The 288358-nt window shown below is 42.0% G+C and overlaps 7 protein-coding genes and 2 non-coding genes across 11 annotated transcripts; 6 read left to right on the forward strand and 3 right to left on the reverse strand.

The window, feature by feature from the left end:
* The first annotated feature begins 9601 nt into the window (after window positions 1-9601).
* Window positions 9602-131493, forward strand: Abca1 (ATP binding cassette subfamily A member 1). Of its 2 annotated transcripts, none has more exons than XM_075967212.1 (50): window positions 9602-9933; window positions 26287-26452; window positions 36791-36884; window positions 40978-41119; window positions 42169-42287; window positions 60945-61066; window positions 63208-63384; window positions 71160-71252; window positions 73570-73810; window positions 76069-76208; window positions 76522-76638; window positions 79906-80103; window positions 80788-80993; window positions 81582-81758; window positions 82157-82379; window positions 83799-84020; window positions 85005-85209; window positions 86223-86336; window positions 93190-93361; window positions 93492-93623; window positions 94964-95106; window positions 95352-95489; window positions 96037-96257; window positions 97493-97565; window positions 98451-98653; window positions 100119-100167; window positions 100352-100465; window positions 101689-101837; window positions 103357-103481; window positions 104201-104299; window positions 107926-108115; window positions 108879-108973; window positions 110047-110079; window positions 111064-111169; window positions 112594-112668; window positions 113137-113306; window positions 114387-114564; window positions 117147-117262; window positions 117371-117515; window positions 119164-119287; window positions 120597-120726; window positions 120984-121104; window positions 121818-121880; window positions 122559-122665; window positions 124414-124555; window positions 124886-125020; window positions 125856-125959; window positions 126473-126565; window positions 127198-127441; window positions 128208-131493. In XM_075967212.1, the coding sequence occupies exons 2-50, from the start codon at window positions 26387-26389 to the stop codon at window positions 128346-128348; spliced, it is 6786 nt and encodes a 2261-aa protein (XP_075823327.1). In that variant the 5' UTR covers window positions 9602-9933; window positions 26287-26386; the 3' UTR covers window positions 128349-131493. The 2 variants fall into 2 exon arrangements, with proteins under 2 accessions (XP_075823327.1, XP_075823326.1); XM_075967211.1 differs by lacking the exon at window positions 97493-97565 and adding an exon at window positions 97593-97671 and having other exon boundaries at window positions 9718-9933.
* LOC142847491 (U6 spliceosomal RNA) lies at window positions 59881-59987 on the forward strand. The gene has a single exon (XR_012910238.1). It is a non-coding gene; the product is annotated as a U6 spliceosomal RNA (small nuclear RNA).
* A 2353-nt stretch (window positions 131494-133846) lies between the features above and the next one.
* On the reverse strand, window positions 133847-142471 carry LOC142846532 (protein NipSnap homolog 3B). The gene is made up of 6 exons (XM_075967213.1): window positions 142319-142471; window positions 139057-139267; window positions 137577-137735; window positions 135833-135982; window positions 134761-134847; window positions 133847-134674 (listed from the first exon to the last, which is right to left on the reverse strand). Exons 1-6 carry the CDS (start codon window positions 142376-142378, stop codon window positions 134598-134600), a joined length of 744 nt encoding a protein of 247 aa, XP_075823328.1. The 5' UTR covers window positions 142379-142471; the 3' UTR covers window positions 133847-134597.
* Window positions 142472-153918: 11447 nt separating this feature from the next.
* Window positions 153919-162151, reverse strand: LOC142847340 (protein NipSnap homolog 3B-like). Of its 2 annotated transcripts, XM_075968051.1 has the most exons (6): window positions 162092-162151; window positions 159897-160107; window positions 158016-158174; window positions 155931-156080; window positions 154084-154170; window positions 153919-153995 (listed from the first exon to the last, which is right to left on the reverse strand). In XM_075968051.1, exons 1-6 carry the CDS (start codon window positions 162149-162151, stop codon window positions 153919-153921), a joined length of 744 nt encoding a protein of 247 aa, XP_075824166.1. The 2 variants fall into 2 exon arrangements, with proteins under 2 accessions (XP_075824166.1, XP_075824167.1); XM_075968052.1 differs by lacking the exon at window positions 155931-156080.
* A 16367-nt stretch (window positions 162152-178518) lies between these two features.
* Window positions 178519-178641, forward strand: LOC142847456 (U6atac minor spliceosomal RNA). Its single transcript, XR_012910208.1, has one exon. It is a non-coding gene; the product is annotated as a U6atac minor spliceosomal RNA (small nuclear RNA).
* Window positions 178642-190070: 11429 nt separating this feature from the next.
* Window positions 190071-191009, reverse strand: Or13d1 (olfactory receptor family 13 subfamily D member 1). Its single transcript, XM_075968053.1, has one exon. It carries the CDS (start codon window positions 191007-191009, stop codon window positions 190071-190073), a length of 939 nt encoding a protein of 312 aa, XP_075824168.1.
* Window positions 191010-221540: 30531 nt separating this feature from the next.
* Or13c9 (olfactory receptor family 13 subfamily C member 9) lies at window positions 221541-222491 on the forward strand. Its single transcript, XM_075968054.1, has one exon. The coding sequence runs from the start codon at window positions 221541-221543 to the stop codon at window positions 222489-222491; it is 951 nt and encodes a 316-aa protein (XP_075824169.1).
* A 20417-nt stretch (window positions 222492-242908) lies between these two features.
* LOC142846888 (olfactory receptor 13C8-like) lies at window positions 242909-243871 on the forward strand. Its single transcript, XM_075967656.1, has one exon. The coding sequence runs from the start codon at window positions 242909-242911 to the stop codon at window positions 243869-243871; it is 963 nt and encodes a 320-aa protein (XP_075823771.1).
* An 18606-nt stretch (window positions 243872-262477) lies between these two features.
* LOC142846889 (olfactory receptor 13C8-like) lies at window positions 262478-263440 on the forward strand. Its single transcript, XM_075967657.1, has one exon. It carries the CDS (start codon window positions 262478-262480, stop codon window positions 263438-263440), a length of 963 nt encoding a protein of 320 aa, XP_075823772.1.
* The last annotated feature ends 24918 nt before the right edge of the window (window positions 263441-288358 follow it).

Consider the following 288358-nt stretch of genomic DNA (forward strand, 5'->3'; position numbering starts at 1 on the left):
CTACTATTCTAAACAACAACAAAATGTAGGAATTAAAAAGGAAAAAATAAAAACAACAACAATTAAAAAAATTCCTAAGGCACTGAGCTGTGGTGTCACAGGTCTTTAATCCCAGTCTTTGGGAGGCAGAGGCAGATGGATCTCTGAGTTCGAGGTCAGTTTAGACTACAGAGTATGTTCCAGGACAATCAGAGCTACTCAGAGAAACCCTGCCTCAAAATAAATAAATAAATAAATAAATAAATGAATGAATGAATGAATGAAAAACAAAAAATAAACAAAAACTTACACAAACCCCACCACCCCCTCCAACAAAAAACTCCAAAGGACATTCTGCTACTCATAAATCAGTGCTTTGCCCAGCCACCGGGGAAGTTTCCTCGTACAGCAGATGGGAACAGAGTCCCACAGCCAGCGAGGGAGGGAGGGAGGGAGAAAGGGAGGGAAGGAGGGAGGGAGGGAGGGAGAAAGAGAGAGAGAGAGAGAGAGGGAGAGAGAGAGAGAGAGAGACCCTAAATAGGATGTCTCTATCAAATCCCTCCCCTCAGGGCTCAGAACACTCTGAGGAAAAGGAGGCAGAAGAAGCAGAAGAAGCAGAGGGGATGGAGGACAGCAAGGAAGCAAGGCCCTCTAAATTCACAGGATGGAAGCATATATGAACTCACAGAGATGAGGCAGCATTCACTGTGCATGTTCAAATATGCATCAGACAGAGTTCTAGAGGTGAAAGGACAAGAATATACATGCCCCCATCCCTAGGACACATGCCCCATCCCTAACCCAGAAGCTATATCCACCTGATAACCACTTAGCAATGAAAATTTAGTTTTCTCCAAGGGACTCTCGCTGGGAAAACAAAGTACTTCTAAGGGAAGGCTGCATGCCCAGCAAAAAACAAACTTTGGAGGTTCCTTGTCTCATAATGTATTGCCAGGGCTTTTTAAAATACCTTATTTTTAATTTTTGTTTTATTTATCCTTATTTTTCTCCCTCCTTTAATCCTACAGGTCCTTTGGGTATACATTATGGCTTCCAGTTTAATACTTTTATGGGACTGGTGAGTGTAAAAAAACTTGTGGGTCTATGTTTGTTTCTTGTGCCTTTTCTTGGTCCCCCTTTCATTCCGTTTGTTTTGTCCTATTTTGATGTGTTTGCTTTTGTTTTATCTTTTTTAAATTATTAGTCCTTTCTTCCTTCCTTTTTTTGTTTTTTCCCTCCCTCCCTCCTTCCCTCCCTCCCTCCCTTTCTTTCTGTCTGTCTGTCTTTGAAAGATGCCAGTTTGCTTTCTAATGAGAACAAAAAGAGGTGTGATTTGGATGGGTGTGGAGGTGGGAAAGATCTGGGAGGAGTAGGGTGAAGGGAAACTGTAGTCAGATTATATATATTATATGAAAAGTAAATCTATATCCAATAACAAGCAAAGGTAAGAGGACTGGACAAAGGAAAAAAAATAGATTAATTTAAATGTCATACCACCCTAAAAAGGTTCTGCGTGAATATACTACAAAATGCCACTTAAGCTACATACTCTAACACTGCTGAACCAAATATTATTTCTGTTGATCTATTTAACTCTCCACCTTTGAATACGTGTGGATTATAAATACATTATAAGAATATCTGTAAGTCGTTGCCTTTGATATGCAAGGTGCAAATTCTTGGGTTGGAGAAAAATAACTGCAAAATGCTTATGGGGTTGAAAATCAAATATTGAACCCTTACTAGATATAAAGTATAATTTTATGTATAGGGTGACTGATGGAGGAAGGTCATTGGTTAAAAAAATAAAGAAACTGCTTGGCTGGCCCTCATAGGTTAAAACATAGGTGGGTGGAGTAAACAGAACAGAATGCTGGGAGGAAGAGGAAGTGAGTTCAGACTCGACAGCTCTCCTCTCGGGAGCAGACACCTCAGAAGAGACGCCATGCCCTGCTCCCGGGCAGGCAGACGCTATGAAGCTCCGACCCAGGATGGACGTAGGCTAGAATCTCCCTGGAAAGCCACCTCGTGGGCTACAGCAGAATATTAGAAATGGGCTAGTCCAGGTGCGAGAGTTAGCCTAGAAGAGGCTAGATAGAAATGGGCCAAGCAGTGTTTAAAAGAATACAGTGCCCGTGTAATTATTTCGGGGTATAAGCTAGCCAGGTGGCAGGGTGCTGGGGATGCAGCCCCGCTGCTATTACAACAGGGTGACTGAGGGAATCTCATGAAAAAGCCATTTCTTACTCAATTTAAAAATTATGCCTGAATGACTTGACGGTTGACTTAAAAACAACTTCTTTTCAAGCACCCAGGTTTTTTTTATAATTAAGTTACCATGACTCTGTAGTTCCAATGAGGAAGGTATATTTTCTCATTTGGGTTTGCCATGACACGGTTTTAAGAAAATGAAGCATTTGAAGTCCAAGTTTGGTTTTCACTGTCGTGTGCTGTATGTGTATGACACACTGGCCATTTCCCAGAACACCGGATGACAGAGTGTCTGCAGAACAGATGATGACCTTATCGCAGGGACTGAAAATGCTCTCAGTCACAGGCTGAGGGCTCACCCAGGGACGCGTTGTCTCCCTAGCTGCCTGCATGATTTCCCTGACCTGTTGCCTCTCCACCTTCACCTCACTGCCCCCCACTCCACCCCTTCCCCCTGTAGTGCTATTTTTCTTCTTGCACCTTTTGTTTACCTTCAGGCTTCCTGTGGAGACTCCTTAGTAATCATGAAAGCTCTGTCTTAGTTTAGGCTTGTTCCTAACTAGTTCTTGTAACTTAAATTAACCCATTTGTATTAATCTAAGCCCTATCACATTGCATTGCCTCTCCTTCATCTCGTATCTCCTGTTTCCTCTCTGTTCCTCGCTTCTGCACTTCTGGATTCCTTCTCCTCTTTCTTTTTCTTATGGAAATCCTGCTCATACCTCCTACCTAGCTATTAGCTGTTTGGCTTTTTATTACACCAATCACAGCACATACATCGTCACACAAGTTTCTCACAACAGTCTTAATTGTCTTCTTCAGGTTCTCTCCTGCTCATTGTCAGTGGACACACATGCTTCTAAAATATGCTAGGACAGACTGGGTGGTGGTGGTGCACGTCTTTAATCCCAGCACTCCGGAGGCAGAGGCAGGCGGATCTCTGTGAGTTCGAGGCCAGCCTGGTCTACAAAGGTAGTTCGGAAAGCTGGGCTGTTACGCAGAGAAACCCGGTCTCAGAAAACCAACCAACCAAACATGCTAGGATAGCTGTTTTCACGTGGCAATTACGGTTTTCCGCCAGCAGCTGTAAACTCTCTTTTCCCCACTGATTATTTATAAACTGTATTTTCCTAACTAAAAATTAAACCTTCTTATCCCAGAAAAACTGAAAACTACAGATATGTGTGAAAATATGACTCATAGTCTTACTACCCACAGAGAACGGCTGCTAACATCTAGGTAAGAGTCATCAGTAATTTCTATGCAAATATGTTCAATGAAAAAAACTATAAATATATCAAAAACCTTCTAAATATGAATCACGTATGCATAGAACTATATCTTTGTTTTTTCAATTAACATTTACCATGGACAGTTTCTTGTGTCATTAATCTTTAAAAACAAACATCATTTTAATTTCTCATGGCTGTACAACATTCTATCATGTGAATTTAGCAGAGTTTATGGAGAATCTTTATGTGGTTAGATGATTAAACTGCTTTGAAATGATCACTCTTGTAAGCAATAAGTGAAAAATATTCTTGAACAAGTGCTGGATCATATTTTATTTTTTAATTCGTTAGTTTTTTGTTTGTTTTTTTGTTTGGTGTGCTCATGGATAGAAGCCATTGAGAATGTGGGGTCTCTTGATCTCTCATTTGTTATTTGAGACAAGGACTCCCCCTGAACCTGGAGACAAGCACCATCGACCCTGCACTCCCTACCCACCCCTCAGCCCACCACTCCTAGCTTTGCATGTGGTTGCTCAATGTCCCTTAATGTCCTCATGTTTGAACAGCAAATACTCTGAGCCATCTCTCCAGCCCCGTCACTGTATTTTTTTTTTACATTCTCTTATCACAAATTTCTTCCAGTCAATTAGTGGGTCTGAGTCTCCTGGTCCAAGATGTTAGGCTGACGATCACCTTGTGGCCTCACGGTTCACACCACCGTTCTTCCACGTTCCCCTTGCTTTTAACCTGTGATTTTTGTGTGTGTGTGTGTCTCAACTCCTCCATTTTGCTTTCTTTTCTCATTTAGACATCATGTCAAGGCTGTCTAGCCCCAGTGCTGAGCATTCAGACTTCTTACTGAATTGAGGTGGGTGAAGGACCAGTCAAGAAAGGATCATACGAGATCAGTGTTCATGTAAGTACTGCAGCAGGCCCTGAAGCCTGGAGGACGTTTCCTTCAGACACCAGCTAAATCTGGGACCAGCTAAAACATGACTCAGATTTCACAGCACATCCCAACACCAGAAGCATGACCACAGAGGGGGAAACAGGAGGGTCCCAGCGCAGTTGGAAATTTGGTCTTTCAATAGCATGAATGTTGGTTCTGTTTAAACAACTGTTGAGAATCCACATAGGGTCCTCAAAAAAGGGTCCACCATCATCCTGAGGACAATAAATGCCAGCCAATGCCTCCTGGAAGGTGGTCCCCAGGGTCCACAAAGAGGAAGGGAAAAGAGACTTGTTTCTTTGGAAGCTAGGAGAAGGAGATCTGGACCATTTCTTAGGATTTATCTTTTAAGACTTATTCTTTTGTGTCACAGAGAAGGACAACTCTTGGCAAAGGCATAAAACCATCCCTCATCCCCAAATCACTGCCAGGAATGTGGATTCCTCAGTGTCAGGAAAGGACTCTGAATAAGGGGGGAAATGCAGATGCAGAAACTCTGCTATAATAAAGACTGGGCTTTCTTTAATCCCCCAAGTCCAATTATTTTCTTCTCACACATGTGTCCTTATGTGTAAGTTCCCTCTGTGAATCTGCGGAGAGGCATGTCGATAGACTTGAGCTGGGGATAAATGTTATTTACGATTTGAATACTTGAAAGGTCTCCCTCTTATCTACTCTTAATGCTACAACAGACTACGTCTTCTATATTCCAGGCTAACAGTGTAATCGGATGGCTCAGGTGGATCTGATGGAAAGGGTTTCCAAACCCTAGGAAAGCACATGGTTCAGTCTGTGGGATGGCAGCAGGCAGCTGGAAGACGGGAAGGAGAGGATGAAGCTGGAATCCTGATGTACAATCACCTTCAAAGGCCTTCAGATGCTACAGGTTCAAAACACTTCCTAGGTCATCTGAAGGGACTTGAAGTGCAGTTTTGTTTGTTTTTGGCAGCTAAGGACAACAATAAGAAGCGTGCTTGTTTCAGGTTGGGGGGGGGATGCGCGTGATGATTGTTTTTGTTTAGTGTGATTTAACTACCTTCCCTCTTCCTTCCTCCCCAAGTGACCAGTTTTCCTCTAGGGAAGATGACTAGGAGGAGAAAGGAGCAGCCTTTTGCAGGATCCTGCAGTACAGAGAGGGCCACATTCCAGGCTTGAAGTCAGCAGTGGGGATGGAGGTAAACGAAAACCTTTAAAAGGTTCAGAAGCAGTACCTTGGCCCTGAAGTTCTTTTAAATGAGAACAGAAAGGTGGAGACAGAGACAGAAATGTTAACCTTGTGATTCTGCAGAGTCAATGATGTTTTTAAGTGAAGTTTTTTGTTTGTTTGTTTTGTTTTTCTGAGGAAAGATTTAAAGGGGAGATAAGAAATGTTGTGTGTGTGTGTGCTTTGTAACTTGCAGAATGTCTTCAACATTTTGTGCTGATAAATGTTGATAAGTGGCTTGCTTAAGGAAAACAAAACAAAATCAAATCAAAGCTAGGAGGAATGAAAAAGAAAAACCAAGCAAACAAGCTCTGATTTACCATTCTCAATGGAATAAATCTTCATGATGCTGGCCATTTCAAGTTAGCCCTGAGGATGCCTATTGTGGGGTTGCTGAAGGGCACAGCTGGCCCTTCTGAGCAGTGTGAACTGGCTGCAGCACACCCAGGACAGAGTTAAAGTGAACCAAGCCGCAGAGAATCTGCATAGAAGAACATATAGAAACAGAGAAGAAAACCTGTGAGTGTGTGTGCGTGGATGCTCAAGTGCCTGTGCTAACGTGTGTGTGTGGCTGACACACACAGAGAGGGGGGTGGTTAAAGTAGCAGAACAGCCAGAAAAGAACCAGGCTCATGCAATTGAAGAACTAGCTACAGTAAGGCAGGTGTGGCCAACAGTGTCAAATACCAGAGTTCAAATAGCCTAAGTACCTAAAAGAGGCCATCAACATTACCAGTTATAAACTGTCAGTCTGAGTTTTAGGTATTTCTCTGTGTATTCTAATAATGAAAGGAATTCTCTATTCTTTGTGTCACTGACTTGGACAGAACAGCCTGGGATTATTGGTACAACACCTGCTTTCTGACGTGGTTTGGGGATACAAACTCAGGCCCTCATGCTTGCATGCTGAATACTTTACTGGCTGGACTGTCTCGAGTCCTCTTTTTGAAAATCTGAACTATATTTCATTCTCTAATGATTGGTCAGTAGGTTTTCTTACACTACAAATTTCACTACAAATTCTTGGAAGATCGTTTTATTAATATTTTTAGAGATTCTTCACCGAATTTCTGCATTGTTCTATTTTTTTCATCTGCTGGAAACCAAACAGTAGGCGTACCAGTCAAGAAACAACCCATGCAGTGAAAATCATCTTTATTTTTTTTTTAAAAAAAAGACTTTGTTTTAAATAAGGTCTATATAGAGTGGCTGCTAGATATGTATGAAAGGTATCCTCCAAGCATCACCCTTCATGGAATCTTGACTTGAAAGCCTTCATGGAATGATAAAATTGAGCTTTTTGTATCTCTATGACCTCTAACAAGGTCTGCACAGTCACAGCTGCCTGAAGGTCAAGCCTAAAATTAGAAGATCCCAGGTTCATCTCAGAATAGAACCTCAAGCCACACATGGCGCATTTATGGAAGCTCCTACTTCAGAGCAACAGCAACGGAAAAAGGGCCTCCCCATTTATGTAGAAAGGGCTCGCTAGGACAAGGTTTGAGTTTTTGGAGAAAACGTTGTAGGTTTCAGAAGATGTGGGAGGGAAAGCTCTTGGAAGCACTCGCAGAACAAACCAGCCAGAGACACTCAGAGGCTGGAAGGGAGAGATTCCTGCTTTGAAATTTCGTTCTCTTGGAAGGGTGATCTCAAATAAGTTCTAATTGCTGAACTCCAGCAGTTGTGTGATATGATGCTCACCCACTGGCATCAGCATGCCACTCGGTGTCAACAGACAAATGTCGTGTGTAACGTGGATGAAACATTTGGTCTCTGCATGCGCTTAAGGATAGAGAGCTACAGAACAGGTATGTACACACAGTCCCAACATCGCTGTGTGCTGGTTTATTCATTGCAGTGAGTTGAGTGGGCGGGCAGATTCTTAGTTAAAGGGATCAAGTTTGGCTTCAGAGCCATTGCCTTCACATAGTGAGGGTCCAGGGATGCTCTGCCTGGGGCATCTTTCTTCCTAGTCTTTCACCTTCCTCTAGCATCTTAACTCCCTGATTTGCATGGTGCCTAACTGTTGCCTACTTCCCAGTAGAGAGCCCCAGGATGTTAGCTTTTACTTTTAAGATCAAGAATGGGCTTATGTACACAAGTGTTATGTTTGTATGCACATGTGTGTACCTATACATGGCAGGTGACTGTGGTGTCAGATTGTGTCAGAGCTCCTAGAACATGAGTTAGAGAGTTGTGAGCCACTATGTCATGCTGGGGACCTACTCTTGGGAGCCACAAGAGTATGCGGAGGAGGAGGGGAGAGAGAGAGAGAGAGAGAGAGAGAGATCTAATCTTACTAAACCCATATGAAGAGTGATAGTTTTCCCTTAGGCATTCTTCTTCTTACACAGATGGTCATTGACATTATTTTAAATTCTTTGCTAGTACTGGACTTTTGAAAGCCTGGCACAGGAAATAGTTTATAGGCTCCGGATGTCACTAAAAAATGCCACTGATGCTCAGTCAGAAAGATTCTGTTTATGGTGTCCTTCTTCCAAGGACTTAAAGCTTTCAACAAATTCCCTTTCAGAAAACTCCTCGGAGACCTAGAGAATATTCTCTTTTCTTGAAAGATGAGAAAACACAAGGCCTAAAGACGGGGCTTGTTGGCAGAGTGCTGGCCTAGCATGCAAGAAACCCGGTTCATCTCCCTGCACTGTACAATCTGGGCGTGGTACCCGGCTCCTGTAATTTTAGGCCTGGGGAGGTGGAATCAAGAGGGTCAGGAATTCAAGGTTATTGAGCTTACCACCAGACTACCTAAGACTCTGTCTCAATGAAAATAAAGACAATAAAACTTCATCTAACTTTGGTCCAGTTTAACATCAAAATCCACTCTTGTGACCACAGCTGCCCTAGGTTGTGGCTTGCAAGTACCAATTGTCAATGGAGGAGGTGTGTGTGTGTGTGTGTGTGTGTGTGCGTGTGTGGTCTTTTGGCAGGCTTGGTAGTTCTGGAATATGATGAAGCTTGGGCCGAGAAGAGAATGATGTTAGGAACAGCTATTTTACACCATCCCTACCCAGGTTCAGATCCAACTGAGGAGCTGAAGTGTGAAGCTGCTTTTCGAAGCCGCTGTCTTTATCAAGGAAGGAGATTTTTATTTCAGTTTGTTAGCTTATTGCAGGATGCACCTTGTAGGCTTGTAGTATGAGGCCTCTTGCCTGTGTCGTGTGGGGCAGTCTGGTATCTGATTGCCCATGGAAATAACCGAGAGAAGCTGATGGCGATCTTGAGTGGTTATGTAATTTCCCAAGGCAGTCTAAGCGTGTTTTGAAAAGCCTTATGAGTTAAAATCCTAGCCTTGGGCATCATATTGAAAATAAAGTGCCCCCCCCCCCGTTATTTAGAAAGAGAAGCAAGGAACTCTTCATGATCCTCTTAAGGCTCTGTCTTTCTGCCCCCCCCCCCCCCGTGTGTGTGTGTGTGTGTGTGTGTGTGTGTGTGTGTGACTGGGACTCTTGAAGGCAGCAGGTTTTTTGAAAAATCAAAGTCAAGGTTTGAGACTGAAAGCAAAATCAGGCTGATAATCACGCTACCCACCCTCCACTCCTCCCCCTCGTCTCTCCCCACCCCATCTAGGGCTTTGAAAGGAAAAGAGAGAAAATGATAGGGTTCTGGACCGGTCAGCCTTCCTATCCAACCTGGGGGCTGAGTAAACTAACAAAAGGAGGGAGGAGGGGCACAAAAATATCCCTTCCAACTAACCAAGCAACCGAGCAAGCAAGCAACCAAGCAACCGAAACCCCTAAACTATTGCAGAAAGCAAGAGTTTAGAAGAAGCGTCGCCACGCCCCCCCACTCCCCAACCCCCATTACCTCCGCTCAGGGAATGCGGACTCCCTGGTGCACCTCAAGCCCAGAGTTTCTCGGTCTCGAGGCTGTCTAGGTCAGTGCAGGGGCTGCGAAAGCAGACCCCGTGCAAACGTCACCGTGCGCCCCGGGTGCCCGCCGAGGCGCACCGTCGCCCGTTTAAGGGGCGGGCCGCGGCTCCACGTGCTTTCTGCTGAGTGACTGAACTACATAAACAGAGGCCGGGAAGGGGGCGGGGGAAGAGGGAGAGAACAGCGTTTGACCGGTAGTAACCCCGGCGCTCGGCACAGCCGAATCTATAAAAGGAACTAGTCGCGGCAAAAACCAGCAATTCCGAGGGCGAGCGAGCGGGCCGGGACCAGCCGAGCCCACACCTCTCTCCGCAGCGCAGGGCTGGGCAGGGGCGCCGCGGGACCCGCTCAGCCACAGCCGGTTTGGGGCGCTGCTCTGCTCCGTTCCCCCCCACACTTTTTCTCTCCCCCTTTCTGGAAGGGTTTGTGCAGGGTGGGAGAAACAGACGCAAACACCAAAGTGGAAGACAGGTAAGAGGTTCTTCACTGACTTAGGCATTTTGTTTCGGGGCCAAGGAAGCTCTGGGAAGCTCTCTGTTTCCGGGACTTTGGTCCTTGAACCCCCATATCTCCTACCTCTAGGGATGCAAATAGGGCAGGGGAGGCATAACTTGAAGGAGGAGGTCTGGGAAGGGCCGTGACGACCCTGAGACGCACAGCTGCCGCACTCGGGTGTCCGGTAAGCCTGAGACCTTGGAGAGCATCTCTGGCCTGCGAGATGGACCTCAGGAGTAATGGGAGCCAGGGTTCTCGGGCGTCCTAGGGGCGCAGCCACTGAGGTGGGGAGACAAGGATCCTCTGCGAAGCATCTCCCTTTGTCTGGCTCCGGGTCGGCCGTCGCCCACAAGTGTCACATCAGACTACCCACTCCGTTATTAAAGAGGTCAGTGTTGGCCTCTGACTTGGAGATCCGCTCCTCGGGACTGGGGCGGCGTGTCCTTGTTTCCAAAGAACTCGAGTAGGAAGTGTCCCAAACGCAATCTTTTTGTGTCAGCGCGTGTTTGAGGACTCGGGGCTTTGTTTGACCTGGGGGTCCTACCCACGGGCTTAACTGCGCTCTGGAAAGCTGCAGCCCCTGGCGCAAAGTGGGAGACGAGTATTGTTCCTTCTAAAGACAGAAAACTTAAGAGAGCCCGCAGAAACTTCAAACTGGGGTGTCCATTTCCCCCTCATTCCCTAACCCATCTTCCTGCTTTTTGCTGCTTGTTCCTTGGGCCGATTTAGGGCCGAGCACCGACAGAGAAGCTGGGGCTAGGTAGTGCAGCCGAATGACCGCGAGTAACCCCGGCGGGCGGCGCAGAACTCGCGACTCGGGTGCTGGGCCGGGCTCCGCCGCCAGGGGGTGGGGGCTGGGCGGCCTGCGGGTGGCCCCTGGAGACTGGCCCGCAGCGCCTCCTGGCCGGGTGGCCTAGGTATGGCGTCGTGCAAGACCAGGTCTGTAGAATCTGTGAATCTGAATCTGGTCAAAACTGGTGGCTCCAAACTGGAAGGAAATCTGGGGCGGGGGGAAGCCTGTGTTGTCTTTCCTTTCCTTTTTCTTTTTTGTCTTTGCGTTTCCTGACTCCCAGGCCGTTGCTAGATGAGTCAAGGTTCTTGAGGGTATTCGCTGGTGACAGACTTTTGGGTAGATGTCTTATTTTTTTTTTTTCTGCACTTACCGGAAAGGAGAGACATACTATTAAACATTTTTATTTTTAGGGGAAAAGTATCTGGCACTAACAATAATTGGTTTCCCTCATTTGCTGCATTGGCACACACTTTAAAAAGCAAACCAACCCAATACTTGTTCAATGACATCCCTCAAAGGGAGTGGGCAGAATACAAACATACAAGAGAGGACGGACAGATACTTAAACAAAAGGAAAACTTCTTGGCTTGGGATGTAGGTCAGTGGTAGAGTGGTTTGTTTTTTGTTTTTGTTTTTTTTTGCTTGTATAAGACCTTGGGTTCTAGCCCCACCACTGTAGAACAGAACAAAACAAAAACATGGAACTTCCTTGAAGAGAATTGGTACATCACTTTCTCTGTCTCAGTCCCCAACTCCCACAAAGCACACCTGCCACATGTCGGGGCTCAGACTCACAGCCTTAAGGGTTCCCTTACAGTCACAGCTTGGAACCAGGACCCAGGTATTGATACGCGACAAGACATACATTCCAATTAAAAAGTCCGTGGTTTCTCATCTCCCCCTTTCTTTCAGCCTGGTTTTCGTATTCTAACTTCAAACCTAAGGACAATGTATTTTTGTTTCTATCTTTGCAAAAACTTCTCCCACATTAAAGAAAATATGACAGCATAGAGAATATTTCTGAGTTGATAGTATAATCATTACAAAATAAGACAGATAAATTACTGTTTCTCTTGTTAGCGTATTTTTTTCCTCAGTGCTGTCATAAGTCATTAAAGTAGGTAGGGCTATTTTTTTTTTTTTTGCGAAACCTACTTAGTGAACAGGGTTGATTATTATCTATGGGAGAACAAGTTGAATCAGAGAGGCCAGGAAAGAACGTCTTCAGCCAACATAATGCTTGTAGTCCCTTTTGGGAGCAACATTTGCTGCCGTAGAATATTGCATGTGCCCCTTGTAAAAGTTACTGGTGTTCTGTACTGACACACTGGTGGTGACTTGGAGACCTGTGATGTGTATGCCCCTGCAGATGAGTGTTTGAAAAGCCCCTTATAAGTGTTTCTGTTCGCACCTAAAGGCAGGCCTGCAATGGACCCTGGATGTATCTTGATTTGGAACATGCTATGTTTTGTGGGAGACAGCATTAGTCTGGAATTGGAGAAAGGTGATTAGGTCTTGTTAGTTTTCCACGTCTGCTCATGGAAGCCCCAGTGCCAACACTATTAATAATGAATGAACCTTCCCACCTCAGCTGTGTGCTGTCTTACCCTGTGTGGAGGAGAGGAGTTGGGAGGATTTTACCTTTAAATGTTTCCTTTTTAACTTTTAATTTTCCACCTCACAAAAAAAGGTTGCCTGTGGCTGTATTGTAGTGATTCAAAATGGTTAGAGCTTTGCTTTATTTTTGCCAAATAATTTTAGTTTCTAAAATAGTTGAATGGACATTTCTTGAAACCCTTAAACTAGGAGCTTTCTGGATTTTTAGAAAATACTAAAAAAAAATGCATGTTGCTTTGACATTTCTAAAACCTTGAAATATAAATACATCTTTGTATGTGGTCTAGATATTAAATAAATCATGGGATTATAATGTTCCTATGGTCAGTTATTGTGGCATCAAGTTTTAAAAGATCATCTCTTAAGACGTGTTAGATTTAGCTGCGCTGGGAGAGTGCCTGCACTAAAAAAATGAGACTGTCTTTACAAATGCAAATGAAACATCTTGAATAGCAAAGTTATAGCAGAGTTTGTGTCTTAATAATAGACACACGGCGCTCTATGCCAAGTGTTGTTCCAAGTGTTTCTCCAACACCGAGTTAATCTTCGAAACAAGCTTATTATCATATCTGCTCTGCAGATTAGGGAGGTAGGAGGCTAGCTGGGCCTTGGCTCTCCACTTTCCAAGTAGCTGGTTTTAGATTTGAACTCCTATCCAGAAGTCGTCAACTGTCCGCAGTAAGTGACTGGCACAGTTTCAGATGCGGTGAGATGGAATTTTCTGTATATTCTTTTCTGTCATTCTTATCAGAAACTATAATCCGTATCGTGTTTCCATTGCTTGGGGAGATAGTCAGCCAAATTCTCTTCTGGGAGAGCTCTTGGTTGCACGCAATGCAAAAAAAAACCCAGGTGGTAACATTTTGCTCAGATCTCATTTTTTTTTTTTAAAGAAAACTTGGTTTTCAATGAACACAATACTCTTGCCTCAGTCAATTCTTTCTGAATAGTGTGTGACCTCAAAGTAGATTCCTATAGCTAGGGGGCCTGGCAATACGTTTTAAAAATACAAGAAGTGAGAAAGTTAAAGCCTCAGAAATCAGTGGCTTTTCCAGGCCGTTCTTGGGCTAGGCCCTGCATTCTGTTCTACATGGACTGTAAAGAAGCCCATGTGTGTTTGTGTTTATGGTTGGTGGCTGTGGAGCATTGCACTTGTCTTTTAAAACAGAGAGGGAAAGAAAAGTTTGAAGATCTATTTTACTTAGGTTTGTTTTGCTAAATAAACGCAAAACCCCGTAGGCTCGTAAGCTGACTTCAAGACTAACAGAAAAGGATGTCACCTTCCTCACAATCACCTGGACCCACAATCCCCTCCTGTCCTACACTCCTACAGAAGCTGATTTACCGGCACGTCGTGTGGGTAGTGTAGTTTTCACAATAATTAGTGTTAGTCTTCTTGTGGCACACACGCCTTTCTCAAGAGAGGTCTTTGACCTCAGGTTTCCCATGTACGTCCTGTCTCTTTAATACAGACATTGACAGATACTGACTTCAACCGGTCAGTTAAGACGCTGGGTGCTGCTTGCTTCCCATGTCCTAAAATGACTCAAACAAATGAGACATTCTCAGAAAAGTGTTAGACAACGATACAGCCACGAACATTGTTATGACTTGGTTTACGGTACATCGATCAAGTTTGGTGCCTGTTTATTTAGGCCCAGTCACTCAGTAGAACAAACAGTTTTACTCACCTAGTTTCATTTCCCTGTGATTTGAGACAATAGTCTATCCGTGATGGTCCCCCATTCAAATATTTTCTATCATGCATTAATTTATTTTTATGGATAAGCATAACTCATTAGGTGGTTTAGGTGTTTAAACACTTTTAAAAGTAACAGTGGTTTCTTATGCATTATTTCTGTTGTTCACACTTTTTTTTGCTGTGACTTAAAAAATATAGTGTTTAGTGTGTCATTTCCAAGGACTTGAGGACACAGAGTAGTCAGGACGGGAATCAATCAGTCTAGGTGTCTGTTAACAGATGAGTAGATGAAGAAAGGATAACGGTGCTACAGCCCTCTTTGAGGACCCACAGAACGACTAAGCCAGGCTCTGCATCTTGAAGGTCCAGTACCTTCTAATTCCAACACTCTCTTACTGAACCTATAACACATGGGCCTTTGAAAGACTTTCAGGACCATCACTACAGCAGAATTTTTCCTTGAAACTGTTAGGAAAATTCTCTCTCCTCCGTGCTCCTGTTCTCAGTGTAGGAGGAAGCAAATGAACCTTTTCTTTTAAATGTTGGGAGTAGGGGCAGTGCTGGTGGTTTCTCAAGCTGGTTAATTTGCATTTTCTATGGATTTTGGGTACATTAGGCCCTGGCAGTGTTGTTGTTTTGTTTTGTTTATTTTTAAAATTTTTATTAAATTATTAAAAATTAAATTTATTTGATTTATGTGTGTTTTGCCAATACGTATGTCTGTGCACCAAGTGCATGCTTGGTGAAGTCAGAAGAGGGCATTGGATCTTGTGGAATTGGAACTATGGATGCTGGGGAGCCGCCACGTGGGTTTTGGGAATCGAACGTGGTCCTCTGCAAGAGCAACAAGCGATGCTGACCACGGAGCCTTCTCCAGCCTCCTTTTGTTTTTAACATCATCCGTTCTAGGCTCTTCATAATAAAGACCTGTGCTTTGTTTTGAATCCCAGTGTAGTGGGATCTTTCTCTGAGCAGTCATTAATCGGAAATGAAAGTCTTCGTCTTTTGCTTCTTTGATCCGGCTTCTTCTTCCTCTTACAGAATTTGGAGAGCTACAGTGCCCTTTAGGAGAGAAAAGAGAAATCGTGTACATAAAAGGCTAAATACATGGCTTAAGTGGACACTGAAATCTTAACTGTTGGCCAGGCCTCGTTTGTTTATTGCCTCTCTTGGGCCAGTTTGAGCCATAAGGAGTTTCCCAACTGGAATTCTCCTTGCTTTCTCAAATTCAAATTGTCTATTAGCTTTAACTTCAAGTGAGAAGGAAATTTCTACAAAAATTCTGGACGTTAAAGGTTTTCTAGGCGCTGTTTTCTTTATGCAAACATATAAAATCCTGGCACTAATTTTGGTTGGAGAGTGTTACTTGGTATTTGAGGCAGGTGTATTTTTGGAAAATGTTAACTATGGTGTTAATGCTAGTAAGATCTTGAATGAAAAATAAAGCAAGCCTTTGGTCAAGTTGTATGTATTTGGTTGTCAGCCTTAGGGGATTTGCAGATTTCGTGTCGGGGTTGCCTTTGCCCAGTTTGCAGTGCTAGCCGCATTTCACATGGCCAGAGTGTGGCTCTCTCCCTGCTGAGGAGTGGATCTGGTGGCTTTCATTGGGGAGTGAGTGGATGTGCCTGCAGAGACCAGCAGGGCACTCTGTCCTCAACAGCTCCACTTGGGGACACTGGCTCTCACCTGATGTCACCACTTAGTACATCGTTGCTTAAAGACTGGAGTGTGTGAATTTTTATAGCAGAAGTCCCACCCAGTAGTTTAGTTCCATTTTCCCCTGAATAGTTTTCCTTTGGTACTCTAAATATTTGATGTGTGGAATTTTAAGAACAGAGTCACTTTTAATGAAAGGAATGCATACAGTCCTGATAATACTGGACTTAATTGAGATGGATTTCTTTTTGTGTGATCCTCCCAAACCTCAAATAACAGTGTTGGCATTGTCAATACTAAAATATAAAATAGATAAAATAAAAAACATAAAAAGCAAACATATCGTTAAAGTTTTGTTTTTCAGGATCAATTGTAAGCTTTACTCTTCTTTCTCTTTTTATTATTTATTTATTTATTTATTTATTTTGATTTTTTGAGACAGAATTTCTCTGTAGCCCTGGAACTTGCTCCTGTAGACCAGGCTGGCCTTGAACTCACAGAGATCTGCCTGCCTCTGCCACCTGAATCCATGGATTAAAGGCATGCGCCACCACTGCCTGGCCTTATTCCTCTTTCTAAGCTCTAAACTTCCTTTAGTTAGGTGGTTAGCAAAGTGGCTTAGTTGGCCTTTTGTGGAGAAGGTATCTGTAAGTTCGGAGGGAAGGCATGTGCCTCTGTGTCTGAGCTGGCATCCTCGTGAAATTCTCACTTATCTGGTTAGTTGGCGCTTGCTGGACTGTGAAACTGACATGTTTGGGACATACTGCATCTGTTTATACAGCTTCAGGAGATGGCTGGGGAAAGGGCAGTCTGGAGAAGGGTCCTGGGGTCAGTCACCTGCTCTCTAAGCTGGCCCTGGATGCCAGACGGGTGGCAGTGCTCGCCTTTAATCCTGGCACTCAGAGGCAGAGACAGGGAGATCTCTGAGTTTGAGGGCAGCCTGGTCTACAGAAAGAGTTCAGGAATCAGGGCCACACAGGGAAACCCCGTCTCAAAAAAACAAAACCAAACCTAAATGAGTAGCTAAGTAAGCTAATTGAAGAAGGCAGTAGAGTGTCCAGGTGGAAAAGCTGGGACCAGCTGTTGAAAGGATTCCTGAGGAATCCTTGAACTCATCCTTGGAACTCCAGGTACCTGAGCAGTTCTGATTGTTTTATGTTTTGGGTTGAGCCCCTAGGAAAGGCCTCGTTTTTAACTGGTATGGTCACACTAGTCCTAGAACCTTACCCTGGCTCGTTGCAGACCGTGTTGCTCTTTTGAGAGTAATATAATTCCTAATAAATGAGAGCCATGTTTAAGAAAATCAAGTGACATACTGTCCCATTTGAACTTAGTTTTGTTGTTCGATTGTTTGCTTATTTATTGGTTTTTTGTTATTTTTGTTTTTGTTTTTTTTGTTTTGTTTTGTTTTACACAGCTGGCCATATTGTCGTGTCTTAGGGCCATTTAAACAATCTATCATTTAGCAGGGCGTACTTGATAAGTCAGTCCTGGAGAAGCGTGTGGGGAGATCCAAAAAGAGATAGAAGGTAAGCCGTGATTTCTAATGTAATTGATTTAGAGACTCCAGAAAATGGGGCAGAGGATACTCTATGCAGGATCCAAGCAATGGGACAGAGGATGCTCTAGGCAGGACCCAAGCAATGGCACAGAGGAAGCTCTAGGTAAGACCTAAGCAAGATTTGTTGGATATTTCCATATCTGTAGGATATAGAAATGAGCTGATGATGGGACAATGTGGAGATTGTAGAAATTTTATAAGGTGATTTTGCAAAAACCATGGTATCCCGAAGTGACACCAGGGATACCAAGGTGAGTTTCCTTTGTGCCCATGGTCTGGGCACTGGAGAGTGCTTCAGTGTTCTCTGGAAAGACCCTTGAAGGAAATGGTACCCTCTGTGGACCAAGAGAGGAGAGCGAGTCCTTTAATGGCCTGCCCACTCTCAGCCCCACCCTGGCCGGAAGCTTCCCTCTGTAAAGTGGGTAGCTCGCTCGCATCATTTTAATAGCGATGTGCACTGTACTTACTTTGTTCCAGGAACTGGATAAATGTTTTATATACATCGTTAGCACTGTTTTATGCAGAGGAGGCAGGGCCTCAGAGTCTCCAGGGTCCCAGAGTCAATGAATGTTCTCAGACTCCAACACCTTTTTTTTGCTGCTACACCAGAGCATCCTTCAGAGATGTGAGCCAGAGACGGTGATTGTCGCTGATATGCCACCGAGCCACACCTCCCAGGATGTTCTTGGAAAACAACATCTTAGAATAACAGGGCACATTATCCAGTCAAATTTATCTGCAAATCTGGGCTTGCAGATAGCTTGTAGATGAGGGTTAAGGAATGCAATACTCTCCTGCCAAAGTCCTTCTTCCGCTAGCATTGTGATCGCAGTGGAAGGTTTTACATATCTCCTTATGTATGACCAATCAGTCACACTGATAAGTTGAGCTCTTGACTAAGGGAAGGTTCACCTCTCTGTGTGCTCCATACCCCTGAGCAGGGAAAAAGCAAACACTTGTTTTATTTGCTAAATTCTTTTTTGATGCTTGTTCCATGTTGTTTTTTAGTGGAGATCAGCAGCAGGTGAGGGGCAGTCTCTGACATTTTATTAGAATTTTTCCCTAGTTTTACCACAGAGAAACAACGATTTGGGTTCTATACATATCTGCTTCCAGGATGTTCTAAAAAGTTGTGAGACTTTTTATTTAGCTGGTAGCAACCCTGGAGTGCCGAGGGTGGTGAAGAGGGCCATTGACTGTCTAACTGTCGGTGACACGGTGGGAATAGCTTTATACTTTTAGGGTCTCTTGTGGAATAGAATTGTTAGCCACATGAGGACCTGCTTCTCAAAGGCTTGTAACAGATTGGGACAGCACCCATGCCTTTCTTACTTCAGCTTTTGGGTTTTGTTTTTAATTTCACAGCTCTTGCCTTGAAAATAAAGCTGTTAGTTTTAAAAATAAATAAAAAGTTTTGTCTTGAAAAGTTGAATATTCCAGGTTGGAGAAAACATGTGTGCAGCTCTTTATAACCTTATTGTTATGAATAAGAAAGTACGTATGATGCATTTGGTACTTTGAAAGTTTCTGCCTCCCTAGTTAGAGTTGTTGGGATTGATAGTGTCATGAGTTCTGTATTTTTAATTGAGTGACTATGAGCAGAGCCTCTTCTGAAATAGTGACGCTCTCCTGGAAGGACAGAACGAATTCATTTGGGGGTTGACTTTTTATCATGAAGACCTCTTGCCCATTTTGTTTGCACAAATTTCAGTGTGAAAATATTACCTTTAGGGGGCAACATCATTTCTGGCATAGCTGAGTGGTCCATCTGTAGGTCTCCTAAGTCAGACCTGTTTCGTGGGGCTGTAGGTTTATTGGTATGGTTGGAAAACTCAGGAAGGGCATGGCATTGAGGGGACCACTGAGGAGGATGGCTTCGGGGCCAGTGAGTCAGTGACTGGAGGCCAGGAAAGCTACTTCAAGGCAATCAGCTTAGCTTCAGGCGTGTGTTAAACTGGTGGGTCACCCTGGAGAAATTACAGGTTGTCTACCAATCCCTCCCACTCCACAGCAGCCTTGATTTAAGTCTGGTCTTAAATCACGGGTGCAGCGAGCCTGTGCAAGCCAGGTCTCCTGGCCTTTAATAACCTCATTACGCTTCTCCCTGAACATGGCTACTGATCCAGAGACATTGGCTCTGGGAGGCTGTTAGAGAACAGGCCTTTTCTAAAGCACACACACACTGTGGGGGTTCCAGGTTTTGTACCCAATCTTACAGGACCTTGCACGACTCTCCAGGGATGAGGCATGAGCCTCAGCTGTATTTCTCGGTTTTTGCCTTAGTATCTCATGAATAGGCAATCAGTTGAGCTTGGCACCTTTTTGCATATCTGCTACATTTGGGCCTACCTCCTGCTTTGTGGTTTACTGCCTCACCATTTCATGATATGGAAAAGTGTAGATACGATGTTTATATTTGTTCATTTTACCTCATCTAAGAAAAGGAAATCTGCAGACGGTGTATTAAGACATGCCTGCAGCTAGGGTCAGAAATTTCACTATGCATCTCATTTCTGCAAACTATAGCGGTAATCTGTCTTTAAAAAGCCGAACACACACACACTCACACGTAGAGAGGCACACTCGTTTATTTATTGGCACTTTGGGAGAGTAACTCGTATAACCATTATTTCCTGAGAATGAAAATCGGTTGCTGGGTGTGCATCCTGAGTTTATGAGCTATTTGGATGCAACGGGTAGAAGAAATGCATGCATTCAGAAGAATAAACAGAGCCATAAGAGAAACAGCGTAGTGGGAAAAGGCATGTGACTGTTCTCAAAAACGGGGGTTTAAGAGCCATCTGAGTGCCAGCTCATAAGTGTAGGTAGGTCATTTGCTTCTGGGGGTCCTCACCATCTCAGCCTGTAAGGTTGTAGGAGAATGTGATGGAGGTGTCTCCCAAATCCCAAGGCACACTGTCTGCAAGTACAGAGATCAGATGTAGCACAGGCTTGGGAGCCCCCACCGCTTTCCTGTTCCAGAGGGCTGACTTCTCAGTCCCATGACATGACCCTTGTGGTTACTGCTTGGGGACTTCTGCTGTTGGGAAAGCGGCACTGGCTAAGGCATTGCAGGCATGGGTTGAATGACTCCGTCTCATGGAGCCTAGCACTGGCATCCTGGTTGTATGCTTGCAGGAAGGAACAGGAAAGGCCCAGCCTTCTGTCCCCATAGAGCCGTATTTTCTGGTAACCGTGTGACCACGCACACACTTCCTCTCCCGCCTTTCCATCAAGAGACTGCTTCAGGGTAGAGTAGTCTTGGGAAGGAGGTCTTGTTTTTCTTTCGACTATGCAAACTGAGTGGGTAAATTCTTCTGCTTTGCTGTTTGTTATAGTTTCTTTCTTCTGCTCTTTGGTAGTGCTCTTGTCTCATCTCTCTTTGAAGAACACATGTGGAGTTCAAAATGTCAAAGTGTCCTGGTCAGAAAGGATGATAAGCAGAGTTCAAAGTGATGAGGGTTATCGTTTTCCCTTCCCATCAAGTTTCCTACAAAGTTTGTCCTTCCCTCTCTCCTTGCCTCCTTCCCTCCCGCCCTTCCTCCCTATTTCCCTCCCTTCCTGTGTGTTTCCTTTTGTTAGTGTCATAGAGTCTGTCTGTCTTTACAGATTGTTCTAGGGAAAAGTGAAAAGAATTAGAATGTGTGTTGATGCTTCAGTGGCCTGTGGCGGGCAGCAGAAGGTTGGCAGGTGGAGGCGCTTCATGAGCAGGGACCTCCCTCCCATGTCACCTTCTCTGATAAAATGGAGGGACCCTGAGAATAGGATCTGTGCTAGCCAGGATCTGCAGCAGCACATGACATGGGACAGGCGTCCACTGAGTATTTGTTGTGGTTAATGGGAACCCGGCAGATTTGCGGCTGAGGTTGTCTGGCAGAATTACCAAGTGATGATTGCGTATTTTCTGGCAGTACTCCCTCTCGGGGTGCTACCCCAACCAGGCTCTGTGCTATGCAGGCCTTAGATCTAAGGCAGAGTTGGACCTGTGGGGTATGTTAGTTACTATAATCGAAAGGTTGTCTGGTGTTGGGTTTATTGATGCGTGATTTACATTTTGTACAATGTACTCCTTTAAAGTGTACAGTTGGACTTTCCCCAGTTGTACACGATGGTGCAACTTCAGCCACTTTCCCAATATTGAGTAGCGCGGGCTCCTTTGTGGTCTTATCTCCTCGTCACCTCTAACCTCTGGCAGTCAGAGACCTGGGTTCAGTCTCGTTTCACTATTTCCATAAATGGAAAAAAATAATTGCTTTATTTTTTTTCTGAAACAAGAGTTTTTCTGTGTAGCTCTGGTTGTAGCACTGCAGACCAGACTGGCCTCCAACTCAGAGATCTGCCTGCCTCTGCCCTTGAGTGGTGAGATTAAAGGCGTGTGCCACCCTGTCTGGCTCCATAGTGTCTTAGAAGTCAAGTCAGGTGGTATGTAGTTGTCTTCTGTGTCTGCTGCGGTATTTGTCTAAGAGTCCAGCTGCTGAGATTTGTCCGTGTTGTCATGTGTGCCGGTGACTTACTATTTTTATTTCTTGTTGATGGACGTTTGGTTGTTTTCAACTGGCTTTTCTGCATGAGGCTCGTGTAAAAATTTACACGTGTCTTTGTGTAGATATGCGTGCTTGTTTCTTCTGGGTAAATACCTAGGGAGGGATGGTTGGATCATTCCAGAACTGAATGTTTCATTCATTTCAGAACTTTATAAGAAACTGCCAAAGTTTTCCGAGATGGCGCTTGCATCTTATGTTCCTGAAATTGGTGTAATTGATTTTGATTACTTCACACACTTGCTAGTGCTTTTAAGTTTAGTGGTTTCTCATTGTGTTTTTAATTCATGTTTTCCTACAAGTAATAATGTAAGCATCTTTGTGTATTTAGGAAAGTTATGTTTTAGCAGATTTTTGTATTCTGTGGGCTCTCTGTTCTCTCCAAAGTGGGCTAAAATCTTTGAAATGCCAGAAGCGTTTCAAGTGAAGATTGCTACACACATTATCTAAAGGTTAGAGCAGTCACTTTGTCCAGATCCATCTTTCACAAATCAGGCTTGGGGTGTGGAAATTACCAGATTGATACACGGGACTAATGCTGAGTACTGGAGAGATTGCTCCAAAGACTTGAGCACAAAACTTGGCAGAAAGCCAGTTCCGTGACCCCAGTGTTCTTGGGAGGTCTATGTGGTTCTTAGGTAAACCTGACATTTATGCAAAGTAGACTTAGATTCACTATGCCTCCCAGGATGCCCGAGGAGCCACCTTGGTGACTTGGAGTATGCCACGGAAGCAGCCGAACGCAGAGCTCCCTCTCTGGGGACAGTTTGCCTGAATCAGTTAATCAAGCTTGAGTAATCAGTTACCACAGGCCCCAGAATGCCACCACCAGCAGATTCTGAGACCCCGTTCCTCATGGCCATCTTTTAAAAAATGAATTGTGGCATGTCCTCTGAGTGCTCCCAAAAATCCAGTACTGCTTTATTTGCACCCTGGAGAGAACAGAGATGAAAGACCAGAAATACCCCTGTCCTGAACTAGGAGGGGACAGACCCTGCAAGAGAAAACACTGAAGAAAACCTTCTCATTCAGGTGTGGGTAGAGAGAAACAGAAACGATCAGGAAGGATTCCTGAGTTGCTAGTAGCAACTATGGAGAAATAGGCAGGCCCACAGTGCTGGAGAAAGTGTTCAGGGCAGAGGTACACAACAGAGGGCCTGGTGTTCCTAGCCTGTGAGGGGCCTGTTCCAGGGGCTTTGCCAAGCAAGCCAGGGCAGGGGACAGTTGCCGGAGGCCCACCAGGGAGGAGGAGTAAACCTCGGTGAAGACTCCATCCAGGGTGGTGGGAAGCAGGTAAAGGGTGAGCAAGTGCCAGTTTTAAATACTTGGTTTAGTCAAACACTTTGTGGGTTCTCTGTGTCAGAGCTGGGAGATTGAGGTGAGCTTGGGGCTAAGGAGACCAGTTGGAGTTGTTACTGTGGGCATGCAGGATCAAGACGAGAATGGCGTATCGCCATGGCAAAGATTTTGAGATGGGAATCCTTTCCAACCACTGGCTGAAAACCCGTGTAGGAGCAGGAGCAAGTGTGTTATGCTTTGGGACATTGAGAAATCCAGTGCACATGATTGCCTCTTTTTTTTTTAAAGTGTGATTTCTTTGCTTCCTTGGAAAATTGATGTGGAAATGTCCCATTGGCTTTTGGCTGGACAGAAGGGTTCAGACATTGTCCCCTCCCCTCCACCTTTGGGTCAAGTTGCCCTCAGCATTGATCTCTGTGTTCTGAGATGAAGGCATAGGTGAGAATTATGTAGCTCCCCGGGAGGTGCTGAGGTAGGCAGCAGGGACTGGGCTGGAATGTCGCCTGTTTGCATATCACACAGCCAGATGGGGACTTTTCCTCTGGTCTCATGACATCCATGCCGTGTCCCTGGGGAGCCTGGAGTCCGAAACTGGCCTCAGAGGCTCAGAAACTCAACTTCTAGGAAAACGGTCTCCAAGAAAGCTGTTTTTCCTGCTCTGATCTCAGGGGCACTTTGTAGAACAGTGCCTTCGCTTCTCATTCTTTAAACATCTCTGCTCAGGGGTCAGGGAACAATTCCAGACAGGGATTCAGCCCTTAGACCAATGCTTAGCTATTCAGAGCTTGTTTCCTACACTGCGCACTCCTACCTTTCCAGAAACTAGAAATAACAGGATGTTCTCTTTGGGTAAGATACAGCCATTTCTTTGCTGGAGGGTACCAGGGAAACCAAGAGTGGGCGTGTCTTAGTTTGTGTTTTCATTGCTGTGAAGAGACACCATGACCACAGCAACTCTTATAAAGAAAACATTGAATTTGAGGGGGCTCACTTACAGCTTCAGAGGTTCAGTCCATTATCATCATGATGGGAAGCATGGCCAAGCGCAAGCAAGCCTGGTGCTGGTTACATCTCAGCTTGCAGGCAACAGGAAGTCATCTGAACACTGGGCGATATCCTGAGCATAGGAAACCTCAAAGCCCGCCCCCACAGTGACACACTTCCTCCAACAAAGCCGCACCTCCCTAATAGTGCCACTCCCTATGAGAGTATGGAGGCCAGTTACATTCAAACTTCCACAGTGCATGAGTTCTGCGGATGAAACCCAGAGTTCCTTTGTCCTTTGTTGTACCCCTTGTACTACATTCTGAATTGATTTCTTTCACCTCCTGTAGTGCTCACAATACCATGGAAGGTAGATGCCAGCATCCCTTTGTTAGAATGAGGATCTTGGTGCTCAGAGAGCATAAGTCTTGTCCCATGGATACAGTGGGAACTGGGGGCTAGTGCTTACCAGGGTCTTTCTGGAGGTTAGTTTTCCTTTTGTGACAGTGGATTGTGTTCCAGCCTTTCCTCCATTTTACAGTGGGCTCTGAGGAAAGTTCCTGTACCCTGTAAATCAACTGAGTGATTCCTGGAGAGCGGCTTTAAGAGGAGAAAAATCCAGTTAATTCTTAATTTAGTATTTTCAGTACCACTTAAAGATAATTTGGTCATTGGCCGATCAGTGCTGTGAGTCCAGTTGGCCTCCTTCAGCAGGGAACTGCAAGCCAGCTGGTACTGGCTTGGGCTTCTTCTTGGTACTGGCCTAAGTTGGCTTCTTCCTGCAGTGAGGCACTATGGGTAGTCTGTGCCCTTTTTGGGTTCGCTGAGCAGCAATAGAGAAGTTTCTGATGTATCACTAGTTTATATGTATCACTAATAAACGAATTAGAATTAACCATTATAGGGCATATATTTTTCTGGAACAGCGATTTCTTCAATTATCTTTTTGTTTTTTCCTAGAAATTTTTAATCTGAGCCCTTGTGTATTAGGGAACTATCAGATGCTTTCAGAAACCCCCTTTGCATCGATTAAGATCATGGGTTTAGAGTGAAGTTTTTGGTTGTCTCCAGGAGTGGTTCTTGTATTCTTAGTACTTTATGCCTGATTTCCCACCTTTTTACATGAGAAGCCACAGTCATTGTCATTTCCTGATAACGGTTTCTGCTTATGGCTTATGACTACCAACTGTTGGCAGGTCCCCTCTTTAATAACCTGTGTTCTCCTCTTTCTTCTGGCACGAGTCCATTTCCATTTGCTCTTTAGCTTGCCTTAGCAGAACTCTTTAGATTTTTTCCCGCATTAAATAAACACAGCTGGGTGGAGAGTAGCTAGGACACAGACTGTGTAAGGCTTGCCTGTCCATGAAAATCCCTGGTATGGTGAAACGGCCCTCCAGGGAGGCCTCGGTGACACTTGAGGAGTGTCCATGTGCTCAGGTGTAGGTAGGGCATGGCCACAAGTCTGCTGCATATGTCCCCACCGTGGGAGCCTGCCACTTTCACAGATGCCATGCTGAGCTCATGGCAGGCTCTCTTCTCCGTGGGGTCCTGGTTTCTTTCTGCAGAGACACAACACCTTATCACCCGGGAGCCAGGTGTTGGTGGCATTTCTTTGGTGCTTAGTCACGATCATCTAAGACAATCCTCGGCTTCCCGCCTGGGGAAGCTGCCTGGCTAATGATGCCATTTATCACTTGAAGGACTCAGCTTTGTGCTCAGATGAAAACATTATCTGTAGTGCATGCTAGGAAATAGCATAAGTCACTCCAGGCTTGAGGGAGGATTTGTAAACGCTGCTAACATTGCCTGGTAGGCTACACCTTTCATAGGGAAGAAGACAGGCCTCTGCAACTCCAGGATGCCCTTTCTGACCTGTCTCGTGGCTGGCGGTAGTTGCTCTCTCAAATCACTCTTAAACGTTCCTATCAGTGACGCTCACGTGATAAAGATCGTTGCCTCTAGCTCCCAGACTCTAGCCAATAAGCCTCCCGGAAGCACTGTCTGTTAGAGATCCTGGAGGTTAGCTGTCTAGCCTAACTCGTGACCCTTGGACGAGGAGCCAGACGTAGTTTTAGATGTTAGAGGTGTCTGGTGAGAGGGCTGGAGCCACAGCTCTCCTAGCCATAGGGCTTCAAAGCCGTGACTGACATCTCTTTCCTCCTGCTTTATCTTCCAGTTAATGACCAGCCACAGCGTCACTGCTGCGCGCGCTGGCCGCTTCCTCCAGGGCTCTTGAGCCACATGCACAGGTTGCTCTGGGTGCCAGCAGAGGTAACATGGCTTGTTGGCCTCAGTTAAGGTTGCTGCTGTGGAAGAACCTGACGTTCCGAAGACGACAAACAGTAAGCGTGGGTTTCTCTGTGGGCTGCTTCTGTGCTTTCTCCATAGGGGCTGGACTGGGAGTTGGAGGAGGGAGGGTCTTCACATGGTGGTTCTTGAATGAGTCCGGCACATGCGGGCATGGGACTGTGTGGCTGTGATGTGGTCCCATGGCTTAGCATGGTGGAAACGTGTTCAGTCAGACAGAACCATTAGCTTGGGTTTCTGTTGGTTCCTGGGCATGAGTTCTGACCAGTTCCACCTGGTAGATAATGACCCCCGATCACCCTGTTGTTTCTGTTCACTGGAGTTCTGGTAGCTGCCTGGAGCCACCCACAAGCCTTGTGGGCCCCAGTGTTTTTGTGAAGTGAGGTATTGAATAGCCGTCATCGAGATGTGCATGGTGACCTCAGCATTAATCTTGACTGCCTCCGTCAGCTGTGAAAGTAGCCCGGAAGATTAGAGTAACGGAGACTTGTCATTTCTGTGGTAGTATCTAAGCCACGCACTTCCCATGTGGGCCGCCATTACCTCACAGGTGAATGTAGTTTTTCCATGGAGGAATGTGAGGCTGTTGGGCAAGGCGAGCTCCCCAAAGCACAGGTCAGCCTTCCCTGTGGTGCCTTTATCTCCCGCCATTCTTTCCCAGTCATCTTACCCAGCTCTCTGGACTTAGCTCCGTGTCTCTGTAACTCGCTTCTAAACCTCTTTCCTGTCTTGTACTTTTCTTCTTCCCCACTTGAGTATCTTAAAGATGTTCAACCTGCCCGTAACCAAAATAATCTTCTGAAATTCAAAGGCCTGGGGTGAAGAGAGTTTATTCAGTCTTTCTCCAAGTAGAATATTCTGTGTTACTTGAAGATCTTTTTTTTTAAGAGAACAAACATACCAAGGTATCCTTTTGTTTACTAATGTTTTTTAATAAAGTGACTTTAATTATGTAATTAAAAATTGATTTAAACCCTGATGAGAGAATCATAGTTCCCATATAGATTTACAAATCAAATGCAAACAGAATTGAAAACAATAACATTGTAATTCAAATTTATAGCACCTTAAGTATGGTAAGAAAACCGACTTTGTTTAGCTGAAATCCAAATTATGAGTTGTCACGTGAAATATGGGGGTGGGTGATGCAATGCTGGTCGTCTTGAATTTGGCCAGGCTTTATTACTTTGTGCTAATGATTTAATTATTCATCACTGTTTTTGGGCAGTGTTTATTAATACTGTTTGGCTTCCCTTTGTCCAGTGCCATCAGCAGCCTGCCGACACAATCATCCAGTTACACACACTGATACAAACCCCAGCTTTGAAGGATTGTGCCAGAACTTATGCTGAAGTAACTAAATCCAGATAGGTGTGCCAGGATTTGTTCAGACTATCGTTGAAATGGAAACATAGAAAATTCAAAATCTTCATGGAGAACCCAAGTATAATCCTTCAAATGCTCATGTGAAGACGCACGCGTGCGTGTGTGTGCACACGTACACACCCACACACACGCACACAAGAAAGAGAGAGAGAGACTTCCAGTTTTAGAAAAGTTTTTGTTCAGCTTTTCATGTTCCAAATGGGGACCTTGGATCAAGGTCACGAGTGAGAGGCCTATGACTAGAATCTATTTGTCTTTTCTTATTGGAAGTAATAATAGCAAAATTGAATGTACATGATGATATTAATAGACGAAAAGAAGACAATTGGAAGGTGCTTCTGTGAGCGAGGCACGCAGTGTGCCTTTGAACTCCTGATCCTCCTGGGTCTGCCTCTGGAGTGCTGGGATTACAGATGTGCACCACCATACCCAGCCTCATATCACCTTTTAATGGTATCATTTTTTTAAAAAAATTCTCTGTCAAAACATCTTGCTCTTTCTGACTTCCGTCTTGCCTGACTCCTGCGCCTCGCAGTTATTCCCTGGTCCTGACGGTCCTAAGTCTGTGACATTTGCCCGTAGCTTTGGCCCACAATGCTGCCTTTCCTCCGTATGTCAGTTTCCTACCAGGTGGCAAAGTGTCCCTGCCTTGATGTGCCTGTTAGTGTTAGCAAGTCACAGAAAGAAATACCACTTTACCAGTAAAAAGTGGATCTCAGAGATCAGACTTGACATATATAGAGAGAAACTGAGGTGCAAAGTGGGGAAGAGATCCTCAAAATCCATCAAGTGGAAGCTGACCTGGGGCCAGAGGCTGAGCCCTTCTTACTCCAGTTCTCAGTGGCCGTTCTTCCCCCTTCCCTATCCTCTGCAGCTGCATAGCAGCGCCTAGCTTAGGAGAAGTGGCAGGGATGGGTTTCTATGCCCAGGCAGGCAGAAGTCAGAAGCACACTGTCCAGGAACACAAGATATGTGGTCAGCTACCCTGAGCCCGTCTTTGCTGGAGTTGAGCTAGTTACTTCTTGTCCCATGCTGTTTATGCGTTTAAAAGGATTAGGTTTAGAGAGATCGGCAGGCTTAGTCTGAGGCGATTTTGGGAAGAGTTTTTGCGGAGATAGGAAGTATGGACACAGCCCTCCACAGATGGCCTTTGTAAGATACTACACCGCTGCCTACCAGCTTCTCTGAGTCATCACCCTTGGTAATTTCAAGAAAAGCAGGTGATTTCAAGTCACAAATACTTAATGAGCAGAGCAGGTGCCAAGATCTGGCCAGCCTTTTGTACAGTTGAAGGAGCCTGGACTCTGAAGGATGCAGGGTCAGCTCTGAAGATAACACCAGAACCCATTTCCTGGTGTCCCGACAGGCTGGACCTTTTAAAGCAGGCTTTTGTTTAGTCTTAGCAGTGGCTATGTGTAGTTACTGTCTAGTCTACCTGGTTATGTTGTTAGGCATAGGAACGGTGTGGGCCTTTGGTACCACTTTCTTAACTCAGAGTTAGAACTAACTGTACTGCCCGTTATAAAGAGTCGGAAGTTTGAAGCCCCTTGATAGCCACAATGTTTGAAAATTCATTGCATGTTCCCCTGTTCCTGAGACCATCCATACCCATGGCCAGGACATGAGCCTCGCCCTTACGACATGCATAAGGATTTGTCTGATGAGTGGTAAATGTGGTTGCTGGTCTGGTATTTGAAAGTCTTGGAGTATCTAGGAGGAATAGAAAGATGGTGTGAAAGCCTGGAGCTGAGCAGTGAACCCCAGTGCAACCCCAACTAGAGGCAGCTTTGGACCCCTCTCTGTCCTCGCATTGTGCATACTCATGGGGTCCATCCACCAGAGTTAGTTTTCCAGTGTTTCTATTGGGCTGAGAATACATTGAATTGAGTTGCAAAAGGGTCCAAAGCTCACTTTGGGTCCAAAGTGCCAGTCAGCTTGTGTGGGCAGCAGTTATTCTATGCAAACAGGGACAGGAAAGGGGGTGGACTTCAGGCTCTTCCTCTGACTTTGGGCTTGATCCAGAGGCCAAGGTTTTCCTGAAACAGGGAGCAAAGTGAAGTGGCCAAATGTACTCTTTTTTTTTTTTGCCTTTAAGTGAAACAGCATATTCTAACTTTTAAATAAATTAGAGGACTACTATTGGGCAGTCTCCTGAGAAAGGGAATAAACAGGAAAACAATTAGAACTCCTCTTTCTTGCACAGCTCTTAGAGAAAGTCACAGAGTGTGTGGGAACTTCATTTCTCTTTCCTGTTTCCAGTGCTAAGGACATTTCTTCTCTGCCCTTAGTCCTGGCTCAGTAACCACGGTCACAGTTCTGATCCCAGCTTGGACCACCCCGTGCCTCAGTGGCTTCTCCAGAGCTTTGGTTTTCTGTTCTACAGATGGCGTAAACTAGAACAAGTCATTGTTCATTGTTTCACTTAGGTGTTTGCTGAGCATCCATTGCTGGTGGGATATGCAGTGATAAACTAGACAGGCCCTATATGTGGCCTCATGGAGGTTAGAGTTTATCGAGGGAAGAGGACGTGAAACGTACCAGTGCGCAAATAAAAGATATCATTACAGCATCCACGTTAGGAGTCAAGTGGTGACCCTATTGTACTCAGGTGCGAGTATGCCTGTCATTTGGAATGCGAGGTCATGCTTAGAGCTCCAGTGCCTGTCATTGGGAATGTGAGGTCATGCTTAGAGCCCCAGAAAAGAAGCAGTGGTGTTAGCATGCAAAGATCTAGGGTTCAGACCTCAGATGCCCTTTATCCTGGACTGAGAGACTGGGCGGGAATGCGTTTCTGGCTTCAGAAGCTGAGAGAAGCCAGGACACTGGCTGACTGGTGAAGGACTTGGCTGGAGATACGTTGGGGATAGATAGAGTCCAACCATAGAGAGAAGGAAGGACAGTTGAGTGTAATTTTATATCTGAAAGGAGCCCCTCAGGTGGGCATGGCATGCCTCGTCAGGCTCATCTTTTGGATCTTGATTCTGAGGTAACCTGAGTGGTGGAAACACCAGAGGGCATTTGTCACTCTGTGCACGGACACCAACTGACGAGCTGTGTTTCTTTGCTTAGCATTGCTAAGTATGCATGTTCTCATATTTGTTAATAATCTTTATGATAAGTGATGTGTAGGTTGCACTTGAGAGCTTCGAAAGTACTTTTTCTATCTATTATGCCTCCGCCTTCACAATAATTCTGTGAAATCTGTTTCACAGATGAAGAAAGTATCACTAGGAAGTTAGAGGGGCATCGGACGTTCTAGTTGTCAGTCTGTCTGTCATGGAATGATGCCATGACATCCCAGAGAGCTGTATGTTAAGTCAGCAGTGAAGGTCTGTAAGCTCTGACCCTATTGACAACGCTTAGAGTTAGCTGTTTCAAAGGAATTCCTTGGAGGATTTTATGCATATATAGCCTTCTCTTACCTTTGTGTTATTTTCTTAGGAAGGGATCTCAAGAGTAGAAGTACTGGGCCAAAGTGCAGTGATCCTTGCAGTTTGTGCCCAGTTGTCCTTCCAAAGGATGGACTAGTTTTAGCAGTCATGATGAGGGTTCTGAGGGGTTTGCATCAGGCTTAAGAGTTTAGGGAGTAAGCTTGGTTTAAATTGTCATTCTGTCTTTGAAGTGATTTGATCTTTAAGATTTTACTTTGGTTTTTCCACACATAATTTCCATTTTTTGTGGTATGAAGGACAGGTCTGAAGTTAGTTCTGTATTTTTGTATCACACCATGTCTATACACTTTGTTAGACAGTTATTCCTTTCCTACTTTGGGCGGGGGGAACACTTACAAAACCTTATCCCTGTAGGGGAATATTCTGGAGTCTTCCGTTTAGTTTCGTGACAAGTGTTTGTCACGGTCTAACTTTTCTCAATGCTGAGTAATTCCTCAAATACCTCATGAGAGGCGACATGGGGAAGAGAGGGTTTATTTTGGCTCACAGTGTGAGGAGGCAGCCAGTCACAGCAGGGACAGTGTCATAGAGCGTGAGATGGCTGGTCACATTCCACCTGCCCCGAGGAGCTGCGAGAGATGAATGTCTCTTTCCTTGTTGATTCACTGAGGAACTGCTGCTCACATTTTGAGTGGGTCTCTTCCTCGCTCAGTTAAAACTTTCAGGAATATCCTTTCGGGTACACTCAAAGGTGTGCCTCATTAATTTCCCTGTGTTTCTAATCCAGTCAGGCTGGTCGTGGGTAGTAACCATAGAGTTAGCCTGGTGCCCTTCCTACATGACCAGGCTGTCCTCAAACTCAAAGAGATCTATCTGCCTTCCAGGGTGCTAGAATTACAGGAATGTGATATCACACCTGCCATTATCTAAGTGTTATTTTTTTAGATGTATGTTCTTACTGTCAATAATGGTTTTTTTTTAATTTTACTCCACATCATTACAGGAGCATGCGTACAGCACTGCTGCTAGAAGTCTTTCCCATGGTTCAGATTCATTTACCACATTTTCAACTCCTTTTGGTTAATTCTGCCTTGTTCCCTAGATTAGTGACCATGCTGGGGACAGAAAGCATGTTTTCCTCTTTTTGCTTTGCTGTCTTTCCCTTTGTCTGTGCCCTGCTGCACTATCAGGCTTCTCAATCTCAGCTCAGTGGTAAGAAATAGTCACTTCTTTTTCAAATACATACTTTGTTTTTTGATTAGTGTTATTCAAAAGATTTTTCCTTAGTCCAGATCTTACTCCATTGACTGACTCTGTCTCCCTCTCTCTCTCTCTCTCTCTCTCTCTCTCTCTCTCTCTCTCTCTCTCTCTCTCTCTCTGTGTGTGTGTGTGTGTGTGTGTGTGAGAGAGAGAGAGAGAGAGAGAGAGAGAGAGAGAGCACGAGCGATAGTGACAGCCCTGGAACTACCCCATCCTTATGTTAATCAGGATCAATCTTGACCGCAAAAGCACCACTGCTGTGTCCATAGACTGGGCAGTGAGATGCACTCGTGGCTACGGTGCATTAGCCTCTGCAACCAAGAACAAAAGTTAGACCTGGAAACCCAAGCGGACAGTGAACGTCTGTGGTGAGCGCAGCCTGGCACAGCCCTAAACAAAAATGCAGAAATGTTTGGTGCTGATGGAAGGTCCTGACAGCAGCCCCGCTGACCTAGGCTGTATGCTGTGACTTTGTGTCCCTTACAACTGCAGACAGAGCCCTTCCTGGGACATGGGGTTGGCACCATCCTGGATGCGCTTGTGCTGCTGGGATGGAGAGGCAGAGGGCAGGGGTGCTGCCTAGCCGCAGCATAGTTGGTAGGAAAACATCCCATCTCAAATATCTGCCCCAGAGCCTGAGTACTGTTGTTGAGAAGTCCTCCTGCAGAGGCACCTGCTTCTCATCCCCAGACCAGAGATGGGGAGTTAGGAGAAGGACAGAGTGTGCTGTGGGGTTCCCTAGGGCGGCCATGACTGTGGAGATTGCTTCTCGAGAACGATGTTCCCCACCCTTGTCACTCTGTGGAGGGAAGGTGTGCAGTGGGTTTGAAGAGCTTTCTGTAGGAGCTCCTGATGGGACAAGCACAGTGTCTTTCCTAAGCCGTTTTACTCCAGCGTTACTCTTAGGGCAGACCGTATGGTAAGAGATGGAGGAGAAAGCTGACTTTGATGGATCGCATTCCTGAGGAAGTCAAGTTCAGTTTCTAGAGGGAGGTACTCCATTTTTTTTTTTACTGGATTATTTGTTCTTTTGACAACCAGTTTCTTGAGTTCTTTGTATGTTTTGGAGATCAGACCTCTGTCTGATGTGGGGTTAATGAAGATCTTTTCCCATTCTGTAGGCTGTCGTTTTGTCTTGTGGACCAACCATGTCCTTTGCTTCACAGAAGCTTTTGAGTTTCAGGAGGTCTCACTTTTTAATTGTTTTTCCTCAGTGTTTGTGCTCCTGGGGTTATATTTAGGAAGTGGTCTCCTGTGCCAGTGCGTTCAAGTGTTCAGTATACACTTTGAAAGACCAGTAATCTACATGGTGAGGGAAAGGGGCTACAAGAAATTCATGTGTGTAGTGGCTAAGAGAAGTAGCCCTTCAGTTAGATTAGCTTTGGATCTAAGCTTTTTCTGTATACCAGGATTCATAGACAATTTATTAATCAGTCCCAGTCTCTTCATATGTAAAGTGTGTAATAATAGTAATAGTACTAATTTGGTTGTCTGACTATGAGATAGACATATGAAATGTATATATTTATATATAATTTAGTTGAGTGTTGGCTATCATAGTTATCATGGTCTGCTTCCTTCATACCCTAGTCTGGTTGCACACTTTGGCTTCACCTCCTGAAAATGATGTCTAAGGTTTTGTGTGCTTTGCTACAAGAATTGTGGGTATGGGGTACGGCCCTCAGCAACGATCCATTCATTCTTTCAGCTGGCCGACATAATCTGAGCACCTGCCTCTTTGTAGACTGTAAGCGTGGAACTGCAGAGGTGTCCAGAATTACAAGGCTTGCTTTCTTGGGTCGGTTCAGTGCCCTGTGGGGCTGGCCCGTGCCAAGTTCCACCAATGCATATGACGTTTGTTAGGTGTGTGTCTCCAGCACAGCTCTGACCAAGGCAGTCTGGCTGGTACTGCATTGATAGAGGAAGAAAGATTTTAGTTCCAGCAGCTCATAATTTATCTGAACCTCTGTTCTTCACTTATAGAATAGTATCATTGCTGCCTGCATGATGGGGTCACTGTGAACTATGAGATTTTTGTGACGAGAGGCACAGAAATCCCTAAGTGTGCTGTAGAGGTTCATATTAGCTCTAACTGTTACCCATCTCCACGGCGTGGGGTCATCTTGTGTCTGTGGGACCGGTAGACATTTTTAGTTCCTGCTGCATAGGGAGGTGTGTTGTTTCCTACTGGAGATGGCCTGCCAGGTCAAATAGAGTTTCATGTGACTCTGAAATCAAGTACAACTGGCCCCTGATCTCAGTTCTGCTGCTGACTGCTTCCTTGGCTCGCTCTTCCATAGGCAGTAGGCTTTTCAGTGTAAAATGGAAACAGTAAGGGTGCCAAGCCCTCAGTGATGTTCTGAGGATTAAGGAAGTGATAGGAGCCTAGTACATATTGGGCTGTCTGTAAACGGTAGCTGCTATTTATGCTGTAAGTTGAAATAGTGGCTCTGGAGCCTCAAGATAAATGACTGCTTGTCTATATTCTGTTTAGACTTTCAGGGTTCATTATTCTTCCTTAATTCATTTACCATCCTGCCATTTTTAGAAGCTTTATTTCTGTGTTTGCTAAGTCATGTGTATGAGAGGTTTTATAAAGCCGCAGGCTTAGATTGCATACGGTTCTGTGTCCTGTGTTCTTGGTTAGCAATATCTGTGTTTTATGAGCATTGCTGTAATGATCAGGTAATATATTGCCACTCGATGGACCTTAATGTAATCATTTCCCCTTTGCTGTACTATTAAGTTATTTATTTACCATATTTTTAGTCAGAGCATTTCAGTGAATGAATATATTCATGTATGCAGCCTCTGAGTTTTTTTTTCTTAACTTTGCTTCTTCGGATGAATTCCCAGGAATATTACTTGGTCAAAGGGGATAAACATGCCTTTTGAATGCATATTGCCAAACTGCTTTCCCAGCGAGATCAGCTGATTTTTGTTTATGTCTTCCTGATTTTATAAACTTCAGTTCATTCTCTTACCCCATAAATGCTTACCATGTTTAGCCCTAACCATATTGCAGACACACTGAGAAGACGGTAATAGAGGAGAGAAACGCATATGTAATACATTTGTGCTGTGCCAACTGCTGTTAAGACACAGAATACTGGTACCTCAGAGGAAGGGCTCCAGTCTCACTGGCTAGAGAAGTCATTTTTAGGGTCCAGGGAATCTAGCTTGTGTTCTCTGGGAGAAAGTCATGCCCCAACCTCCCCTGAGTCCCAGTTTATCTAGGTATAATTGGCAAATAAAACTTATACAATGTGATGATTTGCTATTCAAAAGAGAAAAGGACTCGATACCATTTTCAAACTTAAAGGCTTTGTCGCTTTTGTGGGATTATTTACAGACATCTTTAGTCAGATGAGTCCTTGCTCTTAGGGACCCGTTTCCAGCATGGTTCTTCCAGATAACCATGGTTCTTCATGGCTCTTACCCTTCTCTGTCCTGAGGCGCTGTTGGTGTGAACTGCTCTCTAGAGTTTGTTGGTAGCAGGGCTTTGTTAGGAAACGTTAGAAGAACATGGGAGAACATTAAAATCGAATGGTTTTATCCTGGAACATTCGCAGCTTCCATCTTGTTTCAGTTTCCCTCCTGAAGATCAAAAAAAACAAAACAAAAAAACAAACAAACAAACAAACAAAAAAAAACCCGAGCTTGGTATGAAGAAGCCATGCCAAAGTTCTTAGAAAATTAAAAGTTACTTATTTAAACTAGGAAAAACAAACAACAAAGTAAAAATCCAAAATCCCCCAACACTCCAAAGTTCCAGTCATCCTGAGACAGTTTGCTTCTCATAGAAAGGGTCGTCAAGGGGCCATGACAAACCATAGTGTAAATGAATGTATTCTACAATGAGGAATGCTCCCAGTGAGATCTTAAGGGTGCAGTGTGGAAACCGGCAATAGAGACAGATCATCTCCAGGGCTTGGGGAGGTGTGACTGAGGACCTGTGTGAGTTTCTGGGATGAGGGCATAAGAGAAGGGCTTTCTAGCTTCGGCTGCAAGTTTAATGGCTTAGTCTTGAAGACTGCACAGAAGGGAATCTGAAGAAGCAGGCAGGAATCATTTTTCTGCCTTAAAGGAGACACAGGTATAGAATGGGATGTTGCAGGGTGTTGTTCAATAAACTGAAGCTCAGAGACTGAGAGAGAGAGAGAGAGAGAGACAGAGACAGAGACAGAGAGAGAGAGAGAGAGAGAGAGAGAGAGAGAGACGCAGGAAGTCAGTCGATTGCTGAGCTTCTCTGCGAATTTCTCAGAGCTGATAGCAGTTGGCTCTCCTGTTACCTTTTTTAAAAATTCACACGATTGTGTCTTATTTTCGGTTCAGTGTCAGCTGTTACTGGAAGTGGCCTGGCCTCTCTTCATCTTCCTGATCCTGATCTCCGTCCGCCTGAGCTACCCGCCCTATGAACAGCATGAGTGTGAGTATCTGTGGACCATGCCTGAGACTTGGTGATGGCTGATGAAATGTGAAACCATTCCCGAAGATGCCATCTTCAGGAAAAACACCACAAAGAACTTGGGACAGAAAATCTAGGCTTTGTATATATGTTTTTTTGTTAGGGCATGAACTCTGGAGATATTTGTAGTCTTAGTGAATGATGATGGCAGTAATGATAATAATAGCTAACATCTGTTCTACACATTTTTAAAGCATGATAATAAAATAACCTTAGTAAGAGTTCAGAAAGTTATGATTAAGACTCCTCACCCTTAAGGCAGCTAGTCAGATGCTAGTTTCTGGTTCCTGGTGGTCCTTTTGTTTGCATTGTCTAGTAATCATGTGGTTGAAAATCCTGGAACACTGATTGCAACACATACCTTCTAAAGATGTAATCATTTTTTAAAAAGAAGTATGCCTATGTGTCTGTGTGTGGGTGTGTGTGCGTGAATGCAGGTGCCTGAGGAGGCTGGAGGTGCCACAGCCTCTAGAGCTGGAGACGGAGGCACTTGTGAGCCATCCAGTGTGAGTTCTGGGAACCCCACCCGGGTCCTCTGCAAGAGTACTTTGTGGTCCTAACCACTGAGCCCACCTCTCCAGCTCTGAGAGCTTACACTGCCTTTGTGTGTGATATCTCAGTTTGATTCCTGCGGTTATATTTCGTCTGGCTCCGAACAGTCTTGTATAATAGACTTTATATCATTCGCTTGGTAACTCAGTTGGGTGTCACACACCTATAATGACTTGACCGAAGTTACATATCTAGTAGAGGTGGGATAGAATTGAGGCCACTTGGCTCTCACTCATGTGTTCCAACAGCAGCCTTGACAGTGAGCATTGAAATACAGTGGTGACTAGACACATACGGTTACCTGGGTGTGACTCCTGGCTTCTGCATGGTGACAAGTGACTTTAGCTTCTTTATAAAGAGAACAGTGACACCTAAGAGCCCTTGCTCTGGTGTTGCCAGAGTTACCATTTTACAGTCCCACCATGCTTGGTGGATGGATGGAGCAACACTCTAGAAAGTCCCGAATCTGAAGGATTTGCATTTGTGTAGGAGTTTTGGCTGGGCTCTTCTTACAACTTCTTACCACTGACCAACAGTCCTCTGGGCTTACAAGAGCCTGTTCTTCCAAGACAGCACTAAGGCCACAGCTACCTTTCAGTTAGGTTTCTTGGTCTCTTTCCCATCTCTTACACAGCTTGCAGATGCAGGCACTTTCATACTAGTTCGCTAATAGACATTCTGTATATTCAGGTTATAACTGCATGGCTCAGTCACTCTAGACATTACTTTCTGATCTTGTTAGTTAGAACAGCAGAGTGGAAAGCTAAGGTGAAGCTTGCAGATATGTCTGCACTCTGGAACCATGTACTAGTGTGAGATTCTTCCCTGTAAGTCTTTGTGGGTCAGGTCAGAGTCATCAGGGTCCTAATATCTCCTTTGGCTCTTTGGTGTCCATTACGTTATTTGACTGACATCGTGGATACCCAAGTCTAATCCTCATCTTGTTTTTCTTTGCTCATAAGATGAGGTACAGCATGCGAGGAAGAGTCTTTACTAAAGGATGGGCGAAAATGCCTTCCCATCTCTGCCCTGTCCCTAGCGCCAGTATCTCTGCAAGCTGAAAGAGGCAAATCCTGTGGTCGTTGGAGTATTTGGTTGGGTTACGTAAATCTGCACTGAATGAGGAGCAGCAGCTCATTAGGCAAGGGGCCTTGTTTGGTTTTCCTTGAACTGTTAACAGGGAGATAAAGAGATTAACTGAGTAAATGTTCACCGGGCCAGAGTCCCTGCAGAGATGGGCCTTAGGGATCAGACCTCGTCACATCCTTCCATGTTGCCTCTTTTTAAAGATTAAAGAGCTCCCAGTACGTGTTGGCCTTTGGTCTACTTCCGGGGAGTCTCTATTAGCGTATTTACGTGAAAGCAGAAGATGAAGAGAAACCATCTTTGGAGGAAGGCGGGAGCTGGAGCTGGACAGCAGCAAAGGGAGTACTGCCTTAGGCACGCCAAGAGACTCAGAGGTGCTCATCGGGCCATTCGTGAGCTTTTACCTTTCTCTGGGCACTCCGTAAAAGGGCTCTTTCTTCTAAGCCAGCCTGGGCTACAGGATAAAAGCTTGTCTCATAAAAACAAAAATGAAACCACAAGATGCTTTGCCAGCCAGAGCTCATGTAACACCCTTTGCGGGTTGACCAGTGTTTCACAGGTGAGAAAGTAAGGCTTGGAGATCAGCTGGACTGTGTCTCACGCACGGCGGGGACTGGGTGTAAATCTCAGTTGGTTTGACTCCAGAGTCTATAACAATACAAGCTAGTCACCACCTGAAGCCATGGTTCTTAGTGCCTGCCAAGTCTTCGGATAACTCTGAGAATATGGTGAGAGCCAGAGCCAAGATCTTTTCATCCCAATATGAACAGGCTTCTGGATTAAGAATCCCTGACCAAGCACATTTGTCTTGATTCCCATAAGCAGCACTTGAAGATCCCTGCCGAAAACTTACCCGTGCCTCTGCAGACTCTGACCTCACCCAGACATGCCTAGTCATTATTTAACTACCAAATGTAGGAGAAAGAAGCTGACAGGGACGTGGTAGGTGGGACCTCCTTTACTGATGAGTGACAAAACAATATAAAAACAGATAGAGTTTCCCAGCTGAGTTTGGTCCCAAGGGAGCATGCTTGTGAGGAGCCACTTCTCTGGGTGAACTTCAGGGCTGGCAGATGTTTGCCAAATGAAGGCGAGCACAAGGGGGACCGAGAAAAGTAACGCGATGATGATGAAGGCTGCAGCTGCAGGGTGAGGTGATGATGATGAAGGCTGGAAGGCTGCAGCTGCAGAGTAAGGTGACGATGATGATGAAGGCTGCAACTGCAGACTGAGGTGATGATGATGAAGGTTGCAGCTACAGGGTGAGGTGATGATGATGATGATGATGGAGGCTGCAGCTGCAGGGTGGGGTGATGATGATGATGATGAAGGCTGCAGCTGCAGAGTAAGGTGACGATGATGAAGGCTGCAATTGCAGACTGAGGTGATGATGATGAAGGTTGCAGCTACAGGGTGAGGTGATGATGATGATGATGAAGGCTGCAGCTGTAGGGTGGGGTGATGATGACGATGATGAAGGCTGCAGCTGCAGGGTGGGGTGATGATGATGATGATGAAGGCTGCAGCTGCAGGGTGGGGTGATGATGATGATGATGAAGGCTGCAGCTGCAAGTGAGGCAATGATGATGATGATGAAGGCTGCAGCTGGGGGTGAGGTGATAATGATGAAGGTTGCAGCTGCAGGGTGAGGTGATGATGATGATGATGATGAAGGCTGCAGCTGCAGGGTGGGGTGATGATGATGATGATGATGATGAAGGCTGCAGCTGCAGGGTGGGGTGATGATGATGATGATGATGATGAAGGCTGCAGCTGCAGGGTGGGGTGATGATGATGATGATGATGATGATGATGAAGGCTGCAGCTGCAGGGTGGGGTGATGATGATGATGATGATGAAGGCTGCAGCTGCAGGGTGGGGTGATGATGATGATGAAGGCTGCAGCTGCAAGTGAGGCAATGATGATGATGATGAAGGCTGCAGCTGGGGGTGAGGTGATGATGATGAAGGCTGCAGCTGGAAGGAGGAGGCTTGAGCTGGGTTCATAGTGATGAAGTGTCTACCCCAGCCATGTGCAAGTCTGAGTTCTTCATCGGCCTCAGTGTGAGGGAACTGCATTAGGTCCCTGCCAAGGTCCTTCTGTGTCTCTTAGAGATGAGGCTAGTGGTGGAGATCCAGTCACTGGGGACCAAGCACTGGCTGCTTGCCAAGCACTTTGTGTCCATGGTCTGATGTCCCCCATGCATTACTTTCCCAAGGTTGGTGTCATGAGTTCCAATCTACAGATGATGGCAAACAGAACCATTGTCACCATTGTTTGGTGTCCTGGTCTTAACTCGGGGCCAGTCACTTTGGAGGAGGCAGGTCTTCTGGGACATGGTGAATGAGACAGGTGTGGGAAGGGCTGTGTCAAAATCACTTCAAAGAACTAACGTTTTCTCTGTGTTTTCAACAGGCCACTTCCCGAATAAAGCCATGCCTTCTGCAGGAACCCTTCCGTGGGTACAGGGGATTATCTGTAATGCCAACAACCCTTGCTTCCGTTATCCGACTCCCGGGGAAGCTCCCGGTGTTGTTGGAAACTTTAACAAGTCCATGTAAGTTACAGATCAGGTTTTCTTACCCAGACTTGTCCGTTAATCCTTATCCTTTCCTGCTTGAAGAGGGTTTACATGAGAAGTCTGCAGAATGAATGAAGGAGGGGGGACTTGCTCCAGGATTTACGATTATGGGATTTAAGAGCCACAGTGATTATGTGGCCCAGGGCTATCTACTCAGAGCTGATGCCTCTGGGAGACAGAGCAAGCTCACTCCATCTAATTCACTCACTCCAGGTATTTACTGGACCTCTGACATGGCCCATTCTAGGAGGCGGGGCCACGCATTGGAAGGGTCTGGTCCCCAGCAGCTTAGAGCCCAGGCAGGAGTGTGCTGTCCTCAGCTCTCAGGTCACTGCTCTGATGTCAGGGATGACTACAGTGTCATTGCTGTTGACAGGTGTTTCTCTCCCCGAGTGGGAGCTGCCTGAGAGCATGACGCTGCATTCTTAATGTCTGTGTTCTGGGCTCAAATGCTGTGTGGGATAAACATTTGCCAAACAAGAGGGCGAAGCTCCCTGAGATGTGCAGAGTCTCAGAATTAGAATGGATCAGGGACCATAGGACGTGCTGCAGGAGATGGGGCTGTAGTTGGTCCAGGCAGGGTCACATTTATAATGTTTGTGTGTAGGTTGTGGACCTTTTGTGGGTACTTTCAGATATAATAAAAATATTATAATTTATTGGTACGCAGATACATATAATCAAGGGTAAATTCACTACTGTATATACATCCCTGTTATATTTATTTTGAATTTATATTTTGAATCAATGAAAACATTTTCATGGCTCATAAAGCATATTTGGGGCTATAGGCACTAGATTTATTTTGGGCAGTAGATAGTCTTTGTGTGTGTATATGTGTGCACGCATGTGCATGTGTACACATACATGTGTGTTTGCGCATGCACTGGCCTTGATGGGAGAACTGGGCACATGGGTGGACACTTGAGGCTGGAATGATCACTAGGTAGTAGGGGAAGCTAGGTTGGGGAGAGAGGCAGCTGGCCTAATCAGGTCTTTTCGATGTTATTTTGTTCCCCTTTTAGTGTGTCTCGCCTGTTCTCAGATGCTCGAAGACTTCTTTTATACAGCCATAAAGACACCAGCATTAAGGACATGCACAAGGTCCTGAGAACATTACGGCAGATCAAGCATTCCAGCTCAAGTAAGCAAAATCCTCCTGTTCATGCATCTGGAAGTGGACATTTTCCTGCCCGTGTGGCCTGGGCTTGTTCTCCAGCTTGCTTGCCATAGAGCGGGCTTCTTCTTCAGTGGCTGTGCGGTCAGTCTTCTCTGAAGGAAGCCTTGGCAACAAAACTAGAAAAGCTAGTTGCTACAGACAGTGATTCTGGGGACAGCGATCCCAGACAGAAATGGCACTGGCTTGCCATTAAGGCCACCAGGAACACAGCTGGCTGCCAGGGGCATTTTTGAGTTGTCCATAGGATTTCCATGGATAGACGAATTCATAGCTGAGGTGTTTCTGTGTGTGTTAGAGCAGTTAGCATTCTGCCTTGATAAGGGTAAATAAAAGTTAGGCAACTTGGCTAGAACGGTAGCCGTTTGGGTTATTCTGACAGGCATTTGAGTTCCCGTCTTGAAACAGTGAAGTCTTTACCTCAGATTCGCTAAGTGCCAGGCAGTTAGTTCCTGGCAATGCCACTGAGGAAGTGCCTGAGGAACATACAGTTTGCTGACCAAGACCTTGCCAGCAGATGGTCAGTTGCCTGTCAAGGGGGTGGGGCATGTTTGATGGTCACTGGTGCAGGTAATGTTGTGTACAGTGAGGATTGAGAAGCCACCAGGGAGCCTTTAGGGTGCTGGTCTTTTTCTTGAAAGTTACCATGTGTTGCTGTTCTAAACTGTCAGTGATGAGGTATTTCTTCCATCCTGGGCCATCAGTGGCCACTGCTCCAAGAAAGTCCTTTTTACCCAGTTTGACAGTTGAGGAGGGAATGGATTGGCCTAGCCAATCCCAGTTTGTGATCCATTTAGCATGAGAAGAAATGATGTAAAATGGTAATGTTTTGGAGGATTGGGTGGGTGCTTGTTCGTGAGGACACAGAACTGTGATTTCCTTGGGCAGGAGAAGATGCATTATGGGGGCTGGAGAGCTCAGAAGTGACCAGTGCATTGTACTTTTCCAGCGGACCCAAATTTAGTTCCCAGCCCCCACTTTGAGTGACTCACAACTGCCTATAACTCTAGCTCCAGGGATTCTGGTGGCTTCTGGCCTCTGAAAGCATTGTACTCACATGCACACACCACCCCTCCACACATACTCAGGTCAGAGCTGATCGGAGTGGCATGGGGGGGGTATGGTTTCAGTACAGAGCGGCGTGGGCATGCTCTGGTCCCTGAGTCACCAGTGAGGTGCTTGCACCTAAACTGTTCCTGACTGTGTGGCCAGATCGTCTGAGTTGTTTTTTTTTCTCGCCATGGAGGCCTCTGGTCAAGGCCAGGCTTTTCCATCGTGGAGGGCCGTCCCTGTTAGGTTGTCATGCAACAGAACTGTTATTTCTTCTGCCTCCAGGAGACAGTGCCACACACATGGAAAGTACTGGTGTACCCTGCTGTGTGACTTTGGGAATAACCCCTGGTCCCTGAGGGTTATCTCCTCTTACCTAACAAGGGGTACAGTAAGAGACCCATGCAGGGTTAAAACAGTATTTAATGCTTAAGAAACATTTAGGGACTATGAGCTGTGATTATTTCCCTAAAGAGTATTTTAAGGTTTATTTATTTTGGTTTATGTGTATGGGTGATTTACCTGAATGTTTGTATGTACATCGTGTATGTCTCTTATGTTCATGAGACCAGAAGAGGGTATTAGATCCCCTGGAACTGGAGTTCAGGTAGCAAGCTGCCATGTGGATGCAGGGAATAGAACCTGGGCCCTCTGTAAGGGCATCCAGTGCTCAGAACTGCTAAACCATCTCTCTAGCCTCCCTTGGATTCAAGACCAGACATCTCAGACAAAATATTTCACCTTTCTGAGACCTAGCTTTCTGAGTTATATATAATAAGATTACATTTTTATATATAGTATAGTGATATATTATTATATCATCAATGCAATAATACCTAAGATGTAAAGTCTGACTAAACAAGTTTTGGCACGTAGGTGACACTTAATAAGCAGAAGTCAGTGCCATCCTCACACGGCATTGTTGCATTTCTGACCATCTGACCTGTTCTTCTGCTTCTTAATTTGCGGGGCAGGCAAAGTGGACTGGCAGAGTTTCTGGTTCTTAGTGTAGGCTGCCTTAGAGAGGAGGGTGCTTTTCTTCTGTTGACAGCCGGTGTTGTGAAGTAGGGTGGAGGAAAGAAACCACAAGTGTGTGCACAGCCTTTAGAAGGAAGCTGTCTTCCGGTGTTTAGTGTCCCCTTTGCCCTGCAGCTGGTTTTGCTTTGTTTCAGTATGTTTTCCTGTGTGGGGGATCAAACCCAGGAACTTGTACAAGCTAGGCAAGCACTGAGCCACACTGAGCTACATTTTCAGCGGCTGCTGGTTCTTGAGTTTCTGTCATTTTTCTTTGTTTATCCTGCAAGAGAAAGCCAGGCCCCAGTTGCAGGGGAACTACTGAGAAATGCTTCTTCCTTCTCTAGGAAGTGGTCACCTTTTGCTGATTTTGAAAAAAACCCTATTAGTCTGAATTGGAAGCTGGGGATGTCACTGTTATTTGCTACCAAGAGATCTATCTGTACCATCCTTTTTTTTTCCACCTCTGGTGAGGTAACTCATTTTGGGTGTTGATAGCCCAAACTGTGGGGAAGTTTGCCACCATGCTGAACCTTCTAGGGAATTAGTCTAATTCTGTGGCCCTCAAAAATCTGAGAACCGTTCTTGTGTCTCTTCCTGAAGTCTTTTATTTTTCTGGTCTAACTATCCTCCAACTCTCTTACTCAATGCTTTTCCTTCCAATTTCTGCTGGTTGCATCTCAGGGTGTTTGTGTCATTCCTGAAGTTTACCAGAAATTACAAAAGAATTTTAGCATAGAGGAGAAAGGGACTTTTGCCTGTTTCGAGTGTCGTATTTCTCTCTGTGCAGTCTGAGATTGCATGAGGCTTTTGATGTTCTTGTCATCCTGTTGACTCATAGTCCATGTGCAGCCAACTCAAACTGCAGATCTTATGAACACACAGAAGTGCAAGTGACTTGTTCTCTTTTCCCTAATTCTACTGCTAACTCTCCAAGCTAAAGGGGACATGTCCATCTCTTCCAACATACATCGTTAAATCTCTTCTACTCTCTTTCTTACTCTAACCCCTTCAGATTCCGATTCTGCCATGATTATACAGCTGCTACTTGTTGCTGTCTGTCTTCTATGGGTTCAGTGACTCTCTTTTTGATATTCCAGACATTGATCACTATGAGAACAAGGCTGGAGGCTGGGATTGGTCCCCTAGAGGCGGCCAATACCTTTGGACAGTACTTCTTAGGATCTTAGAGAGCTACTTGTCTATGTGATCATCACTGGAACCACTGGGTCCTTCTTTGGAGTCCATTTGGAGACTTCATCTTTTTCTTTCCTTAGCTTCTTTGCTAAAGCCATTGGCCTGCCCATAGGGACTCTGTAGACATGGGAGTCTACTCAAACACTCATATCTTGTCTCAGAGTTTCCTGGGCAACAACATTGTTTTGCCTGTAGATCCGTGGGGCTGACTGCTTCCCGTTTTCAGCCCTGTGCCCACCACGCTTATGTAGGTGCTACAATGGGGTGGGTGGGGGTCTTCCTAGGGGGAATCTGATACTGAAAGTGGAGGTGACTCCAGTATACACGGTCATGCAAGTGACATCCTACGCAAATGACAGTTCTTAATTCTGACCCACATCAAATTGCAGATTCATGAGTATTATTGCTTAAGTGGGTATTAAAAAAGAAACGATGAATTAAGGAAGGCATTGTCTCATGTGGCTGTGGGGAAATTCTGGAGAGCAGATTGTTAAAGACTGAAGGTCGGACTTTGCTGGTGCAGGAGAAAGACTTGAGACTTCGGGTGACAGATTCAGCTTCTCACTCTCCCTAGCTGTGACCTTTGACTAGAGGTTGGACACTAGCTCCCCTGTGTCACAGAGCGTTCAGTGATGTCCTCTCTGTGGATTTCCACCAGTGAACATGAGCCCAGAGGGTAATACACAGTAAGTCAGAAATACTTTACTTCCCCCGTATTCCAGGGTGTGTGGCCTTTGCCAACTTATTTACCTTTTCTGGACCTTCACTTTCATTGTCTAACATTTGAGATTTGGTTCAATGACTTGAAGAGGTTTCCTCTTCATCTGGCTCAGTCTGTGGGTGGGGACACGTGTGGTGGTGTGGGTTACTAGGCTGTAGCCGTTCAGGGCAGGGTTAGGCCATGTTGGGGTTTCTGCTCTGAACAGCAGCACATTAGGGATGCATAGGAACCCCGAGTGTATCCTTAGAGACTGAAGTGAGAGCAGCCAGCTCTGATCCCGGCCCTTTCTCCTCAAGTCATATTGTTAAGTGAAATTCCTCTGGAGGACATCAGGGCCCACACAGGCAACTGTAGATCCACTTCCCTTGTGTAAACCAGACCCCCCCCACACACAAGGCTCAAAACTGACACCAAGTCTGTCTTGATTTTCTTTCACAAAGTGTGCCCCCCATAATTTCACTGGAAGGGCAAACCTGAATCCAGAGGTATGACATACACTGGAAAGGTAGCTTTTCACTTCCAAGGTTGGCCCTCTTCTAAGCCCCCAGAGTGTCTTAGCAATGTGTGTACTCCCCAATAATGTTTTCGTAAAATCTGCAAAGGTTAGATTCTTAAATAAAAACGTAGCCTGTATTGTGTGAGTTCCAGGCAATCGGATGGAGGAGGAGGCCCCCACCCACTAGGAAGCCCCCTCTACCCTTAGACTCCTCTCTAGGCTCTGTCCTTCAGCCTTACTTACTGCATCTGCTTCTCTCATGGCAGGTCTCGGTGGCCTCCTGTCTTAGAATGGTGAGGGGGCCCAATGAAGCCCTTTCCAGTGGTTAGTTGCCAGTAGTTAGGACAGGACTAGGGAAGAAGGTGACTGCTTTTTTCTGTGGGCAGTACTCTTACTGCTCTGCCTTTTAGTTTTTAGCTCCTTAAGATGGTTTACACAGTAATAATAACGAACAAACACGTTCAAAGCTGCTTCCCACCTGGCTTGTCTGTTCGGGTCTCCACCTTTTCCCAATGTAGCTCCTTGTCCCATTCACAGTGGATGCAAGTTTCTGTGACAGGTCAGGGCTCCTTATGAGGCATGGAATTAGGAAGTGCTTATTTATTCTGTGGGCTGAGGCTTGTGGGACCGTTTCAGGGTAGACCATCCTCACAACCTAAGGGGAACACCCCCCCACAACAAAACACACACATACCATTTTCCCCTTGTCCAGTGAAGTCCACAGGGGCTCCCAAAGCTCACTGGTGTTTATGCTGGTCTAGGGGCAATCCGACTTGTATGGGTTCTGTAGAAGTTCTGCATTCTTTACATCTGTGCATGATCCAAGTGGTGTGGTGTGGCTGAATGCCGGCCAGCTGATCTCTTGGGTGCATGGGACCCAGCCAAGATCCTAGCTCTTAGCTCTCTAGGTGTCTGGCCCTGTCCCAATTTATAGCCACACTGGCATGCTTTAAGTATAGAAGTCCAGAGGGTACTTTATGGACTGCAGAAGACTATTTTCTGGTCTTTTGTGTTTGGTCCAGGATAGGCAGCTGGCAGCTGAGGGATGATCTCAAAACTCTACCTGTATGCGCATGCACTCCATGGTCCTTGGGAGTGACACTGTCCCTGAGAACTGTGCTCTTTCAAGTTGGGCACTGTCCACTCCACAGGGCTGTCTGCTGTGGCCTTCTGTTCGCTTTGTCTTCTAGTGGTGAAGACGATAGTGACAGCTCACAGCCCTTCTTCCTGCCCCATCTCTGATTCGGGGGCTTTTCAGATGTGTTCTCTCCAGGATACAGAAGCCCTTGAAGCTGCTATAAACATTACCAGGGTGAATCTTGGGCATGCTGGTACTGGACTGGATGGAGATGTCTCCAGGTTACTGAGACCAGAGGAGATCCAGGGCAGTGCCGTGCATGTCATTGTCCTGAGTGAAGTCTGCTTGTCTCTGTCCCTTCAGCTAGATGTCATATTGAGGTAATAGCATGGCTGCCATGTTCATCTGTTCATAATACAAAGCTGGTTTGGTCTTTCCATTGTGGCTTGGACCAACGAGTCTGTGCATTTTTGTCTGCAAGCCATGCTGGACTTTGCTTGTGGGAAACCACTATCCCGTTTTTACCTATCTGGTGATACTGACAGCTCCAATATGGATCTTTGATTCTGTGTTAATCTTTGAAAGTCAAAAAGAGGTGAGCTCCAGAGGGCAGAATGGTTGTGGGAACTTGGCATGGAAGTTGGCTGACGCAGGGATTTAAGGATAGCTGTTGATGAACAATGAACAATTTTTAAATATCCCCTGAGCTGGACAGTCAGAGTAGCTGGGTTCAAGTCCCACCTCTGCTGCTGCTCATTTGTACCCATGCCTAATATATACTGCTCCTGTGCCTCACTTTCCTCAAAATGGGATAACAATAGCATCACCTCCTTAGGGATTGTGCAGCAATAAAAGGAGCCAATGAGAACAAGGCCTTTCCATAGAGACCTGATGATACCCAGGAGGTAGCCAATGAGAACAAGGCCTTTCCATAGAGACCTGATGATATGTGAACAAGGCCTTTCCATAGAGACCTGATGATACCCAGTAGATGGCCAATGAGAACAAGGCCTTTCCACACAGACCTGGTGATATGTGAACAAGGCCTTTCCATAGAGACCTGATGATATGTGAATAAGGCCTTTCCATAGAGACCTGATGATACCCAGTAGGTAGCCAGTGAGAACAAGGCCTTTCCATAGAGACCTGATGATACCCAGTAGGTGGCAGATCTCTTCTCTGATTCACTGTGTTGTAGCCGTTATCACGGGAGGGAGGGCATCTCTCTTTGAACCTCAGAGAGGCTAAGTACCTTGCCTGAGAAACCCCGTTGGCAGCAGGTGACAAGACTAGACTCATTCTTTCATACTTTCTTGCTGTCACATCCTAGAGAGAGCTGCCCTTGGCACCCTGACGGCCCTTGAGGTCCCTGTGTGCAGGGGTACAGACAGACTTGGGTGGGGAAGGATAAGAAGGCTGTTGAGATGCATTCCAGATTGCCATTACTTCCCATCTTCCTGTGTCACAGGCACCAGGGGACGTTTCCCCCGGGTCTATCTCTGAAGACCATCTGGTGACTCACCGCCACTTCTCCTTTTTGCCTGAAGTTCTGCCTTTTGTTTCATTGGGGCCATTGCTCAAGTCGGGTTATAGCCCCAAATGTCTGGCTTTCTGTCCTCATGTCGGACGCCTGTGCGTCATCTTATTGGGAGACCCAATGATGTGTCCGCATGTCATCAAAATGGAAAGCCTGTAAAATCTTCAGGTGGTTGTGATTCACCTCCTGTGTGTGCTTGTCTAAAGTTTTGATCTGAGACTTTGGGGCTTCATCGTTTGAAACTTTTCTCCCTCCACGAACATCTCCCCAGACCTCTCACAGCCACGCCGTGTCCCGGAGCCCAGTCTGTGGGGTTGCCATCCAGGGCAGAGGCCTGGCTCAAGCTGAGCAGTACTTGGGACGCGGAGCTCCAGTGCAGTGTTGAAATATTGCTTGAGCTAAATCGAACCAAAGGTCAGCTTTATCCAGACAGGCATAGAAAACACAATTGCGTTCAATTACAGAATGCCACGGACCCCACAATATGAGGCTGCTTTTTAAAAAGCTTGAATTGTGACCATCAAACAACAGCGCTGTCGGTCTCCTGCCTTTCCTGCATGAGATTTGTTTACCCTGTGGGTGGTAAGGAGCAGCTCGGCAAAGGCTTTGTGTCTCATTGGAAACTCCGTGCTTCTACCTCTCCCGCCTCTGTTGCATGGAGATACCGAAAGCCCATGTTAAATTGACTCTGTCTACAGACAAGGTCGTACGTGGTCGTGATGACATCTTGCATGAAAGATTTTAATGCATAGTATACATTCACTACACGTGGCCTCATATCATACAGGGATACACTCACATAGGTACACTTGGCGTGCTTGGTGCTGTGTTATATCAGGGTGGACTACCATAAATAGGTATTGTATATTTGGTCCCATGGCGTATACGGGTAAATATATGCAGGTACGCATTGTATGTTTCATCTCGTATCATGCAAGGATATGCTCACATAGGTATGTCTGCATTGTATGTTCGTTTCTGTGTCATGTAAGCGTGTAGTCACATAGGTGTGAAGTGTAGATTGAAGATACTCCTCCTTTACCCTTCCTTTCCTTTTGTTCAACCCTTCCCTCTCAGTAGTTCACCTTGTTTTCCTAAACCATTCTGCTTCTACCTTCATGTCATACTTAGGTGGTTCTAGGTGTCTATATTAGATCCAGGACCCAAGTGAGAGAAAACATAGAATATCTATTTTTCTGAGACTAACTTAGAGTAATGTGATTATCTCCGGTTGTTTCCATTTTCTCCAAAATCCACAGCTTTGTTCTTTATGGCTGAAAAATATTCCATCTCTTCCTCAGTTGTTGGACGTCCAGAGCTTCGGTGAGCATTGATGTGTATGTTTGTCAGTGTGGAAGTTTGCATTTTGAGTGAACTGTTGAATTTGGTTCTTTGAAGCGGCATTCGCCGCTCAGTACCGTCCCCATTTTATGGATAAGAAAACTGAGTCTAAAAAGGTTGCATCTATTGCTCAGTGCCACAGGGTCGTAACTTGGGTCCAGGTCTCTGAAACTTGAAGTTCCACATCTTTCTACCGTACCATGATGCCGGGCTGCCACACTCCAACGCGGGGAAGTGTGGGTGCCATTGCCAGCTCTTGATTTTGGAAAGTCAAACGATTCCTGTAGCTGCCAGTAGCAAGGAGAGAAGTGGAGTTGTGAAATCAAGAGTTGTTGGGTTTTAAGCTCACCTCTGGCTTGTCCTGTGACCTTGAGCCAGCTACTCCCTGCTCCCGTCTATTTCCTGGTTTGGAAAAATGAGGGTAACTATAGTACCTTTCTCGGAAGCCAGCTGTAGAGGTTCTGGAAATTGATCTGTATAATGTATCTGAGGCTTTGTCAATACGGCGCAGTGTTTCCTGCCTCAAAGTGCCACCGCGTCCTGGTAAGTTTATTAATTTTAGACATTAGAAGAAATCAGACAATTTCTCCCGAAACCCGCCTGGAAAGAATCCCACCTCAGTGCCTGCCATGTGTTCGTCTTCCTTTCCTTCTCTTGTTCGCTGGTCTGTCTGTCTTGGCCTGTCTCTTTGTCTCTGTTTTTTCATTGTCTCTATCTCTCTGCCTATCTTTCTCTCTCTGTCTTTCCGTCTGTTTTCTCTCCGTATGCATGAATATGGAGGCCAGAAATTGATACCAGGGGTCTTCCTTGCTCATAGACTGAATCATGTTCTCTTATTTAAACCCAGGACTCAAGCATTTGGCTAACTTACCTACCCAGCTTGCTCTGGGGATCATGTCCTCTGTCTCTAGTGTCTCTTCTGAACTACCTCCCCAACCCCTGTTCCCTGGGTTTTTCAAGTCCCCACAAACTGATTCTCATCCTGCATCCTTTAGTGTCTGGTTTTAATCACTTAGAGACAGGTCATGCCTTCTAACTGGATGGCTTAAACTCTCCCCTCCCCAGACCTCCCCACCTCTGTCCATTCTGGCCCATTCAGTCTTTCCTGTGGTTTTGACCTTTCTCTTCTCTCTCCTTCTATCTTCCAAGCACGTCTCAGCGCTGTGCACCCCTCTGCTAGTCACAAAAGGCTCCCTAGGAAGTATTTTCTTATCAGCTGTTTTTCGTGTTTTCCCTGATATTGGCTTCCTGTTTCTTGTTTCTCCTTAGGTTCAGAAGTCCTTTGGGCCAGTGTTAGCAACTCACATTACCTTTCTTTCTGGGTTCTCTCAGCCAGCCTGCATGTGGTCACCACCTGCTGACCAGTGAGAACCACAGCCTTCTCTGGCTCCTTGCTACCATTCAGACATTTACTAGATGACACAAGTCCTCATTTCAGTGGCTTCTAGCAGCTTCTCCCACTTCCTTCTTGTCAGCAAGACAAGCATATTGGTTTAGTCCGTTCTAGCTACCGTAAGAAAATACCCATGACTCAGTACATTTACACAATAGAAATTGTTTCTAAAGAGCCTGGAAGTCCAAGGTTGGGATGTGGCAGTGTCATTCTCTCTCCAGAAGAGGGTGGGATGCCCTCTTCTGGAGGGGAAATCTCTTTCTTTATTCTAACCTGATAGAAGGGACATAGATATATTAATAAATTATTATTCTGACTTTTTCTGTATATGAGTGTTTGCTTGTATCTATGTGTGTCGTGTGTGTCTTCAATAAAAGGTATAATGCCATCCAAGCAGACTCTGCTCTGATGATTGCTTTACCTTGTAGGCCTCTAATTTCCCAGCATTCTTATCCTGTCCAGAGAACTACTGCCATAATGCATGGGTCTAGGGAACAGCGCCCCCTTCTGTGGTCTCAATCTTGTCTGATTCCTGAATAGCAGACAGGCCCGCTCTGCCCTCTTATTCTGTTTCTGTCTCCTCTTAGATGGCAAGGGCAGGGATTACATCGTATAACATCTCTTTTGTTCCTGCTTTTGGGACACACTGAGTGGTTTTATTCCTTTGAACTTAGCACTGCTATTTTGGCACAGTAGACATTAACTAATGCGCACTTACTTGTTTTCACCAAATAATTTAAACAACACAAGGTATCTAAAGCTTTGTTGCTTTGTTGGTCCAGAGAGAAGATTGCTGTTGTTTGCCCCCAGAGAGTTCAGGGTGTGTAGCCATGAATAGTCAGGTCCTTTGGCGGCTGTAGACCTAATCGCCAGGACCGTTTTATCAACATGTATTTTGAATGTACTTACGCTCCAATTTGTGTTTTCTTGTGCATTATTTATGACACATGCTTAGTGCCTTTAGTGCTTGCTTGACTCACACTGGGAGACCTCTATTTACAAAATACAGAGGCTCAGAAGACCTGAAAAGTGACTTCCAAAGTCCATAGAACTGGAACATTCTGGAATTGTGATGTGATACAGTTTATTAGATTCCAAAGTTTCAGAAAGTTGAGCTTTCTGAAGTTTCTTGAATTCTTCAGAAAGCCTTCACTGTAGAAACAGAAACGTCTTCAGGGCCCCATGATTAGCAGGGAGATCTCAAGGCAGGTGCACCCCACAATCTGCCCCACCCTTGTTCACACTAACAGTTACCCCAGGGTATAGCTATCCAGCTGCCCCTCCTTCTCTAGAGTATCCCACAAAGCCTTCTGGAGACATCTCACCCCTGAAGAAAACACAGCCCTGCATCCCAAAAGAAACCCAAGGAACTGATCCCTGAAAGCTGGGCATGGTAGCATGTCTGTAAATGCCAGGACTTGGGAGTCAGAAGCAGGGGAGTGAGGAGCTCAAAACCAGCCTTGGCTGCACAAGACTTTGGCCTCCACAAAGGAGCCAAGTAACCAACTGAAAAACAGGTGCGATGTGTCCAGGCCCTTTGTAGCTGAAAATATTTCAGTCTTGTTTATAAGACTTACCAAATAGGCCTAAGTAAAACCGCAAGAATGCCATCAGTCCCCCTCACCCCCCTCTTCAAGTCTTTACCCATTTGGTAGAGCAGGGCTGCCACTATCTGACCCTGCCGCCACCCCAGGGGTTCCACTTAAGAAGACTGCAGGCCAGGGATGCTGTTGTGTCTTTCTCTACTTCTCCTTTTCCTCCTTTGCTTCCTCCACCCACTTCTCAAGCTGCTGATTGTTGTGGTTCCTTTTTGTGGAGAACACAAGACTGCAGAGATCTTGAAACTTAAGCTGGGGCTTGGAGAGGGCACTGACCGAGAGTAACCTCGGTGATGGGTGCCAGGACTTCCCTCCTCCGCCTTCCTCTGCTGCCTCCCGCCCTCCTCCTTCTCTCTCCTCCTCCACTCCCAAGCCTGGGTTCCAGCAGGCAGGCAGTAGAGAAGGGAGGAAACACTTCATTGGCCAGGAAGACCCCCAGGGCTAGGGCTTCTCTTTACCACCAGCCTCTCTCTGCCTGTGGTAGGTTTCCTTAGCTCGGGCACAGAGGCCTGACCCAGATGAACAGCAAGAAACCCGGGATTGTGTCTCACTCTTTACCAGCCCACAGAGGCATCTCATCTGTTTGTTCCTTTTAGACGCCAACCTCTTGTTTTCCTGTTCTCCTCCCCTTTGCCCTGCTTCACAGTGCTCAAAGCCCCAGGGACAGGGATGTGGTAGGCCGCTGTTTGCCTCTCAGGCCCATCAGGGAGCTAGGCTCAGCCACTCAGGTATTGTGGTCCATGTTGAAGGGGTTGCGCCGAGAGAACTCACTTGGCCTTTTGTTGCTTACAGCTTTCTGTCACATTTTGTGACTGTTATCACACCTCTCCAAGCGTGTCAGCTCTTGGTCTTGCATGAGTGTGTGTGTGTGTGTGTGTGTGTGTGTACATTTTAGGTCAGTGGTCACTTAGGGATTTAGGCTCTCTCACTGAACCTGGAGCTCGCTGATCTGGATATACCAACCGGCCAGCAAGCCTCAGGTATGGGCTGTCTCCACCTCCCCAGCACTGTGATTGCAGCCATGCTTCATGGTGCATGACTTTTCACATGAGTGTTGGGGCAGGAGTTCAGTTTCTTGCGCTTGCCCAGTAGGTAATTTACTAAGTGAGCCACCTTCCCAGCCCCACTGTCGAGTTCCCATTTGTAATCTTTGCTTCCCACACCAACCTATGAATGTTATTAGTTCCATTTTATTTTTAAAACATTTTTTTTATATTTTATTTATTTGTTTTGTCTGTGTTGAGGTGGGGTGTGAAGGGTAACGTGTGAATGTCACCCCATGTGGGTCCTGGGCATTGAGATTTGGTGGCAGCTGCTTTCCCAGCTAAGCCGTCTTGTTGGCCCCAGCTCCATTTGAGGTCCAAGAAAACCGAGGCCAAGAGAGACCAAGGAAAGGAGCCAAGTGAGGTTCATAGTCACAGAGGTGGTGGGGGGAAGAGCCAGTATTTGAGCCCAGCCTTTCTGATATCTATCTACAGTGCTGGATCTCTTGGACCATGTGTTCCTCTCAGATAACATGGAAAATAATTTTTCAGGGAACATTTTCCCCAACCACATACTCCACAGATAATAAAAGCCAGTCTATGTCAACTTATTTGGTCAGAGTTAGATGACTGAGTGGCAGTGTCTGTCCCAGCAATTGTCCTTTGTCTTCTCTAGAATGCCTGCTGTGTTGCTGGTCATCTACTTGTGTCTGGCCTTGCAGTTGCCAGACAATGTGATCCTTCTTGTTGGTTCTCTATAAAATGTTAGGTTCCTTTTTTCTTTTTTTTCCCTCCATTTGCATCTTCCTTCCTTCTCTCTCTCTTTCCTTTTGTGTAGTACCAAGGATTGAACTGGGGCTTCTGCACGGTAGAATGTTCTACCCCTGAGCTATAGCTCCTGCCCATTTCCCCCTTTTTCTTTGTGCAACAAAGAGTTGTTAAGTTGCTGATGCTGCCCCAGAGCCCCAGATAGCTAGGTTATAACAGGCCTGTGCCATTGGGCTTGGCTTTTACTCATTTTTTCATGAAGTTCTGAATAGACTCTTAAGTGAGTCTTGGCCCTTTCTTGTAGACAGTATTGGCAGAGGAAAAAAAGAAAAGGAAGAATAGTTCTATCCCACCTGGGAACTCATCCAGGCAAATGCATAATAGATGCATAAATCTGTGTGCACACACATGTGCACACACAGACACATCTTCCCAGCTGTGAATTTGACCCCCCAGTGTTCTTGGCAAAGTCCCTTCTCTCTGTGTCTATTCTAAACACAGCAGCTCAGCTAATGAGGGCAGCGTCCCTGAGCAGGATCAGATTAGCAGTTCTTTAAGGAGCGTGTCACTCAGCACAGGAATTTCCCCAGCGTGCACAGACATTGCTCACTCAGCCCTCGCTGTCAACCTGGGGAGGTGGATGCTACTGTCAGTGCTGTTGTTTGCTGGTTTGTTCACTTATTCTGGTACTGGGAATGGAACTCACAGCTTCATGCCTACTAAGTAAGTGCTCTGACCACTGAGACACAACCACAGCCTTTTCAGATTTTTATTTTAAGGCAGGATGTCTCTCACTGGGTTGCCCAGGCTTGCCTTGAACTCATATTGTGGGCCAAGAAGATCTTGACCTCCTATTTAAGCCTCCCTAATAGTTGGGGTTGTGTGTGTGAGCCTGTGAGGCTAGGTGTCATCACTTGACTCGGCCTCCCTCTGATTTATTTTTGCTGAGCTTCCAGCTGCTGCCTCCCAGATGTACCTCTTCCCTTAGGCTGATGAAACCAAGTAGGCTTGGGGACACTCTAGCCATCTTGACCCCATTTGTTTCACTTTCATGTCCTGATTGTCTTCTCCCTTCCCACTACAAAATGCATTTTACCTCTGCAAACCTGGCCATTTCCTAGGTCACATCAGCTCATTGTACATTCATGCATTAGTATCCATCCACCCACCCATCCATCTGCTCATCCGTCTATACACCCACCCATCCATCTGCTCATCCGTCTATACACCCACCCATCCATCTGCTCATCCGTCTATACACCCACCCATCCATCTGCTCATCCATCTATCCATCCATCCATCCATCCATCCATCCATCCATCCATCCATCCATCCATCCAGTGTCTTCACTCAAGAAGAATGGCTGTTTTAGTCATCTGGCTTGGTCCATTATTTTCCTTTCCCTACCCAGCTAGCTGCATAATGAAGACAGACACCAGCAAGGACAGAACCACTCTACCCTGTCTCTGTGCCGTGTCTTTTCCCACCTCTCTTGTTTTCCTCCTACTCCTCAAATCTGGGCTTTGTGGAATTTGTTCTCTCTGTCTCTTTGTTCATGGATATATGTTGAGAATTTACTGTGTATATAGCCCCATGAGTACAGGATTTGTGGGTGTCTGCCATTGTGAGAGGGACTATCCTCACCCCACTGAATTCTAGGGGGGTTGATTTGTGGTCCATTCTAGAACTGTAGCCTGATTTCCTTCATGAGATCCTTGCAGATCATGTCAGCTTCTTCTGACTGCTTTTATGGACTAACTTTCTCTGGTTTTCCACCCTTCCGCTTTCTGCACTTCTGCTCCTCTTCATCCCTCTTAATAATAACCAAGAAAAACCCCTTGAGGACAGATCTGTGTTCTCATTTTTTTTCCTGCGTATTGTTATATAGTATAGAGTTAATCCAAGTAAAACAGCCGTTTTAGTGACAATGAGTATATTACCATTTAATAAACATTTGTCACTAGTCAGTTACTTATTGCTCTGGCTTATAAACCTCTCTAGTCTCCAGGTCTTCAAAAGGTAGATTCCATTATTTTCCTACCTAGATAAAGCATGACCTCTCCAAGACAGTGAATCTTCTTACAGCTCTACAGCTAACTGATAGCAGAATACACTACTACCTTTCAGATTTTATGACTCCAAACTCCTTTTTGCCCACAGAATTTTGTCTTGAGGTGTGATCTCTCTTTGTAACCATTGGCCTGAAACTTACTCTGTAGCCCAGGCTGGCCATTAATTTGCAATCCCCTGCCTCCCAAATACTAAGGTTACAGGTATGTGCTAGCACATCTGCCTATGTTTTAAACTTGGCTGGGATTTTTTTTTCATTGGTTTTGTTTTAATATCTGAGACCCCAAGCAGTTCTGGGGTGCGGTCTGGGCTTTGGGAGTTTTTAAAGCTCCCAAGTGGATCGGGCAGCATCCAAGGTTGAGAACCAGCACACCACACAGTTTTGCCTTCCTGTGTATATGACTTGCAGCTGTCGGTGGCGATATAACAGTAGAAGATACTGTGTGTATATCCACGTGACCAGATTGTAAGTTTTAGTTGTTTGTAGCCAGGGATCTTTGGTCCCTCCCTCAGCTTCCCCACCCAGCTAGTCAGCCACACCACACTCAAGTACTGCCAAGGCCTGTTGACTGTTTAACCGGCTTCTTGGTTTCTGTGTCTCATTCCGGGGATAGGCAGTTGGAGTTTGATCACATCCAGCTGTTGTATTATTATTTTTTTCATCCAAAGAGCCTGTTGTATGCTCCAGTCCCGTTGACAAAACAGGAGCATCCTATAAACATGCCAAGTGCATTTACTGGTCTCCAGGGTGTCGCTGGGTGACCGAGACCCATTGAAAGGGCAGCCTGGGTCAGCCTCCCACACTTCTGCTGCCCCGAAGGAGGGAGCCGTTCTCAAGTGTCCAAGTAGGATGCTGTGTACTGCTGTGGCTTTGCTTAGGAGGAATTTGTGTTCAACTGTTTGATCTGAGTTTTAGTTCAAATTTTCTGTTGTTCTACCAAGGGTATACAGAGGCCTCTTGAGACCCTCATTTTTATAGGTAAGGTCCATGGAAGTTTAAATAGGTCAAACAATCTGGCAAATACTAGATACAGAACCCAGGTCTGACTTCCATTAAGCCTCAGCTGAAGCCCTCTACCTCCCTTTCTCCCTCCCTCCTTCCCTCCCTCCCTCCTCCCTCCCTCCCTCCCTTCCTCCTCCCTCCCTTCCTCCCTCCCTTCTGTCTATCATGGGAATGCTGGGGTGTTGAGATCTTCTTGTGTTTGGGAAGACAGTTCTAGTGGTCAGGGTTCTTACTTACTCCTGGGCTGTGTTCTAGGGATGGTCCTGACAGCATTAGCTTCTTCCTGGACCCACTAAACTGGAAGATCCTTCTGGAATCTTTCTGGTAATCTTCTCTAGCACTTATTCAGCTGACATTGACAACAGGCCTTGTTGTAGGTATTTGAAACACCCAGATAAAAGATGTTTTGTATGCAGAGTTTAATGCATGCAATATTTAAGTAAAATAACATGTCATAATATATGGCTCCCAGGCCCCCTATATTGAAACTCTTAAGGCAGCTTATTAAAATGAAGATTTGTGGGTGATCTCCCTTAGAACTACTGGTTTAGAATCTGAAGGGATTGAGACCCAGAGACTGAAGTTTTTGCATGCCCCATAAGTGAGATTTAGGACTCTGAGGCTTGGCAACCTCAGAATTGCATTCAGTGGTACCAGTGTGGGGTCTTCTGTGATGGAACAGCGGACAGGTGACAGCTTGCTGGGATGCTGATTTCAAGGAGGAGGACTAACAGACCTAGGAGCCTCTGTGGAGCAAGGTGCCCAGGCGTTGAGTAGAACTACTTCTCCATCTCTTCTTTCTGGAGCTTCCTGACTTCAAAATCACCAAACATTGCTCAAGGCAGAAGATGCCTGGATCATGGCGATCTATTGAGAGCCTGCTTGGGCTGCTTTGTTTCCATGTAGGGAGACCTTTTTAGATCCCAGGACAAACTGTCCTCATCAGTGCACCCTGGAGTTTTGTTTTTAGATGAAACAAAACTTAATTCTTCCCGTAAGTGATTTGTAAAGTTTGCCCTCTAGTGGTCAGATTGTGTGTTTGCCTGTGGGTCACCATTCTGCAAATACTGCCTGTCCTTGGTCGCAGAGATGATTGGTTTTTGTTGTTTGTTTTTGGGTTTGGTTTATAAATTGCAAAAAAAGAATTCGGGTTATTAGAAGTTTAAAGTGGAAAGAAAAAAGAAACAGAGTCGATAAAGTAAGGCAGGAAAATGACGGAGTGAGAGGGTCCCACCCAGCTTCACTCAGAATTCCTTTGCTTCAGAGCCAAAGTACCTGAGGCTCAGAAATATGTTAGAAATATTCAAACGGGTGCTCACTTTGGCAGCACATATACTAAAATTGGAACGATACAGAGAAGATTAGCTTGGCCACTGAGCAAGGATGACACGCAAATTCGTGAAGCGTTCCATATTTAAAAAAAATAAAAATAAAAAAAATAAATATTCAAACGACACCATCATACGTAGCCCCCCACCAGAGACTAACATTCCGAATTCTTGACCAGTGCCTTTTCTACTTCATGACCCTGGGCTGAAGCCTCTCCTGGATGCACTTGGTGAGCTAATTGCTTAATGGGAGTCAGCGTAGAGCCCTTAGAAGTCAGTGCATTTAGTGAAGGGTCGTTTTTTAAAGATAAGTTTACATATTTCCCTCTGTGTTTGACCTTGGGGCTTTACAGCACTGTATCCCATGGCCACATCTGTAAAGGCACCTGGATATGCATCAGAGGTTACCCCGGTGATTCTTGAAAGTGTGGTCCCCATACCGGCAGCATCAGCACCACCTAAGAGCTTGCTATATATGCAGATGCTTCGGCTGTATCACAAGCGGCCTGAATCAGATGCTCCGGGGCTGTGTCCAGCGGTCTACCTGAAGCAAGCCATCAGGCGATTCCAATCCACAGAGAAGTTAGAGAACCATTACTGGCTGATGCAGGAGATTAGCCCCTGTGGCTTGTGGAAATAAGGCCTTTGCTATTTTCAGTTTTAGCCACATGACAGAGCACTGGGGAGTCAGGAGCAGCAGGGCTCATGTCACAAATCTTAGGTAGGATGGATGAGATCATTTTAAAGGTTTGGTTTCTCCGTGGGAAACAAGGGAAGACCATGTGTGTAACAACACCGTTAGGCTGTTGGAGTGTGGGAACACACACTGCGTGTGGCTCAACATGACATTGGAAAGTAATCCTTTCCTGTCTTTCCCAGCGAGACAAAGCTCCTGCAACTCGCTCCTCGGCGTAGGGGAGCCAAAAGCCTGTGGTCACCCATCCGTTTACAATGAAGCAATCAATATTCTATTCTTCTCCTCCTGCCCCATAGTGGTTGAGCCTTTTTAGAGTTATTAAATGTAAACAAAACACCATTTCTCGATAGATTTGAAGCTCCAGGATTTCCTGGTGGACAATGAGACCTTCTCTGGATTCCTTCATCAGAACCTGTCCCTCCCAAGGCCGACTGTGGACAGCCTGCTGCGGGCTGATGTCAGTCTCCAGAAGGTAAGCCACCGCCTTCTGCTCAGTCCGTGGGCCCGATCACTGTTCTGTGGTTGGAGGGCTTGGAAATAAATAAAGAAGCAGCTGTGAAGGAAGTAGTTCGAGCACAGGTGTGTTTTCACCTCTCTTGGTACTCTCCGCTCCAGTTGTCATGGACACACCCTACAGAGAGTGGAATGTGTCGCCCAGTATCGGGGCCAGTGTTGAAATGGACCTGATTTTGTGTCTGTCCTTTGTCTTTGTGATGACTTCTGCCTAAGGGGCTTATATTTTATGTTAGGGTGAATTTAACATTTTTTTTTTAAAAAAGCAACAAAAAAAAAAAATCCAAAACTTAATTCTGGAATAAGAGCCAGATTCTTCTTGTTGTTTTTTTTTTTTTTTTTTTTTTGATTTTTGAGACAGGGTTTCTCCGTAGCTTTTTGGTTCCTGTCCTGGAACTAGCTCTTCTAGACCAGGCTGGCCTCGAACTCACAGAGATCCGCCTGCCTCTGCCTCCGGAGTGCTGGGATTAAAGGCGTGCGCCACCACCGAAGAGCCAGATTCTTGAACTGGAATCTGTCACAAAAGATTAAACAAAACACCCAATGCTTTGTTTTAAAGATAGGGAAGACACGTAAAGAGAAGTCTATTAAAATTTGAAGTGTAATATTAGTGTTTACATGGAATTTTCATTTTACGTTCCTAGAAGACTTTCCGGGTATCATTTATTCTCATACAGCTCCTGGGCAGTGTGCGTGACTATAATAAAATCAAAGCCTTTTTTTTTTTAAACTGTATTCTCTGGCAGAAAGGAGAATTGACTCTACACATGGCCTTATGCCTCTATGCTGGCTTGACTTTGCAGTAAGCAGAAGTAGTGGGGTGTTTGTGCTTGAAGAGATCTTTGCTTCACACGGCTGAGAATTTTTAAAATTAGAAAAATGTGCTTACTGCGTGCTCTTAGGAAACTAGGAAAATATGCCTTGTGTTTACCAATTGTGTGGCTGGGAGGTAGGCCAGAGGCAGCAGGCTTTTGAAATTGTTGCGTTTAGCATAATTTCCATTGCCCCCTGCCAATTTCATATCTGTTACATGCCATCGGTTTAAAATAAGAGGCATCCCGGGCAGGTCTTTGCATGGTAATGAGTTTCGGTGTTGTCGGGGTTCTTCATCACAGCATGGTGTCGAGGACAAAAGACGGGAGTAAGCCTGAAGGGCACTTGAGTATCGGGCAGAAGTGAAAATGGAGTGGACACCATGGAGGATCAGATACTCAGCAGTGCTTCCAAAACTGCGTGGGCGTTGAGAGACTTCGGGTTCCTCTCTCACATTGCCCTGAGACCAGGGTGGATGCATTCATTAAGCTGGTAGAGGGGTGGTAATGTTGTAAAGAGCCTGAATCATACGTTCATCCATACAACAAAGGCCGTTCTAGTGCTGTGGATACAAATATGAACCCCGTAAACAAAGACAGCGCCATCTTACGACAGAGATTTCTGTCTGCTGGATAGTAAGGCTTAGATGTATACCTAGAAAGGCTAACCAGGTCAAAATGCAAGACCAAAAAGAGGTTCCCTGGTGAGTTTACTGTCAAGAAAACAAGTATGAATAACTTAGAACTGGCCTGCTGGAGACTTGGTAGAGGCCTGCTTTTTCATATTTGTTTTTGGGGGCAAGTAAAACAAAATATTTCCAATCCTGGCATTCCTTGAACATGGTTCTACGCATTTGTTGAATATCTATACAGATTTACAGTACATATATATATTCCTATGATTGAACCGAATTTCCAATGTTATACATTTCTGAATAGTTAGGATGACTTTAATGGTTCCAGGGGTTTAGACTCTGGGTTTCCATGAACTGAATCATATATTCCAGTCACATTGCAAAAAAGACTTAAGGATTTCCCTGTGTTAGAGGGACAACAGTGTTCAGATACTGAGTCATGCGTGCAGTTTTGAAGCATGTGGCAGATCGTGTCTGGATTTATCCCAGGGTTCAGTAAACAGACCTAACCTGTGGGGTGACCACGGCAGCGGCGGTACGCTGCTTACCATCACCCAAGTTGCGCTGACTTGACGCTCCCCCAAAGGCTTCCAGCCCCTGACTTTCCATCCTCACCCTTCTTTCTCTTCTCTCCTTACGCGAAACCCTTCCAGGTATTTTTGCAAGGCTACCAGTTACATTTGGCCAGTCTGTGTAATGGATCAAGTCTAGAAAAAATCATTCGGCTGGGTGGCCCGGAAGTGTCTGCCCTTTGTAGTTTACCGAGGGAGAAGCTAGATGCCGCAGAACGAGAGCTGCGCTACAACATGGACATCCTGAAGCCGGTCATGGTGAGTGGACATGCCCGGTGCAGAGGCTTCAAGCTCCGAGGCCTGGGGAATGTGCCGTCTTTCCTGGACAACATGATTTGTTTTTGTAGAAACGTGGGGCTGGCTGGGACTTGGTGATATAATTTAGCCCAGTCGTATTCTGAATGTTCTTTCAAATTTCAGTCCATTTCCCAAGGGGTAAGTTGGAGAAGAATGCTCTGGGTGTGGCTGGGTCCAGACCCATGGTCTCTTGTGCCTGTTTCAACTAGAGAAGACCTGTCTCTCACATTTTTTAATACTGTGTTCCTGAGGAAGAGTCTATTCAAAGTAAGATGCACACACACACATACACGCACGCACGCACACACACACAAAGCACATGCGTGCCCACACACGCATGCACATGCCTTTTAAGAAGTCTTGAAATGATTAATAGGAAATGGATACTTACTAGTGTTTTTAAAACCATCAGAAGGGAGAGATTGTGGCTAGATAGCGAAGCATTGGAATTGGGTAAGACCACATAAAATTAATTAGCTCATCCAATAACAAAATTGTATTAGGAAAACACACTCACAAAACAAACCAGAACCAAGGAATGCAAGTAAGCCTGGGTGTGTTGATCATCATGGTTTTGTCTGTAGAGATTCTAGAATAAATCTATCTGTGAGTTTCTTGAGATCTCTCGAGAAATGCCTCCAATGATATTCTGCAACACCCAGCACTCTGCTTTTGTTCCCCAGAGAGAGCTGTTGTGTCTATCGGTTCTCTGAAAAGACATATTCTTTGTTCTACTCAGATGACGTGTGATCACATTGAACTCTGTGAAGCTGGATTTCATTATGGAGAACTGGGCACTCCTCGGGGGTCCTAAGATGCTCAGTTTCCATTAGGATCCTGAGCCTCTGTCATGCCTTGGAATGGGCTTTAGAACTAGCTCAGAGTAGACTCTCTGAACTCTGAAGAAGTTCTTGCACGTGTCTTAACCCTAGCCTCTAGCTGTTGCCTGAGGCAGAGGTGGTAGCCAGACTGTGGGTTTCTTCTAGGTGTGGCTGTGGTGTGCACACATGCCAGTGGTTGTCACCAGCTTAATGTTTCCTTACTCCTGACGGAATTAATTCTGTTTCAGGGTTTTAAAACCTACCAGGTGCTTGCTTCGGTGGTTGTGATTGCACTGGTTATAGCTTCTGTCCCTATAATCTCAAGTAGGATGTATTTCTGTGTTGGAGACGTTTGCGAGTGCTCCAGGCAACAGCACTACATAGCGATCTTTGTGAGACATAGAGGGTCAAGGTTATTACAAATGGCGTGAAAGGTGTGTTGTGGAATCATGCTTGGGGGCTGCTTTGCATCATTATAAGATACAGAGGTAAGCATTTGTCCTTCAAATTTAGGATTATGAGCTATTTTGGAAGGCACAGAAATTGATTCTGGTGTCCATCCATTCACTTTCCCTTCAGTTTACTTCTTGAACACCTCTGGTGTTTACAGCCCAGTCCAATCCCCCGTTTCTTAGAGTGTCGGAACTACCTTCCCAATAGAATGACCCCACGGCCTCACAATCTGTCCCTTCACAGCTCGGGTTTCAACTTGGAATCCATCTGTTTCCTCCTAAGGATCAGTGTTAGGACTCAGAGGTAGAATAAACAAAGCAATCCTGAAGAATTTGTCAATGAACAATGACATTGTTGGTCCAGATACTGCCAAAATCCCGAAACAAAACGCACCAACCAAGCTCCAACTTCCAGACTTACTCATTTAGCGAACAGTATTTATTGAGTATGTCTTATGTGAGAATTGTTCTGGGTACCCTGCTTAGTTGAGATTCTCAAAAGGGTGGCTTTCTAGTGAAGGCAGAGACAGATAGATGCATGGCCCTCTATGTCTACGGTGAACTCATGGAGGTCATGAACATACTACCAATGCTGAGTGTCCAGGTGGATTTGGCTGTCCATGTGGGCTAGCATAGCAGGTGAACTTCCTTCACCTTCTCTGAACTTTTCCTTGATGTCCCTTCCTGCACTTTCCCCAGAGACAGAATGGGAGCATGTGGGAGTCTGTCTGCCTCCCCACTACAGCCTCCACTTCCCTTTGTGCTGTAGGAGAGAGCAGTGGTATTGGAACAGCAGAGTTGGCCAGAACAATTTACTTGCTTCAGTTGTCAGGGTCCCTGCTGCTGCGTTGGCTTTGTTTTTCCTTCTGCTTCTGTGATAAATTACCGTACGCACAGGAGCTTAACCTGCCTGTATTTATTAGCTCACAGTCCTGAAGGGCCGAAGTCTGGGTACCTTGGGAGTACATCTAGACGGAAGTCAAGGTGTTGGCAGGGTTCGGTGTCTTTTTGGAGACTCTGAAGACATGTTTGCTGTGAGCTCATTTAGGGTACCAGCTGAGTTCAGTTTTTTTACAGTTGTAGGCCAGAAGTCCCTATTCTGGCTTTTGGCCACAGGCATGGGTCTCTGCTTTTAAAGGCAATGCTTTCTCTCTCATCCTTCCACACATCTCTGTTGAGCTCCTGGGCTGAGTCTCTTCTGCCACATCCCTCTGTCTCCAGGCAGAGAGAGTTCTGTGCTTTTGAGGGCTGCCGTCATTAGATCCATCCATCCAAGTAGTCCCAGATGATTTCCTTGGTTTGGAGACCATTTGCTAAATTACCTCTATGAAGCACGTGTTGCCCCATTAAGTAATGTATTCATGGATCCCAGATTAGGGTGTAACTATCATTAGGGAGTGGTGTACCCGCCGCCACTACCTTTGGATTGGAGAGAGTATTTCAGCATTTCTTTGCAGTGATCTCTAAGTGCCCCAGGCTTTTATTGATCCTTCTTTAAGTCTGCTTTTACTCACTCGCTCTGATGCATGATAAACAGTACCCGGCCAGGGTTCTGATGCACGATGGGAAACATGGCATCTCTTTTTGAAATATCCATTCAACAAAATCCGATTGTTTACTGTTTGTCTGCTCTCTATTTGTATTTACTTGGTTTAGGAACTGAGGTTCACTCGTGGGCAAGGCAGACGAGATGCCTGTGGAGTTTTCATTCTAGTGGACTTTTAGGACCAACTTTATTGAGGGGGTAATTTTCCCTTTATTTTATTTTTTATTTTGTCTTATTTATTTACATTCCAACCAGTTCTCCCTCTCATTCCTCCTCCCGTCCCCCTACTGCTCCTCTCTAGCCCACCTTCTATACACTCCTCCCAATGGGTAAGGACTATCATAGGGAGTAAACAAAGTCTGGTACATTGAGTTGGGGCAGGACCAAGCCCCTCCCCCTTCATTAAAGTTGAGCATAGCATCTCCTACCATAGGGAATGGGCTCCAACAAGCTAGCTCATGCATAGTCCTACTGCCAGGAGCCCTTCAGATAGTCCAGTCTTCCCCATTATCTCATACATACGGAGGGTTTAGTTCAGTCTCCTATAGGCTCCACAGCTATTGGCCTAGAGTTAATGAGTTAACATGAGCTTGGTTCAACTGTCTCTGTAGATTTCTCCATCATGATCTTGATCTCACTTATTTATGTATTCCCTCCTCCCTCTCTTCAAATGGATTCCCAGAGTTTGGCCTGGTACTTGGTTGTGGATCTCTGTATCTGGTTCCATCAGTTACTGGATCAAGACCATGTGATGATGGTTGGGGTAGTCACCAATCTGACTACAGAGGAAAGCCAGTTTGGGCGCCCTCTCCACTGTTGCTAGGAGTCTTAGCTGGGCTCATTCTTGGGATTTTCCTAGTACCAGGTTTCTCCCTAACCCCATAGTGGCTCTCTCTATCTGAGCAGCATAATTGAGAACTTTACAGGTTTTGTAAAGTGGGCTGAAATGAGGCTTGTCCTAGATAGTTTGGGGCTCTGGTTCTGGGTCGCCTTCGTCTCAGCAATGTGGGAATGGTGTCTGATTCTTGAGGTTGGAAGGCTAATAGTCTATGATATTATGGTATTTAGTGATGATCTAAATATATCGAACAATGCATGCCTTCCCTTTAAGCTAAATAACAGAGAGTACAGTCCTTAACTAAATAGCTTATTTTTTTCTGTACTCCTTTATTTACTCCATGCAAGGAAATCCCTTTCTTACGGTGGACAATAGGGACTTAATTGAATTCATAATCAAGAGGATGTTCTCAGTCAAGAAGACACAATGGAATTCTGGGCTGTGCATTCCTGAGTGCTTTGAGTGCATTGCTGGAGCTTTTGGGAGCAGTGTTGTGGCAGTGTTCCCTTCATCAGGGAAGTGTGAGCAGGAGGCCACAGTGACTGGCGGATGTGGTTGCCATTCTGTGCTCAAGTTTCAAGGCCTAATTTGTTTCTTAGGTTAACTGTGTTTAATGGAATTAGCTGCTCTTTAGATCTGATACGTATTCTACCTTTCTTCATCCACACCCCTCATCCTGCCCCATTTATTGTATTTGTTTTGAGTTAAAGAGAAGCTTAGCAAACATTTCAAATGTAAAAAAAAAAAAAGGAATAACAAAAGGAAGGAACACCATCAGTGGGTCACTCTCCACCGGTCACCTGTGTAACCCTATCTGCTTCCTCAGAGGCAACCCCATTCTGAAGTTGTGTTTTTTAACATCATGCTGCACATATTAAATTCTGTGAACAGCACTGAATAGTATGGGCTTGCATGTGTTCACCTGTATGCATGTGTGTGCTGGGCTGCCCCTGTTCTTTTTTGTGAAGCTCTGTGTTTTTGAGATTTATCTATGTTGACCATGTGGGTCTGGTTCATATTAACTGCTATCTGGTTAGCATATCCATTTTATGCTAAAATTTTTAAAAATCCCATTATTCTTGTCTTTGACTTAATTTTTTAAAGTCATTTGTGATATCATTTGATGTACAGATTTTTTTTTTCAGTTAAGATGTAAATTCACTTCCTTCTTTTTGGTTGGATCCTATTTTTGTATTTAAATTCTATATTTAAAATTCTTTTTTTCCCCGTGTGACTGTCGTTTATTTTACACCTCATTTGCATACACACTCTCCTGAGAAGAGAAGGCTTACCTCAAGTTCATAAATATATTTTCTCCAATTTGTTTTAAACTTCCAGTTTTCCTTCAGCTCTTTAATCTATCAAGAATTTATTTATAAATAATGAGGTAGGATGGGAAACATGACTATCTAGCAGATCCAGGAGTAGCTATCAAATGGCTTATCTTTTGCCTGTCAGTTTGAAACATTTCATTCTGCTGATTTCCATCAGTTCCATCTCCGTATCCTGTAATATCCAGGCAGAAAAAAAAAATAGAATGAGGTCTGGAGCAAAAATATTTAGATAATCCAAGCTTGAGACTGATGCTGAATTTGAATTATGTGCATGTATTTTTAACTCTGTTACATCAGTCTGTGCCTTGAACATCAGCTTGTATCAGCTGCAGGTCGCTGATATTGTTCAAGTATACAGAACATCTATTTAAAAATGACTTTGAAATTATGTTTTATTTGTGAATGGCACTCACATGACATGGCACACATGTGGATATCTACTAGAGGTCAATTTGTGGGAGGCAGATCTCTTCTTCCACCATATCCTGGTGGTCGGGTTCAGGTAATGAGACTTGGCAGTCAGCTTCTTTGTTTTTCTCATCAGCCCTGAATTTCTTTTTAAATTGTTGTGAAAAGTTCTTCACACTGGCATTGACTGCTGCACCATATTATGTTTGGGATTGGTTTAGTCAATAAGAGGCCAATACTTCAGTGCATCAATTAAGCCAACAGACCACAGTTCAGACTATTGACAGTCAAATCATCTCATCAGACATTGCTTATGGAAGGTCCAGTGCTTATGGCAGAGGTAACCAGGTCCTTGTGTTTGTATCTAAGGCCCGTTACGTAGGGAGGTGCAGGGTGCATGCCTACAGTGTATGAGCTGTTGAAAAAAAAAAGGAGAATAAGCTTACCCACACAGCACAGAGGAGGGCAGTTGCTGTTTTGAGTACTGGGAAACTCTGCATCCAGGAACAGCTGACAGTAAGAGTTGAGGAAGGAAAGAAGAAGGGGAAGATGAAATGGTTGATGCTTGTGAGGGCTTACTGTATGGCAGGTTCTGCTCAAAGAACTTAGTAAGTGTTGTGCGATTCAGTGTCTAGGAAACTCTGTGATGTGCAGCGATTTTTCCTCTGAGGAAGAGTAGCTGAGGGTATGGAGACAGGGGGATTTGAGTCACTTGCCTAGGGTTCTGCAGACCTCAAAACCGAAATGTACCCACCTACACTTCAGATTTTAGAAATGCGTTAGATTGACAAGTTTGTTTCGCCCTGTTTATTTTTGCTTTATAATCCTGAACATCCGTCATCATGGGGGTAGGCCATGATAAACACAAAACCATTTTACCTCCTGCCGCTTCTGATTAGGACCTCTTAGTATGTAAGTGTCTCCCCGACTGTGGGAAATCACAGGTTCAACGTCCGTTGTGCCGATCTTCAGTTATAAAGTGAATCCACAGAGAGAAAGTGAAACAGAGCTGCCCACTGTTTCTGTCCCTGAGTCCCTCTCTCTGGAAGGAGCAGCCATTGACGTGATCTGTGAGTTGTATCTCAGATGTCCCTGAGTATAGATAGCGTTTACGAGTGATCACCGGTCCCTTGGAGGACTGAGTGCAGGAATTCTGGGGCTTGATTCTCCTTCCTAAGCCCTCCCAGTCGAGCCCAGGTGTCCAGCTGCGCCCATTCTCTCATGGGCAGATTTTCTTAGAAATGGGCTTCCAGGACGGTGCCAGCCACTGAGATTACGATGATCATCACTCACTATTCGGCATTTGGAATTCGCTTCATCAAAGATACAGGCGGAAGACTGTCTCCACAGCTATTTCTTACCGTTAGTCCTGTCTACCTCTGGTGCTTTCCATGTAGCTCCAGTGTTAGGGTTTTGCACAGTCTCTGACGTGACAAGTGTTGTCAGAACAGCCTAAAATTCTCTAGGTGTTTGTTACAATATTGAATAAAACGAAACAGAATCCATAAAAACACTTAGAAATCCTGCATCCCCCCACTCCGGAGATTTTTCTTCCTGGTCCTTCCTAGCCATGGAACTGAAGTTGGAATTCCTTCTGCAGCAATTCTGGTTTCAGAGCTTCTGAGGTTTTTTTTTTTTTTTCCTTAGCTTTTCTGCTGTGATTTATCTTTCCTTTAGGCCCAATTATTTTTTCTCATGTTTACTGTGCAGCTAGGCTATGTATCATAACAGCTAAATACTTTAATTAGTAAATGCAAAGTGTTGACTAACTCTTGACATAAAAACAGTGTTCTGTGTTAAATTTTCGGTGCTCGAAACAGTGAGAATAGTGCTGACTCCACAGAGAAAAAAATAATTATTCTCTTTGGTTACTGTTGATTTTATCTTTACTCCCTTTTTTTTGTGAGCCATCACGGACTCTTGTCTCAAGGCCATGTCTATAAACATGTGTCTTGTAGAAGAGTAGATAAAGCTAGGACTTTCTGGTCAGAATTTCGTTGAACACACATGCACATGCATGCACAACACACACATGCACACATAGAAGTATATGCCTGCATGTGAGATATTTCTGTACATTGTCTGTTCAGTAGCCTTAGGTTTGTATTTCTGTAGTCATCTATCAGAGAGAAATTCTTACCTGAAGAAAACTAAACATGCAGGCATGCGGTTAGAGTAATTGTACAATGTTCTTTATTTTGGTTAGAAGTTGGTTTCTTGTTTTTTTTTAAATTTGAGATTGGGAATGGTTTTGATTTAGTTGTTTATTTTCTATTTAGAGATTTCAGCCTTGTATTTGAGCTCAGAGACAAAGGATTTTCCCCCCTCTCTTTCCAGACAAGACTGAACTCTACATCTCTTCTCCCGACCCAGCAGCTGGCGGAAGCCACCAGAACATTGCTGAATAGCTTAGGGGGGCTGGCCCAAGAGGTAAGTTGTGTCTTTTCAGCCATATTGAGCAGACTGGCTGTTATTGTTTTCTTTAGTTCTGGGTTTGGATAACATGGTCCTTTTACTTTGAACATCCCATGCTATGTCATTAAATTTTAGAAGCACAAGTAATCTAAAACTTACCAGTTTTGGTCTCCACTGGAGAAGAAACTAAAATGCATCAATGTTGCAGAGATAGTTAGTGGTTTAGGGTCTAGTCTACATCTTTCCGTGTGAGCTTCTGCCTGCCCCTGTTGTGGGAGCTGCGGGCCTCTTCCCACAGCCCAGCTCCTGGCCGCTTGGCTAACTTATACCCTGAAATAACAACACACAAATTGTATTCTTTTAAACATTGCCTGGCCCATTGGTTTCAGCCTCTGAACCCATTTCTAATAATCTATGTAGCCCACGAGGTGGCTTACCAGGGAAGATCTTAACCTGTGTCTGTCTGGAGTGGGAGAATCATGGTGACTCCTCGACTCAGCTTCTTTCTCCCAGCATTTTGTTCTGTTTACTCGGCCTACCTAATTTTATGTCCTATTAAAGGGCCAAGGCAGTCTCTTTATTAATAAAAAATCACTCCCACATGCCCCTAAGTCCTTTCATATTTGTGAAGAGGAAAATTCTCTCATGTTCCACCTCCCCCTGTGCACTGACTTTGCTTGGCAGCAGATTCTGCACAATGTTTTCAGTAAGGTCATCCAGACTGCCATTGTGTCAAAACACACCTTTGCTAGCCAACTGGAATGCTGTGGCTTTCCTGAAACACCTGCTTTCTTTGCCTGTGAAATCTGGCCTTTGAGGTGCAGCCTTGGGAATATGGTCTCCTAGTGAGTGCTGGGCTGGTTGGCTGTCTCTTACAGTCCATTCACTCCTGGTCCAGCATCATCAGTGGTGCCCTCTTTTCCTGACAGACCACCTCATGTCACTTTGGTCACATGTCACACAGTTGCTCTTCCTGAGTAATGCTAAAAAATGTATTTGCTTGGTTCATGTCTAGAGATAGTTAGTTGCTATCTTCAGAGCCCAACTAGTGACAGGAAAAGACAAGGACACCACAGGTGGATTATGGTAGTTTGACTTCTTTTGCCTATATCATCCACAGGGCACAATGAGGTCCATTTTATTGTGCACATTTCACAGATGGCAATGTGGCTGAGGAAGTTAGACACTTTGCCCACAGTCTTCTAGACAATTAATTGGTCTGAATGGAACTTGAACTTGGGACCTAGAAACTCTGAAGTCTGTGTTCTGCTTTGCTCCTTCCAAGAATCCATCACAAACTCTTGTGATGACTGCCATGGACCAAAGACCCTAAAAGAACTTCTGCATTAGCCATCCTGGCAGTGGGGATATGAGATGAGTGAGGGCTGACGTTACGTCAGAGCTGGGTGAGAGGGAAGGTATGCAGGACAAGACTGAGAAACCCTGTGGTATCGTAGCCACATAGGTTCTGACCTTGCTGGTTACTGCAGCTCAGCAGTGAGCACAGCAACCCCACTGCCAGTATTTATCTCACATAAAAGTAGACATCAGAAATAAACAGGTCAGCTGATGGGATAATGGGGATCTGTGCAGTGAAAGAAGAAAAAAATCACGTAAGGAAGGTAGAAAGAGTAATGAGGTACCATCTGAAGGGAGTGGGGGAAGTCGCTCCAAAGACAGTTCTGCTGTGTTCCTGGAGAAGTTAGGATGCTCCAGGCAGGAAGAAGAGCAGATGCAAAGCACTTGTGTCAGGACATCCTTGGAGACATGCTTAAGATCCATGAAGGAAGCCAAGGAGCTAGAAGCAGGGGATTAAATGTGGCTTCATGTTTGCACAGTGTCTACACACTGGGTATTGGATTGAGGAAGAGACTGAGTTGAGGGGAAGGGAGGTGAGGGACATTGAACAGATGGAGAATGTAAGGTACTGGTCTGTCCGTTTGCTCAGATGATCTCAAGTACAGCCACCCTTCTTGGGCTACAAGATTAAGGGGTTACCTTCTCCTGTGAGCCAAGGGCACTTTGCAGAGTAAGTGTACAGTGTGAGCCCTGGTGGTGGAGAATGAGCAAGAATTTTCTCCTCGGACAGGTGCTGGATGGAGCCACCAGTTTGGGATAACCTAGTAATCAGGTGTTGTAGGTCCCAGCACCACAGATAGAGAAGACCACTTGACCACCGCAGGGAATCATAGTGATTTCAGACACAGTATGTTCTGGAACATAGCTTTTGGGTTAAGAAAATAAAGTGTCTGCTTTTCCTCTTGCCCCAACCCTTGCTCTGTCCTTCGTTCTCTTTCCCTTCCCCCGTTTTCTCTCCGCACCCTGACCCCAGCTGTTCAGCACGAAAAGCTGGAGTGACATGCGGCAGGAGGTGATGTTTCTGACCAACGTGAACAGCTCGAGCTCCTCCACCCAGATCTACCAGGCCGTGTCCCGCATTGTCTGTGGTCACCCCGAGGGTGGGGGGCTGAAGATCAAGTCGCTCAACTGGTACGAGGATAACAACTACAAAGCCCTCTTCGGAGGCAACGGCACCGAGGAAGACATGGACACCTTCTATGACAATTCTACAAGTGAGTGTCCGTGCACACTGAAGCCTCGTCCTCGTCCCTGTCCTAGGTCTAGCCTCCTCCTGCGTCTTTCGCTTCTCATGCTTTCCTTCATTCTGTGTAGTAGCTGGGACACTGACCTCTCTGCTCTCATGACATTGCTCCTGGAGTGCAGACCTTGATGAGTGAGTCATTCGGGTTCTTTGAGTGGGAGGCTGGTACATCCTGGCATTATCAAAAAGGTGAACGAGTGATTGATAGCCAGAATCCCCAGTTTGCATCATGGGTGAACTCACCCATGTGTGGAATTGAAAATAAAATAAAATAAAAACCTAAAACAGGTTAGAGAGAGAGAGAGAGAGAGAGAGAGAGAGAGAGAGAGAGAGACAGAGAGAGAGAGAGAGAGAGAGAGAGAGAGAGAGAGAGAGAGATTGATTGATTGCTGGGACTGAGTGGGTGATGGAGAGGTGGGATGTGTTGGTCAGAGTGTTTAAAATTTCACTTATACAAAGTGAAATAGATAGCATAGTGAGTGAGTATTTGGTGACACTGTGTTATATGTTTAAACTCTGATAAGAGAGTTAATCTTAATGTTATGCACAGACAGACTGGCTGTCTGCATGAAGTGGTGGATATATTTGTTGATTGGACTGTGGTAGTCACTTCACAGGGAATATATGTAGCAGTGTTCTGTTGTATATTTCAAATAAATATTATTTATCTTTCAGTTAAATCTCAGTAAAGTCAGAAAAATTTATAAAAAGGAGATTTGGGTTCTTTAAAAAAAATTATCATTAGTTTTACTGTGAGATAAGCTTTATAATAAACGCCCGAAAGTGGGTGACAGTATTAATAGTAAGTACAACAACTACAAGAAAATCTAACATTAAGGCAGAATTTCCTCTTTATAATTCTTCCTATTTAAATTACCTTATCTCATTCTCACAGTAACCCTGCAAGGAAGGTTCTGGAACCTCACATTTCATTGGCTCAGAGGTTTTAGTGTCTTGGTTAAAGCTGCATTCCTAGGTAATCCCCAAGCGCTGGGCCTCCAGCCCACACACTCCTGGCGCTTTCCCGTGAACTGTCTCGTTAATGGTGGCATGTGTGCACCTTCTCACTCAGACATCCGATCTCATGTTTGTTCTGCATTGGCATTCTTAGCTGCAAGACGGTGTTAGAGAACCCGGTAACTCTATATCCACTTAGCACACTTGGGTGACTCTGTGTGGGTGTGTGTCCTGTGCCTGGTGACAGCCAGGGTTTGGTGTTACAGTTCTGACAATGCCATGTTTTTCTTGAAAATACCATGTGGCTGAGCCATTCTCTATCGCCAACCGCAGGCGTGTCTTTGAGACACAGAGTGGGGCAGCTTCTTGTGTGTGGCTGTAACACAAGAGCCTCGTGTCCACTGGAGTACCACACTCCAGAACCTTCCAAGTCGCCCTGTACAAGCCTGAGGAAGATGATGGTGTTGGCAGTTTTATGAAGCCATCTACTCTTCCCCAGCCTTCAAATCCATCCAGGGGTATCTCTCATTTACACACAGATAGACCTGAGGCCAAGTCCTTAAAAACGAAAGTTCTGGCTTTGGGGATATAATACAACCAAGAGTGGTTGCATTCCATCAGTGAGGACATGGACTGATCCCTAGGATGCCCCCCAATTCTGCTGTCTTTATTATTATTATTGTATCAACTGTTTATCAAGCAGCTTACAGAAGTTATATGGTATCTAAAGTAAAACCCACCTGTTGATTTGAACTTTGGATATATCAGTTTTGAATTTTTATTAATATAAATATATTTGTGATAAGATCTATTAATTATCAAGGAAATTATTGACATTTCCTTGAAACTACAATCTAAACACGGCCTTCTGGCTTTCCCAATAAACGTTCCATTCGTCTTAAGTGTAAGCAGCTGTCGGGGCTGGCATGAGAGTATAGAGCTAGAGTTAGGATGGTGTGTGCATAGCCCAAATGTCCTTCTAGATGAGCTCCGATCTAAGAAAGGGCCTGATTCTTTCACACATTGAACGCTTTAGAGACCTCACAGGAAATACCTCAGCTAGTTCTCTTCACAGCTCTGCCAAGTAGATGCTATGAACTTTGCTTTGTACAGCAGAGCAAAATGAGGGTCAGATAATTAGAGTTATCCACTGCATGAATAGGTAGTGGAATGGGCATTTGTCCCCTGCAGTGGCCGGGAGGCTTTAACCTCTAAGGTCCTGTTGGCATCTGGCCGTGTATATAAGCTAATGTCTGCCTTCTGTCTTCGTAGCTCCTTATTGCAATGATTTGATGAAGAACTTGGAGTCCAGCCCTCTTTCTCGAATTATTTGGAAGGCACTCAAACCTCTGCTTGTTGGAAAGATTCTGTATACTCCTGACACTCCAGCTACAAGACAGGTCATGGCTGAGGTAAGCTGCACAGGCTTAGGGCTCTAGCCCCAGAATCTCCCCAGGAATTAGATACAGAAAGTGAAGGCACCTTCAGATAGAGTGTGCTGAGTATACTCATGGCCTTTATGAAAGTTTTAAATCATTAAAAAAAAAACACTGTCCCTGAGTGTTTGAATTATAGCTACAGGAGGAATTTCCTAAGGAAGAGAAAGGGCTAGGCAGGGATTTCTGGGATGGGTGATTTTTTTTTTTTCCTTCGAGGAACCTTGGAATGCTCACTGCCTCTGCCTCTCTTCTATCTGTACGGATTCTGATCCCTACCTGACTCTAGGTGAACAAGACCTTCCAGGAGCTGGCTGTCTTCCATGACCTGGAGGGCATGTGGGAAGAACTCAGCCCCCAGATCTGGACCTTCATGGAGAGCAGCCAAGAGATGGACCTTGTGCGGGTGAGCGTCTCTTCTACTCACTTTACTTGCTCTGCCTCAAAGAGGTTTCTGGACATCTTCCCAGAAATATCTGAGATGATGATGCTGTAAGTTAAACCAATTGAGCTGCAGTAAGATTAGCTGCATCCACAGAGCCGCTGCCTCTGTAGAAGCACAGACCAAGGTTCAGTGATAGCCCTGGGTATATCAGCATCGGTGTCCCTCATGATCCAATAGCAGTTTTGCACAAAAACTTAAGTGAAGAGCAGAAACTGGAAGTAGAATTTGGTGAATGCAGGACGCTGAGTCTTTTCACTTTGGCTGTAGTTGTTAAGGTAGGCACAGTGTCTTCTGTGGCCTGTCTGTGTCTCGGTAGATCTTAGAAGGAGGTATGGGGACAGAAACGTGATCTGGCATGCAGACAGGTCAGGTTCTGGTTCCCTAGGCACAGGGTGAATGCAGTGTTGCTGCCATGGAGTGGAAGGAATTGCATGTGACATGCCGGGCCACTTGAGAGGGACTAGTGCTCCAGAGATAATCAGGACCTAAAGGAGAGCAGTCTGAGGATGTGGTGTCTCCTTTGTGTCAGCCCGAGAGCCATTTAATCACATCATCCCTGCCTCAGCCCGAGTCGAGGATCATTAGACAGCTTCCTATTGCCATGGTGAGGGAGGCCCCTTCCTTTGATTTCTTCTGCTATCAAGAAGCAAGGGAGATTTTTGCCAGGCTTCTAGCCTTGAACCTTTGTGACCTGAGGGATGCTGGGTTTTAGAGATACCCCCATCTTTTAAGGGAGCTCTTTGGAAGTTTAGGTATGCTCTGGGGATAGGTTACTGATCAAGGAGCCGCAGGAGCTAGAGAAGCCAGCGTCTCCTTTGATGCAGGGTGCTGCCACACCTGTGCAGAATTCCTGCCTTGGCGCTTTGACCCTCAAGGGATGTGGGTGAGAAAATGAAGAGCAACAGTCTCATGCATTAGTGCTGAGTCATAGCACTAGCTCACACTTGGTGTGTGGCTCTCCCTTTAGCCCCAGTTCCTCTCTTCTGCGGGATGTACGTGATCCTCCTAAAGCAAATACTGTATGCTGTAGCACGAGCGCCTGGCCTTGTTTTCCTGTTGTTTTTCCTTGAGATCCTTACTTGTATCACTTGGGATTGTTCTCTTTCCGAGAGGGAAGGGGCTTAGAGAATTTTAGCTGAATTTGGGTGTACATAGATGTTTCCCTGCTCAAACAAAACAAAACCAAACAAGCACCCCCCCCCAAAAAAAATCAAGGTCTCATCCATCGTATAGCTCAGACTGGCCTGCAACTCACTGTATAGCCCAGGATGACCTCAAACTCACGGCAATCCTCCTGTTGCAGCTTCCCCCAGTGCTAGAATTACAAGCATGAACCACTGTGCCTGGCCTTCCCGGCTTTTAAATCAAGAGTTTCTTTGGCGACAGCAGCTGGTCATAAACTCTCAATTGTTAAGGGATAGGTCCTTATAAACATGGGGAAGTGTTCCCTAGGGACTTATCTCGGAGAATCCTGGGTGTGGAATAGGAAGTAAAGAAGCAGAGGTGGGAAGGAAAGGCATGACAGTCTTTGACGGGGGACCCTGTGTCAAGCTGAGGATCTTTAACTTCAGAGAAGGGCATCAGATAGATGGTTTTAAGCAAGTGGGGATGTAGATGCATTGCTGTAGGAGACAAAGAGGCATAAGGCAGAGATTGTCTGAGTGAGCAGCAAGGACTGAGTGCAAAGGAGATCTGTAATGGCTTTTTATTGTTGTTGTTGTTCATAACTGGACATGGTCCCTCATCTCCAGGCCCAGCTTTCTCCCATCTAGTACTTTATGTGAAATATCAGATTTTCTGTTCCTTTCAGGCTCCCTGGAGATGCCGTAGGGTCAGTGACCTCACTGGGTCTGGATGTCCTCTTCCCATACTGCTTAGACGCCCCACTGGGCAGGGCTCACCCCAATGCCACCATCCCATCTCTCTGCTTTTATTTGTTCATTCACTTCCAGGTTATTCGAATAAAGTAGTTTCAGAACTGATATCCCATGCCTCTGTGGACTTTTGTGAGGGACAATTCTGTATCCGTTATACTGGTACCTCACTGCTGACAGTGTACATTGTTATCCTCTGTGGAGAGCCATTGGAAGCGGAGGTTTCAGAATCCACAAAGAATGAGTCACGTGCTATACCTTTGTTCCACCCCCAACCCCACGGGGATGTATCCTACGGCAAAAATTTTAAAGACACCGTCGTGGGAGGGCCGATGTTATTACTGTAATTGTTACTGTGGGAAATTGGAGATAGACTAGATGCTATGCAGTGTAGGAATAGTTAATGAAATTATAGCAGATACATTCTGTAAAATCATTATGTTCCCATTAAAACGGCGAAAGAGAAGCCACTTAGGAGAAGAGCTTACAAGGTTAGTGAAAAGAAGACTGATTAAGGAAGGTGCTCTTCATCTTCTGGAGACCCAGCCCAGTAGAGCAAGGGCCTCCTGCTTCCCCTGGAAATGGGTAACCGAGCATGGCACCTGTGTCCATTGTGCCCAGTCAGCAGTTGCCTCATTTCCCTGGCAGTGCGTCCGTGCAGGCCTCGGGTTGAGGACCAGAATGGCTTACCTGTCACCTTTTTCACACTGATAGGCGATGGGAGACAGGCCTCCTTTTCATCATGGTCCACATGTTCTTGGCTAGGGAAATGCCATCTTTTACTTGGATTCCCCGGCAGTATTTCTTCCCTGAGTTAAGCCTTAGATGTGGGCTTATTTGGCATCATTAGACCGTGTCTCAGATGAGAAGGCAGGGCAGATATGATGCAGATACACGGGTGCCGGAAGCAGTGGGCCTGTGCCTTCCAGCCTGGCTTTCCCACTCATTAGCTACATTAACATCCCTGAGGTTCTGAGTGCCTGTGTGTGAAATGGGCAGAGTCAAGGCTACACCCTCATGGTACTGTGTGAGTTATGATGTCTATAGATCCTGCAGCACGCTGTTCTTAGAGTTAAAACCATTAACCACTGTTTGGTACAGTGGGAAGTCTGTGAGTTCAGAGGTCTGACTTTGTGTCTCAGCTCATCCATTCACCTGGCCAATATCAGTCATGCGATTTCAACTTTAGCCTTCATCTTTGTCCAGTAGAAGCCTCGTCCCCGTGTCTTACAAGTGTCTGTGTGGAGATGCACAGATGCAGACCGAGGCTGTGAGAAAGGGAGGGGCATGCGTTGTCGCACATCTTACCATGAACTTGATGTTTTCTGTTCACGCGTTCTTCCCGGAATGGCAGACGCTGTTAGACAACAGAGGCAATGACCAGTTTTGGGAACAGAAGTTGGATGGATTAGATTGGACCGCCCAAGACATCATGGCATTTCTGGCCAAGAACCCAGAGGATGTTCAGTCCCCAAATGGCTCCGCGTATACATGGAGAGAAGCTTTCAATGAAACCAACCAGGCAATCCAGACAATATCGCGCTTCATGGAGGTGAGGGTCTGCTCTGCACATCCCTTAGCAGGGGCTTTTCCCCTTGAGATGTTACAATAAAGTTAAAGTCATAAGGAGAGCCTAGAACGAGTGTGTGGTGTCATGCACAGCTATATCCCGCAGGCCTGGAGGACAAGATAAACACTAGATGAATGGCTTCATGAGTAAATAAACTTACTTCCAGATTTACTTCAGATAGACTCCAGTGTTTAAATCCATTATTTTCTAGGTGTTCCCATGTGTTGATAATCTCGATTCAAATGGTAATAAATTGTGCTCTTATAAAAGCCGTATTTATGAAACTTATCTAATCTAATTTGGGACAGATAAAACTCTAAAACTTTAATCCTAACATTGATGGAATGGAAAAAGCTGACCAGAACTTTTTCTTATCTGATTTTGACTAGTTAGTTGCCGTGACTCAGCATTGCTAAGAAAATGAAATAGAATAAAACAGGATCATTTTGCATAACAAAAAACAATACAAGTAATGTTCAGTATTTCCCATAAACCTCAGTTCTAAGCTTGGTTGAACCAGGAAAGCTACTTTAGAGAGGACTAGGTGGCAATGATTGGGAAATTAGGGCCGCCAGTGCCCGCCTCACCAAGGAGTCTGAGTTCTGGCTACAATTGTCTTTCTGGCCACCAGTGTTCTAATGAGATGTGTGTTTTGCTTTCTGTCAGTGTGTCAACCTGAACAAGCTGGAGCCGGTTCCAACAGAAGTCCGGCTCATCAACAAGTCCATGGAGCTTCTGGATGAGAGGAAGTTCTGGGCTGGGATCGTGTTCACAGGAATCGCTCCTGGCAGTGCTGAGCTTCCCCATCATGTTAAGTACAAGATCCGAATGGACATTGACAATGTTGAGAGGACCAATAAGATCAAGGATGGGTAAGTTGAAATCCGTCACACCAACCCGGTCTTGCAAAGATCAAGAACATAGTTTGGATGACTTTTATGACAGGTGGTACTCCATTAGCAATTTGGAAGGAGTTTCTACAACAAAGCAGCAGCAGCAGCAGCAGCCTGACTTTGCTAAAACTCCGTCATTGCCAGCAACTGTTAATCAAAGGCCATAAAATATTAGTCTTTCTGTTTCAGCATTCCTCTTCAAAAGATTAATCCAAAGGACTTAAAAGTCAGGAAGAAGAAAGGAAAGCCTTTAGGGGTCTCCGGGCTAGGCAGACACATTTTTATAAAAAGAGGCAGACAGCCAATGAAAGTGAGCCGGCTGGGAAATTTTAGTATGCGCATCTGATGCCATGTTAGGTGGCCATTAAAGGGGAAAGAAAAACAGACCCACAAGGAGTGTGTTCATGGTGATTATTTTTATTCAAGAATCTATGTACTTGTAACCGAGATAAGAATAGGAGATAAGAAATAAGAAGAGTAGCCCAGGAAGTGTGGGGCACTGTGGGTAATTGGATTTTCCAGTGTGTGCCTTGTAGGAATGTTTGATCACTTATCGTTCGGTTCTAGGTACTGGGACCCGGGTCCCCGGGCTGACCCCTTTGAGGATATGCGCTATGTCTGGGGGGGCTTCGCCTACCTGCAGGATGTGATAGAGCAGGCGATCATCAGAGTGCTGACAGGGACTGAGAAGACAACGGGGGTCTACGTGCAGCAGATGCCCTACCCCTGTTACGTTGACGACATGTGAGTGTACCAACAAGCCAGCATCTTCAGTAAATCAGCAGCTCCATGTGCAGTGCGTGTGTCTGTGCATGTTTCTGCACAGCGTGGGAGTGAAAGCAAGTCCGTAGGAGGCAACCTTAGAGACACTGACCCTCAGGAGAGACCAAGTTGGATGCTGCCCCCACCCTTAATATTTTACTATTACTCCCAGTATTTCATGGTTATTAAAGTGACCCCCTAAAGAAATCTTGGATGGCTATAATCTGTCAGCCCGGGTTCTGTCTCATCTCTGTCTACTGCTAATGAAGCATTAGGTCATTTGAGAGTCCAGTGGACCTTCCCTTGGTGACCCAAACATAGTTTATCCTCCAGCATGCAAGAGCTTGCATCTAAGCCTGGCTCTCTGTCTGTGCCTCCAGTTTCCTGCGGGTGATGAGCCGGTCCATGCCCCTCTTCATGACCCTGGCCTGGATTTACTCGGTGGCTGTCATCATCAAGGGCATCGTGTACGAGAAGGAGGCGCGGTTGAAAGAGACCATGCGGATCATGGGCCTGGACAATGGCATTCTCTGGTTTAGCTGGTTCATCAGCAGCCTCATCCCTCTGCTCGTGAGTGCTGGCCTGCTGGTCATCATCTTGAAGGTAAGTTGGCCTCACTCCTTCCAGAAAAGCACAAATTTACCTGTACCACACTATGTACTTAAGGCTTGACCCTTAGGAGTATCAGGCAGGGATTATTTTCAAGTCTTTGATCAGAAGGTTATTCACTATTACAGGTTTGGATGTCTGGAGGAAGAGGCTGAGGCCAACTTTGATATATGGATATTAGGTGGGATCAGTGTCTAGAGAGATGGAGTGCATGCTGGGTCTTGTGGAGAGAGGAATTGAACCGTGATTCACCAGCCCAGCGGGGTGCTCTAAAGAGTGCCCAGGAGAATAGAGAGTTCCTACATTGAACTGTCCACATTCATATCCCCAAGGCCTGACACCCTCTTTTCCATTTAGTCAGTTATCGGATGGGGGCTCACCAGGGAAAGGGGTGTTCCAGGGCCCGGTAGCTCTCCTAGCTATGACAGCAGAGATGCTAACATCTGGATGTCTATTACCTCCCTTAAAGTGGAATCTGGGCGATGAAGTTTTTGTCTCATACACAAAGCTTGCCTCAACAGTCATTTCACACCAAGATGCCTCTTATAAAAGTTAGTGTTTTCTAGGAGAGAGGGCGCAAAGCAAGAGGATGTAGCATTCATCTTTATACTCGCTACTGTATATTACTCTTGAGCACTCGCTGGTGCCAGCACCGTGTAGACTACATGCTGTGGGCTGCCTCATTGTCTCCTCCCCACAGTAGCCTGTTGGGTGCTCAGGGCAGGCCAGAGCCTCACTGAAGCACCTGACAAAACCAGGATTGATTTGCTTGCACTTCTGAAACAACCCTTCTTCTCTTGCTCTGGTATCTGAGGGCAAGGGCCTAAGTCTTGTGATAAGGGTAGGGGTTCTGTGGCCAGTGTATGCGAGCTGATAAAGGCAGCTGCATGTTGACTGGGCCTGCTTTACTGTCCACAGTCACTACAGATGATCTCAGGGCTCAGAATATTCACAGCTATTTAGTTGTGTGCATGAGTGAAGCCTTTGTAGCTACCAGGGAAAGGTTAAGGTTGCCTGGCCTATTTCTAGTTTTTTGGAGAGAAAGGATGTGTGGGCTGTTGTCTTATATAAGATAAGGCTGTTGCCTTATGTTAGAGGCAGTCATTGTCCTTAGACAAGGAGAAGCCAGGTGTCATTATCTCTGTGAGAAATAGAGCAAAATTGTCCACTGCGGTCACGTACAAGGTCATGGACTTTGCGTGCACCATAATTCTGCTGTGATTTTTCCCCCCCATGTGTAGTCTCAAGTAACTTATTTCTCCTGGGTTTGATTTCTGCGTCAGAAAATGGAACAGCGTGGTTCCCTTACATTATCTCTGAAAGAATTATGAGTAAAAAACCACCATTAAGATCCCATGAGCGAGTGATTGGGCTTGCCGAGGCCACAGACTTATCCAGGCTCTTCCTTTCCAGTTAGGAAACCTGCTACCCTACAGTGACCCCAGCGTGGTGTTTGTCTTCCTGTCTGTGTTTGCCGTGGTGACCATCCTACAGTGTTTCCTCATTAGCACGATCTTTTCCCGGGCTAACCTGGCAGCAGCCTGTGGGGGCATCATCTACTTCACGCTCTATCTGCCCTACGTCCTGTGTGTAGCCTGGCAGGACTACGTGGGCTTCTCCATCAAGATCTTCGCTGTAAGTAATTTTGGTCTTTTCAGACTCTCGGCCCCTGGGGGTTTGATTTTCACTCTGTTCTCCTCTTGAACTAAGTTGGTTCTCCTTTGCCCTTATAGTGAACAACGGTTGGATTTGATTTTTTTTTTTCAGAAATCAGATTGTAACTGGTTGGATGTAAATAACATTGGGAAATGGATCTAGTAGAGACAGTAGATACCATGATTACCCCTTAGCTTCTAGTTCTTTGGTCATAATGAACTCACAGCAAAATCATGACCATGGCTAGCTTGAGGCCCCAAGTGGTTCATTAATGACCCGCATCTTTCTTGTATCCATTCTGGTATTTGACTTGAGTAATATTTTCTGAGCTGATGGAGACTCAACATGACTTTCCCTATACAGATCCCTGATCAGGACATTTCCCCCCCTTTTTGCAGTGTAGGTGTGGTCTTTGAGCATGTGAGAACCCCAGTAAGAGCTACTCACTAACTGTCCTGTGGGTCACCGCTACAATATTAGTAGGCTCTCAGCGTGGGGCCAGTATCTCAGGCTGAGTCCCATGAATGTCAAGCCTTAAAGTGGCTTCTCTGATCCTAAATATTCAATGACTGATCAGGGGGAAAGTCTTTGATGAACGTCAGTATGCAGCTGAATGTAGGAATGACTGATCAGGGGAAAAGTCTTTGATGAACGTCAGTATGAGGCTGAATGTAGGACATGATTTTTGTGCCTTGGAATATCTTGGGAAGCATACAGTTCTCAAAGTCTCCCCTGCTCTCTCACGTGCATTTCTGAAATGTCATGCATAATGAGTGCTTGTAAATGAGATCGTTTCGGATGCTGCAAGAGAGTCCGCATCTCCAGAGGGGTCCAGGAGAATGCTTGCATGCCTTATAATTGATGTCATTTGCAAACTCAAATTTCTCAAGGTAGAATTTACATTAGAAGGGAAAAATGAGAGAGACAAGGACTAAGACCCTTTACCGTTGCTCTTCTTCTCAGAGTCTTCTGTCTCCCGTGGCTTTTGGATTTGGCTGTGAATACTTTGCCCTTTTTGAGGAGCAAGGCATAGGGGTGCAATGGGACAATCTCTTTGAGAGCCCGGTGGAGGAAGACGGCTTTAATCTTACCACTGCAGTGTCCATGATGCTGTTTGACACCTTCCTCTATGGAGTGATGACGTGGTACATCGAAGCCGTCTTTCCAGGTACCCTACGCTTCCAGACCGCTTTGGCTAACTGACCTTGTCTGCCTATAGATCTGTTCTTTCTTTGTGTTGCAATTGCTGAAGGCTGAGGGGACTCCCAGGGAGTGACTTTAAACCCGTGAAAAGCAAACGGTAGCAGGAAAGTCACCTGTGCTGAAAGTGCATCCGTTAGTACCATGGGGTCATGCACGCTGGAGCCCAGTGTACCTGGTACTGTGCAAAGAACTTTACACCCTCTGGTTCCAGAGATTGCTTTGGGCTCTTGCTGTAGGAGAGATCTAGCTGAGAATTTAAGTGATTTGCCTGAGGTAAGATGGCTGTTAAGTGTTGGTGCTTAGAGATGACCCCAGTTGGACAACATTGGGTCAGAGTCTGGTAGATTACTCTCGGTGCTGGCTGGGTTCTGGATTCTTTGTCTTCAGTGATAGAAGCCTTAGGAGAGCTTCTGGTTCTTTGTTATAGGTTATGAATTATATATATATCTTTAGGTCTTAGCACTTACACATGGTTTAAGTCACATTAGTATTCAGTAACAATTTTGATGCTCTCTTTGGGATACATTTCTGCACAAGATCAGATTTTAGGAGGTGGAGTTAGGCTTTTGTTCACCCTCTGACTCTCTTGCAAGGAAGTCTATGTGTAATTTTTTTGAACCTATCTGAATTTTGACCCTTCCTCCATTGAATATACAATTTGCATCATATAGATTGAGATTCAAATTCTGAATCCATATTTACCGGGTAAGTGACCTTGGGTAGGCTACATGGCCTTCCTTTTGCTCATCTCTAAAGTGAGGATGGTGTTGCCATCTGGGGTTGTTGGGAAGCCACGGGAAGGTGCAGAATATACGATCTACATAGTAAGTCTGAGCAAGCATTAGTGGTCTGCCTCCACCTCAGTGCCAGTCTGTTGCTTCCCCCAAGACTGTGTCAAGGAGGAAGAGGGTCTGGCTAGAAAACGTCAGAAGTGCTAGGATGGCACCAGCTTGGATCATGCCTGTGCATTGCTTTCAGGGCAATATGGGATTCCCAGGCCCTGGTATTTCCCTTGTACCAAGTCCTACTGGTTCGGGGAGGAAATTGAAGAGAAGAGTCACCTCGGTTCCGGCCAGAAAGGAGCATCAGAAAGTAAGTACCCTGACGTGCCTCCCTACACTTGGTGCTGCTGTCCCACTAGGGAAGGCCATCTCTCTTCTGTTTAAAAACATTCTAAAGCCACAGTCGAGGCAGACAATTCCCATGCAGTGCTCCCTTTCCCAATACACCCATGCTGTTGCTGTCTTCACTGGCTTAGTGGGAATCCTGCCGGGCTCCTGAGGAGCCGTACCTTCATCTCCCCACTTGTGGGAAAGAAAGTATAGTGAGGTCAGTATACCCGTATGTCCCCTTCTTGGACAATTGTGCTGGCATGCGAAACCAGGAGGAATGAAGAGTTAGCCATGATTGTGGACCTAATCTCTCTGCCTGCCTGGCTGTGGTGCTCTATGCCAGCAATGGACTCAGCCTGTGCTCCATAGCTTCTTACCCTTCCTTACACAGGACTCTAAACCTCTCCTAGTTCCTGATTACCAGTAGAGATGCCTCGGTTATCCAGGTTTTGTGTTTGTGTCTTTGTGCTCAGTGTGGCTTCCTTCTGCATTGAGCATAGTCGGCTTCCTTTCTATACTATCAGATGATCCGCTTCTCCCCTCCACCATCAGTAGATCCGCTTCTCCCCTACACCGTCAGTAGATCTGCTTCTCCCCTACACCGTCAGTAGATCCGCTTCTCCCCTCCACCATCAGTAGATCCACTTCTCCCCTACACCGTCAGTAGATCTGCTTCTCCCCTACACCGTCAGTAGATCCACTTCTCCCCTACACCGTCAGTAGATCCACTTCTCCCCTACACCATCAGTAGATCTGCTTCTCCCCTACACCGTCAGTAGATCCACTTCTCCCCTACACCGTCAGTAGATCCACTTCTCCCCTACACCGTCAGTAGATCCACTTCTCCCCTACACCGTCAGTAGATCCACTTCTCCCCTCCACCATCAGTAGATCCACTTCTCCCCTACACCGTCAGTAGATCTGCTTCTCCCCTACACCGTCAGTAGATCCACTTCTCCCCTACACCGTCAGTAGATCCACTTCTCCCCTACACCGTCAGTAGATCTGCTTCTCCCCTGCACTGTCAGTAGATCTGCTTCTCCCCTACACCGTCAGTAGATCCACTTCTCCCCTACACCGTCAGTAGATCCACTTCTCCCCTACACCGTCAGTAGATCTGCTTCTCCCCTGCACTGTCAGTAGATCTGCTTCTCCCCTACACCGTCAGTAGATCCGCTTCTCCCCTACACCGTCAGTAGATCTGCTTCTCCCCTACACCGTCAGTAGATCTGCTTCTCCCCTACACCGTCAGTAGATCTGCTTCTCCCCTACACCGTCAGTAGATCCGCTTCTCCCCTACACCGTCAGTAGATCTGCTTCTCGCCTACACCGTCAGTAGATCCACTTCTCCCCTACACCGTCAGTAGATCCACTTCTCCCCTACACCGTCAGTAGATCCGCTTCTCCCCTACACCGTCAGTAGATCCGCTTCTCCCCTGCACTGTCAGTAGATCTGCTTCTCCCCTGCACTGTCAGTAGATCCGCTTCTCCCCTACACCGTCAGTAGATCCGCTTCTCCCCTACACCGTCAGTAGATCCGCTTCTCCCCTACACCGTCAGTAGATCCACTTCTCCCCTACACCGTCAGTAGATCCGCTTCTCCCCTACACCGTCAGTAGATCCGCTTCTCCCCTGCACTGTCAGTAGATCTGCTTCTCCCCTGCACTGTCAGTAGATCCGCTTCTCCCCTACACCGTCAGTAGATCCGCTTCTCCCCTACACCGTCAGTAGATCCACTTCTCCCCTACACCGTCAGTAGATCCACTTCTCCCCTACACCGTCAGTAGATCTGCTTCTCCCCTACACCGTCAGTAGATCCACTTCTCCCCTACACCGTCAGTAGATCCACTTCTCCCCTACACCGTCAGTAGATCCACTTCTCCCCTACACCGTCAGTAGATCCGCTTCTCCCCTACACCGTCAGTAGATCCACTTCTCCCCTACACCGTCAGTAGATCCACTTCTCCCCTACACCGTCAGTAGATCTGCTTCTCCCCTACACCGTCAGTAGATCCACTTCTCCCCTACACCGTCAGTAGATCCACTTCTCCCCTACACCATCAGTAGATCTGCTTCTCCCCTACACCGTCAGTAGATCCACTTCTCCCCTACACCGTCAGTAGATCCACTTCTCCCCTACACCGTCAGTAGATCCACTTCTCCCCTACACCGTCAGTAGATCCACTTCTCCCCTCCACCATCAGTAGATCCACTTCTCCCCTACACCGTCAGTAGATCTGCTTCTCCCCTACACCGTCAGTAGATCCACTTCTCCCCTACACCGTCAGTAGATCCACTTCTCCCCTACACCGTCAGTAGATCTGCTTCTCCCCTGCACTGTCAGTAGATCTGCTTCTCCCCTACACCGTCAGTAGATCCACTTCTCCCCTACACCGTCAGTAGATCCACTTCTCCCCTACACCGTCAGTAGATCTGCTTCTCCCCTGCACTGTCAGTAGATCTGCTTCTCCCCTACACCGTCAGTAGATCCGCTTCTCCCCTACACCGTCAGTAGATCTGCTTCTCCCCTACACCGTCAGTAGATCTGCTTCTCCCCTACACCGTCAGTAGATCTGCTTCTCCCCTACACCGTCAGTAGATCTGCTTCTCCCCTACACCGTCAGTAGATCTGCTTCTCCCCTACACCGTCAGTAGATCCGCTTCTCCCCTACACCGTCAGTAGATCTGCTTCTCGCCTACACCGTCAGTAGATCCACTTCTCCCCTACACCGTCAGTAGATCCACTTCTCCCCTACACCGTCAGTAGATCCGCTTCTCCCCTACACCGTCAGTAGATCCGCTTCTCCCCTGCACTGTCAGTAGATCTGCTTCTCCCCTGCACTGTCAGTAGATCCGCTTCTCCCCTACACCGTCAGTAGATCCGCTTCTCCCCTACACCGTCAGTAGATCCACTTCTCCCCTACACCGTCAGTAGATCCACTTCTCCCCTACACCGTCAGTAGATCCGCTTCTCCCCTACACCGTCAGTAGATCCGCTTCTCCCCTGCACTGTCAGTAGATCTGCTTCTCCCCTGCACTGTCAGTAGATCCGCTTCTCCCCTACACCGTCAGTAGATCCGCTTCTCCCCTACACCGTCAGTAGATCCACTTCTCCCCTACACCGTCAGTAGATCCACTTCTCCCCTACACCGTCAGTAGATCTGCTTCTCCCCTACACCGTCAGTAGATCCACTTCTCCCCTACACCGTCAGTAGATCTGCTTCTCCCCTACACCGTCAGTAGATCCACTTCTCCCCTACACCGTCAGTAGATCCACTTCTCCCCTACACCATCAGTAGATCTGCTTCTCCCCTACACCGTCAGTAGATCCACTTCTCCCCTACACCGTCAGTAGATCCACTTCTCCCCTACACCGTCAGTAGATCCACTTCTCCCCTACACCGTCAGTAGATCCACTTCTCCCCTCCACCATCAGTAGATCCACTTCTCCCCTACACCGTCAGTAGATCTGCTTCTCCCCTACACCGTCAGTAGATCCACTTCTCCCCTACACCGTCAGTAGATCCACTTCTCCCCTACACCGTCAGTAGATCTGCTTCTCCCCTGCACTGTCAGTAGATCTGCTTCTCCCCTACACCGTCAGTAGATCCACTTCTCCCCTACACCGTCAGTAGATCCACTTCTCCCCTACACCGTCAGTAGATCTGCTTCTCCCCTGCACTGTCAGTAGATCTGCTTCTCCCCTACACCGTCAGTAGATCCGCTTCTCCCCTACACCGTCAGTAGATCTGCTTCTCCCCTACACCGTCAGTAGATCTGCTTCTCCCCTACACCGTCAGTAGATCCGCTTCTCCCCTACACCGTCAGTAGATCCGCTTCTCCCCTGCACTGTCAGTAGATCTGCTTCTCCCCTGCACTGTCAGTAGATCCGCTTCTCCCCTACACCGTCAGTAGATCCGCTTCTCCCCTACACCGTCAGTAGATCCACTTCTCCCCTACACCGTCAGTAGATCCACTTCTCCCCTACACCGTCAGTAGATCTGCTTCTCCCCTACACCGTCAGTAGATCCACTTCTCCCCTACACCGTCAGTAGATCCACTTCTCCCCTACACCGTCAGTAGATCCACTTCTCCCCTACACCGTCAGTAGATCCGCTTCTCCCCTACACCGTCAGTAGATCCACTTCTCCCCTACACCGTCAGTAGATCCACTTCTCCCCTACACCGTCAGTAGATCCACTTCTCCCCTACACCGTCAGTAGATCCACTTCTCCCCTGCACTGTCAGTAGATCTGCTTCTCCCCTCCACCATCAGTAGATCCACTTCTCCCCTACACCGTCAGTAGATCCGCTTCTCCCCTGCACCATCAGTAGATCCACTTCTCCCCTGCACTGTCAGTAGATCTGCTTCTCCCCTACACCGTCAGTAGATCCACTTCTCCCCTACACTGTCAGTAGATCCACTTCTCCCCTGCACCATCAGTAGATCTGCTTCTCCCCTGCACTGTCAGTAGATCTGCTTCTCCCCTACACCGTCAGTAGATCCACTTCTCCCCTCCACCATCAGTAGATCCACTTCTCCCCTACACCGTCAGTAGATCCACTTCTCCCCTACACCGTCAGTAGATCCACTTCTCCCCTACACCGTCAGTAGATCCACTTCTCCCCTACACCGTCAGTAGATCTGCTTCTCCCCTACACCGTCAGTAGATCCACTTCTCCCCTCCACCATCAGTAGATCCACTTCTCCCCTACACCGTCAGTAGATCCACTTCTCCCCTACACCGTCAGTAGATCCACTTCTCCCCTACACCGTCAGTAGATCCACTTCTCCCCTACACCGTCAGTAGATCTGCTTCTCCCCTACACCGTCAGTAGATCCACTTCTCCCCTACACCGTCAGTAGATCCGCTTCTCCCCTGCACCGTCAGTAGATCCACTTCTCCCCTACACCGTCAGTAGATCCACTTCTCCCCTACACCGTCAGTAGATCCACTTCTCCCCTGCACCATCAGTAGATCCACTTCTCCCCTGCACTGTCAGTAGATCTGCTTCTCCCCTCCACCATCAGTAGATCCACTTCTCCCCTACACCGTCAGTAGATCCGCTTCTCCCCTGCACCATCAGTAGATCCACTTCTCCCCTGCACTGTCAGTAGATCTGCTTCTCCCCTGCACCATCAGTAGATCTGCTTTCCCTACATTGTCAATAGACCTTCCTTCCTATGCTGTCATAGGTTTCTCTTCTGTCCCCTTCTTTGGGTCTCCGATGGTTAAAGACGGTGTCCTTCATGTGGTGCCCCATGCACTGTCCTGCTCCTTTCCCCGCTGTTCTCTTCTCCTTCAGTACCTCTCCCTGTGTGCCTGGACCATGTCGTGTTCTTCCACATCCAGATCTTGTCTACAGGGCTTCCTCCCACAGTGCAGCCTGATGTGGGAGTGTCATATATCAATCTGTTGATTTCATTGGCTAAGCAATAAAGAAACTGCTAGGCCCATTGGATAGGCCCACCCTTAGGTGGGTGGAGTAAACAGAACAGAACGCTGGGAGGAAGAGGAAGTGAGCTCAGACTCCACAGCTCTGCTCTCTGGAGCAGACGCAGGAGAGACGCCATGCTACCCGCTCCCAGGCAGACACACGCCATGCCCCAGCTCCGACCCAGGATGGACTTAGGCTAGAATCTTCCCGGTAAGACCGGTGCTCACAGATTGTTAGAGATGGGTTGATTGGGATATCAGAATTAGCCAGTAAGGGCTAGAGCTAAGGGCCAAGCAGTGTTTAAAAGAATACAGTATCTGTGTAATTATTTTGGGGCATAAGCTAGCCGAGCCAGGTGGCTGGGGATTTGGGGACGCAGCCCTGCCGCCGCTCCCTATTACTACAGCAGCCTTTTCTCCCACTCACTTGCCTGACTTTCAAACTCTTTCATTCCTGCTCTTCAGCCTCTGGCCCAGCATCCCCTTCCCTAGGCTGCCTGTCTGTTCTCAGCCCTCAGTTGCTCCCATTCCTGAACAACCACCCAGCCACACAAAGGACTCTGCTTATTTAACAATAATAGACTCACAAGGCGTTGCCAGACAAGCATGTGGGGGGTTCCTTTAAACTCTTCATGGGTTCCCCCCAGGTAGTAACGCCGTGCATAACTCAAGTGTAGTTCCCAAACCTAAAACAGAAGGATAGTTTGAAGCTGGCATTGGTGTAGTTCACAGATCATTCGATTCCTCATCTCACACTTGGTTTTGAGATCTGGGAAATTTGATCATGTGTGTAGATTTGTGTTCTGTCTTATCAGTCAAGATGCAGAACTGTTTCGTCACTCCAGAGTTTTCTCTTGATACTGCATAACAGTCCTGGCTAGTTCTCCCTTCTGCTTTTTTCTGACGTCTGTTAATCGTTCATTTCTTCCTGACCCTTACAGTTTTGTTATTTCCTGGATATTATGGAGATGTAACTGGGTAATAGGCAAGTTTTGAGAGTGGATCTTTTCCTCACTCAGTATAATCCTTTTGACATCCGTTATGATGCATTTTAATAGTTTGTTGCCTTTTCTTACTGAGGAGTATTCTATGGTATGAGCATCAGTGACACTTTTAGCTATGTATTTTAAAATGACAGTTGGCACCCTGCATTTTAATCATCTGTGCAGCCCATTTTTATTAACAGACTAGTGTTCTAAGTTCATCCCTTCCATCAACACGCATGCCCTGAAGGGCTTTAATTATTTTATCTTCTGTGTCTGTGCAGCATTAGAGGTTGCGCAGGGAGAGAAGCTGGTCCTGAAGGTCTAAGCACTGACTTTCGTATTTGGTCACTCTGCTGGTCAGGTCAGTGAGTCCTGCGGGTTCACCTCTGTCTCTTTTCTTCTGTCACAGTCTGCATGGAGGAGGAACCCACTCACCTGAGGCTGGGTGTGTCCATTCAGAACCTGGTGAAGGTTTACCGAGATGGCATGAAGGTGGCTGTGGATGGCTTGGCGCTCAATTTTTACGAGGGCCAGATCACTTCCTTCCTGGGTCACAATGGAGCAGGGAAGACCACCACCATGTAAGAAAAGGGCGTGGCTCTCACAAGATCTGCTGCCGGAAACCCTGGCTTAGAAATGTAGACCTAAGGCCACTGAGGAGAGGTGAGGCTGCGTCTACCTGGCTCTTGAATTTGTTCCTCTCGCCTTCAGGTCAATCCTCACTGGGTTGTTCCCCCCAACTTCTGGCACTGCCTACATTCTGGGCAAGGACATTCGCTCTGAGATGAGCTCCATCCGGCAGAACCTGGGCGTCTGCCCCCAGCATAATGTGTTGTTTGACATGTGAGTAGCAGAAGCGTACAGAGCGCCACCCTTTCCGGTGTGTGACCTGGGAGTCCTGGTGTTCTCAGTAGAGTGGTACTCAAGAATTTCCCTTCTTGGGGTGCAAGGTAGAAGGTCTTACCTCTCATGGCCCAAGGTGGCCAAGTTACCTTTTGATTTCAGAGGAAAAAGGAGGTGAAGTTGTCTTAATGTTCTCTTATCTAAATCCAGTTACTTGGGCTTCTGGGCTTCCCAGGGTTCTCCCTTTCCTTAGACTCAGACCTTGAGACCCGTTGAGGGTCATTGACTCCAAGTGAATCCTGAGCCAACTTGGTTAACAGAACAGTGAAGTGAGAACCATCTGAGGAGCTGGGATTTCAAGTTTTAACTCTAAGAAGCTCTGTGACCAGGCCTGCAAGGAATAGGATTTAAACGATCCATTATCTCCCAAGCAGTTCCTATGATGGCCCATTATCTGTGTACCCTGAATTCTTCCTTCTGGTCACTGTTTCTAGAAACTGACTATTTTTCAAAGGCAAGGACGAGGTGGAAGAGAAGGAAAACAGGCAGGGGACATACATCCTGCAGAACCCAGGGCTGACCTACCCCTCTGTCCCCCAGGCTGACCTACCCCTCTGTCCCCCAGGCTGACCTACCCCTCTGTCCCCCAGGGCTGGCCTACCCCTCTGTCCCCCAGGGCTGACCTACCCCTCTGTCCCCCAGGGCTGACCTACCCCTCTGTCCCCCAGGCTGACCTACCCCTCTGTCCCCCAGGCTGACCTACCCCTCTGTCCCCCAGGGCTGACCTACCCCTCTGTCCCCCAGGGCTGGCCTACCCCTCTGTCCCCCAGGGCTGACCTACCCCTCTGTCCCCCAGGGCTGACCTACCCCTCTGTCCCCCAGGGCTGACCTACCCTCTGTCCCCTAGGCTGACCTACCCCTCTGTCCCCCAGGGCTGACCTACCCCTCTGTCCCCCAGGCTGACCTACCCCTCTGTCCCCCAGGCTGACCTACCCCTCTGTCCCCCAGGCTGACCTACCCCTCTGTCCCCCAGGGCTGACCTACCCCTCTGTCCCCCAGGGCTGACCTACCCCTCTGTCCCCCAGGGCTGACCTACCCCTCTGTCCCCCAGGGCTGACCTACCCCTCTGTCCCCCAGGGCTGACCTACCCTCTGTCCTCCAGGGCTGACCTACCCCTCTGTCCCCCAGGCTGACCTACCCCTCTGTCCCCCAGGGCTGACCTACCCCTCTGTCCCCCAGGCTGACCTACCCCTCTGTCCCCCAGGCTGACCTACCCCTCTGTCCCCCAGGGCTGACCTACCCCTCTGTCCCCCAGGCTGACCTACCCCTCTGTCCCCCAGGCTGACCGTCGAAGAGCACATCTGGTTCTACGCCCGCCTGAAGGGGCTCTCGGAGAAGCACGTGAAAGCAGAAATGGAGCAGATGGCCCTGGATGTCGGCTTACCCCCCAGCAAGCTGAAGAGCAAAACCAACCAGCTCTCAGGTGAGCCCCGGGACTTTCCTTCTCCATCTTCCTTTCCTTCCTCCTCCAGAAAAAGACCCCAGGGTCCAAGACTGGGTGGGTGGTCCCAGTCGCCTGTCCCCCGTCTGTGTCTCCAGATCATGGTAGCCTGTCCTCTCCATGCTCTGTCTCCAGCTGAATGCCTGCATCCATCTCTCACCCCCACCCCCACCACCACCTCGCATCCCCGCTCACCATGTGAGGTTGTGCTCTGCTCTGTTTTCTAGGTGGGATGCAGAGGAAACTGTCTGTGGCCTTGGCCTTTGTGGGTGGATCCAAGGTTGTCATTCTGGATGAACCCACAGCAGGTGTGGACCCTTATTCTCGCAGGGGAATATGGGAGCTCCTGCTGAAGTATCGACAAGGTACACACTCTTTATTTATTTCCGGTCATGAAGCTGGGGTGTAGGGTGGCTTTTGAGTGTTGTAGTTGTTTTTGTTAGGGTAACAGAATTGCTTCTCAAGAAAAGTATGGCACCTCCTTACTCAGGGCCTGTCCTGGGGGAGGGAGAAGGCCTGGTTTGTGTGATACTTAAAGCTTATGTTTCGTTATTTAAGGGTCGACCTGGAGAGCAGAAAGGGCATAGGCACACGTGTGTAGTTACGCTGTGCTGTAGTCTAAGACTCATGAGCACAGAGTCTGTGTTCTTGTTTGTTTTGCCCTGACTAAGGGAATGTCTGTAAGCCTCTTAGCCCATTCAGTGGGACAGGTTCCCAGAAAGATATTACCCCCCTTTCTGTAACAATGCAACAGCTATACTGCAAGCTTTGCCATCCTGGGGTCACGCCTACAGAGGTTAAGGGCCTCCCCGAGATCCTTCTCATACGTGACATCTCTGTTGTCCCTGCCATTATGATCAGTGAGAACCGACAGGCCCCACGGTCACATCTCCTTGTGTTTGTGCCTGGCAGGCCGCACCATTATCTTGTCTACACACCACATGGATGAAGCTGACATCCTGGGGGACAGAATTGCCATCATTTCCCACGGGAAACTGTGCTGTGTGGGCTCCTCCCTCTTTCTGAAGAACCAGCTGGGAACAGGTTACTACCTGACCCTGGTCAAGAAAGACGTGGAATCGTCTCTCAGTTCCTGCAGGAACAGTAGCAGCACTGTGTCATGTCTGAAAAAGGTGAGCGGCAATCTTGGTGCTCAGCTGGTTGTGGGGACTAGGCAGCTAGGGCTTGTTGGCTTAGACGGCTTGTGCATCCGTGCCCTGCGTTGCCACGATGTGGCGGCATTCCTCTTGCTTTGCGAGCCTTTTGTAATGCATCACAGCTCCCGCGTGGAAGGCCCGGGAGACCGCTGTTCCGACCGCTAGTTCTGTTGCAGCCCTTTCTAGTTTCCCTCTGGTACTAACCCTGGGTGATGGAGAAAGTTCTTTGAGGGCTTTATTCTGTCAAAGGAAAGAGACTTGCCAGGAGGTAAGAAGAGCCTTGGCTTCAAAATGCCCTGCCATTCTTGCTTATTGCCTTTAAATCTCATTGACCCTAACTTTGAAACTATGAAGCATCGAATATCTACTATACACAGCCTTACCACATGTTTAACATGTGGGTTTAAGAGACAGTAATGGTAATAGTCCACTTTCGTTCTAATATTTTTTCCACATCTTCATCTCAACATATAGAGTGATGCAGGGAAGACAGCATTATGCTTATAGTCTCAGATGAAGCAGGTGAGCCTTATAGGAGTCTGTAGTGTAGTCAGGGTCTGCCAGCAAGTACATCATGGTCAGGACTAGGACCCTGGATCTGGTTTGCTTCTCTTTTGAGATTTCTACATGTAATCAAACCATACCACCTACCTGAGCCCTGCCTCCAGCTTTAAACTCTTAGCTACTTAACTCTCCTTGTAGCTGGAGCCTCCTTATTCACTTACTCAGGTGAGTTCTGAGGACTGGCGACATCAGGCTCCACTGGGAATTTGGTAGAAACGTGGTGACCTGACCTGAGCCTCGTTGTTCAGAATGACTGAATCCGTATCTGCATGTTAAGAAGGGTGCCTGAGCAACTGAATGCGTATTACCATTGGGAAACATGAAACTAGATAAGTGGTCAGGTAAATCCCTTGCTGGGACTGTGGGCAAATGTCCCATGGCAGCATTGATCTAATGTCACACAGTTCTGTTGACTGTCAGTGTGCTGACCTCTTTTACCGTAGTCAGTCAGGCTAAGAACACACATAGCACCCACACCCCATAGCAGGGACCTCTGAAACATGGCTGCCAGCTGCATACTTTGCAGGGCAAGCTTTCTGCTCTGGCTGTCGTCAGTAGAACTTCCTGGATGCTCTCTCCCTCAAAGGTGGTGGTGTCTATACCCGGCTCGCCCCCTGACCCGTTCTCACCTCCTTCTTTGCCATCAGGAGGACAGTGTTTCTCAGAGCAGTTCTGATGCTGGCCTGGGCAGCGACCATGAAAGTGACACGCTGACCATCGGTAAGGACTCTGGGGTTTCTTATTCAGGTGGTGCCTGAGCTCCCCGCAGCTGGGCAGAGTGGAGGCGGAGGAGGAGAGGTGCAGAGGCTGGTGGCGCTGACTCAAGGTTTGCTGCTGGGCTGGGCTGGACCGGGTGGCAGAGGGAGTGAACGCAGCTTGGTGGTGGCTTGGCCTAACGCTTGCTTGGGAGCATGGGGCTTGGTCTCGGGGCTGGAAGGGCAATATCCTAGAGAACTGAGGTGACCGGGAGTCTGGGGAATGCCTTGGGAGGAGTGGTTCCTGGATGAGATGTTGGAGGGCCAAGCCAGCAGGAAGGGAGTTGAACTCAACATATAAGAAATGTGAGAGCCTAGGAGATGAAGAATAGCATTTCCATTTCCCTCGAGCAGTGCCTATGAGGGACCAGAATCACCAGTGGCATATGGAATAAAAATACCGAGCTGGCTGTCTCTACCCGGTCCCAACAGCTGGATTTATGCAGGAAGAGTTCTGCTCTTATAAACTGTTTGATTAGCCATCTTCAGAAGTAAATAAAGAATAGCCTTATCTGAAAGTTTACAGAAGAGCAGAGTCTTTATGATTTACAAATTCCTCTTCCATCGAAGAGTCCTGGTACATACACAGTAGACACAAGGTTTCAATCTCTGGCTCATACCCAGCACCTACACGTGCCCCCAGCTTTGGTGACATAAAGGAGAATTAGAGACAGTCTCTTCTCTCTTGGAGTTTTCAGGCCAGGACGAACGGGATGATGGGTTTTGGCATCTTAGGAATATGGTGTCTCCGTAGTGCTTCTGAGATGCAGGCAGAAGGTGAAGGCAGGGACTGCTGGCTCTTGCTTTAGAACTGAGATGACCAAGTAGCGCCACGCTCTTGTCCCCACAGATGTCTCCGCTATCTCCAACCTCATCAGGAAGCATGTGTCTGAAGCCCGGCTGGTGGAAGACATCGGCCACGAACTGACTTATGTGCTGCCATACGAAGCTGCTAAGGAAGGAGCTTTCGTGGAGCTCTTCCACGAGATTGACGATCGCCTCTCAGATCTGGGCATCTCCAGTTACGGCATCTCAGAGACCACCCTAGAAGAAGTAAGCGGGCAACAGTCCCAAGGCCAGGGAGGCAGCCTACACTTGGAACGTGACTGCTATAGTGTTGGTTACCAAGATTTTAACGTTTGGGTAATGCCAGCCCCAGTAAGAGTGTAGTACCAGAGAGCAGTGAATAGAAGTATCAGGACTGCTCCCTGGTGTGAGTAGTGTTGTGACCTATGGTGAACACTCATATATAGTAAATGGCTGATATTAGTTCACTGGAGCCAGGTGCTGGTGATTTTTTTTTATCCTGTTTATTTAGTTTTGTGATTATAATTTACTTACAACATTTCTCCCCTCCTCCCCCTCCCTCCAAACCTTCCCATATATTACTCCTGCTCTCCTTCAAATTCATGGCCTCTTTCATTTTATTATTTTTGGTTTTTGTATTTTATATTTTTAAATGATGTTTTTACTTACTCTTGGAGAAATATATTTTGGGCATATTAATTCCCCTCTTCCAGTTCCTTTCAGACCTGCTTCCTACCTCTCTACCCATCCAAATTCATATTCTCTCTCTCTCTCTCTCTCTCTCTCTCTCTCTCTCTCTCTCTCTCTCTCTCTCTCTCTCTTTCTCTCAGAAAAAAACAAATACAAAAACAGAACCCATTTGTGTTGGCCAACTCCCCTGGGTGTGGGCATGCCTCGTAGTGTGGCCAGTACACCATTGTCACTTCATTGATGGTGTTCAGTTTTAGACATTGAAAGCTCATGTAATAATTATAGCAGGATGAGGATTAATAGTGAAGGAAGTTGATCTGGGATTATGAATTAGCTTTGGGACATCAAAGCCCGGGTTATCTTTACTATCTAGCGATGCTTCTCTTTAGAGACATACCCTCACAAGCCTTGAAGCCTAGAAGGGGTGTAAACATTTCTGGCTTGGCTGGCACCTGGTGTAGATTGTGCAGCAGACTCATCTGTGCTGACAGTAAAATTTCTAAAGCTCCCCTCTGTGCCTTTGAATCAAAATTTCTGGAGATGTGACTTTGTATGCAACTTCTGTTGCATGCTTCCTGCAGCGTAGTCTGTAGATAGGTTTGGAAATCAGTGACCTCGGATAGATTTCCTCTATCTATAAATAGTGTTTATTTCTAGTAAAAAGGAACCTATTCCCCTTTGGCCATTATTTCTTGGATAAATCGTCACAATGTGGTCCTGCTCCGAGGTCTAGGACCACAGATAAAAGCGACTTGCCTCATTCTGGGTCAACATCTCCCTCATAAAGTTTGTTTTATTTTGGAAAGAATTGTCTGCATTGGTAGCTATCACACATGAAGACAGGTTTTCTGTCCAAAACAGCTTCTCCCTTCAGTGGCTCTGATAAAATTGTTGTTGGTAAATATGGCCTCCACCTTCTTGGTCTTAAGAGCTTGATGTGGGATTTTACAACCTGATACGGGGAGTGGTAAGTTCTTTGGTAAAGTAGGTGCTTACATTGTCTCCTGCTATGGTTTTTCAGATATTCCTCAAAGTGGCTGAAGAGAGTGGGGTGGATGCAGAGACCTCAGGTAACCCGGATGTGTGGGCTGCGCGCTATTTGGGTAGGCTTTCTGCAGGCTGTTGAAGCTAGCCCCTGTTGTAGCCTTCCCTTTGCATCCGTCTGGTGCAGTCTCATTCTTAGCTTATGGGTTTGCTGTGGGAAGGTTTGATGTGTTTGATAAGCTGTGGGACTCCTTCCTTTGCCCCATTTAGATGGTACTTTGCCAGCGAGACGAAACAGGCGGGCCTTTGGGGACAAGCAGAGCTGTCTGCGCCCATTCACTGAGGATGATGCTATAGACCCAAATGACTCTGACATAGACCCAGGTATGAACGGACAAGATCTTTGTTCTGTTGTTTGAACTTGAATTTGTCTTTTATGTGTGTCTCGGCTATTTCTTTGATGGCCTTTGGCTAGGATCATAGATCCTAAAAAGATTCAAAGAAAAGAGAAGAGAGAGAGAGAGAGAGAGAGAAAGCCCCTTTCCCAATATGGCATGTCTGGTCAAACCTGAAGAAGCCCACCATTATCACTCCATTAAATAGGAAAATTTCATAGGTGGGTATGAGAAGATGACCCCCCACGCTCTGAGCCCATTTATCTGTTGCCATTTCTGTAGGGTCTCACTTTCTTGCACACCTTTGGTGTTTTAGGCATTGGATGAGAATTATTTTTTTTAAAGATTTATTTATTATATACACAGTGTTCTGCTAGCATGTATGCCTGCATGCCAGAAGAGGGCACCAGATCTCACTACAGATGGTTGTGAGCCACCATGTGGTTGCTGGGAATTGAACTCAGGACCTTTGGAAGAGCAGGCAGTGCTCTTAACCTCTGAGCCATCTCTCCAACCCCTGAATGAGAATTATTAAATGGACAGTTGATCTCGAAGGAATCAAAGGGGAGGTCGTGTTCGTAAACGTACATATTGTGGATGACTGCGTTCATGTATGTTTGAGATGGAGAGGGAGTTACAAAATGAAACAAATTTGTAGACTGAGTACCCCATTTAGGAGTCACTTGTCTCAGACAAGGATGCATGGTTCTTAGGTACAGAAAATTATTTGGTCCTGCAGTCTGACTAAATAGGTCTGGATTTTTGTTCGGCATTCATATTTCATTGTCAGGACTTAGAAGTTTTTAATTTGTCCACTTTTTATCAAGCATATAAAAGGGAGGAGACTAATTACCCGTGCGTGTCAGCCTACCTGACCCGCTTCATAGGATGTAAGAACTGAGGACGACTTATTCCATCGGAACAGCTTGCTTCTCTTATTTGTGAGCACATCGTTGGTTGTCTCACGGCCTTTCAAGTTTCTGTGCTCGTCAGATGAGGACTGAAAGTGTGCATGTTGAGGAATAGAACTTTGAGCTAGAACTTTTTTCTCAAAAACATGGCTTTTTCATGAAAACCCTTAACTTCTGTGGTACCCTGAAGGCTGCAATCCACAGTTTCCAAGATGACTCGCCCAAGTTTCCAGAGGAAAGAGCGAGGTCAGTCAGATACAGGTGAGACTGAAGGTGACCCGCCATAATTTTTTCTCAACAGAATCCAGGGAGACGGACCTGCTCAGTGGGATGGACGGCAAAGGCTCCTACCAGCTGAAGGGCTGGAAACTCACCCAACAGCAGTTTGTGGCCCTTCTGTGGAAGAGGTTGCTGATAGCCAGACGGAGCCGGAAAGGGTTCTTTGCTCAGGTGAGATGTGCTGGTGTCCGCCTTCATGGACTGCAGACTCTTGGGCCAGAGAAGGTGGGGTACGACTCTGGTCAGGATACAGACACTGGGACCAGATTAACCAATGTCCACACTAATTCAGTTTTCTTGCCATTTGGTCATCTGCTGGCCAGCGATTTCCTTGCGCTTCAATTTGTTCATCTGGACACAAGGCCCGATATGTGGTTGTTATCAGGATAAAATGAAGTTTTTTTATAATTGAGTTTGACATTAGTATGTATGTATGGGGGAAATTCAAAGAATACCATCAAAGGGGATACAGTTTAGAAAAACTGGTTGGGCAAATTTAATTCTCATAACACAGGAGCTGCCCTGCTGAGATGTGCTTGATAGTGCACTTATTATTATTAGAAATATGGTATATTTCTCTGATTGTGTGTAACTGCTGTGCAATGTGCATGAGGCTAAGGATGTAACTGCACGCAGCTCCCGTATGTCGTTTGCATGCCGGCTTGATCAGTTAGAATGGAATACATTTATTTCACAATATAAAACAAAGAACCATAGAGAACATGTCTGCCCTGCAGACCACCTGGGCAGCACTCCTTTAAAGTGTGAGTTTGAAGCCAGCCAACCTGGATCTTGATTGACCACTGGCTGACTTTTCTCCGTTCCATAGGGCTCTAGTTTGTAGATGGGGATAATGAAAATAGCTCCACAAATAACCACGAGATGGGGTATTAAATAAGTTGATTCTCACTACAATACTTCCCAGTGGAATTATTCATCCAGTGATAATTTTCTATATTGGAACTCAGAAATGCTAAAACCACAGTTCCTGTTTGATTTCTTATGGCCCTGGAGATGGAGGCTAGGAATGTGCACATTCTAGGAAAACTACTACCGAGTCACAATCACAGTCAGGGTGATCATTGAAGCATTGAAGTTGTAAAGGGTCAGTTGCTCAGAAATGAATGAAAGGATCTTTTGGTTAGATCTGAAGAAGGGATATAGAAAGTTTGGAGAATTTCAAGGAAGGATTTAGATAAGAATGCTTTTTCCTGGTGCTCATAGGGGAGACCGTGGCTGCCACTCCTTCTGGGGGAGGACATGGCTATAGAGTTGGTTCTGTGTTCTCAGCGTTCAGAGATTCAGATGTCACATAGGAACCCCTGCAGAACAGACAGAACCAGGATCAGGGTCTTCTGTTTCCTGGTCCAGGGCTGTTTCTCTCAGCCTTTGGCTGAGTCCATGACCCAGCCTGGTTTTTCTCAGTCTTTAGAGGGAAGAAAGAGCAGGGCTTAACATTTAGTCATTGTGGCTTTTTACTCTGTGACAGTCCCAGGTTGTTCTGTCCACTTTAGGAAATGCTAAGGAGGAAAAGGGATAATTTTCAGGCTCCTTTGCCTCCCAGCTGCCAAAAATATATTGGTGGAATTCAGCCATGGGCCTTGCCTGTGCCCCTCATCGCTGTGTAGATTTCTGACTGTTTTTTTTTTTTTGTCCTGTGGTTCCTTCCCCTCCCAATGCCTGTTTATAGATTGTCCTGCCAGCTGTCTTTGTTTGCATTGCCCTGGTCTTCAGCCTGATCGTGCCACCCTTTGGCAAGTACCCCAGCTTGGAACTTCAGCCCTGGATGTATAATGAACAGTACACGTTTGTCAGGTATGTGTTTGATTTCTTTAGTTCTCCTACACTGGAGGTCTGTAGATGAAAGTGTTCGTGATATAGAGGGAAGTTTGAAAAGGGTTGAGATAGGGGCTTGCTCTCTTCCTGGTGTGTGTGTGAGTGTGTGTGTGTGTGTGTGTGTGATGTGTATGCAGTCATATATAGATAGTGAATTAGTAATTTTTTTTCCTCTATCTCACTTTCATTTTCTATACTTAAAGGTTTGTTTGACCCCTTTCTAGCTGATGACCTAGTATGGCCCATAGCTATAGATCATGGCCTGTGTTTGTGTCCTGGACCCATTGTTTTCTTGGTCTTTTTAACTGTTCGTACAAATAGTCAATAAAATCTGCCTCTCTGTTCTTGGAAGGTCCTAGCTGTCTGTGGCAATTAGATAATTTTCAAAGTAGCTTTGAAATGCTGATCCTTAATCATTTTTTTTATTTCACACGAATTGCATATGTCTTTGTGTGTATGTATACGCACATCTTCACATGTAACCTCTTTGTACATGTTCCACTAGGGGTACCGTATGTTACCATGATGCCAGATGTATGACGCTCCTCACAGGTGGCGTCTGTGTTTTACTTGTTTTGGTTTAAAAGCCTGTTTTCTGGGAAGTGCTTAGCTGAGGTTGCTCTGTAGGAAACCTTTCCTACCCCTGAATCCTTGTTCGGGTGAACTTCCTGATGTGGATCTCTCTCGTGTACCTGCAGTAATGATGCTCCAGGGGACTCGGGCACCCAGAAGCTCCTGAACGCTCTGACCAGAGACCCAGGCTTCGGGACCCGTTGCATGGAAGGAGACCCGATTCCGTGAGTAACACTTCAGCCACCTCGTTTTCTTTCTGGTGCTAACGCCTCTTACATTGTGACCACCATTGTTTAGCCTTTTAGTCAGAATTGATCTTAAAAGGCAAGGCAGTTATCAAAGAATTTAGGAGCAAATAGAATCTTCTAACATCCTTCATAACAAATCATTACCAGCATTTGTTAACTCTTCACACCAGTCAAGTTCAATACGAGAGTAGACGGGGGAGGGGGAGGAGGGCGCAATTTATAGATTTGCTCATCTCCACTTTAACCTGAAAAGATGACAGACTGATTTCTTTTATAACAGCCCCAACTCTCTTTTTGTTCAGTTGCACATTATGATCAGACATTCAGGACAAATTTTAAATAGTAAGAAAGTAAACTCAATGATACGCACAGCGCAGTGGACTGTGTATGTCTGTAAGGAGCAAGGCGTGAGGAAGCTCTGCTGAATGAAGCCAGTGCAGAGATGATGGGGAGAGAAAGGGGCTGGTGGAGGTAACTTCAAGTTTGCAGGTCCAAACAGAATTTCTGTCTGGGGTCATAAAGCCACAGAGTGATAGCTAAGAAACTGGGAGACAAGGTGATAGATACCTAGAGAAGGAGATTTAGAATCCCAAGCCTCAAAGGGGAGGATGGCAATCTTGTGTCAGAGCACTGAACATGGTGGCTATGTATACAAGACCCAGCAGATTCCTAGACGAATGGTTTCTGTGTATTTATCAGCTCTTAATTAGTGTTTGTTTTAGCTCCCTTTCTGTTGCTGTGATAAAACACCACATAGAAGGAAGGGTTTTGGGTGGATAGAGGGATAGAGGAATCTGTGACCATCATAGTGAAGAACATGGCAGCAGGCAGGCGGGGACATGCTGGAGCAGCTGCTGACAGCTTGCATCCTCATCCACAAACAGGAAGCATAGTCTTTTGAATGTTACGAATCTTTTGACGTAACTCCTCCAACAAGACCACACCTCCTAATCCTTCCCAAATAGTTTTACCAACTGGGGAATCAAGTATTCAAACATAAGAGCCCACAGGGCTGTTCTCACTCAGACCATCACATGTTAGATGATGTGTTAGTTACTGTTTTGCCAGGAGAAAAGCAACTTGCATGGAGCAAAAATTTTTGGTGATTTTTAGAGGTTTTAGTCTATGGTCGATTGCCTACAGTGTTTTGGGGTTTTGGGGTCTCTGGTGGGTCAAACATGATGGGGAATATGCGTGGCACACAGCTGCTCACATCATAAAAACCAGTCTACGAAGCAAAAGGAGACAAGGAAGGGTTGGGGGGGTCCCAATATTTCCTTTTAACATGTGGAGGTAGCCACTTGTTTGCTTGTTCATCCCTGCCACCCGGCCAGCTTGGCCCCAAAATTACCACACAGAAACTGTATTAATTAACTTACTGCTTGGCCTTTTAGCTCTAGCTTCTTACTGGCTAACTCTTATATTAATTTAACCCATTTATATTAAATCTGTATATCGCCACGTGGCAGTGGCTTACTGGCAAAGATTCGGCATGTCTGATTCTGGCGGCTCCATGGCATCTCTCTGACTCTGCCTTTTTCCTTCCAGCATTCAGTCTAGTTTTCCCTGCCTACCTAAGTTCTGCCCTATAAGCAGGCCAAGGCAGTTCTTTATTCATTAATGGTAGTCACAGCACACAGAAGGGACCCCTGCATCTAACATGTGTCCTCAATGACATAACTTCCTTCTCTTAGGCTCTGTGGCTTAAGGACTCCGCCAACTCCCAATAGCACCACAATCTGGGGGCCAAGCCTTTAGCCTATGAGTGTTTGTAAGACATAGAAGACTCAAATTATAGTTGATAGTTACTAAGTATTCTTTGTACTTCAGTTAGTTCTTACTGGATGGTACATCCAGCAGCTAATATTGGGAACAGATAAATAGATGCTGAGGGTGGGGAAGGACACAGATTCTTCTTGACTTCACCCTACCTGTGGGATTCTGGGTGCAGGCTTTGCAGGAAGGAAGGATGAGGTAAGGTGATAGGAACTGAGCCATATGGATTCATGAATTGGTTCCAGCAAAGGCTGTATCTACAGGAGAGAGAACTTATGAGACAGACAGCTAACCTACAGAGATAAAAGAAATACCTGTCCATGGCATCAGAGGGTATGTGTGTGCTGTTTGAGCGCCATGGACTCTCTGAAGCAGTCTGAAAGAAAGGGCTTCACCCTGCCAGCTCATACTGAAATTCAAATTTTAGGATTTTTGGAAAGTGTTAAGACTGTAGAAAATCTGAGTAAAATGCTTTTTCTGTGGACTTTAGTTTGTGCCAGCCTTTTGAAGGTTTTATGTGTGGGTTTCAAAAGGACATGTCTTAGCTAAGAGGCCTCAGAGAGGAAATGATAAATCATTTGGAGAAGCTCTTCACTTGTGTGTGTATTTATAAACACACATACTCAAAATAAAGATTGCAACTATTTTAAATTGTGGAATCTTGAAAATTGGAAATCTAGAAGAAAAATTAGAAATGACAAGTCATTTTATACTTTACTAGTAGGGAAAAAAATGAACCCTGAGACACAAGGGCCTCGTGACACGCTCCAAACAGTCCAGTGCTCTAGGCAGAGATGCGGGCCTCGCGCTCTCTGAGGATGCTTGTGGCCTCGCTTTCCACACAGCGAGCAAGCGTTCCTGCTCCTCTCAGCTCAATTCTCTACTTATTGGAGGACATAAATTGGGTTTTGCCGTTCTCTGCAAAATGTCCAGCGTATACATAGATACAAACTCCTACCCATGCCTGTATCATATGACTCCTCTCTCCTTCCCTCCCCCTCCCCCTTCTCACTCATCAGTCCATCTTAAAGCCCATCACACTATTTTCCTGTTGTTCATCAACTCTCTAAGACTCATTTCTTCACAGGGCCACTGTGCCTGACTTCCCATGACTTCTGCTTGGAGTGTTCTTCCTCACCAATTCTTTTAAAATTATGTCTATTTATTTTAGTGTGGGTGTGCGTGTGTGTCATGGCACATGTGTAGAAGGAAGAGTGAAACTTCTGCCACATGGGACCTAGGGATTGAACTCAGGTTTGGCTGTAGGCACCTTTACCCACCGAGCCCTCTTACCAGCTCATCATTCCAATTCTTTTACCAGCTTATTGTTTGTGTTTTGGCTGGCATGTTTTCCTGTTTCTTTTTTTTTTTTTTGATCTTTAGCGTCAGTGATCTCTTCTCTTCAAATACTCTCTTGCCGTTTCTGCTTTATTTGGGGCTGTGTTAAATTAGACTTGTTGTCCTGGCATGCAGAACCCATGAAAGCGGAGGGTTTGGATTGCTTACACAGACTATCAGAGATGCAGAACACTGTAGCACGTAGTGGGCCTTCATGTGTGCTGTGTCAACAGATGTTGGATAGTGGGGTTGAACAGCATTCACTCTGAGCATCTGGAGCCTGTTTATGTTGTATTTCCCCATGCCTTCTGTGATGCCCAGCCTCCCAGGCTGCCCCAGAGCAAATAGAATGAAGTCCTAGTCTCTTTCAAATGGTAGGGGCTGGGCACATGGGCCCTTTCTAAAGAGCAAACCTGTGTTCTAAAGGGATCTGGGGAAGTCAGGCCCCTTTCAGGGGAGCCTACAACTCTTGGTGTCCCCTTTTACAGAGATACCCCTTGCTTGGTGGGGGAGGAGGATTGGACCACTGCCCCAGTTCCCCAGACCATCATGGACCTCTTCCAATATGGCAACTGGACGATGAAGAACCCCTCACCCACCTGCCAGTGTAGCAGTGACAAAATCAAGAAGATGCTGCCTGTGTGTCCCCCAGGGGCAGGGGGCCTGCCACCTCCTCAGGTGAGTCCCCTGTCGGTATGACTGAGAAGTGGCTCAGGGTGGGGCATTTATGAGGCGGTAGGAATAGGTGATTGCAGCCTTGCTCTTACCTGAGACAGATGAGTGGGATCTGGGAGAGGGGTTTGAACTACACTGTGCCAGTGCCTGTCATACCACTCTCACCGACCCAGCTCTCACTGACCCAGCTTCCTACCCTGGTTCTGTCACAGCTGAGCTGGTGGCTGTGTTTACTCTTGGGACAGTTTTTTTTTTTTTTGAACTTCAGAATAAGGAAGTGGACCACAAAACTTAGGTGTATCTTATCAACTCTTACCTTCTTTGGGACTCTGAGTTTTGAAAGGAGATCTGAGTTTTTTGTTTTTGATTTCTTTTTTTTTTTTTCTGAAAATTTCAGGATAGTCTATCTCTCTGCTATTTCATCAGAATCCACAATCTACGCTGGAGGGTGGAGATAGGTGATTTTTAGTGGGTGTACAAACTTAAATCTCACTTGCCACCCTAAAATCACCTGATCCAGTCACCAATATAATGCTCACGTACAAAAGAATCCACTGGGCAGTTTATAATGCTGTTGCCTAAATATTCGGTGGAATGGAGAATCCCATCTAGATATCTAGAATACTTTCCGGGGGTAATTTTGGCTTGGCATAGTGAGGGACAAGTGCTGATGGCAGAATTGGTGGGTGGCTGAGGGTCTAGCCTGGGCCCTGGGGTCCTTTTGACTGTTGTCTGTTTTCTGAGCTCGGTTTCCATGTAATAACAGAGAAAGCAAAACACTGCCGACATCCTTCAGAATCTGACGGGAAGGAACATTTCCGACTACCTGGTGAAGACATACGTGCAGATCATAGCCAAAAGGTAGCTCCTGTTGAGACCTGGCTCGCTCTCTACCATCGCTGAGGGGAGACATTAAGGCCCACAGATGTAGACCTGAGCAGTAGGGAAATGGAAGATTCTGGCTCTGTGGGAAATTTGGCACATTGCATCGAGACACGACAGTGCACAGGGTATTGTGAGTCTTAAACATTCAACTGAGAGGACGAGCCTGGCTGCTCTAGAATGAAAATAAATTAAATGTGGACTCAGATTTGAATTCTGACCCTCAGCAGCTGCTTGACCAGGTTCAGCCCATTGTTCTTGTAAAATGTGACGTTAGTATTGCATTAAGTTTGTTGTGGGGGCTCAATGATGTGACATAAGCAAAGAGCTTTAGGCCTTCTCACATGGGTGGCTCCATAAACACAAGGTGTTCTGAAGCAAAATCAGGGTAGACTCAGTAGCTTTTCGTACCAATGGAGCCTTTCAAGAGACTTGTAAATTCCTGGGACATGACCGCACAGGGCCCAATGTTTGGTTAGTGCTCAGAAAATATGTTCCCTTCCCATCAGTGTGTTCAGGTGGCATGTCCCTGTTTGAAGTGACTGTAAATGACAAGGGTATGCTAGAATGTAAGTAGATTTCCCAGAGCTGGAACCTCTCCCTCCACATGGGATTTACAATTGAAATTCATTAATTAATTTTAGACAAGGTTTCATTATGTAGTCTTGACTGGCCTGGAACTCTCTCTATTTTAGACAGTGTTTCACTGTGTAGTCTTAGTTGGCCTAGAACTCTCTGTATAGACCAAGGTGTCTAGATCCACCTGCCTCTGCCCCCTGAGTACTGGGATTAAAAGCACGTGCTACAATGTCTGCCTGTATGGTGGCTTTTAAATTTGTTGAATTTGCTGTGTGATTACCACATGGGTAAGGTTTCTGAGACAGCCTGAAGGACATGCTGAGAGTGACCCTCCCGACATGGGTAGTACTGCAGCCCTGGTCGTAGACCGTTCCTGTCCCTGTACTTGTCCTCGGGTGGATGATTACCTCAGCAGCATCAGTATGATCTGCTCTTTCTGTACCTGATTTTTGGTCTGTCTTTTCTTTCTGCAGCTTAAAGAATAAGATCTGGGTGAATGAGTTTAGGTAAGTCAACCCCGATTTTCCATTTTCCCTGTCACTGTGAGTCTCACGAGAGTGATTTTGATGTAGACAAGGCTGTAGATTGGGGGATTGTTTGCATGTGCACACACTTGGGTGTTACCTCACCACGAAGGAGGCACTAAGGTGCTGCGGGCTGTGGAACACACGAGGCTACAGGCTGCATTGTAGTACACTGTGAATTGCGCAGCAGTATTCATGGGACATCACTGTAGAAGCCTGGGAAACATTTGACACGGTACTTTCCTTGAGGAGATTCAGAAATCTCTCACAGGCCTCTGGAGACTTAAGAAAGTACAATGTCATAGGGGAAGACCAAACAAATTCCCAACAGTGCCTAGGAACTCAAGGAAAAACCTTCAGGCCTTTCATATGACACAAGGTCTTGGCAGGAATGAAAGGCACGCAAGCCATGATTTCCACCTGTTTTTCTCTGTTTGGGTTTTGAAGGAGCATGTGAGAGAGGGGAATGAAGCATTTTTGACATCAGCCTGTGCAGTATGGGGAAAATGAGTAGCCTGTGCTGCTGCTCCAGAAACCTCAAAGGCTCTGTTCCCAAGTTTCAGTTTTCCTCTCTGCCCTTTCTCCAGGGTTTAGGGCCCCTGGAACTCTGGGCAGAGCAGTCCCACACCCACATAGTGGTTCCCATGCTGGGGAAGTCAAGACCTGTCTGTAGTCCCTACTTGACGTTCAGGGCTGTGCCCATCACCACTAGCCCTGACTTCCTGTCTCTGACGTGGATGACTTACTCTATGGCATTAGCTCCCAGCCCTCCCTTTTAGGCAGTAATCTTGAGAATGTAGATGGCTCCATTTCACAAGAGGAGGCAGCATGAACTGTCCTTAGCCAAGTTTTCATCTTAGTTTGAATAAGATAGGGCTCTCATAGAACCTTGTTTGCTGTAGTATCTGCTACGGAGTAATGGCTTGGGCTCACTGCCTGGGTTTTAATAGCAAGCCTTTCTTTTAGGTATGGTGGGTTTTCCCTGGGTGCCAGTAATTCTCAAGCCCTTCCTCCGAGTCGAGAAGTCAATGATGCGATCAAGCAAGTGAAGAAACTCTTGAAGCTGACCAAGGTACAGAATCTATCCTGAAACATGTCAGGAAAATAGGCCTGGAAATGCTGTGACATGGGAGGAGTGGCATGGGCTCAGTGTTCTGAACATGCTGAAAGCAATTTCAGACAGACCACACACACACACACACACACACACACACACACACACACACACACACTCACACACACACACACACACACACTCACACTTCTAAAAGTGTAGGTTAAATATGAACTGAGAGATTAAAACCTCTTACAACAGCCAAGTTGATGGAGTTAGCCAGTTGGTAAATTAATTGGGTTTCAGACATTTTCCTAAAACAGGAAATAGGGAAAAAATGCATGAATTAATTTTTTTTAGGCTGGCTTTAAGATCTGTTAAGCCCACATTCATTTTTCCCTATATCAGGTTTCCCAAGTTGAAATGAGAGTTGAAATGGTCAAGTGAGGTGGATTCTGGGGTCTTAGACAATGGTGCTGGGTCTAGAACATTGTCTAATTTAGGGTTTCTGTTGCTGTGAAGAGACACCATGACCACAGCAACAATTATAAAGGAAAAGCATTTAATTGCGGCGGCTTACATTTTCAGAGGTTTAGTCCACTATCATCATGGTACAACGTGGTGGTGGCATGCAGGCAGACATGGTACTGGAGAAGCAGCTGAGAGTCCTACATCTTGATCTGTAGGCAACAGGAAGCAAACTGTGACACTGGGCATAGCTTGAGCATAGAAGAGCTCAAAGCCCAACCCTACTTGATACACTTCCTCCAACAAGGCTACACCCAGTTTAACAAATCCACATCTCCTAATAGTGTCCCTCCCTTTGGGGACCATTCTCTTTCAAACCACCACAAGTACACAGCTCTCTTTTAAGCTATGGGATGCATCTTCATGGAATGTGGGTTTTAGTTCTGGGATGGTGCCAAGAGACTCTGAAGAATCTTGGAAATGTAGTATTTTATTTTTACTTATGTGTATGGGTGAATTGCTTATGTGCATGCCTTTGTGCTGGGTATATGCCCAGTGCCCACAGAGGCCAGAAGAGGGCATTGACTCCCTTGGGACTGGTGTTACAGATGGTTGTGAGCCCAGATTTGGGTGCTGGGAATTGAACCAGAGTCCTCAGGAAGAACAGACTGTGCTCTTAACCTTTGATCCATCTCTCCAGCCCCAGGATCTTGGGGATTTAAGGATTTAAGTTACAGGCTTTTAAAAATTATTATTGTATTATTTTGTGATTCTTTCATGAGGTCATATCATGGCAACTTTAGTGCTGTGGATCTGGTTACTTGTTCTCAGGAACTGTGTATGTAATAATGACTTTAGATATAATTTCAATGACGTGGTGGGTGTCTTGGTCTATGTACAGCTAGCTCATTGCTCACTATCGCCTCCTAACTGTGCAAACAAACACCACTGAGGCAGGATTCTCTTGTTTACAGGACAGTTCTGCAGATCGTTTTCTCAGCAGTTTGGGAAGGTTCATGACAGGACTGGATACCAAAAACAACGTCAAGGTATGCCATTGCCTGTGTGCTTCAACGTCTTAATAAACAACGGTCCTCTCTTCCTGGAAATCCCGTGGTCGAGTCCCTAGGGACAGTCGTGGCAGAAAGGAGCAGATGTTAACTTTACCAGTGACAGTGTAGTGACTAAGAGAATTTCTTCTGCCACCAAACTTTAGCATGTGAACTGATGTGACCTTTGCCTTAAGTCACTTAGCCTGTTTAAGTGTCAGTTCCTAGGTGGCAAAAAGACAGTAACCATGGCGACCTCTAACGTTATGTGGGGAACTGGTTGAAAGTGTCAGATCTATACATACATGTGGCCAGTGGTCAGTGGATCCTGCGCCTGTAATGCTTTTTGTTTGGTACACAGCTAGCTGGAATTCCTTTCTGAAGTGTCCACGCATGTTTTGTGTGCGCACGCACTTCTGAGAGCACGGTTTGGCGGCATCACCTTGAAGTTGGTCTGTTTCCCTTCAGGTGTGGTTCAATAACAAGGGCTGGCATGCCATCAGTTCCTTCCTGAATGTCATCAACAATGCCATTCTCCGGGCCAACCTACAGGAGGGAGAGAATCCAAGCCAGTACGGGATCACTGCCTTCAACCATCCGCTGAACCTCACCAAGCAGCAGCTCTCCGAGGTGGCTCTGTAAGTGTTCTAAAAGGGTGGGGTGTGCAGGTGGGAGGGGGTCATGCACCCGGGAAAGCTGGTTGTAACAGCTGGAGATAACTGTATTGTAGAAGCCTGGGTTGATCCAGGGTCTGGGCAGAAAGTGATTGCCTACCAGTGTTTCTTGACTTGAAGAAGGAAGGCCATCTGTGAAAACCATCACATTTGATGAAGTCACATAAAGTGAATTGAAAATTGTTAATACAATTCTGATTAACTTTTAAATATTTCATTTGCTTGAAAATTCATTTTTTTAAAAAAAATTAGTGAAACGTGCATTTAATGGCTTGTTTCCGGAAATGTGTGTATAAAAGTGGCACATATACATGTGTGTGCACACTCCTGTACATTTGCATAAATTTTAAGGTTAGTAGAGTCTTTGAAGTGAAGGAATCTGGATTTGAGCTAAGCTTTCTAGGTATGTAATATTAAATGCGGTAATTTGTATAAATTGGTAAAGTCAGGACCCAGGACGGAGTACTGGTAATCACCATGCTAGATTCTTCTCTCATAAGTAGGGAATAGTACATTAGTGAATAACTACTGTAGAATATTAATTTTTACGAGACTCGGTATAATGGCCTTTTTGTATGGTTTGATACATGTGACTTTATATGTGTAGTCTGATATATGCATCCTGTTGTTTTTTGCTTATTTATTGCCCTATGACAAACTCGTATGAGTAGCTTCCCAGTAAGATTGCTTGCTCATTTGAAACAATTCTTAAGCCACACTAACTTCTTTATATATGGAAGTTTCCAACTCCTTTCTGTAAGTTAGAAATGGGAGAGAAGTGGAGATCATTAGATTGCATCCATACTTTGTTCTGTAGTTTCATTAGGGGAGTAGACTCATTTTACATTATTGAAACCAGTTTTACATTTGAATTGTTTTTTTTAAAAATGTTATGTGAAAATAATTAGACGGAACCCTGAGACAGAATGTTTGCTGAGCATATGTTTATCCCGCCGCACTTTGGTTGTGTTTATGTCTAGTTGTTTGCCGTGTCCCCAGCTGCATCAAAGGTCCCTCTGATCTTTACTGCCTCTTCCTTTCTAGGATGACCACATCTGTTGACGTCCTTGTGTCTATTTGTGTCATCTTTGCGATGTCCTTTGTCCCAGCCAGCTTTGTTGTGTTCCTGATTCAGGAGCGGGTCAGCAAAGCGAAACACCTGCAGTTCATCAGCGGGGTGAAGCCTGTCATCTACTGGCTCTCCAATTTCGTCTGGGATATGGTGAGGACACAGACTGTCCATCTCTGTCTGAATCTTGATGGGGACTGTAGACTCATGGGGATAATGAAAAAACAGCCTGTCACTAACACCAGGGAGTGTCCCATTTAGTCTAAAATTATATAAAATAGGAAAAGGGAGAGGCCGCTGAATGCTTCCAGGACACCAAATATATAAACTAACTGCACATCATGTGACCATCTGACCACTGTGACTACAGTGACTGCCAACTATCACCTCACATTTCTTATGTGAAAACATTGGGCTCTCTCTCTCTCTCTCTCTCTCTCTCTCTCTCTCTCTCTCTCTCTCTCTCTCTCAAAAGAGCATTTACTGGTCTTACAGAGAACCCGAGTTTACTTCCCTCCACCACATCAGGCTCCAGGGGATTTGACACCCTTTGCTGGTCTCTGTGGCTGTCTGCACACATGCATGCAGATACTTGCATACGTAAATAACCCTTTATCTTAGTCAGAGTTACTATTGCTGATGAAACGCTAGGAAAAAGCAACTTGGGGAAGAAAGGGTTTATGGCTTACACTTCCATCAAGGAAAGTCAGGACAGGAACTCACACAGGACCAGAACCTGGAGGCAGCAGCTGATGCAGAGGCCATAGCAAGGCACTGATTAATGTTGGGCCTGCTTTCTTATAGAACCCAGGACCACCCGTTCCCGGGATGGTCACTGCTGCAATGGGCTGGCCCCTCCCCCATCAATCACTAATTAAGAAAATGCCCTACAGCTAGATCTTACAGAGATGTTTTCTCAGTTCAGGTTCCCTCCTTTGAGATGACTCCAGCCTGTGTCAAGTTGACAGAAGGCCAGCCAGCACTCTCTAGAAACGAAACTAGAACTGAAGGACCTCTATTAAAACCCAAGCCAGTGCCTCCAGCTTACCTGAAAGGTTTTCGCCTAGTCAGAATGCTTTTCACCTTACTAGGGAAGCCACTTGCCACTGAAAACTCCATAAATTATGTCAGCATCTTGTCCATCCATTGCAGTATATTTTTGTATTGGCTATACTATATTGTTTTTGTTTGGATCAATATGAAGGACTTCATAGAACCCTGACGTTCCAATTATTGGTTAAATGATCTTGATCTATATTCCCCCATGGCCCTCATTAATTCTAAGCTACCCAGAGCAGATCGAATTCTTTTCCCAACAAATGCTTCCTCAGATACTTGAAGACAACTCTCATTTAACAATTTTTTTCTCGCAGACAAGATGGTATGTGAGAACACACATGGTCTCTAGGATGTTGTACAGATATGAGTGATGATAATGGAGATGATGAGATTGCTTATGCTAATTACACCAAGTGTCTGTGACCTGTCACTCTTCTGATCTGATTGCCCTTCCATGGCTGTGCTCCATTTATTAATATTCCTTCTGAAAAGCAAAGCCCAGAATTAGCCTGTGCTCAGGCCATGGTCTGAATGGTTATGAGTCTAGGGAAAGCTAATCTTTATATCATAGTCTAGAGCTAATCTTTATATCATGCTTTTACTGCAGCTCGAAGTATGGCACTTAGAAGCAGCACTGACTTATTTCAACTTCGTAATGAACTGAAACCTATTTAGTATGAATTATTGTAAATTAAGGTCTCGTTCATCCCGATGCTAATGCATAGTATCAACTGTTTCAAATCTGAATATATTTTTTTTAAACACTGGTAGACTGCATCTCCTCGGCATTCATTTGCTTTCTTTTGTCTCGACCCAGCAGTTCATTCTTTTCAAATGTCCTGAGTGCTCATTACACGTCTGAAGGTGCCTGGCTGTGCCCGGTAGGGGTCATTCAGAGATGAAAGGGCAAGTCCTTGACCTCAGGACATCACTTGTATGCACACGTGTTTTCTGTCCCTCCCCGCCCAACAATCTAGAATCTGCTGCAAGCATGTCTTGTTTGAGTTGTTGATAAGCACATTAAGTAGGATGAGACTAAGGCAGTCTGGAGCTGCCCTTCTATTATCTGCCAACCACTGTCACCTCCCTGCATGTGCCCCTTCTCCTCCCCTCCCCCGTCTGTGTGTGTGTGTGTGTGAGCTATGAATTTTCATAATTGTCCCTGGGTCAAGTCTTTATTTCTTCATTTTAATGCTTGAAGCACTGTCAAGACAGACTGTAAAATTACTCTCGGTGTGATGAAACAATTTTGACATTCATGTTATGAGTGCTTATCTCACAAATAGATTACATGTGAGATTGAACTTGGGCAGACCATAATATAGCATTAATGATGAAACCGACACAATCTTCCCTGGGTAGAATAATGGAAGCTCATTTGCTTCCTGTGAAATTGAAATGACTCTGCCTGAGAATCCATCCTTCAGTAAGTTTACTGAGCGTGACACCTTGGCTTAGCTGTAGGAGAGACAGAAAGGGCATGCAGTTTATAAAACCAGCCAAGGGTAAAATGCTTGTCAAACTGTATTGTCCAGAATTTTGATTAATAGTTTATGTGGCTTCATTAATTCAGAGTTATTCTCCAACATGTTTATTTGTCCTTTCTTGTCCGGTGATGTTGAGGACTTGGGATGTGACTTAGGGGTCAACTTTATTTTCTTATTTTTTTCTTCTAGTGCAATTATGTGGTTCCTGCTACATTGGTCATTATCATCTTCATCTGCTTCCAGCAGAAGTCCTATGTGTCCTCCACCAACCTGCCTGTCCTAGCCCTTCTGCTTTTGCTGTATGGGTAAGGCAATTCTGGGTGACCATTCTCCAAGTGGGCGAGGCATGTGGTACCCACTGCTAGAGGAAAGGCGGAAGACTCCAATGGATGCTTATGTTTGTGCCTTACCAGGTGGTCGATCACGCCTCTCATGTACCCAGCCTCCTTTGTGTTCAAGATCCCCAGCACTGCCTATGTGGTCCTCACCAGTGTGAACCTTTTCATCGGCATCAACGGCAGTGTGGCCACTTTCGTACTGGAGCTTTTTACCAACAATGTGAGTGCCGCATGCAGGGCTCCGGTGCCAGAGGACAGTGGTTAACCCTGACCTCTTGTTATTCCACTTGTCACCACCTGTAACCCTGAAACCACGGATCACTCTGCCTTTGCAGCTTCTGCCTCTTCTCTGGTTCATATAACTCTGTTTCTGTCCTGCTGTGCCTTGTATTTCTCTGGTCTTTTCTGCTTTCTTTGATGATGATGATGATGATGATGATGATGATGATGATGATTATTTCTCCTTCAGGGTCACTTTGGAAAAGACTGAACAGTCTGTCCTTGCTTTCTTATTTAGATACCATTTCTGGGTGATGCCATTCAGTCTTAAAGTTTTTATCCCCAGTGCAGTATCTTGTTTTTATCTCTCTGATCTGTGCTTTGATAGTTCCCTGGAACTCCAGTTCTCGGTGCCTCATGAATGGCTCCATTTAAATTATCTATAGATACCACACACTAGACACACTATTAGAGTCTTTCCCATTAGATCCTGTTTATCTTGTCACCCCTGCTAGACTTGATGGCATCTCTGCAGTTGCTCATCATCTCTGATGCCTTTCTTGATGCCATTCTAGATGCTTTGCTGTTTATTTCCTTATTCATCTGCACCCTTCCAGTTTCAGATCTCATAAACAAGGCTATTGCTTTTGCTCTGAGACCTTAGCTCAGCACATAGTGCCTTTTGTGGGTGCACAGCCCTTGTTGGCCAGACACTATACCAAATCCCCTCCTGGTGCTCAGTAATTTCAGCTGAGTTTCCCCTTAAACCACTGTATTCCTGCCTTGAAATGACCTTCTTCTATCACAGGACCTGGGAGTGTCTGCCGTACCTCTAAGATTTAACTCCACTGTGAAACTTTCCTCATTTGCCCTAGTGGGTGTCTGCTTTCTTTCTCTGTGCTGTCAGAACCCCCAGTTCTTCCTTCAGTGTGACACACATTTGGTTATGCCATCATTTCAAAGCTCCTTTTCTCTTAGTGAGACAGATGTTTAACATTTGCATCCTCCATGCCCTAGCCCCACACATCCAGCAAATAACAACTTACCCAACTGCTGGATTTTTTTCCTCTTTTTATTTTATGAGTATGGATGTTTGGCCTGCATGTATGTTTGTACACCATATGTGTATAGTGCCCGAAGAGGCCAGACAAAAGGGTTGGATCCTCTGTAACTAGTTAGAGCCGGTTTTGAGCTCTTCTGTGGGTGCAGGGAACTGAACCCTGATCCTCTGTAACCACTGAGCCGCCTCTCCAACTCCGGTGGCTTGATGTTTAGTTCCCATGGCTTGATATTCAACCAACCATGTCTTATGGGGTCATTGTACATTCTGAAGTACTGAGAAGATGTTTTTGAAATTTCAGCAAAATACCGAAACTCAAATATTGACCTAGATATGAATGGTTTGCTTTTATAATGATAAGCTAATGTTTTGTTGTGGATTTGTGTCTGATTAAAAATAACCCAAAGTTAAAAGTTCGTTTTCTTTCACACATTTGGCATCTCTTCAGGTTTTCTGAAGAAAATGCCTTCTGCTGCTTCTTGGTATCTGAATTCAAAGGTCCAGGGAACTGGATGCTTTTCTTCACAACTCTATCTCAGGCTTAGGCTATGAATGATGTATGTTTCTCTTTCCACCTTTTCATCTTCAGAAGCTGAATAACATCAATGACATCCTGAAGTCTGTGTTCCTGATCTTCCCACATTTTTGCCTGGGACGAGGGCTCATTGACATGGTGAAAAACCAGGCCATGGCTGACGCCCTGGAGAGGTTTGGTGAGTGAGGTAGTAGCTGCAAGGCCAGCTTTAATGGAGGTTGCAGTTTCCAAGGGCCTCACAGTCTGATGGCTGCTTTAGGAAGAGGGTGGGATTGGATACGGGCTCTCTGTCCCCTAACACTCCTCAAAGGCTGATACGAGCACAGCTGGTCTGTTAGGAGTCTCATCATACAGCCATTTATCTGTGCTTCTGATAACATTGACTTAAATGAAAAAAAAAAACCCAACTTTGGTATTTGTTGAAACTAATACCTGATGCCACAAATCAGTTTGTCAAATCCCTGGGAAAAGCAAGCCATAGCTGCACCAATTAGATAAGGCCAGAGAATCAAAAAGGAAGACATACCCTTCGATTCTACTAAAACCAGAGGCCTGTAGGTATGCTCATATATTGTGTTTCACATATTTGTAAAGAGCTACTTATTGAAGTTCTTTTCTATTTTTATAATTGTTAAAATATCTTCTGCTCTTCTGTGATTATTATTCATTTGCTGGTTAATTTGGTTAGATGGGACATGCTACTTAATAAACTTAGAAGAGGGACTTTTTCATTTTAGTGATGAAAGGCATATGAAGAATTCAGGGATATTTTTCCTATACCTGCTAACGAGTCACTAGGTTACATTAAATGCTGCAGAAGTGGGCATCTTTAGAATGCGTTTTCTAATAGTTGTTATTTTTTAAAACTTAGAACTAAAAAAATCTGACTCTAAGAATTAGTCAGGATTCTTAATTTTATTAGACATGGTTGGTTTTTTTTTGGGGGGGGGAGTCATGACTCATTAAAAAGGAAATCTTAGCAATCCTGATGGAGTTACAGATCTAATGCAAATTGGCTCTGAGAGTCCGACTGACGCCATCTTGTTCTGTAGTTCTCCAAATGAAATCTCAAAAGTAGCCATTCTTGTCAGGGTGCATGGGTGGTGGCCATTGATGTTTCTAGAAAATTACTTGAATTTGACCCCAAAACCACCAAGGAAGGTCTCGGTCTCTCTCTCTCTCTCTGTCTGTCCCCTCTCTTCCTTTCTTTTCTTTTTTTCCTTTTTTTTTAATATAAAAGGTAGTCCTTTAATTTTTTCAAGAGTTTAAAAAAATGTTTACACTAAACTAGCCTCTCAAGATAAGCATACAATTTACTAAGTTAAATGAAAAACAAACAACAAAAGCCACCCACAGCTCAAGCACACCTCTGTGCAGATCACTATTCTAGGAACACTCAAAGGGAATCTGCCTCAGAAACAGGAAGTAGGGCCATGTGTGATTCCGATATCTCCCCTCTGACCAGATATCTGCATTGTGTCTCACAGGGGAGAATCGCTTTGTGTCTCCGCTCTCTTGGGACTTGGTAGGACGAAACCTTTTTGCCATGGCCGTGGAAGGGGTGGTTTTCTTCCTCATTACTGTCCTGATCCAGTACAGGTTCTTCATCAGGCCCAGGTGAGTTTTTTCTCCGCATCTTGGAGTAACTGGATGGGAAGGGCAAGGGGGACCGTATCCTGGGTGACTACACTGAGCTGTGCTCACACAATTAAATGGATTCTCCTCCTGTTGTGAGCATCCTCAGCTCCCAGCCCCGTAGACCCTAGCAATGGCGGCAAGTGGGCTTGATAATACTGCTTTTAGAGACATGAATTTTACCTTGGAAAGCAGCTGATAAGTTTGATTTCTTTTTTCTTAAAAATGTTTCTTCTAAGACCTGTAAAGGCGAAGCTTCCTCCTCTGAACGATGAGGATGAGGATGTGAGACGGGAGAGACAGAGAATTCTGGATGGCGGAGGACAGAATGACATCCTGGAAATCAAGGAGCTGACCAAGGTGAGGTCACGAGTATGAACACAGACAGCTTGTTTCCAGTTTTCTCCACTTCATCTGCTGACTAGCATTTTGCTGACGTGCTTAATTTAAAAAATATGCTTCCCCAAATGTGTATCTACACCAGACTTTGTCGATTCTATTTAAAATACACCATGGAGATTTCTTAATTAAAAAAAATCCTACTGAGAATATGTCTATAATGCAATTCCCACTCTCAGATTTATTTATTTTACATATTTACATTTATGGTAGTTATTAAAACATACTAACATTGTGTGTCTATCCAAGGTGCAGAGAATAAATGGTTGATTTTGAGTTTTATGGCTCAAAAAGAAGCTCTACCTCCATTGCTCAGAAAAATAAGGCCTTCTTCATCCCTTTCCAAATACCATAACCCTTAAATTTTGCTTTATTGTATTTGAGACATTTTATCATATATTTCTACCTTGTATAATTTAATTTTAAAATGTATCACTGTTTTATTTTTGGAGACTCATGTTAGAAATAAAAAGAAATTCCATTTTGAATTTCAGAGTCAGTTAAAAGCCACTGTCGCAGAGGCAGAGCAAGGCTCTGGCACATGCACTGTGTGGCATAGCCATTTGATGAGCTGTGTTTGGTGATGGGTGTGGGCTAGAGTCCCCTTGTCCACAGTTGTAGGAGAGAGTCCTGAGTCACTGGATCCATGGATTTATGTGTTGTGTCGCTTGCAGATCTATAGACGGAAGCGGAAGCCGGCTGTTGACAGGATTTGCGTTGGCATTCCTCCTGGCGAGGTAAATGCACTGTGTCTGTATTGTGCTTCGTCTTTATTAATTCAGACTGTATCTACCAAATCCAACAACAGCAGTCTGTGACTATATAAAATGACTTTTAAAGGTTTCTTTATTTGTGTCTGTGAGAAATAGTCAGTCATGGACAGAATAAGAACCTCTTGGGTCAAAATAGGCCAATTTTTGGACGCTCGCAAGCGGTATAAAAAATTATGTACAGCGTGCTTTAGGGGATCCATTGAGAGAGTAAAGTTCAAACATGGGTAAAAAATAGTTTTATTCTTTCATATTTTTGAGTATTTTTTTATGTTTTTAGGGTAGTTGGTAGGTGGTAAGTTGTGACCAGTGGCTTTATCTACTGTTCTTCACAGATTGACCGTGGTCTCAACGTAATGACTCAGTTATTGTAAATGTACCCACATTCAACATGGTGCATACATAAACATGTTCTCTCCTCCACCCTTGTTCTCTCTCCAAATACACACGCACATGACACACACATGCATGCATGCACGCACACACGCACACTGGTATCTGAATATTGAACTTCTCATTGGTTCTTAAGAAAGATGCTTTGGGATCAATAGCAAATTAGGTCCAAGCCCAGGAGGCTCTTTTATCGGGCCATTCAGGCTGCGATTTAGACGTACTTCAAGCCGTTCACGTCGTCTTGCTTTTCAGTGCTTTGGACTCCTGGGCGTTAATGGTGCTGGGAAGTCATCAACGTTCAAGATGCTGACTGGAGATACCACTGTGACCAGAGGGGACGCTCTGCTTAACAAAAACAGGTGAGAAGAGAAGCAGACTACTGTATTCGCTGTGCAGGGTTCCTTTGTTCAGCTTTAAGAAAAAAATATGCTGTTAGATTCTGCCTATTCCAGTACTCTAGTTCGTAAAAACATTCAAATTTCTTAGGTCAGAAGCTCAGAATCACCTCTAACTCACCACCTAGAGATAAGCACTATTTTTATATCTCCTCAGTTTTACTCTTCCCTAACACTTCATGTTGGTATAATTTACAGACATATAATTTACTTGTTTTGAGTGAACAGATCTGTGATTTTTTTTTTTAGTAAATTTATGGAATTACGCAATAGTAACTGAGTCTTATTGTAAGTCAGTATCACTGTAGAGTCAGGAATGTAATAAACTTAGCCATCCCCTCCCATCTCTTGCTGATTTTTTTTTTTTATTAGCAATCTAAAGGAGCCTTACAAGGATAGAAATTCTTGGAATAGTGATGATTCCCCAGTCTTGCTCTAGCTCCAGGTTCCTGGAATTTGAAGACATGACAATAATTGGCATATTCTTAGGTTTAGCTCAGCTACTGATTATACAACTGGTTTGCACAGTATAGCTGTAAGAGCCAGGCACAGTGACCATGGAGTACCTTGGTTATAAGTCTTGAGAAGGCTGACCCAAGAGTATTACATAAGCAGAGAGGACTGTGCCTATGTGTCAAGTTTGTGGCTATCTGGAAGTGGCTGAAAGGCAACCATCAAACTGGGGTATGGAAGCCCAAATTTTCAGATAATAGCAGCTGTTAGCTTGACTTACTTTATAGAATCTAGAGGTCATCCCCGCAGGTATAAGTAAATTATCTGTATGTGTATTTTTTCCTGTTGTTATGTGGTAGAGGGTCTATAATAAGCAAATAGAGAAGCAAATGGCAGTCCACACTGTGTATTTAGTGGAATCAGAATGTTTGGAACATGAATGTTATGGCTGAATCAATGATTGAGGAACAGAAGGTGGAGAGCTCATACCCAGCATCTCTGGGCCTTGCTTGGTACCCCATGGTCATGACAAAGACTAGAGTTTAGTCTTTTAAGGGTGCTTGGTACATACGGCCAGACCACAGAGTCAAGCGTGGGATGGAGTCTTAGTGCTAAAGTTCCAGATAGGTGTGACCGGGGTTGTTGGCAAAGACTGTACTACAGTTGCATAGACTTGTAGGCAGATTTTTCTGTCTATCCTGCCAGGTCCCAAATCACCACACTGAGACTTACTATTAAATTACAGAAATTTGGCCAATAGCTTATGCTTGCTGTTAACAAACTCTTAAAACATAATTAACTTATTTTTATCAATCTACTTTTTATTTCGTGGTTTTACCCCATGCTGCTTCCTCTCCATCTGGATGGTGACTCTGTCTCTGCCCTTCTTTCCAGAATCCTCTCTGCCCTGAAAGTTTTACCTAGCTCTTGGCCATCCAGCTTTTTATTAAACCAGTTCAAGTGACAAATCTTCAAAGTGTACAAAAAGATCATTCTGCAACATAAGACTTGTTTTGAAACTAATCAAGCCTGCAAGTTGAAGTACTCATGAGCCAACAAGACCTATTCAGGGTAGAGACAGGACCCTTACTTCTAGAAGAGCTGGCATCCTGGGGACATCAAGGCTCTTCTCACAAACTTCAGAAGCCAGTCTAGGGTTGTTTTGTACAAGCACACTTCTTTAGGAATGCCAGGCCAGATTGTCTCATCGGAATATCTCTGAAGACTTAAAACTTGACTGGTTCTGTCTTCCTTTCCAGCATCTTATCCAACATCCATGAAGTACATCAGAACATGGGCTACTGCCCTCAGTTTGATGCCATCACTGAGCTGCTGACTGGGAGAGAGCACGTGGAGTTCTTTGCCCTCTTGAGGGGAGTCCCAGAAAAAGAAGTTGGCAAGGTATTGTGGGAGCCAGAAAGCCAGACCTGACTCTTTTGACACCTTGTATCTCATAGCTTCTTTATACATGACGGCAACCCGAGACCTCATCCTTGCTCATGCTTCAGTCTCTCTCCTGATGGGGGATGGGGGAGGGTAGGCATACACAGGGTAGGGTGCAGGGAGCGAGTGCAGGTCCCACCACATGAACCTCTTCTCCCTCCTCTGGGTCTTCAGAGGGACCTGAGACTTGAGTCCTGCCCAACAAGAGAGCTTTCCTGCATGATTGTAAGAAAGCATGATTGACGGTACTGAACCCAACAGAAATCAAAGTGCTCTCTGTCTCTCTAGGTTGGTGAATGGGCGATTCGCAAACTGGGCCTTGTGAAGTACGGAGAGAAATACGCCAGCAACTATAGTGGAGGCAACAAACGAAAGCTCTCCACGGCCATGGCTTTGATTGGTGGGCCTCCTGTGGTCTTTCTGGTGAGTGTGCATGGAAGGTGGCCGCTATTCTTCTGTGGTGAATGAGCGTGGTTTATCTGAAGTCACATACAGGCTGGTCATCGCATGCTTGGCGTGGTGATGGCAAGTCAATCTGCTGTTCTCTGCAGAACAGGCTTGGAGAAGCAGAGGGAAGCTTCTCCCACAGAACACACTGGGTGGCTCTGCCGGATCTTCCCAGGCTCCCAATAGACATGCTCCAAGCACCTTGTTTCCTTGTCTTGGATGGTCCCTTCAAGTATGGCTGAAGCTGAACGTATCATTTTTCTTGGGAACATTCTTCATGACTTGTGACTATGTTCATCCCCAAGAGGTGTAGAGAGTGAGGGCACTGCTTCAGGGTGACCACCGTAGCCACTGGACCATAGTTCCTTACAGAAAGATAAATGAAAACTAGATCAGACTGGGCAGTGGCCTTTGACCCTCATTTTGTAGAAAACACTGAGGGTATGGGAAGAAGCCCTGAGCTGAGGCTTTAATGTTACCTTGACCATGTGAGGATGAAATTTCTAGATTAGCAAGTATCTTCGAACAAGGAGTGACATAGGGAAAAAATGAGTTATCAGTTTTACCTAAACCTTACTAACTTCAAAAGTTTTAGACAATAAGGTTTTTTTCCCCATTTTGTTTTGTTTTGTTTTGAGATGGGGTATCATTGTGTAGACAGGCTGGCCTTGAACTCACAGAGGTCCACATGCCTTTGCCTCCTCACTGCTGGGATTAAGGTGTCACCACACCAGGCATGATCTTTAGCATTAAAAAAAATTTCCTTGCTATTTTTTCCCCAGCAAATAAACTTGTTTTATTCTAATTATAGGATGAACCAACCACAGGCATGGACCCCAAAGCTCGGCGATTCTTGTGGAATTGTGCCTTAAGCATTGTCAAGGAGGGGAGATCTGTAGTTCTTACATCTCATAGGTCAGTACTGCAGAGTCTTGGCTTCTAAGTCTGTGATTCTATTTGGTCATTTAAAAAAAAATAGAAAATAAAGGCAAAGACTGAAAGTTATCACCTGGAATTATTCCACTTCAGGTTTATTATTATCATTTGTCTGTATATGTTCCAGAGTATTCTTATGCAAAGCTGTACACACAAGTATTTTATAAACAAAAAATGTAATTATAATGTGTACGTTGGGAACATTATTTCAAGTCATAAAGTTTAGGTGTGGCATCATTTCTTAGATCTGGATTGGATTCCATGAAGATCTACTTATTTATGTAGCTTCTCTTCATGCAAATATTTGTATTATGTCTACCCTTTCACAATTGTAAGGCCCACGACAGGGGAGAACATCATTTCTGTATCTTGGCCAGAGATACCCTAAGACAATGGGGATGTGTTTTTCTACAGTACCAGGTGCCATGGTGATGTTCCGATGCTTGTAGGAGCATCTCTCTGAAAGGAAACCCTCTTTCTGTTTCCCCACAGTATGGAAGAATGTGAAGCTCTGTGCACAAGGATGGCCATTATGGTCAACGGGAGGTTCAGGTGCCTTGGCAGTGTCCAGCATCTGAAAAACAGGTAACAGATCATTTCTTTGGGGTAGCACCTAGTGAAGTGGTCAGTGTTTATTCTTTGTTGAGTGTATATCTGGTAGCTTAAAATAGAAACAGAAAGAGCATAGTAAAAAGCCCACGGGCTTTGAAGTATAAATGGTCTAATTCTGACCCTGCCATGCACTGGTTATGATTCGTAGGCAAGTTACTTAACCTCTCTGAGCGGCGGTTTCCTAGGACTTTTCTGAATTTTGTTATACAAATCAAATTTAATAGTTCGTTTGTGGTGTTATGATTATGCAGACACAATGTGGAATTAACAGAAATGGGTTCACATCCTTGTCCTGCTGTAACTCAGAAGTTAACTTTGGGACATGGGCAAAGTGATTAAATTCGTTGGGCTTCTGTTTGTCTGTGAGTTTGACTTCATGGGTCCACACTGGGGAATTAACGGAATCCTATATCCAAGGCTCTGGGCATGGCACCACACATGACCAGGTGTTTGGTAGATAAAACAGGTTCCTTTTCTCAGAAACTGCTCTGTGGGGCTGCCAGAGACCTCCCTTTCTCTCAGCACACGTTGGCATTTCAGGGTTGAGTATCTTCTTGGGAAGTTTTCTGGAATGCTCCATTTGGATGTCTTTGTCCTGCCCTCAGGTTTGGAGATGGTTACACGATAGTTGTACGAATAGCAGGCTCCAACCCTGACCTCAAGCCTGTCCAGGAGTTCTTTGGACTCGCCTTTCCAGGGAGTGTCCTCAAAGAGAAACACCGAAACATGTTACAGTACCAGCTTCCCTCCTCCTTGTCGTCTCTGGCCAGGATATTCAGCATCCTCTCCCAGAGCAAAAAGCGACTCCACATAGAAGACTACTCTGTTTCTCAGACAACACTTGACCAAGTAAGCTCAAGTCCAGAGTACCTTTAGCTGCAGGGTTAGGATGCCTGGTCCTTCCTCCCCACTGGGAGCCCAAGAGTTCAGCCTGTCTGTCTCTGCTTTGATTCCTGTTATTACTTCTTATTCTCTATAAGCACATGCAACAAGATGACTCTTTCTACTACATGTAGTTATTGTGATTGTTTTATCAGTTGTCATAATAACTACCATTTATGGGCTATCAACCACAAGCCAGGCATTTTTCCAGGTGCTTCTTTTTTCTAATGAACAAAATATACTAAAATTGGCAGATAATAGGTATCCAGAAAGTGTTTTTTCTTTTCCTTTTAATCAAGCCTAAATATGCCACAGTGATGGTTGATAAGGGGATGATTGAGCAGTTGGTGATGTGGGGTTGATGTTGATATAGAAGATCTTTTTTTTTTTTTTTTGGTTTTTTTGAGACAGGCTTTTTCTGCAGTTTTGGAGCCTGTCCTGGAACCAGCTCTTGTAGACCAGGCTGGACTCGACCTCACAGAGATCCGCCTGCCTCTGCCTCCCAACTGATGGGATTAAAGGCGTGCGCCACCACTGCCCAGCATAGTATTGCTCTTGATGTTTTTCAAGTATTCTCCCCTTCACACAGGGTTTTCTAGTTCATTTACTTACTCCATTCTGTGTTCTACCTGACCCAATTTCAACACAGGAACAATGTAACAATAGAAATAAAATTCAGTAACAAAAGAACAGGTCCAGAGGTACTTATGAATGCCCACCTTCCTTTTGATAGGTATTTGTGAACTTTGCCAAGGACCAAAGTGATGATGACCACTTAAAGGACCTGTCCTTACACAAAAACCAGACAGTTGTGGATGTGGCTGTCCTCACGTCTTTTTTACAAGATGAGAAAGTGAAAGAAAGTTATGTGTGAAGAGCCCTGTTCACATGGGTGAATGAACAGAAGGGAGAGCTCCATCTCCCTTTGCACGGTGTCAAGTGTTCCGGAAGAAACAGTCATGCATTTCTGTGGAGAGAAACAAACTGGATACTGTACTGACACTATTCAATGCAATGCAGTTCAATGCAACGAGAACTCACAATTCCATTACAGGGGCAGTGCCTTTGTAGCCTATGTCTTGTATGGCTCTCTAGGGAAAATGACTTGAAGTTAGTTCATTACCTTATACAGATGTGAAACTCTGGTATGGAACCAAGCAGACTGTGGGTTTGGATTCCTACTTTCTATTCCTGTGTATTCTCACTGGGATGGCAACCACAATCCATCAGATAGTCGTGGCCAGTGATCATCAAGTCAAAGGCACCACTAAGCCATGCCGAACCACAAAACTGGTTTCCTGGTGACACATCCATTGCTGGCGATGAGTGTGCCAGAATTACTAGTGCCAAGATGCTCAGAAAGCCTGAAGCACCGAGGTTGTGTCACACACACTTTTCGTGAAAGCCGCCCTGCTGTTTGTCGACATCATTAAATAGCAGGTGACAATGGTGCCATGTGTGACTAAAGCCCTGCTTTGGTTCTTTCTTTGATGAGCTGCTGTTGTGGCTGCCACATGCAAAATGTGGGTCTCTCTAACCACAGGAGACCTGGCTCTGTTGTTCATGGGTCACCCGGTCATCTCTCTGAGACTGTTTCAACACACATTAGATCCTTGTAGGAAGCAAAGATCAGCAGCCAACAGCTGGGGCTGCAAGCCGCCGAGCTCAGGGTGTGGCGTGAAAGAGCTGGTGCATTTACACGTGGGAGATCTGGGTCTGTTTGTCCTGTCTGCTAACACAACACGGTACACAGCATCTCAAGACCCTTTGTTATTTGACACAAATGTAGTGTTATCGCTAGTATTATTTCTAACTGTTTAACCTTGAAAATTAAAAGGTGGAATTTTGATAAAACTCTTTGCACTATAATATTATTTGGAATTTTAAGTTTTACTAATGGCTTCTGGAACCCTGAACCATATGTCTAGACATCAGTGGCAAAGAGGAATGTAGCCACTCTGTCTCATGCCTTATTTTCCTTGGTAAATTTGCAGTTGGGATGTCTTAACTAGTGCCTGGTAGCCAGAAAGCAACGTTGTAGTCAGCATCTCATGCCACATCTTAAGATCCTGGAGAATACTTCTCACTTCAGTTTGTTGATTGAGTACTTCTGGAATGTAGTCACCATGTAGATATGTGGATAAAAGTGAGGGGGAGGGGTAGCAGATTTTCTATGCCATATATTTAGTTGAGAGATTTACAAATATGGATGATTTTGTTGAATCCACTGAAAGAATAGGGTACCCCCCTTGCCCACTTGATAGCATCAATACAAAAGCCAAGAGAAGAGTCAGTTAACAATGAACTCTTAAGGAAAAAACAGCTAGCTTGAAATTTCTTGGATACAACTTGTACCTGTGACCTTTGGGACCTTTAAAATAATTGGCTTTGCAGGATATTTATTAGACACCCACTTAAACCTCTGACGGTCTCAAATGTTTCATTTCTTCAGACTAACCAATCATAAAAAAAAATCGACAAACTATTCCACACGGAGTATTTTTCAGACTTCTCTAACCCAGATTTAATTTTTCCATTGGCAAGCAATGTAAAAATATTATTTCATTAATGCTCAATGTCATCTGTCTTCACACAAAAGTCTGAGTGAATTCCTGAATGGCAAAGTTGAAGTGAGCTTTCACTACTAGTTTCTTCAACTTACTCTAAAATTTAAACAATAAATTTGGAAGTATAAGATTTCGGATCTATTTTAAATTGATAAGTTTATAGAATATTGTTATATAATTCACTGCTTGAAAAGAAAAAAATTTGATCCTAATGTCAACATGGGATTCTAAAATGGCAATGAAACTATTCCCAATAATTATTGGCATACCACTGTATTTTTTTGTCAGAGATACAAAATTCAAAGAAAAGAAATCTTTATTTTTAAAAATCAACCTTTTGTTGGCTTTCTCAGTCCACTATCGTCATATCCTAATTTTTAATTACACTACAGTCCTGAGCAAATCATTGCTTTAATTATGCTGATTTTGAGGCCATATTAAACACAAACAAAAAACAAATAACAAAAACGTAAGGCACTGTGAACTATTTTGAAAAGATTTAATTCAGTGTAGACCTAAAATCTTTTCTAAAGCTAGAAACAGTCTGTAGTATTGCTACCTTTTACACTATCCAAACAGCAATCTTTCATTTTTCTTTGTCTATGTAATTATTTTAGAGATTTTAAAAATCAATCCTATCTTCCAATAAACTGTCCTTCTCTTCCCTGTGGAGATGAGATGTACTATGTGAGTTTAGAAATTCTAAAGTGGAAACACTTCTGATTTAACTTTTTTTTGTTTGTTTTTTTAATCTTGGGAAACTTACTAACTGTGAACATGAGGAAGACAAAGGAAAGTGAGTCCTCTCTCTATACATACCCAGCACACTTCATTATGAAATAAACAAACCTCAAGCTACTGTATTCCCATGTCTGTACTGAAAGCGTATGCCTCAGGCCTACTACATGTTAAACATCATCCGCACTCTGTGTAGTAGTCATGAACCTTAAGGGATCGTCTCTTGTCTTCTCATGGTTGTATATATCAGGTAAAATTGTTCCAAAGAGCCATGTGTTGTGTAATGAGAATCACTTTGATACTGAAATACTAATTTGTACTCTTGTTACTATTTACTGGTAAGAGTGTATTATCACAGTAATACTGTTCTCATTCAGAACCGCTGCATCCCTTTTTATAGAACATTTATATTTCCATATGGATTCGGTATGTTCTTCTTTTCCCTTAGACCCTAGGACGAAGCTGTTTTTGTGCTTTTTCATCGTCATTGGCCCTTACTCCAAGCACTTTATGCTGTCTGTAATGGATCTATTTTTGCACTGGAATATCGGAGAATTGCAAAACTAGACAAAAGTTTCCGAGATTTCTAAGTTAAATCATTTTCATTAAAAGAAAGAAAAACTGAAAAAAAAATTGTATTGTCAATAACTTTATATGAAGTGTTTAAAAAGCCTGTTTCTATGTTCTGAGTCACGCAATAAAGCTGCGACAGTCCTGCTGGTCTACACAGATTTACTCTGGTGCGTCCACAGCGCCATCTGCTGTCCGAGTGGTAAGGCCTGCCGAGAGGGGAAGCTCTTCTATCTAGCCAGAAGTGTCAGGTTTAGGAAAAGGTCAAAGGCTCCGTGGAAAGAACTCGGACTGCTACTTCAAAAATAAGAGTGTTGTGTGTTTTCAGATTCAGCTGGGGCTGAAGAACTGCGATAATGTTTGAGGGGTTTTCTAGACGGACTGACGATCACGGACTCTGAAGCTGAATGCACTGTAGGCAGGCTTCCTTACTGAAAACAGCTGATTCTGAAGAGGCTTCAGATAGGTGCCTTTGGTGCTTATTCAACCAAAACTTTAAAAACAGCATCATGAGTCCTGGTAGCTGTGTGTCGGGGTGATGGTAAGGGTCACCATGCCCAAAGCAGACATCTTGAAAGAGAAATGATATTGGGAAGCCCTGGGGTTGGTTTCTATACCTCCTCCCTGCTCCTAGACCACTAAGTAGTGTATATACATGTGGTGCTCTGTTGAGACAGTGTGAATGGATTTTCCTGGCTCATTAAGAATCAGTCTCAGCCTTGGATAGAACTAAATGCACTGGAGAATAAGAAAGTCATTGTAATCATGTTCAGAAATATTCTGCTATACCCATAGATTGGTGCCTAGCCCAGATCTCACCAAAGAGGCCTTCACCCAGCAACTGGTGGAAACATGCAGAAACCCACAGAGAAATGTTAGGCCGAGCTCAGGGAATCCTGCTGAAGAGAGGGAGGAAGGATTGTAAGAGCCAGGAGTCAAGGACACCGCGAGAAAACCCACAGAATCAACTAACCTGGGCTCAAAGGGCTCATAGATACTGAGCCAACAACCAGGGAGCCTGTATGGGACTGACCTAAGCCCTCTGCATAGGTGGGACAGTTGTATAGCTGTCCTTGGTCTACTTGGGGGACTCCTAATAGTGAGAGCAGAAGCTGTCTTTTGCTGGCTTTGGGACTATTCCTCTTAATTGGGTTGCCGTGCCCAGCCTTAATAAAAGGGGAAGTGCTTAGTCTTCCTGCAATTTGATATGCCATGCTTTGTTGATACCCAAGGGAGGCCTGCCCTTTTCTGACCAGAAATGGAGGAGAGGATTGTGGAGGGAGCAGAAGGGAGGTGGGGAGGAAACGAATCAGGATGTAAAATCAACAACAACAACAAAATCAGTCTCAGAAAAATAGATATATACTTAACCTTGCAACTTGAAAAACCCCACTGGGTCTATAGTTACCTCCTGAGAATGGCTGGAACAACGTGCAATAAGTGGTCATCTATCCAGGCCACCGGGGGAACTGTGGATGCAGGGTCTTAGCTTTTGAGCAGGGCTAGAATCTGTTCAGCATCTGCCATGCACCTGTATTGTCTCTGAAAGTTCTCAGGAAGGGACTTGATGAAATAAGAAAACTCTTTCTGTGAAAATTCACAATGGAGAAAGTAAAAATAATAATAATAATAATAATAATAATTGTATTGTGAAAAGGCAGTTAACAGGTAACCTAGATGAGAATTCAAGTTACCCATAAGTTTTGACCAAAATATTCTAGAGAAAAACCTCTCTTAAAAACCACCCTGGACCTTATGGGCAGTGCTATTGAATGTATCAAGTTTGCAAAATCAGAGGAGAAAATGAGCAACCATTTTCATGTTTATTTTTGTTGTTGTCTTATCCTGTTAGCCTTCCCAATGAGATAAGACAAGGCATTTTACATGTTAAATAAACGATGCCTCAGAGAAATCTGCTTCCAGATACAGAGCTAATTAAACAGCAAACCTTCTTCCTTTGAAGGTAACTGTCGAACCTGTCCTTGGGAAATCCTCCAAGCATTGTTATTTATTAATTTAGCAAATGTTTACTAAGTTTTATATGCCCGGCATCCTTCTGGGTTCTGGGGATACAACATTGAGGGAAGCATCAGTGAAGGGCGAATGACAGCAGACACACACGCCTGGTACATTGAGTGCTTTGAAGAAAAGGGAACGTGGTGAGAAGTTAACAATGGGGAGGAGTCAAAGCCAGGCTGTCTGAGGAGTGACATTTAAGTTCCCATCTCAACAAGAGCAGGGGCAACCCTGGAAGGTGGCTGGTGAGAACACACCGGAAACATGTAATATCAAACACAACTGGGAAAAAATCTCTGCTGCTGAGGAGAAAGAACCCAGTGTCTTTGGGGAAGAGAAGAGGGGGATGGAATCAGGACCTTGGCGCCTCCTCAGGGGGTTTGTCTTTTATTGTTATGATAGTGCGGAGCCCTATGATGCCATTACCCTTTGCAACACAGGAGGTGCTCCAGAGAGGAGGATACAAATATATAAGACATGGTTGAAAAAAATCAGAAGAGATGTGAAGGCTTTTATTAGGTCAAAGACTTTCATAATTATAAAGATCTCATTGAAATAAATGTTTCATAATGTTTGTGAGTGATTCAAGGAAAAGTTAAAAGTAGTAAAAGTTAATTAAAAACGAACATGCTAAAACCATACAATCCAACAAACAAATCTCAAGAATATATTATTTTCCAACTTTGACTTAATAATTAATATAAAATTAAGAATATAGGTGACATGATATTGAACTTTTCTAAAGACAAATACTAAATTTAATATTTCTACAAATCCCATTTGATATCACAAAACAAATATTACTGGGTAAAAATACTTTTAAATTTGAGGAAAAATGAACATGATAAAAAGGCAGATACTGTATTTAACTAATGTAAAATTTTATTCCAGGCAAAAAAAATTCAAAATCATTATTTGAATATAAGACATCAATTAGTCATAAAATCACAGAAGACAAGATATCATGGAACAATAAAATACCAGGCTCGTGGAGTAATGGCAACTCTTTCTCGTGTCTGGTAGACATGAAATAGCATGGGGAAGATGAACAGAAGTATTTCTACAACTACTTGTAGCAAAGGACACAGGTAGCCTTAGGATGCAGAGGGCACAGTGAAATAACTCACCACCTCCTTTAGGCAACAAAGGGAATGGTTCTCTTGGGAGCAATGGGCCCCCAATCTAGACACATTCCCATCCCGTGACTGGGATGCCCGATGTCTGGTCGGAACCTACTTCAGTGGTGAAAAGGAAGCTGGGATCAGGAACATATTCTGCTGAGACTCGAGGTAATTGACGCTTTCCCGAACTGCAAAGACATTTTATAAGACAATGAAGCTATCAGCTGAAGCAAATTTGTTCTAAAAATAATTCACGCCTAGTGAACCAGCTCACCAGCAGCCACGACTCTGGGGTCCTCGTGAGACCAGTGTCTCCCAGCTGCCCGGCTGTCTGCACTCTCGTTCCACCAGAGAACATGAACTGCAGACAAATTGAGATGTTAGTTGTAATTTTTATGACAGGTATTTTTATTTTATTTTGAGACTGTAACATAATTATATATTCTCTTCCTTCCCTTTCCTTCCTCCAAACCCTCCTATACACCCTTTGTTCTTTCAAATTCATTTCCTTCATTTTCATTGTTGTTACCTGTGCATATGTACATGTACATATGCGTGTGTCTATTAGAAATATAACCTTACTGCAGACATTTTTAAATATGTGTAGTACTAGGCATAAAGTCTAGGGCCTTTTGAATCAAAGCCTCTGATCTACATCCCTGTGTGTGTGTGAGAGTTGTCAATGTCAGGTGTCTTCTTCGATTTCTCTCATCCTTGTTTTGATACTGGTCTTCTGAACTTGGAACTTAACAATCCGGCTATACTACCTGGCAAGACTCACATTTCCATCTTCCCAAAGCTAAGATTATAAATGGTGCCACTTTAGCCAGCTTTGATATGGAAGCTAGGGATCAAATTCAGGTCACCATGCCAGGACAGTCTATCTATCCATACTAGAGTACATGAAGCTATCACCAGCCATGCACATACAGTGTTCCAGGTCTTTTTATAGCTAATAATTCAATGGTCTTGACATTCCTTTATCATTTATAGAACACTGTTGACTTCAATAATGAGAAATAGATATTTTTTTTGGTTTGGCTTTGTCCATAGTTTTGTATTTATAAAAATGCATATTTATATTTTCATTCAGAAACAATCTCTTTACTCCAATAATGTTATTTGGAAAAAAACATAAAAGATTTTTAGAAAAAAAGATGAAAAGAATTAATATTTTCTCAAAGATTTCTTCAAAACGTATTAGCAATCACAATAAAAAATAAGTGTTTTCATACCTTAAAATTAGAGAAAACTCTCAAAATTAAAAGCGTAATTTAAAAAACCACCCAAGAAATAAAGGCAATCACCAACATTCATCACAGTCTCACAGAAATAGATGACTGTACCTCTGTTGAGGGCTCCATACTCAGTGTGGAAAACGCCAATTAGTTTAGAATAGCCCAGTTCCACATGGGCGTTTACTGCCCTTTGGAATGCGTGACCCCACAGCGCTGGGCCACCAGGCTTCATCTGAAAGGTAGCCAATTCATAGACTCCTAGAATTGACAAAAGTTATTTAGCAGACATTATTTAGCAGACATTTAGACATTTAGAGTCTAGAGTGGGAGGTGACCCTATGCATATGTATTTGAAGGGTCATCTGTACACACAGATTTATGCAGACATATTTAATTCCTTGTATTATTTTTACTCGTTTTCATGTTCTTGTCTATGTTTAAAGTTAATCTCAATAACTAAAAGGAAATAGAAACTATATATAAATAATCACATGAAAAAAATTTAATCTGGGAACCTTATCAACATACCAAATATTGATCCTCTATCATGAAATAGGATTTTAAGCTGTGAAAGTCTTTAAGAAAAGAAATAGGTGTCCTTTGATGTCCTACTTTCCGCTCGTTTTCAGTTTTGAGAGGGAAGATACGGAGGTCTGTGTAATTTCCTCCTCCAGGAGTCTGTTCCTAACAGGAATAGCAAGAAAACATGGCCTCTGGTCCTACCTGACTTTCTGAAGAAAAGTAACTTCAGAAGGGGGAGTGGGTTAATGTTCTTAAATATCCAAGTATTTCATAAGAGGCTTTTACCTCCAGTCAGAAATATAAAGCAAAGGTGAGAAACTGGAGGATACGTAGGTCTGATGGGGAAAAAATGTACAAGGTCACCAAGGAATTATGAAAAATAGAGCAGGAAATAAGATTTAAGCCTGATGAGATGGTTCAGTGTGTCAAAAACTGCTTGTTGCCAAGTCGGACGGAGTTCAATCCTGGGAACACACACAGTGTAAGGAAGAAACCAACGACCCTGAGTTGTTTCTGACCCCCATTGCATGAACATACACTATATAAATAAATGAATGTGAAAAGTGTAAAACCATCAAGATTTGGCACTTAAAGAGATGGCAAGCAAGTCTGGGCAGTGGTGAGAGCGGAGGGCGATGCCTTGCGGGGTGGGTCCCAGAGCCCAGGCTAGAAAAGAGTAATTTTATATTGATGTTATAAACAGGAATTGTAGTAAATGTCTATAATCTCTCTACTTGAGAGTCTAAGGGAGTAGAATTGTGATTTAGGGGTCAGCCTGGGCTACATTCTGAGACCTTGTCTCAACCCTCTCAACCCTAAAAATGAGTAAGTGAATAGAAGTTTGCATTACTTTAGTATTATACAGACTTTTTCTATACTGTAGTGAAGCTTTAACCCATGAAACTTCATTTGGAAGGGCTGGAGAGATGGCTCAGCAGTCAAGAGCATTTGCTGCTCTAGCAACAAACTTGGATCAGTTCCCAGCACTCACACGGCAGTTCACAACTGTCTGTAATTCCAGTTCCATGAGGATTGATGCCGTTTCGACCTCCACAGATACCAGTCATATATGCAAACACACACATACATACACGTATACATATACACACACATACACATATACATCTTTGTTTGGGGAAATAGTTCATTAATTAATTCTCACTTTTTAAGTATAAACTAAGATCAGCTTTTTATCAATAGTCACAGCAGCATTCCTATAGAAAATAATTCATTTTTTGTTCTTTTCCAGTGACACTTTGTTTTTTTAAAATCACTTTAACATCTGGACCATTTCACGCATGAAAACTCACAGAGGCTAAGAGAAACTCACCTTCCTTTGGAGGTGTTCCTATTTTGCACCATGGTACCAGGTAGGTAATCTCAACCTCTTGCGCATCAACGAAAGCCAAATTTGGGATGAGGAATCGTTCTTGCCATTCCTTATCATTGGCCAAGGCTTTGCGAACCGCTGTTCGATGAGCAAAATTATCTACGGTAGAAAAAAGAATGGAGAAAAGTTTAAATTGTTTTATTTATAATTATCTATTCCTCCTTGGACCCCACCCAAATAAGCAAACATTTTATCCACGGCACACAAGAACACTGTGTTCTTGGGAACACACACTTGCAAAGATGTGACATTTGAATCAAAGCACTGAAGTCTTTAGGGTAAAAGAAGTGGAGCAATAAGGGCGTCACAGGCTCCCCCACTCAGCAGTGTGCAGGAGTTACTGCGACCTCACTGGACAGGTTTCACAGGCTCTGCACCCAGCGGTGTGCAGGAGTTACTGTGACCTCACTGGACAGGCATCACAGGCTCTGCACTCAGAGGTGTGCAGGAGTTACGTCACTGTGCGTTTCTCAGTCTGTGAAACAGGGATATAATATCAGCCTCCAGGTTTGGGGCGAGGATTACACGAACCCAGGAAGAGCCCTTAGAACAGACATCAGCACTTGGTGCTCAGAAGATGTGGACTCTTCTCTTCAACTGTAACTTGTTACTGACGGTCCCAGGTGAGAGAAAAACGCTTTGGTAGTGATGCTAGGCAGTCACGTCAAGGCACACCCGGAACCAATTTCAACTTAAGTGAAACAAAATGCACTCTGTAAGCACAAACTGTTGAGTCTCTCACTCTTGTTCATTCTCTTAGTGGGTCATGACTTAATTTGTACCTTCTCTGAAGCATATATTAATTTTAATGAGGTCTGATCTATTATTGCATGGAAAAGTCCCGAACTGCTATATGAGGTACAGAATAAACAATTTTCATAGAGTATCATTTTTTAAAAAATTAATCTGGACGCTGATGGACAAACCCACAGGGAAATGATTAAGAATTCTTTGGGCACCCGCAGGCCCTGCTACAGACTGTGAGGACCAGACACAGGAGTAAGAAATTTCATACATTCTTGTACTACTTCCATGTCATCTTCAGCGGGAGACCTTTTTCCAGTTCCTCTGTCTTTACCTCCGTTATGGAACAAGACAGTAAAGCATGGTTTTAATTTTACAAAAGATATTTTTCCTAACAAACGATGCGAAAACTTTGAGAATTAAAAGTCAGTTCATCAAATTAGGATTTAATATGAGAGGATATGTTCCCATAAATGTTAACTTCAAAGTCTAAGCAAGTGGCTGATAAAAAGATACAAAGGGGCTGCTGAATAATTTACTTCGCTTTGTTACTGTATTGCTTTCAAATGTTTTCTTTAACCTGTGTGTATGTACAGTCATACAGACTGAAGAACCAAGCTTCACAGACCACCTAATGATGAACATTTGCATGAAACAGAAGCTGTGTGCTTCATACCATACTTCCAAATATGGAATACTTTGTTTGTTCTGCCTCCGAATTCTACACTCCAATAGCCAATCAATTCAGAGTAAGCTGTTCGAAGGTGAACATTTTCCTTAAAATTTTCCAGGAACTCATTCGTCTTTGAGGGCTTGAGCAAATAGGTGCGGAATTCATACAATGTCCCATCGCTTTGCCTGGGGCCTGTAGCGAAAGGTGAACACACCTGAAAAAAAGACAGGGGACATTCAAATATTTTGGAAAAGATTTATCATGCTGTTACGGTCATATATTTGAGTCTGGAAACAAAGGACATACAGTAGACTCAAAACTTGTCTTTCTATTCCTCCTGTCAACTCTGTATAGACAGACATGTTTTTGTAGAGATGCAGTTTAGGTAACAGCTGCTGAGTACACCGAGTGTGGAGTTCTTGTGTCCTAGCTGGGGGCCAGGGCGAAGCACGTTTTCATGAAAAGCTGCTGGAAAGCTTTCATCAAGGCTGTGATCCTGTTTCCTAGAGAACTATGACCAGGAGCCTTGTAGTTTTGGAGTTTCCTCTTGCTGAGTCAAAATCAGTAGTCACCAGTACTGTTTGTTTAAAAGAAGCTTGCAAATTTTGTATTATGTCTTTTTAAGAGCCATGATGAACATGTTTATTAGCACAAGGCCTTTTGGGGTTTCTAAAAAAATGAGCATTATTATTTTGATCTAAACTTTTAAAAATTACTCAGTGAAGTAAATTACTGGTCAGAAAAAGGAAGGTGTGAGTCATTCATTGCTTTGCACTACAGTGGGGAGCTGCATGAAAGCTGAAAGGAGAGAACTCAAGGAGACAGGGTGCTCTGAAACATTAGTTTCCTGTTGGGGGCACAAAGGTCCTTGCGCCCATAGAGCACTAGGGAGCTGGGCATGCAAAACACAGTGGCCTCTCCTCAATGAAGGCGATAAAATACCCTTCTGCCCAGAAGGCTGGAATGGATATTGTTAACAACCTTTGTGCTATCCGTGGAGGCAGACCTCGCCCAATTCCCCAAGATGATTATCCCAACTCTTCTCTCCCTGGACTGTTATCTTTAGCTCCAGTTAACCCCATCTTTAGGGGAGATGTCACATGTACTCTATGGCCTGCTGATCTCTGTGCTATTGGTCACTAGATTCTATTTATTCCCTTTAGCTATAGAACCCACCCTTATTGTTACACGTACTTTGCAAAGGAATTTCTAAGTGGTCATACCTTAAGCTTTATTGCACACCTGGAATCGAAATGATCATCGTCTAGAAACTTTTTCCCAAATCGTACTGCGTTTTAAATATGCTGACAATCAACAGCCTGGCATCACACTCCCCAGAGTCTGATCCAGGTGAACTAAGTTAAAATTTGAACTGAGGTTTCATTCTCATCCCTTTATAGGTTCACTTCCCTGCCTGGACACTTGCAGGGTCCCCCTCAGCTTCAAGATAGATACAGTATGAAGGAGCACCTTTAATGCATCCATTTATATAAGGCTGATGAAAATATCCTTTAATAGTCACATGCTTTATATGAAAACTTTGTTAAATCTGAGATTCGCTATGCAAAGATCAGCTCCACAATTTTTGAGCCAATTTGAACCAAGCTTTAATTAAATACTGGCTAGGAGGATGGGCTCTGGCCAGGCCCACTCTGAGGTTCCCAGATCATTCTGGGGTTCCCAGGAAATGGCAACAAGTCACAGTTTGTAGAAGTTTAAAAAGGCAATCCCATAAGGCCACTGTACTTCCCCTTAGGTCTAATCAGGGGCAAGCACATATCCTAATGTACTTCCTGCCTGTGTACCTCCCACCTCCATCCAATCAGGGGCAAGCACACATCCTGATGTATGACCTGCCTAGGTACCTCCCACCTACATATGATCAGGCACATCCCAACTACATGTGACCAAGCACATCTGGAGCGGTTTAGTCTAACAAAGTTGTTTAGAGGAACGAAAACACGTGGTTTGTTATCTCCCATGAACAAAAGCTTCCAGAATTTCAGGAAGTTATCTTGAAGTGGAGCTTACAGGTTAAATTTGGCCTTTATACTTCATGTGATGATTTAATAACTACTAGGAAGCACCGTGCTATGAACTGCCAGAGGGTCAGAAGGCGTGTGATCCCCCCTGAGCAACACACACACACACACACACACTACACAAACACATAAAAACTAAACCCACATGCTTAAAAACATACATGGGCGTAAAGAATTCAACATGGGATACTTTAACAATCTTAGAGTGAGTCAAGAAGTCCGTATTTGTAGAGCAGAAATTACTGTGGAAAGACACTACAGTCTTCCACACGGGAAAGTACACGTTAAAGAAATCTGTATTGAAAAGGTGTGTGTTAAGAGCTGAGGTCATTTAGTGCTGCAGGACTGGACCAAACTGTGCCAAGGCAGAAATCTGCTTGATGTTCTGTTAGCTCAAAATCGGGGCTTATCCTCAACCTTTGTAGGAAGGCAGCAAGGGCAGAGGCTGGATTATGTGTTATGCTCTTTTTCAGTGTTCACCACAAAGTCTGTCTCTAGACCAGGCTAACGCTTTTCCTGAACTCAGAAAGTCACGAACCTTTCTGCATTCAAGTCAAACAGCCATGGTCAACCCCTGAGGCTGGCTAGCCTCGTGCAAGTCCCATCTCAGGCACAACCAGCTTCACAGGGCTCCAGGGCCTTGCTTGGCTTGGGGACTCCCGGAACTGCAGGACAGGATGCTCCCAAGGCAACCCTGGTCTCCTGTTCAAGTTTCTCCACAAAGTGCCCGTGTATGAACTGGGCAGTGGCTGCAAAAACGCAACCGTCAGGGCTTTAGGGATGACCCCGGGGGCCAGAAAAAGCTCTCTCTGTCCAGCTTCTAGGGAGGTGACCCTAAAAGCGGGCACCTCTTCAAGCGTTCGGTGCCGTGGACTCAAGAGATCTCGGCTCCAGATCAAACCGGGACTTTGGCTAGACTTGCCAACCGCTGCCAGAGGGTCAGAGGGCGTGTACTCGCGCACCAGATCCCGCCCACCTCCCCCAAGCCTGGTGTGCCACAGGCCCCGCCCACTTCCCTGAACACAGCTCTCGGTACCGCAGACCCCCCAACCCCGCCCACCTCTCCATAGCCGCGTGCGCGCGCCACGGGCCCCGCCCACCTCCCCAAAGCCGCGTGCGCGCGCCACGGACCCCGCCCACCTCCCTGAGCCTTGTTAGTCCACGATTTAAAGACCGCATCTACCTCCCAGCGCACGACTGTCGCGCATCCCCGCGTCCCCTACCTGTGGCGCCAGCGCCCGCGGGGCCAGCACCTTCCTTAGGCTGCTTCGGAGCGCGAGCATGGCGCGGCCTGGAGCGCACGGAAAGACCGCCGGGTGGTGGGACTCGCGCTCTCCCCGCTTCCTGGCGCGCGCGCCCGCTCGATTAGGTACGCGCTGACTAGGCGGGGCTCGAGAGCGCGGCCCCGCCCCTTCCCGCAGGAGCCCGGAGCTCGTTCTGTAGTGCACGTACTTTCGTGCTTGGCTTTTGTTCTACAAGGTTCTGGATTCTGGGTGCTTTCTAAGAGCTGAATGTAGTGCGTAGCCTGGGTGTTTGAAAATCTGGGGGTGGGGGTGACCTCGTGGCAAAGGCCCGTGAACCTTCACCTTTATCAGAGTGCTCAGCATCCCTGTAGACCAACCCCTGTCCCCCACTTGGCCCCCAAGCGATGGGTTAATTTTTTTGGAGCCCAGAACAGTGGGCCGCGGGCCTGAAATCACACGTGGAGACTGAAATTAAGTAATTCTGTGTGGTGTGAAAGCAGATCTTCGAGGGCCTCTGATTTTTCGCCCTCAGAGAAACTTCTTTTACCATTTTTTTTCTCTAGTGGGTGTTTGTTTTTCGTTGAGCGTATTCTAGGGTTCTCCAACTATATTCACTTGGGATACCGTTCATTCTCAGGTATCCGGCCTTCAATGGCTCTACACTTCACGTTAAATAGCGAATTGATCCCAATATCTTGAATAATTTCCCTGATGAAAACAGCCTCTTGACTACCTTACTAATGTACACACATTATTTACTGCTGGTCGTTAGGGATTAGAAACCTTTTTAGTGTCGCAAACATTTGGAAATCTTGTGATCCTCTAAACTCCTAAAGAGTGTTTAGCAAATACATACAGCTCTAAAAAAACTACACTGAGTAAACGTCGTCTAATAGAAAGGTAAGTTATTGAAAACCACACGTGCTTCTTTATAGAGATATTAAATAACAATCTAGGGGGTAAGACAAGCATTTGAAGTCGTCATAACCATAAAAGGGATTTTGACATATTTCGGCAGCTGTAAATATATCTATGACTATTATTGATAAAAACACAAGTCCTGATAATATTGTACTTTATTCCCGACTTTTATGACCAAAGGGGATAAGGCTGGTTCCAAATGAGATACAGCTTTGACCCATGCCAGTTACCTGAAGCCTAGTGCCGACACTTCCAGATGCCTCTGGCTGTTCTCTTCCTCGAATCTACAGTGAAAATCTTCTCCTCAACCACACCCAGGAATGGTCATGTCCTCATTTCATTTTATAGAGTACTGAGTTGCTGATTCTGTTATGTGTATATTGTGCCCTAGAGTGCACCCCTTGAATTGCTGACTTCTAAGTTATGTGCATATTAATCTTAACTAAATCCTGTCAAAATATTTTATGAATTTATTCTTTTCATACCAGTGTGTAAAGCTTTTCTGATCATGTTTTTATTATTTTTCATCTAGTTTGACTTTTGTGAAAATAAATTTTTATGAAAGAGATACCTTGATTAAGAGAGCCATTATGAGGTTAGCAAGAAACCTGGCACTAGAGAAATTCCCAAAAATCCACAAGGATGACCCCAGCTAAGACCCTAAGCCATAGTGGAGAAGGTGCCTGAACTGGCCTTGCCCTGTAATCAGATTGTGACTACCTGAACTCTCATCATAGAGCCTTCAACCAGCAACTATTGGAAACAGATGCAGAGATCCACAGCTAAGCACTGGGCCAAGCTCCCACAGTCCAGTAAAAAGGAGGGAGGAACAATAATATGACCACAATGGGGATACCCACAGAAACAGCTTATCTGAGCTAGTGGGAGCTCTCTGACTCTGGACTGACAGCAGGGGAACATGCATAGGACCAAACTAGGCCCTCTGGATGTGGGTGACAGTTGTGTGGCTTGGGCAGTCTGTGGGGCCACTGTTAGTGGGACCAGGATTTATCCCTCGTGCATGAAATGGCTTTTTGGAGCCCATTCTCTATGGAGGAGTATCTTGTTCAGCCTAGATATAGGGGGAGGGCCTTGGTTCTGTGTACCGTACCATAACCTGTCTACCACATGACAGTTTGCAGGTCAGGCAAGGGGCTGGAGCTTGAAACACACACACACACACACACACACACACACACACACACACACACACACACACACAGACATCTTAGGATATAGTTCCAAAAAGAGAAACTTCTCTTTTAATCCCTAAAACAAGAATGCCTGTTTTATTGTGTTCCAGGGCAGCTTAAATAGGGCTCTTCTTGACTAATGGCCATGCCCTAGCTCTTGGGATTTTTCAGCTGCAAGCCCACCAGAAACCACTCCCCTGCCATCAGGAACTCATGAGGGTCTTGTGTCCAGAGCAGCTGCAAGCACAGGAAGACAAGCTGTTTACTCCGGCTGGCAAGGGGTCACAGAAAATTCAGGATCTGAGCGTCTGCAGTCCCCGAAAATCCTGCCTCAAATTTATCACTTTGCCAGACTTTGATGACTCCCCATGGGAAGCCTTACCCTCTCTAGGAAGTGAATAGGGGGTGAGGTGGGGGGAAGAAAGGGGGAGCTGGAGAAGGGAAGGGAGTAGGAACTGGAATTGGTATGTAAAATGAGAAAATATTGTTTTTATTTAAAAAAGAAAATACATTTGTACACGTCAAGTAAATAGGTAGCAGTGGCAGGGTGGTTGACCTCTGATGCCGGCAAGCAGAGCAATGTCCTTGGTGGTGTTCCTGCTTGCTTTTGTTCAAAGGTTAGACTTGTGCAACTGTGCAGTTGGAAGCAGCTACGTGGATCTTCTGCTAGCCCAGCTGGTAGGAGGCCAGGTACATGCAGGACTCTGGAGCTGGATTCATATTCCTTAGAGAAGTTTCTCTTTTCGGAATTATAGTCTAAGGCCACTAGATGGCGACATAGACTAACTTTCCTTTGCTTAGGCATATTCTGTCCATCTCCCCGCCCCCTCCAGTTGGGGATCGAACCCAGGGTTTCTGGAATCTCAGGCAAAAATGTACAATATATTCCCAGCTTCTATTTTTTCAATTATTTTAAGTTAAACTACAAATATCTAGCGTGGAATCAATCGTATGAGTGTGTGTATGATTATGGTGTGATGCTGTAATTTTAGTAAAGGCAAATTACTATCGCAATGTTTGAGTTTATTGTATTTAAAAGGAGCGATTCTTTTGTAAGAGAAATAAAAGTCAATTTTCATTCAATGTTCCTTAACAAGTTTATGAACTTGTATACTATTTATAAGCTTATATAATTGAGGAGTGTGTAGTAAAGATAAAAATCAATTTTTATTAATAAGTGTCCTGCTTATATCACCAATGTATCTTTTGTGTGTTGAACACTGGAGTGCTGTGTGGAAAGAAACAGACTAAGTCTCTAGCTTTGGGCTGCCAACAGGTGTTCATATTTCTGTATCTATTTGCTGATATCTCTTCTAGTACCAATGGTAGGAGTTAAGACTAGCTTAATATTTATTGATAGTACAAATTTATCATTTCTATTATTTTATTACTAAAGCACATAGAAGCGTACAGTTACTATTACTATGTCTTTTCATATATGTCTATTATATATACCCCTTTGTCTTTTTTTGGATTTGGATTAGAAGTGCATTTTAGTGGCAGTGACATTTTAAGACCCATCAGCCATAAATGCTTCAATTGCCCAAGGCTCTGCATGTTTACTCTTCTACTTGCTTTTTCCTACATGTGGACTTCAAGAGGAATCTTCTAGTTTATATTTTCATTCTTAAATATAGCTTATCTTGTTTTTTCATCTCGTTTAGATTTACTTTACCTTCACTGATTGCTTTTATAGTATCTTTAGACTGAACTTGTTATTCTCAGGATAGTATCGGAAGGGTGGAACATCAGTATAATGGGCCATCCAGCCAGAGGGGCCTAGTGTATCTTCTCCATTCTCAGAAGCTTCAGGATGCTGCCTAGGATTCTCCACACAGTCTGAGTTCAAACTTCTCTGTGTCTTTGATGAGGGTTGAGAGTTTATGGAAAATCAGGACTTTGCAGACTACATTTTGTGGTGAAAACATTCCTAGTACCAGTTCCAGGGCAGCGTTCTAGTGCTGCTTCATAATCTGGACTGTTTCCTTCACATATCAAGACACCAGGTGTAAAGAAAAGTAATTACTGGTTTTCATTATTCCGTGGAGTTTTCTGAAGCTCCTCCCACTTCACACAACACAGAAACTGAAAAGCAGGTAAAAGCCATAGCTTTAGAGACTTCAAAATAATTCAAATTTCATACAATTTATTACTGGAAAATTAATCTGTTTGGAATGATACATGTTGGTTAATCCATGTATGTAGTTTTTTTTTCAACTATAGTCTTTCTATGATGCTGTCTTACTGTTTTTATTACTGTGAAGAAAGACACCATGACCATGGCAACTCTCATAAACAAAACATTTAATCGAGGCGGCTCACTTAGAGCTCCAGAGGTTCAGTCCTTTATCATCTTGGCAGGGAGCATAGCGATGTGCAGGCAGACATGGTGCTGGAGTAGTAGCTCAGAAACCTACATCTTGCAGATAACAGGGAGTCAACTGAGACAGTGGGCAGTATCCTGAGCATAGGAAACCTCAAAGCCCGCCCCTACAGTGACACACTTCCTCCAACAAAGCCACACCTCCTAATGGTGCCACTCCTTATGAGAGTAAGGAGGCCAATTACATTCAAACTACCACAGATGCCTTTCTCCCCTTCTGGTTTTTCAGGACAGGTTTTCTCTGTGTAGCCCTGGCTGCCCCGGAACTCTCTCTGTAGACCAGACTGGCCTCAAACATAAGAAATCCACCTGCCTCTGCCTGAGATTAAAGGCCTGAGCAGCCACCTCCAAGCTTTATGGTGACTTCTTAACTAAAGGCTTTATTTATTTGAGGTCACCCTTGTCCCTACTCAGCTACCCTTCCTTTTTTTTTAAAAAAATATTTATTTATTTATTTATTATGTATACAATATTCTGTCCGTGTGTATGTCTGCAAGCCAGAAGAGGGCACCAGACCTCATTACAGATGGTTGTGAGCCACCATGTGGTTGCTGGGAATTGAACTCAGGACCTTTGGAAGAGCAGGCAATGCTCTTAACCACTGAGCCATCTCTCCAGCCCTCAGCTACCCTTCTTTATGCTGCTTTTAATTCTCAAGTCACATACTACGTTGTAGTTGGAGGCTGCTTGTTCATTCCCAACCACCCAGACTCAAAATAACCACACAGAAACTATATTAATTAAAACACTGAGACATCTGCACCCATATCTAGGATGCCTAAAAAAGTTTTCCCCTCAATGTTAAGTTTTAACTGTGGCCTGTTTTGCAGGGTAGCTACCCCAAATGCACAGGTTCCTATTGAAACAAAGCCTTGATTTCCCCTGTGCTCTTTAAGAGAGGGATTATTTGTCAAAACCTGGGGTAATAAGACAAGCTGAGCAATCCTGTCCCCTTGTGGAATCACTAGCATTTCCCACTCCAACGTAGTGAGAATTTCCCCTTTATAGTCTGCAACTATTACCTCCGGAAAAATGCAGATCCCCCTAAGAAGTGTACTGATAAGGCCAAAAACGAGTCCCATGGTTCCCTCAGGCCACGGCCCATAGACTCCTGTAGGCAAGGCTTGCACCCCCATTTGTGGTATTAAGACGGTTTGGGCAGTGGCACAGAGGTCCAATCCTGCACTCCCTGGTGTTCCTCGGGCGAGGTCCGCAACAGAAAGGGATTGCTTTGGGGAACAAATTGAATCTGACCACTGCCTGAGGTAGGCTTCATGGTTGTGGCTTCGGAGTGAGGCCCCAATCCAGTTTCCCTGTGGCAAAGGTCTCCCCTCGATGTCTGTCTTGTATCTGCAATCATTTCCCCAATTGTAACCCCTTTTTGCATCTTGGACGCAGCCCTGGGCCAGTGGCCCCTCCTTAATTGTTATGGGACAATCCTATGGAAGTTTCCAGGCTGACCGCACCCAAGACAGTTCCTGCTTCCCCCTCCATCTGACTGGCCCTGGCTTTTCCGGAGAGCAGCCGCCATAACCTGTCCAGAGTGATACGCCCCATCAATGTCTCAGCAAATGCGAATATAATCATTTAAGCTTTTATTCTTGTGAGGCCGTATAGCCTCCTTACAATATTTATTTGCAAACGCCAATTGTCTTATGATAAGCATTGCATGATCTGCGTCTCCAAAAAGTTTACCAGCTAGTTGTAATAGCCAGGAAGCAAAGTCCTGGAAGGGCTCAGAGGGTCCTTGCAACACCTGGGATAATTGATCTCCCACTGCCTTATTAGATAACACCTTTCAGGCTTGGACAATAGCAGCTGCAATTTGTGCATACTTCTTTTATCCATTATCCACTCATCCTACAGGAGGTTAATGCTGTTCCCACCAATTTTTCCTACTATATGACTTTACCATTTGTCTCAATTTATTAAGTTGAAGTGTCTCCATTTAAATTCTGTTTCTCTGATTTCTTGTGAATTGACCATTTTTCAGGATTTTATAAGCTGTTTTATTTTTATTATTTAAGGTCACACTTGTTCAGTTTTCAGTCATTCTTTTGTTTGGTTTGTTTTTTTTTTCTTACTGATTTGAAGACTTACTGGAGATGCCAGAAGGAGAAACATGGTGAAGACAGAAATACTTAAGATAACAATGACCTTCAGTGTTGGCTTCTTGTATAATCCCCAGAGAGACACGCCAGTGGGTCAGAAGGGCAGAGGGTCATGTTGGGTGGGGAAACTCACACAGCAATAGCTTGTGTGGTCTATGATACAGGGTTATTACAAGAATAAAAATAAGTCTTTAGAATGCGGACTGACACTGAATCGTGCTTTCTCTTCAAACTTTCACAAGATAAGAGACGTTATGCCAGATACACTTGACATATGAATGCACTGGGAAATTGATTTCTTTTTCCTAAGTTGAAGTTTAACTCAAACTGGTAAGCCAAGATAGTCAGAGAGATTAGGAAACACTTGTCCAGCAGAACAGACTCATCCATTATATTACTGCTCTCAAGTCAGGTTTTGCTTGATAACTCACCTGAATAGAAGGGAGAATATTATTTTGTCCTCTAAAATTCAGAAAGTTAAAGTCTACAGAGAGTCGTCTCCAAAGAATCTATGAGGAATCTGAAGAACATGGTTTTAGAGCATGCATTTCTGGCTTTGAATTCTGGTTTTGAATCTTAGTAGTTGTGTGACTTTATAAGTTACAAGTTACATTGCCTCTCTGGTTTTCAGCTTGATTGTTGGTGAAGATGATACTGTCACTTAAGGAGATTGTGATAGTAAAATGAGACAATTTCATGACCTCATTTCCCTACAGAATGACAACTATGTATTAATGATGACATTCTAATAAATGCATTAAGATTTTTATACTTGCATGATCATAGAATGTACTTACAAACTAAAATAACTATTTCATTAGACCATGTAGTTTATTGGATTCCCATATTCTCTGCAGTCCACAGCTAACCAAAACACTATATGGCATGTGACTGTGTTCACTTGATAAGTTTCTACACTGATATTATAGAATAATAGAACTATAGGCATCAATTAAACATCCATGCCTTTGAGGGACACATTCGTCAGCAGCATATGGAAAGGCTTTGGGTTTACTTGTAAAATATGTAGGCATCATTATTTTGAGAGGCGGTAGAGTTTGAGGAGTTTCAAATAGGATTTAGATAATCATGCTTTCTGAACTGTTCATGGGAGACAGTGGTTGCTGTAGTCTTTGCTTGTAGCCATTGCTGGGGAGGTGGTCCCCAGGAGCGTAGACTCTGAACATATTCTCAGTATTACAAATAAAGAAGCCAAGGCTAAAGCAGTAAGTGATGTCACATGGATACACTAGTGGTCAGAACCAGGATTCAGATCTTTTGATTTCTGGTCCAGGCTTTGTTCTCTCAGCCTTGCTCTTTGCCAGTGGTTCTCAATCTTCCTAATGCTGGGACTCTTTAATACAGTTCCTCATGTTGTGATAATTACCAACCATAAAATTATTTGCGTTGCAACTTCATAACTGTATGTTGATACTGTTGTGAATTTTAATGTAAATATCTGATATGCAGGGTGTCTGATATGTGACCCCTGTAGAAGGGTCACTTGGCCTCCAAAGGGGTAGCGACCCACAGGTGGAGAACCACTGCTCTATGCTAAGCCGGATTCATGGCCTGGTGTGGTCTTTCTTAGTGGGCAAGGCAATGCATGTCAGGACCGAGCATCCTGAGTCACTCTGACATGGGGTCACTGTCTGCTCTCTGAAGTCCTTGGATTAGCATCTCTGCACTGCATTTGTCAGCATCGTTGTCCTTTGAGTCACTTCCGTTTGAAAAAGCTAATGCAGTAACCGGAAGAGAATCTGAAGGAGCAAACAGAGGACCTAACATCCTCAGGGAAAAAAAGTCATTACAAATGCTATTTCTTTAGAAAATTAAGATTTAGGCGCTGGAGAAATGCCTCAGTGGTTAAGAGCACATACTGTTCTTACAGGGGACCTAGTTTCAGTTCCCAGTATCCACAATCAGGTTGCTCGCAATCACCTGTACCTCCACCTCTCAGAGACCCAGCACCCTCTTTCTGCCTCCACTGGCACTTCACACACACACACACACACACACACACACACACACACACACACACACATAAATAAAACATGTAGGTTTGCTCTTCAACACAGAAATTTTCAGCACAATGAGCAAACTCCTTGCTGGAGCTATGTGAGCTGGCTCCTACCGTTCTTTCTTCACTTCGCTTTTCCTCTTAGCTCACTATGTTCTTGCCTGTTGCCTTCCTGATGGTTGTTGAGCACTGAAACTCATTTCTTCTGAGAACTTCAGTCTGTACTCATTCTGGCACCTTTACTTGTAGTATCCAAGTCTTGCTGGCTTGCTGGTTCTCATTGTTTAGACTTTGGGGAGATAATCATCTCAGAGCTAAGACCTCTAGCTAAACTGGACTCTTGTCACCATGCTCAGTGCCCTCTCATTGTGCTGTATTTTTAGCCAACTTTATGCTATTTAACTTGTATGTCTTAGATAATTCTCCAGGAATACTGACTACATGAAAGCAGGTACTTTGTCCTCTTAACATGCCCTTTGAGATGTAGTGTCTGCACATAGATCAACGAATAGTTTTTGTATGTCAGAGGCTGGTTTCGATTAGATGGAAGCGAGTTTAATCTTCAGAGACTTAACTGCTCTTGTTTTCGAGGCAGGGTTTCATTGTGTAGCCTTGGTTGTCTTGAAACTCGCTCCGTAGGCTGGCCTCAAACTCACAGAGATTCACCTGGCTCTGCCTCTATGGTGTTAGGGGCTGTTGCTCAACAGTTAGGAAGCTGTCTTAGTTGGGGTGACTATCACTGTGATGAAACACCATGACCAAAAGCAATGCGGGGAGGACAGGGTTTTATTTGGCTTGTGCTTCACATCATAGCCCATCATGTAAGGAAATCAGGACAAGAACTCAAATGGGATAAGAACCTGGAGACAGGAGCTGATGCAGAGACCATGGACAGGGGCTGTTTATTGGCTTGACCCCCAAGGGTTGCTCAGTTTGCTTTCTTATAGAACCAAGAAGCTCCAGCCCAGGGGTGGCACCACCCACAATGGAACTGGGTCCTCCCACATGAGTCACTAATTGAGAAAATGCCCCACAGGCTCACTTACGGTCAGATCTTATGAAAGTATTTTCTCAATTGACATTCCCTCCTCTCAACTGTGGGTTGTGCCAAGTTGGCATAAAACTAGCCAGCACAGAAGTGGGGATGGGAGTATAGGCACTTGAGGACATCATTAGCCACACAGTGAGTTCTAGATTAGCCTAGGCCATGCAATGAAATCCCTTTTCAAAACAAACAAACATACATACAAACCTGAAGACCAAAACAAAGTTAAACAAATGAGACTGTGTTCATCTTTTCCAGATGATCCTATGCTCCTTATGCATCCTGAAAGTCCAGGCCCTCCTAGATGATGCTACTGTGTCCTTTTTATTTGCAGACACAAGACCTGAATGATTAGAGAAGAGAAGCGTACCACAACCTTAGTTCCCCAGACCATCACGGACCTCTTCCAAATGAAGACGGGGGTACAGAGAACCCTGCAGATACTTGATAGTACAACAGAAACAAAACCAAGTAAGATACTGCCTATCCTCTCTGTCCAGTGGGGTGGACTGCTATGTCCAAAAGTGAGACCTATGCCAGTCCTTTCCAAATGGTGAGGGATAAACACATTTGTAGTTGGGATGAAATGATTCTACACTCTTCATGGAACAGGGAAGACCTGGCTGTGACAAAATGCCTGGGAACAATAATGTTAGAAGAAGAAAAGTTTATTTGGCTTTATGTGTTTAGGGGCTTTAGGGTATGGTTGCTTAACATGGTTTTGGGACTGCTTTGAGGTAGTACATTACGGGGGAAGAAAGCTGCTCACCTTGTGGCAACCAGGAAACAGAGACAGCAAAGGGCCCCAATATACCTTTCAAGGGCTCACGATCAGAGATGTACTTTCTTCCTTCTAGGTCCTACCTTTTAAGCTTTTTACCACCTCCCAATACACTACTACTTGTTGACCAAGGCTTCCACTGATGAGACTGCCGGAGGGGTGCTCTTCTAGATCCAAACTGTGACAAGTCGTATAATGTTTCCTTAATGTAGGCGTATTTACAATATGGACCAAAAAGTATCCTTTTCTTTGCATTACATCAATTTTAAAGAGGATGATGAAAATATAAAACCTAGTAAAAAGTATCAGAATATAGAGGTAAATTTTTTATTAGGGCGAATGTTTCCACATCTATAATGACTTCTTAAGATACCTCAAGCATCTTTGTTAAATAAGATAAAAATGAAATGTTAGTTAAGTTAACTATAAATAACATTTCAGCATATAAACTAGGGTCATCAAGACTTTCAGTATGCTGATCTAGTATTTTGTAAGCGAGTGACTGACAATACAGACTACAGATGATGATGCAGTTTTTCGTGTGAAAGAAATTTAGTATTTACATGAATCCCATTGTGTATTATAAAATAAGCTGCTGAAGCAAAACATCTCGGACAATAAGACAAGATTTAAAAGTTTCACATATTTATTAATAATTTAAAAATTTGGTCACAAGCTTGGAAATGTGATCTCATTTGAACCAGGGTTGTTACAGAAGAGCTATTCTGAAAGAAATGAAGAACAAAGATCTTGATATAGTTAGTGACCAAGTGTTTTTGGTAGGAAGCAGCTGATGGAGTAAATATTAGTAAAATTAATAATAAGGCATTTAAGCTTATAAACCAAAGAGTCTACAAGGATTTTACTGAGACTAAATAACATTATTTTTAAATTAATTATTTTTAGTGTATGATAGGTAATGAAGTGGCATGGGGAAAATGAATTCTATTTCCCATATAGAGATAGGTTTTGTAAAAGGGACCTACATGGCCTTAAAAAATACGAAGGACATAGTAACAACTTACCTCTTCATTGAAATAAAAAGTAGAAATAATTCTCTTGAGAGGTTTGAAGCAGCGTCTGCTGACACATCTCACAGCAGTTAAGGAAACCGTTGGTAGAAAACTATCTCAGTGGTGAAAATGACTCAGGGATTAGGAACATATTTTGCTGAATATCTAAGTAGTTGACACTTTCCCGAACTGGAAGGACATTGCATACGACATTAAAAGCTGACTTGTGAGAACTTCTTGTTCTAAAAAACAATTCCTGCCCAATAAACCAGCTCACCAGCAGACACGATTCTGGGATCCTCATGAGCCTGATGTCGCCCCGCTGCGCGGCTGTCTGCATTCTGGCTCCACCACAGAACGTGCACTGTGGGAGGAAATCAGAAAGACATTCACACACAAATACAGAGAAATTAAGTAACAAAGTCCAGTTACTAGAGGTTAAAAGAGCGACACTAAATATTTCAGTGATAAGATTTCAGAGCAGCCAGAGACTTGAGAAAGAAAATTATAGATTAACTAATCGGACTGGTTTTACAGATGAAGAAATGAAGCAGGTTTGAAAAGGAAGGAAAGTAAGACAGCTAAAGGAACGTCAGACCCAGACTGTATGACTTGGTAGTATACTTTATTTTAGCATCTCACGTTGGCAGCTGAACTTGGTAACGGATGTGGAAGGGTCAGCCAGGTGGCACTGGTTTTGCAGGCACACAGGGGTCATGGAGAGCAACTGGAAACTGGCCCTGTGTATCAGGACTGGAGTACCCCCCAGAAGAGAGTCCAGGGAAGACCATTGGTGAGGATGCAGCCTCAGCATACTGGGGATGCCAGGATAGTGGGGTGACTGCCGAGCACAGCAGCAACTGTGGAGGAGGGTGTGCATAGTGGGGTGACTGCCAAGGACAGCGGCAGCTGTGGAAGAGGGGTGTGCATAGTGGGGTGACCAGAACAGCGGCAGCTGTGGAGGAGGGTGTGCGCAGTGGCAGGCTGAGCCCAGGAGGTAAAGCTGTGTGTTCTGAGGTTGGCAACACTAGCGAAGTGAAGCAGCCAAGGCCCTCTGAAGCCCAGACAATCGATCTGTGAGTAGGTCCCAGATGTCAGGCAGTGAACTTTTTGATACTACTGAATTTGGGGTTTGCTTTGAATTTGATTCTGTGCTCTGGTTCTTCCATTTTAGAATAGGATTTTACGAGAGCCTCCAGTCAAAAGACTTTGGCTCTTTTAAAGAGATGAAACTTATAAAAGTGGCATGACTTTCAAAGTTATACTATGCTTTATGCTGTGCTAATAATATTAACAGGACATCTGGGGACAAACATGGAAGGAAAGTTTATGGTTTAGTCATGACGTGTTTATATGTCAAGTTGACAGTGGTTCAATTGTGTTGGTTTTTTGTTCCCTCGACACAAAGCTTCTCAGATGCATCTGAGGAGAGAGAGCCTCAGCTGAGAAAATGTGCTCCATAGGATAGAGGGGGACAAGCCTGTGCCGCCCTTTTCTTAATTAATGACTGCTGTTGAAAAGGTCAGCCTCCTGGGGGTGGTGTCACTCCTGGCCTGGGTCATATAAAAAAAGCAGACTCAGCCAATCTGGGGGAGCAAGCCAGTACACAGCATTCTTCCCAGGCTTCTGCTTCAGCTCCTGCCTCCAGGTTCCCGCCTTGAGTTCCTGCCCTAACTTTTCTGCATGGTGGACTATAAACTGAAATAAACCCTTACTTCTTCAAGTTGCTTTCGATCACAGGAATAGAAGCCTAATTAGGACAGGGGCTATAGTTCGGTGGTAGAACACTTGTCTAGCATGCATAAGGTCCTAGGTTCAATCCTTAGTACTGATAATAATATATTTAAAGGAATAAAAAGATTATACAAGAAATACACTATTTCCTGAAGTTATTATGGTTGTTAAAATTTGTTTGTCTTATGTATCAGAAAACAGAAGTTTAGCATTTCAAAATAGTTTTGGTAGGTGGTAAGTTCTAAATAGGAAAGAGACAACTTATCAACTCTTTAAAATGATAAAAGTACAAGAACTTGTCAATAACATGTGAACTTTTACTAAAGAATGCTAGCAGATAAATAGGTCATCAATATACATGGAAATTTGAAAAGAAATGGACATCTGTACCTCTGTTGAGTATTCCATATTCTGAATGAAACACGCCAATTAGTTTAGAATAGCCTCGATTGACATGGGCATTTACTGCTCTTTTAAATGCCTCACCCCATAGAGCTGGGCCACCAGGTTTCATAAGAAAAGAAGAGAGTTCATAGACTCCTAGAATATGGAAACAATAATTTAAATAATGAGTCATAGAATGTCTATTCATATTCATATTCACTTGGTTTCATGAGAAGCTTGATCTACAAGTACATATTTATACAGATGCAGTAATGATATCTGCATTATTTTCCCTTAATTGTATGTTTAGAAATCCCTTGTCCACATGTAAACTTATTTATGCTATTAAACTTAATTCCACAGTGACAAAAAGTAGGGGCCAGTGAGGGCTGGAGAGATGGTTCTGTAGTGAAGATATGTACTGTTCTCATAGAGGACCAGGGCTCAGTTCCCAGCACTCATATCAGGAAGCTCACAACTGCCTTTAGCTAATGACTAGGTCCAGTGTATCTTACACTTTGGTTTCCACAGCAGGTATCTGCACTCGCTGCACACATACACACACACACACACACACACACACACACACACACACACACACGTACACACACACACACGTACACACACACACACGTACACACACACACACAGCGAGAGCGAGGGAGAGAGAGAGAGAGAGTTAAAAATAGGTTTAAGAAAAGAACTAGGCAGGGCGGTGGTGGTGGTGCATGCCTTTAATCCCAGCATTCAGGAGACAGAGGCAGGCTGATCTCCGAGTTCGAAGAGCGAGTTCCAGGACAGCTAGAAACCCTATCTCTAAAAACCAGAACAAGAATTAGAAACTATGTCTATATTATTGTCTGAAATATTTAAAAACTTGTTACTAAAGTAGATATTGAGAAATTAGTGGAGAAGATATTTTGGTGGCCCCTGAGGGTATACTTTTAGGAAAGAACTTAAATAATTTTTCATGGATTTGGAGAGGTGGCTCAGTGACAGAACACTTGCCATCAATGTATAAAATCCTTGGTTAACAGCAAAATAAAATATAATTTTTCTGCAGTGCCTCTGTTATTTTAACTCTTCCACGTCCACCATTTTTTCTTTGTGTTCTTTGGCACTGTATGTTTTCATAGCTAATAGGAAGAGAAACCTAACAGTGCAACAGAATGATGTTTCTATTTCCATATTCCGGCAAAACAAACCATCGTAAAGATATAATTTTATAGTTCTTTAATATTTTGGCTACATATTTGAAATGCATTTTATCACTACACAGAAGTATAGATCAGCAGAGGCAAAGAACTAGGTTGCAAGTAGTCTAATGAGAAAGGACAACTATTTTATTGAGATAGTGCTGAGGGCTGATAAGAGGCCCACGTGGGCACCATTCAACTCGGGCTTTTCAGGTCTCTTTGCAGTGTCATCTAAAACATACTACAAAGTTGAGAACAACAACAACAACAATTCTAATTAGTTTATGCTGTTCGAATCTGACTTCTGGTTACAATTAGACTGAGGTCATAGTTTCTTTAAATACACAAGAAGTAAAATCAGCAAGAAGACAATTAATTTCAAACTGAAAGAAAGAGGAAGACAAAAATCATTAATCACTTAATCATTTGCCCCAAATGGTCCGTTTTGTAAAAAAAAAAAAGATAGTGAATTAAAATTGGGTGTAATTTATAAATATATTTAATATAGTAAGCATAGCTATATTTATGTAGATATATAAAATATATAGTTATATTTAAATATGAATATTGTTTTAAAACAACGATAGAATATGATATATGAACTCTTACCACCCCGCCAATGGTCTCTGGCTCTCGATATGCGGTTTTCAACTACTACTGCCCATGTGACATTTTCTGTAACATAGCTGAGGTCTTCAAACCCAGAAACCTTCAAGCGGGAATGCTTCCCCATTACTCCTTGCTCTTTAAGGATAAGCGAAGAGCTGCACTTTGGTTTGACTCAACGATCACTTATGCCCTCTATAAAAGGGAGTCTCCCTGCTCTCAAAGTATATCAGAATGGACCATCTGTACCATTGCAGCCACGGAAATGCAGAGGCTAAGACAGACGCACCTTCCTCGGGAGGCGTTCCTATTTTGCACCATGGTACCAGATAGGTAATTTCACTCTCCTGTTTATCAATGGAAGCCAAATTTGGAATGAGGAATCGTTCTTGCCACTCTGTATCATTGGCCAAGGCTTTGCTAACTGCCGCTTGATGAGCAAAATTATCTGGTAGGAAAGAATGGAGAAACGTCTTTCAAGGTTGCTTTCAAACCATCTGTGCTTCTTTGGCTTACATCTGGAGCACACGAGAACATCGTGCTGTGGCTTGGGGAACAGCAATGTGAAGAAATGTCATATCAAGTGGCTCCTGGTCTTCAGGGCAAAGGAAGTGGAAACCACTATTATGATCTCATCGAGTGGGCCTCACAGGCTCTCCCTCCTCAAAGGTAGCTGCCTACAGGAGGTAAGTCACCGTATGTTCCTCTGCTTTCTTCTCAGTCTGTGACAGGGGAAAATGATGTAGCATCAACCTCCAGGTTTGTGCTGAGGATTAGCTGAATAAAGAGGGCTTACGCTAGTGTTTGACACTTACATGTGGACTGTTCTTACTATCCAATGGAGGTATTCAACTGACAGTTTCAGCTGAGATAAATTTTGCTTCAGTATTGATGGTAATTACTTACATGTGGACTGTTCTTTCAATGGAGGTGTTCAACTGACAGTGTCAGCTAAGACAAATTTGGCTTCAGTATTGATGGTAATCAGTCAAGCTATATCTTGAATACATTTTAACATTGAACAAAATTTGAATGTACTTGGCATCATTTCCTTTGCATAAGTAACTTCCAAAGAAAGCATGCTGGTTCTCATACTATTGTTTCTCCCCAGCACTGCCGACTCTGCCTTCCCAGACTGACACAGACAGACATGTTTAACAATGTGTGGGCCTAGTATATATTTATTGTAAAGACCTCATGAGACTAAGGTAAATTGTTTACATAGTTTATGCTAGGGATAGGAATAACACCTGCCTAAAGTGCGGTCAATTAGGACTTCATTACTTTCCCCAATGGGCCATGACTTAACATGCACCACGTGTGAAGTAAACGTTGCACTAAGGGTGTTTGCTGTCCTTCAAAACCGAAGAAACAAAAAGTATACCCGAGTCACCCACAGAATCTTCAGTAGGGAATTAACTGAACACTGATGACCAAGGACTAACTGCAATTAATTAGTAAGAGTTTGCTGAACATGGTCAAAGTCTGGTGTAAGCTAATTTAAGATTAGACTTCGAAAAGGCTACCAAGCATTCTGAATAATTTTGTAATGATCTCCTTTTTCAAGGCAGTGCAGTTTCAGTATGAGAACTTGTACGTAGTAATGTGTTTCCCTTAACTTCTTAAAGTAACATGGCAGCGAATTCATTGAAACTCTGGGATGTCGAAGTGAACTGGAAATGGTTTATAAATGCAATGGAAACAATAAGCTCAGGGTTGAGGAAGGTCAAAAGTTGACTGCCATTCCCTCTCAACCTCCATTTACCCAATCCTGAATATGTGAACTGCCCCCACTAAGACACTGATGTACAGGTCTAGCACCAGATACCTCTTTCATTTTGTGACCTTATCTTGGACTTGTGTAAGCAGTTTTCAACTTTGCATCAGAAAGAACATTTGTTCCAGTAAGATAATATAATTTTTTTGAGAATTGTAGTCTAAAATTTAATGAATTGATAGATAAGAACTCTTAATTTCTCAGTTATGTTAGACTTGGAGTTATTAAATGTGTACTAAGAAGAGTGGTCACTGAATTTACTTTTTGTTCTGCATTGTTTTAAAAGAAGTTCTCCTTAGTCTGTGTCTAGATGAATGTATACCCATCTAAGACTCCTGTAGCATCTGCCCAAATAAAAATCTATATGGAGCATTTGAACGCAGCGACTCATACCATACTTCCAAATATGGAATACTCGGTCTATTCTGCCTCCAAATTCTACCCTCCAACAGCCAACCAATTCAGAGTGAGCTGTCCGAAGATGAACATTTTGCTTAAAATTGTGCATGAACTCTTTCATCTTCGAGGGTTTAAGGTAATAAGTACAAAACTCATAGAATGTTCCTTCGGTTTGTCTTGGGCCAGTAGCAAAAGATGAGCACACCTGAAAAAAGATAAAACAAGTCTCAGTACTTCGGGGAGGGCAGAGATTGTGTTACCTCACACCCAAACCTGGGTCTGGTGACAGAGGACACAGGAGCCGGTTCACAAGCCCTGCTGTATTTCTCTCGTCAGCGCTCCACAGATGCAGGTTAGTAGGTTTTAAAGATCACTATGGTTAAACGTGTATTCTCCTCGAGCCACCTCCCCAAACTATGGCATTGCTGTCTTAGGGCAGCTTCTGTGCCGGAGAGCTACAGTTAGGATCCACGTGCGTTCTGTTTTCCCTTACGTTCTCTTCATCTACAGTGTGGATGACGACAGTGCTGTATCGGAGAGAACTCTGGAGACTGGATGTCTTTGGGTCTACACAATGAACGTGTTTACTAAAAGAAAAGTTTTTTAAAAAAGGAGAATTGCCATTCAGGTCGAAGAATCCTTCCTCATCCAGCAGAAACAGAATTGGAATGCAGTCAATGCATTAGCGTGCTGGCACTATCCGACTGCATGACAAACTTTGGTAATAGACCTGTGGTCCTAAACCTCCCTAATGCTGCAACTTTTAATACAGTTTTTCATGTTGGGAACCTAACCATAAAATTATTTCATTGTCACTTCATAACTGTAATTCTGCTACTGTTATGAATTATACTATAAATATCTGATATGCAGGATATCTGATAGGCAACCCCAAAGGAGTTTTGCCACAGGTTGAAAACCAGTGTAATAGATCACAATGGCCTGAATCACTATTCATTTCTAACAAGAAATACAGAGCAAAGATGGCTTTAATGCATTTAGTTGTACGCACGTGGTAGGAAAGCCTCTTGGGTATTTTTAGAAATAATCATATTTCTAAGTTTCTAGTTGTTGTTATGAAAGCACTTTTCCCTGGGAAAGACTCCGTCAGAGTCAGCTTGTGTATGTCTGTACATATGCGCCTGTATATGAATGTACACACTGTATGACCCTGAACTGTAAAAAGCCTACGTATTTTCAAGTTGGGGTACTATGCACCCATTTCATGAAGTCAATAGTACAGGAAAATCTGCTAAAGCAGATTAGATGAATATAAAAGTATGGAAAAAATGACTGCATACATGGAAAGCTTAGGATGGATAGAAAAAGTAATCTTTTTTCTCTTGCTAACTTTTGATTACAAAACACTTTATCGTATATAAAGCTTAATAAAATCTTCTCCCTTTAGTTCATTCCACAGATACCTACTCTGAACTGTATTCTTACTGCACAAATCAGTAAATTTTCTACAAAAATCTGCAGCTTGTCTCTGCATTTGATGGGCTTTGTGTGTGTGTGTGTGGTTTAACCAAAATCTACAAATGGGATTATTAGATCTGCTTACTGTCTATAGTTTAAAAATAAATAAAACATCAGAAAGCGAGCCAAAGACATTCACAACAAAATTTTACAGGTTGATTCAAAGAGGGTGTGTGCATTAGGAGAATGAAATATTTGTGGAAGGCACAAAGTATTGTTATTATTTCCAGGACATAATACACTGGAGGGAGCCTACAGAGAGGAGTGACTGGATAGAAACGATTTTCAAGATTTCTGCGGCTGAGCTTTATCGTGTCCAACTTAGACTTGTTCTCGCCAGCACTGACTCATTAAAGACAATGTTGGCTAAAAAAATAAAAATAGAAACTAAGTTCAGCGAAGCCCTGTAAGGAAATAATTGGTGGCTTTGCGTGGGCAACGCTGGGTGAGCAGTCACTAGTCTCTTCTTCGAGGTTTACCTGGCTCTAGACTAACTTAACTCCTTCTCATTGGGTTAAGTCAAAGTCTCCGCCGGAAAGAACTGGATTCATCCCCAGGATAAGCCGGTGCTCAACAGCTAGGGCTGGATGGTGGATCTCTTAGGCGCACGTCTCACCCCATCTTAGACGAGTTTCCGGATGCAGACTCCGGAGTAGCAGCCCTGGCATCGCCACAGCTCCGCCCACCTCCCAGCAGGCTCCGTCCCCTACCTGTGGCGCCAGTGCCCGCGGGGCCAGCACCTTCCTCAGGCAGCTTCGGAGCGCGAGCATGTCGCGTCCTTGAGTTCACCAGAAAGATCGCTGTCGGGTGCTGGGACTCGGTTAGGTCCGCGCTGGGCTGGGCGATGCTCGAGGGCGCGGCTCTGCCCCTCTCCGTCGGCCGCCGAGGGCCAGCCTTTTCGGTCTGTGTTGTCAGCTTCTACCCTTTGCTAGGCTTTTGTTCTGCAAAATTCGGGTCCTGACGTCTGAGGTGATGTTGCAATTAGCAGAACCCTGAGCTCCTAGCAATTCTACACCCTAGGCCACTGCTGTAAGCCCCCTAGGGTACTAACTTCAAAATGTAGGTCGCAGTGTGGATGTACATGGGTGCTCTAAAATCTCGGGGTGGGGTGACCTAGGGCAAGGACTAGGAACCTTCTTCACCTTTACTTCAGAATACTCAGCATCCCCGTTGACCCCCACAACGGGGGCCTGGGAGGCTCTGAGTAAAAGTTGATTGTCCTGGTGCCCAGAACAGTGGGGCCACAGGCCTGAAATGAGCTCTTCACAGTCATATGCGGAGGGACCGAAAGGAAATTGCTCTGGGTACTTAAAACAGCGGACATATTTGGTACTCCCTGTTTGGCTGTTGGTGCCCAGGTTAACGTCATCTAACACACTGTTCCCTCCCTCTCTCCTCATGGTTATGTCTTTGTTAGGTATACTCCGCTGTTTCACAGTTTTCCGTTTACAGATAATGTTCATTTACTAGAAGGATGAGAATTTAGATCACCTCAGAGCATGTGCCTTCTGGCGTCTACAGCATTTAAAATAATTACCTCATTAGTCTACATTATAATTTATGACTCTGACGCTTCTTGCTAATAATTGCTGCATTCATTTAAGTGACATTTCTTATATCATGAGAGACAGGGAAGAAATAGAGGCTTATCAAGTATGGTTTTATTGGGGAGTGTTGTGGAAGAGGTTTTGCTTAGATGAGGGAGGTTTTTTAAAAATTAGACATTCTGGAAGAATTTGGCCCTTTTTTCTGGAGACGTTATTTCCTAAACCAGCAAATCTGGACGAATTATCTTTTGCGTAAAGACAGCATCTACTTGGTTAAAATCTGACACTGTTTTTTCAGCCCCGAGTTAACAGTCCATTTACTTATTCAGTTAATGCATGTTGCATTTCTTTTATGCTGCAGGCACTTTTCTAGAAACTATAGAAGTGGGGAAAAGGTAGTTCTTTCCACAGTGGCCTTTACAGTTTGTACAGTCCATGACCGAAGAGAAAATACAGTCAGAGCCATGTAACTGAGGCCAGCATCGGTGGATTTAACCAGAGAAAGGAGAATGTTGGGGATAAATGAACTGTTCTGGATATGTATAGACGTTTTGTCCTGCATTAACAACACAATAAAGTGTAACAAGTATTTACACAGCCTGAGATGCCTAGAGATGATTTAAAGATACAGGAAGCAGAGTGTATGTTATATGCAAATGCTATAGAAGGGACTTGAGCATATATGGGTTTTGATATCTTTTTCACTGGGCCGTGGATCCAAGGTGTGCTGTTCATGAGAGAATTAGAATTAGTGTATGAACACAAAGAATTAAAAGTGCTGGAGGAAGATAGCAGAGATTGTGTGTGTGTGAGTGTGTGTGTGTGTGTTTGTATCCATTTGGCCTTGAAAAAAAGTCAGTATTAGAAAACTTAGCTTGCTGTGGTCACAGGATAGTCTTGTGTCAGTACAGTAATGAAAATGATCTGAAGGAGGAGGGGAAGCAGCTTGTTCCCTTTTTTTCTTCTCTGTGTCTTCTTGATGGAATGTGGCTGTGGTGATTTGAGCACATTGTTGGGTTAGAAGGCATATTCTTAATATGGTGGAATGAAAGGGAAGTGGCACAGGATTCTAAGCCTGGGCCAACCACATTGTAAGTCCTGCCTTAGCCTCTCCCAGGGGCTTCTCCTACATGAGAAATTGTCTGCTAATTTCAGCCACCACCTGTAGGCAGAAGTTTCCCAAATAACCAACATAGAGATTCATCGAAGATCTGGATATCAATTCACATACCTACGAACACCTGATTTTTGACAAAAGAAGCAAAAAAAAAAATAAATAAAATTGAAAAAAGGAAAGTATATTCAACAAATGGTGCTGGCACAACTGGATATCAACATGTAGAAGAATGAAAATAGATCCATATCTGTCAACACACACAAAACTTAAGTCCAAGTGGATCAAAGACCTCAACATAAAACCAACCACACTGAACCTCATAGAAGAGAAAGTGGGAAATACAACTGAATGCATTGGCACAGAAATCATTTCCTAAATATAACCCTGGTATCATAGACAATGAGAGCAACAATTAATAAATGGGACCTCCTAAAACTGAAAAGCTTCTGTAAAGCAAAAGACATGGTCAATAAGACAAAATTGCTGCCTATAGAATGGGAAAAGATCTTCACACACCCCACATCAGACAGAGGGCTCATCTCCAAAATATACAAAGAACTCAAGAAATCGGTCATCAAAAGAATAAATAATCCATTAAAAAATGGGGTACAGCCCTAAACAGAGAACTCTCAACAGATGAATCCAAAATAGCTGAAAGATACTTAAGAAAATGCTCAACATTTTTAGCCATCAGAGAAATGCAAATCAAAACAACTCTGAGATTCCATCTTACACCTGTAACAATGGCCAAGATAAAAAACATTGATGACAGCTTATGCTAGAGAGAATGTGGGGTAAAGGGAACACTCCTGCATTGCTGGTGGGAGTGCAAACTGGTACAGTTTTGGAAATCAGTATGATGATTTTTCTGGAAATTAAGAAGTAACCTATCTCAAGACCCAGCAACACTACTTTTGTGTATATACCCAAAGGATGCTCAATTATACCACAAGGATATGTGCTCAGTTATGTTCATAGCAGCATTATTTGTCATAGCCAGAACATGGAAACCTCAAATGGATAAGAAAAATGTTGTACATTTACACAATGGAGTACTACACAGAGGAAAAAAAAATAATGACATCTTGAAATTTGCAGAGAAATAGATGGAGCTAGAAAATATCATATTGAGTGAGGTTACCCAGACCCAGAAAGATAATTATAATACGTACTCACTCATAAGTGGCTCTTGGACATAAAGCAAAGAAAAACCAGCCTACAGTTCACAACCCCAGAGAACTTAGAGAATAAGGAGGACCATAAGAGAGACATACATGAGTCTAATCTACATGGGAAGTAGAAAAAGACAAGATCTCCTGAGTAAATTGGGAGCATGGGGATCATGGGAGAGGGTAGAATGGCAGGCGGGAGGAAGGGAGGGGAGGGAAGAAAATATATAGCTCAATAAAAACAATAAAAAATTCTAAAGAAATAATTAAAAATGCTCAGTCAATATCTCAGGCTTGCTATTAACAAACTCTTACACTTAAATTAACCCTCATTTCTTATTTATGCTTTGCCATCTGTCTTGATACCTTTTCTCAGTATGGCATGGCATTTTGATCTCTCTGTGTTTGCCAGTGACCCTCTGACTCTGCCCTTCATCTCAGTGTCCTCAGTTTGGTTGTCCCCCCCCTCAACTTTATCCTGCCTTGCTATAGGCCAATCACCTTCTTTATTAACCAATGAAAAAAATACATATTCACCATGTACAGAAGGATTAGTCCACAGCATTTCTCCCTTTTTGTCTAATTAAAAAAGAAAGATTTAATCTTAACATAGTAAAACTATGTATTACTATATATTAAGGAAGAATTACAATTACAGTATCTGGTTTATATGTATTTGGGAAAATTAAAGAAAATACACTATCATCTATCTTATCTTTGTGAGTCCAAAGTTTTGTAGCTAATTTACCTTCTATTATAACTCAGGAGAGCTGTAAGTAGTTTCAGCTCCATCAAAGACCCCAGAAGGGTGATATGTTTCCTAATAACAAGGACATCTTACTGCCTGGACAGTAACCCAAAGTTCTTCTGTAACACTGGGGCATCCATCTTTGGCCTACAGGCCTAGCATATTCTACAGACTTTCCTGTCATATTCTGTGGGTCTTTGAATTGTTTAAAGACTATCTATCTATGTAAATATATCTGTGTATGACCTTGAAACTACACCTAACATGACTCTAAGTTTGACTATTATAGATAGATGACTATTAACTGTAGTTTTAATTATACATTATTTTTAAATGAGTTATATAAACACAACAACTTAAACAAGAGTAGAAATACACATACAGTAAAACAAAATTAACTTTAAATTTGTATCAATAAACCAAAATCATAGCAATGTAAAATGTTTAAGATTCATAGTTGTGTTCTGGATTAAGGAAGATTCAATAATCTACCCTTTTATCCCTATCATTTCTATATCCCTCCTTATTAAAATGAGATCCCTGAATTTAATTTTCTTTGTTTAACTTTTTTTTCTGAGCATTATCAACTGCTGTGTAATTTACATCATGGCATACTGGCAACCGGCGCTCCTCCTCCTCAGTTCCCTGAGAGCCTAGTCTCATGGCGGCGGTACATTTACCAGCAGCTCTGAGAGTCATGTTTACAGCGCCAACTCTGGGAAGTTTCTGGGTCTTCACTGTCATTGAACAGCATGTCGCCCACCGCTTATAAACACCATTAAAGTGTCTGGCAGCTTCTTAAAAGAGCTTCTTAAAAGGTTTATTAAAAGAGCTGCCCATTTTTGCCACTAGCACTGAGCCAGGAAACTACCACTTAGAGGATCTGTGCCTCCCCTTGCTGCCAGCCAACAGAGCCCACTGGAGAAGAGGTGTTTACCAAGAAACTGAATCAACTCCATTTTTGTGTTTTCAGAATCCTTTTCTAAAATTGCAAATGCTTGGCTGATATCTCAGATTTTTTATTAGCTAGTTCTTACACTTATATTCACCAATGGGAATAACACATATTCAGAGTGTACAGGATTATTTCACAGTTGGCTTAATCTTAGAAGAAGACTCTTTTCTTGCATTGATATGGTTTTCTTCATTCCTGATTTGAATCCCCAGATTCCAGATGTATAAAATTCCTTTCACTAAGATTAGCCAGCCCTTTTGTCAGTTTCTCATTTTCTAGAGCTATGCCCGCTAGGCCCCTAGTTCTTTCTCTCTGGTGTGGATTAAGCATTCCCCGAGATGGCAAATGGTGATTTTGGGGTCTCTCTTCACATCCACAGGAATCTCGTTCACTTTCATTGAAGACATTCTTCAAGATCTAGTTTTTATGGTTTTGTTTTCACTAAATTTCTATTTTAAGGAAAGGAAATATGGAATTTAAACTTTTGAGACATACTTCTTTTAAAAATGTGTTTTACAAAAGTCTCTTAATTTACTTTGTGTAGACACAAGATTCTGCATCAGGAACTTTTTTTTGTTTTGAACAAACTACTTTATTAATAGGTAAGGAGAAAAAAGGACATGGCATTCTGTTTTTTAATTTTTTTGTGTAGAGCTTGTTTTTCTTTCTAGAGATTTATGTTTTACTCTTGTCCTTTATCTTCAATTTCACAATGATATTCCTAGCTGGGCGGCAGTGGTGCATGCCTTTAATCCCAACACTCAGGAGGCAGAGGCAGGTGAACCTCTGTGAGTTAGTCAAGTTTGTTCTACAGGACGAATTTGAGGACTAGCTCCTAGCAACTGAGAACCCTGTTTTGAAAAACCCAAACAAATAAAACAAAAACCTCAATCCTTGGGGGATAGGTCTTTGTCCAGTCTTCCTTATCTCTTAATACAGTATTAACTAATCAGATAATTGAATATGGTAGGCACATGCTCTATTATTGAGTTTCATGCTTTGCCCTGGAAATTTTAACTTCTGAAACATTCATTTTGTGTCTTAGACTTTTTTCTTCCCTTCCCTATCTCCAGGCCTGCTGTTCAGCATTGGGGTTTCTCTTGATCCCCCCACTTTCTTTCTCCTCTTTTTGTTGTACCCATGAAATCTCACCAAAATGGTTGTCTGAACAAGACCTGCACATTGTCACAAGCTGATATGCCAGCATAGATGGGGGGACTCTTAACAACGTCCCACCATAGATGCATAGCTGCAGGCAATCAGTGGCTGCCAACAGGGTGAATGAAGCCCTGGTGGTCAGCACTAAAGTCATGTAGAGTTGAGCAACTACTAAACAGATTAGGTAGGCTTTGTGCATGTGTGTCTATATATGTGTAGAACTAATTAGAGAAAGAGAGATGATGAATTTGAGAGGAAGTAGAGAAGGACAGAGGAAGAGTTATAGAAATACTGTGTTCATATATGACATTTTCAGAAAGTTAAAAAGTCTTCCCTGTTCATAGCGTTGTTGGGATGGGAGAAATTCCCTTTTTATCTTCTAGCTCATTTATGAAGATTTAAACCTTGAAGAGTACAATTTTTGTTATTAAAAGCTCCCTTGTATTACCTTTCCCCAGAATGTGTATTTCTATTTTTTCCCTCCCCTGATCCTCAAGTTCTTATCCTCTTTTTGGATCATGGGTTCAAGATCTTTTCTCTCTGAGTTGTGAATTAGGAGTGGTTGTGTTCTTGCCACCAGGGTCAGGAAACAGTATGGTACTAACCGTGAGCTCTGTAGACTCTCCTTCCAGGTGGCCTTCTTCTAATCTTATTGTCCAAATTTTTATCTCATCACTTTGATTTTTCTTTAAAATCCAATGTATGTAATTCTCATTATTATATTGCTATTCTTTGTCAAATCTAGATTGCTGTTTAAGTTACATGGGACTTTTTTATTGTTTACACATGATTCTTGTACTTTGGTTTAGGCTTTCAAAACTCACATTGATGCAGCTGCAAGAATCTATTCATGTCTCTGTTGTATTCTATTCTATTACATGCGCAGTAATGCAGAAGTATGCATTATTTTTGTCAGTTTGATGATTATGAACAAAGCTGTTGTAATTTCTTTGTAAATGTCTCCTCATTCTGACACACGTGAGGGAATCCATCTCTTCTAGACACTGTTAAATTCGTAACTATTACTGTTAGCAAATATTGGGTTATCCCTTGAAGCACTCGCTATCTTGAACAAAAGGACTGTCGATAGCCACCAAGACTATCCTAATGCCAGCACCTGCCATCTTTATCACTTTGTCTCTGCTTTTAGAAAACTACACAGAGGTGGTTGCCATGACTTCTGAAAGTGTAGCCTCAACCGGGACTTTTTTTTTTTTTAACAGTTTTTAACCAGGTCTTTTTACCCTCACAGTATAGATGAACTCTAGATGACCCTGTGCCCATTTCTGTCTGGGTCAGAGAGGCACCACTCCCCAAAGGTAGCCCAGTAGTGCTGCAGAGGTAAGGCTGTGATGGCCTTCAAACTGATTGGTTTGGGTGCCTCATCTCTGGCTGTATAAGCAGGCTGCTCAGATTTAGTGAATCCACTCAGAGCCACTTTTCGGTACTGCCTCCCTTGGTGTTGCAGAATCAGACCTAGTAGAGGCATCTCTTGTTTATTTTCAGTGTTGTGGGTTCCGTTGGTTAATGCCAAGAAAGAGGCAGAGAAGACTTCAGAGTAACAGTGACGGCAGAGGCGCGGAAGGCAGGGAAAGTTAAAAAGTTAGCAGGTGAGCTGTGAGGTAGGAGCCAATTAATTGATGTTCCAAGAAGCACCCGAGGGTCTTGAGCGTGGCCAAGTAGAGGGACCCTAAGGAAGGGAGGAGAAGTTGAGACAGAAGAAGGATGAAGTGACCCAGAAAACAGACATGGCAGTCCTGGTTACCAGGAGAGTTCCAGAGAGTCATGGAGGTTTTACGAATGAGGGTCTTAGATTGCAGGCTGTGGGCTATGTTGCTGGCTGGTGGTCAAGAGCAAGGAGTTTAGATTCCTAAACCTGTATAAAAAGTATAACACAAGCTGCCATTAGGGACTGAGGAATTGGGGTATTAGGCCTGACTAGAAGCTACAATATACCCAGAGCAATGCTTAGGAATTGGACTTTCTAGGCCTACTCAAGCTGTAGCACTTGCAGGGCCCAGGGTCCTGATTCTGGAGGCTTATGTATTCTGTCACATGGAAGGTATGATTTGTCATTTCTCCTACCAGTGGCTGACATTGACTGCTGCCAGACAGGGACGAATGAAAGCTGCCAAAGACCAGCTCATTTTTCTGTCTGGGCAGAGCAGAGTTGACCTCTGTCAGCTGATTTGTAGCAGGTCCACCAGGGCCTTTCTCTAAGGCATTTGTAATTGTTCTTAGTATAATAAGAACACTTTGTAAATCTTATGAGCACACTGATCTTTGATGCTTCTAAATGTGTTGCAAGGAAAACAAATGATGAATTGAATGTAAGAAAAGAATTGAATTTTAATGATGGAAATATAAAAGTAATGTTTCAAAAAAAGTAGACATATTTATTAGGCACAGCATAGCAAAATCTAATTGTAGATGCAAGAGAATTTTAATGATCAGAATAAGGGAAATTTTAGTACGTTTGTAACAAATATAATTGGAACAAAATATTTATGATCTATCGTCTAGAAGGCTACATATCCTGATACTGTTTATTGCCTCCTGCCTTAGTTACAGTTTTCATTGCTGTGAAGAGACACCATGACCATGGCAACTCTTATAGAGGAAATATTTAATTCAGGTGATCCATTACAGTTTCAGAGATTCAGTTCATTATCATCATGACAGGTAGCATGGATGTGCAAGCAGACAGGGTATTGGCTACATCTTGACCAGAAAGCAGCAGGAAGTCAACTGACGCACTGGGCAATATCCTGAGCATAGGGCACCTCAAAGCTCACCTCCACAGTGACACACTTCCTCCAACAAGGCCACGCTTGCTAATAGTGCTGCACCCTATAAGATTATGGGAGTCAATTACATTCAAACTACCACAGATGCCTTTATGACAGAAGGAAATGCTTAATTTTAGTTAGCAACTGGTTACAACTAAGATAGACTTTTGGTACTCAAATTATCAGACCTGTTAATTGCCATCAGTATGTTTTTTTGGGATGTGTCCCGGAAGTCACAAATCACTGCTCTTTCCCAGGAGTGGAGTTGATGGCTCCTAAGTGTATACATATTCACCTTTAAACAACACCAAAATAATTTATAAATTTGTGCTCTTTATAACAGTATATGGGGCTTTCTGACTATATCTTTATTATCCTTGTGATCTGATGTAAATGCCTCATAGAACAAACAGGTATTAGTTACAGGGTGGTAAAAATTGAGGCAGACTAAGAGAAAAACCGATTTAGTGTTATTCCTGCTTGATGTTGTCAAACTCATGAAACTGTGCAAAAGGAAGCAGGCAAGGTTGCTCTTTTGCACCCTTAGCTGATAGGAGTACAGTTACACGGTAGATGCTTGTCTCCTGTTGTCTCCTGAATCTACATCCCTGGGCAAATGGATTCTGCAGTTATCCCTCTGGGTATCACTTTTGTGCGTCTGTGTGCTGTATTCCATAGCCACTAGATGGAGGCATAAACCATCTTTTGCATGGTGTGTATCTGTGTGTGTGGTGTATGTGTAATATTTGAGAGTTTAAACTGTAGGTATTTAGAATGATTTAGCTTCCAGGGTACTTTTGTCTCGTCTTGGATTTGTTTTGTGTTTATGTGTTTGGTGATGGATTGTTTCAGAGAGAAAAGGTGAATTATAACATTTATGGGTTACGTTATTACTACTATCAACAATATTAAGAATTAAAAATATTATCAATAAAAGCAAGAATTTAAAATGAAAAACAAGTTTCTTTTATTATTAAGAACCTTAATCATGTCACTGAATATTTGTTAAGAAAATGTGTGCATTATGTTGAACATTGCTTTAGGGAGAGATAAAGAATATAAAATACTCAAAGGGGGATTAAATAAAACAACTACTTATATTTTTTGTACTTATTAATATATCTTGGTGTTTCTATGTTAGACTATTTGCTGCTATTCTTATCAGAGTAAAGAGTAGAAAAATTGTGAGCAGCTCAATATTTAACTATAGCAAGAGCTTATTAATGTTTGTATTAATAAGACAAACTTGTATTATTAGTTAAGACACCTTTAAAGCTTTATGCACTCATCTACATCCTGATGTTTTTCATAAACACCAAGTGCATATCTATCATTCGGTGCTCCAGTATTCAAGATACCTACTCTTTAAACTAATTTTACTTGACTCTCACCAATTTGTTTTAAAGCATTTTGACAATTTGTTGTATTTTGTTTATTGTCAATACTGTGTTGAAGACTGGAATATGGCAGGCTGTGTTTAAACAAGAGGGCCATATTATCTTCCCCCTCGTTAGATGTTTCAGCGTGCTGCCTAGGATAGTTACAAACATTCTATGATCTAAGCTTAGATGCCCTTCTGTATATTGTGTATGTTATGAAAGTGTTCAGAAAGTTTATGGGAATTCTGAACTCTTTGCCTTAAGACTTCCTCCCAGAAACATGTCACAGGAGCTCTTCTCGACAGATTGATGGTACTGTAGGACACAGGTTTCCCTTGGTGGGCCATTCACTCAGTACTATGCTTTCCTTTTGTGCACCCTTTCCTTGGAAACCTCTGCCATGCTTAGCTGCATCCTTGCATGGACCCTACTGCTGAGTTTTCGTCAGGCATCTTGTCACGGTTGGGGTGCCCGCATCATAGGAGGAGAACCCTGAGGAGTTCCTGGGTAGAACTGTGCCTTCGCAGTTGATGGGACGGAAATGATGTTCTGGCCACAATTTTTCTTTTTAATTGTGATAAGGAAAAATAGCACCTGGATGTTGAGTAGAATGGACATAATAGCTCCCAGAGTGATTGTCTGTCTCACTTGGCTCCTCGATATTCTGAAATAGACACTCTTTGCAATGGAGAAAAACTGCCTCTCAATCTGGGAGAAGAAAATGATTTGGAATAATTTGAACTAAAAACAAGATATTATATGGAATTGATCACATGGTCCAGAAAAATCTTTCCACCCTAAAGAGTTCATTTTAACCCAAAGCATGCAGCTTTCTTTGTTAAGCATGAACAACACACGGTGTAGCAGAAAGGACATCTCCTTAAGAAGAACAGTTAAAGGATTTTCTTCTGTTTCCATTGTTCTTATCTATTGGCTATTGTACTTAGACTCTATATTAAAAGATGATTGACAGACTCAGGCCAGGTAATCAGGTGTGCTAACTGTGAATCTTTACCTCTTCCTCCATCCTCCAAATCCAACCCCAGGTCTTACCCCAGCTCTCCCGCTGCAGTCTCCCTTCTCCCCCTGCCCCGTCTCCAGGGGATCACACAGGTCTTCCCCTCCTATCTTTCTTCCTGTACTCACTTTCTCCCATCCTCCAGCTCTGGCAGGCATTCCCTGGTAGCCAGCAGGCTACTCTGGCCAGGGAAGCAGGGAGCCCAGCCCCCAGCTCTGGCAGGCATTCCCTGGTAACCAGCGGGCTACACTGGCCAGGGAAGCAGGGGGGCCAGCTTCAGATCTTCTCTCTCACGCCTCTCCTCCATATCCAGGCTCCCAGTCTCATCCTAGCTCAGCAGCAGGACCAGCTCGTCTGCCCCCATTTCCAGAGCACTAAGCAGATCATAGCAGAGCATCACGCTTTCCTCCTTCCCATGGACCCCTTAGCATCCCTTTCCAATTCCCTTCCCAAGCCCATTCTTAATATTCAGCTCTCAATACCTAGGAACACATTTAACTAGGAACCCCCAGTGACCACACCAACCAGGGCACCAGAAGGATTTTTTACCAGGCAACACACAGCCACCACTCTATCCTGAGAACCAGAGGGGGCAAAAGCAAGCAAGGAACAAAACACCCACCCAACAAAGACAGACCAAATATCAGTACCTGGAATTAAAATAATTCCAAACCAAGATACAAGCATAAAAACACAATAGCAACCAAGACATTGTGTCTCCATTAGAGTGAAGCAACCCTATCACAGTAGGCCCAGAATGTTGCAACCTCGTTAAAACACTAGACAAGGATACTTAAAAGAATCTCTTTGAATAGGATAGAGGTTCTTAAGGAGGGAATAAAAGAAAATCCATTAAAGCAATCAATGAGAGCACAAACAAACAGTGGAAAGAAATGAATAAAACAGTTCATGATTGGAAAGTAGAAATAGAATCAATAGAGAAAACCCAAACTGAGGGAAATCTGGAAATGAAAAATTTAAGAACTTGAATAGGATTGCATTCCCACCAGCAATGGATGAGGGTTCCCCTTCCTCCACAGCCTCTTCAGCAAAGGCTATCATTGGTGTTTTTGATTTTAGCCATTCTGACAGGTGTAAGATGATATCTCAAAGTTGTTTTGATTTGCATTTCCCTGATTGCTAAGGAGGTTGAGCATGACCTTAAGTGTCTTTTGGCCATTTGAAGTTCTTCTGTTGAGAATTCTCTGTTCAGTTCAGTGCCCCATTTTTTAATTGGGTTAATTAGCATTTTAAAGTCTAGTTTCTTGAGTTCTCTATATATTTTGGAGATCAGACCTTTGTCTGTTGCGGGGTTGGTAAAGATCTTCTCCCAGTCAGTAGGTTGCCTTTGTGTCTTAGTGACAGTGTCCTTTGCTTTACAGAAGCTTCTCAGTTTTAGTAGGTCCCATTTATTCAATGTTGCCCTTAATGTCTGTGCTGCTGGGGTTATACCTAGGAAGAGATCTCCTGTGCCCATCTGTTGTAGGGTACTTCCCACTTTCTCGTCTATCTCTTGTGCAACCACTTTGGAAATCAGTGTTTCTCTTTCTCAGGAAATTCGGGATCAACCTACCCCTAGACCCAGCAATACCACTCTTGGGAATATACCCAAGAGATGCCCTATCATATGACAAAAGCATTTGTTCAACTATGTTCATAGCAGTATTATTTGTAATAGCCAGAACCTGGAAACAACCTAGATGTCCTTCAATGGAAGAATGGATGAAGAAAGTGTGGAATATATACACATTAGAGTACTACGCTGTGGTAAAAAACAATGACTTCTCGAATTTTGCATGCAAATGGATGGAAATAGAAAACACTATCCTGAGTGAGGTAACCCAAACCCAAAAAGATGAACAGGGGATGTACTCACTCATAATTGGTTTCTAGCAATAAATAAGGGTCACGGAGTCTACAACTGGTGAACCTAAAGAAGTTAAATAAGAAAGTGAACCCAAGGAAAAACATATCGTTATCCTCTTGGCTATGGGAAGTAGACAAAATCGCCGGGGAGAAAATTGGGATCTTGGGGGTGGGGTGCGATAGGGTGTAAGGATAGATGAGGAGAGAAAAGTGAGAAGGGGAGGAGGGGGGGGACTTGGGGAAACAGGATGATTGGGATAAAGGAAGGTTGGATAGGGGAGCACGGAACCACAATTCTTAGTTAAGGGAGCCACCTTAGGGTTGGCAAGAGACATGAACCTAGAGTGGCTCCCAGGAGCCCAAGGCGATGTCCCCAGTTAGTTCCTTGGGCAGCTGAGGATAGGGAACCTGAAATGACCCTATCCTATAGCAATACTGATGAATATCTTGCATATCACCATAGAACCTTCATCTGGTGATGGATGGAGATAGAGACAGAGGCCCACACTGGAGCACTGGACTGAGCTCCCAAGGTCCCAATGAGGAGCGGAAGGAGGGAGAAGATGAGCAAGGAAGTCAGGACCACGAGGGGTGCACTCACCCACTGAGACAGTGGGGCTGATCTATTGGGAGCTCACCAAGGCCAGCTGGACTAAGACTGAAAAAGCATGGGTTAAAACCAGACTCTCTGAACATGGCGAGCAATGAGGGCTGATGAGAAGCCAAGGACAATGGCACGGGGTTTTGATCCTACTTCATGTTCTGGCTTTGTGGGAGCCTAGCCAGTTTGGATGTTCACCTTCCTAGACATGGACAAAGGGGGGAGGACCTTGGACTTTCCACAGGGCAGGGAACCCTGACTGCTCTTTGGACTGGAGAGGGAGGGGGAGAGGAGTGGGGGGAGGGGAAGAAGAGTGGGAGGAGGGGGAGGGAAATGGGAGGCTGGGAGGAGGCAGAAACTTTTTTTTCTTTTTCTCAATAAAATAAAAAAAAAAGAACTTGAACAGGAACCTCAGAGGCAAGCCTCACTAACAATACAAGAGTCGGAAAACAGAATCTCTGGCACTGAAGACACAATAATAGAAATGGGTATCTAAGAAAATGTTAAATCTTAAAAAAAAAAATCCTTAACCCTTCAGGAAATCTAGGACACTATGAAAATACAAAATCTAAAATAATAGGAATACAGGAAGGAGGAGAAATCCAGATAAAGGTACAGAAAACATTTTAAACAGCATCCTAGAAAAAAATTTCCCAAATCTTAAGAAGGAGATGGAAAAAAAAATATAGACACTCAAAGCCAGGCATTATGCAAAGGGCGAGAGGCCTTGGAACACTCAGCCCTAAAAGGGATGTCTCCATCAAATCCCTCTGATGGGGGAGTGTCATATATCAATCTGTTGATTTCCTTGGTTAAGCAATAAAGAAACTGCTAGGCCCATTGGATAGGCCCACCCTTAGGTGGGTGGAGTAAACAGAACAGAACGCTGGGAGGAAGAGGAAGTGAGGTCAGACTCCACAGCTCCGCTCTCCGGAGCAGACGCAGGAGAGACGCCATGCTGCCTGCTCCAGGGAAGACGCACACCATGCCCCAGCTCCGACCCAGGATGGACTTAGGCTAGAATCTTCCCGGTAAGCGCACCTAGGGGCGCTACATAGATTATTAGAAATGGGCCAGAGCAGTGTTTAAAAGAATACAGTGTCCGTGTAATTATTTGGGGCATAAGCTAGCCGAACCGAGCCAGGCGGCTGGGGTTTTGGGGACCCAGCCCCACCGCCGCAGCGCCCATATTACTACATCCCTCCTCTCAGGGATCAGGGAACCCCATGGAATAGGAGACAGAAAGGGTGCAAGAGCCAAAGGGGATGAGGACACCACGAAAACAAGTTTCTCTAAATCAGTGGGATCTACGCACATAAGAACTCACAGAGACAGAGGCAGCACGCACAGGACCTGCACAGGTTGTCTGCACCAGTTATGGTCCTAGAACTGAATTCAGAAGTGGAGACCTTCCCCATCCTTATCCCAGAAGAAAGCTTCAGTTGGTAACCACTTACAAATGAAAATTTAGTTTGCTCAAAGCGAGTCTCACTAGGGAAACAAACTACTGTTTAGGCTAGGCTGCGTGCCCAGCAGTAGATGGCCAACACAAAATGAACTCAAGGGCATCTTTGGAAGTTCCTTGACTCATAATGTAGTGTCACGACTCTTCCTTTTTAATAATTTATACCATATAGTATATAATATTTATCTATTTTCTTCTCTCTCCTTTTACCCCATAGGTCCTTTGTGTACATATTATGTCTTCCATTTTAGCGTTTTTGTGGAATTTCTGAATGTGTTAATTGATGTGTTAATGAGCAAACCCCTGTTTCTTATGCCTTCTCTTGGGCTCTTCTGTATCTGTCCATATACTAATATGAGTTCTTTTACTTCTGATCAGATGATATATGTAGTTTCAAAAGTATATATGAAATTCAATCAAAACACATGATTCCAAAGCAATGAATGCCATTGATATGAAAACCACTACCACATTAAAATCGGGAGCTGTGCAAAGCACTCTCATGACCTTAGAATCACACAATTGAAGGAGATATTTAATTTACATTAGGAGAACAAAAGCTTTTAAAAATAACTTATGCAAACTATTCTTAAATAATAAATAGAAAACAAGGCACATCTACAAATTCCACTGTGTAGCTGTAGTGCCTGAATTGCAGAGACCCCAAGAAGAGCACCTGAGACACAGACTCACAGAAATGCCAAAGCAAGGTTTAACGTTGTAGTACAAATTGCTATAGGGACCTCAACTCACTGACACAGAAGGGGCCAGAGGAGGTGCCCCACCATTTTTAGTTAGGATTTATAAAGGCAAAAAAAAATCACAAATCTATTGTTATGAGCATAAGGGGTACGGGAGACTCTCTGATTGGCTCCAGTCTAGGGGATTTTCCACTCTACTGATATCAACTTTAAGCAGCTGGGCTGCAGGCTAGGGAACTTCCCGCTCTGCTGATAGATACCTTGGGGCCTAGCACACAATGGAGTTGGTTTTGTCCCTTCACAGCTAGCACCCTTCATAGCTCTTGGTTTTGCAGTGTAAGGGTGCCATTATCTGGCTGACAAGTCATCACCATGGCTATTGTCTTCTTTTGAAAGCACCTGCTCTTTTACCATGCATCACTGTGGGGATGCTGGATTTAATGTTATCATTTATAGTCATGTGTTTCTATAATCAGCTTCACTGTAAGTAAATTTGTGTCCATAACAAAAGACTGAAAGCAGGAAAAAAAATCTTCCAATGGGTCTGGAGAGAAGTGGGCTTCATTTTCCAAATTATTTTCTTTACCTACAAAGGCAATTTATTGTTTTAAAAATATAAATCCTGTGTTGTAGGCAAGGAGAGAAAGATAGCACTCTCTTTACAAAGATGGATAAGGTCCTCTGGCCTATTAACTGGGCCAGTGGTTAAGGCATTGCCGTGTACTGTGGCATTGCCATGTACTATGGAAATCGATGACTGCTTTCAAACGCATCTTTTTATTTCCTAGGTTCCCTAACTTTAGAGACTACGTCAATGTGACGAGTCTTTCTGTGTCCTGCCAGCCAGCTCCCAAACAAGGCTTCTTATTAATTATGAAAACTTGCATATAGCTTAGGCTTGGTCCTAACTAGATCTTGTAAGTTAAATTAACCCATTTATATTAATCTACATTCTATTATGTGGCATCACGGCTCTTCTGTTTTGTACTTCCTCTTTCCTCTCCATGTCTCCTGGCATCTGATTACCCCTCCTCTTCCTTTCTCTCCCTGGGAATCCTGCCCAAACTCTTGCCTAAATATTGGGCATTTGGATTTCCTTCCTTCCTTCCTTTCTTTATCTTTTCTTTTTTTTTTTTTTTTTGGCTTTTTGAGACAGGTTTTTCTGTGTTACAGCTCTGGCTGTCCTGGCCTCAGTCTCACATAGATCTGACTGCCTCTGCCTCCTGTGTGCTGGGATTAAAGGCATGCATCACCTGGCCTGTTCAGCTTTTTATTACACCATTCACAACAAATACATCTTTACACAGTATATAAATATCCACATTTTTCTCTTTTGTCTAAATATAAAGGAAAGGTTTTAAACCCCCCTAAATGATGATAAGCATCCACAATTCATTGAATGACCAAAATCTTTCCACCCCACTTCTTGGGAATGTGGGTGCCCTGTTCTATAGACTGCTTCCTGTTGTCTGGGGGTGATGACATCTTTAGGAGACCCTGAGAAAATTAAGATAGTGGTCAAATCCTAGGAAATTAGCTGTATTATTATTATTTAGTTTCTGTGTGATGGGAAAGTGTAGAGCTTATCTGATGTCTTGGCTGGATAGTTTGTGAAGCTGGACCATTTTGACGAGCAGCTTTGAAACTGTTCTGGATGTAGAATTTTATAGAGACTGTAACAAGAATTTAGAGAAGCTGGATCATCTGGGCTACTTGTCTTTATTGGTGTCCTTTTTTTTCTGAAAACACATACACTTTTAAAGGTAGCATATATATCTGTATTAACACAAGTATGGAGTGTGCAGTGTGAACAAGTCAATTCAAGAAGACGCTTCAGTCCAAAGAGCAGTCAGGGTTCCCTGCCCTGTGGTAAGTCCTAGGTCCTCCCCCCTCCGTCCATATCTAGGAAGGTGAACATCCAAACTGGAGAGGGAGGGGGAGAGGAGTGGGGGGAAGGGGAGAGGGGTGGGAGGAGGGGGAGAAGAGTGGGAGGAGGGGGAGAAGAGTGGGAGGAGGGGGAGGGAAAAGGGAGGCTGGGAGGAGGTGGAAATTTGTTTTTTTTTCCTTTATTCTTTTATCAATAAAAAAAATAATCAAAAAAAAGAGATGGAAATTCAAAAAAAAAAAAGAAGACGCTTTTGTTATGTTTGAGCAGGTAAAAGGCATCTATTAACTTTATGTTTGTTCGGACTGTATAATTAAACCTCTATCCATGCCATATGAAAGAGGTCATTAGGACTCTGTAACCAGCAGGATTTATCATGTCTCATCCAGTCTCAGCGCTGTTCCTGAAGTAGAGGAATCAGCATATACATCACCTGTCCTGTAGTCTTTCTTGGTTTCTTTCTTTATATTTGTAGCCAAGATTTTCAGGAGATATCCCCCCAATCAAATCTGATCATTAGTAAGATCACCTTGAAGAGAACCTTGGGTTTTGGTTTTCTGTGGAAACAGAAACCTCTTCCCCCAATGCAATATATTTTCTGAAATTAAGTTATTCTTAAAATACATAAGTTGGATGATGGCCGGTGGTGGTACATGTCTTAATCACAATACTTGGGAGGCAGACACAGGTGGATCTTTGTGAGTTCAAAACCAGCCTGGTCTATAGAGTGACTTTTAGGACAGCCAGAGCTCGTACACTGAGAAACCCTGTCTCAAAACACACACACACACACACACACACACACACACGTTGGTTTCATTTAGCAGTTTCCAAAATCCAATGTCTCTCAGCAGTTATTGTTCTTCATAGGGAAATGGGAGGCGGTTGCGGGGAGGAGGCAGAAATCCTTAATAAATAAATAAATTAAAAAAAAATTAAAGGTCAACAAAGCACCATACAGGATCCAGACACCCTGTGTATTTCCCATTTTTATGTGGTTTATTCTTTTTATATTACTTTATAATTTCTTCAAAGATTGATATTTTAAAATTATTTTTTTATGACCGTCTATACCCATTTTCTTTTCTTTCTGTAGCATCTAGGCACAGTTTTAAATAGAATATATCTGTTCAGAGAATGTCTTGGTCTGGACCTTACTCTCGGCAGCCACACACTTGCAGTGTTCTCTGACACGTAAGCCGAACCTGAAACTGCCATGTCAGTCACCACACAGCACAGATCAGTGCACAGCACTGGTGCATGGCACCGGCGGCTGGCTCTAGCCCTCAGGCTGTGGCTGGTAGCTGCTTCTGTACGCTGATTACTGGCCCACCTGAGAGACTGCAGGACCAAGCAGCTATGTCTGTCTCCTTGTCCAGAGCTCTTCTTAATTTTCTCAGGTGCTGTGTTTGGATATTCAAGTCTCCATGTTGGATGCCATATGTCGTAGATTTTTCTTTGTCCCCCTGCTCACAAATAGTAACACAGGGACTTAGTATTAATTATAAAAGCATGCCCTATAGCTTAGGCTTATTCCTAACTAGCTCTTATAACTTAAATTAACCCATTTATATTAATCTACATTCTATCATGTGGCATTACCTCTCTTCCATCTTGTTCCTCTTGTTTTCTCTGTGTGTCTCTGGCTTCTCCCACATGCCCAGATTCTTCCTTCTCTACCTTTCTCTCCCTGAATGTCCTGCCAATACCTCTTGCCTAGATATTGGCTGTTCGTGTTTTTATCACTTCAATCACAGCACACACTTTCACACAGCATTTGAATATCCCATAACATGTCAGTTCCATTCCTATTTCATACATTTTTCGGTTGGATCAACTGTTGCTGAGTCTGCTTTTGGGAAGAGGCATATCTGTCAATCCGTGCAACTTAATCCTTCTCTGTGACTACCCCTACTTGACAGCTTAATCCTCATATCTTTGTTGCTTCCCTTCTCGTTTAAAAGAGGCTTTACAATTTCTATCTTATATTCTGGAGTGTTTTATAGAACCTAACTCATGCTCCTAAACTAACCTCCCCCATTTTCTCTTTCACTCCCAGTGTGTGTCACTAATACTGTTTCACACAGTGGGGAGCATCATGTTCTGTTTTGCCTATTTGGTACATAGTGTCGTATTAGCGGGTACATCCTTTCTTGACTATTTGAACATAGTGCCATATATACTGAGTTTTTGTTGTTGTTATTATTCCTTTCATACTTGTATTCATTTTCCTCTGAAATGAGGATTTTTAAATGTTATAATTAAATCAAAAACAGCCAACAAGAATTTCAAGAAATTTCACCAAAGGGAACAGAGAAGATACTTCAGAGTGGTCTGGTTAATTTCCATTGTATTCTTGTAACCTGTGTATGCCTGTCTTGGAGCTTACTCCTTCCCCTATCATTCTGCCGTCTTTCCATAGATGTATTCTATAAATAATGCTTCAGAGAGGAACTTGATAGACAGATTCTCACATCACTGTAAGTGGAATCACGTCATCATATTGTGCCTTTCTGTTCACAGTATCCATTCAGTGACACAGGGGTCTCAAGGAGCTAGGAAAAGAGGAAAAAGAGAAATCTGATGATATGTAGGAACCAAGTCTGATGAGATTTTATTATAAAGCTACAACAAGAATACACAGTAATTAAAAATGGACAAAGAAATAAATAGGTGTATCCCTCCAAAGTGGTTCTGTAGATGGCTTTACCTATGACCCCTTCACCTCATCAACATTGTCTAGTATTTGAGCACAAATTTATTTTAATATAAAGTCAATTTCATCTACTTGTCTGATTGATAGTAATTTCATTTGTTATTGTCTCTGACATGTAGTTTTTCTCTTTCAAACTGCCTTGAGTTTTAAAATTTCTGTTTAGAAACATAAAATTTACATGGAGTAGGTACATGACTAGTAATAGCCGTGCTAGTTATATTGAGATTTGTAACTTTATAAATAAATATAAAATTTGTAACTTTATAACTTTACAAATAAATATGGTAGTGAAACGTCTAGATTAATACCTATATCATCTGAATCATTATTATAGCATAGCCTCTATGCCGTTATGTTGACTTCAACCAATAGTAACGGACATTTATTTTATCCTTCATCTGATGTGAGAAGTTACGGGGAAGAACCAACTCTGATAATTTGTAGATTTCTTGATTTCAACTTTAACTTAATGTTGATTAAGTTTTCATATCAGAAAGTCTCTGGGAAAATGTGTGGGATTATGAAACTTCATTGTTTTAGGAATAACAATGTTATACCATAAATGGGTAATGGTCATGTAGACATATAGACATTATGAAGACCTTCCTGGCTTTAATTATGTTAGTTGTTGAGTAAAAACTGTAAGAAAAAAATTGTCTCTCTTTTGTTTGTTAAAGTTCACAGAACCTGACATGCCTGGGAAAATAGTAGTCTCATTAGAAATAGCCAAGACTACGAGAAAGAATGCTGAAAATAGTGCATCGTGCCAGCTTAATTCTGAGAAATCTGAAGTATTTCTTCCCCTTCTTTTTCTTCCCCTGTTCTAATCCCCTGGGAATAGCAACTGAAACCCTGTCAAGGCTGTGCATAGTAAATTAAGCTTCAGAGGGACCATTAAACTTTATTTTTAATTTCTCACTTGCAAGATTTGTAAGTACCTATTAACTTTTGCTTTTAAAACAATAGAACTTTTATTTTTAAGCTGAGAGAGTTTGCAATAAAGTTTTCACAGGAACTATTAAATTTATTTTAAGATTTTTCTCTGGTAGGAATTGTAAATAGCCTAATTAAAAAGTTTTGACTGTTGAAAGAAAAAACTTTTTCCTAAGTTTAAGGATATTTATACTCTGCTGCAGGATGAAGCTTCTCTGGTGATAGCTGAGGAAGACACTGTCCTATAGCAGGATGCCCTTAGGAGTCATTTTATTGCTGTGTTTCTTTGGCAGAACAGTAGTATTTGATTTTCTCCTAGGTCCCTGGCCTATATAGTCTCAGGCTCCTGGACAGCCAAGCAGTATGGTTTCCATTTCATGGAGTGGGTCTTAGTTCAAATCAGATATTGGTTGGTTGCTCCCACAGACCTTGTGCCACTATTGCACCAGCACATCTAGCAGACAGGTCACCATTGCAGATTGAAGGGTTTGTACCTCGGTTGTTGTTGACCTTTCTCCTTTGTTAGTGTGCAAAGTACCTTCTGACACCATGAACACTAGTCTGTTTTAAAGAGTGCATATTGAAGCTATAGAACACACAAAATTAAGTATTTTTTTTTTTTAAAAAAATCAGAACGGTGGATGCCTCGGTTGTAACTCGGGTATTAACTGAGATGGGACAAGGGGGAACTTTTTTGAAGTTATTGCTCTGTATTTGTATAAGGATTCAAATAGCATAGGCATGCATTTTTCATGACATTAGTGCAAATTTATAGCATGCAAATTTTTTTTGAAAATTTATATAATATATTCTGAACAGTTTTCCCTCCTCATCTCCTCCCAGATCCCCACCCTCTACATCCCCAGCTATCCAACTCCACACCTTCTTTCTCTTTCTTTAGAAAACAGGCCAAAAAAACCCCACCAAAATTTCTGAAACAAAAAATCATAAGAGACACAGATTCACCCAGACATACACACATACACATACATACATACACAAACACATAATATAAAAACACAAAATCAAAACTCATAATGCACACACATAGTAGCTGTAAGATAAAAAATCCAAACAAATCTATATTGCACACACACACACAAACTACAAAACACCATTGAGTTTGTTTTGTGTTGGCCACCTACTACTGGGCATGGGGACTGTCCTTAAGTGTGGCTTATAGAGTCAGTGAAAGTCTATTGAAGAAAACCAATTTTTCCTTTGCAAGCAGTTGTCCATTGGAGGTTCCTTCTTGGTTAGAGCTGGGAAATCATGTCCACATTCCTGTAAATCTCTAATTGAAATGAAAACTATAAATATTTAACTGTAAAGAATGACATGATGGACTACTTATGAGAAAAAGACGCAATGACATCTACAGATTCCTTTAAAATATATCAAAAGAGGAACAGAGAACAGACTCGTCACCCTAAATAAATCTAGTAAACTATGAAAGGCAGAAGCTGGTTGGCAGTACATGATGCTCAGCATTAGTTTTGCTCTGATCCCCTTTATGTGGGAAAGAGTTAGAATGCACATGGTTTCATTGGAGAAATACATAAAATTTGTGAAGTCTATGGTCCTTGGAAGAATTTATCTGTGATTGAGGGAAAGGTAGTATTTGAATCCTAAGTGGTATAATTATAAATCTTATTTTTATTAAAAATGGATTTTTTTCATACAATATATTTTGATTACACTTTTCCCTCCCCCTACTCCTTACCTCCTCTTGCATCCAGATCCATGCCCTTTCTGTCTCTCCTTAGAAAACAAAAATGAGCCAAAGAAAAGGCACAAGAAATGCATATTAGAAGCTGAGACACACATTCACACCCACAAGAATCCCACAAAAATACAAAACCAGAAACCATAATATATACACATAGGACATGTAATGTAAAAAAAAAAAAAGCCCTGACGAACATTGTGAGACAAAGAACTTTCAAAGAGTTTGCTGAGTTTTTTTTGTGTTAGCCAACTGCTGCTAACACATTTAGGGCTTGCAGCCTACCCTAAAGAGTGTTTTTTTCCCCCAGTGAGACTCCCTTGGAAAAAACAAACTTTTCATTTGCAAGTGGCTGTCAGTTGGGTATTGCTTCTGGATTAGGGATGGGGCGTGTGTCCACTTTCCTTTTAGGTCTAGGACCCCATCTGCTACAGACTCATACAGGCCCTATGTATGCTGCCACAGTCTCTATGAGTTCGTATGTGCTGTATTTAGAAGACTTTGTTTCCTTGGTGTACTCAATCCTAAAATATACACAAATACAAAACTGATCAAAATTATTTTGGCTGTGTTCCAGAGCATGGTTGTAAAGTGATATAGGTAGAATCAGCGTGTGATGTGAAAAGTCATTACATAGCCTGGTATTAGTCAGCATTTCTATTGCTGTGAAGAGACATCATGACCACAGCCACTCTTATAAAGGAAAACATTTAATTGGGGTGGCTCACTTACAGTTCAGAGGTTCAGTCCATTATCATCATGGTGGGACATGGCATTGTGCAGTCAGACTTGGTGCTGCAGAAGTAGTTAGGAGTCCTAAATCTTGCAGGCAACAGGAAGTGGTCTGACATGCTGGGCGGTATCTTGAGCATATATGAGACCTTAAAGCCCATTTACACAGTGAGATACTTTCTCAAACAAGAACACACCTACTCCAACAAGGCCACACTTCCTAATAATACCACTTCCTATGAGAAATGGGGGCTATCTCAATTCAAACTACCACACCTGGGTTACATGACGTGGCTTGGAATTGGAGAGTAGTGAAGAAGTAGTCAGACCTAGGTTGTGTTTGAGTGTAGAATAGATAGAATTTGCTGGTGGGCTGGATGCAGATGCTGCACTTCCTGAAATGGGAAAGTGCTATGGGACAATGGATTGTACCCTGTCAATTGTATTTTAATAAAATGCTGATTGGCCAGTAGCCAAGCAGAAAGTATAGGTGGGACAACCAGGCAGGAAGTATAGGTGGGGCAACAAGAACAGGAGAATTCTGGGAAGAGGAAAGCTTTTTCTGCATTGTGACCCAGCCACAGAAGAAGCAAGATATGACTGCCTCACTGAATAAGGTAATGAGCCATGTGGCTAACATAGACAAGAATCATGGGCTAATATAAGTTATGAGTTAATAAGAAGCCTGAGCTAATGGGCCAATCAGTTTATAACTAATGTAGATCCCTGTGCATTTCTTTGGGGCTAAATGGCTGTGGGACCTGGTGGGACAGAAAACCTCAGAAACAGGAAAGACTCAAAGGAAAGTACTTTGAAGATAGGAAATTAAAGTTTCTATTTTTGACATGCCCTTACAAGGCTGTTAAAGTGGGTCTCAGGGATAGTGATACATATAGAAGTCACTGTTGTATATGTTAATCTTTTTAGTTTGGTCATTCTTAAGTTACAGTTTCAGTAAGCTCATTCAGAAATTACATCTGTGTGTAACTGGACTGGGTAGACTCTATCAATCTGTTAGAATCTTCCAATGTCCAGAATGAAGAAGACCTTATATACAACCTGAGGGAATATCATTTTAACTCATGATATTGCTACAGTAGTTGCATGTGTTGCATATATTACAATGACACTGTGCACACATTAAAAGAATTCTCTTGAAAGACAAATAGGTGCCTGTAGGATGGCTTAGTGAGTAAAGATGCTTGCTGCAAACGCCGATGACTCGAGTTCCATACCTAGGAAGGAGAGAACGGACTTAAAAGTTATCTCCTGACCACCACTCCTGTGCTTTCCTGTGCATGCACACACATAACACACACAAATAAACAAGTGAAATAAACTTATCTCTTAAAAAGACAAATAGACCATACAAAAGGTAAAATAATGATCCAATGAATGATCTGATAAAAGCCCACTTTGTTATAATCTGTGGGATTCCAAATCCAGATAATTCCCATAATGAACGTTTGATAAACCAATAGCTGCGGGTGTAGCTAAAAGAACACAGATCTTTTTACACAGTAAGTCCTTCAGCTTGACTCCACTGCTGTAGGAGTTTAAGTCAAGGGAACTGAGGGGGAGGGATGACAGCACTTGAGTTCAGAGGGGGCACTTGAGAGACATGGTGAACTTGTCGAGAAGGCCAGAGTGAGGGAGTTTTAGAATGACAGCTGTAAGGATTGCTCAGGCAATGGGAAAAACCTTCTTTTTCTTCACTACAAGAGAGCCGACACATTGACTTTGTGAACTCATTGCTGCACTCACTCATCCAGCACACACTGTGTTTTGTTTGTTTGCTTTGTTTTTCTTTTTACTCTGCTCTTTTGGGTGCTCTCTACCTAGCTCCCAAATAAATACACAGATAATTATTAATACTTATGAATGCCCACTGTTAGCTTGGCTTATTTCTAGCCAGTTGTTCTTAAATTATCCAAGTATCCCATCTACCATTTGCCTCCGGGCTTTTTACCTTTCTCTAGTCTATATGTCTTTCTTCTCACTCTGTTGCTAGCTGTGTGGCTAGCCTCTGGTATCCTCCTCCCTTTCTCACTCCTTATCCCTCTCTTCTTTCTTTTATTCTCTCTTCCCGGCAGTCCTGCCTATCCTTTTTCTTGCTCAGCTTTTGGCCATTCATCTCTCAGTTAGACCAATCATGTGTTTTAGACAGGCAAAGTAACACAGCTTCACAGAGTTAAACAAACGCAACATAAAGGAATGCAACTGATCTTTGCATTAAACAAATATCACACAGCATAAATGAATAAACACATCTTTAATCAATATTCCAAAACAACACACTTTCTTTTTCAGGGCAGAAAGGGCACATTTTGGTTCACAATTCTAGGGTATAACCCATTATGGGAAGTCATGATAACAGGGGCTAACAGGAGCTAATTACCATTGCCCTCAATCAGAAAGATGAATGCAAATTTTCAGTTCACTTTCTTGTTTCAGTGCAGTTCAGGGAAAGATACGATCACAGTTCAAGACAATCCCCTATACTTGTGCAGAGGCTCATCTTCCAGGTGATTTCCTCTGTTCTGGATATTAATGATTAGTTTGTTTTTGTTTTAATTTCTTGACAGGTAGCGCAGGATGACCTTGAAGTTAAGATTTGCTTTGACAAATAATATTGGAAGACAAAAACTCCTTGTGCATGTGAAAGAGGTGTATGCACATGTGTGTGCACATGCATGAATGCATTTTTCAGGGTATAAGTGGAGGCCACAGGAGGACATGTTTTGTCTCTCTTTATCTTATTTACTTGAGACAGGGCATCTCATGGAACCTAGAACTAGGTTGGAAGCTAGGAAACCCTAGCAATCCTTCTGTCTCCACAGCATGTGAGTTACAGGTTCTTGTGAGTCATGTCTAGCTTTTCAAATGGGTGTTAGCATCTGAACTCCAGTCCTTGTGAACATACAAGCTCATCCACTGGGCTGTCTTAGGGAAAAAAATGCTTGAGAGTTTTCACCGCCCTTCTTCCATAACAGATCCAGACTTCTCAACTTCTTTAAAATCTATCTTTCTCTAAATTCCTTGCCTTAGCAGGATAGATTGTTTTGCATGAAAAAGATGCCCATGATTAAGGAAGGAGCAGAGGAGAGGTTGAAAACCGTTGGATGATTGGGCGATAAGAAATGTTGGGAAAGATGTTTAGAAGCAGCTGTGAGCTGAAAGCAATGGGGATTTTAGAAGTTCTGCCGTGGTTCAGCAGTTTTAAAGACACTCGAGTATGGATGCTAAAAGTGCTTTGCTTGATTCCAATCATGGTTCTTTCTTTGGTAAGAAGGAACCGTGTTGATGCTGGTTTTATAAGGGTTGTGATGCAATTCCAATACCCATAAAAAGAGGCAGACGATGGGTTGTGTTCTTTCTTTATTTGGCTTTGTATTGAATGAGCACAAATCCGAAGTGTACGGTTTTACACACTTTTCTAACATAAACACCACTCAGATGCCGTCTCTTGTCCTCAGACGCCCACCTTGCCTTTCATGTAAGCCTCTTCTGGGTTCTAGCAGAGAAATGGCCTCAGATTCTGCTTCTTCATCAACCTTAGCAGGAAGAATGCTACTTTTCTCAAACTGGAGCAGAATTTGGGACTAGTGTAATTCGCCTGACTTGACTGACTTGCTGTGTGGAATTAATCCCTGGAGTAAAGGGGTCATTTAATTGGCTAGCCCTATGCTCAGTGCTTACCACTATTCCCAGGAGGAAGGGTTAGCTTTTCCCAGCACCACATGGACTCAACGGAAAGACTAGGAAGTCGTAAAATGAAAGGATATTTTCTTTATAATTAGAGGAGATTCTAGACCATAGAATAATGGGTGTTAAAATTGAAATGAATGAAAATGAGACTTAATAAAAAGAAGTAGATGATGGATAAATGAAGGGAAGCACAAGAAAAATGGCAGAGAGAAGGGAAAGATAAAAATAAGGAAAAAAGAATTAGAGGGTAAAATGGAGATAGAAGACATGAGAAAGGTTGATTTGATGAAGAACCACAGGGGATTTATTAGAAGAACTGCATACAGTTAGAGAGTCTGCAAACACTATGATATTCAGAAGGTTTACATGACATATGTTGAAACAAATTGGTATTTTATCCTTGGTCTTTCAAGCAGACTTTGGAAACACAGCATCTCATTTGCACCCAGGCTGAGTAGCAGGTGCCTCAGGGCCTTTCATATTTTCCGTAGATACAAATGTTTACTCAAAATTTTCTTCACAGCTTCTTTTACCTCCTTATTCCTCAAACTATAGATGATCGGATTCAACATTGGAGTCAGCACACCATAAGACAGCCCAATGATTTCATCAGATGCGTTGGTGTGCTTTGACTTGGGTTTCATATACATAAAAAGGGCCGAACCATAGAATAAGATGACCACATTTAAGTGGGCTGAGCAGGTAGAAAAGGCTTTCTTCCTTCCTTCCGCAGAATTAATTCTCAGGATGGAGGAAAGAATAAAAATATAGGACACAAAAATTAACAGCAGAGGAACCATTAACAAAACAATACTGGCCACCGTCATGATAAGCACATTCATGGTGATATCTGAGCAGACAAGTTTCAGAAGAGCCAGGATCTCACAGGTAAGGTGATCAATGATATTATTGCCACAGAAAGGCAACACCATCGTCGAGACTGTTTGCACTAGAGAGTTCAGACAGCCTATGACCCAGGACCACACAGCCATGTGCACATATAACACCTTGTTCATAATTACAGGATACCTCAATGGATTGCAGATGGCTACATACCTATCATAGGCCATCACAGCCAGGAGGACACACTCTGTGGAGCCCAAGCCAAGGGAGATAACCATTTGCAGAGCACAACCAAGGAAGGTGATGGATTTTCTCTCTGACATAAACATGATAAGCATTTGAGGAATGGATGAGGATGTGTAACAGATGTCCAAAAAGGAGAGGTTCCCAAGAAAGAAGTACATGGGGGTATGGAGTCGAGAGTCCAGCATACTAACGACAATGAGGAGACTGTTCCCCAGAAGGATTATCAAGTACATGATGAGACAGAGCACAGACAGGAAAAGCTGGACTTCTGGATACTGAGAAAGGCCCACGAGGAAGAATTCCGTCACTGCAGAATAATTTCCCATCTCGACACACTTCCCTCACCTGCAGAGTGCACACAAAGACGTGACTCAAGGAAACTTAGGATTTTGATAGAGATCCATAATGTAACTTTCACATGTATTATTCTTCTTAGGAAGGTTCCTAGAAGTGACAATGGCAGGGTTAGGATATTTTCCACTAATAATGAAAGAGACACAGACAGGTAATACTGCTTTGCATCAAATGGCAGCAGAGGCCTGGACTTGTGCTAGCAATTAGGTCCCTAATTGAAGGCAATCTCAGGTCAACTTCTTTCAAGTGTGGTCACACTAGCATTTTTATTAGTGAATATCTTGGAATAAAGCTGTATTTTTTTTTTTTTGAGACACCATTTCTCTGTGTATCCCCGACTGTCCCTGAACTTGTACTGTAGACCAGGCTGGCCTTGAACTCAGAGATCTGCCTGCCTCTGCCTCCCAAGTGCTGGGATTAAAGCTAAACCATGACCAGCTAAACTGTATCCTATTAAAGCTGGGTCTAAAAGTATCATTTTGATTTGTGCCTTGCCACCATTTTAGACTATTGCTCATTTAAATTATTTAACTTTTTAGCATTGTGGCTAGGTAGGCTAGTGTCAGCTAGAGAAATGACTAAAACAATAATATTTTGGTAATTCGCTTTGTGAATTAAATTAGGTGGAATCCACTTGATTGCATAATAGGTAGTTGCAATATGTCACTATAAATGAACATAGTATAGTAAAATACGTAATAAAACAATAATTTAAAATATATGTTCATATTTAATAAATTGTTTTCAAGTCTAGTTGACTGAAAAGGAAAAAGATGATTTAATTAAAAATGTTAAAGGGCCTGTATGTGGTGGTACACACATTTAATCTCAGTGCTTGATAGTCAGAGGTGGTGAATTTCTGTGAGTTTGAGGCCAGCCTGGACCACATAGCAATTTCTGGACCAGTCAGGGCTACATAGTGAGATCCTATCTCAAAAACACTCTGATATTAAGAGTAAAGGAATTAAAGGTATAATAGGAGCATTTTTCCTTGGAGCATCTGAACAGTGAGGAGTCTGGAGACCATGAAGCTTGGTTCACAGGAACTTCTAAGCTCTGAGGATGCTTGGATCCTGTCCTGTATAGTTTTGCTCAGCCTGGAATCCATTCTCCTTAAATTGAAATCACCAAGAATTACATTTCTTTCTTTTACAACTTTTCAGTGCCTTAAATTCTCTATTTTTCCTGCCATTTATCTCCTATCTAGGAGTTCTAAATTTTCAAATTTCATTTTTTGCAAGATAAGACAATATAGCTTTATAAGTACTTAGTAATATATATATATATTTTATTTCAGTTTTTGTATTTTGTGCTTTAAATGATATCCCAAGATAGTCGACAGTAGTTTTGTTTTGGGCTACCAGGCTTTTGTATGTGATGAAACTAGTGGCTAATTTTTGAACACTTCATTGTTACCTAATTATACTTTTGCAAGCTAAATGAATGTCTTAACTCATTAAGTCCCAACCATAGAGTTAGCTGTCTGAACCAGTAGACCAGACCGTCTCTCACAGCCTCCTACACGAATTCTCAGCAAGAGACAACTATTAGGAAGAAGTTCCTTCTTGCTGTGTTAAACTTAATAGCAAGCTTCACTTGTTTTACTTTGAATCATAAGTGTGATACAGACGAAAACTCTGAAGGCTGGATCATAGCCTCCTTCTGTAACAGTTTCGCAGTTACTGGAATGAGCATCATCAAGAACAATGATGTGAGACTCCTCCCCATCTCACTTCCCTCTATCAACCATGCACCTGGAATCTTCCAGCCTCTGTTGTTTATGCTGCAAATCAATACACACTTACAAGTCTTAAGTGGCCTAGTTGTTGCCTTTTCTTCCATCTCCAAGTGGCTTATCTTTCTGTTCTGTTCCGTTCGTCTTATAGCTGTAGCTCTACATCCGTAAAACAACCCTTGTTCCATTTCCCCCGTATTTATTTCCTAGGGTGTCTAAATATGATTATAGACTAGTTATATAAGGGATTGTACCCTAAATCTTGTCTTCACTATCATAGCTCCTGTTTTCTGGGCTGTAGTGGAATGGAGATTTTTTTTCTTTATCTGATCGTATCTGTATCCATATTATACATTTTCTTTGACATCCTTGTATCAAAAGAGCTTAAAAATATGGGTGAAGGGCTCACTGCAAGGCTGGTCAAATGTGAGGGCACTCTCATCTTATGTGGAACAGGACAGGACAAATGTTCTTCGTCCATTTCCTTTCCATGTCGGTGATGGGGAACCTCCTTCAACCAAAGGCCTTTGAGAGGCTGGACCAGGCAGGGCGTGACCTTGGGTACCAAGAAGCCCATGGGACCACCTTCTTGCTCGCACACTGACCACAAGGACTGACTCCCACAAAGGAACAAACAAGTCCAGGAAGAAATTTTAATTTTTAGAATATAGTTGTGAAGTAAAAGGAGAAAGGGAACATAAAAGGAAGAATAAAGAAAGGCAATACTTACAATCTGCTGAAAGCGTGTGAACAGAACACGTGTACCATGGCAGCAGGGCTGTTGAGCAGAAAAGGATGAAGGAGTTGTGGCATCTTTTCTCTGTTCCAAAACGGATCCAGGCAAGGCAAGTTATTGTTTTTAGGTGAAGAGTTAGCTAGAGAAATGAAAGTCGGTAATTACACAGAATGAACCAAAGCACACAAAAGCTGTTTTTGGTTCCTCACTGTCCTCTCCCCTCCCTATTCTGCCGTTTTACTCTTCTGTGATGGAGTCAAGGAAGGAGTTCACGGGTGTGTCCCCTCCAGTGGCTTCCATCAGTTTCTCCAAAACCACCAATAGAAGTAGAAATAAACTCTTCCTGGCTGTCCTGGAACTCGCTTTTTAGACCAGTCTGACCTTGAACTCACAGAGATCCGCCAGCCTCTGCCTTCCAAGTGCTGGGATTAAAGGTGTGCGCCACCACCGCCCAGCAGAAAGACAATGTATATGCTAGTTATGCAACTTCAAGGTGGTCTTTAGCCCAGGCACCAATCAAAACCGTCTTACATCCCTTGAAATGAGAAACTGAAATCATGACTGCTCTTCCTAGTGCTTTGCATCGATTGCGTTCTCTCTCACCTTTGGATTTTTAACTACTAACTTTTCTTCACGCACATGCTATTTTACTAAGGTACAAAACTTGCAGCTCAAGCTGTTTTCTAAGAGCGTCCTCATCATGCCCTTGCTATGTGCTCTCTTACTCAACACAGACTATGCCATGTATGGTAGGATTCACAAAGGGTTCTATTGTCATTATTTGACTTTCAAAATGGACACAGGGTTCAAAATGCATATGGTAGGTATTTAGTACAGTTTAAGAAAAAATTAATTTACATCCTGCCTACCACATACTCAAATGAAAATAGTATAACTTATTAAACTAAAATAGCCTTTACCTAAATCTGTCAGAGCAGAGACAATTTAATTTGTAGACACACATACAAAGAATACAGGGCACATTAAACCATATGTTAAAATGATGTCATTTATTTTTATTAATTCACAGAATTCCAAATTTATCGTAATATATGAAATAAATAGCTACCCCCCCAATGGATTGCTATATAACTGGATATAAAAGGAGTATTGGATGGCCTGCAGCATCCTTTCTTGATGCAAACATTTGGTAATCTAGACCAAGGAAGATGATCATTAAGATGTTAAGGATGACCTTTGTCAAACTATTTTAGTCACCACATCGCAAATGATGAGATGTTGATGCATATCCCTAAGATTCATTGTAAATTTAATATTAATTAACATTTCCACCAAAGCATCTAAAATAGAATAAACAAAATAAATAACCATGCATGTGCTATTATTATTTTAAGTCAAATTATGTTTTAGTAGTTGTTATAACTTTTCCTTCAGGAATCTGAGATCTTTCATGTGAAGGCCATGGTGTGACAAGCAAAAAGACCTAGTGTCACATACAACACATGAAAGGTGCAGTCTTAGAGCAGAGTTAAGGACAATGGAGGACAATGCTCATAGCACACGGAAAATAATTAAACTTTCTGACACTATAAATGATGATGATTTCATATACATAACTAGAGAAGTTGAGATTTTTATCTCTAATGTAGGATTTGAGGTGTTAATAATCAAACACTATTTTCCAAATAAATTTTAGCTAACCTTGTTTTACTATTATAAACATCAGAAAGGACTTTTTCAGCTTTTCCTCAGAGGAACCTCCAGAACTTTGATGTGAGTTTTCTCAAAAGCCATAATGGGCAGAACTGGAGAAAGGCTTTCTGCTATTTCTGTACTCTAGGTGGATGCAATGCCTTTGATGCTCTGATTTTGGCTCGGAAAATTTATACAGATACTCCTATCAGTAGACAGGTTTACACAGATTCAATCATAAAAAAATAATTCTGTAACTCACTGGTTAGAATGTACTCAAGTTTAGGAGTGCAGTAAGGCTATACTGTAACTACCTAGCAATGACACACACACACACACACACACGCACGCACGCACGCACGCACGCACACACACACACACACACGCACGAGCACACACGCACACACACATGCAAAGAAGGGAGACTTGTGGGTTAGGAGGGCATGTGTGGGGTAACACCCAGGGCACTATTACCTCTGCTCTTTTTGCTCTTGCTCTTCTTTCTGTTGTAGGTGATGTTTCGCTTCCTGGTCCTTCTGGCTGTGTTGCGCTGCCTCTACAGGCTTAGTGGGAGATTGATCCTTTTTATTGTGCATCAGCAAAGGAAGGGGAACCAAATGTGGATCAAAAAGCACCCTCCCCACCTTTTTACCAAGAAAGAGCAGTGCATTGTTTGTAAAGAGTGTTGTTCACTCTGGTTCTGACTGTAGTCCAAGGAATCACTCAACAGTTTGCCATTCACTTGCTTTGGAAGGTTTCTTTAGGAGAACATTTTCTGCACTAATGATGACAGTTCCTTCCTCCTCCAGATTTCTAACTGTTTAGAAGTCCTTTTCTTCTTGACAAGAAAGATGTTTGTCTAAACAAATGACTTCCAGAAGCTCTAAAAGAAGTTGATATGAAACAGCTTTGGGGAAGGTAAAATTAAATGTTTTTTCCCCAGAATTATTCTACCTTTCTCACTAACACCATCACGTGGATACAGAGTGAATTTTTCATTGCTCAGAATGCAATGGAAGCTTAATCCACTTACCTTATGGACTCTTCCTGTGAGCAAGGGCTTAGTTGTAGGATTGATTAGAAGAAGCATTCCGTTCAATTTACTTCTGGTCTGCAGCCATAGCAACCTACTGTGAGTAGTCCTCTCACCTCCTGTTCTGTCAGTAAGGTGTTTTTATGGAGTACTGTGTTGCTCAAGAGGAGCTGTTTGTGACAAGAGACTTTATCCAGAATTGTCTCTGTGATTTCTCGGCTGTATAAACCCTGTACAGATTACACTAAACTCAAGCATCACATAGATAGAACAACAGTGTCTAAATTATAGGGTTATCATAAAGATTAACACAACACCCAAAAGATCTTAGCAGAGGGAATGCATAATAATATAGTATGTTCAACTCCTAGGCTACCATCCTTTCATCTTCTAAAGTAAGCAGAAGTCAATTTAAAATTTTATTCATAAGTAACAAAGTTATTTCCTTTGAGAAATAATTTCCTATTTCATTAACATTTTAAAATAAAACAAATTATTCTGTATTCTGTTTCCATATATCATCTTTACTTTGTGAAAATAACTCTTTAGAACTCTGTTCTAACCTACATAACTTAAGTATCAATGTAGGGTTCTCAGATTATCCACACATAAGAGATTGCATCATTGATTAGGACCACATCCTTCAATTAAGGAAGACCTCATAGATATGAGTATAGACATTCTGTCCAATGTGCACTTTCTCTAGTGCATCGCTAAAATGCTCTCTACACCCTGAAGCATGTGGCTGCATACTGATGGGACCAAGTATGATATCATGGTGACTGTTCCTAGTTCCATAGCTTGAACTAGAACTCTCTTCTCTCTGAGCTACAATTAGTTGGAAGAACCCTGACATAAGTAATCTATAACTCTAAATGGCTGGTAGGTGTGTGTGTGTAGGGGGTGGGCTACCAAAATAAAGCTTCTAACTCCAGAAAAAAATCCTATTGAAAGGTTGAGTCAGTATGGCAATCTGCCACTTCTCTACCCACTAACCTCTGGGCACTAAGTATTTCCAGGGGACTTCACAGTGCCTCTGGAAGCCAATTTAAATGCATCTTTGTTTTCTTCTAAGAGATACTATAATCCCACAAGTGATTTAAAGTTGAGTATTTAAATCTTCCTACGGTAACAACTTTTAGTACATTATGGGCAATATCTAGAAGACCTAATTTATCTACCTCATTAAATAGCAATTTTTCTTTCTTCTTTCAATTCTTTTCCCTGATTATAGAGATAATATATTTTATTGTCGAATATTTCAACATCCTGGAAAGGACAAAGGTGGAGATAAAAGTGTTCTATAATTCTGATAAAACTATTGATATTTTGGTAGATTTTCATTTCCATGAGTATCCTTTAATATAGTACTAGCTTCCCATTGCTAAGACAAAATCGAGGGGGAAAATCATTGTAAAAGAGGGAAGACTTACCATGGCTCAGTGTTTTAGAGTTTTCTATAAAGACCTCAAACCTTGGACCCTGGGTCCAATGACTTCTGGCCTGAGGTGAGGCTAACATCATGGCATCATGATGGGAAGCAAATAGCAGAACACAGATGCTCACCTCATGGTAGGAGAGAGAAAGGAGAGAGAGAGAGAGAGAGAGAGAGAGAGAGAGAGAGAGAGAGAGAGAGAGAGAGAGAGAGAGATCTTAAGAGACTCTTCAAAGGCAAACCTCTTCCATGACCTACTTCCTCCAACTAGGATCTACTTTTTTATAGCCAATTCGACTATGAAGTCATCAATACAGTGATGAGGTTAGTCCTCTCATTCGTCAAACACATCACAGTAACCCTACTAGTTAGGCACTAGGATGTCAGCACATGAACCGTTGGGGACATTTTATATCATAATAGGTCCTGGACTGGAGACAGTCAGTGACTAGGAGCACCCATTGTGTTTTGCAGAGGTCCTGTGTTTGGTTTCTAGCATCAACAAGGTAGCTCACAACTATCCATAAGTCCAGTTTTGGGGAAGTCAGTACCTTCTGTGCTCCATGAACACTAGGCATGCATACAGTGTATATACCTACACATAGGCAAAACACTCATACACATAAAATAAATCCATAAATTAAAAATTGCATAGGTCCTGAACGTGTATTGACTTTTGTCTTGTCATTGTTTCCTATACAATGAAGTATAACAGCATATACAGCATCCACACTGTATAAACTATACAAATAACCTGGAAGTAATTTCGTGCTTATGTGAGGATGTGCATAGGTTATATGCAGTTTCTACAATGTTTTATATAAAGGATACAAACAGGTTTTGGTAAATGCTTCATGTTTTGGAACAAGCGCTTCACAGATGCTGAAGGAAAACTATTTTTATGATTACTGATTTGTATAAAATGGGTACACAGAGGAAAGGCGTGTGGGAAGGGCACCCTGGGACTTCTGTAGGTATGCCATACTTCAGACTTCATATACACATACATACTTTGGCAACTCAGAAGTTCTCCAAAGCCTATTCTTTGGGTTTTTGTGGGGGAGTTAGGGTTTTTATCGTTGTGTAGGAGTACTTTATTAAATAATTGGCTATTGATGATCAACCCAGTTCCCAGCTCTTCTTTCTTTCCCAAAGATTCAGGGCAGGGAGATGAAGGTGTGCAAATAGGAGATCCAACCTTGAATTTTCTGTCTCTTATTGGTGCAAATATACTGTAGTTTCTGTCTTCCGGTCACATCTCTGATGTCTTTCCTCCTGATTTCAATCATATCTCTCTTGACTTTTCATTATGTAGCCCAGTTTGTTTGTTTGTTTGTTTGTTTGTTTATTTATTTATCTAGTGTTAAATCTGTGCCCATACAAAGGCAATGGGTACCTGTGGATGTTGTAATATGGACGCAGCGGCGGGGCTGCGTCCCCAAACACCCCAGCCACCTGCCCTGCCCGGCTAGCTTATGCCCTGAAATAATTACACGGACACTGTATTCTTTTAAACACTGCTCTGGCCCATTTCTAATCATCTGTGTAGCGCCCCTAGGTGCGCTTACCGGGAAGATTCTAGCCTAAGTCCATCCTGGGTTGGAGCTTCATAGCGTGCGTCTTCCCTGGAGCAGGTAGCATGGCGTCTCTCTTGCGTCTGCTCCGGAGAGGAGAGCTGCGGAGTCTGACCTCACTTCCTCTTCCTCCCGGCATTCTGTTCTGTCTACTCCTCCCACCTATCTTCTAACCAATGAAATGGGCCGAGGCAGTTCCTTTATTGCTTAGCCAATGAAATCAACAGATTGATATATGACACTCCCCCATCACTTCCCCTTTTTCTGTTTAAACAAAAAAGAAAGGCTTTAACTTTAACATAGTAAAATTACATATAAAAAAACAGTTATCAAGTAAAAGTTACATCAGAAACATTTATACATATAACAAAATTGACCGTAAACCTCTATCAATAAAGCAAAATCTATACTAATGCAAATTATTCATGTCTATATCATATTTATCCCCCTTTAAATGTAAAAGAACATTTATAAACCATATTTGGGAACATGGGCGCAGTTTTTTCTCTCCAAACTGCTTCCTGCTGAATGGGGGCGTCGTTAATCAGATTATTTAGGGTGTAACCTGTGTGCCAGGTTTCATCTCAGTTGGCAGTTGAACGAAGCAATTTTCTGAAGATGTTCACAGCAACCCTTCAGGAGGACGTGGTCCATCATACCAAATCGGAATAGAAGAAATCCATAGAGTCTCATCCTCTGTGAAAACAAAAGAAGACTCTCTCCAAAGCATCATATCCTTAGGCCCAAATTCTGAAATCGTAATACCCTTATATCCATTCTGGTTTAGCTTGGCAGCCAATATAATGAAATGTCTCTCTGTACTTAGCTCCTTCACAGTCAAAAATTTTAAAGAAAACACAATGTACATAATCCAGACTCTCTGTGAATTTTCCATCTTTACGCGGCTTATTTTTATTTATATCTATAACTATCTGTACTCTGTCTCTTTAAAGACTTTACTTTTACTTTTTTCTTTTTAAACCATTAACTTTATTCTCTATATTCTTTTTCTTCTCTCTCCCAAGCCTACGTACATTCATCCAACAGTGTGACTCATTTAGTGGTCTGAATCTGTCCTATTGTGAATCTGCAATTTTTTACTATCCAGGAGCACTTTTGATTTGCGCCTTTAAATCATTAGGCGCTTAAGAATCTAAACTGAGACATTCCTAAGTTAACTTTTTGCTTTTTGAACATATATCTGTAGACCAGGCTGTCTTTGAACTCTCAGAGATCCGCCTGTCTCTGCCTCCCAGGCATTGGGATTAAAGGTGTTTGCTACTACACCTTGAACTCACAGAGATCCGCCCGTCTCTGCCTTCTAGGCACTGGGATTAAAGGCGTGTGCTACCACACCTTGAAGTTTACTTGAGGTTTACTTTAAGAATTTTAACTTTTAGTCTGCATATATTTTTAACACACAGTAAACCATTCAGAAATTTTCTCTGTCTTTGAATCTCTCTTTACTGTATATCTCTCTTTTTCTGACCACAAGAGCCTTTAATTTACCAAGCAATATCAGTAGGACTAAAGGCGTGGCTTTGACGGCTGGATCCAGCCCATTCCTTAGCTTTTCAGCCTCATGGCTGAGGTACTGGCTGAGGTACTGGCTGCAAGGTCCCTGCCAGCCAGCAAGCTACAACAGACAACACTCAAGTCCTCTCTCAGTAGCCGGCCCTCCTGCCTCAAACAGTCAGAGTTTGCCCTGGCAGGATGGCCCAGAGAGCCGGCATTTTAAAACAACACAGGTTTGTTCCTGCTGCTGAGTCAGGAAAATTTCAGGTAGGAGCGGCACTCAGCACTTTAATTCTGAGACTGAGCACGCAGCACAGAAATTCTTTTCATCCAAGTTACATCCAAATCTGACACGCAGAGCACTGTGCAGTCTGAAAACACATCTCTGTATGGCGGCAGGAATCCGCCATGCTCTTCCGCCTGCCTAAGCCTGATTCTGCCTTCTGCCCAGGAGCAGGCGGGGAGCTCTGAATCATCATCAAGGTCTCAGAGCACTCTGCTTCTGATCCCAAGCGGGAACACAAACATAAAGCCAGAGTTTTCACTGGCGGCACGGCCCCAGGAAGCCACGCTTTGAAATGACACAGCGTTTTTTCTGCTGCTGTTGTCGAATCAGGAAATCTCTCTACAGCACACCACCAACAAACAGCAAAAATCTGTGTTAAACTCTCTCTCCCTTATTTTTAAGCCTTCTCAGGTTTTTTAAGTGGATTTAGTTAGCCACACGTCTGGGCGTCATTTGTAGTAATATGGAGCGGCGGCAGGGCTGCGTCCCCAAACACCCAGCCACCTGGCTCGGCTAGCTTATGCCCCGAAATAATTACACAGACACTATATTCTTTTAAACACTGCTTGACCCATCTCTATCTAGCCTCTTCTAGGCTAACTCTCGCACCTGGACTAGCCCATTTCTTATCATCTGTGTAGCACCGGTCTTACCGGGAAGATTCTAGCCTAAGTCCATCTTGGGTCGGAGCTTCAGAGCTTCATCGCGTGTGTCTGCCCAGGAGCCGGGAGCATGGCGGACGTCTGCTCCCGAGAAGAGCGCTGTGGAGTCTGACCTCACTTCCTCTTCCTCCCGGCATTCTGTTCTGTCTACTTGTGGAGATCAGGGGACAACCTGTGAGAGTCAGTCCTTTCCCTATCAATCCATGTGTTTGTGGGATAGAACTTAGGTCATCAGGGTTGGTGGCAAACACCTTTACTGACTGAGTCATTTTGCTGGCTCTGATCCCAATTTCATGTTTCTGTTCTGTTCATGACTTTTACATTTATGTGCTTTCCCTTTAATCCATACAAAGTCTGTTGGTTAGAGAAACAGAATACAAGCAAGAAACAAGTGTTGTTGAGGTTGTGGGAGATACTTAGGACAAAATGGGCCCATTGATGATTGTAGCGATATTATGTAACCATAGTGACCACATATAACCTTTAGCTTGAATAGACAGATGAGCTTCTATTTCTTTTCAATGATAGTAAAAGAAACCCATATGTGATTTCAAGGTGATAAAAAAAGTTTTTCTAGGCTCATCTTAAGACTAATAATTCAGAGTAAAAATAGCTGTATTTTAATGTAGGGAATCATTTTAAGGAACAGAAGAAGCTTGAACCAAGTTAAGTGTGTTGTACTCAACTTATCATAAGCCTGTCTTTAGAAGGATCAAAATGGACAGGAACACACATTTCCTGGTAGAAGGATAAGAAAATGGTATTTGAATGACATTTATCTAAGAGAGAGAGCAGGGCCTAGTAGTTAGGAAATTTGAGCAGTGTGTGCATATCTCTCCAGTGAGAATCATGCACAGATGTGTGTGAGCTCAGCCTGAGGCACGGTGACACAAAAGGAGAAGCCAGGGCAAGCTCTGTCGTACGGAGGTGACGCTGGCAGAGGTGGCCCCAGACATTAAAACCCTAGACATTGATGTGCTATTTTAACAGTAGGCTGTAATACCTGACAGAGGGCTAAAGTAAATCCTGGGGTCTATGGGAGAAATGGGAATTGATCCTGGGAAAACAGTTAATGAAACCAGAAAGGGAGAAGACGAGATGGTAGATTAGAACTTGGAAACCCTGAAGGCTTGTGTTTGATTGTTAATCAAAGTCATCTTAATTGCTTCTCCTTGCCATTTTCTAAAGGGCTGGAAGATCACAGCTGCAGGTGATGTTTATGTGATGACCAGACACATTTCAGACAAAATTATAATTCTGTATTTAGCAGAGCAGTTTAGGAAAACTCATTGCTCAATGAACTGAAATGAAGAAGTCTCCTCCAAATCCCTACTTTGAAATCTTAACCACAGAGTGATGGCTGTAAAAGGAAAGATTTTTTTTTTAATGTGATAAATCCAAGCAGCGAAGCATCAACACCATTATTGATATTTGAACCTGCAGCAAGATAGCAAGATTTCCTTGGGCAAAGTAACAAAAAACAAAAACAAAAAAAACCAAAAACCAAAAAAACCCATTTACCTAGATGTGTGGGAAGCAATCTATCATTGTACAGTATTTTTTCCTTTTATTGAAAATAGGAAGCAGGGTCTTTAGGAAGTGATTGGATCATAAAGATGGAGCATTTAAGAATGGGATTGGTGCCTTTACCATAGAGATCCCAGAAAGAGTCTCCAACCTTCTTCCGTGTGAAGCAGCTGTGGGAAGAGGCCTGCGAGGAAGTGGGCTTTATTAATTATCATTAAATCTACCAATATCTTCATGTTGGCCTCTCCAGCCTTCAGAATCTGAAGAAATTAATTTCTGCCATTTATGAACTACTCAGTGTTGTAAGTATTTTGCTATAGTAGCCCATGTGTACAAGAAAGTGAATGTTATCTCTTTCTCATTTCCAGTTTCTGAGGAAGTACTGCCTGGCTAGATTGTTATGAGTAGCACCTCCCAGTTACCTGGGCCCCAAACTCTTTCCAGTATATGGGGGAGGATAGAGCTGACGAAGAAGTTGGGTGGGACAAATTTGGCTTGGGTGAATTCCACGTGAGTATTAGTTAGGGTTATGATTTAGCAAATGGGAAGTTAGGTCATTAATTTAACCAAAGCATACTATGGTGGCTTGAATGAGAATTGTCCCCCCTGCCCCCACGCTGGGCTCATTTATTTGAATATTCAGTCAGCCCCCAATTTGTGTAACTGTTTGGGGAAGATTAGGAAGTGGGGCTTGTTGGAGGTGTGTCCTTGGGGGCAGGCTTTGAGGTTTCTGAATCCCTGAGATACCTCCCTCTGCCTTGTGCTTATGGATCAAGAGGTTACCTTTCAGCTACTGCTCCAGCACCCTGCCTACATAGTGTTTCTGGCCATGATGGTCATGGACTCTAAACCACAGAAATCGTAAGACCCCAATAAACTCTTTCTTCTATAAGTTGTTGTGGTCATGGTGTCTTCCCACAGCAAAAGAAAAATAACCAAGACTCACCATTCATTCTCAGTTAAATTGACTTATCTCACATTTCTAGATAATACTCATATCTTACATTTAAATTTGTCTGAAATAAATTTTACTACATTATATCATCTCTTTAATTGTATTACTGTATTTATTTGACTTACTTAGTATGTCTTTCTTTTACATATTTGTTTATAAAAATCTTTGTTTTTCTCTATCTTTCATTTATTGTGAAACATAGCTTCTATAATGACTACAGTCAACTTACTTAATTCTTTTGTCCCCCAAACATTTACATTGTGATATAGCACAGCATATCTGTCCTCACATGAAGTTAGCAATGAGAATTTCTTCTCAGGTTTGATCTGTTGCAGCAAATAACACCATCTTTCACGTGCACGTTGCTTTCTTATGTTGCAGGTCTTGCTGAATGACATTTAGAAATATTGTCCACTGACAAAATTGAGCTCTGATGTTATGTTGTCTTTCCTTGGTCTTAGTACTGTAGCTATTGGGCCCACTTGTTTCCATGGTGGATGAATATTATATCCCATTTATGTTAAAAAATTGAAAGGAAGGGGGAAATGATGCCATTATATCACAATCTTAAAAAAGAAAAATAATTTAAAAAGTTGAATTCGTTATTTGTTTATATTCATTTCAACAGGTTGTCACAACAAATGTTGTAATAACTATTTCACGTCAGAATTTGTTTTCCTGTCCAAAAGCAAAACCTGGTTTGCTCAGGCGTGGAGAGGGTTGTATTATCTGACACTCGGGCTGGGCTAGTGTGTGCATGGCTGCTCTTCCCTGAAGCCCAGCCCAGGGGTGCTGTTGACAGGAATCTGCCATTTCCAAGCTAGGCTCCAGCAAATAGAGCCGTTCCTCACACAGTCGGTGTTTGCTGAGATCAGTAGGTTCCCTGAGAGTGGGAAGACGGAATGTGCTTATGGTTTTTGACTGTGCAAGTGACTCTTGACAGTCACTTCTGATGTCCTGACAGTAGGTGGCACTGTACGCCTGGATTTCTTCCATTGATTGACTGACCTAAGGCACAAGGTAGGTAGGGTGGCAGCATCTTTGGTGACTTCGGGTGAGTGCAACCCTCAGTGGCGACATAGTACCTGTTAAAAATTCATTTTGCATACCAGGATAGATTTGGTGTGTCATTCTTTGAGCTGTTGGTCTCATTCCAACTTGGAGGTAAACATTTCTTTTATATCTTCTGAAAAACATTCAACAAAGATTAAAGGACATTCTAGATGAGGCTAGACAGAGGCATGCATAAACAGAGTAGAAATCACTGTGCATATGGTTATATTGTTTGAAGATGCCAAGAGACCAGAATGATGCTGGTGGACTCATATCCTCCAGGATTAAACATAAAAATAAATATGACTTTCAGTTAATATATTAAGAACAAAGTATCATTTCTAACAGTCCTACATTTCCACCATATACCTCTATCAGAGATGTCAATTTTTTATTTCCATGCCTCTATCATTTTACACGAGTAGCAGTCTGAAACTTGCTTTTCCCAGAGTGTAAATTTTGGGGGAAATAAGCTATTTTGTGAGCCATATACTTAAGTTGTATTAAGATTTTGTTTAAATTGCTTCTGGGGCATTTATCCCATGATTACTAAAATGTTTCTAAGTTGAGTTTCATTTGCATTGTAACCTTAAAATCGCTTAGAAGATTTCATCAGTCTTAAGTGGCACAAACACTGTGAGTTTTTTTGGTGATCAATTGGCCGGTGCTTTTAAAGCTTCCCTTATAAAAAAAATTGATGGAACTCGAAACAAACCCAGTCTTTGCAATAAATGGATATTATATTTATTTTGTCATCAATGATTGTTTTTTTTTGGCAGCTCCTTGACTTTTATGAGAACTGAGAAGAGCGTGTCTTTTACTTACCTTAATGAAATTATGGAGATGAAATTTATGAAATAGCCAACATCAAAAAGGGTAGGATCTCCAGTTCTAGTGTTTTAGTGCCGAAACACTCTGTATTCAGTGCAGTTGGGATATGATGTGGGGTAGCACGTTGATGCACTTAAGAAATCTGAGTGACTTATCCCGCTTCTCTTGGAGAATTCTGAATATGCAATGAGGGTGAGCAGCCACCCCTGGACAAACGGAGCTCATTGGTGCCCGTGAAAGGGAGGGTGTTCTGTATTTCCTTACACATGTAAGTGTCTAGTTGCTGACATTTTGTGAGCCATACTTTATTTGTGATTTGCTTGTGTCTAGACACTTGGCCAGTAGCAGCTCTTGTCCGTTATATGTGTCAGGCAAGACAGCAGAGTAGCCCAGAGACACTTGCTAAATTGCATTAAAAAGATGAAGAACCTTCTTCCCTAAAATGTTCCTTTTCCCTTTTACAAACGCCACTAGTGGTGTACTTGATATTCTTATGATATTGCATATGTGCTCATTTTGCCCCATTGAAAACATCCAAACACATACTTCTTTTTAATACATTATTTTTCTATTCATCCTTTATAGGAGTCTTCTGAAACTATGGTTAAGTTCCCATTGTAGCAGGATTTATGCATACTGCATTTTATTTGAGCAACTGAAGAATGGCGATATTTGTTAAGGATAGCACATTAGTTTAGGAGAAAAATTAGGCTATGATACATATGATGCTTGAAATGATTAAATACCTTTTAGCCAATATTATTTTATATACTTCAAGTTTGTTCTATACCATTTGCTTGAAATATTGTAGCAACATTGTGTTAAAATAATCCCAAATTCATAATGCAAATGAGATACATAATTCTAACCCAGTTACATGTATTCTTAATCAACTCTCTAACAAGGACTATATTTTAGAGGATAAAGGAGCCATCATGAGATCAGAAAAATCTAACTAATCTTAACTTAAAGGACTGGAACATAGTCTTCTTTTATTTATGCATCCAGTTATAGACCTTTTTGGCCCATAAGGGAAGCCACTTAAGAGTGCAACTGATTTCTATAGACACTGCATTAACAGACCATCATGCATGGTAACCACTGGAGAGTTCCTGCTCCGGAAATAAAACATTAGCATGGTGTTTTAGCAACGTTCCTCCTTGCTGTGGCAAAATATCTAACAAAAAACAACAAAGGAAGAGTTTACTTAGGCTCAGAGTTTGAAGGTTCAGTCCATCACGGTGGGGAGGGCATGGGGACGAAAGCGAGGCAGCTTCTCCTGTTGTGCCGTCAGGAAACAAGGAGATGTGCACTCCTGTTCAGCTGTCCTTTTCATTTTCATGTAGCCCCAGTCACTAGTTCATGGACCGGCACTGCTCACATTTAGGGTGGGTCTTATCTCTCTCTCTCTCTCTCTCTCTCTCTCTCTCTCTCTCTCTCTCTCTTTTTTTTTTGGTTTTTCGAGACAGGGTTTTTCTGTGGCTTTGGAGCCTGTCCTGGAATTAGCTCTGTAGACCAGGCTGGTCTCGAACTCACAGAGATCTGCCTGCCTCTGCCTCCCGAGTGCTGGGATTAAAGGCGTGCGCCACCACCGCCCGGCTTGGGTCTTATCTCTTTAGTTAACTCAAATTAGGAACTTCCTCATAGACAGGCCCAGAGACGTGGCTTCTAGGTGATTCTAGATCCTGTTAAGAAGACAATGTAGAGCCGGGCGGTGGTGGTTCCAGGACAGGCACCAAGAAGCTGTGCTTTAAAATGACACAGCGTTTTTTCTGCTGCTGTTGCCGAATCAGGAAATCTCTCTACAGCACGCCACCAACAAACAGCAAAAATCTGTGTTAAATGCTCTCTCCCTTATTTTTAAGCCTTCTCAGGTTTTGTAAGTGGGTTTAGTTAGCCCCACGTTGGGCGCCATTTGTAGTAATATGAGCGGCGGCAGGGTTGCGTCCCCAAATCCCCAGCCGCCTGGCTCGGCTCCGGCTAGCTTATGCCCCAAAATAATTACACAGACACTGTATTCTTTTAAACACTGCTTGACCCATCTCTATCTAGCCTCTTCTAGGCTAACTCTCACACCTGGACTAGCCCATTTCTTATCATCTGTGTAGCACCGGTCTTACCGGGAAGATTCTAGCCTAAGTCCATCTTGGGTCGGAGCTTCAGAGCTTCATCGCGTGTGTCTGCCCAGGAGCCGGGAGCATGGCGGACGTCTGCTCCCGAGAAGAGCGCTGTGGAGTCTGACCTCACTTCCTCTTCCTCCCAGCCTTCCCTTCTGTTTACTCCACCCACCTAAGGGTGGGCCTATCAAATGGGCCTAGCAGTTTCTTTATTGCTTAAACAATGAAATCAACAGATTGATATATGACACTCCCACATCACTTTTGTAGTAATATGAGCGGCGGCAGGGTTGCGTCCCCAAATCCCCAGCCGCCTGGCTCGGCTCCGGCTAGCTTATGCCCCAAAATAATTACACAGACACTGTATTCTTTTAAACACTGCTTGACCCATCTCTATCTAGCCTCTTCTAGGCTAACTCTCACACCTGGACTAGCCCATTTCTTATCATCTGTGTAGCACCGGTCTTACCGGGAAGATTCTAGCCTAAGTCCATCTTGGGTCGGAGCTTCAGAGCTTCATCGCGTGTGTCTGCCCAGGAGCCGGGAGCATGGCGGACGTCTGCTCCCGAGAAGAGCGCTGTGGAGTCTGACCTCACTTCCTCTTCCTCCCAGCCTTCCCTTCTGTTTACTCCACCCACCTAAGGGTGGGCCTATCAAATGGGCCTAGCAGTTTCTTTATTGCTTAAACAATGAAATCAACAGATTGATATATGACACTCCCACATCACTTCCCCTTTTTCTGTTTAAACAAAAAAGGAAGGCTTTAACCTTAACATAGCAAAATTACATATAACAAAACAGTTATCAAGTAAAAGTTACATCAGAAACATTTATACATATAACAAAATTGACCTTAAATCTCTATAAATAAAGCAAAATCTATACTAATGCAAATTATTCATATCTATATCATATCCCCCTTTAAATGTAAAAGAACATTTATAAACCATATTTGGGAACATGGGCGCAGTTTTTCTCTCCAAACTGCTTCCTGCTGAATGGGGGCGTCGTTAATTAGGTCTTTCATGGTATAACCTGTGTGCCAGGGTCATCTCAGTTGGCAGTTGAGCGAAGCAATTTTCTGAAGATGTTCACAGCAACCCTTCAGGAGGACGTGGTCCATCATACCAAATCGGAATAGAAGAAATGAACAGGGTCTCATCCTCTGTGAAAACAAAAGAAGACTCTCTCCAAAGCATCATGTCCTTAGACCCAAATTCTGAAATCATACCCTCATATCCATTCTGGTTCCACTGGGCAGCCCATATAATGAAATGTCTGTCTGTACTTAGCTCCTTCACAGTCAAAAATTTTAAAGAAAACACAATGTACATAATCCAGACTCTCTGTGAATTTTCCATCTTTACGCGGCTTATTTTTATTTATATCTATAACTATCTGTACTCTGTCTCTTTAAAGACTTTACCTTTTTTTTTTAAGCATTAACTTTATTCTCTATATTCTTTTCCTTCTCTCTCCCAAGCCTACGTACATTCATCCAACAGTGTGACTCGTTTAGTGGTCTGAATCTGTCCTATTGTGAATCTGCAATTTTTTACTATCCAGGAGCACTTTTGATTTGCGCCTTTAAATCATTAGGCGCTTAAGAATCTAAGCTGAGACATTCCTAAGTTAACTTTTTGCTTTTTGAGCGTATATCTGTGGACCAGGCTGTCTTTGAACTCTCAGATATCCGCCTGTCTCTGCCTCCCAGGCATTGGGATTAAAGGTGTTTGCTACTACACCTTGAACTCACAGAGATCTGTTCGTCTCTGCCTTCTAGGCACTGGGATTAAAGGCGTGTGCTACCACACCTTGAAGTCAGGGAGGTCTATCTCCCTCTGCCTCCCAAGTGTTGGGATTAAAGGTGTGTACACACAACAACTCTCTTCCTTTTCTTTTTTACTTTAAGAACTTTAACTTTTAGCTTGCATATATTTTTAACACACAGTAAACCATTCAGAAATTTTCTCTGTCTTTGAATCTCTCTTTACTGTATATCTCTCTTTTTCTGACCACATGAGCCTTTAAATTACTGAGCAATATCAGTAATTTAAAAAATTGGTTCCAGGACAGGCACCAAAAAACTTCAGAGAAACCCTGTCTCAAAAATCAAAAAAAAAAAAAAAAAAAAAAAAAGAAGACAATGTAGATCATCACCTATGGGGAAAGTCTGATTAGTCACCTTTGAGAGAATGTGTCCTGCTCTGGCTTTCTGGACACCCAGATTCTGAGGCCACTTACCTTGTCCGGATTCTATGCACATGTCTAGTGGGAATAAAGTCGTCACCTCCTTCAGTGTCTAGAACTCCTATGGTGCATCACCATGTATACCATCCCCCCAGCAACTTAGCTTTGGGTATCTAGTAATACACTTTTTAATTTTCCAGTTGCTGAGAAGGTTTTAGCACTAAAGAAATCCATTTCCGTCTTTGGATATGGAATGCGATTGTTTCTCTTCTTTGCTAGGGAGCCACACAGTGTGCTAGTTTTTTAAAGCACAACGGCATTGAACCACTATGGGCTGTTTGTACCCTCTGAGATCCCTTATCGTCATGAGCAAGGCTTCCTACACCTACACAGGTGGAGGATTACAGAAAGTTTCAATATTCTTGAAAACAGTTTTTTTTCTTTAAACAAGGTTGACTTTTGTGGGGATAATATTGTGTAGGCTTGCTAAGGCCAAGGGTTGATGTCAGGTGTTCTCCCCTGTTAGCCTCCATCTTATTTTCTGAGCCTGAAACTCACTGATTTGTTTAGATTGGGTAGCCAAAGTGTCTTAAGTATTATCTCCTCACCTTTCTTTCTTCCTTCTTTCTTCCTTCCTTCTTTCTTCCTTCCTTCCTTCCTTCCTTCCTTCCTTCCTTCCTTCCTTCCTTCTTTCCTTCCTTTTTTTCTTTCATGGGTCTTCTGCCCTCAGCTTCCCTAGTGCTGGGATTAAAGGTGGGCAGCCTTCAGAGCATTGAGTATCTGTCCAGTTTCCTATGGTTTTTATTCCCCTCTTCAATGGCTGTGAATTTTTCAATGCCCTTTCTGACCTTCAAGTTTTCTTTTAATAAATCCAAGGAATTGAGAATATGAATGAGAAACCATTCAGGTTTAGGGCCCACACAGATACTTGCCGTCATTAGGAAATAAATGTAGTACCACTGGTATTGTGAGCATGCTCTTACAGAGACTCAGAGTTCTATTTAATTTTTTCAAGGAGTTTTGATGTTTTAAGTTTTAGAAAATCAGTTTTGCCTAAGCCTAAATACTTAATATTGTTGCTAGTACTAAATAGTTCCGCTGAATATATGTATAATATTTAGCTAACTTTTGGCCATTTGAACTTCTTCTGTTGAGAATTCTCTGTTCAGTTCAGTGCCCCATTTTTTAATTGGGTTAATTAGCATTTTAAAGTCTAGTTTCTTGAGTTCTCTATATATTTTGGAGATCAGACCTTTGTCTGTTGCGGGGTTGGTGAAGATCTTCTCCCAGTCAGTAGGTTGCCTTTGTGTCTTAGTGACAGTGTCCTTTGCTTTACAGAAGCTTCTCAGTTTTAGTAGGTCCCATTTATTCAATGTTGCCCTTAATGTCTGTGCTTCTGGGGTTATACATAGGAAGCGATCTCCTGTGCCCATTTGTTGTAGGGTATTTCCCACTTTCTCTTCTATCAGGTTCAGTGTGTTCAGGCTGATATTAACCTTCATCTGGTGATGAATGGAGATGGGGACAGGGACCCACACTGGAGCACTGGTCTGAGCTCCCAAGGTCCCAATGAGGAGCGGAAGGACGGAGAACATGAGCAAGGAAGTCAGGACCACAAGGGGCACACCCACCCACTGAGACAAGGGGGCTGATCTACTGGGAGCTCACCAAGGCCAGCTGGACTGTTACCAAAACAGCATGGGATAAGACCGGACTCTTTGAACATGGCGAACAATGATGGCTGATGAGAAGCCAAGGACATTGGCACGGGGTTTTGACCCTACTTCATGTTCTGGCTTTGTGGGAGCCTAGCCAGTCTGGTTGTTCACTTTCCTAGACATGGACAGAGTGGGGCGGACCTTGGACTTTCCACAGCGCAGGGAAACCTGACTGCTCTATGGACTGGAGAGGGAGGGGGAGAGGAGTTTGGAGGAGGGGGAGAGGGGTGGGAGGAGGGGGAGGGAAAGGGGAGGCTGGGAGGAAGCGGATACTTTTTTTCCTTTTCTCAATAAAAAAAAATATTTAGCTAACTTGTACATTCATAGTAAAGGAGACAAGTGTTTTACATGTATGATGCAGGAGCCTACCAGGAAATGAGAGTCCAAGTTTTAAGCAGAGTTTAGTTCTTCCTCTTGTGATTTTCCTTCAGCTGCATGCCCTCCCTTATTTCACAGTGGCAGTTTACCCAGAATCCTGCTGTCTTGTCCAGAAAACATTCCAGTTCACTCTAAGTTTTCATTACTCCATGCCACACTTTGTCAATCAGTAGCCATGAAAATGAAACTCACACAAAAACTCTTACTTCTTCTGAATGATTCTTTTCCTTCCCTATTTCCATCTTCCGTCTTTCCTTTCATCTTCAGTCCCTTCCTTCCTACTTTTTTCCTCCCTCCCTCCTCCCTCCCTCCTTTTCTCTTCTCTTCTTCTTTTTCTTCCTCCTTCTTCTTCATCTTCCTTCTATATCTTCTTCTTTTCTTCGATGCAGGACCGCATATCCCATGTAGCTTAGGCTGGTCTTAAAGTTTCTGTGTAACAGAGGCTGATCTTGAATTTCTGCACCTCTTCTCACTACCTTCTCAAGTTCTGAGATGCCGGGAATGCACCACCATGCCTGGCACCCAAGTGAAAAGACTCTTTAAACCTCTTTCCTGCTGTTTTCCATTGAGTTAAGTAGCTGCTCCTTAAGCAACTGCTGTCCTAATCAGCACTTGCAACACAGAAGCTACAAACAGTGCTTCAGTTGCACTGGTGGTAGCAAGTTTTATCTTGATCTCTAACCGCTGTAGAACTCAGGATTCAAGGGGCGAGGTGAAATTCTGCTCCTTTAGAGATGCTGAATAGCAAGTAGCTAACCTCCTCTCCTCCCTTGTGTCTCCCCCCCCCCAAAATTAGCACCCCTTCTGCTTTACTCCCACATAAGAACCCTGGCTACAAATGGTTCCTCCCTGCCACTTCCTGTCAGCTAGTTGCTAACTCAGTATCTTGATTGCAGGTTAATTTTATTTAATCAAACAAATGTAACATGTCTTTGCATGATTAAACAAATATTTCACAGCATGAATAATTGGAACACATCTTAAATAAATATTCCACAACACTTTCCCTTTGCATGAAGCTCAAGTTTGTCATCTGAGTTGTGAGTCTAGTACGAATTTACTTAGAACAGTGGATGAAGCAGAAATTAGAAGTGCCCTCTTAATATTTATGTCTGAGTTCCTTTCTTTACCTGTTATGGCCTTATTTCTTGTTCAGTAACTTGAGCGTAATAATACTATTTCTTAATAAGTCTAAACAAAAACAAAAGTTGTGCTGAAAACTAACACCCAAAGCAAAACCAAAAACTAGAGCAGTGGTGGGTTGTGTGGATGGCTAGTCAGGGCTACATAGTCAGATCTTGTCTCAACAAAACAAAAACAATGTCCCCTCAAACAAGAAAATAAACTGCGATGTTACTTGGAATGGAGCATATGCTATGATCACTAAGGGCTTAAAATCTCCCAGGGGCCAGAATTGAACATACCATAAGGGCTAAATTATACCAGATAAATCAGTAGTTGTTTTTTGAACATCTTTTTATCCCATGAAAGGTTAAATGAGGCATTTTGTGAAAGCAGATAGCTCATAGGAGAGTCTTGTAGCATTTTATTTCTCCTTCCACACAGTCTGGTTTTTAGTCTCCGTCTTCTCTTGGTCCATTCCTTCCCTGACCAGAAAAATGAAGGATGCCTTTCAGTTTCTTTCCTTCAGGCATCCTTGGATGACTTTCTCCGGTGCACTCTCTGCCCAGAACCTATAACTAATTATCTTATGTTCCAGAATCCTAAAAGCAAACAAGGAAGAGTAGAGAGGAGATGACAACAGCATAGTTGGCTGTCCATATTGGCAGATTCCAGACTTGGATTCAAGCAACTGTGGGTTCTGAGTATGCATCTGGACTGCTCGTGTACAGGCAGTCTTGTCATTTTGTATAACAAACACACTATAATAACCATTTATAAAACATTTGCATTGTGTTAAGTGTTATAACCAATTTAGAGGTGATTAAAATTCATTAGAGGTTATGGGTAGGCGGTTAAGTGCAAATACTACATCAGTTCCCATGAAGGATTTCAACATTCTTTGATTGTTCAGAGGTGGGGTGGGTCCTGAAATCAGGGCTTTGTGGGTGCTAAAGTATGCATACATTTACATAATGCATATTAAGTACAGGGAAACATATACATATTATGTGTTACCTTCTAAATTCCTTGTAATTGATTAAAGCTTGTTGACAGTATAAAATATGATTTCCCTATTGCCTCATTCAGAAACAGATCTAAGAATTCTTGTGAAAGACTCTTATTTACAAGAATCAGAGCACAACCGAGGAAGACAACTGATGCGCAAGGTAATCCTACTTCTGCGATGCAGGCTATATTTTAAGATATGCTAGTTGTCAGGAAGTACATTTTAAAGTCATTGTCATTAGCGCCAACAGTGCTCATGTATGTGCTGCCTTCATTTTGGTACCACGCACCTCCCCACTCTTCAGGCTAGAGATGATAGACTTGGGTGAGTCCTGCTGACCCTATGGAGAAGTCCACTAGCCTTTTTGACACTGTGTGTAGATGTTAACTTTCCTATGTGAATAAGGTTTTCTTGCTCTCACATGGGCTTGGTGGGCGGAATTTTTCATTGCTCAAGAGACACCTACCACACAATCCTGAGATTGCTGCATTTTCAGAGATTTGCTGTTAAGTTTCAGCATCACTAGCCATCACTACCAATATGAAAATGTCCCTTGAAAGGAAGACTATTGTGGTGGATGGTTTTCTTTTTTTGTTTAGATTTTAGGCATGGGAGCAGTCACAGAGGAGCCCCTCCATCCTCTATTTCTTCTGTGAAAGTCCCCTTCCTTCATGTGTCAAATCTGCTGTCAAGAGTGTCATTTTTCTAAGGAAGGCATTTGATTTTAGCCTACCCGAGTTATGTAGGAAAGATCACAGACAAGATGACTTCAGTTAAAACATATTGAACATTTTTGCGTGATCTTCCTGTCTTACTGTGTACAAGCCACAAGATTAACATTTAAAAATAGCTTCATATCTCTGTGGTATTCTACCTCAGCTGTCAAATCTAACTCCAGATAAATAAATTAGCTGTTTGAATGGATGATTTATGACTCACGTTTTGCTTCTAAACAACAGTTTGGATGATGGTGTTGGATTTATCTGGCCAGTTACATGTTAGCAGACGACCCTGCTTCTTAATTAGACACTCATCCACACAAAATGTGTTTCTAGTGATCGATTCTGGAAAGGACTCTCATCAAATTCAAGTTTCACTAAGCTGTAGAGACTTCTAAATTGAGTCATAAAGGGTGGACAACTATTGGTAGGGTTTTACCTAAAATTTGGCTGAATATAGAGCATGGGCATTCGATTCTTAGTTGGCCAGCAAATCTCTGGTCAAGGCTGTCCATGAGCCTCAGTGGTCTGGTGTTGGTAGGGCAGGTATCCAGGAAGATAGGAATCCAGTAGGGTTTCTTTCATAATTTCAATGAAAGGTTTGCTTCTATTTAGAACTGTTGTCCGAAAACAGCTGGTTTACACATATGTTAAAGTTGTACATTGGCCTCCCAACATTCTTGAGGTGATTGCTGTCACACAACTTTACTCTCAAACGTGTTTTATGGGATCTGTTACTTCAGAATAAAGGCGATATGCATGGAGGCCATTATTTGTACTTTTTGATGTGAGAAAAATTCCTTTAAGGGAAGTGATACTAAATGTTTGGCCCTTCAGAAGTGCACGGTGTTGAGTACCATTGTGCTGGAAAGTTGTCTTGTACGCATGCTTTCTTCTCTAAGGTAAAGTCTCACTACTTGTCTCAGTGTAAAGAAGGAAAGGTTTTCGACTATGAATTGTCCATACCTAATTGTTTTCCTGTAGGATTTGACTTGGTGTAGTGGATAATTTACACATTATCCTTTGAAGCAATACTTTATTAATACTTATTTATTTCAATGATTTAGATTAAATGTTTATAGTACATCCCTTTAATAGTTATTTAAAACTATATTATTTTTGAAGAATTTTATTTTATATAACAATATTCATGTTAATATAATTAAGTAAAAGAAAAATGGAAACTATGTCAGCATTATTTATAAAATTAAAACTAAAACCAGAAGAACTTATGCAGAAAAATTATTCAAAAATTAGCCACAGCATCTTTTTAAATCCCAAATTTTCATACAAATATGACTTCATATGGATAAAACAAAAGCATAATTCAAAGAAGAGAAAAATTCATATGCTGGTGCCTGTAGAGACCAGAAAAAGGCATCAGACTCCTGGAGCTGTAGTTGTGAGCCACCTGACATGGTGGGTGTCAGGAACAGAATTCTGAAAGAGTAGCACTAGCTCTTCACCATTTGCTTAAGTCTGTTTGACCTGGTTTTTGTCTGCAGTACCCAAGTCACCATATAGTGCTTATTATTTGGGTGAAGGAGCTCAAGTCAAAGGGGACACTATGTGGGGCAATGGTGATTGGACGGTGGAACTGTGGAATCCTGGAGCACAGAGACATGTTGGCATCTCCTGGAGTATGAATGAGAGATGCTTTGACCCCTGCTGATCTCAGTGCAATGCTTCTGTTCAGATGAACTCTTTGGGTATTATGATAGCATGAAACAGTATGGATTACAAATTTCCTGTAAAATTACTGAAAAACTGAATTGCTGCATAGATTCTAGTTTTTACTGAGCAAGTTAATATTTTTCAGATTTATTATGAGTTTTGGAATGCAATCAACATTTACAGTAGCCTAGGAATTCCAAGTTGTAGAGGCAAATCATTTTTAGGTTACTCATACAGTAAATCTAATTTAACAATTATGAATTAAATGACTTAATATGTATGAAGTTTTATAAGAATGTCAGGAAATGCATGCACTACTACTGTTATTAATAACCAAGAAATAATAACATTTAATAAATTCTTTCCATTTATTATTAAGATACTATAGGCTAAACAAAGACCCAGATAAAGTCCTTAGAATACAGTTGAAATAAGTGTCTTACAATAGAGGTAGGATAAGACAGGTCTTGAAATCTTTTGATTGGCTGTTAAAGACACAGCTAATTGGTCTAATATAATTAAGTCTTTAGGGTATTGTTCTTGAAGTTCCAAAACTTTTGGAGCAATTTAAAATTATGACTTAAAAAACTTCAAAATTCCCCAAGAGCGAGAAGTCTTTAAATGACTTCATTGAGCCTTAAGACAATTCTTTGGAGAATTTCCTGGATCTTACACAGAGCAGTGTGAAATGTGCTGTATTCTCAGACGAAACTGCTCAATATTTAATGTTCACCATTTGAGTTGGAAGTAGCAACAGCAACTGTGTTCCTGTTGGAAACACATGCCCTAGAAAGGTTTGAAGTAATTTGGAAATGTCTTTTGTAAATTACCCTTTTCAATGTTTTCCAGGTAATTTGTCTTGTTGCATCACAGCCCCCCCCCCCCCCCAGTGGTAACTGCTTCTTTAGAAAGTCATCAGACTCATGGGCAACTTTGTAGAATAGAATGAAAGTCATGGGAAAATAGTCTACTGTATGTTGCAATCCGGGAGGTAAGCTGGTCCTCCCTCCAGAACATGCCAATCATTATCAACAAGCAAGTGTGTCTTAATGAACTGAGTTGATAGAAATCTCATGCTTTGGGGATGGGACATTTTTTATTAGGGAGACTGTTAAATTTTATTAGGGAGACTATTAAATCTAAGAGTACCATCTTCTTTTGTTCCAATGAAATCATTGCACTTTTGCCATTGGATTTGTTCTCTCGATCAGAATATAGAATGTTTACACATCTAAGAGAACCATCTCCTTTTGTTCCAATGAAATCGTTGCACATTTGCCATTGGATTTGTCCTCTTGATCAGAATGTGAAGTGAAGTGTTGTATTAATTTCAGTGAAGTGATTTACTTCACAGCAAAAAAAAAAAAAAATCAGTTTTGTTTGGTTCAGGTTGGAAACAGAGTGTCGTATCAACAACGAGTGGGCAGCATTTTGCCTTGGTTCCTGGTCTGGGTCATCTATCTGGGAAGGCTACTTAGGATGCTTGATTTTGCTCTTCAGTGCATCTTTCGGTTTTAGAGTGACAGGAGGAGAAATGGAACACTGAGTCAGTAACTGAAAGGAAAAATTGGACTCATTTTTACATGAGTGCTGGAGGAATGATATTAAATAGTTAAAATTTCCCCTTTGTTGTTGGCAAGGCATTTCTATGGCGGCTAGAGATGTACTGTTGTTTCTGGTCACGTCTTAGGCTGGATTTTAGATGAATGAACTGAAGTAGCTCTTAGTGAAAAATGTCAGCCTGTGAGCTTCATATTTTAAAATGTGGGATTATGTAATAATCTTTTTACTCTTCACAGTGGAGTAAATGGACCTTGGTAGACTGTATCTATCTCAACTCATAGATGTGATATAGGTTTATTACATTAAGAGGGAACAAGACCAATGATAGATAAAACTTTGAAGATGCTCTTTTAGTAGGGTGATATTAGGAAGTGTAAAATAACTCTGTAAGAATAAAATGTTGACTGAAAATGAAGGAAGGAAACCAAAACAATTCTTACCATATGCTGCAGGCTCTATATGCGTATTGTTTTGCTTATTTTCTCAAGAACCCGATAATAAGGCTATTAAAATTCCCATGCTATAGATGAGGACATTGAAACTAAGGAAAGAAAATTATCCAAAGTCACAGAGCTCAGAAACTGCCAAGTTAGCACTTAGATGCATGTTCTTTTATGTAGACAAAATCGACTTGACTTTACAATAACAAACTGAATGGTGGCAGTGGGTGGAAGAATGATTCTCACAGTGAGATTACTTTTAAGATATCATGTACTAGGGAATTAAGATTTGGGAGACTTTGTTTATAACACAGCTTCAAGAGCATCTGGGATTTAGATACAAAAGAAACAAGCACATTTAGCTTATAAGAGAATCTCAAAGTATAAAGGGTGAGATAAGGACAAAATATAAAAAAATACCTTAATTGTGGCCAGAAGCCATTAGAAGTAGTAAAAAGGTGATTAAAATGGGCTCAAAGATTCAATTCAGATCTTAAACTTGTGTAGTTTTGTGAATAAGGAGAAGCAGTCTGTTATAAACTGCTCATTTCCAGAAATTATTATTTTTTATCTCATGGATTAGTTGGAATACTGCTAAAGGAGTCTCTGTTAATGTTCAGAAATATCACTGGGTTCTCTCTCTCTCTCTGTGTTAACATCTGAGGGAGACAGGAGGGAGTAGTATGTCTCTAAAGGTTAAGAAGCAGAGCTGGTTGATGACATTCTGAGGAAGGACTTTGGTGGCACTAGTCACTGTTCCTAATTTTTGGGTGCTTGCAGTGTATGTCTTTCTGATGAATTACTCAGTGAGAAAGGAGAAAGGTAATGGAGCTTTCACTTGGTGGATGTCTCTGTCATCACAGGCTTTCATCTGGATCCCTTTAGAGTAGACCTGGGGATCAGTTAAAAGATGCTTTACAAAATGAGACAATAAACCAGAGACTAGAAAGCAATATATAGAAATCACATTTATGACAGACTTCTCATCAACATTCTCTTTCTCTCTCTCCCTTCCTCCCTCTCTGTCTATGTCTCTCTCTCTCTCACCCCTCCACATAACTGCCTATTCTAAATATATATATGTATGTGTGTGTGATATGTGTGTATATATGAAGAAATATGAAAACCTAACAGCAAAACATTTGAAATAGGCAAAAGACACAAACATTTTACTAAAAATGAATATAAACAGGGCAATAAAGAATAAGGAAAGATGTTCAACATCAGAACACCAGTGCTCATTGGGGAAATATAAGTAAAATCTTTAATGAGATATCTCTGTATACCAATTGAAATGAATTAGAAGACACAGCTGGCAATTCCTAATGTTGATAAAGATCAGAGCTCCTGAGACTCTTACACGCTGCTGCTTGGAAGATGCACACGATACAGCCTTTCTAGAACTGCTATACATTTGCTATGAGATTGTAATCCTAATAGTGGATCTCTACCTTAGAAACCTGGAACCTTAGCACACAAAACCCAAGGCTCAGATTTATATGGCTGCTTTATTCATTACTGCCCCCAAACAGAGACAGCTCAAATGCCCTTCCAAGGACAAATGGGTAGATAATTAGAACTTCCAGGCAACAAAAAGCTACCCAGCATTTACAGCTTGAGTGAATCTTAAAGGAATTTGGTAAACAACAGAAGCCCAACATAGTTTTATTTTATGAGATCCTGAGAAACTGAAACCTTAGGGACAGAAAACATATCCATGCTTGACAGGTTTTAGAAGAGGCTACTAAAAATGGAGTAGTATAGAAGGGGACAGGTTATGGATCTGTGACTCGGTCATGGTGGCAATTACATGCATCTATAAATGCTTTATCATTCGTAATTGAACATTAAAAGATTAAAAGGTCGATTGTTTTATATGACGTGCAAGTGTCTGTATGCATCTAAAATGAAAAGAATGATTCTATCTTTAGTGTCTCCCCCTGAGTCATTTTCATTTTGACATGATTTCCTATTATGAGGCTGCCATGAAATGGACCTGGTTTCGGGTAACTGGGCACTCTGTGCAGGCATATTCATTTCTGGTTTCGACCCTGCAGAGTCTTGCGCTTCTTTTGATAGTTTTATACATAGGGGTTACTGTTGAGCTCTTTGATGGAACGTAATCTGCTTTTTTTCAAATAATAAACCACATCTGTGATATAACAATTGTATATTACCTTTATGTTCACACACACAAAAGTCTTGATTAAACATGGGTCACAGGAAGAGAGTCTTGAGTTTGAGCCTAGGTTTTGACATATACTACTGTAGCTCTATTGACTTTAAAATGGCAATGTTCTAAAATTTAAGTGACACAGTTTATTAAAAACAAACTGCAGAGTCCTTAGCTCATCACTGATGACCAATGTGATAACTTATCTCTCACAGCCCTCTCCCCACATTGCTTCCTTTCTTTCTCCTTTCAGCCTTTCTATCATTTTTTGTCTAACACATTCTTTATTTCATTGAGTCTAGTGCAAATTTTTATACTTTTTTCATTGATATACTTGGATCTGCTTTAGCATAGAACATGACTTTTAATTTTTTTAATTCTTACAGGTAAAAGGAAGGCAATACAATGGAATGGGAAAACCGAACTCTTATGGAGGAATTTTTTCTGAAGGGGCTTTCTGGTTACCCAAGGCTTGAGCATCTCTTTTTCGTGCTCATCTTAATGATGTATGCAGTCATCCTTGTGGGCAATGGCACTCTTATTATCCTCAGTATTTTTGACTCCCACTTTCACACCCCTATGTACTTCTTCCTGGGAAATCTGTCCTTCTTAGACATCTGCTTCACGACCTCCTCTATTCCCTTCACCCTGGTACGCTTTCTCTCAGAAAGAAAGACCATTTCACTCTTCGGCTGCGCAGTGCAGATGTTTCTTGGTTTAGCCATGGGGACAACAGAGTGTGTGCTCCTGGGTATGATGGCTTTTGATCGCTATGTGGCCATCTGCAACCCTTTGAGGTACCCTATCATCATGAGCAAGAGTTCCTATGTGACCATGGCAACTGGGTCCTGGTTTTCAGGGGTTGCCAACTCTGCAGTACAAACGGCATTTGTGATGCGACTGCCTTTCTGTGGAAATGTCATCAATCATTTTCTCTGTGAAATTCTGGCTGTCATGAAGATGGCTTGTACTGACATCTCGGGCAACGAATTCCTCATGATTGTGGCCACAACTTTGTTCACTTTGATGCCGCTGCTCCTCATTGTCGTCTCGTACTCTTTAATCATTTCTAGCATTCTCAAAATTCGCTCAGCTGAGGGGAGAAGCAAAGCCTTTTCTACCTGCTCAGCCCACTTTACTGTGGTGATAATATTCTATGGAACCATCCTCTTCATGTACATGAAACCCAAGTCTAAAGACCCACTCAATGGGGATGACTTGGATGCTACAGACAAACTTATTTCCATGTTCTATGGGGTTGTGACTCCCTTGATGAACCCTTTAATCTACAGCCTCAGAAACAAAGACGTGAAGGAGGCCATAAAAAGTCTGAAGAGACGGTTTTTAGGCAAATGAATGGTCAACATGTTGGACACTGTGGGAGACTCAAGATTGGAATTTTAGTGGCTTTTCTTTCTCGCTTGTCCTTTACGCATTGTGTTAATGTTTTTATGCCAAGAGACAGCATTTCAAAATTGTTGCATGCTCACTGAGAATGGTCAAGGTCTGGAAAGAATAAGGAAAAAAAAACAAAGATAACATTGAGAAATAATTACTTTTTGACATTTTGGGCAGCATCTTCTTAATTCTGTATTTTTTTTACAATATTAGAACTGAGCATATATGGCATTTTTACAAACCTAACTTTATTTTACAAGCAATTGCTCTTCAAATCCTTCAACATAAATAGTCTGGGCTGTGAAAAATGTAAAACAGAAATGTCTGATAATACTTTATCAACCTTTGCCTCTCAGAGTTCTCTGTTGTGGTATATTAATCTCAAATTTTTTATAGTCACAAAATGTTATATCTTTTCACAGCTTTTAGGCTTTTTTTTTTCCTGCTGTGTTCTAAGGATGCTGAGAGTTAGAACTGTAAAGGAAGCAGATAAATAGGATTTATGGGTATGGTCCATACAATCAATGAGTGTTTTTAAAAAGTCATTTCTTTCAGCTTTATACATTAGCTTTAACATAACAAATGTACAAAACTGAAATATGGGTTTAAAATTAGCTTACTAAGGCCAGGAGATGGTCCAGTGGGTAAAAGCACTTGTCTCGCAGACCTGGCAACCTGAGTGTGATCCCCAGATCAACAAAAGATGGAAACAGAGATTATGCAAAATTGTACACCATGGTGTGGGTGACCTCTCATCATGCACATACACAAATAATTATCATGATAATTAGAAACTTAAAAATCGGCTTACTGGTTCACATATGAACATTTATATATTTCATTGGACATAGGGTAACAGCATTCCCATTTCTAAGAAGCCAGATTTCTTTTCGGCTCTGAGGAAAGGACAGTACTTTCCCAAGTCTTAGACGGCTAGGTAGGCTCTTTATTCTTAATAAGAATAGCAGAATTTATGACTTGTCTCTTGAAGTAGAGAATTTTGTGCCCTCCACAAGCCAAGGAAGCAGAGGCTTAAATGTTTTTAGGTAGGTGACAGCTTGTGCTTCCTTGACTTTACCCTCAAGTTTTGATTTTATTTGAAGAACACTTCTAATTTACCCCCCAAGACGAATAACAGAGTCTGTTCAGTAGTGTGCCATACTCTAGAACGTCTACTTTAGTAAATAAATTGTATCTTGATCGCTCAGTAAATTCAAGGACTTTGGGCAAAACATTTTTTAAGATAAACATTGGATAAATATAGAATCCTTGAGTGTACATATTCATTTAATATTTTTAAGTTTCCGTTTCAATTTTAGAGGAAGGGCCATGAAGTACTCATGGCTTACATTTAATTACTTCCAGATTCCATTATTGTTATTTATAGATTAAATCTGCTGGCAAGGACAGAGACTATCAAAGTATCAATTCCACAACCCAACACAGCAGGCTATATATAATAAACTTAGTTCCCATACATCAATCCCTAATATTCCATGCCCGTAAGAAGTCTACAAATTAGGTACTCTGTGTTTCACCACAGGCCATCCTTGATACCCAGGCATTAGCCAACCACTACATGGCTTAAATCCAGCTACTTCCATAAGCTTCCTGGGATGAGATATATAGCTTTTAAACATTACACTTAGACATTTAGATAGAAAATTATTTGAAAAAGAATACATTAAAGCACAATTTACCTTCAGAGTAGGAGACCAGGAAGGTTTTTTTCCCCCAGAGTTGTAAGACCAAGGTCTTTGAAGAATGACTCTTGTCACTCTTAATGTGTTCACGTGTTCCGAATTGCTGGGCATGTGTATGATTATAATTTTGATTTACTTTAATACCATAAATACAGTCTTTGAGTCTTCAGAGGGCTTTTGATTAAGATTTGTTTTAAAGGCTCATTGAAGCCGGGCAGTGGTGGTGCATGCCTTTAATCCCAGCACTTGGGAGGCAGAGGCAGGTGGATCTCTGTGAGTTCGAGACCAGCCTGGTCTACAAGAGCTAGTTCCAAAACAGGCTCTAAAACCACAGCGAAACTGTCTTGAAAAGCCAAAATAATAATAATAATAATAATAATAATAATAATAATAATAATAATAAAGGCTCATTGAGAATTCTTTGGTTGCATTTTTAACAATGCTTCTTCCTAACTTGGGAGCATAGTCAGACGAGCTGGCACAGAATGCTAGGTATTTTTCAGAGAGAGTGTGTGCAGCTAATTTTTGATTAGTGCATGGCACTGCCCCTTCAGGTTTCTAGTCATGCCGTCTCATAGCAGTGTATCTTAGTAGCACGGCTAATATGACTGATGTCAGTCCAAAATGATGCCTAATCACTGTTCATAGAAGAGCTCTAAACCAGAAAAAGAGCTTAAATGGTACATAAAAGATGAATTTGGCATTAACATTAATTTTCCAGAAAAAACTCATTATGAAAGCCTGAAGATTTTTTCTTTCTGTTTCCATAGAGATAACATTTGCTTTATTAAAATGGATGTGTTTCACATTTATAGTGTGAAAATAACATTTTTATCTTTGATATTATAAAGTATTATAGTAGATCTTGTAATTTAAAGAACATATTTTTCACCCTTTTGTAAAAATCACTTTCTAAGTGAGATTAGATACTACGCAGTTATTTTTTATGAAGTTGAAATTTTCAGACAAGGTACACGGTCATGAATAAATGAAGGAACTAAAGAAGAATTATAATGTGGACCATGGATGTGCAACTTGAAGCCAGGTGTTGAAACATTGACTTGGGTTTGGGAAAACAATGATTGCCTGACATGATTTTTGTAAAAGACCAGGTTTGCTCAGGTGTGGGCCATGTACAAACACAGTGTTCCAAGTATTTTCTAATTTGATCAGAGAATTGTTTAGTTGCTTGAGCAAAAGAAGTGAGTGTGGAATTTTACAAAACCACTCTTGTGGAGTAAGGTAATTGGAGTAAAATTAGTGTATCCTTTTACAAATGTTTGTAGGCATAAGACTAGAAGGCATAAATGAATGAGGCACCATGCAAGGATGCTCACAGAGTGATTATAATCAGTGCTGTGTGTATCTTACTTGTTACTCACACGGTCTACAAATCCAATCCTTTCTCTTTGCCAAAAATAATAAAAACAACAAGATCAACCAAAGAATAGAGTATTCTAGCCTCTTATTATTTTTACTCAAATCTTCTTGAAATTTAACCGGATACGACTATCCTCCTGTACAACTCAGTGATTCTTTAATTCAGCCTAACCTAGCTTTGGACAGCATTTATAAGTCAAATTTAATGCATCATTTCCAGCTGTTATTTGCTATCTTTGCAGAATTTATGTCTATTTTTGCATCATCACTGCTTTAATTTTTTCATATATGATTCTAAAGTGATATTTGTTGCAAGAGAACCCAATACAGCAAATTGTACAAAGTATATATTAAAATATAGAGAGGCCTTTGTATAATACATGTATGTATTATCTGTAAATAAATTATGTGGCTTTTATATGCAATAGTATCTGGTGACTTATGGAGGTACCCATCCAGAATACATATTTAATACATTTCTTAAACTAATCTATATTTAATATCTACCTTTATGCCAGTGGTATGTTTCATTCAAAACTGTTCCCAAAGCATCTGTGTTTCTGTGCATTCACATTTTGAAGATTTATTTATTTTTTTATCATTCTCTGACAGTTTCACATGTGTGTTTAATGGATTTTAGTCATTATCAGCTTCTACTGCCCTGTCTCATGCCTGCTCCTTCCCCTCCTGGAAGAGTACCCCTCCTAGTTTCACACCTGTTCTTCTGTGTGGCCCACTGAGCCTCAGTAAGATTGCGTGGGAAACTTAAGAGCTGTGTGTTGTTTCCCTGTGTGGGTTCAGGAAAAGTGTAAGCGATTTTATGGGAAAAGAAAAGCTTGTTTGGTCTTCTAGGTGGACTTGTCTGGCGATTTCTTTTTTTTGTTGTTGTTGTTGAAAATAGATTTTTTTCCTCACATAATATATTCTGATTATGGTTTTCCATTCTATTCTCCAAGTTTCTCGCCCCATTCCCTGCCATCTACAGCCACCCCCTTTCTGTCTCTCATTAAAAAATAAGCAGGTTTATATGGAATAATTAGGAGATAAAATAATAAGATAAAACAAAAATTAACACCTCAGAATTGGACAAAACAACCAAACAGATGGAAAAGAGCCTAAGAAAAGGCACAAGAAACTTGCTCACACACTCAGAAACTCCATAAAAGACACTAAAGTGTTTTTTTTAAAATAAAAGTCAAAATATGCATGCAAAGGATCTGTAGGTTAAAAAGAGAGAAGGAAATATATAAACAAAAAATGAAAGCGTTCTTACATGATATGATGAGGCAGAAGCCTCTAAAGCAGCTTTTGAGTTCATTTACTGTTGGCCATGTACTGGTGGGCATGTGCCTACCCTTAAGAGTAATCAGCCTGTTTCTCCAGTGAGATTCCCTTGGAGAAAATCAAATGTTCATCTGAAAGTGGTTATCAATTGGAGATTGCTTCTGGCCTAGGAATGGGGATGTATGTTAACTTGTTTCAGTTCTTCTTCTTCTTCTTCTTCTTCTTCTTCTTCTTCTTCTTCTTCTTCTTCTTCTTCTTCTTCTTCTTCTTCCTCTTCCTCTTCCTCCTCCTCCTCCTCTTCTTCCTCTTCCTCCTCTTCCTCCTCTTCCTCCTCTTCCTCCTCTTCTTCCTCTTCCTCCTCTTCCTCCTCTTCCTCTTCCTCTTCCTCTTCCTCTTCCTCTTCCTCTTCCTCTTCCTCTTCCTCTTCCTCTTCTTCTTCTTCTTCTTCTTCTTCTTCTTCTTCTTCTTCTTCTTCTTCTTCTTCTTCTTCTTTTTCTTCTTCTTCATTTCCTCCTCCTCCTCCTCCTCCTCTTCCTCCTCCTTCTCTTCCTCCTCCTCCTCTTCCTTCCTCTTTTTGGTATTTTAAGACAGGATCTCCCTACACAGCTCTGGCTGTCCTGAAACTAACTATGTATTTCACGCTGACCTCCATCCCATAGTGATCTGCCTCTCTCTGCCTCCTGAGCATTCAGATTAAAGATATGTACCACCATCTTGGATATATTTTGGAATAATAAATTTCAGTATTACGAGGCTAGTATGATGCTAATAAATTCATCTAAGTCAAATTACTTTTGTACAATAACTTATGAACCCATAATATTATTGGAAAAAAGAATGAGGCCAGCATGAAGGATTAGGATGGTTGGCAGCTGGGACTTAATAGGCTAGAGGGCAATCATCAGAAGCATCACTTTGGAAGTAACATTTCAGTAAGACCTGTAAGAGGTTTAGGCATAAGGATTTTTGAAATGAAGTACTACAAGGAGAGGAAAGAGCCTGGGCAAAGGCATAAGGAAGATTAGCCCCGATATATTTGAGAATTTCCGGTAAGATGGACATGGCTGTCACTGAGAAAACAAGTGAAAAATGGTTGCAACCAGAGAGATAGGATGGAAGTAGAGTGTATGTGCTAGGAGAAGCTGACTTAAATGTGTTGCTTTATGATTTCCTCTACAAATTCTTTGAATGATTTCTGATGCTTTTGGTTTGACTCTTTAAGCTTTGACAATGTTGAATAGTTGTCATCTTATGTATCTATATGTATGAGTTTAAATATGGAAGGAACTTTACCTAACATATGCATATATAATTTGTGTATCTTATATATATTTTTATGTAATAGTATTTGATAAAGCAATAAAGAATATTTTCAGAATATATGTTTACTACATATCTTAAAATATTCCATATTTAATAATCACTTTTGTACTTTTGGCCTTTTTAATTAAAAAATGTTCTTTTTTCAAGGTGTTTAATATTTATATACAGTTTCATTTTAAGAGATATATTTCATATTCCTGCGTGGAAACACAAATGCACAAACACACACAAGCATTCACACATATCTATTCCTTAGAGCTGCTGCAATTTTCTTGATCTTTCAAAATCTATTTTGCATCATTTTTCTCAAATTTATATGAAAATTGTTCATAAGGAGATAATTCAGGCTCATATTATATACTAGCATACATTTTGAATAGTAAATCAGAAAACTGAAAGTTAGATTTGGTAAAAGACTAAACTTTGGTGATGGTGCTTCTTTATTCTTAATTAATTAATTCTTCTATCATATACTACATCCCGACTGCAGTTCCCCATCCCTCTACTCCTCACAGTCCCTTAATTCTCCTCCCCTCTCCCTTAAACCCACTCCTACTTGCTTCCCTTCAGAAAAGAGCATGCCTTCCAGAGATATCAACCAGAAAAAGCATAACAAGTTACAATAAGATGGCACAAACCCTCCTATCAAGGCTCCACAGTAGAATGAAAAAGATGTCAAGAGTTTCTATTTTGTGGAATAATTTGAGGAGTATTGACATTAACTCTTCTTCAAGAGTTTGATAGAATTCTGTCCTAAAATCACCTGGCCCTGGCTTTTTTTTTCTTGGAGACTTTTAATGATGGTTCCTATTTTCTTAGGGATTATAAGGTCTATTTAAATTGCTTATCTCATCTGGATTTAACTTTGGTAAATGGGTCCTATAAAAAATTATCATTTTTTATTAAAGATTTTCCAATTTGGTGTAGTATAGGTTTTTAAGTATGACCTTATGATTCTCTGGATTTTCTCAGTGACTATGTCCCTCTTTTCACTTTTAATTTTATTAATTTGGATATTCTCTCTTTGTCTTTTAGTTAGTTGGATAAGGGTTTGTCTATCTTGCTGATTTTCTCAAAGAACTAACCCTGTTTCATTGATTCTTTGCCGTTTTCACTTTGTTTCTACTTTATTGATTTCAGCTCTCAGTTTATTTCCTGCCATCCGCTCACTCCTTTTTGTTCCAGAGCTTTCAGGTGTGCTGTAAGTTGCTCGTAAGAGACTTCTCTAATTTCTTTATTAAGGCACTTAGTGCTATGAACTTTTTTCTTAGCACCACTTTCATTGTGTCCCATAAGTTTGGGTATGTTGTGCATTGATTTTCCCTGAATTCTAGGAAATATTTAATTTCTCTCTCTCTCTCTCTCTCTCTCTCTCTCTCTCTCTCTCTCTCTCTCTCTCTCTCTCTCTCGATCCAGTAGTCATTCAGTAGAGAGTTGTTCAGTTTTCATGAGCTTGTAGGCTTTCTGTTGTTGTTGAAATCCAGCTTTAATTTGTGGTGGATTAATCTGATAGGATGCAGGGTGTTATTTCAGTTTTACTGTATTTGTTGAGATTTACTTTGTGACCGAGTATGTTGTCAATTTTGGAGAAAGTTCTGTGAATTGCTGAGAAGAAAGTGTAGTGTGTTTGGGTGTAATATTCTGTAGATATCTGTTAGGTCCATTTGGTTCTTGATGTCAGTTAATTCCAGTATTTCTCTGGTTAATTTTTGTATGGATTATCTGTCCATTGGTGAGAGTGGAGTATTGAAGTTTCCTACTATTAATTTGTGATGGTCAATCTATAATTTAAGCTTTAGTAATGTTTCTTTTACGAATGTGGGTGCCCTTGTGTTTTGGTCATAGATAGTAAGGATTGAAGCTTCATTTTGGTGGATGTTTCCTTTGATGGGTATCAAGTGTTCTTTCCCATATCTTTTGATTAATTTTGGTTTGAAATCTATTTTGTTAGATATTAGAATGGCTACACCAGTTTGCTTCTAGGTTCATTTTCTTTGAAAATCTTTTTTCAAACCTTTACTCTGAGGTAATGACTATTTTTGATGCTGAGGTGTGTTTCTTGTATGCAGCAGAAGGATGGATCCTGTTTTCACATCCATTCTGTTAGTCTGTGTCTTTTTATTGGGAAATTGAGCCCATTGATATTGAAAGATATTAGTGACCAATAATTATTAATTCCTGTTATTTTGTTTTTATTGTTGCTATTTTTATTGGTAGTGGTTGTGTGTCCTTCCCTCTTTTTTTTTTTTGCTGTGAGATTACTTATTTCCTGTGTTTTCATGGGTATAATTATCTTCCCTGGGCTGGAGTTTTCTTTCTAGTATCTTCTGTTGGGCTGGATTTGTAGACAAATATTATTTGAAGTTGACTTTTCATGGAATATCTTGTTTTCATCATCTATGGTGATTGAAAGTTTTTCTGGGTAAGTAGTCTGTGCTAGCATCTGTGGTCTCAAGTTTGCAGGACATCTCTCCAGGCCCTTCTGGATTTTAGAGTCTCCATTGAGAAGTCAGGTGTAATTCTAATATGTATACCTTTATATGCTGCTTGTTCTTTTTCCCTTATAGCTTTTAATATTCTTTCTTTGTTCTTTTGTGTAGTGTTTGGTTATGTGGTGATATGACTTTCTTTTCTGCTCCAAACTGTTTGGTGTCTATAAGCTTCCTGCACCTTTATAGGCATCTCCTTCTTCAGGTGAGAAAATATTTCTCCTATGATCTTGATGAAAATATTTTCTGAACCTTTGAGCTGGATTTTTTCCTTCTTCTCTTCCTATTATTCTTAGGTTTGGTCTTTTCATAGTGTCCCAGATTCCCTGCATATTTGTGTCAGGAATATTTTAGGTTTGGCATTTTCTTTGACTGATATATCTTTTTCTTCTGGTCTTTCATTTTTTCCTTTTAGCAATTTCTTTTGAAATAAAGGGAAACTAAAGTAAGGGTTTCTATGCCTCCATACCTGGTAACAGTAGCACAGGTGTTTGTTGACATTAATTCTTGCGACCTACCAGCATGAGGTATCTTACCTTTTCTTTTTTCCTTCTTTCAGTGATGTTTTTAGTTTTCAGGATACAGCTCCTTCACTCCCATGGTTGCACTTTTCTTTTTCTCTTAAAAATTATGAGCAGATTGATAACCAATTCATCTAAAATACAATGGGATTGCTGAATTTTTTTAAAAAAAGAATGGAGAGCTGAATGAATGAGCTTTGTACTTTTCCACTTTACATGCTAGTTCCTTCTGCCTTTGATTTTTATGTTAAGGGATGTAATATGCAGGATGTTTTGAATGTGCCCACCTTGACCTAAAAAGTATCTTCAATGTTAAAATACAGTGGAGAAGTCTTTGTACACAGAAAGGAACATTTTAAAAAATGCTTTCTTATTCAATATCATTGCTGAAGATTTCCAGATGGTTATATATTTCCACATAGACTTTCTTTTCTTCTGTGTTCTATAAACACAGAAGATTGTTTTGGAATGCTTTGCTTTAAAGCAGTCTAGGCATCATCTCTGCTATTGACATTTTAATGCTATAGTATCCTTTTGTGTTATTTTAACAGCTAAATAACAGAATGTTTAAAAAAATGAGATGTCATTCATAGGTCTATAAATGGAATAACAAAATATCAATATCTGTTCTTTCTTGTGATTCCTGAAAAACTGACGTTACATGAGACTTTGGTACTCCAATACTACTTATAATCTGAAAATTAGAGTCTGGAACTATGAGGGAAAAATATTCTTAAAAAATTCTTTAAGGGGAAAAAAAACCTTCTAAGGTCATAGTTGGAGCAATAGGGGGAAAACGCTCAAAAAGAGAGGAGAGTCAGTGTCTAAGTAGGCCTTACAAAGCCTGAAATCCAATCATTTTATCTTTCAATTAAATTTATATATTTATTTATTTATTTTACATCCTGACTGCAGTTTTGCCTCTGCTCTTCCCATTTCCTCTCCTCCCATTCACTCCTCCTCTGTTTCTGCTCATAAAGGGTCAGGCCTCCCATGGGCATCAACAAAGCATGGCACATCAAGTTGCAGTAAGACCAAGCCCTTCTTCTTGTATTAAGACTGGGCAAGGCAATCCAGTATGACAATAGGTTTCCAAAAGCCAGTCAAAGTATTAGAGACAGCCCCTGCTCACACTGTTAGGAGTCATACAAGTAAACAAAGCTACACAACTATCACATATAGAGGGCCTAGGTAGGTCACATGCTGTCTCCTTCAACCAAATTATTTTAATCTGATGTGGGATTCCCCTCTTTATGCTGTGAATATGTTTTGTTACTATTGGTTAATAAAGAAGCTGCTTTGGCCTATGGCAGGGCAGAATATAGCTAGGTGGGAAAACTGAACTGAATGCAGGGAGAAAGAAGGTGAAATCAGGCAAATGCCATGTTGCTGCTAAAGGAGAAATATGCCAGAACTTTACTGGTAAGCCACAGCTTTGTGGAGATACACAGCTTAATAGAAATGCATTAATTTAAGATATAAGAGCTATCTAAGAATATGCCTGAGCCATTGACCAAACAGTGTTACAATTAACAAAGTCTTTTTGTGATTATTCAGGTCTGGGTGGCCAGGAAATGAAAGAGCATTCTCTGTTTACATAATGGCACCTAAATGTTAGGCAAAAAATTTCCACTTAAAGTTCGAGAAAGCTTTAAAAAGAAAAAGATTCCACACAGAAAAGAACAGAGTCAAGCATGGCTTCTTAGTAGCAGCATTGTCTCAGGTGGACTCTGTGTGCTATAGGCAAGCAGAGGCATGGTTCCTTTAAGAGAGGTTTCTTGATTCAGACTTAGCAGCAAAAACCTTGGAGCTCTTTTAAAGAGGCTCTGTCACCAAACACTTAAATGGTGTTTATGAGCAGTTGGTGACAGCTTTCGTGATAGCAGCATGGACCTTGAAACTCTACAGAGTTTGTGACTCCTGCTAATACCTCTGCCATGAAGCTAGACTCTCAAAAAGCTAAGGGAATGGGGGAGACAACAGTCAAAGCTAAAGCTTTAATCCTAGCCATATTGCTTAGCAAATTAACGTCTCGTGCTCAGAAAAAGGTAGAGATATACAGTAAAGACATATTCAGAAAAAAAACCCTCTAAACTGTTTACAGTGTATTTAAAAATATACATAGGCTTGGGAGAGAAAAGAAAAAAGATAGAGAAAGCCCTTTAAAAAAGAAATAGAATAGTCAGGTGTGGTGGCACACACCTTTAGTCCCAGCACTTAGGAGTCAGAGGCATGCACCTGTGAGTTCAAGGGCAGCCTAGTCTACAGAGTGAGATCCAGGACAGCCAGGGCTAGACAGAGAAACTGTCTCAAAAAACTAAAAGTTAAAAAAATAAAAATAAATGAAATATAGTTTTAAAAGTTACATAAAGATGGAAAACACACAAAGTCTCTAGTATATGTATATTATTGTGTTTTATTTGAATTTTTGGCTGTGAATGAGGTAGCTACAAAGAGACAATTCATTGTATGGACAATTAAGCTATAACAACATACATATTTTAATGGTATCTTGACATCAATTTGAGTTTAAGTATATACTACTTTGGAAAAGAGTTTCTGCTTTTGTTACCACAGAAGATGAGAACCTATGTATTCCTTCTAGTATAATGTGGTTTGATGGAACAAGACCTCTGTGAAGCCTAAAATTACTTTGCCCAACAAACAGCAGGAAGCAATGCCCAAATTCCCAAAAATGATTGTTTATAAATATTTGTTTTTACTTAAAGTGGGTTGATTATAAGTGTTTTATCTTATTGTTCTTCTAGCCTCTACGTCGTTTATTTTTTTCTTGATTTTAGTTATCGCAAGTCCCTACCCCTAGATGAAAAGCTAAATAGTGGCTTCTGAGAGAAGGAGAATCCATGTTCTTCAGGGATGAGCCTCTTGATATGTTATTAAATACCAAGTGATCTATCCTAAACCCAAATATATAAACGTCACACTAAATGGACTCTGTAAGGTGTGTGTGTCTGTAAAAATAATAATTATAGAAAGTATGACCATAAATTTGTAAGGCAGTGATGGGGAGATATGGGAGCAGTTGGAGAAGGGAGAAATGAGACTCAGAAATAATGTGAATATGGTACTTATGTATAAAATCTCAGAATGATTTAAAACACTGAACAGAAATAGAGTAAAAGAAGGAACAGTGGCCACATCACAACTTCTGATTGCAATTATTGTAACACGTTGCCTTGAATTACTCCAGATTTTACCAATATAGTACATGGTGTGATAATCTATAGAAAAATAAATCTTTTAATCAGAGACATGTTTCATCAGGTAAAGACATTTGAGGCCAACACTGATGACATGTTTGACACTCATGAGAGAAGGAGAGCAATGTCCCTCACAAGCTGTACTTTCTCCACTTCTGTACACATGCGTGCACACATAAACACATAAATAAATGTAACACAGTTTCAAGAAAGAAAACCTACCATTATTTCAGAACCAGTAGCTCAAACAATAGTACGAAATCAAAGATAGAATGTGAGATTATGATTCTGAGTGAGTCTATGGTCGACCAGCTTCTCTTATTGGAGTCCAAGCAAAGATATCCAGAATTTATTTTCTCTCTCTGTGAAACTGCCTGGATGTGGACTCCAGTGTTTAATGTACTGTCACCTAAACCTCTAATAGGAACTAAAGTGCAATAGAATTAAATTAAAGGAGAAAAGCAATCCAATTACAGGTAAATTAAAAGTAAAACTAAGTCTCACAGTATGAGCTTAATAATGAAAGCTGCAAAATATTTAAGAAATAAAACTGAAAGTTGTCTATGCGTTTTACATTCCTCTTCCATAAAATATTTCTGCAGTGTATCTAATGTCTGAATGGGGGATACTTCCATTCCCTAAGAATTAGTTCAGGTAAAAATCCCTTTATCCTTTCTCGTGGGATACACTGCCACAGAAGCCTTTACCATCCACTACCTAATGCAATCAATGATTAATGCTTGGGATCCAGAAGTTATAGAAAACTTCCTGCTTTAATTAATCTATGTGCACTAATGCTAAAAATTTCTTGTGTTACACAGCATGGTCTGTAGTCAGGTGACATTCTGGAGTTATCTGTTGAGAATTGGTGCCCAAATAATGCAGAACTCCAATATTTCCAGCCAGGACTGTGATAGTACTTTGTAATTTAAGATGTGCACAAAGCTAAAGAGTCTAGTATTTTGTTATCTACTCAACCAATACATTTTTCTATCCATATTTCAGAAGAAATTCAAAGTACATGTAAATGGATTTTGATGATTAATTATTGTAATATTGCCCTTGAAGCTATTTAAATTATCCTTTTTGTTATAGTCTGAGAAAGTGATAGAGTATATACAATTGAAAATTGCTAGTAATAATTCTTCTGATGGTACATGCTGAAGAATAAATGTGAATATTAAAAAATACTGAATTAAGAATGATTATGAATAACATGACTACCAGAGAAAGATTGATTAAACTTGCCTAAACACAAGAAAGTCATAAATAAAATAACATTTTTAGAAATTGTTTCATCTATTTTTTTTAATACCCAAACCATCAAAAGAAATATAGAAGAGTTCTGTGTGCTCCAAAATGAAAACAAAAAAACCCTAAAGTTTGAGTTGTTTGATTTATGAAGAAGGCAAATGTCATATCTCAAAATGTTATTATTCCATATTTATAAAGTTTCTAGGAAATGGGGGAGGCTGAATGTGAGCAGGGCCCTGAATAAAAATAAGACAATTAAATCTTCAGAATCTCCAAAGATATTGACAAAGTAATAATGCCTTGTATATCATAGAAGTTCAATTATCAAGTATAATTGGAAATATCAAGAACATTTAATCACACTGATAGGCACATTTGAAAAAATCCCGTAATGATACCTTAGTAGAGCCATTGCTACTAACAGTTATCATAAAAGGCTTCAGTTTTATTCCTGTTGGGAAGCAATAGTTGGCCAGTTGAGCATCACTTTAAGCTCCCTTTGTTATGGAAGAATGCAAAGCTATTTTGTGAACTGTAATATGCATATATGGGCTACATGGAAAGAACATTCTAGTGAGAAAGAAGAGCACACAGGTCACCAGGTAAGTGTGAAAATTATGAACTGCAGGACAACTAGAGACATCCATAGTACTCATGAAAAGTCCTACTATGTCTTTGGTCTGTATATTCATCTTTCTGAGGACATCCTTCACCTGTAGACATATGCACTTCTGTATGACTAGATATGGAAAGATGCCCTGAAAAGGAGCTGAGTGTCTACTCATGGTACCTGACAATCAACCTATATTAGCTAGCTGCCCTTTGAAAAGGCAAAAGATAAATCAGCTCATTGAGAATTAACTGTATCTCATCTTCAGACAAACTGGATAATAACTTTAATGATATGGTATACTGTTTTTTCAGTTCTTTGAGTTAGAACAGTGACTGGAAATATGGTCTGAAAGATAAGCTTAGATGATGAAAAGTAATACATCTATGAGATAAGAAGCCACAGAACATTTGACGGCCCTGAAGGGACTGTCAAAGTGGGTAAGACTCTGTTCATGATAAAAATCACATTCTGAATTTAGAAAAGGTTAGGGATTAACAGAGGGACTCTTTATTAGTTCTTTGGAAGTTGGTGAGGAGCCTGGGACAAGACGTGAGAGTATGAGAAGGCACACAACCAATGAAGCATTATGCACCCCATTGTTTCCCTCAGAAATTGAAAATGTTATGTAAGGATTATTCTTGTCAACAGAATAAACAGTTGAGACTAAAAACAGTTATGGACCATGCGCTAATTCCCTATGGTTGCCTCAACATAGGCCCACAGCAGAGTTCTCTTCAAAAGGATCCAGGGACACTCACCACTGGCAAGAAGATTACAACGAATCAAAACTTTGATCCAGATAGAAAAGAATATCTCATGACTCAGAGAGACCCTGTTTGAATTTGCATGTCTGACAATCCAAACAAATTCCACAACCATCAGTAAAAGCTAATACCAAAAATGCTATATTAATTTTAATGTTTATTATCCAGCTAAGGAATTCAAGTAAATTGAATTAGTTCTGTGTCACAATATAAAATCAGCTTATATGAGTTGATACACAAAGAAGCAGGTCTTTTGAAAATTGGGATACCCTGTTGATTGAATTTGGTGATAATAATTGTCGAGGTAGCAGGAAGTTGATGAGGTAGCTCTCACACTCATTCGGTGGTCAAATTTAACACAGGTGAAGAAAAGGGCAGATTGGAATAACATAGATTATTGGGATCTTTCTATAAAATATGGAGAATTTGTAATGCTTATTGGAACATCTATTTTTTTCTCTTTTTTAAGCCCAACTTTTGTTGATTGCATTGATGGGTTCTAGAGGATGAGTTGTGGAACATGACCCTGTGAAATTCTTTCCAAATATAAGTATCAATCGTCCCTTCAAAAGGGTCATTCCTGCTTTTCATGTTTTTAAAGTGGGCTTGTGGAGTTCTGTCTGCAGTGGATGAGGCGGGCTTTACATTGTAGTCTGATTCTCAGTGAGAGATGAAACAGTGAAGCTCACGATTATGTGTGGACAGCAGCTGAATCTAAAACTCTTCTTTTCTTGTACGTGCTACACAGCCATCATCAAGACAGTCCAAATTCAGCATCTCAGAAAAGATTCTGTAACTCACCAGACTGTTCTGAGAACACTGGTAAATGTTTGACTATGTAAATGAGTAGAGCTATTCTATTAATCTTGTGTGATTTTTTTAAAGATATATTTAGAAGAATACATGAGTTTATGGTCTATGAGCCTTAAAATCTTCCAATACTGTGGCGTTATGAATGACAGTATCTCTGCATTTGAATACCAATCACAAGAATATACTAATTGCAAGAGATAATTGAGTCTGGCAACATTCTCCCTGGAGTTTTGGAAAGTTTTTTTAGCTCTCCATGTTTATGTGTCTAACTCTCTAGCTCACCCAAATAATGATTTCAATGGTCTCTGCACGCTAATGTCTGGCCCTCTGGAAGATGTTTCTGAAGTTTAAAATGTAAACAAACATTTAGAGCATAACAAAGACCTGCAAGAAACTCTGGCCTATTTTGTATTGTTTTCTAAGATTCAGCCACAATCTTTGAACCATCATCTGTTGGTTTTACCTGATATAGACTACAGGTGAGTAGAAACCTGAAGAAAATAATAAGAGCTCTCGATGCTGTCTTGTTCTCACCTTTGTCCCTGCATCTCAACAGTGCCAAGAATGAAGAAAGATGCATTTAGAACATGATGTAAAATGGCTGGTAAGGGCTTGACCTGACTCTAACCAGGAAAGCAAACTACTCTTCAGGCTCAGGATCGCATAATATTCTGTCTTTTTGTTTTGTAATTCTGAGTTTGAAGTTGTGGATAAACTATTAACATAGATGCTTTAAGTGGAGACATCTATTTTTTCCTTCACGTATGGAGCTTCTTCCTTCATGTGGTGGCACAGAAATTTGCATTTTGGAACACAGGAAATCTCTTTGGTAAGAATTGATGTCATTTAAAGAAGAGAACAGACAAAGAAGGTCTTTGTTCTAAACTCAAGTTTAATTTCTTTTTTAGCATAATTTTTGCCTACATGAAAGCATCATTTTGCTTTATCCCCAATCTTTCCTGCAATAAGAATAGATCCTGGGCTTCCTTGGCTAGAACCTAGAAACACTGTGAAACAGGTAATAATTCCTTTCTTCAGTAGCCAAGTAACATGAACACTATTAGTACATGCATAATCTGCTGAAAATTTTTATTCCAAATTTATGAAACTCCAATACAACAATTTGAATAAGTCTCTGACCACAATGCCTGAAAAATAATTTAAGTAGATGAGATATATCATGGATGTATATCACAATGACTACTTGTTTCAAATTATGACAAAATATGATTCCTATATCTGAATGTCAATTGATTCATATTATATACAATCCTCTGAATATAGGAATAAACATAAACTACCTCTTCTAAAAATACTTTCTGGCTTTCCCTAAGCCAGAATTACTGTAGTTAAAGCCACTTTATTCTTGTTTATTATTTGCAAAGGAACATTACTTTGGGTCTGAGACTCTTAGCTGAAACTAATTATGACCCAAGGAAGAATCAAATGTGTTTTAAATTCCTACACTCTACCATAAATTCAGTATAAGTAATCACATCAGAACTTATCTCAGGCTAATGAGCCTCTGTTAGTGCCATATGTGAGCTCACAAAGCTGAAGGCAACTAGAAATTCAGGATCCTGCTACCCAGCAGTGGTCACGATCTTTTTACACACAAATGCACTGTGATAACAGATATCACAGGTGTGATAACTGATGATGTCCTGAAGACACTTGTGCCCTCTATGAAAACCAAGGACATTTTTCTAACCACTGAGAAGTGCCTTGATGGACTTGCTCCTTCTCATGAAATAGTAGAGCTGGAACTGGGCAAGAAGACAGGGAGAGCCTTTCTTCTAACAGGAAAAAAAAAAAAAGAATAGAATAACTATAGATAACAAAAGACTTAGGTTCAAATGATGCCCAGGGCCTCAGTCCCTGAACTTAACCTATAGGTTTTTTTCCCCCTCCTGGTTTCTGGAGATGTGACTTGTACACTCACAAGTAGAGGAGACCAGAAAACCCAGGGAGAATGAGACGGTTTTTGTTATGAATGGCATTAGTTGGTTTAATAACTCAGTATCAGCCAGAACGTAGCTGTGACGAACTCAGAAAGCTTTAGCCTGACTTCCGAGCAGAAATGAGGTAGATACACTTGGTCCGCATTTATAGAATAGAACTGAGAAGTCATAGGTGACAGACAGATTGTGTCTTTCTCTAGGAAAATCAAATTTTCTGGTATCAAGCTGACCTAAAATGAACTGTGGCTCTATTATCTAGAGAAGATGGATTTGAGTCCTGTTCTCTATGCACCAAAGAAGACATGATTGCCCTGAAGAGTGAGTGCAGAGTGCACGCTGACAGTCGAGTGTGGATGCGACAGGGACAGCTCTTTAGAAGGTCCCAATGAATCTATTCCTAGTGTTTTCAAACTTAATGACCCCTGGTCAAACTTCACTGGCTCCCAATTGCCTAACAACAAATTATAATTTCTTAAAATTACCTTCAATATGCCCCACAAATGTGCAAGTCAGCATTCCTTTCCTTACCCACCAGAATGCTGTCCTTTGCTATATTGTAAAGTCTCTGTGTGCCCTAAGGACACAATGGACTCAGTCAATTGCCCAAGACTGTGCTTCTCAGCTCATGTGGACCATGTGATGAGATCCGGTCACAGGCCCTTATATAGCTTCCTCCCACACTTTGAAGTCTGTCTGTGCTTACTCATTGAGCAATTCAGTTACTTTCTGGGGGAAAATAAATGGTTTCCTACAAACATTCTTTACCATAGAGCATTGCTGTGTTTTTTTTTTTTTCCCAACACCCATATTGTGCTCCAACTCTTCACACACTCAAATGGATTCTTTAAAGAAAGAAGAGCTCAGCCCAGCTGTAATTTATTGATGGAGCTTACTGGCAATCCAAAGAGAAAAATTCAAAATGGCTCACAAGTTTTGCTATAAAACAGTGTGCCACACTCCACATAAAATTAGAAAAGTCATTCTTCTTCAGGGTCTGTTCTTTGTATACCCTATGAGCATGGCAGTTTATCACCAGCAGGGGGCGGAAAGTGAAAAGAAGAAAGTTTCTCCTGACTAAGTGAAGCCTAGTGACTCTGAGACTAAGATAGCCGTGTTCTTCTATCTCAGATTAGACCACAGGCTTTGGGCAAACGCTGCCTCCCACTCATCCTGGGAGCTGCTTTTCATTCTCCCTTATTACTGAGCAATCCTCCGCTCTATGACTTTTTCTTAGCTAGATTCCAAATTGTATTTTTAAAAACATGTTTTCTAGAGAACTTTTGATTTAATTTTTTCTTGTAATGCTTTTCTTTTTATTTCAATCCATTATTTATTGTTTTTAATAAATAACTGTAGTGGTTGCTTTCCCCATTTTATATTTACAATGGTCTCTTCCACTAAAACTGCATTTTTATCAGTGCTCTTTAAAATGATGCCTTATATGTCTCCTTTACTTTTTGCGTGTGCTCTTATCTGCTGTGCCTTTTTGATCTGTGCTCTTATCAATTGTTCTCTGTCTTTTATTTATACTCTGTGAAGGATTTCCCATGTTCTTTTAGAAGTCTCCATTTCTTACGTACGTTCTCTGATTCCATTAATATTTTCTATTTAACCTCACAATCTCTTTAAATTTATCTCTAAAAGTACATGGATCCTGGTGAAATCCTACTTTAATTCCTGTTTCATTATGTTATATAAATCATAAATCACTTTGACAGTTTTTAGTAATCTGTTTATGTTGCTGTAGATGTTAGCTTCATTTGCTTCCAATTTCTGAACTCTTTTGCCGGTGCAGATCCATGTGACAGAGCTGTTACAGAGATCATGAACATCTGAGCTGTCACTAACCTCATGGGCTAGAGGTAACGTCATGATCAGATCAGTTCCTTCAAGCCAGATTTCCAAAAAATCCTTAGCTAGGAGAGGCTCCCAGGTCTGGGAACTAGATTCTACCCAGTTTCTGTTGTTCTTTAAGTGTGTGCACACACAGACACCTGCGTGTCAAGGTGTCCTTGTAGAGGTCAGAAGACCACTTTCCGGAACTAGTCCGCTACTTCTATCATGTGGGTCCTAGCTGTGGAACCCAGGTCCTCGGACTTGTTGGCAGGCACCATTTGCCCATCTCACTGCATCCCTCGCCTACACCCAACTGCAATGCAGAAAAGTCTTTCAAGTAAACTGTTGATCCCAACATGTGTTTATTTGATACATCTGTTTAAATGATCATCTTTGAACACCTGGTGAACACTTTTCAGATTCTGTACTTCAGTATTTCCGTAAGATGTTGACCCTGAACATTTAGTAAGTCAGTAAAGCTGCTTCCTGATTTCCATCTCTGGTGACAGACAAACCAATAAAATCAAACATCTGGACAGTAATAATGAAAAGAAAGAAAAGGTGACAGTGAAACCCACTAGTTTGTTTGGTTCATATCCACTACTAACTACAACAAACAGAGACAAAACATTGCATTATAGGCAGCTACTTTGCAACATTTGTGTACCACATCAATGTGATTAGACACTCATTTCCAACCTATTAAATCAGAACTTGCAGACATAGCAATATAACTGTTAAGGATCTAAGGATTCACTGTCTTAATAGAGAAAATTCAGGTAGGCATTCCTTATGCTAGGCCTTGATTCATGCTGAGAAACTTTAACATACTAACAACAATATGAACTCAGCAGATTGTATTTACATATATTTGTGTATACACATGCACAAATATATCACATATACTCTAAGAAAAACAGGTGATTAACTTGAGAGTGAGGAGGTATGAAAAAAGCTAAAGGAGGGTAGATGGGAAGGGCTGGAGGAAGTAAAGGTATTACGGAACAATGTAATTCTGTTTCAATTAAAAATCTTTTAAAATGAAAAATTCTTAATTATTAATCACATAGAAAATTTATCCCCCCATACTGTATATATAAATACAGCCATCGGCCACAAAAAATATTTTTATTTTATGAAGTTGCTCTATAAATTCATTCATAGATTTCTTTCTATCATACCCAGAGTTCTGCTGGAGGACAGACATATTCATATGGAGAGAGCCAATGGTTCCATGGTGACAGAATTTGTCTTGGTGGGGCTCTCTGACCACCCAGAGCTCCAGAAAGTTTTATTCGTGCTGGTTTTGTGCATGTATCTGCTGATCCTGCTTGGGAATGGAGTCCTCATCTCAGTAGTCATCTATGACGTGCACCTGCACACCCCCATGTACTTCTTCCTCTGCAACCTGTCCTTCCTGGACATCTGCTACACAAGCTCTTCTGTCCCACTCATTCTCGGCAGCTTTCTGAAAGGAAGGAAGAGAGTTTCCTTCTCTGAGTGCATGGTCCAAATGTTCTTCTCCTTTGCCATGGGTGCCACAGAATGTGTGCTGCTAGGCACGATGGCACTTGACCGCTTTCTGGCCATCTGCTACCCACTGAGATACCCTGTCATCATGAGCAAGGGTACCTATGTGCCCATGGCAGTTGGATGTTGGGTTGCTGGGACTGTTGACTCATTGGTACAGACATCTCTGGCAGTGCATTTACCATTCTGTACTGATAACATCATTCAACACTTTGTCTGTGAATTTGTGGCCATTCTGAAACTGGCTTGTGGAGATATTTCAATCAATGTGATTAGCATGGCAGGGTCAAACCTGCTTTTTCTAGCTGTTCCATTGATAGTCATTGCTATCTCTTATGTTTTCATCATTGCCACCATCCTGAGGATCCCTTCCTCTGAAGGAAAACAGAAGGCCTTCTCCACGTGCTCTTCCCACCTGACAGTGGTGATTATATTCTATGGAACCATTTTCTTCATGTATGCAAAGCCCAAGTCTAAAGTCACTGCTGGGACAGGACATCAAAGCGTGACTGAGGCGCTCATCTCCCTTTTCTATGGGGTGGTGACCCCCATGCTCAATCCTCTCATCTACAGTCTGAGGAACAAAGATGTGAAGACTGCTGTCCAGAGCATGCTGGGAGGAAATCATCTGATGAAACATAAATGATTATTTATTTAGACCATCGACTCACTATTGAGAGTTGTGTTTATATAAAACACAAAATTCATAAAGATCGAATGACACATGAAAACTCAAAGACATTAAAATATTTTGGTTCCTTTTGTTATAATTTAGGCTTTGTTATACATGCAGAAATTAGATGTATTGAAATTTGTTAAATACACTGTTACAGAAATGCAAGAATGCTGAAAACATTTTGGAACAACTAGCAAGGAAAAATAAACTCTTCAAATTTAGAAAATGGTTTAAGAAACACATTTATTTAAAGTCCTTAAGGGAGTTTATAGTCCATTGTAGGTACATGGTTGATGAGTAGGCACAGTAAATATTAATTGGTACATTATATATTTGCTTTATTTGCTCATTTCTTTATTATTTTTATTCAACATACCTGTAAACTCCCTGATGATAAAACTACAATAACCCTACTGATAACAGGGTCTGGAATATAATAAAGAACAATTCTGTTCTTTAACCTACAATAACCCAACTCATAACAGGGTCTGGAATATAATAAATGTTAAATGTTGATAAGATTAAGTATTTTAAAGGTATTGTATGTGTTAGCATTTTTTTCACACAAACATTCATTTTGTGGCTAAGGCTTTACATTTTGCTTTCTTTCTTAAGCTCATTGCCACTGAAGGGGAGAGCATGGTTTTGCTTTCCAGCAAGGATAGTTTTTCTGAGACTTTATTGATAATAAAAATATAGAGATAAAGTAATTCTAATAATGCATCCTGTGTTGTAGCTTCTTAAACGTTAGGTGACACTGTAGCAGAATACACCTCTTGTATTTAGAGCTGAGTACAGGCTGGAAGGAAGACCTCATCTTGCCCCGCGTTTCAGAATCATCCACTCTGATGAAAGCCGCAACACAGTTACACAGAGCTGGTAACCGAGAAAACTTGCCATTTGTGGTTGAGTGGACAAAGATGTTGAGCCAAGTACTTCACTGAACTCAATTTGTGAGATTAGGATTAAATATGGTGATCAAAAATGGAAACTATGCTTATTTGTTGGACAGTGGGGTCCTGTGAACTAGCCCCCAGCTGATCAATAAAGACCCCACTTTCCCCGAGGGCGCTACTTAGTCAGTGCTAAAAAATACTGCTCCTCCTGAAGGTAGAGGTGAGGGTGAGGTTGGGGGGAAGGGGAGACGGGGAGAGGGAAGGGAGAAGGGAAAGACTGGGGGGAGTGGGAGGGTGGAGATGGAGGAAGGGTGGATATATGAGCAGGGAAGAAGATATCTACATTAAGGGAGCCATTTTATGGTTGGCAAGAGACTTGGCTCTAGAGGGGAACCCAGGTGTCCATGGGGATGTCCCCAGCTAGGTCCTTGGACAGCAGAGGAGAGGGTGCCTGAACTGCCCTTGCCCCACTATCACACTGATGATTATCTCGAATATCACCATAGAATCTTCGTCCGGCAACGGATGGAGATAGAGACAGAGACCCTCATTAGAGCAATAGACTAAGCTCCCAAGGTCCAGATGAAGGGCCGAAGGAGGGAGAAGAAGAGCAAGAAAGAAAGTCGGACCGCGAGGGGTTGGTCCACCAACTGAGGCAGTGTGCCTGTTCTAATGGAAGCTCTCCAAATCCAGCTGGACCTGGACTGAACGAGCATGTGATCAAACCGGACTCTCTGAATGTGGCTGACAATGAGGGCCCACTGAGAAGCCAGTGATAATGACACCGGATTTTGATTCTACTGCATATATTGGCTTTTTGGGAGCCTAGTCTGTTTGGATGCACACCTTCCTAGACCTGGATGGAGAGGGGAGGGCCTTGGACTTCCCACAAGGCAGGGCACCCTGACTTCTCTTAGGACTGGAGAGGGAGGGGGAGGGGGAGTGAGGGGAGTAGGAGGGAAATGGGAGGAAGGGAGGAGGTGGAAATTTTAAATAAATAAATTTTAAAAAAGACTTCAGATCAATGTCCCTTTTTTTTGTTCCTACTAAACATAGATTCAAATATTCCTTGAGAAAATAATCTTTATTTTTAATCATTCAAGGTTCAGAAAAATTGAATATATAAAAATATGCTGCACTAAGCACTTTGTTGAGACTCCATGCACAGTATAACCATAATCAAGGTACATAGGTCAAGCCTATTTTTGAGGTAATAGTACATTAAAAGAGGTATGTTATTTGGTATGCAACTTTTAAAAAGGCACTTTACCTTACTTCAGTCCGTCCATTTTAAGGAGATATATAGATGTATATAGAAAAAAGTTGAAATTAAAAGACAGAAAAATGCATGTTAGGCAAATGATTCAAACACTAGTATTTCTATATTAATGGATAACAAATGGATTAAGATCAAATGAAAACTGATTTTCATAAAGGGATAGTTGCCTTTTGATAGAAAATTTTATCAAAGAGATATACAAGTCTGACCGGTAGGTCTCTTAACAAAAGACTTTAAACAGGTAAAAAGGAAGCAATATACAGCATTTACACAGTCTCAACTACTAAGACAATAAGCAAGGATTTGTGATGGTATAAAATATTTAAGCAAAAATAAGTTTCAATCTGATTGAACACACAATCTTCTAAAGTATATGTAGGATGTTTGTAAAAATTGATATTTTGTCAAGCAAGAGCATGGACATAGAAGCATTTGTGTTCACCTCTCTCTGCTCCTGACTCTGATATGATGTCACTACCTGGTCAAGTTCAAGCTCTGACGTCCCTGCTATGAAGGACTGTAGCAGTGCATGTGGGCCAAAATCAACCCCTTATGAAGTTGCTGCTTAAGGAAGTCTTCCAAATACAAATTTTCATACCTTTCACCTTTGATCTTGTTTACCAATCAATAGTTATTGGAAGGTAGGAGAATGTCAGAGCTACATTTTACTACAGGGTTTCTTTGTAAATTTACAGGATGGTGACCATTATAAAAGAAGTCATAACACAGAATCGTTACGTGCTCGTGAGTCTGATTACAGCAGCCTCCTCCTGGGAATGTCATACACACACTTGAACTTCCTAAAGGAAGTGGGCTGTAAGCATTGTGATCAAGGGTTTTGAACAAACCAGAAATCCACTGATTATAGGGACAAGGGTTTTCAGTGGTATACCCTACAGGAAGAAGAGTAGATTGCAGAGAGTTTCACTTAGTGATAGAGGCTGAAGGACAAGAGATACCATATAAGCCACAGGATTTACCTTCACCAATTGGAGGAAGAAGGACCCCAGAGGCACAAGCCTCACCTGCACCCGCTGGAGGAATAGATAAACAGACAGTAATGTAAGAACATATCCAACTACAGGAAGACCAATATGGCACTACTAGACGCTAGTAGTCCTACAACTGGAAGACCTGGACATTCTAACTCAGAAGAAGCAGAGAGAAAATACCTTCAATAGAACATTATGAAGATGATAGGGACCCTTAAGGAGGAAAAGAATAATTCCCTTAAAGAAATGGAGGAAAAGATAAGCAAAAACTGAAATAAATAAATCTCTTTAAGAAACCCAAGAAAAACCAATCAAACGGTGAAGCAAACAACTCAAACAGTCAAGACTTAAAAGCTGAAACAGAGGCAATAAAGAAAACACAAACTGAGGGAATTCTGGAAATGGAAAATCTGGGCAAATGAGAAGAACTGCAGATGCAAACATAACCAACAGAATACAAGAAATGGAAGAGAGAATCTCAGGAGTTGAAGATACAATAGAGGAATTAGATTAATCTACCAAAAAGTGTTAAATACAACAAATCCTTAGCACAGAACATCCAGGAAATCTTGGACACCATAAAAAGACCAAAACTAAGAATAATAACGATAGAAAAAGGAGAAGATGTTCAACTAAAGGCACAGACAATATATTCAACAAAATCATAGAAGAAAACTTTCCCAACCCAAAGAAGGATGTGCCTGTGAAGGTACAAGAAACTTACAGAACACCAAACAGACTGAACCAGAGAAGAAAGTTCCATGGCTATATAATAATCAAAACACTAAACATACAGACTAATGAAAGAATATTAAGAGCTGCAAAGGAAAAAGGCCAAGCAACATTTAAAGGCAGACCCATCAGAATTACACCCAACATCTCAATGAAAACTCTGAAAGCCAGAAGGTCCTTGTCAGGTATGCTGCAGACTGTAAGAGATCATGGATGCAAGCTCAGACTACTATACCTAGCAAAACTTCAATCACCATAGATGGAGGAAAAAATATATTTCATGAAAAGCCAAATTTACACATTACCTATCCATAAATCCAGCTCTACAGAAGGTACTAGGAGGTAAACTCTAACCTAAGGACGTTAGCTGAATGAAAGCACAGGCAAGAAGTAACCCCACACCTCACCTTATGTTAAGACTGAATGTATAGTTTTAAACTTTGTAGACAAGAGGCTTGCCTCCATACTTGCCTTGCTTACATTCTCCTTAAGAGCCAATGCAAGCCAGATGGTGGTGGTACATTCCTTTAAATCAAGCACTCCGAAGGCAGAAGCAGGTGGATCTCTGTGATTTCAAGGTCTGCCTAGTCTACAAGAGCAAGTTCCAAGACAGGCTCCAAGGCTACAGAGAATCCCTGTCTTGCAAAAAACAAACAAACAAACAAACAAACAAACAAAAATTCCATTCAAATGAACTTTCTTTCTGAACCTTAAACATTCTCATTTATTTTGAGTATTAAACACACTGCTTTATCAATCTATGTCATGTATACCTTCCATCATCTCAGAAGAAGTTTGATTAAACAAACGCAGAGCAGGAGATTTAGAGGAGTTCAGTTGCTAAGGGTAACTCTGGGTTCCCAGGATGAAGGCAAACAAGCAGCACTACGATTCTGGGCACTCTGTTTGATGCTTCAGATAACACGATTCTTTGTGTAAATATTACACATCATGACTTTTCAGTGTGTGAAAAAAATCAAGGCAGCTATTTCTTACCTCCTCACACTTTAGGAAGAGAAGTACAATTATTAACAAGAGGAGCCGGGAGGCTTACTATGGGTTATAAGTGAGGCATAGACATGTTGAGTCAAGAGCACAAAATGAAGGTACTCAGAATGCCTAAAAGGAAATATCCCAATGACAAAGAGAAAATTGTAGATATTGATATCAAAGATAACATAAATATTATCATAGATAAGGGACATTATGATTCAATACATTCAGGAATGGCTCTACTGGGGCAGGTTAGGGACTCATCTTGGTGAATACATGGTTGTCACAGGATCAGTGGGACTCTAAACTGTATGACAGAGTCTTCATCAGTGGTTAATTCAGTACTATTCACAATAGCTGTGCTATAGAACCAAACTAGATGTCCCACAACAGAAAATAAGAAAAATATTGTATGCATGCATATATGCATACATACAATGGGATTTTCTTTATTGATTGTAAAGAGGATGTTTGAAGAAAGGTGGATAATCACAGGGAAAAAGTTATGTCAGTTTCAGAAAGACAAGCATTCTTTTTCTTAGTTATAATTCCTAGATTTTATATGGATATATAAGACTATATGTGCATATATATGTGACCTAAAGTAGGGGCTGAACTTTCATAGGGAACAAAGATGAATGACAGGGGACACCAGGCAAGAAATGATAGTAGGGAAGTATAGAGAATGTCTCACATGTAACTATATGGAAATTAAAGACGGTAGGAAGGTATGGAGAATGTATTACATATAACTGTAGGGAAATTAAAAATTTCAGATAAGAAAAATATAAAAGGAGTCTTTAAGCAACCAGTTAGAATTTATGTTTATTGCCATGTTTATTATTATGTTCATATTCATGCTGCACACTACTTAAAAGTGGAACAAACACTTTGGTGACAAATACTTTGTGTAACTCAGAGAAGCATTAAACACATTTTGCTGAAGAACAGCCAGTCTTAATAAAATCTGAAATAGATGCTTGTTTTGATCTATACAATGCATGCATTTTTCCAAAATTAAATGTAGTACCCTAGGTCACATAGTTGGAAACAGTTTAGTTAGGACTAGAATACTACTAAATAAACTCCAAAATTCATACACACATTACCCCACTATGTCCCTTAATATTTTTTCATTGACAAAATATCTGTTAATGAAAATGCTCAACATCCTTAGTCATCATAGAAATGTAAATCAAAACAACTCTTAGATCACATCTTTCGCCTGTAAGAATGGCCAAGATCAAAAACACTGATGACAACTTATGCTGGAGAGGTTGTGGGGAAAAGGGAACACTTCTGCATTGCTGGTGGGAATGCAAGCTGGTACAGCCCCCTTTGGATGTCAGTATGGCAATTTCTCAGAAAATTAGGAAACAACCTTCCTCAAGACCCAGTAATACCACCTTTCGGTATATATCCAAAGGATGCTCAATTGTGCTCAACTATAGCAGCATTGTTTGTCATATCTAGAACCTGGAAACAATCTAAATGCCCCTCGATGAAAGAATGGATAAGGAAAATGTGGTACATTTACACAATGGCGTACTATACATCAGAAAAAAATGACATCTTGAATTTTTCAGGAAAATGGATGGAGCTAGAAAACATTATTTTGAGTAAGGTAACCCAGACACAGAAGACACAGAAAGACAATTATCACATGTACTCACTCACAGGTAGTTTTTAACATAAAGCAAAGAAAACCAGCCTACAAACCACAATCCCAGAGAACCTAGACACCAATGAGGACACTAAGAGAGACTCCCATAGATCTAATTTTCATGGAAAGTAGAAAAAGACAAGATCTCTTGAGTAAATTGGGAGCATGGGGACCTTGGTAGAGGGTTGAAGGGGAGGGGAGAGGCAGGGAGGAGAGCAAAGTAAAATGTAGAGCTCAATAAAAATCAATTTGAAAAAGATCTGTTAAGATTTCTCAGTTTTCTGCTATGTAACCCTTAACCTTGTAAAACAAGGTGCCTTCAAAGAGACAGTCAGCATAGGAAGTCTCCATTTCCTTTCTGCTTATTATCTCATAGCCTGATAATCCCCTCCCACAGGAGTAGAGAATACAGTCAGTATTCTCTCACCTGAACTCAGAACCACATCTCAGAGGACATCATTATAAGTTTACTGACCTACTTCTATCTGATTCAAAGGTACAAGTAAGTGGCATAGGGATAGCATCCCATGTACTTTTTAGTAGTCTAAAGTCAAGCTTGTTAAAGTGAACGGGCAACTTTAACATCATTCTTCCCCTTCAAAAGTTTTCTGGAGGGACTCTATGTGATGGATTCCTGGGAGACTGAGTTCATTCATAGTTAAGTTGAAACAAGGATCCTATTGTACATACTGGCTTTGGGGGAGCCTAGGCAGTTTGGATGCTCACCTTACTAGACCTGGATGGAGGTGGGTGGTCCTTGGACTTCCCACAGGTCAGTGAACCCTCATTGCTCTTCGAGCTAATGAAGGAGGGGGACTTGATCGGGGGAGGAGAAGGGAAATGGGAGGCCGTGGCAGGGAAGAGGCAGAAATCTTTAATAAATAAATAAGTTAAAAAAAATATTCCAAATAAAACATGGGTTTCAGGAAGTCAAAAAAAAAAAAAAAAGAAAGAGTTATGTGAGGTCATCGTGTGGGAAGATCTCAAAGTGTGCTCAGTACTCTGTGAAAATCATGCCAAGCTCTATGCAGTTCCATCAATAATACATTTTGAAACCTGAAAGCATAACAAAATAAACAATACTATAAATGAGATGTATTTCAATAATAACAGAGTCAGAGTGATTGGTGAAAAAGGAACATATAATACCGCTTTTTGTTTAGTCCTATGGGATTAAAGATTTGTCCCTCACTTTCTATCCAGCCTGTTACACCCAAATGCACTAATTATAAAGCTATGTAAATATTTCAACTTATGATTCTGAGGATGCACTAAATCATGAAAACAGCTAATTTTTGTTCCTATAAGTCAATGTAGAGTCTATACAATTATTGTTTCTTTTTTAATGGTGGAGTTGCTTTGAACAAAATGAGCCCAACTTTTGGAGTGGGATATTATTTTTCTTTCAATATTTGCATGAATCAGAGAAAATTATGGGAATACAAAGGAGACTCCTCTGGTAACCTAAGATATGATCCTAGTCACTCTTCTAGCTGTGAAGAGACACCATGGTCAAATGGTCAAGGCAACTCTTATACAGAAAAATGTTATGTTTAGTTGGGGCCTGCCTTACAGTTTCTGTGATAGTCCATTATCATCATGGTGGAGAGCATACTGGTGTGGCACTAGAGGAGTAGCCATGAGAGCTTGAGAGAGAGAGAGAGAGCTTGAGAGAGAGAGAGAGAGAGAGAGAGAGAGAGAGAGAGAGAGAGAGAGAGAGAGATCCTGGTGTAGGCCTTTGAAACCCCCAAACCCACCCAAAATGGCACATATCCTCAAACAAGAAAATAATCTATATTTCCCCCAACTTACCAAGGAATCCATTCTACATTTTAGTAGCAGTGATTCATTTTGATACCTTTTTTACGTTTTTTTTTATGCCTTGGTTTTTGTTTTTCAAGACAGGGTTTCTCTAATGTTGGAGCCTGTCCTACAACTAGCTCTAGCTCTTGTAGACCATGTTGGCTTCAGACTCACAGAGATCCACCTGCCTCTGCCTCCCAAGTCCTGGGATTAAAGGCATGTGCCACCACTGCCCAGCCCAATGGATATTTTGTTCCCTGTTGAAGTAGAATGATTGACATATTTGTTTTATTGGCAAAAACAATGGACACAATGGCACCAACTTTAGGCAAAACTATTCAATCATTTGTTTATGTACAGATCTACCAACGTTGACTGTCCTGGAGATGCTCTCAAAAGTCAGCAATCAGGATAGTTCTTTTTAAAATGTTTATATAGCTGGACTGTGAGATACTTATAATACCCATTTTTGATGACTCAAATAGCTTAGTAGTGTCTGCTAAGCCACAGGTCAAGAAATTAGAAGACTCACTTATGAAATGCAACTCCACAGCCATTCTCTTTTGCAGAGATACATGTTTGTAATCTCCCAATAGCTGGAGGAACAGTTCGCTCATTAATTGAAGTCTACTGCCCACGGTTTCATCAAATACTTCTCTTTATTTATTCTCAAGTTCATAATATCTGATAGAAATTTCTACATTCTTCCTTTCCATGACCAAAGATGGAAACTGAGTCTCAGAAATGTCTAGTGACTTATGGGCAGTTGTAGAGGTGGTGCTTGACCAACCTGGCTCAACCAACTCTGACTCACTTTGTCCTTCTCTCTCTCAAGCAACAGAGATGCTATGCTCCTGTAGAGTCAGGCTAACCAGTAGCCTGAAGCAGAATGCACAGTTGGGGTCCTCTCAAATCTCTCATTCTTAAGATAAATCTCCAGCAATACAAGGAACAGAACAGGAGGCTAAAACAAGCTAAACCCTAAAATAGAATATAAATTTTGGACAAACTGTTATGAGAGCAGAGTGTATCTATACTTTGATTTCATGAGAGAAGTATGAAGGTTATATACACAACTGTAAATACAACAGAAAGCAAAGAGCACTATGGCGGTTATGGTTATCAAAATGTAACTCATCTTACCTCATAAAGTACTTTGACCATCAGTGTGTTGGGAGAGCAGAAGATGGTGAGCATTAGTCATTATCCATGTATGTTTCTGTCATCTTACAGGAATAAAAGTGACACATTGTAAGATAATATCTGCCTCTGATACCCATCATTTCAAATTTGAATATTTTTCTAGGATAATTACTTTTCTTTGCACTTTTGTAATTGATGATTGAGGTGAATGAGAATATATTTTAAATAAGTAAAATAGAAGGATTCCCTTTATATAGTAAATTATATTAATTATAACATTATTAAAGATGAGAAAGCATAATAAGACCCATTATTTAAACAGATCAGATATTATACAGAAGTGAAATATAAATGAAATAGCATTGTAACGGCGTAAACGAATGCAGACAGATTGTAAAAATGTATATACAGCTTTAATGGTGAAATAGACTTACAGAACCACCGTTCATGCGGAGACCAGGAAATTAGAAGGGACAGCTGGGAGCACACTTGCCAAATTTATAGGCAAACCTTAGCCCGAGGCGAACACGCCCCCTAAGGGGCGGGACTTATCCCTACATAGCATGCAATGATTCTGCTATAAATTATGTCTTCCCTAGGAATTTGATGGTTTGCAAAAGCTGATAATGATACAGTATTGAGCATAAAAGATTGAATTACAGATATAGGGAGATATGTTATGATATAGCAGGGTGCTCCTCAAGTTTGTATTTAAAATTTATAAACCTACATTTTTTTCTACCCATTATGTTCAAGTTCATCTCAAAGATGATCAAGGTGCCTGGCATAAAGAGGTGTCTAAAGTATTTGATGAATAAATAATGGGGAAAATATGACACACATTTAGTAATCATTTAGAAAAGGTTAGAATTTTAAAAAGAACTATCTGTTCCATGGCTGAGACCTAAGGGAACAGAGTCATCATAGAGATGCAAATTTGAAAAGACATATAATAATGTTTGCATTCACTAAAATTTCACTCAATGGGGAAAACATTTGAAACTGTCCGAAAGAAATACACATTGAAAGGTTGCTTGCAGCCAAATACTCCACAAGTGTTCTATGCCTTATAATTAAGGACCATCCCATGTGATAGAACCTATACCTGATGTGGGTTGGGTGACCAAGAACCTGATATCCCAAAGACCTAGGGAAAAACCAAACACTACTGTTATGCTAAATAAATGCAAAACAAAATACTCCTAATGACATTCTGCAACACCCACAGGTCTGTGTTTTGCTCAGCCATTATCAGAGAAGCTTTCTCCTGCAGTAGATGGAAACAAATGCAAAGATTCATAAATGGATGTGGGCAGAGAGTGAGAGTCCTTAGGGTACTCAGTCCTAAATGAGATGTCTCTATCAAATACTTCCCCTCAGGACTCAGGGTTCTCTGTTTAAGAAGAGGCAGAAAGATGATAAGAGCCAGTGGGGACGGAAGACACTAAGGAGACAAGGCCTTCTAGACACAATAAGACTGGCACACACATGAAATCACAGACTATGGCAGCATGCACAGGACTTTAAGAGGCCTAAGCCAGATGGATTCCAGGGCATAGAGGGGAAGTGGATGCATGCCGCTCTCCCTAAGCTATCTCCCGTCAATTACTGCTTGCAAAAGGAAAAACAGTTGTTTTAGAATTAGTTGAAGATCTGTTACACTTGTTTATGCTGAGGAACATTTGTTTAATGAAGCAAAGATGTGTTGCATTCTTTTATGTTGCATTTGTTTAACTCTGAGAGGCTGTGTTACTTTGCCTGTCTACAACACCTGATTGTCTAATAAAGAGCAAAATGACCAGCAGCTCAGCAGGAGAAAGGATAGGTGATTCTGGCAGGCAGAAAGAAAAATAGAAGGAAAAAAAGTGAAGATCGAGGAGGAAGAAAAGAAGGGGCGGCAACCAGCCACATGGGCAGACGTAAAATAAGAAAGAAAGAAAAGATATGCAGAAATAGAGAAAGGTAAAAGCCCAGAGACAAAAGGTAGAAGGAATAATTTAAGTTAAGAAAAGCTGGGTAGAAACAAGCTAAGCTAAAGCCTGACATTCATAAGAAAGAATAAGTCTTCGTGTGATTATTGGGGAGCTGGGTGGTGTCCCCCCAAAGAGCCAAAAGAGTAAAAAAACCAAAAACAATCAACAACCAATAGTTTTGTCCGTTGGATTCTCACTGGGTATGGAGACTCCCTGGGTATACAAACTACATATGAGTCTGGCTCCGTATTCTGCAATCGATGACCAACAGAAAATGAACACAGTGGTATTTTGGGACGTTCTTTTTTCTTTTATATTGTAATGCTTTGTCTGAATCCTTTTTTAAAAAAAACCTTAGAGATCTTTTGCTTATTTATTATGATTTCTAACTTTGTTTTTTTGAGTTTTCTGTGCTTATGAACATGGATATAGTTGCATCTGTGTGTGTGTTTCTTGATGTTTTCTTTTGCCTTTTTTGTTTGTTTTACGCTGTTCTGGTTCATATGTTTTTATTTTATAATAATGATGATGATGAATCAGTAATAAATACAATAGTAAGCAGCACTGATAAACTATATTAATTATTAATATTATTATATAATAATTGTTAACATCAATACTTAATACTAATTATTAAGAGGCCTCTTTTCTATTAAAGAAAGAAAGAAGTTTGAAAGTGGAGATGATGTGGAAGGGGGATGAGAAGCTAAAATCAGAGCATAATAAATGAAAGAAAATATATTTTCAACAAAAAATACAAACCAAAGAAAGCATAAACTGTGAGACATATAAGTGTGTCAGACAAACAATGTCAGAGATCTGTCAATAAAATCAAAAATCAGCATGGAAAAAGATGTATTCAGCAAAAAAATGACAAAGGCCAAAAATAAAAAGAAAGGTTAATTGCAAAAATCTTGAAGAACAATGTCAATCATTCAACCTGAATCAAATCTGGGAAAACTGTAAGAATTCAGTATTAATGAAAATAACATTGGTTCAAAGAGAATTCCCTTTTCCCAGGCTTTGCTCTCACGTTAATAAGACGGCTCAGGATCATTTAAGGTTACTTGGTTATCTACTTCACCAGCTGTTCTACTTTGATCTCAGCCTAAGTTTAACCTGACTTTAAGTGAGCAACGTAACCAACCTTACCAGTTCTTGGATTCCCCTGACAAGCTTTAGCATTTACAATCCAAACTGAGTGTGTAACTTTAATAGTACTTAAGTGCTCTTTCATGTTCCTGACCAAAAATACTTCATGCAGTATTGCAGTAATCTTTTACTGAAAACAAAGAACAGGTTAAAAGCAATATTAAATAATACATATCTTCTCATGTTGGATGAAGGAAAGTTGATAAAGTTGCTCTCACAATTCATCCTGTGATCAAATTTAACACAGATGAAGAAAAGAGCAAATCGGTATAACATAGATATCGGGGATATTTTTATAAAAATATGGAGAATTTATAATGCTTATTGGAACATCATTTTTTTTATTAAGCCCAACTTTTGTTGATTGCATTGATGAGTTCCAGAGGATGAGTTGTGGAACATGACCCTGTGAATCTCTTTCTAATTATATTTACCAATCATCCCTTTCGAATGGTTCATTCCTACCTTTCAGGTTTTTAAATTGGGCTTGTGGAGTTCTGTCTGCAGTGGATGAGGCGGGCTTTACATTGTAGTCTGATTCTCAGTGAGAGATGATACAGTGAGGCTCATGACTACATGCGGACAGCAGCTGAATCTAAAACTTTTTTTCTTGTACATGCTGCACAACCATCAGTAAGAGAGCCCAATTCCGCATCTCAGAAAAGATTCTGTAACTCACCAGACTGTTCTGAGAACACTGGGTAAATACTTGAAAGGACTACACGTATCAGTATAGTGATATTACTAATCTTGTGATATTTTTAAAGATAAATTTAGAACAATACATGAGATTTTCTGCTTAAGGTCTACAAGCATTAAAATCTTTCAATACTTCCAATATTATGTATGACAGTATCTTTGCATTTGAATACCTATCACGAGAACATACTCATTACAAGAAATAATTGAGTCTGGCAACATTCTCCCTGGAGTTTTGGAAAGTTTTTTTAGCTCTCCATGTCTATGTTTTTTACTTTGCTATAAATATATGATCCCTCCCAGGCTCACCCATAATGATTTAAATTGTCTCCATGTGCTAACGTCTGGCTTTTTGGAAGATGTTTCTGAAGCTTAAAATGTAAACAAATATTTAGAGCATAACAAAGACCCTCAAGAAACTCTGGACCATTTTTTTTATATAGTTTTCTAAGATTCAGCCAGAATCTTTGAGCAATCGTCTGTTGATTTTTACCTGATAATAGACTACAGGTAAGTAGAAACCTGAAGCAAGTAACGGGAGAGCCCCTTGCTGTCTGGTTCTCTCCTTTGTCCCTGCATCCCAACAGTGCCAAGAATGAAGAAGGATGCTTTTAGAACATGATGAACAGCAGCCATTAAGGGCCTGACCTGACACTAACCAGGAAAGCGAACTACTCTGCAGGCTCAGGTCACATCGTATTCTGTCTTTTTGTTTTGTAATTCTGAGTTTGAAGTTTTGGATAAGCTATCAGTAAAGATTCTTTAAGTTTAACCATCTATTTTTTTCCTCACCTATGGAGCTTCCTTCACTTGGTGTCATAGAGATTTGCATTTCAGAACACTGGATATCATCCACAGGAAAGCTTTTGGTAAGAATTGATGTCATTTAAAGAAAAGGGCAGACAAAAAAGTCTTTGTTTATTCTAAATTCAAGTTTAATTTCTTTTCTAGCATAATTTTTGCCTACTTGAAAGTATTCATTTTGTTTTATCACCTACTTTTCCAGCAATCAGATTAGTTCCTGAGCTTTCTAACCTAGAACATAGTAACACTGTGAAACAGATATAATTTCTTTTCTTCAGTAGCCAAGTAACTTGAACACTTTTAGTATATGCATAATCTGCTCAAAAAAATTATTCCAAATTTATGAATCACTAATACAACAAGTTGATTATATTTCTGATCACAATGTCTGAAAACCAATTTCTAAGTAGATGAGATGTATCACAGATATAGATCACAATGAGTATTTGCTTCAAATTATGACAAAATATGATTTTTTATATCTGAATGTTAATGGATTCATATTATATATAATCCTCTGTATATAGGAATAAACATAAAATAGCTTTTCTAAAAACACTTTTTGGGTTTTCCTGAGCCAGAATTACTGTAATTAAACTCTCTTTATTTCTGTTTATTCTTGTTATACCATGGAACATTACTTTGGGTCTGGGACTCTTAGATGAACATAATTATGACCCAAGGAAGAATCAAATGTGTTTTAGATTCCTACAGTCTACCATAAATTCAGCATAAGCGATCACATCAGAACTTAGCGCAGGCGAATGAGCCTCTATTGCTGCCATATGTGAGCACACAAAGCTGGGGGAAACTAGAAATTCAGCAAACTGACACCCAGCAGTGGTCACGGTCTTCTACACATACACACACACACGCACACGCGCACACGCACACGCACACGCACACGCACACACACACACACACTGTTAACTTATGAAGTTTGTAGATATTGGGGCTCTTTATAAAAATCAGGGTCATTTTTCTGCCCACTGAGAAGTACCTTGATAGACTTGTTCCTTCTCATGAGATAGTAGAGCTAGAACTGAGTATGAAGACAGGGAGAGCCTTTCTTTTAACAGGAAAAAAAGAAAGAATAGAATAGCCCTGAATAAAAAAGACTTAGGTTCCTATGATGCCCAGGGCCCAGGCCCTGAACTTCACCTATAGGTTGTTTCCTTCTCCAGGTTCTGAAGACGTGACTTTTGCACTCACAAGTGATGGAGACCAGAAAGCCCAGGGATAATGAGGTAGTTTTGTAATGAATGACACTAGTTGGTTTTAATAACTCAATATCAGCCAGGACCTTGCTTTGAAGAACCAAGCAAAGCTTTTGCCTGAAATTAGGTAGATACACTTCGGCCGCATTTATAGAATTGAGCTGAGAACTCATAGGTAATAGGTAGATTGTCTTTTTCTCTAGGAAAATTAAACTTTCTGGTATCAGGCTGACTTAAAACAAACTGTGTCTCTATTATCTAGAGAAGATGGATTTGAGTCCTGTTCTCTATGCACCAAAGAAGACATGATTGCCCTGAAGAGTGAGTGCAGAGTGCACGCTGACAGTCGAGTGTTGATGTGACAGGGATAGCTCTTTAGAAGGTCCCAATGAATCTATTCCTAGTGCTTTCATACTTAATGACCCCTGGTCAACTTCACTGGCTCCCAATGCCTTAAGAACAAATTATAATTCCTTAACATTACCTTTAATATGCCCCACGAATGTGCAAGTCAGCATTCCTTTCCTTACCCACCAGAATGCTGTCCTTTGTCACTTCTCTATGTGCCCTAAGGACACAGTGGCCTCCATCAATTACCTATGAATGTGCTTCTCATCTCGTGTGGACCATGTGATGGGATCCTGTCATAGGTCCTTATCTATGCGCTTCCTCCCACACTTTGAAGTCTGTCTAAGCTTATTCATTGAGCAATTCAGAGACTTTCTGGGGGAGAACAAATGGTCTCCCACAAACGTTCTTTACCATAGAGCATTGCTGTGGTCCTTTTCCCAACACCCATATTGTGCTCCAACTCTTCACACACTCAAATGGATTCTTTAAAGAAAGAAGAGCCCAGCCCAGCTGTAATTTATTGATGGAGCTTACTGGCAATCCAAAGAGAAAAATTCAAAATGGCTCACAAGTTTTGCTATAAAACATGGTGCCATACTCTACATAAAACCCAGAAATGTCAGTTGGGGAGCAACCCCTTCATTCTTCAGGGTCTGTTCTTTGTATACCCTATGAGCATGGCAGCTTATCACCAGCAGGGGGCGGAAAGTGAAAAGAAGAAAGTTTCTCCTGACTAAGTGAAGCCTAGTGACTCTGAGACTAAGATAGTCATGTTCTTCTATCTCAGATTAGACCACAGGCTCTTGGGCAAACGCTGCCTCCCACTCATCCTGGGAGCTGCTTTTCATTTTCCCTTATTACTGAGCATTCCTCCACTCTATGACTTTTTCTTTAGCTAGATTCCAAATTGCATTTCTAAAAACATAGTTCCTAGACAACTTTTGATTTAATATTTTTAATGGTTTTTCTCCTTCAATCCATTATTTATTTTTTATGGCATAGTGGTCAAGTTTCCCGATTTTTACATTTACAATCACTCTTCCACTAAATCTAAAATTTTATTAGGGCTCCTTAAACATGCTCCCTGTAAGCATGTCTTTTTTAGGTGTTGCACACGTTCTTACCTGTCTGTTCCTTTTGGATCTGTGCTTTTTCTCTGTATTTTATTTTCTACTCTATGAAGTATTCTCCATGTTCTTTTAAAAGCCTCCTCTCCTAACTTATATTCTCTGATCCATTAATATTTTCTTCTCATACTCACCACCTCTTTAGATTTATCTCTAAAATAACACGAATCCTGGTGAAATACTACCTTAATTCCCATGTATTATTTTGATATATAAATCATAAATAACTTTTGACAGTTTTTCCAGTAATCTGTTTATGTTGTTGTAGATATTAGCTTCATTTGCTTCCAATTTCTGAAAACCTTTGCAGTTAAAGGTCCATGTGACAGAGCCGTTATAGAGAACATGAACATCTGACCCGTCGTCTGCATTTTTGGACAACAGGCAATGTCATGATCAGTTTCATCAAGCCTGATTTCTCAAAAAACTTCACTAGGATGGGCTCCCAGGGCCGGACACCAGATCCTATACTGATTCTCCTGTTGTTTTCCTTTAAGTGTGCAGGCACACAAACACGTGTGTGCATGGTGTCCTTGTAGAGGCCAGAGCAACTCTTGCAGGAGTCGTTCGCTACTTCGGCCCTGTGTGTTCTGGGTGTGTCAGACTTGATGCCAGGCACCACTGAGCCATCTCATTGCCCCTCCTCTTCCAACTTTAAGGCAGAAAAGGCTTTCAAGTAAACTGGTGTTTCCTACTACTAATGTTTTACCTGACCCTGACTTGTGTATATCTGATATGTCTGTCTGTTTAGATGATCAGGTTTGAACACTTTGCAGATTCTGTACTACAGTATTCCTTTAAGATGTTGACTCTGAACAATTAGTAAGTCAGCAAAGATACTTCCTGGTTTCCAGCCTGGGTGACAGACAATGGAACAAATTCATAAACTTAAACAGTAATAATGAAAAGAAAGAGAAGATGACACTAAAACCCACTAGTTTATTTGGTTAGTATCTATTAATAACTACAACAAACTTGAGACAAAACCTGCATTATAGGCAATTAATTTCCAATATTTGTGCACCAAATCTAGGCTATTTTATACTCATTCCCAAGCAGTTAAACCACAACTTGAAGAAAGAGCAATAAACTGTTTGGGATCTAAAGATTCACTTTCTTATTGGAGAAAACTTAAGTAGTCATTCGTCATTCAAGGCCCAGAATTGTTCTGAGAAACTTTTTTTTTTTTTTGATTTTTCGAGACAGGGTTTCTCTGTAGCTTTTGGTTTCTGTAGTGGAACTAGCTCTTGTAGACCAGGCTGGCCTTGAGCTCACAGAGATCCGCCTGTCTCCCAAGTGCTGGGATTAAAGGCATGCACCACCACTGCCCAGCTGTGCTGAGAAACTTTAACACATAAGCAACAAAATGAACTCAGCAGATAGTATTAACATATATTTGTGCACACATCAAACACACACATAAGTAACACAAATAATCAAAGAAAAAAGTCAATTAATTTGAGATTGAGGAGGTATGATAAAAGTTTGAGCAAGGGCAACTGGGAAGGGCTGGAGGAAGTAAAGGGATGAGGGAGTGATGTAACTCTATTTCAATTAAAATTTTTTTAAAATGAAAAATTCTTAATTATGAATCACATAGAAAAAGTGTCTTCCCCCATTATACTGTGACATACTAAATATAGACCATCAACAACAAAGAATATTTTCATTTCATGAAGTGGCTCTTATAAATTCATTCATAGATTTCTTTCTATCATACCCAGAGTTCTGCTGGAGGACAGACATATTCATATGGAGAGAGCCAATGGCTCCATGGTGACAGAATTTGTCTTGGTGGGGCTCTCTGACCACCCAGAGCTCCAGAAAGTTTTATTCGTGCTGGTTTTGTGCATGTATCTGCTGATCCTGCTTGGGAATGGAGTCCTCATCTCAGTAGTCATCTATGACGTGCACCTGCACACCCCCATGTACTTCTTCCTCTGCAACCTGTCCTTCCTGGACATTTGCTACACAAGCTCTTCTGTCCCACTCATTCTCGGCAGCTTTCTGAAAGGAAGGAAGAGAGTTTCCTTCCCTGAGTGCATGGTCCAAATGTTCTTCTCCTTTGCCATGGGTGCCACAGAATGTGTGCTGCTAGGCACGATGGCACTTGACCGCTTTCTGGCCATCTGCTACCCACTGAGATACCCTGTCATCATGAGCAAGGGTACCTATGTGCCCATGGCAGTTGGATGTTGGGTTGCTGGGACTGTTGACTCATTGGTACAGACATCTCTTGCAGTGCATTTACCATTCTGTAGTAACAATGTCATTCACCACTTTGAGTGTGAAATTCTGGCCATTCTGAAACTGGCTTGTGGAGATATTTCAATCAATGTGATTAGCATGGCAGGGTCAAACCTGCTTTTTCTAGCTGTTCCATTGATAGTCATTGCTATCTCTTACGTTTTCATCATTGCCACCATCCTGAGGATCCCTTCCTCTGAAGGAAAACAGAAGGCCTTCTCCACGTGCTCTTCCCACCTGACAGTGGTGATTATATTCTATGGTAGCATCTTCTTCATGTATGCAAAGCCCAAGTCAAAAGCCACCGCTGGGGAAGGACATCAAAGTCTGACTGAGGTCCTCATCTCCTTTTTTTATGGGGTGGTGACCCCCATGCTCAACCCTCTCATCTACAGTCTGAGGAACAAGGATGTGAAGACTGCTGTTCAGAGCATGCTGGGAGGAAATCATCTGATGAAACATAAATGATTATTTATTTAGACCATCGACTCACTATTGAGAGTTGTGTTTATATAAACACAAGATACATAAAGATCTAATGACACATGAAAACTCAAAGACATTAAAATATTTTGGTTGCTTTTTTACAGTTACGTTTTTGTTATAAATGCAGAAATGAGACATACTGACAGTTGTTAAATACACTTTTCCAGAAATGCAAGGATGCTGAAAATACTTTAGTAACAGCTAGCAGGAAAAAATAAGCTCTTAAATATTTAGAAAATAATAGGCAAAATGGTTTAAGAAATACATTTATTTAAAGCCCTTAAAGGTAGTTCATAGTCCATTGTAGGTACACTTTGATGACTAGGCACAGTGAATATTAATTGGTACATGACATACGGTATTCCCTTTATTTACTCACTTATTTATTATTTGGTTTCAACACACATATACATTCCCTGATAATTGAACCTTTCTTTAGCCTACAATAATCCAACTTATAACAGAGTCTGGAATATAATAAATGCTTAATATTTTTAAATAAATGCAACAGCCACCTGATGTTAGAAATGTATTTCTGTTAGACCCACAAGAATAAAATTTATTAAAAGAGATTAAATATTTTCGATACATTGTATGTTTTGGGATTTTTGTCACAAAAACATTATCTTGTAGCTTAGGCGTTATCTTTTGTTTCTTTTTTATGCTCATTGTCACTGGGGAAACACAGTTTTGCTTCCTAGCCAATACAGCTTTTTTGAGACTTCTTTCATAATGAGAATATAGAGATGAAGAAGTTCTAATAATGTTGTGTTGTGACTTCTTAAACGTTAGCTGACACTGTAGCAGAACACACCTCTTGTAATTTGAGCTGAATGCAGGATGGAAGGAAGACCTCATCTTGCCCTTCATGGGATCATCCACTCTGATGAAAGCCCCAACACAGTTAAACAGAGCTGGTAAATGAGAAAACTTGCCATTTGTGGGTGAGCGGACAAAGATGTTCAGCCAAGTTCTTCCATGAACTCGATTTGTGAGATTAGGGATAAATATGGTGATCAAAAATGGAAACTATGCTTATTTGATGGAGAGTGGGGTCCTGTGAACTAGCACCCAGCTGATCAATAAAGACCCCACTTTCCCCGAGGGAGCAATCTTTAGTCAGTACTAAAGAATACTGCTCGCTTGTCTAACTCTGAGGAGGTGAGGTCATGACTACGGAGTAAAAATCTAAAGTCATTACATGCTGCTACTTGTCAGAGAAGAGCTTACAAATCCTTTCTTATCAATAGCTGTTTTTTTTTTCAAATAAAATGAGACAATTCAAAAAATAACCTCATTAACTCATATTCCTTAGTTATAATTGGTCCGAGTCTATATGCCACACATCAAACATGTCACAGAATCAGTACCTAAACCTTTATTGTGGTAAACCGGAGTGGTCAGAGACTATTATTGAGTCGTTACCATCCTAAACACACAGAGACATGCAAACACAGACACACACACACACACACACACACACACACACACACACACACACACACACACACACAGTGGGGAGAGGTTACAAGCTGCAGCAAAGCTGGAAGAACTACAGGAATTCAATAGTAGCAAACTTATCTCCATAGGAAATGCCAGTGTCAGCCCGCCAATGGGTCTGGTGCTAATTTAGAGAGCTGAGCCCGGAACTCTTGCATTGTCCCTGAACACTCTAATGGAGCAAAGTGGATTTTTAGAAGCGTTGTTTTGCTTTGACAGGATGTACTAGGCACAACTGAACCTCAAACACATACTGTGTAATCCTGCAAGACTAGAATGTAACAACTGCCAAAGGAATAGACACATTTCATGTCCTAAACATATCAATGAGTGATTTCGCAAAGGATGGGATCAAGCGGCTGCTTCTAAACCGAGCGTATTTTCTCCCCCAGTAGACTAATATGAGTTAACACCAATTCACAAGACTTCAGATCAGAGTCCCTATCTTGTTCCCACTAAACATAGATTTAAAGGCTCTTGGGAAAAATAATATTTGCTTTTAATCATTCAAGGTTCAGATGAAAGAATAAATATATAAAAATATGCTGCACCAAGCACTTTGTTGAAACTCCATGCACACTTTAGCCATAACCAAGGTATGTAGGCCAAGCCCATTTTGGAGGTAATAGTAAATTAAAAGAAGTATGTTAATTGGTATGCAACTTTTAAAAAGGCACTTTGCCTTACTTCAGTCTGTCCATTTTAAGGAGATATATAGATGTATAAAGAAAAAATGTTTAAATTAAAAGACAGAAAATGCATGCTAGGCAAATTATTTAAGTATTGATATTTCTATGTTAATGACCAATAAATGAATTTATGATCAAACACAATTTATCTCTAATAAAGGAATAGTTGCATTATGATAGAAGGTGAATTTAACCCAATAGATGTACAATTCTGACTGGTAGGTCTCCTAACAAAAGACTTTCAACAAGTATAATGGAAGCAATATAAAGATCTTTACATCCTTTTCAAGTATTAAGACAGTAAACAAAGATTTATAGTGACGTAAAATATTTGAGCAAAAATAAATCCCACTTTGATAGAACACACATTCTTCTAAAGCATATGTAGGATGGTTGTAAAAAATCAATATAATGTCAAGTTTTATGCATGATCAGCATTTTCAAAGAAATTATATTACCCAGTCTACACTCTTGTTCCTATATGCACCTTAAGAATTATTATTTAAAGAATCCTTATAAGCTGGCACAATTAAAACACATCTGTAAATAATTGAAGAACAGTATTATTAATAATGTTAATAGTTCCAATAATTCTAGTCAGAATGTATATCTGTTATGAACATCTGATATGACTGTAGGGATAAATTATAGCTAATTATTGGTCTTTTTATAGTTCAGAGAAAAAAGTTAAACACTTAAGACTGCATGAAACAAATCCTGTGCTTTTAGTTTCTTCTGTATGTATATTTATTGCTTACCTTAGTACCTATTGTGATTGATTAGTAATTCTACCATATTCTTAGTAAAATATTTTTACCATCATTTATGCTAAAATGAACTATAATTTAATAATACTGAGCAATATATAATAAACTATGCTAGATATACACGCAGCCTTTTGGAATATTCATACTTAATTCTTAGCAGGAAGTTGATTTTAGAGAATAGAAGAGAGAAGGAAGGAAACAAAAGGAAATTGAGAAGAAAAAAATTAGAGAATTTAAATTCAAAACTAACATGATAGTTCTTTTAGTATATTCATATGATGCTATTTTTGATTAACTTTTCACAATAATATTGAGAGTTATTTGACATCACTCAGTCTACAGGCAAAGATTCTAAGACGCACAGAGGTTCACCCACTGAGATGCTTTAGCTGGGTTTCTAACCTATAAGGCTGACAGTCAGTTGAGAAATTTAAAGTTCTGTTGTTTATTTGAGTCAGGAAAATAATCCAAAGTATGTGGATTCATAGAAAATCTGAGAAGGAGAGAGAGAAAGAGAGGGAGAAGGAGAGGAGGAAGAAAGAGAAGGAGAGGGAAAAGTGGAGAGAGAAGGGTTGAGGGAGAGAAAAGAAGAGGGTGAGGGAGAAGGAGAGCGAAAAGGGGAGAGAAAGGCAGAGAGAGAGGGAGGTAACTGATTTTTAAAATGGATCCTGTCAGATTCCTCTTATGTCAGAAATGCCTAAGTCTTAAGACCTTTCCTATTAATGGCTTATTGTTATTTCACAAAGTAAAACTGGACAGCTCAAAAAAGAGCTTCATTAACCCAAATCCCCAAGTTATTTGGTTAGAGATGACACCAAGCACATGACAGGGTGAAACACACAGGTGTAACTGACTGATAGCACCGTGTCCTAGGTAACGACTGTCAAAATCGAGAAACTGAGCCAGCAAGCAAGAGCATGGATATGAACGCGTTTGCCTATCTCTGTTCCTAACTCTGATGTGACGTCATCAACTGTTTCAAGGTCAAGCTCTGACATCCCTGCTATGAAGGACTGTAGCATGTGGGTCAAAATCAACCATTTATGAAGTTGCTGCTCAAGGTAGTCTTCCAAACACAAATTTCCACACCTTCCACCTTTGATCTTGTTTACTGATCAATAGTTATGGGAAGGGAGGAGAATGTCCGAGTTACATTATACTATTGTTTTCTTTGCAACTTTACAGGATGGTGACCATCATGAGCTGATTATGAAAAAAGTCATGAGACAGAAGTTTTATGTGCTCATGAGTCTGTTTACAGCAGCCTCCTCCTGGGAATGTCATACACATGCTTGAACTTCCTAAAGGAAGTGGGCTGTAAGCATTGTGACCAAGGGTTTTTAACAAACCAGAAATTCACTGAATAAGCCTAGGGACAAGGGTTTTTAGTGGGGTACCCCGAAGGAAGAAGAGAAGGCTGAAGCGATTGTCACTTAGGGATAGAGGCAGAAACCTTTTATGTTTTATCTGAATGTATAGTTTTAAGCTTTGTAGACAAGATGCTTGCCTCTATACCTGCCTTGCTTTCATCCACCTTAAGAGTCCAGACAAATGATTTTTCTTTCTGAACCTTAATATTCTTATTTATTTTGAGTATTAAATATACTAATTTAACAATCCATGTTATGTAGACCTTCCCTCTTGCCAGAGGATGATATAGTCAACAAACCCGGAGCAAGAAGACATTAAGGGAGTTCAGTTGCTAAGGGTAACATTGGCTTTCCAGAATTAAAGCAACCAACCAGCACATCACTACTAATTCTGGACCCTCTGTTTGATGATTCAGATAATATGATTCTTCGTGCAAATATTACACATCATGACTTTTCAGTGTGCGAAATATCCAGTGCAACCATTCCTAACTGGCTCACACTCTTTAGATGAAGAAGTACAACTATGAGCAGGAGAAGCCAGGAGGCTTGCTAAGGGTTGTCAGCGAGGCATGGACATTTAGACACAGAGAGCACAAAATGAAGGCACTCTGAAAACCTAAAAGGAAGTATCCCAGTGACAAAGAGAAAACTGTAGATAGTGACATTAAAGATAACATAGATATTATCAGAGAAGAGGGGGACTCTGAATGAATGAATGACTCATACATTCAGGAATGGCTCCACCGGGGCAGATTTAGAGACTCATCTTAAAGAGTACATGGTTATCACAGGATCAGTGGGACTCTAAACCGTAAGGCAGAGGGTCTTCTTCATCAGTGGCTAATGCAGTACTATTCACAAAGCTATGCTATCGAACAAACCTAGATGTATCACAACAGATTACTAAGGACAATATTATATGTATGCATATATGCATACACACAATGCAATTTTCTTTGTTAACTATAAAGAAGTTGTGTGCAGAAAGGTGGATAATCACAGGAAGAAAATTAAGTCAGTTTCAGAAAGACATTCTTTCTCTTGTTTATAATTCCTAGATTTTATACAGATATATAAGATTATATGCCCATATATATGTGACTTAAAGTAGGGGCTAAATTTTCTAGGGGAACAAAGATTAATGACAGGGGACACCGGGCAAGAAAGGACAGTAGAGAATATGGAGAATGTCTTACATATAACTGCATGGAAATTAAACATAGTAGGGAGTATGGAGAATGTCTTATGTATAATTGCATGGAAATTAAAGTATGGAGAATGTTTACATATTGTTGGCACGGGCTGCTTGTTTGTTTTCCCAGCTGTCCAGACCTGAAATATCCACTCAGAAACTATATTAATTAAATCACTGCTTGGCCTATTAACTAATACATATTTCTAGCTAACTCTTACATCTTAACTCATTTCTATTCATCTATGCATCACTACGAATTCATGGCCTACAGTCAAGGTTCCTGTGTCTGTCTTGTTTGGGATAGCTACATTGCATCTCCCTGACTCCGCCTACTCTCTTCTCCTCTAACTGCTTGGAATTCCCACCGTACCCTACTCGGCACTGCAACAGACCCAGGGCAGATTCTTTATTAAACAATGGTATTCACAGCTTACAGAGGGGAATCCCACATCAACATATAATGGTATGGAAATTAAAAATCCCAGATAAGAAAAATTGAGGCGTCTTCAGAAGAACAGACAGCAATTTATGTTTTATTGCCATGTTTACTATTATGTTCATACTATTTAAAAGTGGAACAACCCCTTTGGTAACTGTGTAATGCAGAGAAGAAGCCATTAAACATATATTGCTGAGTAGCCGTTAATATTAATAAAACTGAAATAGATGCATGTTTTGATCTATAAAATACATATATTTTCCCAAAATTAAATGTATTACCCTAGGTCATATAACTGGAAACAGTTTAGTTAGGACTAGAATACTACTAATTAAACTCCCAAATTCATACAAACATTATCTCACTATGCCCCTTCATTTTTCTTCATTGATAAAAGATCTGTTAAGATTTCCCAGTTTTCTGTTCTGTAACCCTTGACCTTGTAAAACAAGGTGCCTTCAAAGAGACAGCCAACATAGGAAGTCTTCATTTCCTTTTTGCTTGTTATCTCATAGCCTGGTAATCCCCTCCCACAGGAGTACAGAGCACAGTCAGTATTTATACCTGAGCACAGAACCACATCTCAGAGGACATCATTATAAGTTTACTGACCTACTTCTGTCTGATTCAAAGGTACAAGTAAGTTGCATAGGGGTAGGATCCCATGTGCCTGTTAGTAGTCTAAAGTCAAGCTTGTTAAGGTGAACGGGCAACTTTAACATCATTCTTCCCCTTCAAAAGTTTTCTGGAAAGAATCTGTGGGAGGATTCCTAGGAGACTGAGTCCATTCATAGAACGAAACAAGAAAGAGTTATGTGAGGTCATCCATCATGTGGGAAGATCTCAAAGTGTGCTCAGTACTCTGTGAAAATCATGCCAAGCTCTATGCAGTTCCATCAAAAAGACATTTTAAAACCTGAAAGCAAAACAAAATAAACAGCAGTGTAAATGAGATGTATTCCAAGAAAAACAGAGTCAGAGTGATTGACTGGTGAAAAAAGGAATAAACAATACTGCTTAATATGGTTTCAATGTTCCCTCTCAACTTATTTTTGATGCGTCGATCAACACTGTTGTTAAAAGACTTGCAAGTCAGATGTCAGTGGCATGGGTGCCCATCTAGGACTAGAGGTCTGGAAACCAGAAGGCCGAGTGAGATCTGAGCTGGAGCAGTGCAGCTCCCCTTTGTCGTTTTGTTCTATTCAGGCCCTGTACAGACTGGATAATGTCTTCCACTTTAGGGGATCATTATCTGCTCTGTTCAGTACACCAGTTCAAATGGTGCTCACAGAAGCCCAGACTAATAATGGTTTAGTAATATTAAATAACATTTCACCATTTTAGGGCATCCTATGGCCCAAATAAAGACACTTGTGCACGCTTGGCAACATGAATTCTATCCCCCAAATCCAAATAAAGCTATGAGGAGAGAACAAGTCCCACAAATTCATACCAATTTGTTCTATGACTTGCACATAAGCACCATGGCACATGTACATATACACACACTGTTGGTTGTTGATTGTAGTGTTTGTATCAACTTGAGGGGAGGGGACTGAGCTCACAACTCACATTCTCAGCCTCTTGGGCCACTAGCCTTGACCTTCACCATTGAAAGGGGAGGCTTTTCTGATCGAGACTGAGAGCAACATTTACCTATGGTATAAACATAGATATTGATATAATAATTTGGCGCTATGTTGATTTAGTAACACAATGAATTTTTCCTCCTGGGCAAATGACCTCCCAAGGCCTTGTTTATTAGCTGGTCTTACGGCACTAGGCATCCGTCCCTATGGTGGAGAGTGGACATGGAGAATTGATTGCCTGAAGGGAAGGAGGCTAGGAAAAGACAAGTAAAAGGCAATAGGGGGAAGACTGTGGGTAGATACCTTTAAGAAGGGAGGTAAGTGGGGTGTTGGAGAGATGAGAATGAAATGGTGGAGATTAGTAACCGAGACAAAGGAAGTATAAAGGATTTATGTCGTAGTTCAAAGAAAGGCACAGAATAAGGACTGGTGGAGGTTACCCTGAAAGGCTAGAAGGTGCTTTTTATAGAAGCCAAGGGTTACTACACATAGTCTCCAGTTCCAGGTGTGAGGCACCTCCACAGAAGTGGGTCAGGGATTCCCCAGGCCTGCCACCAGAACAGGCTCTTGTCAATTCTTTTGCTTGTCCTTGAGAAACAGAGGATAAGACACTATTGCTGAAGACGCCGTAGGCCTTGGCTGCAGGGTGTCGAGAAAGCAGGCTGGTCCCAAGCTGGAAACATCATCTCGGCTGGTCCACTTTCAAAGTGCTGGAGGGTACTGTGTGGGCTACAGGAGGAGAAAAGACATCATTAGTCTTGTCCAACTGTGGACCCTATGAAGCAGACCAACCTGTCAGGTAAGATGTGCCCATCTGGTGATACTGCCACAATTGCTGCAGTAACCAACTGCCTTCTGCTTGGATCGGAAAACATGTTTTTAAAGTTTTCTTAATTACAAGGGAGCTCATGGCCAATGCAAGGCCTCATTATTTCAGTTGTAATGTGCCATTCCTACAAATAAGAACATCTTCCTGCAATGAACTCATTACAGTGGAGAAGTTAGCCTTGACATATTATCACATATGATTTCTAGAGTCCAATCAATTTTAGATAATTATTTTGATAATGCCTTTTGAAACAAAATGCTTTAGTTCAAATGCTATGTTGAATTACATGCTCAGGACTTCTTAGTCTCAGAATCTCTCCACCTGAAACAGACCCATCATTGCTTTTACATCCCGAGTAATTTCAGAGACTATAATCTTTATGCACTGCAGAATATCCTTCGATTTGAGCCACTGTGATGGTTCCTGGAGAAGAGGACTTAATAGGAATTTGTCAAAGGTCAGGATCTATTGTTTTCTTTGCATTCTGGGAACAGCTCTGTGACTTCGATTTGCTTTGTTATTAGCAGACTTAACTTTGAAATCTTAATGAAGTTGGCATTTGTCATCATAAAGTAACTTGCCTTCTGTATTTAATCTTAATGTGTTATTGTATTGCTATTCATCAAAATTTCAATTTATTCATTTTATGTCCCTATTGCACTTCTAGCTTTTAAATTAAATGAGCTCTAGTAATTTAGCATCATCATTATCATGATATTCCATAAAAATTACTATGAGGATTATATATAAATTTTGATTGCTTTAAAAAATTTATTACTAAACATAACTGGATGGAGGGGGGGAGGACCTTGGACTTCCCTCAGGGCAGGGAACCCTGACTGCTCTTTGAACTGGAGAAGAAGGGGGAGGGGAGAGGGGGAGGGAAATGGGAGATGGGGAGGAGGCAGAAATTTTTAATAATAAAAAATAAATAAAAATAAAAAAATAAAAAATTTATTACTTTGCAAGTTTCCCTCAAATGTAGTCTCCCCTCCCTTCTCATCAAACTTTGATCAAAATTAGTGACCACTTTAAAAAAAACATTTTTTAAAATCAACTTGTGTTGTCACAATGTTCTTGCATGTGTGGTCTTTTACTGGAAAGTGCTGACATTTCTAGGGTACTTATACAGCCACTTTGGGAATCAGTATGGCAATTTCTCAGAAAATTAGGAAACAACCTACCTCAAAACCCAGCAATACCATTGTTAGGTATATATCCAAAAGATGCTTGATTGTACCACAAGGATGTATGTTCACTTATGTTCATAGCAGCATTATTTCTAATAGCAAGGACCTGGAAACAACCTAAATGCCCCTCAACTGAAGAATGGGTAAAGAAAATGTGGTTAATTTAAACAATGGAGTACTACACAGTGGTAAAAAAAAATGACATCTTGAAAATTTTGCAGGCAAATGAATGAATCTAGAAAAAAATATATTGAGTGAGGTAACCCAGAAAGACAAATATAAAATGTATTCATTCATGAGTGGCTTTTAGATGTAAAGCAAAGAAAAACCAGCCTGCATGCCACAGCCCTAGAGATACTAGAGAACAAAGAAGAAACTAAATGAGATGTACATGGATTTACATAGGATGGTGAAAAAGACAAAATCTCCTGAGTAAATTGGGAGTGTGGGGGTCACAGGAGAGAGAAAGAAGGAGAGGGGAGGAAGGGCGGGGAGTGGAGAAAAATACATAGTTCAGAGCTATTTGGAGACCTAAGATTTTTGTTTTAAAAACTTGTGATTTCTGTACCCTCAATGAGTCCTTTAATCGTTTCTAGCCTTTAAAATGGACCAATCAACACAATTGCTATTGTGAAAAGTTAATGGACAAGTCCAGTCACAATTGATGAATTTTAGAAACTCTAATTCTTAGTACACCAAGGGTAAGGCATATTGCTTTTACTTCACAAAGAGTAACTGACAGCATGTGGCAGATTTTTTAATACAATCATCTTATCATCACGTATTGAGGCTCAGTTGTAAGCCATCTCCTATGCTATAAAATAACGTGATCTCAAAAAAGAATTGGAACAGTTTGGAACTTAAAAACTAAAATAACTGGATTGGCTAGGTGATGCCTGGGGTTTTGTATTCAGATTAAAAAAAACATGCAAAAAGCAATGACCACCTCAACTGAAGGTTTTTCGATTATTGATAGGATTTCTTTTGAAATAACTATAGTGAACTGTTTGCCGATCTTCTTTTCCTCTGATGGGTTCTGAATCATCTGCACATTCCGTGCTAATCAGTAAAGTGGAAATTTTCCAACAACTTGAACTTCACTTTTCAGATGAAACCAGATAGTCTCAATTTGAAAGATGGTGACTCTTATTTCCTACAAAGAAGTGTGAGTAAAAAATAACCACAAACAGGAGACTTTTGACAACCAAGGGTTCTTAAGAGGATGTCAGAGACTTGAAGCACTGTAACCACGGAGATCCATGGTGCAACACCAGTTTCCCATGATTCATTGTGCAGATGTCATTTACTCGGGAGACTCGATTCCTTTTGGAAGTGAACTTAATTTTTATTTACACAAACAAGTCCTGGAGATTGTAAGTAAAAAGCATGGAATTTCTTAGCGATAAACTGTTTTGCTTCCACTCAGACCAAAGATGCAAAGATCATGACTTAAAGAAAACCTTTCCAGTTTTGAATTTCTCAGAGAATTAATTGAGGGCCTGAATACATCAAGTAACTCATTATGTCTAACATCAGACAAGTTAAATTTTTCTCAAAATTTTGTTTTTCTTCTTATTGCTAAGAATATTTGCCTTGTCAACTTTATGGAATCCCAGCTGAATTATTATATCATCTTTAAGCAAGCTGTCTCCTCAAAACAGCCTTTCAGGTACAGAATATGGTGTCTTAGTCTTTCCTACTTTAGCCTAGAGCTCTTCTCTTTCTTCAACCATTATCCATATTTTTAAATATAGCAACAAGTATGTATTGATGAAGATACCATCTTAGGAGAGAGAGGTGCTAGCGGACCCACTGTCCAGTCAACTTCTGGCCACAGTTTGGCTTGACTTTAAAAGCAAAATATCTCCTTCACTATAGCGGCAGAAGAAAGAGTGAACTGATCAGAAGATGGAGTTGGGACCTGACTGGGACATCTTTGTCGAATGATAACTCTCCAGCTTCTTAGAAGTCACTGTGCATTTCTGAGCTTCGGTCTTCATATTGATTAGTGAAAGGTGGGATTTCTCATTGATGTTGTCATTCTGAGAACTAATGAGGAGATGGATATGAGGCAGAGGGCTTGCTGCTTGCTCTTCCTCTGAATATATTAAGATTACAGGTATGCATCTTTTAAAAGGAAAATAAACTTGTAGTTGGATACACCTAACGTATTTTCCAGTTTTCTGCTCACAGCTTAGCAAACTCCTCTAAGACCCTGATGTCCTAAAACAAATATTATAATTATTTTCTCTATGATAAAGTTTGAAAGTGTTTATCATGCTTGTTGACATTTGATAGCAACTTCCTGACAGACTGCATTGCTATGTTTGCGAATAAACCAGTGAGCCCAAGGATTGTTTGTCTAAAGTTGGTGCCACATATGATAACGTTTAGTTAGCTTTGGCCAATAAAACACACGTGTTCTTTATTCTGCTTCAATATGAAGCCCCCTGCCCAGAAAAATATTGATAGAAAAATGAGAATCAAAATGAATCACTGCCACTAAAATATTGAATGCACTATTGAAGAGTTGGGGAAATATAGATTGCTTCTGAGATAAAATTATGAATCATATTGGATCTGACTATACAAATTTTTACAAGTTGCTTAAGATAATGCTGTCTGCATTAGAAAAGGCGCATCTGTCCTTCATCCTGTGACTGAAGGAGACAGATTCAGCGACCTGTTGCCAAATATTGCACCTAGCTCAGGGAGTCCTGCTGAGGAGAAAGAGGAGGGATTGTAGGAGCCAGAGAGCTCAGGGACCTCTCAGGAAAACCCACAGCACCTGCTAGCCTGGCTCATGAAAACTCAGAGTCTGAACCAACAACGAGGCCCTTGGCATATATATGACAGTTGTGTAGCGTGCTCTATTCGTAGGGCTCCTGGCAATGGAAGCAGGGACTGTCCCTGGTGCTTTCACTGGCTCTTGGGAACCTATTCCTCTTGGTGGATTGCCTTGCCCAGCCTGAATACAGTGGGAGGTACCTGGTCTTAGGGCAGCTTTATATGCTATGCTTTGCTGATGTCCATGGGAGGCCTGCCCCTTTGTGAGTGGATATGTAATAGAGGTGGATTAAGGAGGGGGGCAGAGGGAAGGTGTGGGGCGGGGGGAGGAAGTGGGAAGAGAGAAGGAAGGAGAGGCTGAGGTTGGGAGGTAAAATAAATAAATGAAATAAACAAAAAGAAAAAGTCTCATTTATTTTGGTAGGTGTGTTTAAGCCAATTTAGTACAGCAGGCACTTTAAACCTTAGGAAGAGCAATGAGACTCCGAGAATTGAATTTCTGTTTAATATGTACTCTTTCTTTCTGCCCAATGCACAAAAACAAATGATGGCATGGTGGTTGTGAGGGTTGGGGGAGGGGAACTGAGGCCATTTTGATCAAAGTGTACAAACTTTCTATTATGTGGTGACTCAGATCTATTATGTGGTTATCAAATGTACAGCTTGAGTGATATTAGATGTTAGTTGATTTAATGGTGGCATTTGCTGCATATTTAGATATAATGAAGTATAATATCAAATATACTCTAAACTTATTTGACAACTAAATATTTTGAAACAAAAATAGAAATTTAAAATTATAATTTTTCTAAATTTTTCATTGAGTCTCTCAGCTTTCATTCCTGTCTTCTTTTCTGTTTTTATTGGGGTATGTCTCATTTACTATCTCGAATCTGAATGACCTTCTGGAAATATACCTAGAATGGTTTGCTTTCTGACATGCTATCCTCATATAGTTTCTTCCCATTTGCTGGAACATAAGAAGGACTGACTCAAACTCTTAGGAACCTCCTTACCTAGATCTCCTCTAGAAAACTTGTGGAGGAAAAAGTAATGTTAAAGTTACCCATTCACTTTAACAAACTTGACTCTTTAGACTCTTAACAGGCACCTGGGATCCAACCGCTGTACAACTTATTTGTACCTTTGAATCAGATAGACGTAAGTCAGTAAACTTATAATGATGTCCTCAGAGATATGGTTCTGTGCTCAGGTATAAATACTGACTGTATTCTGTACCCCTGTGGGAGGGGATTACCAGGGTATGAGATAACTAGCAGAAAGGAAATGAAGACTTCCTATGCTAGTTACCCCTTTAAAATCACCTTGTTCTGCATGGTCAATGACTTATAAGATTGAAAACTACTTTCACATAGATGCTAATGAAAGAGGCTTAAAATGTCTTAATCAACCAAAAACACAAAGTGAACCTATATTGGGGGAGGTACTCGGAGTGTGGATTCAGGAGCTCATTGATGTAATCCCCAATGAACTATTTGGAATCTATGTACCTTATTGTATAAATTTGATTACTTTTAATTTTTATGAGGAATACATTTATCTGTAGAATAACATTTTCAATGCAGTTCCTTTCCTACACCATGGAACATTCAAGGAAGAGGTGATAACTTCACTTTGAATTACTCTGCCATAGGAAACTTCAAGGGTATTTGTAGAGTTAGTTAAAAGAGTTGGCCCCATCTGGTCTCAGGGCACTGGTTAGTCTTTCATTTTGGTCACTGATAGATGACAACTTTGAACTGTGACTCTATCACTATCCCACAGGAGCCACTACCCAAATCATTTTAGAGTCTTTGTAATAACATCTCTGATCTCAGGACCTCTAATTTACTTTCCTAAGTTAGAATATCCCTTGAGACTCTTCTTGGTGATCTCTGTGAATCTACACTACCATGGTTCCCTGCCTACTCTTAGCAGACTGCTTGCCTCCTCTATTAGTAGTCTCACATCTTCTCTTGAAGTGGGATTAGATTAGCAATGACTACTCTACTTTTATTACACACGGGCAAGTGATGTATTTGCACCACCAATCATATGTGCAGTCTCAAACTGAATTCACATCACAGCACGTGAATTTGCAAGTCTGTATTTTAGCTGCATGCCATGAACATGGTGATTCACTGTCTCCCTGAGCAAACCTGTTTATGAGTGAACTTCTCTGCCCCCTTGGCATGCTTATCTAAGTGCACTTTCTCTAGACTGTGAGATGTACTGCAAAGCGAGGATTGATGAGCGAGGATATTGAATATTCACAAGTAATGAGAACAAAGAGGTTCACAGAGATTAAAGAACTTCGATATACTGTGGTTTAGTAAAATGCCAATCTAAACTGTTTGGCCATACAGTCAACTTCATAACTGCAAATCAAATCCTTTCAACCTCCCATCATTACATAATATATTATACTAAAAACTCATGATCTAGCTTAGTTAATCTGTTTTCTGGTTTATTAAATTTATTGGTCCTGATGCTTTTCATCCATTGCCTGAGTGTATAGTACAGAGATCATGTGAGTTGCTCAGGAGGATGATGGAATCATGAGATAAAGAAAAATGAAATTATTATTCATGTTTCTCTTATAATCAGCACAGGACTTGGTCATCAAACTCCTCTGAATGTACCCACTTGCCCAATCAGCAGCTTTGAAAAAAAAATGCCTCGGTAAAATAGTCCTAGAATTTCTTGGTTCTCCTGTCTTCCAGTAACAGTTTATCAGTAATCAAGTAACTTTATTTGGGGTCTTAGGAATTGCAACTTGGGAGATATAGATTTGAACAAAACTGAATAAATGTTCCAAACAGAAGACACAAATCTTGACTTTAAGATGGGTTTAGTATTAACAATGATATATGCAGATGAGCTGTGAACTGAAGTTTTCAAGTCTGTAGCTGGTTGGTTAGCTGTGGTGATGACTGAAGAGATCTCTGAGGCAACTTAAGTAGAGTCAGACAGATGATTTCTAGGGTTCATTTTCATATTCCCCCTTCTCCATCTCATTAAATATTTAAATGAGTTCACATGAGAACAGTAACGACTACTCTCTTCTTTCTCATACACTGACAAGAGCTATATTTACAACACCAATAACTGTGTGCAGACTCGGTAAGCTATCATAACATACAGCTTCACAACTCTATATAACAGCTAGATACCATGAACTTGATGATCCATTGTCTTGAACAAACCTATTCTTGAATGAACTCCTCTGCCTCCTTGGTTTGTTTATCTATGTCCACTTTCTCTAGAATGAGAGATTCTAGAGAAATCAGCATGTAAGCTCTTAGCTATGGCTCCAGTGCCAAGTCTACCTGCTGCTTCCATGTTCCCTTCTGAAAAATGTAAGGAAGTTCCAATAAAATTGAATTGTTTTTCTGATGTAAATATATTTGGAGTTTGAGGTATTTCTTTGCTGACCAGTTAGTTTCTAGAGGAAAGAAACCTATCTGCATCATTTACAGCCTGAATTAACCTCTATAAGACTTAGAGTCTTCAACCATGAATTATGAAATAAGGCATAATATTATTATATTTAATATTATTGTGGAAGTTTGCTAAGAAGTATTAAGATGTGAATACACCAAAATATCTGCCACACTTGCTCTGAATTAAAACTAAAATTACCTGAACTTTTTCTTCATCATCTTTGATTTTTCTTTCTGATTCCTCCTTTCCGTCCTTTAAGAATTTATATATGAATTATCATCATCATGTATGCCTGGCAACGCTTAAGCATGCATGAAAAGCCTGTTTATGGCAGTTCTCCAGTTGTTCCTATCCTGGGTAGTCCTAGATGCTTGAGTTATCGTTATACCCAAGGTTTCACAGTCTTCCTTTCTGCTGTTTATCCAGCATTTTCTGTGGCCTTACTCTTTCCCTTATCCCGTGCACTCCTCCAAGCAGTGCTATCTTCGGGTGTCTGCTGTCATTCATTTTCATAACATGGTCAAAATATCTCAAGAGCCATTGCCATTTCCTGTAGATTACTTCCTTCTCTGGATGAGATGTGTCTTAATGTCGCCCTTGCACAGACTGTCTCTTTGTGTGATGCCTAGACTCCTCCTGAGACATGCCATCTCAAACACACTCAGGAGCTGTTCTGAGGAGTGTTTCATTGTCCAGGTATCCAAGTTGTAAAGAAGGCAGCCCAAGACAAGTGTCTCATATACTTGTAATTTCGTTGCTGTCATTATGTCTCTTTTTGACCAAACCTTTCCTAGTGCCTGGAATGCAGCCCTCACTATCCCTACCCACATTTTGACATCGGAAATAGTTCCCTCCTTTGAACTGAGGTTTCCTCCCAGATAGACAAAGTTGACTGTTTGCTTGAGGTTCTGATTCTTTATTACAATGTTAAAATCCCTGTGCGTTCTCAGTAGTCCTCATTGTCCACTATGTTCAGCGAGTCCGGTTTTATCCCATGCTTTTTCAGACCCAGGCCAGCTGGCCTTGGTGAGTTCCCGATAGAACATCCCCATTGTCTCAGTGTGTGGGTGCACCTGAGTTCCTTGCTCGTGCTCTCTCTTCTTTTATCTCCTGATGAAGGTTAATATTCAGGAGGATGCCTATATGTTTTTCTTTGGGTTCACCTTCTTATTTAGCTTCTCTAGGATCACGAATTATAGGCTCAATGTCCTTTATTTATGGCTAGGCAATGGGTTTTTGATCCTACTGCACGTACCGGCTTTGTGGGAGCCTAGGCAGTTTGGATGCTCACCTTACTAGACCTGGATGGAGGTGGGTGGTCCTTGGACTTCCCACACATCAGGGAACCCTGATTGCTCTTCGGGTTGACCAGGGAGGGGGACTTGGTTGGGGGAGGGGGAGGGAAATGGGAGGTGGTGGCGGGGAGGAGGCAGAAATCTTAAATAAATAAATAAATAAAAATAAAATCCCTGTGCATTGTATTTCAGTCTCCCCGATGTCCTAGTTTGTAATGATTTGTAAGTATATTTTCCTGGTATTATAAAAAGAACTGTGTTCCTCCACTTTTCTTTTTCTCATAGTTTATTGTTAGTGCACAAAATGCAACCAGCTTTGTATGTTGTATTTTGTATTATCCCACAATACCAACCTTATTAATCCTAATAGTATGTTGATTATTTTTATGGCATATTTAGTTATATATTATATATATTCAACTTTATATATAATATACATTCAACTTTATATATATTTAATATCTTACCTATAAACACAAATGATTTTGGTTCTTTACTTATGATTTTTATGCCTTTTATTTCTTTCTCCTGCATAAGTGGCCTATGCAGTAGCATTTCTGTGTAGTTCTAATTGGAGATGTGATGACAACATCTATACCTTATTTCAATTTGTGGTTAAAAATGTTGCCCTCCCCCCAAGCAATGTGCCTTATCTTCTCTGAGGAATGAAGGGGTGGATGTGAAGGGAATTGGAGGAGGGTAGAAAAAGGAACTGGGATTGGCATGTAAAATGAAAAAAAGTTAGTTTGCTTTCTTTTTAAAAAAGGAAATAAAATAAATTTAAAAAAAGGTTGTCCCATTAAGTTTATCATTAGTTGAGATACATTCTTTTTCTCTGCAATTTTGAGAAGTTTTTAATTATATAAGGATATTGCATTTAACTCAATGATTTTTGCATGTTTTAAAATTATGTTATGACTTATACCTGCTAATGTCAGTGTGTTAATATATTATTGCTTTGAATGTGTTGAACCATCTTTGCACCTCAAGCATACATCTCACTCAGTCGTGGTATATATTTCTTTAGTATGTTCTTACATTGAATTTGGTAGCATTTTATTGAGAATTTTAAATCACTGTTGAGCAGGAATGTTGCTCTCTAGGCTTCCTGATCTTCTAGTGAAATCTCAGAGCAGAAGCAGGTGGAGTGGAGAGCACCTGAGGAGTGGCCCAAACTAGTGAAACTGAGAATTGTCTTTTAAAAGATAAACAATGGTCATAGGCCTTCTGTGGAACTGAAGTGCCAGAGAAGATTCTTATAATGGAACAGAACTGAAGGAGAAAGCAGTATACCTGATACTCTGAAGTATGAGGGATCCTGAGGGGGTCTCATACAATGTGGCACCAATTAGAAAATCTCAAAGAAGTGAGTCTGTACCCAAACTGAATCATGAAGAAACAGATAATCTGAATAGATCACTAAGAAATAAGGATAATGACTCAGCAGTCACCAACTTTCATCCAAAGAAAACCTAGGATTTCGTGAATTCATGAAACAGTTCATGGTAAATTAATGTCAATTATTTAAAAATGTAAAGATAGGTTTTGAAGTATTTGGCTTCAGAAAATTACAAAGTTTGAGGTAGATAAGAGATTTTTATTACCTACTGGTCACATATGCAAACACAGCATAAAAAAAATTAAGCTCCATCCAGATCATTATCACAAACAGGGAGCACAGATGTCTTCAGTGGAGTTTCAGACTCTACGTAATAAGTTGATCACAAATTTGAAAACTTCACCCTAATCTCATCCAAGCGTCAATTTCTAAGGTGTTCATAATTGTAAATATGCAGCTATTGCACTCATTTGTCTCTTCATTATATAAAATATTGATTTCTTCACCAGGCGAAGAGGCACTTCCCAGGTAGGTGATAAAATAGAGGAACCACATATTTGTTTCTGCTGGTTCTACAGCACAGTGGTGAAATTTCAATTTACTTTTTATCCTTGATTAACCAAATCAGCACACTCCTAGCCATTTCTCTGTCTTTGAAACCACTAAAAATTCTCTTGAGTACTTTTGAAATGTTTTTGCTCTTTGTTTTTCTTCAGATTTTTTAAAAATCAATTTGTCCTTGTCTGTTGTGGGATATTTTGGTCACATTGTAACACTTCAGATTGGCAATAAAGTTTACCTTGAATCAGGGGATGGGACCAAAGGCTAGCTGACCTGAATTAGCAATAGAGAAGTCAGTAAATTGGATAGAGAAGACACACAGGAAGGAAAGGCCAGAGACTATAGAGATCGAGCTCCCTTTAGTTCTGGGACAAGGGAAGAAATGTGTCTTTTGCTGTATCTATAGCCAAAATGCAAGGTCAGCTAGAGGCTACCCAACTTCTCTGATCTGGAAGGTTTTCACTCAAGTCTTTGACTCCTAAATCTTAGTAATAAATAGAATGATACAGACTTAATTTAAACTTGCATATGGCGGCTGAGGCAGGCCTGGACCACAGGACCTGAAGCCCTGCCAGGCTGTGGCCTGAGTGGCTTGCACTGTGCTGCCTGCAGGGCCACAGACTACAGATGATAATTAAAATTCCAGTAGGTTCATGTGCAGTCACAAAGACAACAGAAAAATATTAATTATCAAGTGTGTGTCTGCGTGCACATGCAAGGACATGTGTGCATGTCCATAGGCAAGCACATGCCATGTTTTCCATTGAAGATCAGAGAACAACTTTCAAGACCCCATTTCCTTCCATTGTGAGTTCCTGAGATGGATGGGTGACTGCTGTTTTTTGACATGTCGAGCAATCTGATTGTCCCACTGTTTAAGTTTTATATTCCCCCCTTTTTTGTAAATTGAATTTTGTTTTTCCTTTTTTTTTCTTTAAAATTTATTACTTTTCCTAGTATTTGAGTTTGTGAGAACCGTGAAAAGGGAATAGTTTTTTAGTTTTAGTTTTAGTTAATGGGTTTTTAGTTTTAGTTTTAAAAACACTGGGTTTTTAAAATACATCACTGGAGAAAGGCATTGCATACAGGATTTCCTTCAAACTAAAACCACAGCAAGCTAGCTTTGTAGATGTCTACTCTAATCAATCTATCTTTAATAAAGAAAATCGATTCAGATTAAAATGAAAACAAAATTCTTTCAGTGTCAAAGAAAAAACACTGGTCAGTTTTGAGTAAAATGAAGCTAGTAACGCTGTAGAGACTCAATTTGTAGACAAATTGGAGAGACGTAGATGATGCTGGTACTGGGAAGCTAGCGAACACAGCTGTGTGGGGTTTTGCTATTAAGCCGCAAACTGATAGCTTTATAAGGCATTAAAGCCTAATGAACTGCTTTGTGCGCTTTTAGAATCACCAGGCACATTAAAGTGAGGGAGAGGAAATTACTACTGAAATACAATAAGACTGCTCATAAATAATTTTCAACTGCTCATCAAGTTGTATTATATTCAGTCCTTCCTAGGTCTGTTTATCCCACTGTGTTGAAAACTGGAGGAGAGGGATTATAATGGCTTCATTGTCTTGCAGATAATAGACACTCAGAAAGGCTTCTAAATGCAATTATGAATATGAGTATAGTCTGTGAACTCTAAGGTTCTGTTGGGTATTACTTTGAAAAAATGAAGCCTAGAAAATGAAGGTAAAATATTGTTTGACTAAAAGTATCTCTCGGTGCTGGTATAAACCTGGCTATAATAAATCAATATATTATAAGTATTTGCTTTTCAAAGAATGCATCACACTCTCTATTTAGAGATGAAAATAGGGAACTTATACAAGTCATTTTTATTTCTTTTTATAATTTTATTTATATGCATATCGAAGTGCATATTTCACGGTTCAATTTCCACTTCAAAATCTTGATAAAAATATATTCTAGTAAAGTAACAATATTTTCTGGCACTTTATTTGCATTGCATGAATTGGAGAATATATTGCCACTTTAAGTGTTTTTGTAGGAAGCTTTTCCTTAGATAATAATGTGATCTTCATATGCTATGTGCATTTAATATACACATATATTTAATATAACTAGATCCTAGTTCCTTGCAAATTGCTACATCAAAAGTCATGTCCACAGTGTCCAGTGAACTGGCTCATGACTGCAAATAGTTTTCATCAAATTGATTTGATAAGTAGAATATAAGATCAATTGAAAATCTGAATTAATGTTGGTTATGAAAGATAAAAGCTTGGCTCAAGACATATTTTAGAGAGATGTATCACCTTGAACATTAGACTTTATAGTTAGAACTGATTAAATTAGTATGAGACACTGACTCTGAGCTTGGTTTCACCATTCAGTTTACTCAGTATAGAAAGTAGAACCAGCAGGCTTTTGTGGATTTTTCAGATTAAAATTCTAAATTAGAAATATTAGCAATTCATGGATGCATTTTAAATTATACTTATTTAAATTATCTTGCAACTTTAGAATATTTGGAAATTTATTGGAAAGTTGTAAAGAAAGCATAGAGGGGTCTCAGTGCTTGTAATCTTGACAACTTCTACAGGTTTTAGTTAATTAAATATCACTGACTTCAAAGTGTTTTAACATTTTTCATCCTAACTTACACATCTCAGAAAGGATAAATTCTACCATTGCATTTCTTTACATTTTTTCTGTATTTTTGTGTTTTGTGGTATTTGTATGTTTCGTATTTTTGCATGTATCAATACTGTGCCTTCTCTGGTAAGCATGTGATGATGTTGAGAACTTAAAAGCTTTACAGTGAACCTCTGTGTATGAACACTTCACAGACTGCCTGCAAATGCTGTAGATTAAGGTACTGGATCTGTCTCAAACTGTTTACCATGGGGTGAAAAAAGAAAGAAAGAAAACCCACAAACCAGGCCGGGCGGTGGTGGTGCATGCCTTCAATCCCAGCACTCAGGAGGCAGAGGCAGGTGGATCTCTGTGAGTTCGAGGCCAGCCTGGTCTACAATAGCTAGTTCCAGGACAGGAACCAAAAAGCTAGGGAGAAACCCTGTCTCAAAAAAAAAAACCAAAAACAAAAAACAAACAAACAAACAAAAACAACCCACAAACCAACATCCAAATTTTGTGATCTTAACATATGAATTTACCATATTTTGTGGGCATATTTATTATATTGCTTCTTCTCCATTTCAAAAATGGTTGGTGATGGAATCATCTGTGGAATTATTGTAGCAAATCGATCAAGAGAGAGTAAAGAAAATGTTAAATGACAATGCACCAATCTGGGGTCAATCATTTTCCATTTATTTAAATTAAAAATTAATTGAAAGGATTTTTATTTTTAAACTGCATATATGTTGTGTGTGTGTGTGTGTGTGTGTGTGTAGAGGCATCAGATCTTTTGAAATCGGAATTACAGGCAGTTTTGAACTGGTTGACATGGATAATGGGAACTGCACTCAGATTCTCTGCAAGAGCAGTATACACTCCTCTTTGTTGAGCCGTCTCTCCAGCCCCAAGATCATTCATCTAGTTATTGCATTTACTAACAGCCACCATTGTTCGAATCGCTAATCTCTTACATTAACTGTGCTTTTCTAGACACGTTTTAAACTGAAGCTCCCACACTTTGGAGTTTGCCAGCTGTACATCTGCTGCCCATTCCCAAAGTCACAAGGTCTGGGGCACATGATTTCCCTCTTAGGTGTTAGTTCAGCTACGATACACTTTCAGCTGCACTTAATTGGGTATGTGGGACACTGTCCCTATCGCATAAGAAGTTTCTCTATCCCAGATCCACTCACTCCCAACTTTAAATTGCTTTGGGATTTGGGGAACAATTATAATAGCTGTTGTATAATAAATATTTATTCTGACAAATCTATAGAATCTGAAATATTTTCTGAACCTTCAGAACAGTGAAGTTAATTTCTATAAAAATGTAACTGGTCCCTATAAGGGGGTGGAAATCCATCACTATAAGGGTGAGTCGATTAGAGTCTTTTTGTAATTAAAGGCATTAGCCATCATGTATTAATAATACAAATGGCCTGAAGCCATATAGGAAGTAATTTATTTCACAAATACTTCTGTGAATCATTACTTTATATTGCAATTTTTACATATGTTAATCTTTAAAGAAACTTTACACACTATTTTGTTTTTTGTTACAATACACAATATGTGGAAAAGAGTAAGGTGTTTTTATGGCATTTCCAAAATGAGGAAAAAGGTAAGACAATGAAAGGGAGCCTCAAACCAAGGCTATGATTCTAGTCTGAGTACTCCTTCTTGATGTTAAACCTATTTCATATGTGTATCAATGAGTGTCGGCTGACCCCTGTTACCACCAGAGCTTAAACCTGAGATTATCTAGTTAAGACTGTAACTTGTTAGGACTAACAGAAGCTGAAAAATAAGTCTGTTGCAGGCCGAAAATCTGGGCACATTAAGTTGCCCTGGACTTAACTCTATAAATGGTGCAGGTCTAGAAAGTAAACGTTGATGTGTTCAGCTAAAACCCTGCACTGTGTTTGATTTAGGAGTAAAGGTCTGAGCAAGAGAGTCAAGCTCCTCCCTCCTGACTCCTCTCTCATGGAGGAGTGAACCTACTTGGAGTACCAGGATCAGAAGAGAAGCAAGACAGCAAGACAGGCTTGGTTCTTGGTGGATCTGAGTATTTCAAGGAATTTCATTCAGCCAAGGAGGGGAAGTCTGAGAGAGTGACAAGAGAAGCCATTTAGGTCATCTAAGATGAGTCATCATTGCATTTGTCTGGATGAAGAAGGTGGGCTTCCTAGGCGTGGCCTCCCACATAATGTGACTGTGTGTACAGCCATATGTCTTGGTGAGTTAACCCATCTTTGTCCTTTGTCATTTCTCTGGTCTGGAATGATCTTTCTGCTCATGTGTAACAGCCCTTGAGCAATTTCTGAAATTTATTTACAGAGAAATTTGATTTATGAGGTGCTATTGGATAAGTGTAAAATCATTGTCCCCTTTCTCTAGGCACTGTTTAAGCATTAGAGCTGACTCACCGTTATGATTCATTTCTAGATACATCTTGTTGACCACTTTCTGTTGTGCACAATACAACTTCTATAGACATCTTAGTGGCACCAGTTGGGTAAGAGTATTGTTATCCATCTGACTGGCTTAATGAACTGCTTCTAGCATTCCATCTCTGTTTCTGTCTCTGTCCCTGTTCCTGTATCTGTCTCTCCCCCTCTCTCCCTTTCTCATCCTGTCCTCCCCATCTCTTTCCTTCTCTACTCCCTCTTCCTCTTCTGCTGCTCTGTTCTTAAACTGAATAAATATTACTAATTTCTAATAATTATATAAATTACTAATTACTAATCTCTTTTGGACCACTTTATTTTTATTTCTATGATTGCCATTGAATATTTTTCTCTTCAATGTTTAAATTGTTGAATACTGTTAAGATTAATCCATTGCAAAGGGCAGTCCTACTTAGTGGAATGTCTGACTAATAGTATTTCCTTAGTAATCTCCTGAGTTACTAACACACAACGTATGTCACATATGCTGGAATTCTCAGAACTACTCATCCACTCAGGGCTGCAACTTATGATTGTTTACTGGAGTCAAACCCAGTGGTGATTACAGAAGGAGCGATTTTATTGTCTAGTCGGCAGCCAGTGACAGTTCCACTGATTCAATAGCTCAAGTCTTCTAATTAAATATTTTTGTTAGAAGTCTCATAATATCACATAATGTTAGGGATATCTGAAGTTAGGTTACAAGCTGACATATTTTTATTTTCTATTGATAAATCCTCAACCAAAAGTAGTTCCAAGTTCCTACGACGTTAGAGGCTTTCTATGGCCCCCTTTTACTTCTTTCCTAGATCTGTTTGCCATAACACCCTCACAGAGACAGATTT

The sequence above is a fragment of the Microtus pennsylvanicus genome, chromosome 3 (genome assembly GCF_037038515.1).
Source record: "Microtus pennsylvanicus isolate mMicPen1 chromosome 3, mMicPen1.hap1, whole genome shotgun sequence".
NCBI classification, from domain to species: domain Eukaryota; kingdom Metazoa; phylum Chordata; class Mammalia; order Rodentia; family Cricetidae; genus Microtus; species Microtus pennsylvanicus.

Bases quoted from the DNA above. Each gene is read 5' to 3' on its own strand.
- Abca1 (XM_075967211.1), top strand. From the start codon at position 26,387: ATGGCTTGTTGGCCTCAGTTAAGGTTGCTGCTGTGGAAGAACCTGACG. The intron at 101,838-103,356 runs GTGAGATGTGCT...GCCTGTTTATAG, and splicing joins GGAAAGGGTTCTTTGCTCAG to ATTGTCCTGCCAGCTGTCTT. The intron at 111,170-112,593 runs GTACAGAATCTA...TCTTGTTTACAG, and splicing joins AACTCTTGAAGCTGACCAAG to GACAGTTCTGCAGATCGTTT.
- LOC142846532 (XM_075967213.1), bottom strand. From the start codon at position 142,378: ATGCTCGCGCTCCGAAGCAGCCTAAGGAAGGTGCTGGCCCCGCGGGCG. The intron at 137,736-139,056 runs GTATGAAGCACA...TTTCTACCGTAG, and splicing joins ATTCCATATTTGGAAGTATG to ATAATTTTGCTCATCGAACA. The intron at 134,675-134,760 runs GTGAGCTGGTTC...ATGTCTTTGCAG, and splicing joins CCCCAGAGTCGTGGCTGCTG to TTCGGGAAAGCGTCAATTAC.
- LOC142847340 (XM_075968051.1), bottom strand. From the start codon at position 162,151: ATGCTCGCGCTCCGAAGCTGCCTGAGGAAGGTGCTGGCCCCGCGGGCA. The intron at 160,108-162,091 runs GTAGGGGACGGA...ATCTTTTTTCAG, and splicing joins CGCGGGCACTGGCGCCACAG to GTGTGCTCATCTTTTGCTAC. The intron at 154,171-155,930 runs GTACAGATGTCC...TTCCTCCCACAG, and splicing joins ATATGGAATACTCAACAGAG to TGCACGTTCTGTGGTGGAGC.
- Or13d1 (XM_075968053.1), bottom strand. From the start codon at position 191,009: ATGGGAAATTATTCTGCAGTGACGGAATTCTTCCTCGTGGGCCTTTCT.
- Or13c9 (XM_075968054.1), top strand. From the start codon at position 221,541: ATGGAATGGGAAAACCGAACTCTTATGGAGGAATTTTTTCTGAAGGGG.
- LOC142846888 (XM_075967656.1), top strand. From the start codon at position 242,909: ATGGAGAGAGCCAATGGTTCCATGGTGACAGAATTTGTCTTGGTGGGG.
- LOC142846889 (XM_075967657.1), top strand. From the start codon at position 262,478: ATGGAGAGAGCCAATGGCTCCATGGTGACAGAATTTGTCTTGGTGGGG.